Source organism: Anoplopoma fimbria, chromosome 19 (genome assembly GCF_027596085.1).
Source record: "Anoplopoma fimbria isolate UVic2021 breed Golden Eagle Sablefish chromosome 19, Afim_UVic_2022, whole genome shotgun sequence".
Lineage (NCBI taxonomy): Eukaryota > Metazoa > Chordata > Actinopteri > Perciformes > Anoplopomatidae > Anoplopoma > Anoplopoma fimbria.
In genome coordinates, this window is record NC_072467.1 from 5,579,818 (window position 1) to 5,868,175 (window position 288,358).

Genomic DNA, 288,358 nt, shown 5'->3' on the forward strand with positions numbered 1-288,358 from the left:
TTGGACAATATAAGAAAACAAAAAATATCAACAAATACATGATATAATCAGAATTTAAACAATAAATGTAATCCACACTGACATATAGTTTAGATTAGTATGCTTAGAATAATATAAATAAACCACAGACAAACATTCATAAACCAACTAGTGCTTTGTTAAAAGAACATCTGAAACACACATCAACTTTCAAACCTGACCTTTCCTGCAACCTGCGTTGACCATACTTTGTCTGTGTAGGCAAATGTTGACTAAACTTTATCTTGATTACTTTAAACCATGTGAAAAGTTTTTGAAATGTTTTGTGTCAGCTATGCAACTTGAAAAGAGACGTGCTTTTGGAATGTAATAATGGGTTTGACAGCAGTGTTAATGTTATGAGCCTTATTTTTTCTTGCTTGTATGTTTTTGCTGTTGCTGAATGATTGCACTCTGTCACCGCTTAGCCGGCTCTCCTTGTCTGAGCAGGTCTTAGTTCACCAACTGTTTGTGATGCACCTTTTCCACCATTATATCATTCATTATCACTTCATTATTTATACTGCTCTGAGCTCATAATGTAATGTAATGATGTAATGGATGGTGAGTTCAGTGACTCCATGATGCATTTAGTGGAACTCTATATATGCTCCTGATGTTTGTCTTTTTTGCAATTTGTCAATGTTTGAGACCAAATTTGTTACTAAAAATAATGTACTGTAATGTTAAATCATAAGAATATAGGAAATTTACACTCACTGTTTATCATTAAGCTAAAAAGAGAAAAACGATTTTGTACAGTAATTTATTATCTTATTGTTTGAGAGAGCATTGATTTGATTTGCACTTTACTTGAACACACTGGACATGTTATAAACAACATTTCTATTCTGTATTAAGATTGTTTAGAGACATAAAATCCTGGGAAGGTTCTGAAATATTGATTACCTTGTATGAGATTATTCATGTTACTTTTTGTATTCAAAGAATTTATAAAAATAACGTGTAACTATGTAACGTTATGCAAGCAATAGGCTTGAAGTCATGGTATAATACACTTAATGCAATCGTGCCAAAACTTAAAGGTAAACTAATCGAGCTGTCTGGCAATTTAGCAGCAGCTGGGTGTTACAGCAGTGTGATGATTGGTAGTTCTGTTAGCTGTTAGCGGTTAGCCAAACACACTGTCCGAAACAATAACAGTATGCTAACTGTTTTCCCCAAACTTTGTCTCTGGGCGCAGAGTAGCGGCTGGGGGTCGGCTAAGAGTAGTGAGTGAGGAGCAACAGGCAGTCAATGGCAGTATAAAATAAGTAATAAAAGGTGTTTTGAGAGAGTGTGAGTGAATGCAACCAAAAGGTATTTGAGCATGCAGCCATAACTGGCCACCAAATATATTGTGCAGTTTGTAGCAGCAGAATGCGAGATCAGCCGTGGACAGACACAGAGGGGCACACTCACTCAGTCCCGCACTCACAGACCCACACAGTCACGGACCCACACGCACACAAATGACCGAAAGCATAATCTCTCCCCAGGTTTTCGCCTGGCAGAGATAATTAATCACCCATTTGCACTAAGTGTATAATGGAACACAAGTATCGTCACACGAGTGTGACGAGTATAGTGTTTGCCAAGTTCATTGTCCTAATTTATAGTGTTAGCATGCTAGCATTTACTAATTAGCACCAAAAAGCTGAAGCTGATGGGAATTTTGTTACAATGCAGTTTTGCTGTTATTTGATAAATCAGATGAATATATATTTTGAAGTGATTTTGCTACTATGAAAAATGAGGATCACGAAAATTGTTGCAATTCATCCTGAGACGAACTTCATATCAGTCGGTCAAGTATTTATGAAGAGCTTTCACTCAAATACAGAAATGCCAACGTGCTTCTCACCAAAGTCAGAAGGCCTCATCCTCTGGGAACCATTAACGTCATGGCAGTCCATCCAATAGTTGTGGAGATATTCAGTCTGGATGAAAGAGGTGGCCTGACTGACCGACCAACACTGCCATCCAGCTTTGCAGCTAGCAAGACTTAAATAAAGAACAAAACTGTTTTAAAAGATGAGAGGAAAGAGCAGAACACTTTTTTGTCCTCTCCCTTTATATTCCTGCTTTGTTGCCACCTTTATTTTTAAATCGTAAACATAGAGTCTTCATAAAGACACAATGTGCCCTGTAGATTATTGTTACCTTCTGTAACTACTTGATGGAATAGACAATCCTTAATGGTATCTGTTTATGTTAGAGAGCTCAATTTAGACATTTTTAAATATTCCAAAGGCTGCTCTGTTTCCCATCACGCTGTGGTAAACATCCTCTGCCTTATCTGTCTTTATCCGCCTGCTTCATTTTCACCACGGAAGATAATTACTGGACAGGATATTCCTCTTCAGTGTCAAACTCGCCTCTGCAAAACTATTGCTGTTTTAAAGGATGACAGTAAGAGGGAGTCCTTATATTGTGTAATATACACATATATACACACCGTTTAACACTTACATTTATGATTTTTTGGCATTTGTTGATGAAAAATGTCAAGTTGCACATGACGACAATAATGTCACTTTCAAGGGTGTGGTATTTCTGTTATTTTATGTGAAGCCTACGTCACTCACAATGTATGAGTAACAAAACACCAAAGTAAAGAGTCCAATATTTGTTTACATCCTCATTAAACCACATGAAGAGAGGTATTTAGAATAGGTTTAAATTAACCAATCAATACTTGTGAGAGCTTTGACTGCTTTACACGTTACTTGTTATTATGTTCAGTGATGTTGTGTCAGTCCTTTTTTCTCGAGGCCATCGCTGACAGCTCATTCCCCACATGCTCTTAAACACAGACCAGATTGTCCACAAACAGCCGGCAGCCAATGGCAAAGGTTCTGTTTATTTCAGAGAGACTGTCTGTTGACTCAGAAGGGCCTCTTTGGATGAAGCAACAACCCATCAATGATTAAACAAATGGGTTTTTTGGGACAAATTAAGGATTATAAAGACAAGAAGAATTTGATTTCCAGTGTGCGTGTCCATCTTAGAGACGACAAAACAAGAGGGCAGGTACGCTGAGGTATGAAAGTGCCAATATAAACAAATTTGCTGTAGACTGACATGATAAAATTACTTTGATCGTTTCAAGGTCGGATGGCAATGATTGCTACATTCTGCTTTCAGTGATTTTCTATGAAAACCACGATTTCTTTCTGTGCTCCTAAAATATTATAATAACATTAAGAATCAGCTTTATTGGCCAAGTATGCGTGCACATACAATATTTTATTTGACTGAGTTGTTATGTATCTTTTCCAATATACTTAAATTAGATTAAATAACAGCTAGGAACAAGGACATCAAAGCTGGACGGATAAAGGTAATGAATATATAAAATATCACCAATGACCAACAATAAAATAAGAAATAAAATGTCTAAAAGTCAAGTGTTCTGTAAGATATAAACTATAAATTAGTGCAAATAAATAAATACTGAATGGATATACAGGGACTGAATGATTATGTAAAGCATGTAGAAGTAAAGAAGTCTATATACAGTATATACAGTGTGTATGATTTATATTGACTGTGACAGATGATTTACTATGTCTAACTGTTGCAGTGAAAAGAAGACCATGATGCTCTGTTTGTATTCAAAGATAAACAATACAAACTTTTGGACTGATAGCGGCGCTTGTAGTTGGTTCGCCTGCACAAACACCAGTTTTTTGTTAACGACTGGATGTATGTTCCATGTGTGATGTTTGTGTGTGTGGTGTGTGTGTGTGTGTTAGGGGGATTTCTGGTCTTCTGGAGAATTCATGAGACAGCCTCTTGTCTTGGTGAGATAAAGATGGACTTTTTTTGGTGTGTGTGTGTATCTGTTTGGCGGGGGGATGACATGGCCAGGAATGGACAGTTTAATTAATAACCACCATCCATTTCTCCCTGACCTCAACTGGTCACACATGCTCTCACTGACCAGACCCAAGCAGCTAAATGTTCATTAGCAAATATTGATTGAGCTGTAGCTCACAGTGTGGATTTCAGAAAAAAGGCTGGAAAAGAAGAAAGTTAGCGGGCAGAAATTCAATATCAACTGACCGGGATAAGGTAAGAGCTGTGAGATTGAGTGTGAACATATTTCATGTTCACTGGTGAGCAGGGGACTTCTTATGCGTGCATGGTATGCCACTATGTGTGAGATATGTTTGGCTGTTGTGTGGGTTGTAAAAGTGGACTGGGGGGTTCTGAATCTCTGTGGGTTGTTCTTGGATCCCAGGGGAAATTACACTGAGTTAATTAAAAAAAAAAATTGTGGCAGATGAAGTCTATGAAAGTAATGTTTCGCATGTGACCACCTGTGGTCTTGATACCAGAGTAAAAAATAAAAAAAAGATGTCCGTTATCCACGAGAAACCCTCGGGCTATTCTACCATTTTATTTAATGAGCCACTTACTAAGACTGAATGCTTGCATACATTATGTTTAGTGAAGTAACATTAAGAAAGACAACATGAGTCCTGTAACACATCCTGTCAAATGAGCCCTAACGAACGTTTACTTGAATATGTGATGTGAGAGGAAATATAATAACTGCTTTGACAATAGATAGAAAGAAAAGACTCTTTCCATGACATGATCTACAGGCGGCCTTGTTGTAGCCTGACCTTCATCCCCCACCTCCATGCGGGTAGAGTTCTACCAAACATCTCACCCCTGTGTGGGAGAGAACACCTGTCACGAGTGTTGATGTACAGACCCCCAGGCTGATGTTTAATTACATGGTGGTGCAGGTTTTCAGAGGATTCTGCCAATCTATATTTATGATCAGGAGATCTTCTCCCTGGATCACAAATGACACCATTGTTATGCTTGTTACAGGAATAAACAGAGGCTTACTACGACCACTATCCAGTCCACTCTGCGTTTTCTTAGTTGGTGCCCGACGACCCTCCTGAATGAATGAGTGGGTGGGCCCCGACATCAATGTGGTGGGACCGCTACATATCCCACCCAGCGATGAATTCTCCATCTCAGAAAGCTCCCACTTGTTTGGTAAGTCAACTTGGCAGGAGCCGGCTCACAGAAAGACTGGAGTCTACAGTGGTGTTTTGAGCTAAATGCTTCAGTATGCTAACATGCGCACAGTGACATCAACATGCTGATGTCCGGTCTCATAGAAACATGAGAATAATCAGTAATGTAATTTGAACACATTGCATGCCAACCAGAACAAAAACAATGCCAATGGAAAGTCAATTAGGATCCTTTTTCGTGGATCCTAACTGACTTTCCTTTTTTGTAAAATGCTTCCACGAATAAAATGTGACTGTGTGTGTGAGAAAGACTACTTGTGGTGGCCTGGTGGGGAAGTGAATGAGTCAAACAATATAACATGGGACTTTCCACCCAAAGTGAACCCAAAGAGTCCCAAAGTGTTGATATGAAGTTAGGCATTTGTGGTATTTTCCTCAACCTAACTTACCGGTTTTGTTGCCTAAGTCTAAATTGACATACTTTTTTAAGCCCAACCATGATGTTTTCCTCGTTTCCTAAACCTAATGTTCATTTTGTTGCTGTAATCTAAGTTTACACACTTATTTGAAGCCCAGCCATGAGGTTTATCCTAAACCTGACCATTTGGTTTTGTTGCCTAAACCTGACATTCATTGTATTGCTTAATGTTATCATGACTGAAAAAAAACAGTCCAGGCACAAAAGATACTTCCAATTGAAATGTGAACTCGCTAATTACAGTCATAATATACCCTAAAGGACAATTTACCCAAACAGTTAATTACTAGGAATGATCAAACAAGGCCTTTACTTATCACAAAAGGGAAAGAAAGTAGAAACTACCACAATAAAAAACATCTTAGAGTGTTTTAGATAGGATTACAAATAGTGTGTTGTAAGGCTGATCTGTAAATTTACTATCACATCAACCAATCAACTACCTGCTATGATAGGCCGACTGTACAAGACACACCTCAAACCTGTCAAAGTGAGTTGTACCATTATAACACCACGTGCTGCTCTTGAGAGTTAGTAAGCAAGCAAAGAAGTAAAATAGAAAGCAAAAGAATTGGAGTGTCCATCTTCTGTCATTCAAGTGATTGTAGTACAAATGAAAACTCAACTGAAAAAAGGAGATCAAAACTCATTGTATGTCCTGTATGAAAAAAACATTTTATATAATAAATTGTGTTAAATATGAATCCATTTATTTCAAAGTCATCGCATTCAAAAATCTGAATGAAAAATGTTAAATTCAATCACATTTCAAAACCAACAGAGCAAATCAACTGTAACCAACAATATCTTAGATTTTAGAGAAAAATACAAACATGCATGCAGAAAACAATTATCCAACACCTTCAAAATGTATGGATGCACATGTCTTATAGTTGTATCAACCAGCTCACATCCATCTCACCATACAGTAGTAATCAGTTGGTACAATTGTCCAGATCTGGAAATGACTCCACATTATCCAGCTACTTGTAGATGTAAAGAAATGTAACTGTGTGGTTAATGAGTAGCCGTGGCAACCTTTGCTCCCCTTTGGATTTCTCAAGCAAGCGCTAAGGAGTTCAGTACTTGAGCTGCTGTTCTCACATCTTTAAAGGAAGGATTCCCAACAAAATAAATAAATGGAAGATGATTCTTTAGTTAGAGGGAAAGAAAGGACCGATCTACAAAACACAGCTGGACTGTTGAGGTCAGAGAGTAAAGTCTCTGAATAGTTTGTGTGTTTGGTCTCACGGAGATGGCCATGGTCCAGACCAAGTCTTCAAGAGGTCAGCGTAACATATACTTTACAGCTGTTGCATTAATGTTGGTGTGTCAGTTTGCGTTAACGACAGATTTAGTTTGAGGGATTAACTTGTAGAGTATACAACGTCTTTGAAATCATAAACCATCTCCTGTTTTCAAAGGGAATATTATGCAACACTTGTTCTCGGAATCATTAGTCATGATACAGCACTGTAATTCTGCTTACTATCCTTGTACATGTTTAAAAAGTGACAACTGGTTTTGAGTGGAGGTGAGATGTCGTTCTAAAAAGACACCGTGTGCTCTGTGCAAGCGGGTTGTTAATCATTTATGGGTTTATAATATGTGTTGTGAGGGTTACAGACTACCGCTGAGCCAGTGCCTATTCTAACAAGCTTCTGCAGGTAGGCACCTGAAATAAAACTGTCTTGTGGAGTTTATGATATAGGGTTTTATTATAGAGGGAATCATATTGCATACTGTAAAGCCCCTGAGACAAATAAATGATTTCTGGGTGTAAAAATAAAAGTAACTCGATTTGACATTAATCAAAAAGGATTTCCTTTGTAGCTATTTGACTGCGTCTGATACATGAGCTTCAACATTGTTATTCAAGGAACCGGTCCAAATTATTAAAGCTCTAATCAATATTTCATACTAGCAATGGGTCGAGTCATTACCTGTAATGTGAAAGGGGTCTCCGGTAGTGATCCCTCAGACAATTATCACCAGGCTCTGCACCCCACAGTTCTACAAAGCAATTTAGCATCTTTCAGCTCATTGTTTTGATTGTCTGGTTCAAAAATGTTGCGTTTGTCCCAGATGCAGAAGGCAAACTGTTTTCAGCAAAAAAGTCACGATAACCCGCTATAAAATACCTGCCTTGCAATAAACTGTAAACAAAGCTAGCAATTAGCTGGTGCTAGTGGAGTATTTAGCAGTTAGCACCAGATATTTCCCTCAGGAGTCGGTGAACACCAAAAAACAGCTAAAAGAATATTTGGCTTACATTCTTCAGGTGGTCTGACATAACACTCTTAAGGTGAATATATGTCACTATGATGTTGTGTTTACAGGTTGTTACATTGAAACAAATTGTCTTTATTTTGGGATCTAAAAGTAAACTGACTTTACATTATTCCAAATCAACTTCCTTTGGTATTTGACTGCTTACCGACATTTTAGCTTTGTCCAAGGAATTTTATGTTAAGTCATACTAACTTCACTTAGTGTGTAAGTGCATTCTTGACTTTTAAGTGTGTAGTTTTATCCTAAGTCTAAGTTTTCAACCACATGTCATGATCTTTGTCAGAGTTTTCTCAGCTGGAATGGGAGATAACAACTGAGCTATCACCTTTCATTTGAAAGTCCACAAGCAGATAAAATCTAAGAAAAATACAAGTAAATGGACCTTGAGTTAAAGATTCTGTACATGCTGTTTTTAAGCAGTCTTATAATCCCTCTCCTACTTCTCTCTTAGATATCCTGGCAGATCAAGGCAGTCCTCTCCTGCAGGATCCCGATATCTTACCCTTCACTGGCTATCCCAGCATGCAGTATTCGTCCATGGAGCCAACCATGTCTTCCACACCATACTACTCCAGTCAGAACTACTACCCTCAGTACCATGGAGACGAATGGTACTCACACACGGGGATATATGAACTGAGGAAGGGACCCCTGGAGGTCGGCTATGATGCTGAGATGGAGGAGGTGTCCGCTGTGGTGCCTGCCGTGTGCAAGAGGACCCGGCACATGTCGCAGGCTGGAAGGGTCAAAGGGGAGGAACTGTGTGTGGTGTGTGGAGACAAGGCCTCTGGATACCACTATAACGCTCTCACCTGTGAGGGATGTAAAGGTGAGGGAAGCTGCGCTGTAGTGACACAAGTTCACTGCATTTAAACCAGTTAGTGACAAACAAACAGTGATTTTAGAAATCCTCTCTGTTTATGCAGATTTCCCTGCATTTGCTTGCAAAATGCAAAGTCAGAGTATCTGGGTTTGAACTGTTTAAAGTACATGTCCAGGCACATAGGAACGTTATGGTTGTGTAGAATGATATTTGTCACATATAGCAAAAATTATGTTATTGTATTTTGCTGTTGCCTTTAGGTGCCATGACCTCCCATTACAAGGATGTTCATATCTACAGACCAAACAGTAGCTGGTGAAGAGTCATTGATACATGAACATTTGTAACTAATAGAGCCTTGGTGATGTGGTTTGTGCTTATAAGGCGTAACAGACAGGTTGTCACTAATACGCTTTAGTGCTGCATCTCACTTACTGTTTGTGAGCTTTTGATAAAATTAGATAAAGGGCTGTTTAACCAAACTTTACAACTATTACTACTGCTGCTGTACACTGTGCATAAGGTTGTTTATTACATATTTGATTACATGCCAGGGAAGGGCTATAAATCCATGCAATCAGTCAGTACTTCAAGGTCAGGTCCTTTGCCTTAGCTGAAGAAAAGATCAAGGCCGATTTGATATGGGCAAAGAATATATGAGGAAATATTACAGTATGTATACAACCCTTCTTCATGTAAAAACAATCAACTTGGTGACATTGGAGTCGTGGCCTTCAGCTGCTCCTCCCCTTTTTTCCCCATGAATTTGCTGTGATTCGAGCCAAACTACCGGGTGAATGGATATGAGTGTAATTCCACACTTTGAGGTTGGACAATGCCAGGAGCGCAGCAGCTGGCCTGTCCTGCCATTTGTCTGAGAATAGGCTCAGGTCTACCCGGTACTGCTGCCAGATTGGGTTCCCTCTCAGCTTTCTGTTGTACAATGCAGGAGCAACCTGAGAGCTCAGTTACGCTAGTGCATGTCACTCTGCTAAATGTTCTGTCAGAATGTCTAATAACTGTTCCAAAGTTATTCTGTGTGTGTGTGTGTGTGTGTGTGTGTGTGTGTGTGTGTGTGTGTGTGTGTGTGTGTGTGTGTGTGTGTGTGTGTGTGTTAGTGTTTGCCTGTCTGGGACATTGCCAGTCGGGTTCACAGGATTCTCTCTGTGACATTATTAGAACAGCGTGTAACCTATGAATTTCATTTATATCACATTTCCAGTTGTCCTTCCTGGTTAAATAAGAAATCTACATAAAATACATACAGAGCAATGATGGAAGGAGATCAATGTCTTTACGTATTATGTAAAAATAGATATACCACAATGAAAAAAAATCCTGAAAGTCCTGAATTCAAAACAGTACAGTAAGTTATCTACTAAATGTTCTGAAAGCAGCTACAGTTTAGTCAGTAATTTCATATATATTTTCATATCCCCCAGCTTTACAGAGCATTTTAGAGATGATTAATCCAAACAAGTTCTAGAGCAATTGTATGTCCAGTTGAATGTCCGTTCTGGGCTACTGTAGAAACATGGAGATGCAACTTGGCTGACTCAATGGAGAGGACTTGCTCATTATGTAGATAAATGTGTAAATCCTACACAGTGCTCCTATAAGTATCAAAATCACAAGCAATCGATATGTAGAATGGGCTCTTTCAAAGAGTTGTATTACAATATATATTTAGCATTATTTTATTATTATTCCTGATAATTTTTTTGAGTAAGAAGCCATTTACTGTTGCTGTTGGTTGAGATGGAGATAATTTGGATGCATCATGTCTATAAGATAAATGCAAATAACTAGCATCTACAGCTGGCATTACATGTAGTTAGAAACTTGAATAAAAAGTATAACCTGAAATTCAGTGGGGCAGAGGTGTAATGTAGTATACTATGGAAAGAATTAAGTACATTGGGAATTAACTCAAAACTAATACTAAGGTGAATGTACTTTTGTATGGCCAAAGATAAAGTTCTGTAAGTAGTCTATAATGTACAAAATGTCTTGGCTTTGTATCAGCATCTTCTGTACCTGGCTCACGATAATTACTTGTTTTATCAAACAGGTTTCTTCAGAAGAAGCATAACCAAGAACGCTGTGTACAAATGCAAGAGTGGCGGTAACTGTGAAATGGACATGTACATGCGCAGGAAATGCCAGGAGTGTCGGCTAAGAAAGTGCAAGGAGATGGGCATGCTGGCTGAGTGTGAGTATCACTGGTTGTTAAGAGATTCTGGTTAGGGTTAATGCTGACAGGATGCAGAAACAATTAATAGGATGGGAAATTTAAGAATTGTAGACAAATTTCTACTTACCATCAACAATCAATTGTATGTGTACTCTCTTTTTAGTCGAGTCAAGACAGGCTGTCAAAGCTTTCCGTGGTGAGCCCTCATTCTCCATTCTGAAATGGCCTGTTGAATTTAACTGGAGGATTGGGTGTAACATATCACACAATAGAAAAGTCCAACCTTTGTTACTGTTACAGGAATAGAAACAGTTAAACAGACACCTTAAGATCAATTTAGAGAAATTGACACCTACAAAGTGGCTACTGTCATTAAAAGCAACTTGCTTTTGGAAAACACCTTTCTATTTGGGAATTTAGTCTTCTGTGTTTACACAAGCTGAGCATACCTTAATGTAAAGACATAGCTTATATATGTGAACATGTACTTTCAGAGTCTTGATGATTAGTTATTGGGTCTATTAAGAGCTGTCGGTCGAAAACAGCCAGTGGATGGCTGCTCATTAATAGTGCAGGCAAGTTGTGATGAATATTGCAGGGTGGTAGGCATTCTTGGCTCTACCTGTTGGAGCAATAAGCGCTTGACAAATTAGACTTGCTTTGGTCATAGCCAGAAAAGAGATATTAATTTACTGGAGAAACTGGATTTTGTACTCCTTAATTTGCCCTCAAGTCTTGTTTTAAGAGAGAAATTATTTTTTTAATGAAATTACAAAGTCAAATAGAAACCTAAGTTGAAACAGAAAAAGTAAAAAAAACCAGGCACTAGCATCAAATAAACACATTAGATCATAAAACAGAAGTTAGAACAGTGGAATTGAATGGAAAAAGATAATACATCAATAAAAGGAATAGAAACATGCAATGATTTCAATGTAGCTGTGACTTATAAATCACTGACATGTATGGATTTCGTTACACTTGATATAATAGATGATGTTAAAATGAAAGTTAAGATTCTCGCTTCATTATGCAGTATTGGCACTAATACCACTATGGCCTCATGATAGATGAAAATTCAAATTTACCAATGCTGTTGAATATCTGTGAGGTATTTAACACTCATAGTGAAGCCTTCATCACCGCTGGCAGGCCTGCTGACAGAGATCCAGTGTAAGTCTAAAAGGCTGCGGAAGAACACCAAGGCTTCCCCGGGGCAGTCGACCGGAGACGAGACAGAAGGGGCAGACAACACAGAAAACAAACAGGTCTCCTCTACCTCCAAACTGTCAAAGGTAATCACAATCACAACCTCTGTCGTGTCGTGGAAATGTGCAGTATTTCCCCCTTCATTTTTTTTTCAAGATTCTGCGAGCCTGTCACATAAACTGTGAAAAAATAAAATAACACTCACCAGTTAATTATGTATGTTTTCTCTTCAGGAAAAAGTCGAAATCACCAAAGAGCAGCGGGCTCTCATGAAAGCCATCGTAGATGCTTACAACAGACATCAAATTCCTCAAGACGTGGCAAAAAAACTGGTATATCCTCAAACTTTCCTTTCCTTTAATTACTTTAACCATTGACATTTAAAGATCCAATAGATGAGTTCCTGAAGTTAGCATCAGAGAGTGCAGCTCAAATACACAAAGCCAGTACAGAAAGACGCCACGATCGGACCATTTGATAGTGAAGTTCACATGCCATGCTACCTCTAATGCTGCTGTACCTTTCAAACATAGTAGTTTACTGCAGGTGGAGTTTAGCTAGCTTGGTGTGTCTTCTCTCTGTTGATCTGATATTTTTCATCGATGTTTACTCTTGTTTTGTCCCTCTAGCTGCAAGAACAGTACAGTGCAGAGGAAAACTTCCTCCTATTGACAGAAATGGCAACAAGTCAAGTTCAAGTTTTGGTGGAATTTACAAAAAATATTCCAGGTATTGTTACGTAGTTTGCAGGTCTTATAGGATATAGACTTGTATAGTATATACTTTGGATGATAACATACCACGCTGATAGCACGATTCTTTGCTGGATGTAATGAGTGTTTTGTTTCCTCTGGTAGGCTTTCTCTCTCTGGATCGTGAGGATCAGATCGCTCTGCTAAAGGGCTCGGCTGTAGAGGCCATGTTTCTACGCTCAGCTCAGGTTTTCAGCAGAAAGATGCCTAACGGACACTCAGACGTTTTGGAGGAGAGGATACGAAAGAGTGGTGAGTCAACTGACGTGGTCCCTGAAAATATAAGGCACTCTCTGATACAACATACTGTACTTTTGGATCCAACAGCTCCGTCAGAATTCAAATGGTGCAACCATGGAAGTCCTTGTGGTTTATAAAGAGAGGCCTTCTACACTTGCGTTTTCATTTGGTGCTATGCTCTACCAGCAGGCTGGACAAGTAGGCATCATGACATTTTTAGTTCCACCTGCAGCCAAGCAGCCAGGACTAGTCAGATCAACCTTCAATAATTGATCTGCCTGATGCAGCTTTGAGATGTGTGCTGACCTGTTGATCTCTGGCTGGGTGTAGGTTACAGATGCACACACACCCTCACTGGGTACAGTTTCACTGTGACAGGGAGGGAACACAGCTCTTCAGTATCACTGGGTTACATTTATTAAAACACACACATATAAGTCTGTTTTTGCAGCCTCTGTTTACACATAACTCCCATATCAAATACTTTACCAGCTTGGTGGGTTTAGGAAGTCATTTAAATGTATGCGAGGTGTCATTATGTCAACCAGGTTGGACAGTTAGACAGACAGTGATGGCAGCAGTGTGTGTGTGTGTGTGTGTGTGTGTGTGTGTGTGTGTGTGTGTGTGTGTGTGTGAGTCACTGGGTCCCTCAGTGCAGCTCTGGTGTGAATGGTGGGGATAAGAGACATTCACACTAAAGGCCAGTCTGGGAGAATAAGGGAGCAAAGCTGTCTGAAGAGACCATTGTTCCTTATCAAAACATCAAGAGAGCCATTGTCCCCTTCTCTCCCTCTGAGCCCCACTGGCATTTCTGAATGCTTGATGATGTGTCCGAACAGACAGACACACTCTGCTAGAAAAAAGAGCATCAGAAGTAGGAACTGTTGCCAATGTGCAAGAGCTAACTGGATGCAAACATTTTAAATGATCTACAAAGCAGTTTGTAATAAGCATTTGTATTCATTTTTGAATCACTACATGAAGAAAAAAGGCAAAGTAGTTTATATTTTATATATGATATAGGTCTATATTTTTTTGCCATTTAGCACTTATGATATTTACATGACATAGACTAGAAAAGGGAGAAAGAGAGGGGACGACATGCTGCAAATTGCCAGGGGCCGGGATTCGTACCCTGGCTGCTGCAGTACAGACTTGACTTGGGTACATGGGGGTCCCATTCTAACAGGAGATGCACCCAGTATCCCCAATATTTGTCCCCCTCCAAGATTAATGAGGCAGATCCCCCTTCTACAGCATTGCAACCACTGTATTTTAATTTGTGAAAATGTATGACCTGGAAATATATGATCAAAGCTGAGTTAATAGACAATGCAGTGAAGTATTTCAGTTGTAGTATTCTTTTGGAATAATCTAATTTTACAGTTTTATCCCTCTAAAATTCACTCCATTTTCTTTTTTTTACCTTAGCCGTATAAATTCGGACACCATTCAGCTTCATGAATAAATTGTACAGTACATTCATAAACACTCTGTTCTTCATCCTCTTCCTCTTACATCTTTCCTCCTCCTCTCTTCTTCTCCAGTTTTGTTTGAATGATTGGTGTATCAGAAATGTTTCCTGTCTGCAAGAATCATAACAGAATACTTACTTTACTTGGAGAACTAGACTTGCTGCTCCTCTTTTATTCAAGCTTGAGTTCATTTTCCTTGTGATCATGTTATAGGCGAAGAATACAGCAGATTAGAGAGGACTGTTGGTTGAATGTCCTGGCTCAATGTGCAGACTGTTATGTTAGACAAGCTCCTTCTACTCTTTCTTGTGCTCTTCCTTCTGTAATTTTTCGATACATATATTTTACCAGATAAAAATACAATGACTGATCTCTGCCCTACTTTACTCTTGACCAAACATTACAAATCATTCATCAGATTAGCTCATCACGTGAGCAATATACAGACTAACATCATCTGCCTACAGATACAGATCACAAGTTATAAAGAAAGTTCATGGTGAATAACAACAAAAGTTGCCCTTGAATTTAACAACTTTGCTCCTTCTTTTTTTCTGTTGTTTGTGTTGTAACCACTCATCTCTGATCCACACTAAGGAATTCTTAATGTGAAAAAAGCTAATTTTGTTATCACTGATCCAAAGTCTGTGTTTGACTCTGCCTTATCGTAGTATTTTGTGCCCATTCACCATACATGTTGTTGAAGATGATATACATTTCTTTCTGCAGGTATACCAGATGAATTCATGACACCCATGTTCAACTTTTACAAAAGCATTGGTGAACTCCACATGGTGCAGGAGGAACAGGCTATCCTCACTGCCATAACAATCCTGACGCCAGGTGAGCCAGCATCAAATGCTTTCAATGATCCAGAAGTATTTTGTTATCACACAATGTAGGTTTTCTTTCTACAATTTTATTTGTTCTAAATTGCTAATCTCTCATCCTATCTAGATCGGCCTTATGTGAAGGATCATCAGGCTGTCGAGGGGCTTCAGGAGACCATGTTGGATGTTCTGAGGAAGCTGTGTGTCCTGCAGCACCGACAGGAGCCGCAGTACTTTGCTCGTCTCCTGGGCCGTCTGACGGAGCTGAGAACACTCAGTCACTACCACGCAGAGATGCTCTCGTCCTGGAGAATGAATGACCATAAATTTACGCCGCTGCTCTGTGAGATCTGGGACGTGCAGTGACTCACCAGCAGAGGCGGATAAAGCAGTAACATAGGGATGAAAACATGAACATTTCAACTCTCAAGACAAAGGAATTAAATCCCTGCACCACCTGTTGATGGCATTTGTAATGATTCCCTGAATGGTTTCGAGTATGGCTTGTGTTTATTCTGCTCATGCATTTATTTTATGATTCACAGTCCCAACATCTTCGTGTCTATTGACTGTGTGATTCAACCACCTCATCATTGTCTCACTGTTTAGATGTTATGAGAGGGTATTCAGTGCAAAGAGGGAACTTCTTTTTGCTGTGTACATCATGTAAAACATCTTGTTCATAAGAAATGTAAAGTTTGTTTAGATTATATTGAGTTTATATTGGCTTGGTTTGTGTTTGAATTTTAAAACTCATAGTTCTAGTACATGTACTTGCTGTAAATACACACAAATAGACCTTCTGCCTCAATAAATAAGGTTTACGTTGGAAGATTCTTCAGATTCTTTTTATGTCTGTTATTATACCATTCAGGAGTAAACATACAGACATAACGTGTTACATATGAAAATTATATTTTCCTGAAACTTTATCACAATTAACTAATTCAAAAATGTTCAAATTACTCAGAAAACAAAGAAACTAAATATTAGAATAAGAACTTCTAATGGTTTCCCTGACGAAATTTTATCTTTCACTATGACCTGCAGAAAATGGTTTCTAATGCCTTATTTATACCCTTTTTGATAACAATTGTTTTTATTTGAGTGAGGTAGCAGAACAAATGGGCCTAAATAACAGGACCATAACCATGTGTTTGCATATTTTAGCCATTTCTTCTTTCTTTCCATCTGTAGTTTATGCTTAACTGCTATTATTGCTGTAGATGTTATTAATTGTGATAGTTGTAGTAGCAATGATGCTTTCGCAGAAGGTTTAGTGGTTGCTGCAGCAACACCACCACCTGGAGGGATATAGCACTATTGAGGATCCAGGTTTTGAGAACTGTATTAGACTCATGAAGATGTCATCAGTTACATTAACTAACTTTGCATGTCAGCGCAGACAACATAAATTTAAATGACAGTGAAGCTATAATCAACAGCATGTACTATTAGCATTGGACTATAAGAAACAAGACCTTTTGAATTCATTAAAGCATTTGGATTTATTAATTTTCCTGAAATGCACATAAAACATCATAAGAGATACAGATATATAGCGACAATATAAACGTTTCAGAACATGACTATGGCCACTAACATGACCAGGAGGTGTCTCTAAATCTCAAGTTTACAGTAAGTAGATTTTGATTAACTATACATCATTTACATAATATTCCTTGGCATGCAATATTTTTACATGTAAAGAAAATGCTTTTTAAAACATCTAAATACATATATTATATTTCAGTTATTGTGTTTTTCTACTGTTTTTATTGCTTATTTATAATACTTGTTTTTGTTTTTTTTCTCATTTATTTTTATTTTTTATCTTGTCTTTCTTACTATGTCTCTTGTGTGCACTTTACTCTATGCTGCTGTAAGCCTGCAAATTTCCCCGCTGCGGGACTAATAAAGGATTATCTTATCTTATCTTATTATTTTAAAGGTAAATATATTTGTGAAACAAACTCAAATTGTATTACTTAACTGAGAAGTTGTTATATAAGAACAGAATTTATTTTAGTGATGTCTTATAACTATTTGCACTCAAAGGACAAAAATAACCTTGCTGCAGGCTGGTTAGTGTCCATAATTGCATTATAGCACCATCTTGTGGAGTAATTTGGAAACAGATGTCATACCTGGAGTTAGAATATTTACTGGGGATAAAATAACCAAAAAGAAAACAAACAAAGCATTAAATGTAGTTTTGTCTGCACCATCCACATAGAAATAATCTACAGATTTTCTTCAAAAACATCTGATTGTGTTATAAGGGTTCAGACATTTAGAGGCGAGTTCTGTCCTGAGGTGTGAGGGTTTCTGCTTCAGGATAAACCAGGAAGCCAGAAAAGGTAGTGTACCTCCCCTGGTTGCTGTAGACAGCATAACGCTCATCCTGCTGACTGTATAGCCACACACTGTCGCCTCTCCGGAGAGACAGCAGCAAGCTCTGACTTTGCATCTCCCTTCTCTTTGACGTGTCCTCGTCAAACACCATGGCCTGCACCTCGCCCTTCCCGGTCATCAGCTTCACAGAAACAGCCTTACGAGGATGTTTCCCCACAGTGAAGGCAAAGAAGTAAGCGCCTGGGAAGTGGCAAGTGAACACGCCTGAGGTTTTGTTGAAATGGCCCCCGATGTTGACGTATTCCACATCAAAGGTCAGAGGTGGTTTCTCCTGCTGCCTGGTGCTCTGACCCATGAGTGTGGATGTCCGTGCCATAGAGAAGGCAGAACGCGGCTGCTCTGATGTCTGACCTCTGGCCGAGAGGTCAGACTGAGGGGGGCAGTTTGGGTAGGACAGCCCTGACTGGGACAGGTGGTTGCTGACGTAGCCGGTTGGGGAGACGTCCGGAAAGACAAGGTAACCAGAGAAGGAGATGTAAGGGCCGGCATTGCTGTACAAAGCATATTGAGCACTCTGCTGTAAAAGCAGCCCCACAGTGTCCATTTCCTTCAAACTGATCATTATGCTTTGGCTTTGAACTTTCCTCCCTTTCTTGCGGTAGTCATCATACGCTATAGCCTGCACCTCCTCTCCGTTCTTCACCAGTATCACAGAGAGCATTTTCTTTGGAAACTTTCCCACGGAGAAAGAGAAGTAGTAAGCCCCAGGGATGCGGCAGCGGAAGTGACCGGTGTCTGGATTGAAATCCCCTCCGATGTTGACCATGAGCCTGTTGAAGGTCACCTCCTTCTGCTTGCCTCCCACTACACTGTTGGTTCGTGTGGCAGAGAAGGCAGAGCGGAGACCTGTTGTCACTGGAGGGGCATGAAAAGGCGAAGCTGGTCCAAAGCAGGCCATCATGATGAATACACATGCCAGGTAGCTCCGTGAGCTCCACTGAGCTAAAAAAAAACAAAGAAAGGAAGAAAACAAAGTCAAAGAAATTACATTCGCAGGTGACAAACATAAGTCACTCAAAGCATTAGAGAGTTAAATATTTCAGATGTTGTTGATGTACACAATAAAAGTACAGTCTTGTAGTTCCCAACATGGTGATCAGGACCCATAAAGGGGTCACAGGATAAATCTGAGGGGTCCACCTCATTATCAAATGAATATTTTAACATTCAGTATATATATTAATTCTAAAAATATGACTGTACAAGTATTTTTTCAATATCACAGTAAAGTATACTTATTTTAGGTTGTGACTTATGTATCAAAATAAGCTTCACCAATATTGCCTCTATATAAAATACTCTATATAGTATACTTTTATACTATAAAATACTAGCCTGTCAAGATAGATCTTGCTACTCAAATCAGACACTGTGGGAGCAGCAGCTCCTGTAATATGGCTGATATTGTCTGTTCTCTCTGTGCAATGAGAGAAAGGACTAGATTAGCTGCTGGTTCATCTGTTCCTGTGTGTTGAACAATGGAAAAGTTTGGAGGATTTGTTAGGTCAGACAGGGCCAAATGCTAAAAGATACCACTTAGATCATTTGGTGAATATCAGTTTTTTTTATTACCGTTATGTGAAAATGTACATAAAAATTGTAGTTTTTGAATATTCTTTGGGGACTTCGTTTGTTTACTTTTCTGAAATTCAGCTATTTTACCTTTACATACATTGGTGAGAATGCCATATTTAGATTCAGATAGAAAGGTATCATCTATCTTAAACAAAATTATTACTATGACTAAAATATTTTTAACAACTGCATGCATGTATAGAATCTGTAATCCCATGAGCTCTGATAAGTCTGAGAAGCTTCCATGATCACAACAAAACGAGCGGAAACTTTGCACCTGTAAGGTGACAGACATGAGGAGTAATTAAAGGCTCAGATTTTAAACCTGGCTGTTTCCCATGTTGCCTGTAACATATTTTACAAAACACTAATGATAGATATTTAGCTCTAAACTGTGGTGGAAAAGCCTAGTTCAGTGTCAGGAAAAGAGTTAGTTGACAAAAGAATAGCTTTATAGGAGTCAGATACTGTCACCTTCATATTGCAACAAACTTTTAAAATTAAGATTTTAACATTTCAAAACAATATACAGTGTAACAAAATGCATTCTTATTCTACATTTATGTAGCAATAAATAAAGCTTGAATACAATGAGCAGAGAATCATCTGACAAAAGAAATTTATCCAGAGACTAATATAAATGACTATACCCTTTCTAAGACAAATTCAAAACAGATCATACAAACATTTTTCCAATTCTGTTTCTACAAACAGACTTCATGCTCAAAAAAGTAACCAACATAAATATTTAACCCACCTGTTGGGCTATGGTCGAACAGAAATTGCATGCTGGACTTCTTTTTCTTAGACAGCTTATAAAATAAAGTTCCTCTTAGTTTGCTCCACTGTTAATGCCCATGTAACAGGCCTGACTCCCAAAGGGACAAAGCTTCGGTCCTTACTGACATGTCAGGAGGAGGAGCTTCAATTCCCACCAATCTATAGCTCCTGTTCACCCTGCAGAGCAAAAAAATGTGAAAATGCAGCTGTACTGTTTAAGCTTATCAGCCCGTGGAAGTGTAAGGTCAAATTCGTGCTTTGTTTTGTCTATGACAGATGGAGCTGGACTCAGTGTTTCGCTTTTCAACTTTAGAGAAACCTTTGCTCTCAAATTAGGCAAACAATTAATGTTAACAGGTCATGAAAAATTGCATGTTGAAAATTATTTAAATTGACGAATGATGCACTACAATATTAAGTCAGTAGCGTAACTTTAGAGTTTTGCTTCTCAATTGCTGTGCATAAACTGCACACTGATTTAATGGTATAAACAAAATTCATCAGCTGTAGGAAAAGCATTATATTTTTTATGCAGTGTAAAAATACTTCCAAAAAGTCCAATTATACTTGTGTGAAAATAAATATTGGTTAAATTAATCTTACTCTGCTTTTTAAATTTATTTTTATTATGTGTGTGTTAAATGGCTGTAACCACTACTCTAATGTTTTAAAATTGATGCTATGATATTATTGTAATTTGTGTGACGCTGCAGTCTGCTTTTATGCTTTATTTAGTTCATACAAAGTCTCACAGAAGCATGAAGGCTAACATTTTTTTAATTAAGTTAAAAAAGGTTTTTGAGGCACTGTACATGACCATTGTCTTGATGGCTTTGTGATTTTTTGGTCTTTCATTGTGTCCATGTAGACCATGTATATACAGCTTTGTATTCAAAATGAGAAGATGTAAAATCAACACACAACTTCGGTGGATATCATAAAATCTTCTCAAAAAAATATTTGTTCCGCAAAGCAATTCAAATACATGCTCCACATCAGTTCAAAAACATTTCCCCCAAATTAATTCATAAAACAAATGTATTGTTTCTCTGCCAATATCATAAAATGATATTGGCAGAGAAATTCAGAAAATTTTATAATTTAAAAACAAATTTATTTCCAATTAATATTGCTTAGTTACCATGAGGAGTTTCCGGGCGAAGGAGCATAATCTGATGTATCTGTTGGTAAATGACTATAAATTAACCTCTATATTAATAAATGTAAAATGTTTGTACATCAGATAAATTGTTGCCTCGCTATATCAGCAATTTATTTTATCTAGTTATAAAATGTACAAACAATCTGCAATACCATTTAAAATAACAGAGGAAGAAAATAAGCTATATCGGAAGGTTATAATGGTACTAAAAATACTTACAATAATAACAATAATAATCATAAAAATTGAAGAATAATAAGAATCATTTTGATGACTGACTTCTTCAGACAAACATCTCTGAGTAAACTGTAGCTGCTGACATGCATCTCTTATCCTTTAAAATTGTAAGACTCAAAATAGCATTCAATTTCAATTAAAAACAACTGGTGTTGAATTACGAAATCAAGCTTAATGAATATGAAATTTCCCAGACTATATGTTTGTAAAAGTTGACAACAGTACATAAACTGTTATCATCACATTGAAAACAGGTGATGATATATAGATGCATTTTTTTTTTTTTGCCCAGTAACTAATTCCCAGTCTTTCCAAATGTAATTCAAACTGGGCAATCAAACAGATGAAGTACACATTATTGTTCAGTCCTGCAGAGAGTACAATAGTTATCAACAACTGAAACAATTAAATACACATGTTTGCTGAATATATTTTCAGGTGTATTTGTCTTATTTAGTATAATGCAGAATCTAAAAGGAACAAGCTTTTTTTTATTCTTTTTCATCTGTAAATGAAGCTTTTTCTCCATCAGCTGCAACCGCTGTGATGACGTAGAGAACCCGGAAGAAGTGAGTTTGCTGTCAGTGCTAGCGACAGAGAGGAGGCACTCACTGAGAGCTAAGAAACCCGCATTTAAAACAAGATGGCAGGACTTCCCCGCAGGATCTCTAAGGTAATACTGCACACTTTAAATAGCAGCATATGTCACTTTTCTGTCATGGCATGAACTCCCAGTGCTCTGAGTTAATGGTTCCCAGTGCTCTGAGTTAATGGTTCACCCGCTTAACAGTCTGCAGACGATCACACCCAGCTCGCCTACCGTTAGTTTGCCAGAGTTACTTCCGTTTCTTTTCTGTGCCAAGATACACCGAGAAAAAAAACACATCCACGCTTTGAGAAAATGGCGGATAAATGTGCTGCGTTGTTCTCAAGCTGCTGCTGATCAGGTTGTGATTATGCTGAGCACAAGGGCTGGCTAACCATGCTAGCCGACCATGCTAAACCCAGCTAGTGTGTTAGCTTTGTTTTTGTTGGAATGATACAAACACATGAACTGGTAGCTGGATACTCCTAGTGTTGTACCTTCCTCTTAAGCATACATGAATCAAGCTAAGATGGGATGTTTGCCCCCTTGTAGTCTTTTCTTTTGTCACAGTTTCGTCTGTCATTGAAGTTAGTGAAGTCTTGTATTCATAAATGTGGAAACCTAACTTAAGTTTTATGGATGAAACCACTGTGTTTGCCACTGTGATCAGAAATCACTTCCTTTGCTCACCATACCAGAGAGGCTGCTAGATTGGTCACATCCCCTGCCTTTGACATTATGATGCAGGTTTTGTCACTTTCCCCCAGGAGCCGTATCTTCCTTTTTAAAGACCAGTTGTAAGGTATTTCCTGCACATCCTAATTAATGTCTTCAATATTTAATATCAATTCAATTATTAATCATCATAAAAATACCCCTCCACTCAGCCCTCTTTTTCCCACAGTGTTGAAGATCTATGGTGGCCTTCAGGTGAGGTTAAAACGCAAAAGTTCCTCTCTAGAGCCAATGTTTGTTTTGTCCACTCTGGGCTACTGTAGCAACATGCAGGACTCTGTGAAGAGGACCAGCTTCCTATGTAGATATGAAGGACTCTTTCTAAGCTAACGGAAACACTATATTTTTTTTAATTTTAGTTGATTTATACACTAATGAAAACATAGGTATGAATAGTATATTGTCTGCCAGGGCAAAGTGTTATATAGATACTCTGAAGGTATTGAAATGCTCAATCCATGGAGAAATACACACAGCCCATTTTCAAAAACTTTGAATTTAAACAAGCCATCAGGATTTCCTTACAGTTGTGATATCACAGAATACAATTTATCATCACTACACAGTTTGAAACGTAGTCTAAATGTGTTCCAGTTTAATACTGGTTTCAGTGTATGTGGATGACATCAGCTGACAGGGCGTAAACATGGGCCCAAGATGTTGAAATGTGCTCAAATGAAGCATTTCAGACAGAGGGTGAATATATTCAAACAGACTGTATGAGAAATATGAAGAGTTGTTTTAAGCTTTTAAAGATGTTCTAGTAGAAACCCAAAATACAGGTATGAACCCTGAAATGAGCACATGTCTCTTTTAAGTTCCCAGAGACCAAGTTGATGTATTGGAACTGTTTCCACTGTCTGACCAGCAGCCACAGCTCCCCATATATGTAATTTATAATCTTCTTTTCTTAAACCCACTACTTACTGGATTCTTAGATATTTTTTTATATTGTTTAATAGGAAAGCCTTATAGAAGCATTGTACTGTTCTTTTCCTCTTTTTTCAGGGGAACAGTACAGTATAGAACCATCGCTGTTGGTATGCAAGTGACAGTCATGCATTCTGTGTGTTATTATGCTATGTATTAACCCTATTGTAAAGGATTCAATAAGAAAGCATTAGGAACACGAATGGTGTTTAAGAGAAGGTTGAACAGGTTGGTGAGTAAACAGACCAGACTAGTGTTGGTGGGAAAAGGTGGAGGGGCCGGGAACAGTACTTAGCACACGGAGCCTTTGAGCCCTCAGAGCGTGTGACTGGGACTGGGAGCCCCTCTCCCGTCTGTGTTTTCACTGCATGGTTTTGTCTATGGGTTATCTGAAACATTTCAGGAATCTCACTCTCAGTTGCATTCAGGAAAATAACACCAAAACAAGTGCTGGCTGTTGGAGAAGCTTTATTTGCTGCTATTTTTCATCCATAGTTGCAATTTATTTTGTCTGCATCTATAACTCAACCTTGAGTTCAAACAAGCACAAGAGGATACCACTGTGTTTTTAGATTGGGAATATAATCAAAGGGCCTCATAGCAGAATAATTGTAGTATCTGTAGTACAGTTTGGAGTATATACATTTGTGAGTTGAGATCCCTGGAGTTTATATAATGACGTGCATATTTGCAGCAGGCTTGAATGTAAGTTTCTTGTTAAAGGCATCTTTCAGGTGTGTCACTCATGCTGCCTCATGAATACCACAAGATATATCAAGATATACCTGCTCCTCTTTTAATTAGTAAATGTTTCTGTAAGTCACTTGGCTGCCACTATGAATTGGGAGAGGCTTTGCTGCAGTGGCTGATGGGAATGGAAGTAACGGTCTCGTGTGGTGCAGAGTCAGTGTCACCTCTAACAGTTGCAAAGTGCACAGAGAGTCTTCAGAATCACAGCATTGAGCCGATACTGCGGTCAAAGCCACCCTCCCTTCTGTGTTAGAGGGCAAAAAGCCAAGCAGCCCATCTCCTGCCACATCTCTGTTGGGAGAATTGTAGTGGCTCACAGCTCTTTTTGCAGCTCTCAGAAAGGGATTTTATAAATCTTTTGAATTAATAATTATAAAAAACAAGTTGTTTCTTTTACAAATATCAAAAATAGTTCCTAAGGATGTTTCCCTTAATAAAATGCGGATATTTTTAAATTCAGTGATGTGTAGTTCCCACCAGGGCAGTTAACTGCAATGCTTGATACATGTTATTTATAACTAAGCTTTACACAGTTTCCAACCGTTTGCATTCACTGAAAGGGATGAGCATGTAATACTTCAATCCATATTCAAAGTGTATACTTTTCATCTCCCTTGAAGTCAGTGTTTGATTTATGTGGTAGGACAGATGCTCTGTGCTACATCTCGTTTAAAGATCAAACAATTTTGTGCAATCTTGTCTTCGTGCACCTGCCTTATCTGAACACTAGGAACTGTATCCACTACTGAAATATAGAGTTCAAGCATTCTTCCTAGCACACGCATCTCTGGTAGTGACAGTGCATTTTGCAATGCAAATTGAAAGCACTTTGGCATTAACTTGTAAAATGGTAGCACCAACAACAATTTCTCTGTCTCTTTCTGTGCCAGGAAACTCTACGTTTGATTGCAGAGCCTGTCCCAGGCATCAAGGCAGAGCCAGATGAAGGCAACGCCCGATACTTTCATGTGGTCATTGCCGGACCTCAGGACTCACCTTTTGAGGGGGGCACATTTAAACTTGAGCTCTTTTTACCAGAGGAATATCCCATGGCAGCCCCTAAAGTACGCTTCATGACCAAAATATATCATCCTAATGTAGACAAGTTGGGGAGAATATGTCTAGACATTTTGAAAGGTAAGTCAATACTCTGTAATGTCACAGTTTATGCTTGGCCTGCTATGTGTGGTATATTTCTTTAACACAAAGGGCAAGTTTTCAACTGACAGATTCATCTTTTCCCTTTTCAGGCTTGTTACTGTAGAGAAGCCTGTATGTATTGTGTTCTCTGATGTTTGGCCTGTGAATGAAGTCAGGGCTTTGCCAATTTCATTTTGCTCAAAAGATCAAGGGCCTTGTTCATTACACATGTGACCCCTAACTGGAGCTTTGTGCCACCACTACTGCACATCAGCCCGGTCTCTTCATTGCCCCTGCAGCTTTAAACTCTCTATTGTCCCTCTTGCTTTTCTTGGTCTCAATTTTATTATTAATAATCCCTCTTGTTTTCATTTTCTCAGATAAATGGTCGCCAGCTCTGCAGATTCGCACAGTGCTGCTATCAATCCAGGCGTTACTAAGTGCACCCAACCCTGATGATCCCCTTGCAAACGACGTTGCAGAGAAATGGAAGTCCAGTGAAGTTGAAGCCATAGAAACAGGTGAGAGCTATGATCTGGTTTATTACACTTTCCATCCGGCTCTTGCCTAGTGCTCAGCTCTGTCATTTAGATAATAGAGTTAATGTAAGTAGTGTTAATACACTCATATGTACAGGGGTCAATACGATAAACATGTCTTGTGGAAGTTTTTTGTCAAAGTGCCATATAGTTATAATTCACGTGTGTTCATTATGTGTTTTTTGTTTTCTACTTCACAGCCAAGTCATGGACCAGGCTTTATGCTGGAAGCAAAAATGAAGTGTAGAGCAGCCCGGCAAGTGGAGATACAAGTGGAACTCAAGTGTGAACAAAACTCCTCATGTTCTGCCAAGACCTCTTCCTACATCATTTGCATTTAAAGGACACAGTCTTAAATATACATACTTATATATTATAAAATAAACACGAATATATTATAAAGGAAAAAAGCAACTGCTGATAATTGGTGATTTAAATGCTCACCAGTGATGAAAAAACTCGTCTTTGTCCTGACTCACTACTGTTTAAATGCATGGTCAGAGGTTCTTAGATCAACTCACCAGGCTTTCTTTGCCAATTCATTTCGGAGAGCTTTTTCCAACTGATGCTTTAACGAGCATGTTAAGGGGGGGAAAGGGGTCCTACATTTCTTATTTTTGGGGGGTTGGGGGGGGGGGGTATTGGCTAGCTAAGATTAATATTGTATACTTTTACATTTATTTTAATTTTGTTTTCTTGTGTTGCTGTTTTGTTCATTAAAAGCAGCTAACTACTACTAGCCCACTATATGTAGACACTCACCTGGAGGCTGATTAGAGTTTTGTGCTGTGTAGCTAGCCCAACGGGATGCATACAACTATCGTAGCCCTGCTTCTTCTTTGAGGCACATCTGGCTGTGTTAAAAATACAATATAATACAAACTAAATCTAAAAACGAAACTAAGCCTGGCTCGGTCACATTAACCTTTCAACTAAGTGTAAACTGTAGGCTTGTGGAGGCTAGGGTGGACATTGCAGACAATTCCATTGTTGTTTCAGCATGTGTTTTATTACCATATCCAGTCTTTTTATATGTGAATCTTTCTTGCTATTGCCGTACTAACTTTTTTGCTTCCCCCCCCCCTGTGTGTCATCGCAGTACTGCTACAAAACTCTGTGGTTTACTTCTTCCGATGGCATTTCAGCTGTCAAATGTTTGATGGCAAGAGTGGTGGTGGATAAGGTGGGTTTGGTGTTGAGGGAGCGATGTGAATGAGAGGAGATGCTGAGCTGTTACAGGATGAAACTCAAAAAGAGTCAATGAAGGCTTTGACTTTCAACAGCCGTGATTGTTTTCCGGCTGAAAAGTCTGTTCAATTCACTGTTTGTATATTAATTCTTTATATTCATCTGAGGAGGAAATGCTTTCCTGCTCTCACAATGCTATGAAACAGCCCACCTGCATACTGTTATGTTCTGTAAATAAAATCTGTTGATAATAAATAGTTGCCTCGGTGTAATTCTTTTTGTACTAAACAAATAATCTACTAAAAAAATCTAATTTATTTATTCAGTAGTGGTTTCCTTCCTTTTTTGTATTGCTTCATCAGTGTGTGAGCGTTGAGATGACAGTCTGAAGTCCTGCTTTGTACTAGAGGTGTCCATTGTGAGCCCTGGTCTATTCCATATACAACAAAACACATCTTTATACAAATGATATAATTATTATTGTTTGGATGTTAGTTATTTTATGCACAAGTAATATTGTTTCATTATTCTAGATTTTTTTGATATATTAAGATAGCTTTTCTATTGATAGTAATTATTTTAGTTTAATAATATTTTTGTTGTTGTTTAGTATACTTAGTTTTTTGGTTTGGTAATTTGTTTTTGAATTGGGTAACACTCTATATAGGAGAAGGCAGGTATAGGACCAGCATGCACCGGGGTGCACGCAGGAGAGTCAGCGTCAGGAATTACTTTGTTCTTTTGTTTGTTTGCTTGTTTTGTTTTACCAAATAAATCATGAGAAACACAGAATTCTGTATGGACAACTAATTATTTTTCCTGCGTAAACCACAAACCCATGGTGCGTCAGTGGCCCTTTGATTTAAGTTTGTTTTAGGATTTTTTGGACAATTGACCACTACAATTATTATTTACGTTCCTGATTCAAAGCATCATGAAATGACGACTCTCCATTCATGCACTGAAAGATACTGCTGCAGTACTTAATGCCAATTAAACCAAAGTCAAACTGTTCTCTTAACTTAATAATACATGAGCAGTAGCCTTCATGCTCCTGACATTAACGTAATTATCTCTGCAGAGCATAGTATGGCACCTTTTAATCCTCATTTGGGCCATAGTGCTGTTCTTTATTCAATAACAATCAACACTTTTGTCCTTTCTTGTTCTGGTTCCTGTCAGATAGCAGTGTCCCTGCGATACACCCAGCTAATCAGACATTGTTGCTTAATAACACCTCTAAACATTTTCACCCTTGAACACATCCTGTGGTTTAGAGACAGTTAACATCCACTAGGGGGAAGCCTTGAGCTTTGGTACATTCATACACAGCAGTAGCTACATTACAAGCTTCACTTCAGGAGGAATGCTGTTGTAAACAACCAGTGAGTGTTTCCACCAGGCTGCCTCACTGGACGTTGTTTGTCTTTTTTTTGACCTTAACTTTAAACTGCAGGGAAGGGCACTGCCTTGTTCAGTGGAGTTTAGTATTCATGCCAATCCAATTGCAACTGGTAAATATTTTTTTAAATGCCAAGAAAGGAGTTTGCAATCATGTCATTTCTGATGTGAATATAAATATGATGCAAATGTACTGCAAGGGGTTATGTTGGAGTTGTGTATGTATATATGTCCGTCTGTGTGTGTATGTATGTATGTATGTATGTATGTATGTGTATGTATGTGTGTGTGTGTGTGTATGTATGTGTGTGTGTGTGTGTGTGTGTGTGTGTGTATGTGTGTGTGTGTATGTGTGTGTGTATGTATGTATGTATGTATGTATGTATGTATGTGTGTATGTATGTATGTATGTATGTGTGTATGTATGTGTTGGGGTGTATGTAATCTATTTGCTTTGGTTTCTGTGAACATTAGTGACCACCTTACACCACCTCCTTTAAAAATAAAGATATTGATACATCCGTAACAGGATATAAAATTGGGGGAAAATAAAAAGTGGGAGGATTTGGAGCCTACAGTGTGTATGTTTTTTTTTTTTTTATTGTTAAACTCCCTCATCACAAACTCTAAGTATAATTAATAATTTGCCTTTCTTTCTGGTTTGCTAATACAAAAAAAGACCAATCAGATTATCTTCAAAGTATCTTAATTTAGGCTTGAGGTGCTCAAAAGTGGCACTTGAAAGCAGCACCATTACATATTTTGATGAATATTAGTGCATCCCGCTCTGTAGGACACTTTCTCCACGTTTTGCTGATCGCCTTGTGAATGATGAACATGAACCTCGGGGTAACGTGGGAGCTGACAGGCCGCTCGCTGCGCAGCTCTCAGGTCAGCTGGTAAGCAGCTCTCCGACCACAGATGGGAGCGAGTTTGTTGAATCATGCGTGTTGACAGCGACACTAAACCATCGTGGGGTAGGTAGCCGACAACATACGACCAGAGGCGCTCCCGACATCCCCCAGGAATGAATGAACCGAGAGCTGACTTTATAACCGAGGCTCCCTGAAGAAGCGTCAAGTTTGGAGTATATTTCTGGGAATCGCTTCTCTTGATCTACCAACTCTCTCGGACTGGACACTTTCTTCAGCGTGGTGTGGTTGAAGACAGATTTTCGCTCCCCCAACTCCCCCCCCCCCCCCCAAAAAACAACAACAACAACAACAACAAATCGGACAATCGACGATTGGGAACATAAATGATGAAGTTTAAGCCCAACCAGACCAGGACTTACGATGGCGAGGGCTTCAAGAGAAGAGCTGCGTGTTTGTGTTTTAAAAACGAGAAAGAGGACGAGGTAAGAGAGGTTGTCCGTCGACGGCTTAACTTGGTGGTTAAACAGTTGTGCAGTGGGAATAACACACGTTATATTGATACAAAAGTCTCCATTTTACTACCAAAGTCTGCCTGTTTTGTTATGCAGTGCCCAGCTGTATCGGTGTCACATAAAGCAGGATTGTATTGTTTGCAGAGGTGAACATGCCTTGGCTGAAATCCAAAATGTTTGACCTATGAAACAACAAGGGGTACTACGATCTGGCACTGATTGTAACTGGCTCTCAGCAGGAGAGCATCATTTTCATTTCCTGTCTGGGAGGAAATCCAGATAACTCATAATTCATAAAGACAAGGCATCCTCGTTGTGTCCTGTGCAGGCTGAGGTTTTGTCATTGACAGTGCTGCTGCACCCTCAAGAATTTGTTTGGTTATATATTTATTCAATGTGCACATCAGCCTTTAGATAGCATTTATTTACAAATAGTGCATCTACATCCATGCACTATATAGGTGTTGGTTGTTTTCTAACTTCCACTGGCATCAGCTGATGTGGTTATTGTACAGGATCGTTCCATATCAACACAACATTGTGATCACTAATCCTTTGCTGAGGCACCATGCAACTCCTGCACTCTGTTGATGCTGCATTTCTTACATTATCCAATGTGCAATCATGTTTTTTTTTTAGTTTAGTATTGTTGCAATGGAGAGCTACAACATTTGTCTCAGTGTTTCTTATTTAGCTGCTATTAAATTATGTGTCATACAGCAAAGTCAGCTTAGGCAGGACTTGTCAAACATCCGCTCAGTTTGCACAAACCCACAAATAAATGCCTACCTCTAAAGCAAAGAAGGGGATTCTACATTTGATCATCAAATGTGAGATGTTGCCTCAAATATTGATATGAAATGCATCCTGCCAAATAACGTGACTCTTGAGGAACTTCTGGATCATTTCAAGTATATGCACACTGACATTACCAATGGCCAGCTTTGAACATGTCTTCCATTACACTCATTCTTCAGCTTACATTAATTCTTAAAAAAAAGGCATGTGAGGAGCGGGGTCATTTTCTAGAACATACATTTTTTTTCATTTGATGCTGCTGAAATTAATTATTATATTTTTTTAGATTAAGACTCCATTAATATGGAGGAAGTTATACAATGGGGGCAGGGGTTGTCTGACCGCGTTTGCCTAGTGACGGCGGCCCATCTCAGGACCACATGTGATGGGGGGAGTGGGGTCGTAGGGGGCTTGTTGGGTGGTTGAGTGTTACACTACGTGCTAAACACCAAGTGACCTATCAGCTGCAATTTATAGAAACGAGGTGCAGGCCCTTGCTGTCCCCTGACAGATTTGCTTTCCTGCTCCTCGTTCTCCCACCCTCTCCTCTTCCCCATCACTCACTCTCACTCTCTCTCCTGCGTGTCTGGGACAGAGTGCTGACATATGCTAAAAGTCACTTTGATTACTGTTGATTGCACTGGTGGATGATAGAAATGGTCTCACATCGCATGCCGTGCTGATCTCGTCCTTCATTCTCGCCATCTACGCTTTGATTGCATATGTCACACTTTATGTGGTAAACTATCCATCTAGTCTGCATGCCTGGTGTACAAACACTTCCTCAACATGTCAGCTGGAGTCCAGGAGGACAGGAAGAGGTCTGCAGAAAGATACTAGACAGGATGACTCAATTTTGTTAGAACTCAGAAAAAAAATCATTTCCACCTTTTTAATTCAAGGGAAAATATAATTATTACATGCTATGGTTTTAATCTTTACATCATCATAGTTGCTGTAACTGATATATAAGGAATTGTTGGTAATAAGGCTGTAAATAAGAAACATGTCTCCAGTTAATCAGAGGGTCTTATAGTAGAATGCATTCTAGCACAAAAACAGTTTTCAAAAATATAATAAAATTTGGTATTTTGGATAGGAAATATGGTTGAAATCAGTATATTATTAATATTTACAAGATATGTAAAATAGGACCGAACTAGAACACTTTTCTGGAGGTTGAAAATGATCACAAACGTAAGTAAAATCACATACACATAATTACAGTTATATGCATTCCATCAGACAAAATCCTTCACAATCAATAAAATAAAATAGAAACCTAAATAGCTCAGTTTATTATCACAATTAGCTAAGAATAATTCAATTAGATAAGAATAAATGCAGCTATCGGTCAGTATGTTCATAGCATCACAGTATGTTTTCGTTTCGTTTTGTACAGAAGTTCATATTAGGCCAATCACTGTATATCTTGCTACACTTCCCCAGAAATAATAGTAATTTGAAAGAAATAGAACTACATTGGTTTTTAGAATGATGATTCTTCATTCATTAAGCCTAGTATGAGTATAACATCTGTCAACAGTGTCTTAGTTGGACTGTGATCAGCTGTTGTTCACCTTACAGCTGTCATGGATCCGTACAGTCAAAGCTCTTCCTCACTCTGAGCTCTCACTGAGGTGTTTGCTGCCTGTCGGGGTCATTAACCTCCTCTGCTAAGCTCTCTTGTTTTCATACAGAAAGGCGACTGCTGATCTAGTGGTTTTTGAAAGCCTTTTGGCTGTGTTTGTGTGTGTGTGTACGTGTAGCTGCTTAGGTGGAAGTGCCTACGTGTTTCACATGGTGTTTGTGTGAAATTGCGCATGCATGTGTGTGTTGTGTGCATTTGTGTCAGTGAGACAGCTACCAGTGTCTCTGAAGCCCCCCGGGCCCTGCACTATCTGTGGGGCTTTTACGCCGCAGAGATTCAAACCATTGCTCTCAGCCTCTGCAGCTATTTATTTAACACCTCATCACCAGCCATCAAACTCTTCACTACTCATCAATGGCACGTACAGTGCAACACTCTTATTTAAAAATAAAATAAGTTATTATAGTGCATATATTTTGACAGTCTGATTTTTTACTTTGACATTATTGTCAAAAAAGCTAACTCAAATCTACTTTGGCTAAATGTTGTGACACAACAAAACATGAAAACTTCCGGGGGGGGGGGAATGAATACTTTTATTGCCATTTTTTATAGATTAGTGGAAAGAAATTAATTACGTAATTACTTTTTAAGTTAAAAATCAAGGTAGGAAAGTGCAGGAATGCATCATTCTTTTTTGGCACCTACTTTTGCATATTTTATTAAATTGCCCATAGTCATTTTCTAATCATAATGTTAACCATGCACTCAAGTTAATGTCTTGCTTATGCAAATTGGCTTCATAAGGAGTAGGGTTGTGAACCAGTGAGGTAAAGATCTAATTGCAGGTTTAAGTCAGTAAGTTGCGACTGCAGATTCAGTTCACTGATTATTAATGACATCAGAATCACTTGTACCTCCTAACTTCGCCTCTTATCCATACATAAATATTGACAGAGTTGCCTGTGTTAAGAGTAAGATACAGGGCCTCCAGGGTCTTTGCAAATGCAAGATCAGATACACCCATATGCATTTAAGCAATTTTATCAATGTTCCAAAGCAGGCAAACAGGAGCTCTTTGTGTGTTTTGAAGTCGTAGTTTTATAGTGTGCTTATTCATTATGATGTTGGTGACGGAATAAGCTTAGTAAGCTGTCAAAATAACGTTTGAATCATTTTCTGAGAGTCCTGAGATTTCTTGTTTTTTTATCTTACTCCTGACATGAGTTGAGTTACAGCCAAGCCAAGTCACACAGCGTGAAGTTTCACTCATCTCAGTTATTTCTGTGCAATAGAGTCCACCTTTGACAGCTGTGAAGATGTTATCATTAGTGCTCTTCACAAATCTGCTATGCTTTCCCTATCAGGTCTCAGAAGGAATGCAGACACATGTTAACGCTGGGAAACCTCTGCTGGGACCGTCGCGTTCTCCTGTAGTATAACATGAAGTGTGTAAACTGCTTGTTTTTAATCAATCTTTGCTGTCAAGAGGGCTATTACTTACGTGTCACATGTCCGAAAGGATTCGGGAACTATTCACAGTTGAACTTGATCAGGTCAGTGTGATGCCAGAATAGGGTTTAAGGTCAAGTGACTGCATCTCTAGAGGGGCACCATGCTCAAAAAAGACCAAACTGCATTTGTTTGAGGTCAGTTAAACATAGTGTGTGGCTTTGGTTTGATTATTTCAGATCTGACTGCAGATTTGTCCGCTTTTTTTGTCGTGTCTTATAGCGTCTCAAATTTTTAATCCCTTATCATTGTCTGTTTTTCAAAACAAAATTTGTTTATTATTGATGGCTGAAATGGCTCACTGCAACGTTACATGTGGGACTGTTTGGGAGAGGTTATTATTCTTATTCCAACTGTATTCAAGGGCTGCCCACTATTAGTCGACTTATCGTTGTCATTGTGGTCTTAGTCAACTAAGATCTCTTTAGTCAATTAGTCTTTCTTGATGCTCTTTTCATTCTGAATGACTTATGTCCAAAAAACTAATGTCCATTAACTAACATCTCTGGTAAACACAATATTTAAAGTTGTGCTTTTGTCTCATTCTTTGTTGTGAAACAAATCTGTTGATTAAATCAACTAATCGATTAGTCGACAAAACGTATTAGTCTAAGACAGGCTTACTTTATTTTATATTTAGGTTGTTGTTCATCATAATATATAATTCATTAGTATTATATATATATATAATCCACCTAAAATGTTATGGTATTCCCTACAGATTTTTGGTAACGTGACTTTTAGTGTTGGGAAAGGGATATCAAATGTAATGTTGCTTCATACACACAGCAAAAGTAAATCTAAAGGTGTCTGTATGTGGGGTTTTTTGTGTATTCGTATGCGCTTTTAATTCGGAAACATCCACCATCGGTTACTCTCATTCACTTATTTTAATTATGTGGCAAAGAACGTGACATGCTCAGCAGCCCAATCCACACCACGCTCATATTGCAATAAGTAACGTGAGATGTTTAATACGCATCCGGCTGAATGACTAGCACCAGACACCTATAGTGATGACGGACTCTAAACATGGGCATGCCGTTGGCACCCTGAACCCAGCAGCAGGGGACCTGACGAAGGCCTTTCTCCTTGGCAGGTGCTACTGGTGAGCAGCAGTCGCCATCCAGACCAATGGATCGTGCCAGGAGGAGGAATGGAGCCTGAGGAGGAGCCCTGTGGGGCCGCCGTCAGGGAGGTCTACGAAGAGGTGAGCTCATCCACGGGAAAAAAGGATAAAAACAGGCACAAACATCATGTAACTGTTCTTCGGCACTACTTTAAAGCAACCAGCTAAACCATCCTATGGACATCCTTAACCATACTGGTGGTTTTGTATGTTTAACTAAAGTTTGCATACGCGTGACATTACTGTTTTCCAAAGCATACTGTGTATATTTAGGTGATTCTCTACCTCCCAGGGAGCCACAAACACCTTGACTCAGAACTTGCTAATATATCAAAGCTTTAATATTTTTTAAGGGGGTCAAGTAGTAATTCTGCTGCAGGATTATGCAGGTCAAAGAAGGACTTTCTGTTGGTGAGCTCAACCGGTTTTGGGAATTTCCAATGGTTGAGTAATGAGTCAGCTGAACAACAGCTCTGCTTTCACAAGCTATGTTGTCATAAAGTGAAAGTAGAAGTAAGCAGTAAGCAAACATGGTTATTGGGAAAAGGACACTGTGAACCAGGTAATTTCATGTTTTCAAAAAGTGTGTGGTGTGGAGGGAGACTCCCTAAAACACTTGTTGGAACTTCACACAGGCATGTGAATGCATCATTAAGAAAACTGCATTGTGTAAAGTTAACGTTGAAAAAACATGAAAAGCAGGTTAAGATATCAATGTGTTTGATGACACAATTAAGATCTGCAAAACCACAGGCATGACCCTGTAACCTTACATAACACTAACAGAAATGCCTTAAGGAAAAAATCACATTCTTTTATGTGGATATACAATCAGTGTTGAAGATAGATGTAGTTCAAAGGGAACAAGAAGTTTTTTTGTGTGACATGTAGAGAACGTCCCCCTGGCTCCTTTTATACATCCATGAGCTACCCAGAGAAATCACTGCTGAAATCGCCTGTAGTTCTTCCTACCACAACTACGTCACTGTCACAAATGATGGTGCTGGATGCAGAAAGAACAAACGATTTTGCAGCTTAGATAAAGAGAACAGCAGGAATTTTTGGTCGGTATTAAACACTCTGAAAATGATTTATGTTTATATTCAACTTATTTTAGTAGACTAGAAGCATAGATACACATTATCATTATCATAAACATTGAGTGGGTATAGCAATGATTTATGAGAGTTGGAGTCTAAATACTGGAGCCAATACTGAGGGATAGAAGTATTTGGCAATGTTACGTACATTGCCAGTCAATTGTTCTGTGGTTTATTAAATGGGTGCTGCTGGTAGTCGGAGAGCAGTGCGCTGTGAGCCTCTGCTTTGGATAGAAGTGTGCTGACAGTTTTGAAGTATGGCAGTGACATTTGGGAAGGGTTTCCAGTTACCCATATCCTCTGCCTCCCAGACCAGAACTGTACCTGAATATAGATGAGCTGCAAACCAACTACTGTGGCAGGCTAACAATTCAAGTGGTCATGTTCAACCCCCCTGCTGTCAAGTTCAATGTCATTGTGATAGTTTTAATTTGTGCCCATGTGAGATTTGTCCATACTTTCAGAAAGATTTTCAAATGAAATTGTTATATATTTTTCGTATAATCACTATAACAAAGCAAAGATACCATTTTGACAAAAGTGCTGGAAAATATACTACAAAGATAACCTTTTTTGTTTAGTTATTCCTTATTATAGACAGTATACTATCAATTCTAAGCAGGTTTTGAGTTTGTAATGTGTTGGAACGGAAAAAGGGCCAAAAGTCAAGAGCATGCATACTGAAAAACAAGCAAAGATTTTTGAGTGTGTTGTTGATGTAGACCACTTTACCACAAAGCTATGATCAATGGAAATTGAGGAGCTGCTTGCAGCTGCACAAAATTTAAATATATTGCAAATTGTGGTTACACTGCTCCAGAAAGATCTTGGAAAACATGCAAAAAAGTAGTTAAAATATACGAGTTCCATTTGTTAAGTTTAATGTGGGTGAATGTCTTGTACATTTACTGCAAAAACAATAAATGATAAAGACAAGGAGGGGATATACTAGATACAATCAGTATGAAGTATGGATTTGGCAGCAATGGTCTCTGTCTGTTGTGGGTTCTAAACGTCCTAATTGATCCCGGCAATTATAAAATCAAAGTCTGAAATATGCCTCACAGCAAGTCATAAGCTCTTGGAGTGCCTTACATATCTCTTAGCCAACAACAACAATTAATTTAATTAATTAATCTATTGTTTTATAAGTTGACTATACATGCGATCAGTATCTGCTGACTTTGAGCATGCTCCTCAAGCTTCCTAGCTCCATTGATGCACGCTAATGTGTCTCTTCCAAATCAAATTTTTGCTTGTGAAAAGTTCAGTTCAGTATCCAGTATGGAAGTTATACATCATTTTGGAAAGCTGATCTTATTTCTTTACCCAACTTATCACCTCCATTGATTTTGGAACTTCTTTTGTGTTTCCCGACCACCAGGTTGGAAACCTAGGATAAATGTAAGTCGATGACATTTCCACAGTTAAATTTAGTAGCCATGGGCTTTTAAAAGTAAAGTTGTCACACAAACAGAACTGGATCTTGACTTGTGCGCTGTTCTTGTGTTAAGTCCACCTGTCTCATCATCACACCATGTTCAGGTCTGGTCATCTCTGCTACGCTGCCTCACAAGCTTATGGCTATTCCATGGTACCACGACACAGGGTTTCCTTTCCTAAATGGGACAAATGTTCAATTGAGAATATGCATATATTAAGAATCAGAACAGAGACTAGCTGTTCCTAATACCAGGTCACATGTTCTGGCTGTGTTGCAGCTGCTTGTTAGTACGAATTTGTGAAAAAATTGACTGTAGTTTTCAGTGACTCTTGGTGATTTTTCTACATGTGTACAGGCGGGTGTGAAGGGAAAACTTGGCAGACTACTCGGGATTTTTGAGGTAAGCTTGTCAAACTCACGGAAAATTATAATATATTCTCATATTGCATACAACTCATGATATAACACTGATTCAAATCTTGTATCAGCTTAGCTGGTAACCCTACTATAATGCCTAGGATGCCTATGTAGGCATGCCTCCTGCTTTTGTGCCAGTCCTCAGAATCAGCCAGTGTGTTAAGGTATTTTTTGTACTGTGTTAACTTCATGTCTTTTGTTGTATATGCAAGCTTTGTTTGCATTGCATTTACACAGTTTATTGCAGTGATGTGAAGTGTCTTCATCTAAACCTTTGCAGCAAAATAAAGACAGTAAGCACAGGACGTACGTCTTCACCCTCATAGTGACGGAAACACTGGAAGACTGGGAGGACTCTGTCAAAATTGGTATGTCTCGACGTAGAAAAAAAACCATTTGCAACAAATTTGTTTTGTTCCAGGGGTATATTGAAACTAAATTAATCTGATTGAGGTTATCAAGTACAAACATTTTGGTTTTCAGGCAAATTAAAACATGTACATTATGCGTAATTCATATCATTAAGCACTTCATAATATTTCTGTGCACAATCTTAATCGCATACAGAAGTAATTCTGACTCTCAATCAGTTTAATTGATTTTGTTGTTTTTTTGACGTGTGTGACAGTTGAGAAAGACTGTTGGGGTCTTCAGTCATCACTTTGTAAACTGAGAAACTGGGACACATTCTTTCCCAGAAAGTCAAACCACCCGATCTACAGTGTTGCAGTCCTACAGCAGCAATTTGTCCTCCTAAGTTAACTACCACTCTGCGTGGGCTCTACAGCATTATTGATATATTATCCCATTTAATCGACAATGTTCTCTTAAAACATCAGGAGGCGTCATATTGGAGATAATTGATAAGGACCTAAGTGATTAGCTGATTGACAGAAAACTAATCTGCGACTATTTTCAAAAATCCATTAACTGTTAAGTAATTTACCAAGATAAAACATCCTCTGGTTCTAGTTTCTCAATGTTGAGGAGTTTGTGCTCTTCTGTTTTATTTGATAGTCAACTGAACTTCAAGATTTTGGACTGCTGGTTGGATAAAAAAAGGTATCTAAAAATGTAAACCTGGGCTTTAGCATTCTTCACTAGTTCAGACATTTTGCATTTCATCTATAAATGATTATGAAAATGATCATCAGCCCTTAAATTAATAACCTTTCCCTCATATCTTACTTTTGACCAATCATTGAAAAATAATGTTGCCTGTTGTGTGGATTATGTGTAGCCATGTGATCACTATTTGTTTTGAATATGGTTCGTATTTAAAATCTAATGCTTTTCTTTAGACTTAGTAGCTCAAAAGGTTAACTATTGCCAATCTATAGCCAGTCTGTAAAAAAGTGGTTGTGATCATTTACTCCCTTCATCAACACATATAGAGTTTAGTCTCTTTTCAAGGGGGAGGAATGTTTGTTGTGTCCAGTTGTTTTCCAGTTCTCATCACTCACCACAGCCCCCTCCATACTTGTCCTCTCTGGTCTAATTTACTCAAACCCTCTACTGAAAGGCCAGTGTATATTTGCATGATAATAATAATAATTATAATAGAACGAATTTACCAAAATGCTCTTTGGAATAGAATTTGAGGAAATTATGGGTTTGAATTATGAATAACTCCCAGCTGACGGTTTAAGGGACACATAGTTTTTATGGAAGGTGCTTTTCTTAGGAAGGTTTGTTGACATGAGGGCTTCATAAACACTAACCGAAGTAGGTCAGGAATGTCCATTTCCAGTCTGACTTGAGTGCTGAACATGTTCTGAACAGTTTATTCCTGAGTGTGTTGTATACTATTGTGGTATACAACAAAAATGAGAAAAAGAGAACCGTAGAAAATGATTTAATGCTGATTTCTTGCTTATCTCTTATCAAGCTTAAACACTAAAGCTAATTAAGAACACTGAAGTGAAAAATATGAATGATGGCAGTTCAGATTATTGTTATCCATATGTTATCATCCATTGTGTATTTATGTGTAGTTAAAAGGGTCATTATGCTTGAAACAGAGTGCTTGTTCAATCGGCGAACAGCCTCTCAAACCCCTCTTACCACACCTTTCCAACATCTGAATAGGGAAGGCTAAATCCAACAGTTTTTCCCAAGGCAGAAATTCTGACAGATTTAAAACCACACGGCCTCAGGTTCTATCCCAACAACGTTCAGTGTAGTCTATGGTTGTTGATTAAGTGCCATTGAGCGCAACACCAAACATCTGATGATCAGTCTGTGTCCTCTCTTGAATGTTTTCACAGGAAGGAAGAGAAAGTGGTTCAAAGTTGACGAGGCCATCAGGGTGCTGCAGAGCCACAAGCCTGTCCATGCAGAGTACCTACGAAGGCTCACAAGCACCTGTAACCCCCCCTGTGGTCCTGTGTGTAGCCCGACTAATGGCAACACCCCGAGCTCCCAAGTGAGGGACAACGACACGCCTCACTATGTTGTTTGCTCCACAGAGGGCTCAGAACTAGGCAACAGATAGGACGTTCAGCAGAAGCTAACAGTTTTTTTAAGAGGACAACGCGATGGACATCTGGAAAAGACTTCTGCATTGATTGCATTACTAACGCAGCCTCTTAATATGTACAGTATGGACTTCCTTTAAGTTGATTTAAAACCCATTTTTAGGGAGTGCCAACATGTTTTCCAAGTATATTTAAGATTTTATATGTATATATTTTTTAACACCATCAACTGCTAATGGAGCAAATGTTTCCATTAAAGGCATTCAGCTTTAGATGGATTTTCTAAACGAGCTGCTTCTGCCGTGTAGGTCCTGTTTAGTCTTTAATGCAGAATACTTGACTAGCAATGCACACAAGTATTTGGGTTGTGCTCTTAGAGGAAGTCATACAGTGACTCAGTGCCAAATAATTTCCAACTGCAAGATGTTTTGAAGAGGAGCGGTTACATATGAATGAGTCACTTATTACAATTAGGACACTTTTAGGCTGTGAAACTAATGTCACCTGACCACAACTGAAGTCTTGTGAGGTATTTCGCCCAAAGACAGCTGGGGGCAAAGTCTGCTTTGATACAACATGTGTAAACACTTTGCTCCTCCTATAATTACCACTTTACGAGTACACACAGGATCATCTCTAATCATTAGTAAAAGAGTAACGCTGTCATAAAGATTAAGCTTTATACCAGTCACCATATGGAAATGGAGACTTGGCTTTTTTCAATTTAACAGTTAGGCTGAATGTTAAATTGAACAAATAACAGTGTAATGGTAGTTAGATAAATATCAACTTTTGTATAATGGAACGGAACTGCTGTCAACATAATCAAAACTAGCAAATGTGCCAAAGAAAGACTATTCAACAGTACAGACTCTATCACACAAGAAATAATACATATCTGCAGAAGACACTATAATTATTAAGTGCATTTGACAAATTGTCCAGTTAATGTTGGGCTGAGAGGCCTTTTGTTTTACGGCAGAATTACAATGTGCTTTAGTCTGATTCTTCTAAGTGCCTTCACAAACAATACTAACTTGTGTTTAGTTTCTACTAGACACTGCACACCCAACAGCCCTTACTGGCAGCAGTACAATCAGCCCCTATATTTCTCAGCTGTGGTAAGATTTAAACAATTGGATTTTGGAGGAATTGTTACAATTTAATCTACAGTATTTAGTATGAATTGATTGAATTTATTTATTTATTTATGTTTCAAAGGGAAAAACTCCCTCCCATCATGAACAGGAAACTATGACCGGTAGTCATGGTCAGTGTGTCGGACTTCTTTTGTCAGCACAACAGAAAGAGAATGCAACCTACAGTACCAGTCAAAAGTTTGGACACACCTTCTCATTCAACTACTTTGAAGAATCTAAAATATAAAACATATTCTGGTTTGTTGAGCATTTATTTGTTTACCACATAATTCCATATGTGTTCCTTCATAGTTTGGATGTCTTCAATATTAATCTACAATGTAGAAAAGAAAAGAAAAAAAACCATTTAATGAGAAGGTGTGAACAAACTTTTGTCTGGTACTGTATGTTATAAATTCAGTTTATTGAATATCATTGACGCTTCTTGATACACTTCATAATAAATCCCTTTTTTTTTTTTATTTGTTTGTGTGACAGGACTTTTCAGCAATGTGCCATGGTGTTGTATATAAAACCTTTAAATAAAAAAACGTTTATTGACCATCTCCATTCCGACATTGTTTGTATCAGTGCAGTATAACTATGACAGCACTTTGTTATTAATAATCTTGAATACAGCCAGGCCCCATGTCCTGCTTATCATCCTCCCCATGCCCCGCCCATCCGCCGCTGCTGTCTGAGCTCGGTCAGGTGTTCGTCGTACAACCACGTAAACTTTGCATTTGGTAAACTGATTGGATTTTGTTTGGGGGGGAAAAAAAATACAGTCGAGGCCATGCTCAGACGGATACTTCAAATGGTAAGCTCCTGGTTCTAGAAAGTAAACCGTGTCGCCTTTGTTTGGTTAAAGTCGAGTCGTTTTCCTTGGGAGACACAGGCCTATCCTTGTCTGCTTTCATGGTGGGGACGCACGTTTTAAAACACAGTGTGTAGTAGGTGGGCGGGGTTTTTATTTGTATCGAACGGGAGTTCCTCGATTTGGAATAACCCCGCCACCCCGTGAGATCGGAGTGGACATATCAAGCGCTCCTTGTGTGGGGTCGCTACAGCTAGCTATCAAATGCTAACTTGGTTCGATTAGTTGATGCTAACGTTGCTCCTGACAGCGATGTCGCAAGCTAGCACCTGTATTAAAAGCAGGGCAAACTATTGACCAACGTGTCGTACTGTCAGGGTAAACCGAGGAGTAACGTAGCTAGCTAAACTACTTGGTCACTGAGTCATTTTATTTCCATGGTTCCCGTTAGCTAGCTATGCTCTAGCAGTAGGTTAATTCATCGTCCACTCATCACATGCTAACGCTGACGTTAGCATGGTTTTATTTGGGAAGTCCCTTGTCAGTTGGTTTATCGTAACATGAACAAAACATTTGTTTTAATTACCGTAAATTCAGCCTTTACTAATGTTAATGGTGGCATTGCTGTTTGGATAAAATACCAGCTTGTCATTATAGTTAGCCTTCATGTGGGAGTAAGAGGTTAGCTACTTAGCTAGCTTAGCTGCAGGACTACATTTACCACAATGCATTGCGAACGTTACCTGCATCATTGTGGACAGTTTGAAGTTCCGGCCGTGTATCAAGGGAAATCCATCTGACAGCATTAGTTATGCCTTTAGGTCAGGGACTGTCAGACCGGGACCTGTAGCCTCCAAGTGATTTTATGTGTTTACACAAAATAAAACATGTATCATGTTAAGAATCACTGTTTTGTTTACTTAAGGTAAACTCTTCATATAAATAATGTATTTATACAGTGTAGTTGACAACACATACATTATTACGGGTTTAGGGGCAAATAGGAAACAATCCAATAGTCTACTCTGAGCCACATCTGTCCTCTATATGATAACGTTAGTGAACCACCACGGAACTGGTTTACAACATTTGTTATGATGATATTTCATTATATCATGTCATACATTATATATAAAATTGCAGAGATAATGATAACATTCATTTTATAACTGTATTATGTTGGAGCTATCAGCCACGAACCAAATTTGTTTATTTATACAGTGCTGATGATGGAGATGGAAACATGTTTTAAACTCTACCCATATGGAAAAGATATACATACATTTTACTAAATGTTTATGTCTTCTTATATCTGAAACTTATAAGTAATATATATGACATGGGGCCTTTTGTACGATCTTTTCCATATGGGTGTGCTTAATTGTGTATTAGGTAGTTTACATTGCAAAAATTGTATCATGAGACACACAGATGGGAGACACTGGGCATACTTTTGCTGAGGTGCTTCACCAGTTGCAGCCTTGTGGTTGTTTTAAAAAACAAATTAAATTAATTACATCTGGGCTATTGTTTGCCAGAAGTCTTGGGTTAGACTTTGAAACAAAGAAGGTTCTATGCTCATGGGATCTTAGTGGAGCTTTTGGCCATCATGCTATACTAAATGTTTGGACCTAAGCGACGTACCATACATAACCAGATCCACACCATCCCTACCATAAAGCATGGTGGCAGCATCGTACTGTAGGGATGCTACTCTGCAGGAGGCAGGGTTGTGACAGTAGATAAATAGAAAAAATAAACTGCAAAATACAGAGAAATCAAGCAGTTACAAAACAATAATGTGGCTAAATCAGAGTCAGAATAAATCCAGTCGGGCATTTGTGGCTGGACTTGAAAATTGCCGATCACTGACAATCTCAAGAAAGCGTGACAACGCTTCAGCAGTATAGTACTTTTTATAGATATTATACAGCAACTGGAGGAACTGATGCCACCACATACTACAGTGTTGTTAGTCATGATACAACTGTCTGAAATATTTATGCTTTCAAATAGAGAATACAACAACATTCCAGGGTAGAGCTATTAGTTTGCATACCATTTATTTAAGGTTTATAGTACTAGAGTGCTGTTATACATCCAGATTTAATTGGTTTATGTTCTGTTCTTCAGACTCCTGGGAAGGGGGGCTCCCAGAATGCAGAGTCGGAGCAGCCCAGCACAGACCTCAACCACGATCAGACGTCTGAGGTAAATTGGACAGATGCCTGTTTTATCTAGCATTCTTTCTACCCTGGAAGCAGATCTGCAGAACTGAAGAAGATATTATTGAATGGTTGATTCCCATGTTGTGTGTCTGTGTTCAGGGCTTCATCTGTCCTCAATGTATGAAGTCTCACAACTCTGCAGAGGAGCTGTTTAAGCACTATGAGCTGTTCCATGATACTGGAGACCTGCCAGCTCATATGGCCCCCACTAGGTGAGATATAGAGATGTTGCTGTCACATCATTTATGTCAGTAAGTCTGACCTTATGGTGACAGAATTTTCATTTGTGTATTTTAGTGAATTAGCTATTTCCTCCTTTTTTAGGGAAGACCTTACTATGCTGCGGCAAGAAGTTCAGGACTTGCATGTTACTCTCAAGGTAAAGTGGAGTTTTTGAACCCAACGGTGGTCTATGAATGGTCGGTTCACACAAATACTTTATTTTGTGTCTCCTTTTTCACCCTATTAGGAGGAAAAGTGGTTCTCTGAAGAGCTCAAGAAGGAGTTAGACAAAGTCCAAGGACAACTGAAGCAAGTAATTCCTTCAAGATGTTTAATATATATTCTAATGATTTTTCTGAACATAAAACTAATTGATAAAACATGATGGCAATGCTTACTCTTACTGTACATGTTTCTCTCTTTCCCTCCTTTCCACAGAATGATGGACAGATGACCACAGAGGATGCAGGTAGGGAACATTATACTTAAGATAGCTGTATGAAAAAAAAGCCAAACATCATTCACTAATATATGGTGCTCTTTATTTTCAGTCCTTGAAAAGAAGTTGAATGAAGCAGAGACAGAAAAGTTCAACATCAAGCAAATGAAAGACCTGTTTGAGCAGAAGGCTGCCCAGCTGGCCACGGAGATAGTAGGTTAGTGTGATGCCAGGATACTGGAAGGCCTGTGTCTGTGCGTCTGCATCATTCAACAACACTAAAGTACTCTTGTACTATTAAGCTCAATCTAGCCATTGCGTTTTGTCTTGCATAAGTTGTTTCTTCAACGTTTGGTTTTATGGACTAAAAGCATGGGTTTTGCATTTTACACACGTTTTCCTTAAATCAGATGGTTGATGTGAACAAGTGAGATATATATATATATATATATATATATATATACATATACATATATATATATATATATACATACATACATATACATACATACATACATACATACATATATATATTTTGATATGATTAAATATTTTGAATCATTGAATATGACAGACTTAAAGTCCCGCTATGATGAGGAGAAGAGCCTAAGGGAGGCTGCTGACCAGAGGCTGGGCCAACTGACCGAACAGCTACAGAAAGAGAAGCAGGACAATGAGAGACTCCAAACAGAACTGGTACAGCGCACACTAAGTTTCCATTAAGTATTTATTCTCTTCTTACTAGGCTTGAGTCAAACTTTGGATTTGTGTAGACCTTTCATGAATGCTGTGCTTTTGTTTCAGAGAATAACGTTTAATCGTAAAAATAAAAGTTGTGGAAGAATCAAAGCAGATATTACTCAGACAATTCTAACTGTATTTGTTTTGTAACTATTCAGAGTGGTTGATAGGCGTCGTACAAATATAGGTTTGGTTCTGGAGCTTCAAAGAGACATCCATATACTCGTGATCATTTAAGCTTTTACTAATGATCTAGTTTTGATTGATTTTGATACAAAAAAGCCTGTTGTTCCCACTGTCTGCCGCTCAGTTCTCACAGCTTTAACACAGTGTCTCGGATCTGCCCCCTAGCTGCAGCGGCCGGGAGTGGAGGATGTGGAGGTACTGCAGAAGGAGCTGGTGCAGGTCCAGACACTGATGGACAGTATGACCCGAGAGAGGGAGGTAGAGACCGAACGCCTCCAATCCCACTATGAGCAGCTGCAGGCTAACTACACTACCTCAGAGGTGAGTGGACCACATTACCTTGTGTATTGAAATGTAGCTTTTCAGATTTTCACTTTAACTTTTTCCTGATGTGTTGCAACATAAGTTGCCACTCTTCCAACCTAAATTGTCCCTGCCACATGCACACTGATTCCTACAGTTTTCATATAATCTACAAGATTGTAGTGTTCATTTGAAATACAGTCGTAGTTGTTTAAATTTAACCGGCCATTTACTCTGGGCCACCCACTGTAGTTGTAAGATTCATATTCAGAAATAGCTCTGAAAATAGCTGCGGTATGCCATACCGGATGGCTTTGTGCCTATTTCTATCTAATTAATGCCTGATAACGAATTTAGATTTGTCTCCTGCATTTTCTTTCCCAGAAGGATGTTCTCCTTTTGAACATCTCTTCATATGATCTCAGTTTTCATGCTTTTATAATTGAGGAACAACATTCTGAATAAATTTGAAAGCTGTCTGGTTGTTGATCATGTTCTAGCTCTTAAGATGATAAATTACATGTTCCTTTGCTACAAGCTGAAACTGTAGTTAAAATTCATTGAGGGTTTAAACTCCATAGAATTAACATGTTGGAGTTTTAGTGGTCAGCAGTCAGTCTCCAGTTTGGCTAGCGACATGTCAACATCCAAAACATAACATAACAGTTAACGTTACATTCAGGTTTATGCATTGCCTGCCCTTGCAACAGAATACAAAAAAACAAAGCCCTTTCTGAATAAAACGATAAGTGTAATGCCGCCTCAGCATGATGTCACAATTAAATGTGGTAAATGTGAAATTTACCACAAATGTGAATTGATTATTAATTCTCTCATCCCAATAGTATCTGGCTCTGAATAGCAGATTGGACGTTTGCTGTTGTATTGTGACTCACCTTTGTATGTGTCTCTCTTTCCCTCCCTTTCCTCTTTTGCTCCTCACACACTGTATCCCTTCACAACACTTACTCTTTCTTCAAGATTCGTAAACTGGAGGTAAACTATGTTGTTTCAAGTTGGCCCCAAACTCTGATTTTATCTTTTTGAGTTACTCTTAAGTTTGAAAAGTTTGTCAGAAAAGTTTTTTATTTTATTTTAACCCTGTGTTACCTATTCATGTTGTTTTTGCATTTTTGTGCGTGTGAATCCGCGTTGTTACTCATCCATGTTTTTAGTTTTTTCTTCTTTTATGACATTCCTTCACAGTGGTGCGTCAGTTCTTTAAATGTTCACTTAATGGTTTGCAAAAAGAGCGTAACATGTGTGTCTATTGTATTGCAGACGACCATATCCCAACTAAAAGCAGAGCTGGAGAAGGGTCCACAGGAAGCAGCTGTCTACACGCAACAGATTCACCAGCTGCAGAGCAATCTGAATAATTTGCAGCAGCAAAGCCAGGTACCACACACACCAACAACTGCAGTTATTATAGTCATATGACACGGACACAAATCCGATAACTGCAGGCGCTGTATGCTGTACAATGTGTAGCAGATACTTCTGAAGTATCTGCTACACATTGTACAGCATATGATTGTATACAATTTACTTTTACAACAGTATTGTTAATAAGCCTTGCCAGCCACCCCTCAAGTACAGAGCACACCATCTCAGTGTCTGTAAACCTTCCTCTGTTGCCTGGCATCAGGCCTCATCACAATGCCCTGCTGTCGTCAGCCCTATTTGGCAACCCAGACATGTTGATACAAAAACCACATGCAGCTCTATAATTAAACCAGCAGGGGGGGGTCTCTGCCATGCCAGCTCTGTCTCTTGGGGTGAAATACAATCACAGGTAACTGCACTGTTGCAATGGGAAATGCACAATGGAGGCAAAGAATTCCGGCCAGTGATTGATCCTCCCACATCAGGCATGTCAATGCTGTCTCTGCCAAGTAGGTTTCCGGTTAAGAGGAGGATTACAGTGTGTTGCCCCCACCCCAATTTCTCCTCACAACAGGATACCCTGAGATCTGATACAGATCCTTATCTCATGAGAATAGAGACAAAAGTGATGGAGCAGACAGTGAGACACAGAGGATTAGGACTAAGAACAGACAGATGAACGACCAACAGGGGTTTCCATTGGTCTGTAACTCCAGGATTAGAGAGTAGAGACCCAGCAGGGTGCTATGACAATGACACAAGAGAAGCCCAGCGACGATGCCGTGAGAAGCAGAGGGATGCATAGAATAGGAGGGGATAAAGTGTCAGCAGAGGGTTGTTAATATTGTCCAGCTGCTGTGGTGGCCTGCAGGGGTTTATTGGGAAGTCCAGGTGCCCTGTCACACTCCCTAGTTAGCCAGCACGCTCCACCATTAACAACATTATGTTCTTTATCACCATGTTTCCAAGTTTACTGTCAGAGCTTACACCAGACTTAGGGCTGTTCACATACATGGTATTCCAAGTCCTGTGTCGTAAACCTTTCCCTAGAAATGCCACACCTCACATTCCTCTCGACAGCTGACTGTTCTTTTTCATGGCGTATATTGCGTGAGTTGTTTGTATCTTGTTGCAGCTCCTTTGACACCAACTGTTTTTAAATTAGAGGAGACAAATGATTACAGGATGATTTAATTACTGGCCTAACCTTTCAAACACTGTCAATATTTATCCTTTCAAAAAAGTCAGAGAACAATGACTTAACTTGCTATAGTTTATAGTTTCGCTTTCATTTATTTGCTCCCTGGGTCCTTCCTTCTCGGGGACATTTATCATCCCCATAATTCCCAAACTTCTGGGCAATCTGTCTAATGTTGTCCTCTCCTGTTCTCACAGAGCTTGTCTGAAAAGCTTGCACGTAAGGAGAAAGAGTACCAGGAACTGGAGGAGCGTCTGGGAGCTGAGAAAGCTGCCAAGAAGGGAGCTCAAGGCAGCCTGAGAGAGAGGGAGCTGGAGGTTCAAGAGCTCCAGACTCGGGCCACAGGGACCGAAACCTCCCTGAAAAAGGCCCAGACGGAGCTTGGAGAGAGGGTTGAGGAGGTGGCAAAATTGAAGAGTGAGATTACGGAGCTGGAAGTGAAACATGCAGAGCTGAAGGTTGAGAGGAAACAGTTGGAACAGCAAAGGGAAGATAAAGACAACCAAGGAGCTCAGCAGCAGACTGAGATCAGTCAAGTGAGTAATTTGGACAGTGATCACACACACTGTGCATGAACGATGACATCCAGTTGAGACACAAATGTCACACATAAATGTGTTGGAAAAACAAGACATCCACTTTCCTCATAATAGGATCTGCTGTAATTCTTGATCTTAGTTTTGTCATCTGGCACCTCCCTGACTAATCATCACCCCTCTCTATGTGCTCTTCCTAGCTGCATGCCAAACTGCTGGAGGCAGAGAGGCAACTGGGGGAAGTGCAAGGTCGTCTTAAAGAACAGAGGCAGCTTTCTGGGGAGAAACTAAAAGACCGCGAGCAGCAAGCCGCCGACCTACAGCTCAAACTGTCCCGTGCAGAAGAACAGGTAGGCATCAGATGAAAGAATATAAATTATAATGATGTTTAAGTATGCAATCGTAAGATACAATTTATTGTAAGATATGCAATTGTAGTTTAGAATAGATTTAACTAGGTTAAAACTGAGAAGCAGAGTGATTAAAACAAGTAAATCAATGATCCATGCAGATTAGATACAAATCAAGAGATTATATTAAATGATCTCCTCTAAACAAACATATCAAGATATAAACCTAACACATTTCTGAAACTGTCGTAGATTAATGATACAGAAACCTCACGATGCACAAAATGACTTTTTGTTTTTATTATGTAGTTGAAGGAGAGTGCCAGTAAGAATACAGACGTGCAGCAACAGCTGGAGAAAGCCAAGCAGCAGCACCAGGAGCTGCAGGCGCTGCAGCAAAACACAAATGGCAAACTCCGCGAGGCTCAGGTACTGTTCACAAGAAAACCCCTTACCAATAATGGGGAGCGTAAAGCCAAGAGAGGCTGTGCTGTTCAGTGAGTTTTAAAAGTCAGTTTCTTCTTAGAATATTATGCTCACTCATGAAGCTGTCCTCCATCCGTGATTGGTTAAAACTGTAGTTAATGCGATTATACAAAGCTTTTAGATCCATAATACTACAGGTCAGAATGCAGATTTTGAATGTCACCATATTGAACTATTTTGCTGTAACTAAACAAAAGTGGTCGCTACATTACAATGTCGCCTTATATATTGATAAGAGTATTCATTTCAGTAAATGGATTATTATTTATAAGCCTCTGTGTGTAGTGGCTTTATAAGATTATAGCTAATTTTACATTATTCTGATGGTTTAACATTTTGTCCGTTAACAAACAAAGAACTGGAGCAATATGCCTGTGTGGACATCTCAATATATGCCTCTCACACAACATAAAATATATATTTCTGCCAAAATATCTCGTGTAATCTTTCTGCTATGCCGGCTCGTGCCGTAGAATGACCTGGAGCAGGTGCTGCGTCAGATTGGAGATAAGGACCAGAAGATCCAAAATCTAGAGGCTCTGCTGCAGAAGAGTAAGGACATCGTGAGCCAGCTGGAAACTGAGAGAGAGGACCTGTGTGCCAAGATCCAGGCTGGTGAGGGAGAGACGGCTGTGCTCAACCAGCTAAAAGAGAAAAACCATGCACTACAAGAACAGGTGGGTGCCCCCACAGACAGACAGACAGACAGACAGACAGACAGACAGACAGACAGACAGACAGACAGACAGACACATGGTTCCAATTTCATGTTGCAATCACTTCTCTGTAGAACAAAAGAGTAATATGACTTTAGGAGACACATGCCACCCCTCACACAACTATTACATGTGTTGTCACAATCAAAACCTACTGGGTAAATTAAAATTATTACATTAATAAGCATCATAAAGGAATGCCAGTTTAATTTAACAATAACTACAGGGAACCATTGGTCATGTTTGATCTTATAAAGCTTCTCTATATGTATATGTGGTTCTTCAAGGTCACACAGTTGACAGACAAGCTGAAGAACCAATCAGAGAGCAACAAGCAAGCCCAGGATAACTTACATGACCAGGTCCAGGAGCAGAAGACCCTGCTGCGTTCAGCCCAGGACCGAGCCCACACCCTGGAGACCTCCGTCACTGAATTCACCACCCAGCTCGCAGGCAGCAAGGAGAAGGTGGCCCAGCTAGATGCTCAGGTAAGCCTCTTCACAATCAGATTGTAACAAGGGATCAAAAACAGTGTGTTGTCAATTCTTTTTTAAATTAAGAATTAACAGTTTCTGTCGGTCTGTTTTTCTTCAGCTGAAGGCAAAGACCGAGATGCTGCTGTCTGCAGAAGCAGCCAAGGCTGCACAGAAGGCTAACCTGGAAAACAACCTGGAGACGGCTCAGCATGCACTGCAGGACAAACAGCAGGTTAGCGACTTCTTTATGCCACCGATGTTGTGCCGCCGTATGTCTTTACTTTGAAAATATTTGTCAGTCCCTGATTTATTTGTTTTCTTCTTTCTCCTGCTTCACTAAACTCACTTTTTCTTTTGGTATCCTGCAACCTCTCCCACCGTCTTGTAAAGGAGATGAATAAGGCTCAGAAGAAGTTTGAGGAGCAGGCCCAAAAGCTCAAGGAGAGACAGGAGCAGTGCACACAGCTGGATGCCAGTCTGAAGGAATGCAAAGACAAACTAATGGCATCAGAACAGCGCATAGAGCAGCTGGAGGGGCTTAATAAGGTTTGTATTGAGTCTTTATTGTGAGTAACTGATGTTGGACTGTAAAAAGTGTAGTTTTAGGCCTAGAATGTTCCTGTCTTTAGTGACCTCAGTATACATAATTTTTTTCATTAATCTGGTGTTTTTAATCTGACAGAAATTAGAGTCACAGGTGGGGGAGCTGCAGGCCACACGGGACCAGGTGCAGCAAGAAGTGCAGAAGCTGCAGAAGGAGGGGTCAGAGGTCAAACGGAAAGCAAAGGAGCTGCAGCGCTCGCTGGAAACGGAGAAAGCAGGGTAAATGAACTGGTGCATTAGTTTTATTGAAATGGCATTAAGAGTTGCAAGTGGATGATAAATGCATGTAAACCCAACTGTAACTAACACTCTAGTATTCTAGTGATGGGTACAACCATATGCTAGTATTTTGTTCTGCTCCACTATATTGAATATGTATATGAATCTTACTTAACACAATATGAACAACTTTCCACTGTTAAGGGCTACAACACTACAAGAGGAGTTGAAGTTAAAAGGAGCTGCTTTGAGTGACATTCAGCAGCAGCTGGAGCGCAGCGAGCAGGACAAAGCAGCTCTGAAGGTGAACCTGGACAAGGTGACCCAGGATGGGAACACTAAGCATGCAGATCTGGACAAGAAAGCTCAGAGCCTGACAGTAGACCTACAGAAGGCCCAGCAGGAGAAAGAGGCTCAAAGGAAGGAGCTTGCCTCCACACAGGAGAGTCTAGGAAAGGCTAATAAGGCACTGAAAGAGAGTCGGAGTCAACTGGACACAGAGAGGAAGAACCATAAGTCAGTCCTGGAGGAGAAGGTAGGTTCAGTAAGCTGTTGTTTAGACCACTTCAACATAAATTTCGAGTAAAGGAAATGTGTCTTGTAACAAGGATTAAAAAAATAGCCACCTAATTACATCACCAGGACATTCACAAGCTCAATCGGTCTTAATCCTCAGGAAAAGTCCAATGAGAAGGCCAGACAGGAGCTTCTTAAGAACAATGAGGCCATCGCCAAGGCAATGAAAGAATCGCAAGAGCAGTTGCAGCAGATGGGAGAGGTGAGCCTCTGATAAAATGGTATTTAAGCATTATTGTTTTGAATGTTTGTCTGAACCTAAAGACCTGCTGTGTGTCTACAAATTTTAGGCAGAGAAAAAGTTGAAAGTACAGCTGACCACGTTGGAGCAGCAGCGCTCTAACACTCAGGGGGCGCTGAAGGAAAAAGAGAAGGAGTTGGAGAAGCTGCGGGCACAACTTAAGACGGCCCAGGGGTCCTTTGAGGAGGAGATAAAGACACTGAAGGGCCAAGTGACAGAGTTGCAAGAAGTTAATGTCAAGAAGGCAAGTAGTATTTTTAGATTCCACTACAGATATTCATACTGTTGACAACTGTCATCGAACTAAACAACCCGGCTACACATATTATTCTTTGAGTGGATTGAGAGTAGTTTGTGTGTTACCTAAAGGGTTTGTGTGTTTATCAATGTGTGTATATGACTTTTACCTCCAGATGGAAGAGGAGAGTAAGCTGACGGCTCAGGTGTCTGGTCTCGGCCAGGAGCTGGCCTCTGAGAAAAGCCGGACGACAGAGCTGCAGAAGGCGTTGGAGCAAAGCCAGGAAAGCCTCACTAAGCTTCAGTCTGACTTCTACGGCAAGGAGTCGGAGGTCTCTGCCCTGCGTCAAGACCTGAAGGTAGGTTTATGCTGCAAGAGTAGAGACTGATAATGGCTTCATTTAAGGATGTTATGTTAAGTGTTTAAATCAGAAGCTGTAATGCTGCTAAAAAAAATTTTATTCACATGGATGTATTAAGGATAGGGAGGGGATGTAGATGATTCTGAGCCTGGCAGACTGATTCCAGTTCCAATAGTCCCTGCTGCTTTTGTTGATTTCTCTCTTCCCTCCTCAGTGAGTGACGTTTGACCTTTTCTCTGACTGTAGGCATCAGAGGAGAAGCTCACCGTGGCTTTGGAGGAGCTGTCCGCTAACCGAAGCCACCAGACAGGTTTAGAGGCTCAGATCCAGGATCTGCAGAATGGCCGAGTCTCTTTGGAGCAAGAGCTGGAAAAACGGGGCCAGAAGCTCCAAAAGCAAGAGCAAACCCTGAAGGAACTACAGAAGCAACAGGTCGGACAAACGGATTAACCAACACGGACATAAACGCTTTTATGACTTGATGTGATTTAAGTTCATATGTTGTAAATTGTGCTTACACCCTCAGGGTCAAGTGAAGGAGGAACTGGAGAAGGAGAAGAGCAAAGTTGAGGAGCTGAACAAAGCCAAGACTGTACTGGAAAAGAATAACACCAGACTGATTTCTGAAGTAAAAGCACTAACGGAGAAGAGCGAGAAGGTAAAATAATGTCTTTTTTTTCTTTTTAAGGGGAAGGGAGGGGCTGGAATATTCCTCAGAAAAATATTATAATAGTGTCAGAGCTGATGACAGACAATTTCAGTCCCATTCTGGCTGACATGACTTGCTTCCCATGCTTTTGTCTTATGTAAACAGCTTAACTGGGGCATACTGCAGGTCATCAGGGTCACATTCTTCAAAGCTGTAACTGTGCTTGCTTGAGTCGACAATTTGACGCAAAGCATTGGATTTTTCAGTTCTTCAAAGCTCTCTTAAGATTGATTTGAAGCTATTGTCAAAGCAATAACTTCCTAAGCTCAAACCTTTTGAAGTTCAACCCCGTGGGTGAAACGAGTTAGTGCTTCTCTTGTTAAAGACACTATAAGTTCATTAAAAAAATCAAACATTGTTCATTGAGCTATACATTTGTTGCTTTTCAGGAGCTGGGTGAGTTGCGGGAAGTCAAACAGCTGTTGATCCAGCAGAAACTGGAGCTGCAGGGTCAGATGGAGGCCGCACAGAAGACCCTCGAGAAGGAACAGAAAGAGCATCAGGCCACCAGGGACAGCCGGGGCCAAAGGGAGGAGCAGCTCCTTGCACAAACCAAGAATGTCCAGAATCAGTTGGTGGGCTCACTTGTCAAATTCCACCAAACTATTTTAAAAAAAAAAAGTGGATTAAATGTCATTCACTCGGCCTTCAGATCCCTTTTTGTGACAATAATTAATGCTTTCTCTCAAAGTCGGCAGAGAAGCGGGCCAGAGAAGAGCAGGTGAAGCGTGGGGAGGAGGCAGAAGCTAAGATGGGTGTGCAGGTGACGGCTCTGAATGAAAACGTGGCCACGCTGAAGAGAGAGTGGCAGGGCAGCCAACGGAGAGTCGGCGAACTGGAGAAGCAGACGGATGAGCTGAGAGGAGAGATCGCTGTGCTGGAGGCCACCGTCCAGAACAACCAGGACGAGAGACGGGCTCTTTTGGAGAGGTGAGTTGATGTTGTTTCCCTAAAACATCGTGTCACCCTGCAAGAAATGACCCTTTGTTTCATAAAAATACTTAAATGCAAGTACTTGATTGGCCTTAAAGCTCACTGAAGACGGTAGAGGTAAAGAAGCAAAAGTGAGGAATGGCTTTAAAACATTTTTCGTAGCACTTGTGGCTTTATTCAGAGGTGGTGACTTGAGTCAGCTACGACAAGGTTAAGTGAAAATATAGTTGGTAATTCATAGTCAGTCTTTTGCTTATTGATTATTTAAATCTTTTAAATCCAGTGAAGGCCTCAGAAGTTACCATGATTGTCTTACGTTGAGCAATGAGTTTTGTATCTAACACATCTCTTTAAAACAGGCACTTGTCTTCGGTCCCAAGTTAGGCTGTGTGATGTTATTTTGGTTAATACATTGATTGAGATCCTGGGCAAGACGTTTCACATAAAAACAGATGATAGGGCTGAAACGTACAAATACGTAAAGCAACACAAAGGAAACACTCAAAGAAGAGAGGCACACACACCATACCAGCGATAACCATAACACATTCCACCTCCGTCAATAATAATTTAAAACGGCAACATGTTTCCTTCAGGGTAGTTTTGTAAAAGACCTTTTAAAGGTATTCAAAAAAGGGAGTACTCCTTCCATGCCCAGCCAGTTATACCAACTCTGAGTGCACCATAGGGACATTTCAAATACTCAGATGTAGTGCTCTAGTTGCTGTTATGAAAGGTTTAAAGGCTGGAAATATAAGTAGGTTGTTTGCCTAAAAATCTTTCAGAAATAAATAGCAACATGTGCATTTCTCTACTCTGGTTCAGAGAGGACCATCCTCAAGATTCAGATAAAATGCAGCCGTGAGTGTGTGAGCCTGTATTTGTCACAAAACTTAATGCAGCGTGATCTGAAGAATCCAGTTGCCGTAGGGATGAAGGTGCATGTTTGTAAATCACATCACCATGGTCTTATTCTGATTATAAATTAGCGTTGCTTAGTTTTCTTTTTGTTCTGAAATGGAAAGCTTTTTTTTTTTTTTTTTTTTATGAAGAAAAGCCTAGTTTGGCCCTCAGCTTATTCAATAGATTACCAATATGCACATTAAAAGTTAACTTTTCATGAAGCCATATGTCTAGATGTTTGTAGGAAGGGACTCTTTCTATACATGTACCTTCTAAAGTCAAGCTTTTATAAAATGAGACTGACCAAATGATCATTTTAGATGACCTCGTAATGTCTTAATCAGTAACTGTGAGCTGCTGAACATTGCCTCAGGGACGTTTTGCCTCATCTCTCCTACAACTTCTAATTCTCTAATATATATAGTCTCAATTTTTTAAAGAACCTCATTTCCTTGTGCATACCAAATGGTAATTAAATGATCCGGTAATATTCATTATATATTAGGCATATTATGGGCTGTTGCATTAGCCACTGCGGCACGCTCACAAAAGAAAGAAGTAAAACGTAGAATGACCAAACAAGAAGGCTTCTGTTGGGACAAAATAATCAGAACATGGAGGGCTGACTACACGAATGAACAGACTGAATGTCAGTCAGCATGTTTAAGTCGATAAATGTCTAATTTCTGTTTTCTTTAACAATACCCTGCTGTGTTCCTATTATGTCTACAATACAGAATAAAATGCTCTACATGCAGTATATGCAATACACAAAGCTGTATCTGCAGTGTATATAGTACATAAGTGAATGGGTGCAATGTGACTAGTCAAACTAGAATTAAAATACAACAATGGAATACGGTGTAGCTCAGATATTTGGTCAATAGAAATTACAATTGCAATTACAATTCCCCTAAACACATTGCATTAGAAGTATGCGGGACTAATAAAGGATTATCTTAAATGAACAAGCCTTCTATGCAGCCGGCCAAGTGGTGCTGGTGGGAAAAATACTCCTGAGCCTCTAATTTAAACACGTACACGCAAATCACCCTTGCTCTGTGGTTGTGTTTCAGGTGTGTGAAGGGTGAAGGCGAGATAGAGAAACTGCAGGCCAAGTTGGTGGAGCTGAGGAGGAAAGTGGACGACACGACGGCAGCCATGCAGGAGCTCGGCAGAGAGAACCAGTCGCTGCAGGTCGGTCATAAAACACCGGGCATCTTGTTTGAATCGTACATGGAAGAAATAGATTGTCAGCAGTTTTTTTTCTGAGGGTGCTTTATAGCAGCACCACACATTACATACATTGAAATGCTCTGGTTGTAACGCTGCTGCTGCTGCTGCTGTTGCTGCTTCTAGATCAAGCAGTCCCAGAGTTTGACCAGGAAGTGGGCCGAAGATCACGAGGTGCAGAACTGCATGGCCTGTGGGAAAGGCTTCAGCGTGACCATCAGGAAGGTAAGAATGAAGTTGTCTTAGGGATTGATGCTAACAGGCAACATGACACTCACTAAATAGTCTACTTTGTAATGTAACACTCTCCTTCTCCTGTGTGAATATCTAGCACCATTGCCGACACTGTGGCAACATTTTCTGCGCCGAGTGCTCACTGAGGAACGCCCTCACGCCGTCCTCTAAAAAGCCAGTACGGGTCTGTGAGACCTGCTTTGAGGAGCTCCAAGGCTGATTTCCCTCTCATCACTTTACCTCCCCCAAATATCCTCCCCCACCCCTTTTCCCTTATTCCTACTTCAGCCGGCAGAAGAAGGCGTGTCTTTGTCATATTTAATGTGCACTATTAAGGACAGACCCAGTGCAAAGACTCCCACCTGCATGTGACTTTATGGCTCTGTTGTGGAGGGAAATAACTGAAGGGTTTTGATGAGGAGACACCAGAGCCACATGATGGGATCGGATTGGGGTGGGATTGGTCGGGATTGTCTGTATCTGTTTTTGTGCCTTTGCTACTCCTGTGGGCTGCCAGAGAGCGGAGACAGTGAGAACTAAACACCATCCATCTCTTTAAGTCCATACTCGCATCTCCATCGATGTTTGGAATCATTAGCAAGTGCAAGGTGATTGGTGTGTACGTTGTAAGATGTGTGACGTCATCTGTCTGGAAGTGAAAGGTCAGAGTGACACTGCCGGAGTGACTGGGGGAAGTAAATATTGTCACGGTGATGTTGAAAATCACTGCTGCCCTACAAAGGTAAATGCAGGTAACTATTTTGTGAAGAAAATAAATTTCTGTAAATACTATATAAATGATAGTATGATGTGTTCTGTGTACGACCACATCGATCTGATATTGAAATTCAGCTTTGTATTGGAAAAAGGCACACTCAAGTAATCAATAAGTACAAACATATGTTTTGGATATTTTTCAGATTTTTTTTAATTTAATGTGTGTAATGCAGATTTGACATGTGAATAAGAAAGTGTGTTGAAATAGGTTGAAGCCTTGTTTTTTTTGAGGAACATACTTCAAATTTATTTTTAGCAAATCCTAATTTGTACTCTAACAGAATTAAATGCTGTCAACAGTTCATTTGGCCCCAAAACGAGTCGACCAAAGCTTTTTAGTTTATCAGCTTTACTTTAGTTATGGACAGGATTTCATAAAAATATTAAATAGTGATTTTAAATTGAAGAATATGCATTATGTATTGTATATTCACATAGGTTGTACAGTGAAACACAACAAAGGCAAATTTATTACAGCTCCAAATTTTAGGGTCAAACGTCATTTTTCTGTTTCATAAATGTTCAAACTGTCCTTTTAGAAAACAACACATCAGTCGATTTTTGCACCAGCGATTTTTCAGCACAGGACTTGAGTTCGACCTGATGTTGAATCAGTTACTGCATTTTTCCTTTGTGTGGCAGCGTGTTTGTGTGTTTGATGAAATTGATGTATTCAGCCTATTTCATGACCAAAGAATGTCTGCAGCAGGAACACAGACCAGATGAAAACCATGAGCTTGTTTCATATTTCAGTATTTTTCTAAGCGTGATGCTTCTGAGTTTTAAATCACAGGGTCCTACATTTTTGTTTTAATCATAGCATGAATGCCCATCTGATAGGCTTTGTGTCAGTTTCAGCTGTGCCACATTTCTCTTTGCGTGTTTATTTCTGCAAACTGTGGTGCTTTCTACAGACTGTTAATGCAGTCATTGAAGTTGCCTGTGTGTTTTTGTTTTTAAGTTTTATTTCCCTGCTGCTCCTCTCCACTCAGCGGCACTGATAACAATACTGCTGGAGCTGTGCGTTAGTGTATGTATGTATGTATGTGTGTGTGTGTGTGTGTGTGTGTGTGTGTGCGCGCTCTGCTTTGAAGCAATAACTGTGGCTGTGTCATGTTGCTGTAACAGAGTATGTGTTTTAGCGCTCAGGCCTGCTGTGTGTGTCTGCAGAGATGCTCTCTATGAACGTTGGCTGCTCAGAACCTCAGTATCTCTCTGGCGTGTTGTTCGGGGACGTCCGTGCTGCTTTCAGGCGCAGCGGTTGCCGTCGGTTGTCTGTCCAACCCGTGTGCAGCTGAGGACACTTTAAAAGTTAATTCCTGCTTTGTATAATTTATAATTGTTGACAGAATTTTGGTAAGATCTTTTGTGCAATTGTCTAAAGACTGGAGCAGACGAAAAACACTGTAAGCCGAGCGACAATGCAGGCTGTTAAGACATTTTGCAACAAGCAGCTTGTTTTAGACTTTGGCTTACCTAATTAGATATTTATGCTTGTATGCTCAAACAACATTGTCAATTTCAGTTGCAAACTCTCAAGAGAACCTGTGTTGCATTGGTTTTGTTATGTCTACCTCAGATTGGCACAGGAAAAGCACTATTTCTAAACCTTGGAGATCACAAATATTTCATCATTGCCTGCATTTGATCAAGGATTTGTGGTTTATCTATCAAGCTGTACAGTCCCTTAAAACCTAGAGAGATGATTTGCACCTTATTGTATTCTGGGCTTGTCCGTATGAGAACCCAGCCACGAACGTAGGACCACCGACTTTATACAGGCTTCAGCATTTCTAGCCTCGATGTACTTAACTGCTCATTAATAATAATAAGGCTGTCATAATTATCTTTGTAAATGTTTGTAATGAAAGAGAAAATGGAAATATATAACACTTGTGGATGTAGAAACATGACAAAAGTGAAAATGCGTGTGGACTCATCAGTGTCTTACTTATTTTTTTAATTTTAATTTTTCACAACAAAAAAAAAAAAAAAAGGCACCACACATCTGAACACACTGAATTGTGGCTTGCTTCATGTTGCTGCCAGTTATCATGCATGATGACTTAACTGGCCTGTGGTTCACATGTGTTCTCCATGTTTAGTCATCATATTTGATGGTTGTGAAGGTGTGCCTTAGGCCAACGTCTTGTACATCACTGCTCACTATTAGCGGTGACACGCACCATGTATTACCACAGTCGGGGGTGAGCTCAGTTTACCTGAAGGGACGAGAGAAACAATGTAATTTATGTTCACATGCACCATTTGGTTTTCTAATTCATCGTCATGAAAAACATAAATAAAACCTACAGTATGTTTCTATTTTCTTGTGTGCTCTGTTTTTTATTTATAGACAAAAACAATGACTCAATGTTTGTTAAAGAATGCAAAATACTTATAAAGGAAATTTGTATTGTTTATACCTTGATCAAAATCTCTGCAGTGAAACAGAAGTTTTTATTTCTAGTTTGTTCACCAAGAAAGACCTTTTTAAACTTCATTATTGACCTTAGTAGAAGAAGTTGACCAAACAATCCCACCTTAAGGTCCATTTAGTAGCTCTTCTGGAGCCTTTGTTTAAACATTATCAGGTGATCTTGATCAGAAGATGGAGTTTGACCACTTGTTATAGAATTGTAAATGTTTAAATTTAAAATTAAAGTGCTTCTGGTAGATGTTGGCTTAAAAAAAATGACACTGGTAGTCAAGCTCCAAAATAATGTGTGTTCTTAAAAAACAAAAAGGAAAAAGCACTAGAGAACAACTTTTACTAAATAATCAGATGTTTATTGTACACTACTGCAGCAGCTGCCTTTAAAGGCAAACATTAATTTTACAAAATGATCCTAGTGCTAGTAAAGTTATTTACAAGACGTCAGGAGACAGTGAAATGCGCGTTGACAGTAAAGACATTTCGGATGGCTTCTAGTGCTTTTTTCTCCTCTTCATATCTGTGAGGACTCCAGCCACCGGGAGGAGCTCTTGACTCGCTGCTGCTGAGAGTCCAGCTTCAGCAGCGCCGTCACAGCGGCCTCTATCTTTGACATCCACACTCTCTGCAGAAAGACACACGAGAAGGTGTTCAGAAAGAGAAATATCAAGTTTTGTCTTTATTTGTAAAGTGAATAGATATAAGCCATCGCTGAATAATTTTAAGACAAAATGCATTATAATCGGGGAAACCCCCTCCAATATTTTGTGTCCGTAAGTAACTGCAAGCATATGATATCAATCAAAATGACTAAGGCATCAGTGGGTTTACTTAAAAAAATCCTCCAAAACCAAGCAGAGCATACATTTAAAAACAATATTTTTGTGGTAACCAGCGTAATCTTGTGCTGATGCTACGCAAATACAGCAAATGGACAAAGATTTGAAGCACACCTGTGTGTAATTCATAGGTAAAGTTATGTACCTTGGCAGACTCTGACGCAGCTTGCAGGATGAATGCACCGATACACTGCTGGTAGCGGTTCTGGTGCATGATGATGAAAGAATGAGGCAGCCCCGATGCTACAAAGGAAACGCAACATTGCAATTCTTCCATTAACATGAACTTACACACTTATCTGTGAACATCAAAAGAGAGATGACGTTTGTCAAGACCCAGCAGGACGTTCGATTCATCTGTTGGCTCTCAACACATCCTTAGTGCTTGAAACCCAATGAAATAAACAAGAAGGAATGCTTTTATTACCAGAAGCATTGAGCTGATCGATGTTCTTGAGCTGGAGTCGGTCCAGAGAGACGGGCTGGTCCAGAACCGTGAAGGTGCATCCCTCCTTCAGGAGCTGGTCCAGCTCCTGGTTCTGTGGCATCCTGAGAGGATTTTGTTCTGGACCAATGGACCGCTACACAAGAAGACAGGACACTCTGTGAACAAGTTCTGATGCTCCTGTACAGCCTTACACTGAATGTCTGTCGTGGTCCGGGTCAGACTAAGAACATGACAACAGAGTGACGTACCTTCTTATTCCTCTTTATCTTTGTTATCAGCAGGAATTCGCCAAACAGGAACAGATAGACGTCGATCAGCTTTGTGTTCTCTGGTGACAAACCAAAGCAAGATTGTGTGAGATTTTACTCAAATCGGAGCACTGAGCATGTGAGAGGTGTTGGAGCTGTTCCAGCTGTGCACACCTGTGAGCACCACCTTCCCTTCGTGCAGCAGGCTTCTGTGAGAAATGAGATTCTCCAGAGTGACAGCCTTTAAGAGATGTTTCAGATTCTGGAAGAGAAGCAGTCAGTCAGGTCAGAGGAAAAAAATGTTCTGCCTCTCTGCACTTGAACTGATACAAGCGCTGAGTTGCAGATGCAGTTTTCTTTACTTTTCATGATATCTGATTTCACATCTAGAGGAATGATTAGATCATGTTTTCTACACACAAAAGCTATTTGACGTGTTTTTGGTCTGTCAACAAAGCTCTCACAGACGCAAACATGCACACATATAAATATACACACACATGAACACACATGACCAGACAGACCTCAGGGACGAAGGCGCGCTTGTCTCTCTCCCACACAGGCAGCCACACCACTGCATCTCTCAACTGTTTCACCTTCTGGTAGTTATCCAGCCATTTCACCTTCCCCTCTAAATCACCTGGAAACAGAGAGGCATCCTTTCAATTAAGACGGGCAGAAACATAAATACAAACTCTGAAAGAATAAAAGATTTTATTTCAAATAACAGATAAATTGTTATTGGGCACTACTTTATTGTCTTGTGTTATCCTGTGTAATGATGATTGTCTGCTGAATACGGGCGTAACCGTGTCGTGAGAGATTACAGCACTCCTATACCTTTACAGTAAATATCACACACACCCAGAGGACATTGCCCCACACACCTTAGTCATGGTTATAATACTCAGTGTCACCCGTGCTGCTCTGCCATGCTTTTTTTAAATGGTTATATGAAAGGTTGTAGTTAAGGATTTGTGAGCCAAGGCTGTTCCTTTATGTTTGGTTATTTGTTCAATCCATCAAGTTGCCAATGAGCTGCAGCGCTACAGCACATTTCCCACAGCCTGTCCATCTGGTTACAGAGTAAACAGCCACAACAGGTCTGCAGGCAGAGGCATGCTGTGAAGAACAAACAGTCAGGGCCGCTGCCCAAAACATTCAGCCTGTTTGCTTGAAACCAAGCTGGTCTGTTTGTTTGACACAGATAAACTACCTACATCTGCTTAGCATGCTTCCTTTATCTTACTTTGCTTGTCAAACACCAGACTGATGAAACACACAAGTCCTGAGCGTCTGAATGACATAACTAAGATGTTTGACACTCAAAGCTCAGCTTGTCATCAGCAGGTGAAAAGACCTTATAACTAACCCAACACCCTACACTGTGATTACAGTCAGTGAGATGCTGCTGATTAGGCAGTGCTGAAAAGCTCAGCTGATAAAAAAACATCAGTGTTTTATGTAAACAAGAGCGTATTTTGTAGTGATGCACTTCCAAATAACAAGTACTTCAGGGTGCTCACATATAGAGGTGTCCACTTGGTCCGTTATAACCCGCAGACCTCCGGCCTCGTCCTCTGTCTGGCATCTCTTGGCGATATTCCGCAACAACAGAGGGTATCGGGTGAGCCTCTGCAACGGCGCCACCAACAGGTCACGCAGTTGCAACCTCCGGCACTGTTGGTTCCTCTCACAACACTGGGGGAGGGGGAAAAAAGGGGAGAAAGAGAGGGGAAAGAGTGAGTGGGGGAAAAAAAGAAGGCCAGAGGCGCTAACGGGTAGTCAATGTGTTCGTTAATAAAGGGGTAAAAACATACATAAGGGTGATGACAGTGAAGGTTACACAGTGAACAAATGGTCTCATTCCTTTTTTCTTTCTTTTTTTTGCAGGCCTTGGTGACACTGAACTGTTTTTTATGTTGTTTAGGCTGTCATGTTGCCGTGTGTCCTCACTGATACTTTGTATAGCTCAGCCTGCCGCGTTGTTCATGGTGTCCTTGTCACCACTCTGACTCTCACACACACACACACACACACACACACACACACACACACACACACACACACACACACACACACACACACACACACACACACACACACACACACACACACACACACACACACACACACACACACACACACACACACACACACACACACAACTAAGCCGCCGTCGGTACCTTCACGTAAGATCCAAAGTCCTCTCTGGGCTTCAGGCTGTCCAGATAAAGAAGAGCTGCGGAGTAGTTGAGGCAGTACTTCTGCAGGCAGTGACATACGCTCTCCTGGAAAGACTGGCAACAGATAGGAGTGTTACACAAACATCAGGATACAGACTGCCTGGTCACAGCAGCCATTAAGCTGCAGATAAGCAGATCATAAAAAAAGGCGAGAAGAAGAATCCAGTCTGGGTGCAAGCACAAATATGACCCAGTGTGTGAAATATATTCTCTAGCTGCTCATTGTGGTGCATAATTTAACAGCAAGATGAAGAGGTTCTTGATTCTTTTCTCTGATCTTTGGAGCCAAATTAATCATCAACAAAGAATACAAAATATTAAACTTGGATTGGTGATCTTGACTGGGTTTTTTTTTCTGTCAGTGTGTCAGAAAAAGTGTGAACTCCTTAAAGCATCCTGAACCAGGCCAGCCCCAAATGTGATTTCCTATCGTTAACATTTTATTCTGAAATGAATGTATAATATATGCTTGTTCAGAAACACATCATATGGTGCATCACTCCAGATGAATGTGACTTGTTTGCCTTCAAGTGTGAATTGTTTCCTTGTTTTTCCAACAATACAATTGAGTGAAGAACTGAGCCTAGACTGCAGGCAGAGTCAGCGTGTTTTTGTCAATGTGCCCCCCCCCCCCACGCGAGTGACACTTGCTTTGCTCAGCAGCTCCAGCAGGGTGGGCCCGCCACCATCCGTAATCTCCAACGTGTCCTTGATGACGCGGAGGAGGTTGTTCAGGAAACCAAAGCTCACCTGCAGCAGAAAACACTCAGTGTCAAGTATCACCTCACAGCCGTGCGACACTCCTGTAACTCGGTCATGTTCAGTTTGTTAACAATAGAACATTTTTTTTCCCAAACCTTTTGTTTCTTATAGATAAAACAATGCACATTTGACACAAAGAAATACACAGGTTTTCAGAAGTAACTGTGGTATAACTGTGAGAAAGCTAAAGCACAAGGCACAATATTCTTCAGTATTTTCAATTAAAGGCTAAATCAAAAGTGAGTTGACTTCCATTAAAAAACTTCTCTATTAAGTGTCTGAGATATACTGTAACTGACAAGGTGAATAAGCGATGGGATCAATTAACTAATGAATAGATATCATCTGCCAGAGTTTCATCTTGGGTGTCAAAAGTATGAACACTATGCAAGCTCTCACATTAACACATTGTTTTAGATTTATCTCAATATGTATGGTTTAACAGCTGTTGGGTTGTCTCGTTGACTAATTTCATTTTTTTATTTTATGTTATTTCAAATGTCATTCATGATTTTTCTGTTTGATTCTGATTGTATCACATTGTATCTTGTGTTTTCAGCCTTATGTTGTTTGTCTCTCACTCGTTGCTATTGATGCCTCTTGAAAAAGAGGCTTTCCTGTCTGGATGAAGCTTTCATAAATAAATAATGAATCTCTTTATTTAGAGAACTTTTTGTGAGAGCTTAGAGTTGCTGTCCTCTACCTTTTGGTGCTGCACAACAAACAGCTGGTATTATAACGCTATGAAGGCTGTTGTTGGTTGTAATTATTTACATAACACACCTAAAAATAACAGGCCACATGCTACTTATTTGCATCATGTCTCACCAGGCAAAGCTCATTGAGGTTCGCAAACAGCCTCCAGGAGTCGACGTCAGCCAGGCAGTGTCTCATCTGAAGGTTTGAGAGTGTAGCCAAAAACACCTGAAAGCAACAAAGAAGTCAGACAGACAATATGCTCAGGCTATCTGTTTTTCCGCTAGCATTGAATTTCTAATCCATGCTTTACAGAATGAAAAAACTGAAAAGACTTTTACATGAACCTCAATGACAGGAACACAAAGCAGCAGGCATTGGGTTTCATTTGGGTTTGGTATATTTATGTTGTGTGTTTGTGTTGTTGAGGTATTTTAGGGACAGTCACCTCTTTGAGCACCATTAGCTGATCCAGGAAGTAAACACACTCGCTAGTGAAGAGTTCCCAGATGGCCTCTTGTCTCTTGAAGCCCTGAGGGTCAGAGGCGGCGCTCACCTCTGAAGACTGGTCCCGCAGGAACTCTGCCAGAGAGTATTCCTGCACACAGACAGAAAGACGAATCGATACTTTGGCTTGAGAAAAATAACTACTAAGAAAGACTTCAACTGCAAAATGAGACATTTTTATTAATCCCTTTCGAAAATGTAATTGTATAAAAACTGTAAACTCTTTCACTGTAAAGTTCCTTCCACCACCCTAAAGTTCCTTCCAGTGTTTGTTTATATACGCGTGCAGGGTCACGCTGGCTGGTAACGGCCTAGAAATTCTGGTTCTTGCACAACTTGTGGCATCGGAATGGTGCAGGAGCTTCCCTCAAACTGTCATTCTGTTACTTCGGAGTCACTTGTTAAACACTGAGATCTATTTGGATTGGAAATCTGGATCTCTTCGTTCAAAGTCTGACTTTGCTTGCATAAGACGTCACTGCACAGAATCAACATGGTGATTTACATAACAAACAGTCTGGATGCTTAAGGGCTTTACTGCCGACAGTGCTCATTTCTCACCTTATACCTCTGAAGATCAGGGTTTCTCCAGTCTTGAATCTGTGATGACGAGAGATATTTTTCAATATCTAATGCTGTGCCTGTCTGTGCCTTCCCTTTAGTCTGAAAGGTGAGGGAAAAGAAACAAAGATAAAAAAGATGTTCAATTATCTCTCCATATGAAAAACTGCTTATGAAAACTGACAAGTTTGGTTCTGCATTTGAAATGTTAACCAATTACCAAAGTGGTGCAGGGTGAAAGGGATAAGAGGAACCACATTAATCTGCTTTGGGAAGTGGGTCAGAGAACATTGTCCAAACCAACTGCCCGAGGCTGGAACAAAGTGCATCAAAACAAAACTAGTAGCCCATCATTGGCACCAGCCCCACACAACAACCACTGACAGACAAACACCTACCGTACTACGTCTTGAAAAGGGCCACTTTGACTTCTTAGTATCTGTACAAAGACATACACATAACAAAAACGATTATGAACAAAAGATCAAGCAAGAATGTGTGCTGAGCAAAAAATGGGATTAGACTCAAACAAACAGAACAGTGTGTTCGGGTTACAACTGTGGGGGACTTTTTTTCTTTGCAAAAACGAGAGGTTGCATTGCATACAAAGTGGCAGAAGATATAGTTTATGTGTTGTGCATGATTTGTGGTTTTGCATCACAAACAGACACACTGGTTTTAACCCTTTCAATCTGAGGCCAAAGGCTGTATTTTAGTACTATTCCCATTTATCTGCCACAGACTCGCTAATTACTGTAGCTTCAAATATGGAGGCTTTGTACATTGTGTTTTCAGAATGTTGACCATTTTGATGGGCATAATTGCATTTTCATTCAAAGTTTATGATGGATTATATATTTAGAATGTAGGTTTGTTTAAAAGAAATTCAAGTTATAAAAAGTTTACCATCAAATTTCATTATAGGACATTAGTTCAACTCGTGAGTGAAAATGACAGCAACTACAGGCTTTCAACAGTCTCTTGACTAGAAATAATACACGTTAAGTGCAAAGACAAACGTTTACTCAAAGCAACTAGTATACATGCTTTTCTCAAGTCAAACCAGTTTATTATTCTTCTTTACTTCAAAGGGGTCAAGGGGTCAACCGCTAGACTGTGAGTGGTTTACAAAAGCAGCATAACCAATAAATTAAAAAAAGGGAACTTTTTAGTAAACTTCCCCTTCCTTTATTGATGTGGAATGAGAACCGAACAAACTTTGATGCTCACATGTTGCTTGGATTGCCATAAGAACATGAAAGGACGGGTTACTGCCAAGCTAATGATGGGTCCATTTATATGTTGACCGACATGGTTCACAAAGCCAGAAACGATGCCATTGAAATATATATATATATATATATATCTAATACAATAAATAATCCTACCAGAGAAGTTTGAACCGTTTAATATGTCAGCTGCTCCGTTGGATACAAAAAGGTCTCCTGGTGAAACGTCCAATCCGGGCAAGCTGACCACCACGGAGCTCCGTCTCCTTTCGTGAAGCCTGAGGGAACAGTAGACAGGTGTTACATCTTCAGATGGCATTCCACTTTCTTTTGGCTGAAGAACACGCCAAGATTCAACATGGTAGTCATGCTCCACATTCTAAAACAGCCTCATTGGTCATTTGTCATTCACCGTTACAATAACCACTATTATTTCTATTGTAAATGTTATACAGTAAAAAGAGAATAGACTTAGGGCCAATCCACAGGAAATTACTAAATTCCTTTTGTCATTTTACATGGATGAAATACCACTGAAATACCATCTGCATTGTGTCGCAAATAGCCGATTAACACAAGAGGAAAAAAATTATAAAGGATAAGTGTTATGTGTCTGGCTTATGCGTGGATAGCTGCTGATTAATGGATCACCATATTTGTGTGGAAGGAGGCGAGCTGTCAGTGTGTGCCAGTTATAATCCTCTTGGTCTCCTTTTCATAGGTAGTAACCGAGGCATGGCTGCGGTTGGAAAAACACTGGCCTGCCTTTTGGCCTCAGGCAAAGCTCAAACAGCCACTGTTCTCAAGTGTTTGACTTATCCTCTGATGTTGTACTTCAGGGATTACTGCTGAAATTAAAAATTCAAGTGTTGAAATCAATAACCAAAAACGTAAATGAATTATTTTAAAAAGGTGAGCCAGGTATTAAATGTCCCGACTAAATATCTGTGAAGGGCGTGGCTACATTTGTTAAAGGAATAAAACAATTCTAAATGTAGCAAAACTGAATTGTTGACTGTCTGACTACAACAATCACAATCCAAACTGTGCCGGTGTTCACAAGGAGTCTCTAGTCACTCCACATGGCTGCAGTCAGCAGAAATAAGCTGCACAATAACCAGACGAGCTGGTTTTGCCAAAGTTAAGGTTCACTTTCAGCCCGCTGACACTGATCAACAGCTGGTCAGTGCTGCGGTTTCACTTCAAACATGTTCAGGGTATTGGCTTTGAAAAACAAAAAAAAAGCACCCTAAAGTTCAGAAGTAGGTTCAAAATGATCTGATAAAGGAGAAATAAGGAAACAAAATCTGAGTTATAGAATCCATTGGTAGATTGTGAACACATCCTTATTGCACCGGGTTAGATCAACACATTATGAGGACATGATCAGACCAGGAGGAAGCCTGGCATACTGATGAGGGCTAATGACCCTGTTTACATAATGAAGTGTAAACAGGAGGCAGAAGTACAAGCAAGGGCAACAATGCAGGCACTGGTTTGTCTTTGTCTACCATTATATTTAAAATCTGCTTTGTTAGACTGAATGTTCCTCCTTCGACTATCTCCCTCTTATAGCTCATAATATCCCCTCAAACAGCATCTGCATGTGTGCTGCTGCTGTCTGCACTAGAAGCAAACAAGACTAACTTGAATGCACAAATAGGCCACATGACTCCAGGGCCACCCTGTACACGCTGAGGATAAGTTAGTCTGCAACTGAACAGGAGTACACTGGCAAGTTTTGTTTTTTTCCCCCTCCAGGACACTTTTGTTGAACTGTGAAAGCACGAACTGTTCCTTGCTTTTTCTGGCAGTGGCCGTTCTCTCCCTGGTAAACTGATACAACCCCCCCCTCTCCAGATCGATGTATAGACAGGCAGGGCGGAATCAGCTAGACAGACAATAGTCAGCAGCAGCACCTGTGCACTGTACAGGATGCTTGTGGATTATGGCACAGTAAGAAAGGCACCATTACTCCCCTAAACTGGGTCAGTTCCCTCCTTGCAGTTCATTCCACAGCATCCTCACAATGACATCTTGCTGCTTTGTGTCCGCTCAGAAAGCTTCCTCTGTGTCAGCCTCTCTGCCGCTGAGAGAACTTGTGAAAATGGATGTTTTGTTCCTCGCACAACAAGAGAAATAATGATGCTCGTAAACAAAACTGTCCCGGCCAATGGCTCGCAGGGCCCGGTCACTGTAAGAGGCACAGTGCCAGGGTGCAATTACAGGGACAATAGCTGCCTAATTATCCAGTGAGGGGAAGAGCCCCGCAGCCCATTAGGAGGGGTGTGGGTGGCAGTAAGAGAAAACAGCCTTAATGAGGGTTTGTCTAGCCCGTACATAACCATGGGACTCCCAAAACTTAACCCACCAAGCTTATGCTCCATTAACAAAAGACATGAATGACAATGAATGAACAATGGGGCTCCTTAAACCAAAAGCTCCAATCATCCTCCCTCACGAGTGTCCTGAGAGCACAGAAAGCATGTCACTCATGATGCTGAATGTAAAAGCTCAAATTTCCACGTTAAGAAGATGATCTGACACGTATATTTGGCTGACAGAAGCGGCTGTGGTTAAAGATGCAAATTAGAGATGTATAAATAAAAATATATAATAAATGCGTACTGTTGTCCAGCTTATGAGTTACAGGAAATGTTTTTTTTTTTTACCACATTCCTGATATGCAAACATGTTCTCACAAACTTGAGAGTGAGGTCCTGGTGTTGCTAAATTAAGCCGGGGAACACAGACAACATGTAAAACAGTCCAACGTTCACCTACCTATTATGAAAATGCTCTTTCTCCTGCAAAAAGAAGGAAATACTGCATCAGTGAATAGAAAACTTGAATTTGTAACAATTATATCGGAATTTGCGGGAAACATACATTACAGTAAATGTGCTGAGATGATTAACGACTTCTTGAGAATTAACAGGCTTCTGAGTTCCAGCGTGTTATCAAAACCACTTAAATCAGATACTTTTACACACTCATTTAATTACATTTCTTAACGCTATCAAGTTTCCAAAGCTGTAATTATTATAATATTCACATGTCACATTAGCACTGTTCGCTCAACATCAAATAGAGGGTGCGATGACCTCCCACTGCTAACCACACCGCTATATCGCTTTCAAAGACATTCAAATCTGAATCAGTGTTTTAAGTGGTGGCTTGGATTCCAAAGCCTCTGATATCTGAGGAGAATGTCGGGACTCTATTGAGAATGTGCTCGGTTGAATACCGCGAGCTGATGAATAGATCTCCCCATTATCTTTTTCCATCGCTCACTGACCCCTCCATTATTGGGTGACTGCTGACTGCGGTGAATAGGGGCCCAAGGAGAGCACTTCCCAGGGTTCTCGAGGCAGTGGGCTTGGTCAGAGCTGTCAGTGCATGTAACTGCTGATTCATTTGCTGTCAAAAGCTCGCATTGTGAGGGAACACCGCAGGAGGCGAGGAAGAATGAGGGAGAGAAGATTTCCACAAGGAAGGAATGTGTAACCATTTCGTTTATGGGCTTTGTATTACAATCCTCACCAGACTTAAGCACGTGACTCGAGGTGAAGGTGCAGGAGAGCTCTGTTTGATGATTTGGGAATGAAATGATTACAAATGCAGACATGCTTCAATTAAAATGACACAGACAACCGTTATAAGCTCACCTGTACTCCAATTTCAGGAAATTCAAAATCTTTAACAAGCGAAGGATGGGCGCTGCGACATTCTTTTCCTGTGGAAGTGATACCGTTGTCAAAAGTCTTTGATCTTTGTGATTTGGTTCTCTGTCGGCCGGAGGATGAAATGGGCTGATGATCGTGACAGATCTCTCCATCAGCTGCAAGAGGAGACTTGACTCTGTGTACTGGGGACGGGGGCCCATGGTGGATGGCTTGCTCCCAGAGGAAGGCTCCTCCTGGGTGCTCCCCATCATGACAGGATCCCGGGTGTCCATCAGAGGAAGTCTGGTGCTCCTCATTCTCCTCAAGGTGGGAGACGTGGAGATGCGGGCTGGGGCCTGACGGTCAAACTGGCTGAAAGGCGCCAGCAGGCCGTCGGTGTCCCCCCGGGACGAATGCCTCAGCTTGGAGTGTGTCCGTGTGAGATCGATGTGCATTATGATGGGGCTGCTGGTCTGACACTCCTTGTGCTGAGAAGGCCCCCAGTCCGTTTGTGTCTGTGCATTTGCCACACCTGTGGTGACAACTTCATTTTCAGCCCACTCAATGTAACTCCAGTCCAGCTTCTTCTCGACGCCCTGGTCCTTCTCCTGCAGAATAACGTGCTTCAGCGAAGACATTATAACCTCAAAGGCATCGTAGTGCAGCAGAAAACGTGTGATCTAATGGTCTGAGTTAAGGTCAGATGATAATCCTGTCGCATTCCAGCGCCGTTCACCTCTCAAGCTTCTGGGGGGGAAGTAGAAAAATGTGTCAATACTCATGAGCGAGAAAAAAAACAGAGGCAGACTGGGCCCAGCTTGACCGCTAATCTTATAAAAAGGGGGATTTTAAATGGGTTGAGAATGGCAGTAAAGTAGCCTTAAAGTAGATAGTTTAGTATGAATTAACACATCTATATGCCAGTGTGTCTGTGTGTGTGTGTGTGTCTAAGAGTGTGTGGAGGGTTGGATCCAGGTAGCGTGGACGTTGTCAATAGGGGACAAGCTTCCTACAGCACACATGTTACAAACTAGAGGAACTGCATAGAGTTTGTCAATAGAAGTCTTTGACAATGTGGTGTGAGACACAAAGAACACCCAAAGCAGCCATGCAAGCTCATTTCATCTCTCCTGTCTCAGCCTGTTTAACTGTTTCAACACTGATATTGATTGTCTCTTTTGGTAGCAGAAGATACCACCCTGTTGTTGATATTAATAAAAAAAAAAATCCCCCATACTTAATGACATTGTTTATTCAGAGACCTTAAGCTCAGCACATCCACGAGGCAACACAGATCAAAGCATCACACAACGTTTTGATGGAAGTTAACATCAGTAATCAACAGCGCTGCGGTTCACCTGTGTAGAAGAAGCTCGTTAACAATGGAAGAAGAGCGGGTTTTACTCACAAACGTCCACCGGCGCCTCACGAAGACTTAGACACCACTGGCGGTGAAGCGAAGTGTGACCGCGAGAAAGAAAGAGAGGGAGGGAGAGGGAGAGAGAGAGAGAGTCCCGCTGGAGTCGGAGGAAACCGAGCAGACATACAAGCTCGAAGGTTTAAGTCGGAGAAAGTCTCAGACGGTGTTGAGTTTTCGGAGGAAACACAGGAGCAGACATACAAGGAGGGAGGGAGGGAGGGAGGGAGGGAGGAAGGTTTAAGTCGGAGAAAGTCTCAGACGGTGTTCAGTTTTCTGACAAAGAACACACAGGAGTGAAGAAACAGGTCATGCGGTGCGGCATCTTATTACTGAATTTTGATTATTTTTGATTTATTTATGTACTTTGGAGGGAGGGTGGGGATGGCGGTGTCACTGTTATTTGTTTGTGATTATTGAAGGGAAGGTGGAACCGTACAGCTACTGCATGGGAACATCACCACATTGTAATGTGTGCTAAATAAACACACTAAACAAACACACACACACACACACACACACACACACACACACACACACACACACACACACACACTACACATTTGTATTGTAGCTTTACATGCATAGTTTCAATTCTCTTTTCATCTCTGGTTCTTGAATTGATATTAAAATGATTAAATGTATTTAAGCTCATTTACTGTACATCTTTTCTTTTATTCTTTTTCTTTTTTTTACTTTTTTGTAATTTTGTAATAGTTTGTTTGCAACGATTTTTTTTTTTTAATTATAGTTGTATAGTTTAGTAGGCCATAGCGGAAGAAGTAATCCCTTTCCTTAAGTAATTATTACAATGATGGAAACATACTCTGCTACAAGTAAAAATAATAGCAAAAAATAAATAAACTTAAAGTGTAAAGGGTAATTTTGCATAATTTTCCCTCTGAATGGTAGTGGAGTAGATGTGTAAAAAGTAGCGTGGAATAAAAAACTCAAGTCCAGTAGCTCAAATTGGTACAGAACTTAGAGTAAATGTACTTAGTTACATTTCACAATCTGTATGATGTGCATGGTGAATATAGTATAGTTATGTACTTACAGTACATTATATTAATAATTTTCAGTCATGCTAATTAAGCTCATTTTAATTTCGCAGTTTTTTCTCTGCCCATATGAAATAATAATAATAATTTTTAGAAGGAGGGATTGTGAAAAATCACTCCGCTCATCGATGCTGTAACACTACTTCCAGGCAGACTTGTACCAGTTTGTGTGCAAACATCAAATCATTTTACAGAATAAAAGGTCAGCAGTAATCTGTTAGAGGAGCAGGCTATAACATTTAACAACTCTTTCAGGGCCCTCGGGGAATTTTCCTTTTACCATTATATAACTCTGTTTATTACAATAGTGTTTCAAGTAATTTTAAGGGATTTTGAATCATTTTCTGATTCATTTTTACGTTGTATAATCTCTCTGAAATCTTGATTTTTTTTTTTTTTTGTGCTGTGGATTTGCCCTTTTATATTTTAATGTGTGTGACTGTGACTGAGGGACCTGTGGTTGGCATATTAATTAATATTTTCTGATAATTTTGTTTGTATTTAACACTAACACAAAGTTAGGAGAGCTGTTGATCAGTACAATGAACACTAGAGGGCGATGTAGGTCAGTAAATGGAACTGACTGTATGACGTAGTGTCCGATGAGGCTTGATCTCTAGCGGCCTCTGGTGTGGGAACAGAGGTAGTACATGAAAACGTCCAGAACCACTACTCTGTCACGGTTTCACGGCTAGTCATTTAGACATCAGCAAAATTAGAGAGTAATGTTACCACTTTCTTTCAGATGTTTTCACAGTTATGTGCCATGATCATCACAGATTTGGCCATTGATATATTTTGTGGCTAAAAAAAAAATTGAAAATAAAAATATCTATTCTGATATCTTTCCACAAAAACATCACATCTACCTTCATAGTTATACATAACAAAATATTCAGTACCTTTACTTAAGTACCAATACAACAATATACATGTAGTTTATATTGCCCTGCTTTCAAACCCCTACTTAAGTAATAGTACACAGGTATCATCAGCTAAATTTACATAAAATATCATATAATATAACTGCTCATTCTGCTAGAAAATGTCCCCTGTGACCCTGTGATCATTGTGTATGATATTATAGTACTGATATATTGATGTGTTAGCAGCATTTTACAGTTTTTTAGTTGTTTAAAATGGAGCTTCTTTTAACTCATTTTTCATAGAGTTTGGTAGTTTATTCCAGGGGTTTTAAACTAAGGGGTTGGGCCCCTCCAGAGAGTCACAAGACAAATCTGATGGGTCGTGAGATAATTAACTGGAGAAGAAGGAATAAATAGGTTGATAAAAACATTTTTGTGACTTTGGACAATTTCCCCTTTTTGTGCGTTGAGCATCAGTTGAAATTATCAGTTTGGAGAGTAAATGTCTCTTTGTTGCACCACAGAAGCATCTGACATGTGACAAGGAGCCTCAACAATGCTCTGTTCTTTGTAAGGGGCTGCAGGCTGGATTCATTGTTGACCATGCATTGCCTTTTATAAGCCCATCTCTAAAGTCTTATATAAAACCCTGAAATGTAGCTATATACTACAATATTCTGAAACATTTAGTGGAGTAGTAGTACAAAATAACATAAGATACATAAGTAAGGTGCAAGTGCCTCACAATTGTACTTATCTACAGTACTTGAGTAAGTGTAGTGTGTAAGTTTGTATTTTAGGAAAGAAACTACTGTGTCTATGAAAAAAGAGAACAAAAGACTAAACACACATCACACCTGCTCCGTGGGACATTTGTTTCCCATCAGCAACATTTTAAAACTCATTATTTATTTATTTTAGAAAAAGTAAGATTCCATGACAACAATAAGGGCCATTTTTATTGCATGGATTGTGGTTCATTAAAGTATATTTCACGGTAATGAATCAGAAATGCTGCCACTTTGTTTGCCACTTTTGCAGAGAGAAGGCTATTTTAAGTGCACAGAATGAAACTAAAGTAAATGGAATAACACAAAACAAAACTATTCATGTATATAAAAAACAACAGTGCAAGGCAACCCTGTCTTCTGCATTTGGCAAAAAGTCCTCATCGACCAAACACCTTACCGTCCTCTTTTGCAATACACCTGGACAATAATCTTTTTGCATGGCTAATCCATCCCTGGCAATCTTCTGCAGATGTGTCCAGACATCCAGCATGCATTGCTCCCATAAGGGAAACAGATATATAGAGGCCATCAAGGAATATAGATAGCTTCTCAGTGTTATATGTCCCAGTTAGCAATTTTAATGCAATTTTTATTTATTTATCTGAAATGTAACACAATGTAGCGAATAGCAGTCCACTTTACAGTTGCGTTAAGTACACTTAACACTTTTTTAAATGTATACCTGCTAAATTAAGTGTCAACATACATTTCCTGGTGGTTGAGTTTTAGGGAGAACACGTTTCAGGAATTGTGAAAGAGGTGGACATGTTGTGTCAAAGCAATGAAAAGTGATCCACAGTTTAGTCCACACTGACTTCTGGTGTGCTGACTGTGTAAAGAGTTTATTGAGAAGCCTTTTAATTCACACACCTTATCATGTACTATTCAAATAGAAACAAGTAGACCTAGGTAGTCTGTTGTGAAACAGACTTTATGCTCTCCCAAGACATCACCCGTACAGCTGTAGGTAAATGTGTATTTTCTTAATGAATATTTAGAATAGAAACAAAAACATGTCATTGAAGCGGAACTTGCTGAAATGCCTGACAGCAGCAGTCTCCTCCCCCTGAAGTGGATGAGAAGAAGAGCAGCCTCCGGTCTGGCTGACATACAGGAAGAAGTTGAATAAGTCTAAAAAACACAGCGCTGTCTTCAAAAATCGACACCAGTTTCTTTCTTTTCTTTCTTTTTTTTTTCTTTCGCTTTAATTTTCTGCCCTCAATCGACTTGCTGAAATGCAGAGCTGGAAGAATAAAGGTGAATGTGAAGACTGCCGCTGATCCGGAGACGGTGTAACGTGAGGATTACTCCCCCTCCCTCCCCGAAGAAGAAGAAGAAGAAGAAGAAGTAGAAGTAGAAGTAGAAGTATTTTTGAAATGGAGAAACCGGGACACATCTAAAACGTGTATTTAGTGAAAATGTCCGAGCACCGGTCCAGTTTCCTTCACATCGGAGACATTGTGTCTCTGTGCGCGGAGGGCTCTGTGAATGGCTTCATCAGTACTTTGGGGTAAGTTCCTCCTGTGGGCGCCTCGTACTTTCTGCTCACCGGGGAGCACATGGAAGAGGAGTAACCCTCTTTTAATGCTCTCACTTTGACACCACTCATGCCTCTCGTCATCGTAACACGTTGACTTTAAACCAAGTCAAAAGTTAAAGTGTGACTTGAGGGCCGAGGGCCAAGGGCCTGTCAGCGCACACACCGCTGCCGCTCAGGAAGCTCCGTGTGACCGCAAATGTAACCGGAATGCAAAGCACCAGGTAGACGAGTGGTAGTGTCCCCTGTGGCCCCCAAAGCAGGGTCAGGGGCCCCATGGGACGACGCTAGGAGGGTCCTCAGCAGCTCACCCTAAACCCTAAACCCTAACCATAATGCATCGCTATGTCTCCAATACTTTGTTACCAGTCATTTGAGGTTATGATGAATTGAAATGCTGCTCACTCCTCCTCACATTCAACCTTTTACACATATTTCCTCTGTATGTGAGTTCAGTCACTCAACAGCACTGCATTCTCACATTTAATATTAATATCTGATATTTATTTAGTAAAGGAGTAAACCATTTCTACGCTTTAGAGGTGTACTTGTGGCCGTCCGTTTTGCATAGTATTGCATAGTATAGCAGCCAGGTTTAGACGGTATCTGAGCCACACTTTGATTTTTGGGAGAGACTGACTGAGTTTCCTGCCAGATTCAGTCACCAGGCCATCATTTACAGCATCGGGGACCAACCTGGGGGTCAGGACTCCCTCAGTGGGTCATAAGTTACATTTCAGGGCCCACAAGATAAGTAAAGGGGCAGGAAAGAAGAAATAGCGCACCATTTATATTCAATTTGTCAGACTTTTTACTACTCTTCACTTTTTTTTTTTTGTAATTGCTGACTGCTCGTATACATATCAAATTTATGACGAGGGTAGTATTCTTCTTCATTTCAACCATACAGTTTTTTTTTTTAGTGTGACATGAGTTTTATTTTTATTTTAGTTGATCTTTTTTTCTCATACTGTCATTTGTGAGTTTGACTCCATATTTGAGGCTGTGTGTAGGTGTGATGGAAACTTCTTTTCGTGGTGTCGTTCTCCACACAGCGGTGCAAAAATAGCCACCAACAGTTTTTATGGGCTGTAGTTCCTCCTGAGTTGAAAGCCTCAGCACAAGGTGGAATACCACGGTGGTTCTAGGTACTCTCTGGTCTCTGAGCCTGCAGAACAAACGTGGAAGGATCGACTGGCCCTGAGTGTGCCCCACCCACCTCCACTCCCTTTTACTCACCCTCTCATTCTCACTCTCTCTCTTTCCTTTTTCTTCCTTAAATTTCTCTTGCAAACAATAACTTCACACAACAGCTGGCATACTCCGATGTCTTCAATGTTTGGTGGTGCGGAGGATGAAAACAATCAAAGGTCTTGGAGCAAATGGCAGCTAATTCATGTTAGCACCTTGACTTGCAACCAGTTTGTATGCAACAGTGTTCCCTGCCTCACTATCTGCAGCAGGGCACACATCCAACCTACTTTCCCTTTCTAAAAAGGCTCCCTTAACTGTAAAGGCAAATGTAAGCAGCAGCAGCACACAAGGGGGGCTGTACATTTCCAAAAACAAAAGTTCACAGCGGTGATTGTTCACAGCTCTTGTTGTTGTTGTGAAACACAGCAGTGAAACTCTTATCAGGGCTTCGATAACTCATGTATTTTGACAGGAGTGCTGGGTATTTCATGAAGGGCTGTGCTGTGCCAGAGTTTACCAAGGCCCAAAGAGAGAGAGGGAGGGAGAGAGAGAGGAAGAGAGAGAGGGAGAGAGAGCGACAGACCCTGCAGGAACCTCCCTGAGCCACAGCCCCTGTGAGCACAATGTAACCTCGGCTACACAAGGCCGCTCATGCCCATGTTTGCTTTGGATAACATTAAATCTACAAGTACCTCACACACCTTACATTGCAAACACTCACACGGCAAATGACCGACAAATGACCTTAGAGTGCGTTTAAGGTCATTAGCGGCCTTGACCTCTTGGATTTTGTGCCGTCTCACATTTTTGTCAATGATATTTGTTTGTTTGATATTAATCAATCAATTCACTTCATTTTTTGTACCTGTAGAGTATATATGAGAGATACATTATAAGATCAATATAAAATGATTCTGTGTCCATTATTTATTGTGAATGTTTTTCTATATCGTTATTTTTTCCCACTGATTTGTATATTCCATAAGAAGTGAAATTATCTCAGGATACATTTCATGAGGGAGTGTTGAATTAGATTACCGCGCTGCTTTACCAGCACATTGAAACATGCCAACATCGGTTGATCATTTCTTCATAGTTTTCTTATGAAGATGAGTCATTCTCTGTTGACTTGTGTTTTTCCGTAGAAAACAGTTGACAGAACAAGCAAACCGGATCTGCTGTTCTGCATGACACGCTGTATTCTCTCTGTTTTGCATTACCTGATGTGTTTTTCTGGGTTGTTGTCTCAGTCCACTCAACACAAGCAATGGATCTAAAATTAGCTTGTCAGTGTCCAGCGTGGTATCATTGGTTCATGTTTAACTCGGTTACAGAGCAAACCCTTGCACTGGCTGTGAGTGTCAGCCTGTCTGTTTGACCTGAAGGCCGACTCTCTGCAGACTTAAGGTTACTTATTTATGAGCTTGAGGGACGTTTCTAGAGAGCCTTCCTGTTTAGCCATTTAGCACTTGATTCTGCTTCCTGTTAGGCTCTATTGTGTCTCATTTAGATGTAATTCTGATACAGAGTTGGAGGAAATAGTACACAGCCAGTGGATTGACACTGAACAAGTGCAGTGGCATAAATTGGAAATGGCTCCGCTCACTTCAGCAGGGCTGCCAGCTTTGTATGAATTGGAGGAATTGTGCGTTGCATTATGTTTCTCCTCAGTGGACAGGATGAATGGATTTGCTTGTGCACCTCGGCCTTTGGTTCAAATGGGATAAAGGGAATGGGATGATATGGAGTCTTTGAAATATAAATCCATGGCTGGTGTCATAGAATATATTCCAGCAGATTTCAGTTACAGCATTTCTCTGGTATATAACCACCTGTGACTGTGGAACCGCAAACAACCTACAAACACTTAATGTCCGTTACAACACACACGGACTCTTCCTCAAACACTGTGACCACTGTGAAGCTTGACTGCAGAGAACAGGTTTTCCATGCATGAATTAAACCTAGTTAGAGGATAAGACTAAATTAAGCCAGGTTTAACTATAGATCAATGGATTATTTGTTCTGTTTCACAACATCAAATTTACTGACAGGAACGACCTGTCTAGGTCAATAATTTTGATACATTTAATTTTCTCTCTTGTACAAAGCAAATGCAGAATGGAGGATTTCACTGCTGCAGCCCAGACCTACATTTGAGTGCCAGAAAGTAAAGCACTGATTACTTTAATGTTTTAGGTATTCTGTTCATAAACCCACTCGTTTTCTAACTTTCTAGCTTTCGTTCCTCCGATTTCACAAAACAATGGACTCTCTGCCATTCCAGCTTTTATGAGCAACTTCACCCTCAGTCTTCTCAGTGTTGACTGCTAACAAACATAGGTGGCTGGAATTGAACCGTTTTTCATTAAGCAATTATAGACATAAGACATAAGACATAATAGACAAAGACCTTGGAAACAGTTCAATGACAAGACCATCCATGTCATGAGGTGTATAAAGACAGACAGATGTGACAGATTAATACATGCTTTTTTTTTTTTTACACAGTCTTCGATGAATGTGATTAATTTGGATATGTGAAAGGATAACAGCTGTGCGCACACTTGGCACAGTTTTTTCCTAAATGCTCTTTTGCAACATTCATTAAGGCATGTCAGCTCTTGCATTAACTCTACATGTCTATTACCTGAAAGTGTGAGTATACTGACCTGCTGTGCATCACTAAACCTGTCATTGAAACATCTCTGTTGTGTAACTAACCCATAAAAGGTGAAGTGTGGGAAATATGGCAGTTATTAAGTGGATGACACCCCACGAAGGCCCTCTAATCAACCCTGCTCCTCTGGAGGCAGCAGCCTATACATGCTCTAATAAACCTACGGTAGACTTAAAAGAAAAGCTCAGATGTTGATATCTGTTGATATCTGTCTTTTGTTATGTAGAATTTGATAATTCTCTACCCATCCATTTTCACTCTGCACTATGTAAACGCCACAGAAACCTGGACATCATTTGAGCCTGGTTCTTATTTCTAGATACAACCTCTAGACTGAGCAGATCCCCCTGTGCTGGGCTTGGAAAGCATAGATCAAGGTGACGTTAAATTACATGAGCTCTGTCCAGAAACGTTCAGGACATCAGTTCTGAAACCGGGAAAGCTCTCCGGAGATGCATATGATGGTAAACAGATCCGTCACTCTTTCCTGTGCTGCCAGCTGAGCCTTTCAACGTGCAGCTGGCAAGGGAACTCTAGAGCAAGCATGGTTCTGAGCCACAGATTCATATGATTGGTTCTAATTTTAATCTGAGACTCAGCTTTGTGTATTTGCATTTGACTGTGATCCCACAATTAGACCACATTGTGTCATGTTAATATTTGTTTTTACGGCAAGTGATTTATTGAATAAAGGTTCGCATATGAAGGCATAATTCTAATTGAATTATCATTTTCTCCTCTTCCCTGCAGGCTTGTCGATGACAGGTGTGTGGTCCAGCCTGATGCTGGAAACCTGGCCAACCCACCCAAAAAGTTCAGAGGTGTGTAGGAATATACTAGTCACACTGGTTCGAGGTTACAACCACAAACACATACACACACGCACACACACTGTCAAGGGTGATTGGGCGCTTTTAGCTTAATGTTGTTTCACACAACATTGTGGTTTTAGAGAAGCTTGTATGTGTTCAAGTGACTCTACAGGCCTCTGCTGGGTAAATAACCATTCACCTCAAAAATGCTGTTTCACCACATTAAGACTCTTGAGGAGCACTTAACTTGACTCCTGTGTTCCTTAATGCCTCTCCTTCTGTCCAGATTGCCTCTTCAAGGTGTGTCCCATGAACAGATACTCGGCCCAGAAGCAATTCTGGAAGGCAAAACAAGGGAAACAAGGAAACAACAACACACAGGGAGACTTGTTTAAGAAGTTACAGGTAGAGCTTTTTAAAAAAAATCACAATCTGCATCTAGATCTCTGTATTCATTTGAGCCCCAAAGCTTTAATAAATCTCTGTCTCATTACTCAGCATGCAGCAGAACTGGAGCAGAAGCAGAACGAGTCAGAGAACAAGAAGCTCCTTGGAGAAGTTGTGAAATACAGTAATGTCATCCAGGTACAGCCCATCACTTAAATCCAGAGGCTTGTTTTGGTTTACTTGGTGTTTACCAAGGTTGTGTTACTGCCAGCGCCGATAGCTCAGGCCATTTTGAAAAAGTCTACAATGGGAGTATTCGGTTTCAATGATGGCTAAATTCTTGTTTTAGGGGGTGAATTGAGGGGAGTAAAAGCATATTAAACTGCTGTTGCAAAAGGCGTTCAAGCAGTCTCTATTGTTCCTTCAGTAAGCAGGCCTTTTTCAATATGCAGTTTGTTAGTGATTCGTGGTCATACACACACTTCTTCAAATGAGGACACATTGAATAAAAAAAGTGAACCAACTCTTAAATCAAAGAAGAAGTTACCACCAGGCTAAAACCTACCTCTACATTTACCTAAAAGGTTCATCTTCTCTTACTCTTGTACTTAGTACTGTGCTTATATACTAATGTGACACTCTTAACTTGAGTATTTACTTTGAATGCCACTTCATAATAATACTCCACTCCAATCAATTTAATTTATTTTAATGCTTTTTGGGATTGAACAAACATGCATTATGAAGGTGTCACTTTTGGCTTTGGGTAATTGTGATGGGACTTTTTTAGTTTTTTACAAACCAAAGAAGAAATTAATCAAAAATGAAAGTAATAGTAATGTAATAAATAATAGTAATATATAATAGTGTTACAGTCCCAAGAGCCATTTTACTGCATTGAGTACTTTTTATTCTTTAAGTATGTTTACCTGATCATACTAAAAGTTGCATTTTCAATGCAGGACTTAAGTCTTTTTAGTGGATTTTTACGGTTTATTAATATTATTTTTACTTAAGTATCTGAATACTTCCTCCACCACTGCTCGTGCAGTATTTAAACACTCTGAATTTTCTGTCTTAGCTCCTGCACATTAAGAGCAATAAGTACCTGACCGTCAACAAGCGTCTTCCTGCTTTGCTTGAGAAGAACGCCATGCGGGTTATTTTGGACCCGGCCGGGAACGAGGGCTCCTGGTTCTACATTCAGCCGTTCTGGAAGCTCCGCAGCGAAGGAGATAATGTATGTCTCCTTCCTCTTGGCGCTAAACATATTTCTTTAGACATAAAGTTCAGCTTGACATTTCTCTCTGTTACAGATGTCCGACTTTCTTCATCCTATACACTGTCAGTTCATTGTTCGTCCTGCCCCAGTAACATTTCTGATTTTGTCCTTCCCCCTTTGGCTTTAGCATCCTATGGTTAAAGGTATTGCTCTTGATTGTGCATGGTGTTTGTGCATTATTAGGTCAGACACCGAATTTCTTGTAAAAAGCATGGATCCACCGGCCTTCCCATTGCATGTTAGGCTTTTAGGTTGAGCTTTAAATGCATCCAGCCGGTCATTACTCTCTATCTACTTTGTGTCAATGATGCTGTTTCATGTTTTTAAAATGCTTTTAAATTCAAGTGTGATGAGCGACACATTTGTGAAGCCACAGTGTGCTTGGGTGTGGCTGGTTAATATGAGATACTGTGTAGAATCTATTGTAACTAAGATTGGGTTAGAGAGCATGTATTATGCAAGTGATGATACAATGACAGGCAGTGTAGTTAAGTCACCATGTCTTTGTATGCTGCATTCATGTTTGCTCACCATGGTATGAATAAACTTGTTTTTCATGAACAACTCAATCACTCTCTCATGTGAAGCTCAGCCTGTTGCTGTTGCACATAGCACCTCTTCTTTTTTTTTTTTTAGATAAGGGGATGTTTGCATGGACACAGTCTTACTTCCTGTTTCATCCATTTGAACACTTGTTGAAGATTTCCAACTTGCGTTTTCACCTGTGCTGGCATAAGACTGTCGGTTATTGGGTTCAAGGTGGTGGTTGGAGACAAGGTGGTGCTGATGCCAGTAAACGCAGGGCAGCCTCTTCATGCCAGTAACATCGAGCTGCTAGACAACCCCGGCTGCAAAGAGGTAAGACTAGTCCATCTACATTGTTTCTATCTGTGCTGAAAAACAAAGCTGTAGTCTAATAAATAAAGAAAAACAGTAGAAATGCCTGTTGTTTGCCTTTCAAACGTTTTTAATGTAGTGCTTTATTGTCTTGGTCCTTTAACTGTGGTTGAAACATAAAGAAGGATGGTGTTGCAAGGTTTTCAACAGACCTTATGTGACTTTTGAATGATAAAAATCTAAAATTTAATGAAATGTTTGCCCCTTACTCTCTGCTTCATGGTGCAGGTTAATGCTGTTAACTGTAACACCAGCTGGAAGGTCACCTTGTTCATGAAGTTTAGCGACTACAGGGAAGATGTGCTGAAGGGGGTATGTTGTTTTATCACTTCTAGGTTTCCTCAGTGCATCTTTTAGCATACTGCATGTAGTTTGCGCGTCTTCAGAGCAAACAGCATGCAGTTATCTTGCAGCGGTGTCATGTCTTGCTTGTGTGCTCTGTCAGGGGGATGTGGTGAGGCTGTTTCACGCCGAGCAGGAGAAGTTTCTGACCTGTGACGAGTACAAGGAGCAGCAGCATGTGTTTCTCAGGACCACACTGCGGCAGTCTGCCACCTCCGCCACCAGCTCCAAGGCTCTCTGGGAGATCGAGGTAAAGCTCACACAGGAATTAACGACATCGCGCTTTAATCCTGAGAACATCATTGATGCTAATTAGAAGAGAATCATTGTTTAAAAAATAAATAAAAATCAAGTTAATTTATCAAGCTCTGGTGAAGTTTGTCTGATTGCAGTTTATGGAAAAAATGTAATTGAGTTTTTGTCCCTTGAGTAAGAACCAGCCATACATAAACAAAACGAAGACGCTTCTAAGTCATGCATTTTTCCCAGGTCAGTCCCTGAATTTACACTTTTGTCATCATTAAGGAGCATTTCTCCCACATATAGGCCAGAATTTCCCGTTTAATAATAATACATACTGTCTGCCACTTCAACCTTTAGTTCCTTGTAACCCACTTTCTGTATGTTCCTCTTTATCAGCTCGCATTGAGTGGGAGTTCCTGTTGGCCCTCTGCTGTTTTTACCATATGTTACCATATCAGTAGTTGACATGTTGCTGCACCAAATTCCTGTTGTACTTGGCACATAGACTCTCATTCTGACACCGCAGTGTTAGGGAAAACTAGAACTTATTTGATTTGTGAATTAATGTCACTTTGACTAAGAACTCTTAAAAAAAAAAAAAGACATCATCCTATGACTGCTGTTAATCGAATCCTATCCCAAAAGGAGCCGTTCTGCCTGCGAAACAAAACCAGAAACTAAATGAGCAGTGCTACTAAGAAACTGTGAACAATGTTGTAAAAGTCCCTCTGCACTCTATCAGACCAGTTTGAGGCGAGGACAGACTGACACTTAACCACATACTTGGACAACAACTGATGCTTCTAGGTGTCCTTATATTGTTTTTCCATGCCAGGTTGTGCACTATGACCCCTGTAGAGGTGGAGCAGGACAGTGGAACAGTCTCTTCCGCTTCAAACACCTGGCGACTGGGAATTACCTCGCAGCAGAGGTGAGTTTAACTCCTTTTAATCCATTACATTTTGTAGCTACCAATCATAATTAATAAATCTTGATTCCTGTTTAGGTTTTGAAGATTTTTTACCAAGTTGCTGGTGTACAATGTTTTATTCTAATGATAAATAGCTATTCAATAAATGTATGTCTATGTATTTTTATGTTTACACTTTGTTTGACAAAGAAAGCAGTGTTTAAGTCAAGCCTTACACATAAATGAATGATCTCATTCACTTTCACACAGTGAGGAATAGAGCTTATTGATTAAACAATGAGATTGGTACTCTGTATTAGCTGATACCCAAAGCCCAGGTATTGCTATTTCTATTGGGACTGTAAAAGTCAAATGGGTGCATCCATACTTTATTATACAGTACTTTTAGAGTAGCTCGCACAAAGATACATTTAGTCTGTGCCACTTTTTTTTTTTTCAAACTGAGAGACTCTACTCTACAGTTTCTGAATAAGCACAGTTAAAGGGGATTTTAGATGATGTGCTGTAGGTGGCAGTATTCCCATTGATATGGCGTCTATTACCCATCTGCTGTTGAGTAGTTTGGATTTGGAGTGATGAGGATGATAATGACAGGATGATCATCAGAGCTTCCTATGTTTGAGGTCACAGAGTGACCCCTCAGTTTCTCTGCAGGTGAACCCTGAATTCAAAGACAACACAGTGGAGCCAAAAGGAGAGGTGAGTCAGTCAAACAAGCACATTTAGCTGCAAAGTCACACACTACTAACAGGTTTTTAACATTATTTTATCTGCTAAGTTGATAATTATTATTCAAGACAGCAGCAATGCAAATATCATTTCACACCATGGATGAGTCAGATTGACTGAAAGAGAGAAGGAGCTGGTGAACAAGAAAGAAGATTAGAAAAGTGTTTTACTGAAAACAACGATTTTCTCAGCAGTTAAACATTGTCTGCCCAACTTCAGACCCGTCTCTGTCTCCTCATCCTTTGGTTATGCAATACTGCCAGTTCGCTAACACTCGCATACAAACTCGGAATCTATATCTAGGCATTTCTTTCAGCTCTTAGCTACCTTGCACATTTGTATTCTGGTAGTGCAAGGAACACGCACACCAACTCTCTCAGCCTCACACACACTTTCTCATGCACATGCTGAGTTTCAGACACACAGGGGGCTCCTTACATAACGTCTGGGTGTGGGGGTGCCCTGCGAGAGGGGATGGAGGGGAGGCAGACGTGCTGTCTGCTTTGCTCCACTCGCCTGTGCTAAGCTGGTGGGGTGAGTCACCAGCAGAGGGAGGGAGGGGGGGGAGAAAGAGGTGGAGAGAAGAGTGGGAGGATGGTGAAGCTGAGGCGTGGAGGCAGCTCTGGGGAGCTTCCCATTGACATGCAGAGAACAGTGGGAGAAATTAACCCTCGCCTTATATGTGCCGCATCTGCACAGCGCTGACTCTACCAGCCTACTTACTGCAGTGTCTAACACATCACACGGAGAAGTCATGGCTCTGTGGCTACATCTCTGTGTAATTCAATACCTCATTAGTGGAAGAAGCTGTGGCAGTATAGTATCGCTCACTTCCTTCCGACCTCAGTTATAGATTTTATCAACTGTTGGCCTCATTTATTGGTATATATAGTATGTGTAAAGATATGGCAAATTGATGCAAAACATGTATATGCCCAGCTTCTCATAGCCACAGTAATACTCAACAAACAAGTTCACTGAAATGAGGCTTTTTTTTTTTAGAATATAACAAGATATACATCGTGTGTGCAGTTTGGACATGAAGGTTAGAGGAGGTCCTGCTGTGCATGCTGCATTTAGCAAAAAACAATGAATCAATAAATGGACAGGAAAATTATTGATATTGAAGTAATCATGTGTGATGTCATCATTTAAAGTTATATTCAAAATATATTTCTAGTTGCATCTATTACAATGTGAAAATTTGCCTTTTTTGTATTTAATTAAAAAAAACTGATTTATTCTGAATTGCTATTATTATCTATTAGTCAGCAGATTGTTTCCCTTATCTATCATTTCATCTAGTGAACATTTTCCCTGCCCCATGTGACATCATTGCTTCTTTCATCCAACCAACAGTTTAAAATCCAAATATGAGAATTGATAATATCAATAATAATTATCAATAAGCAAAAAAGTTGCAGATGCATCTTCTGTTGATCACTTTAAGCTCTGAAAACTTGTCATTTTAGAGACCCAACAATCATTACAAGCAATTAATAGAAAACAGATCACAAAATAAACAATAACCAATTAATGACGGAGACAGTACAGAAAGGGCGTGACATATCTTTAGAACATTCTGACTATAAAATGGCTTTTTTTTTTCAGTCTGACAAATTGTGAGAAAATTTACTTTGTTCAAGACCTCTCTTTGTCTCAGCAACACACTCTTGCAAGATCTGGCAACTTGCATTCGCAAACGCCCTAGCTACCAAATTATTCTAAATATGTCTGTTAGCTAGGTAAAGCCCGAACCTGCTTCAAGTAACATCCATCTACTCGCATTAGTGTTAACACACTCTTGACAACAAGCTCTGCATGCATCTTTGTTTTATAGACTTGAATATAGACTGTGTTGTTGTGTACTGTATATTTAAAGATTGTGAGACTAGAAAATCCATGTGTTTAAAATATATTAAATGATAATAATAATAAATATCGATAAACAACTTAACTTTGTGCCATATGAGCTTTTAGATTGCAGACGCTAACATCTACTTTCTCTGTGTGTGTGCGTTTGTATATTTGTGTGTGTGCTGCAGAATGAGACTGAGACTTTGTTCTCCAAGAGGAAGCATCAAGCAGCAGAGAAGATTGCTTTCACCCTGGTTTCTGTCCGACATGGGAATGACATAGCCTCTCTGTTTGAGCTGGACGCCACCACTCTGCAGCGTGCCGACTGTCTCGTGCCCAGGTCAGTCCCTCACATGGGGGCAACAGTAACAACGACAAGTTACATGTGCTGTAGTTGTATCCACAGGGGGAATTTTTTACTAGAGCTCACAGCGCAGAGCAGAGCAGTTTTTTTGTCAGTAAATCTGCCATTAGTGTGAGATAATATCACATATTCTGACTCCAAACCATGTGCTTTTTATTAATTTTCTTCAAAAATTGGTCATGGGTAATACTTGCTACTTGATCATTTCACAACGGGACAAAATTCCATCCCTTTAGCCTTGCTAGCAGCTAACTGAATTATCGAGATGGATGCTTTTCAGTTAAACGGCAACATAAGTACATAAACTAGAAATCATATGATGTCTTGTCTCATTCTTCCTTAGAAACTCCTATGTGAGACTTAGACACCTGTGCACCAACACCTGGGTGACAAGCACAAACGTCCCCATCGATGCAGAGGAGGAGCGTCCAGTGATGCTCAAGGTCTACACACACACACACACACACACACACACACACACACACACACACACACACACACACACACACACACACACACACACACACACACACACACATACAAGTAAAACAAACATGGATGCATTATTTAGACATTTATGTTGGCTGTCATAATAGATTGGCACCTGTCCCACTAAAGAAGACAAAGAAGCTTTCGCCATCGTATCTGTTCCCCTGTCGGAGGTCAGAGACTTGGACTTTGCAAACGATGCCAGCAAGGTCCTGGAGTCCACTGTGAGGAAGCTTCAGTACGGCAACATCGCTCAGAACGAGAGGAGGTACAGATGCTTGAGCATGACGATATAGGTGACACAAGGTCGTGTGCATGTTTTATGATTTGATGTTATTTTTTGCCTTTTTTTCAGGTTTGTGACTAAGCTCCTGGAGGACCTTGTTTTCTTTGTATGTGTGGTACCAAACAATGGCCAGGATGTTTTGTCTGTGGTCACCTCCACACCAAACCGAGAGAGGCAGAAACTTATGAGGGAACAGAACATCCTTGCTCAGGTCAGCATTAGGACACACAAACACACACACACACACACACACACTTCTGTCCTTGCTGATGCAGATTGATCAGAACTTTAACTCAAGGGTCGAGTTCCGACAGTGATGCCCAGTGCAAATCTTAAATTGTGACGTATTTCCATTAGTGGGATATTTTACAATAACCAAACATTGGCCTCAAGAAGTGTATTGATCAAAGTATCTCCCTGCTATAGTAAATGCTCGATTGGTTCTTCATCGTTGTATGTGGGTTTCTGTTCCACCAGATCTTTGACATCCTGAAGGCTCCATTCACAGATCAGGGTGATGGACCGATGCTAAAGTTGGAGGATTTGGGAGACCAGCGCTATGCTCACTTCAAGTACATGTTGAGACTCTGCTACAGGGTGCTACGCCACTCCCAACAGGACTATCGCAAGAACCAGGCATGTTTTCGGTCTCCTACAGTCTAATATTGAGTACTCATTGAGTTTGTCATCAGGCTCATTAACATGCTAATTATCCCAGGGATGTGGGGTAGTTAAAGCATAGAGAGATGGCTTATAGTTGGGAGCATATCGGTATAGTAATGTAATGATGCCCATAATCAAGAAAGTAGTAGTGCTCTTTGGATCGACAGAAAAAAAAATCATAACAAATTGTGTGATGTCATTTATTATAAAAAAAATAATAATAATAAAACGATGAAAAACAAATATTTATAAGGAATAAAATACACACACACTCTCAGCTCATTACATGGCTTTTACTGCTACAGCTTTCCTGGGTCAGGTATTAACAGTGGCTGATGCTATCTATTAAGCAACGTTAGTTAGCTAGGCAACTGCATAACAGATTTTATTGAATACTTAACTTCTTGTCCGCTTTCCTGCGTTTTAGCATGTCACAGTAACACAATTCTGTGGTTTTATTAAGAGTAAAACAAGAAATAAACACACAGTACCTACCTGGAGGAAACTTTGTTGTTTATAATTTACTTATTTTATTCCCCTCTCAGTCAGGCCACCTAACAATAACTTAATTAGCTACAGTCTGGGCAATTAATATGCTGTTATGCCATGATTAACACTTTAAATAAATGTTATCTAGTAAATTACCAAATATGTTGTAGTTACACCTTTTGAAAATATGAAGATTCTCTCACTTTTTTTCAATTTAATTTCCTACAAATTAAATTAAGCTAAACTACTGCCCCACTGACTTGGGCCTTGGTACATTTAACTCAATCATTTGCAGCCCTCGATTAATCATAAATGGCTCATTTTGAGCTGCTCAGTGTCTAACGGGTTGTGGTAATGACAGGCAGCTCTCCAGTTTCTATGGGTATGGGTATCCCCGTGTTAATCAAAAAAATCCATCAAAGTGTTTTTAATTCAATTCAATTCAGTTTATTGTGTATAGCCCAGAATCACAAATTTGCCTCAGAGGGCTTTAACCATATGTCTCTTTTGCTACGTAGGAATATATAGCCAAAAAGTTCACAATCATGCAGTCTCAGATCGGCTATGAGATCCTGGCTGAGGACACAATCACTGCCCTGCTGCACAACAACCGCAAGCTGCTGGAAAAACACATCACAGCCAGAGAGATTGAGACCTTCGTCAGCCTGCTGAGGCGCAACAGAGAACCCAGGTCAGACATGTACACCTCCAGAAGAGTAGATGACCCAGGGGAACAATTTCATATCAGAAAATATTGAACAAATCTGACATGTGCATCTAGTAGTCATACTCAAGACTTTTCTTGGAAAAGGTTAATATTGTAACACAGGGACTAAACTTATAATACGGTATGATAGAGAATAATGCAATCCAATTAAATATGTGAATATTACCTACTTAACCCTACTTAACCCTACTGAAATTCTCAATTCAGTTTTTATCAGAAATACATTTCTAACCTTCCCCATATGATCACTGTGACGCCATATTTTGCGGTGAGTGCGTAATCGGTATATTAAAAGTTGTTTCAGTTATTGTGTCCCTCTGCTTTATATGTTAAAATACAATAGAGTATGTACTGTAAGAGTCATATCTGTCATATAAAGCAACAGAATCATTTTTACAAGAAAAATATTTTATGTACAACCAGGAACACACAAAAACTTTTTGTGTTCCTTTGCTGAAACCTTGTGTGTAAAATATTTGTTAAACATGGTGATTCATGTCTGCTCTACTCTTTTAGATTCCTGGATTATCTGTCTGATCTCTGCGTGTCCAACAAGACAGCAATCCCCGTCACACAGGAGCTTATCTGTAAATTTATGCTGAACCCCACCAACGCAGATATCCTCATCCAGACCAAGTGAGTCACACCCTGTGGTATCTATATTTAAAACATCCAAGTAGATCCTGTCATATTTCAGTCCTTCATTTTTAAACATGTACAAACACGCACATTCAGTAAGCCTAAAGAATGTGCTGCTGCCTCCTTGTGAAATAGATATTTTATGAGTATAATGCTTGCAATTTTTCCAGCAACTGCTTTTTGTCACACTCCTTCCCTTGTCCTCCTTTTCCCCCCGCCAAGGCTCATCCCTAACACAGAGACCACCCTGGAGTCCTCTCTGCTACAGGAGGAGGTGGAGGAGGAGGAGGTTTGGCTCTACTGGATCGACAGCCACAAGGAGCCTCACGGCAAATCCATTCGCCACCTGGCCCAGGATGCCAAGGGCAACCACAAGATGGATGTAGACATTATCACCTATTACAGGTGACGGTGGCATCCTTGGTTTTATTTCCCCTGTAGTGCTACACCTTATTTCAGTAACACAATAATAGCTGAAGCAAGCAAGAGTGAATGTATTCTCCCTCGTCTTCCCATGTCCAAATGCAAAAACAAAAACATGTCCCTTGCCTCCTCTCTAGGTACCAGTTGAATCTCTTTGCTAAAATGTGTCTGGACCGTCAGTACCTAGCCATCAACCAGATCACCTGTCAGCTACCGGTGGATCTGATCCTGCGCTGCATGTTTGACGACTGCCTGCCCTACAACCTCAGAGCCTCCTTCTGCCGTCTCATGCTGCATATGCATGTGGACCGCGACCCACAGGAGGCCGTGGTGCCTGTACGCTATGCCCGCCTGTGGACCGAGATCCCCTCAAAGATCACCATTCATGAGTGAGCATCCATCTGAGGGATTATGTGTGCTATGTACAGGCGTATTTTGAGAGTCACCACATGCAGATTGTGATTGTGCTTTCCTGCAGGTTTGAGTACGAGTCCACTGATACGTCAAGAGAGGAGATGAAGAGGAAGTTTGCTCACACCATGGAGTTTGTTGAAGAATATCTTAAAGATGTGGTCAGCCAGCCTTTTCCATTTGGAGAAAAAGACAAGAATGAACTCACGCTAGAGGTAAAATAAACACATAAAGTAGGTTATATCAGTCTGACATTGTGCTTTATTCATGTGTTTTTGTGTTCCACTGTAAAAAAAAATCTAATCCTTATGATGATTGTCTTCTGTCTTCCAGGTGGTGAATCTGGCTCGTAACCTGGTGTACTTTGGTTTCTATAGCTTTAGTGAGCTGCTGCGTCTCACACGCACTCTGCTGGCCATCCTGGATATTGTCCAGCACCCACTGACCTTCATGAACAAGCTCGACAAGAGTCCAGAGACTGGTCAGTGCAGTTACACAGAATAAGGGCATCATCATTGAGTTGGTCAACTAAGGTTCTTTTTTTTACGAAGTGCTTTAAACAATAGATAGAAAGTTTCACGTTTTTAGTCACGTTTTTAGGTAGAAAATATGGGTGCAGCAGTTAATCAATGTCTGCAGGAGCAAGGCTATGCATGACTTTTTGCAGTTTTTTAGACCTGATAAAAAGTAACTTTTAAGGAACTTTAATATGAAGTTACAGAAATAAACAGTTGTAGATATGAGGTCAAAGACTTCTGCAGATCAGAAAAAGTAAGAACAAATCCGCTGATGGAAGTGAAAACCTTTTAATATAAGTGGACAAAGTGGTAAATAAAACGAGTGGTGAGGTTTAATGGACTGAAAACAATAACTGCAGTTTTTTTTGTTAAACTGGAGAAAGTTCTTGGCCAATCCATTTAACGTCTTTAGGGCACTTGTTTTAGCTTCATGATACATTGTCAAAGTTTAACAGGCTTAAGCTGAAATAGGTCAACTATGTAAATAGTTGAAAGACACACAATGCAAAATGCTGTGATTGTTTCCTTTAGGCAACAATGTCCTCCGTACGATCCATGGAGTTGGGGAAATGATGACTCAGATTATGCTGAGTCGAGGCGTGCCGCATAGCCTCCCTGACACCTCTCCGTCACTGCGCTATGGGAGAGGACACTTCCTGCCTGACAATGAGGATGTCATGGTGATGGACACCAAGCTGAAAATCATCGAAATCCTGCAAGTAAGGGCCGTCCACTGCATGTGCTTTAAGTCATTTCTGGTAAAATTTGCCATTATAAAAAAATAAATGTCATTGTTAATTCTATTTTTTTTGTTTCCCCGTTAGTTCATCCTGAGTGTGAGGTTGGATTATAGGATCACATACTTGTTGTCCATCTACAAGAAAGAGTTTGGGGACAGGACCATAACTGACAGCTCTGTCTCTGTGAATGAGTTGATCCCAGTGACACGTGCGACTTTATTTTATCTTAATCTAAGTACTAAAATATTTTTTTTTTTACATTCTAAATGAGGTGTTTACTGTCCATGTTTTCACTTCCTTTTGTCTCCAGCTGCTGAACCAGACATAGATGAGATTGCAACCAAAGCAGAGAGCATGTTTGCGGGGAGGTAGGTAAAGCTGTGCTTAAATAGAATATTAAACATATAAGTTGATTATTTTCGAACGACCCGGTTCCTTTTACTCTTTGGCAATGATGCATCTGCTTAAGATTCCTATCTAAGATATGTTGTGATTTCAGCTCAGAGTTAAGTGCAGTGGAGCTGGACGATGAGGGGGGGCGGACGTTTTTGAGGGTTTTGATCCATCTCATCATGCAAGATTACCCCCCACTGGTGTCTGGCTCACTGCAGCTCATCTTCAAACACTTCAGCCAGAGAGCCGAGGTCCTGCAGGCCTTCAAACAGGTAGCGACACACCAGTTAAACTCCAGCATTTAATACTCGGTTAGCTGACAGAGTGTGGCATTAGGCATTTCCTGAGTTAATCAGTTTGGATTAAGAGGGTCCTCCAAAGGCCCAAACAGCAGCAGTTGTAAACTGTCTCACTAAGAGCTTCCTCAGCTGGAATCTAGCTCGCATATTAACAATACGCAGACTTTCCAAAGTGGCGAACTGAGACTTCTTGGCAGAGATATGCTTTTCACATTTGTTCTTTTAATATCTTCATGTCTGGTTTATTTCTCATCAAGTGTATGTGTCGGTGTGTTTTCCAGGTCCAGCTATTAGTGTCAGAGCAGGATGTAGATAACTACAAGCAGATCAAGACAGACCTGGACCAGCTGCGTCTGACTGTTGAGAAGTCAGAGCTGTGGGTGGAGAAAAGCGGAGTCTACAGCAGTGAAGACCTGGGGGTACGGCAGGTCAAAGAACAAAACATCGAGGTGCTGTACCATCATTTAATGGTATCTAGCATCGAAAAGCAAAAAATCACAATTCAGATTTTAGGGTGAAATTTCTTTCTTTACAGGAAGTTCCTATATTTGTCTTAAACATCCTATTAGTCATTCAGCTGCAATTTAAATGGCTTTTTTGTTTGTTGTTATTGTTCATCAAAGCTGATGGAAAGCTGTTTTGTTGGCTAATAATGAATAGTAATGTCTGGCAGAACACTGATCTGCTGTAAATCAGTTTTTATTAGTCATGCCCGTAACATGTTTGTGTGTTTTTATGTCATTATTGTTACATTAATGCTGCTACGGCAATGATAAGGATCAGTGCAGGGACATTTCCCACCACTGGTAATAAGAGACAGGATGTGACGGTTGTTGCATGCCAAAGATAAACCTTTTGGAGTGAACACAGCTTTAGTTAACTGTGGCATGAACCTAAAACAATTAAACTATTTAACATACTAGTGAATTGAAATGAACAACATCAAAATCATACTTGAATGTATTTACTGAAGGCTTCTCTTCCTGTATGTGTATTGTCAGGAGGTTGTCCTGAGCCCAGTACAGGATGGAGATAATAAACCTCAAATTGACAGCAACAAAGCAAACAACTACAACATCGTAAAAGAGGTGAGTTCAATGTCTTTATTTCCAGGTAATTCATTTCTTTTTGTCCTGCAGTGCATCTGTAATACGTGTTTGTGTCTGATATTTAGATCTTACTGAGGCTCAGTAAGCTGTGCTATCCCAGTAAGAAGAGTCGTGTGCAGCAGCAGAGGTTGCTGAAGAACATGGGGGCCCATACAGTGGTGCTGGACCTGCTGCAGATCCCCTATGAGCAGGTGAGTCACAACCAAAACAGCCGCGTGAATGACTCGTTGTACTTGATGTTGACTGTAAAATCTTTGCACATCATGGTTTCTTGCTGTCATGATTTCTTACATTAGGTTTTATAATCTCTCCTTTTATTTGCTTGGTTTTGCCTTTGCACAGAGTGATGAGAAGATGACTGAAATCATGACCCTGGCACATACGTTTCTGCAAAATTTCTGCAGAGGAAACCATCAGAACCAAGTTCTTCTACATAAACACCTGAACCTCTTCCTAACTCCAGGGGTATTTTGACCTTTCTGTACATTACCCCTTGTTGTCATGCCTTACTTTTTAGGGAGGTCTTCTTTTGTGGTAGAGCATGAAGTAGCATCATCAGCATGAATCTGTCATGAAAAGGAGCAGGTGCAAAACAACAACAGCCTGACAACAGGAAAGTGATATGTTCTAATTTAGTATCAGCAAGAACAGTTGTCTTTGTTTCTTTTCCTGTTATACAAATGAATCAATAGAGTGTTATGAAGATGATCTGAATCACATCTCAAATATCCAACCAGTTGCTGGAAGCTGAGACCATGCGTCACATCTTTATGAACAACTACCAGCTGTGCAATGAGATCAGCGACCGAGTCGTCCATCATTTTGTTCACTGCATTGAAACACACGGACGACACGTTCTGTACCTCAAGTTCCTGCAAACCATTGTGAAAGCAGATGGGAAGTATGTGAAGAAATGTCAGGACAAAGTCATGACAGAGGTGAGATAAAAATGTTTCAAATGTATGTACATTTATTGATTAGTTACTGTTATTAACTGTTCTTTTCTTTGGGTCTCTGTTTGTGTGTCCAGCTGGTGAACGAAGGCGAAGACGTCCTGGTGTTCTACAATGACCGCTCCTCGTTCTCAGTGTTGGTGCAGATGATGGGCTCTGAGCGAGAGCGGACCGATGAAGATGGAGCTCTGGCCTACCACAACATGCTTGTGGAGCTACTGGCTGCCTGCACTGAGGGCAAGAACGTCTACACTGAGCTGAAATGCAACTCTCTGCTGCCGCTGGACGACATTGTCAAAGTTGTCTCTGATGTCCACTGTATACCAGAGGTAAGGCTAGACGACTTTATGGTATAGATTAAAAAAATACACATTTTGTCAAGTTTTGTTGCATCTTTGGGTACTTTGTTTATTCTCTTTTTTCTGTCTTTAATCTAAAAGTAACCAGGCATCTTATTTTTTTTATCCCACAGGTCAAAACTGCTTATGTGAACTTTGTGAATCACTGCTACGTGGACACAGAGGTAGAAATGAAAGAGATCTACACCTCCAACCATATCTGGAAGCTCTTTGACAACTTCCTGGTGGACATGTCAAGTGTAAGGCTCTGTCAGACTGATACTTTTCTAATGAGGCAGTGTATGTGTCAAGATACATTAAGGGTTAACCCATTTTCTAAAACCATTCGCATACTGCAAGTGCAGAGAAAAAGATAGCGGTGTGATGTTAGGACGAGCTTGTTCAGTTTTCCTCTGTTTTGTTTTTGTATTTAAGGTGTGCAACACTACCACAGACCGTAACCATGCCGATTTGGCCCTGGAGAAGTATGTGACAGAGACAGTGATGGCCATTGTCAAGGGTTTCTTCAGCTCACCTTTCTCTGTCAACCACTCCAACCTGCAGGTACTGTTTTTCAGCTCTGACAAGCAGGTGGAATTTACCCGCAGAGGGAGGCCCTCTCGTGGCATGTCCAAATTCTTTGCCAACTTTTAGCTATTTTACAGTAAAAAAAATATTTAACAGCAGACTGGCTCTTTTACTACACCCTCACCTGGGACCTTCTTGTTTTATTGCCGAAATTTGCATACGTCAAGCAGATGCTTGAAGTGTTTTACGCAGAAGTCTGTACTATTGTCTCCCGTCAGACACAATATCGAAGTATTCAAATCAGGATTATCTCTGTCTTTCTGTACAGTATTCAGTATTCCCTGCTTTCTCTCTCTCTCTCTCTCTCTCTCTCTCTCTCTCTCTCTCTCCATTAAACAGACAAACCAGTCCGTCTTCATCAAGCTGCTTCAGTCTTCTTTCAGGATCTACAACTGCACCTGGATCAACTCAGCTCAGAAGGCTAATATTGAGAGCTGTATCAAAACACTGGCTGACGTTGGTGAGTTTTGCTACTCTGCTGTCCAGTCTTTGACCAATGTTAAAGATAGAGGCATTGGATTATTGATTAAAATGCAAATCACTAATCAATGTAATAGTTAATTTATTGTGTTGATTTTGTACACAAAATCCCACCTACATCCAACCCTTTTTCGTTCTTTCCCAGCTAAGGCACGGGCCATAGCCATCCCAGTGGACCTGGACAGTCAGGTCAACACTTTGTCTCTGAAGGTCCATAGCATCATGGTGCAGCGAGCAGCCAAGGACTGGAGGATCTCTGCCCGCACACGACCCCGCAAAGAGACCTTTGGTGGCCCTGACTACAAGAACATCATTGAGAAGCTCCAGGTGATTTTTCTTTTAAACAAGACTAGGAGTCTGCAGGAACACTAGCGTTTCTGAGACAAGGCACAGCCGAGCTTTAAGCTTAATACTAAGGTGTTGGACAAATTCAATTTTGACCTAATGGTGGTGCTATATATAAAGACCAGGAACATTAGGTTTATACAATCATCTTGAGGAGGACATGGATGTATGGACCAAATTGTATGGCAATCTATCCAATAATTACATTTCAATTAACAACCAAAATTGTCAACCTCATACTGGCAATAGAGAAAAAGTCAAGTTACAAGGCTACATCCTCTGGGTACCGAGGCTATCTGTACAAACATTTGATGGCAATCCAGCAAACATTTTTTTGATATTTCGGTGTGGGCCAAAGTGGGGGACTACCATCCCTAGAGTCGTGCTGCTAGTGTGGCTAAAAGAAATACATGAACAGGAGTGTCTGAATTTAGAAGTTTATGAGCGCTTTTCTAAATGTTTTATTTTAGCAGAATAAGTCTCTACAGGAGAGCATTTGATTGAGCCTTTATGTTTGTCTGTCTGTGATGTACAGGGAGTCGTGTCCCTTCTGGAGGAGCAGTTCAGTCCAAAGGTTCAGGCAGAGTTTTCTGTGCTGGTGGATGTTCTTCACAGCCCAGAGCTGCTGTTTCCAGAGGCTGCTCGATTACGCTGTGAGAGTGGAGCTTTCATGTCCAAGTAAGTCACACAACCTGTGTAAGGAACAAAGAACACATTTCTCTTTTTTGAAAGCCTGGAGGACTCATTTAAAGTGTTAGTGTAGCTGTAGAGAAGAGCGACGGCATGGGTGACATTTAGGGTTAGATTAGGATTTCTGACCGAAGTTGCTGATATGTTATTTTTAGTCTAAGATTGGCAGGTTGGAAAAAGTAGCATTAACTAAAACCTGCACTAATTGGGTACTAGTATATGTATTCAGTAGTTTTTGAGGCTTTGGAAAAGAGTTAAAAGTCAAGAATAAATACAAAAGGAATATTTGAAATTATAAATGGAATATTACAAAGACAAGAGGAAGCTTTAAAATAAACAATAGTAAATATGTAAAGAAAAAATAAAGTTAATTTAATCTGTCTGTGGTCAGTTGATTACTCAAACTAAAATGTGAGATATTTAAAAAATATATATAGTTTGATACATCAAACCTCTAGGGGTGCTGTTACTCTGCTGCTGCTGTCTGACCTCCCTGGAGAGCAGAAAGGGTGATTTCCACTGTGGTGATCGATAAAATATCTCTTTGTTTTTACTTGTGAGCCGGTGACTGCATAGGACACAACTTTAAGTGATACAGGACCTCTCTTTACACTCTGTCAGACTAATCAAACACACCAAGAAGCTTATGGACAAAGAGGAGAAGCTGTGTATCAAGATCCTGCAAACACTCAGAGAGATGATGGACAAGAAGGGATGCTTTCAGGAGGCTGTGAGTACTTGACCCTGCATGGGAAGAATGTCACATGAAACAGGGTTTTAATTATGTTATTTGTCACTTTAAGATTTGAAGCCGGGGCGGCTGTGGCACATGAGGTAGAGCGCTTGTCCCGTAACCACAAGGTTGGTGGTTCAAACCCCTCTACCGGCAACATGCCGAGGTGTCCTTGAGCAAGACACCTAACCCCAAGTTGCTCCCCGGGCGCTTCATTGCAGCCCACTGCTCCTCCGGGATGGGTCAAATGCAGAGAAATAATTTCCCCATTGTGGGACTAATAAAGGCTTAATTATAAAGGCTTAATTATTAACTTCCGAATTCCCAAGAAAATTGGATCAGTTTCTCACAATCTCACGTTTACATAAAAAAATCCACAAATAAGGTACAGTTATCTCAAAGTTTTCTGTGGCTTAAGCCCTATCTTAAAGTGCCAGCAATGCTTTGTTTCCATCAGCAGTGCGGTGTAGTGTTGTTTTCTCCCAGGTCTGTCGGCCAGGAGCCCAGACTCCCCTTCATCAGTATGCTGTGGGCCTTTCTATGTTACATAAGACAGGGAGGCACTTGAGGACACACTCACACGGGGAGGGAGAATAGGTGGGAGGAAGTAAGGGAATGAGGAGGAGGAGGAGGAGGAGGAGGAGGAAGAGGAGGGGGGCAAGCACCCGACAAACAAATCAATACTGCAGCCAGTATTGGGGGGGGGGGCATATGTTTATTGAACTAAACGTTGTCCTGAAGTAAACTGGGAGAAAACTTGTGTTGCTGGCCTCTGACCATGTGGGTATGATGCGACATGATTATTATTTTGTTGACAATGCTGTCCTGCTAAATACTGTTATTGTTGCCCCACAGCATCACTTGTTAAAACATAATGTATGCATGTTCCTTAACCCTCTCTTTCAGTGTATTTGCATTCGTAATACTGCCAAGACTACCTTCCTCTAAATAGTACATGCCAGCCAGTGTCACTTACAGCTACTGGAGGAGTCAGAGTTTTTTTGTTTTCCCTTTGCGTGTTTGTGTCTTTCGTCAGTCAGCCAAGCCGTTTTTGTTTTCGTAAGGCAAACGATTCAACAGTTGTGTAGAATAAGACAGAGGAATTTAAAGTGGAAAAACAGTCACTTTTTTCAAAAGCAGCTCAGCGCATTCGAGCAGCCAGACAGTGCGGTAACGATATGTGAAATGTCAGTTTGTGTAGGTGTGCGCGAGTGTGCTCAAGCATGTATTTGTGGCCTCTCTTTGTCATTTCCCTGTAGCCCTGAGCGTGGAGCTGCAGCCTCACTGCACAGGAGAGAGATTGAGAGAGAGCGAGAGAGAGAGCGAGAGAGAGGGGGATAAAACGATTGATGGAAATAATGAGAGAGGGAGAGGCAGACAGACAAAAACAGAAGGAGAGAGAGACAGAGTGACAGCATAGGCAGCAGAGGTTGGTGGCTCCCCTGGGGTGCAGTGAGTGGGTGGAGGAGAGTGAGAGAAAGAGATGGAGGGAGAGTGATCGAGGGAGGGAGGGGGAGGGAGGCAGGCAGCCATGTGAGGAGCCATGTGAGTGGAAGGGAAAAAAAAGTGGGCAGCGGCTGCAGGGTGAGGGATTGGAGAGAAGCGGAGTCTGCTCAGTCCATGAGGAGACAGGGCAGGGGGTGCGCTTACGTAACAGCCTGCAGTGCCTGAGCCAGCGTCACGTGGATCATCACGTTCTCCCTCCCTCCCTCCCTCCTTACTCTCACTCTTCTGTCCGCTCGCTGCCTCTCTCTTCCTCCTTTTCCCCCCTCCATGCTTTGTCTCAGTCCATCGCATTATGTCTGCCCGCCCGAGTTATTTTCTATCTCTCTTCCCCCCCAGTCCCACCCAGGCTCTACTCTCTGTTTGCCTGGGTCATGCCAGGAGCGCTGGTCGGGAAGCAGGGGGAAGATCCACAGCGGTCATAGTATAGAGATGTGATGGCTCTTACTGCTGCACTGCACTTTATTGGCTGTCAGATGAGGGCAGATCCATAAATGTTTTTTACCCACATGCCCTCAAAATGTCTTTGGTAATAAAAGACTTGAAAGAATGATACTGTACTATAAATATTTGCATGGTAGAAAAGACGCGTAAAATACCGTTGTAGACTTACATTTTAAATTCTATCCCATTTTATGCAATTTGTCACTTAAAGAATAACGCTAGTGCTATACTATACTTTCTATACTATGAAAAACCAATGATGCAACTATTCGTCTGTCAATACTTTCTGACTTCCCCATCCTGTCTGTGCTACTCGGCTGCAAGCCCATTTGTTGCAACTAAAGACGAATATCTTTTAAAAGTGGCTTACGAATATATACTGCATTAGTACTATGTACATTATAGTGCAATAGTACATTTTCTTTAAAAGGCTAAGTCATTTCTTAAATCATATAGGCACTCTAGTATTTTTTTGCTTTTTAAGCTTGTGCATATTTTAGATGTTGTTTTCTGTGAACACATGCATGCCCTGCTGTGATGTTTATCTGCATGTAAGGGTCTTTTTGTTTACAGATGATTAAAAAAGCTAGTTATGTAATATAAATCACTCTCACACTCTCTTCCCTCTCCTTTCACACTCATCCCTGTCATTTACACGCTCTCTGTCTGTCCTTCTTTCTCTTCCTGTCCATCTCTTTTTGTTCTTGCTTGCCAAGTTTCACACCACCTGCCCAAGGCAAAGCAGATTTACAGATTACCACCTTCTTGATACTAAGCGCATCGCACAGATGCATGTAGACGGAAAGCCTCGTCAGAGATACACACACACACACACACACACACACACACACACACACACACACACACACACACACACACACACACACACACACACTCCCAGGCATGCAGTGCCACGCAGGCTGTCTCTGTGTGAGCTCATCCCGCAGGGTTTTCCCGTGTTGTCTGTGTACTGATGGAAGTAGTGGAACATGGCCGGTCAGGCAGGCAAGCAGAGGGCTGGATAAGCTCATGGAGACTCTTATGGTTTGACCTTTGGCTGGATTCAGGCTGACACAGCATGCTGAGTCAAGTCAGAAAGTTTGTGTTAGGAAATATAGATCTGGACTCTGAATGCCTTAAGTTTCCACAAATATGTATTTAATGCTTAAAAAAAGTGTCTATTTTGACAATTTGAAATCTATTTGTCATGTATGGTTTACCACCTGTTCCTTTCTACCTTCCCTCCTTCCCTCCTTCCTTCCTCTGGCCCTCACTTCCCTCGGCCGATCGGTCAGGTGTCTGTTAGTTCAGTATTATGTTTTGGTTTCCGTGACAACCAGGGATTAGCACATGTTGTTTGTCTGTCTGGTCTGGCCGTGACTGTGCACGGGAAGTCTATGTACCCTGTGTAGAAATGCCCTCAGAGCAGGATCACGGTGCCTGCCAAAGTCTCTTAAAGCCACGGAGAAAAGAGACGCCACGTGAAAAACCACTTGTAAAATTGTGATAGTCCTTGACTTCAGGGCCTCATGCATCTGTGGGTCACTATGAATGAGGTTAGTTGTCCCTGTTTTGACACAGTTCATAGTGTGTTATTTGAATCTGATTGCATGAAGGTTAGGTAATTTGTGCTCAGGGAGGCACATGACAGGCGACAGGAATAGAATTAATGATATGATGTGCAACTTGTTTGGATGGATTGCTTCTAGCTTTTGCTAATGCACATAGCTGGTGGACAAAATAATAGAAACTAGCCCTGCAGTAAATACCAATTTAGTGAATGTCATTTTATATTAGTATGCCTTGCAGTCAATGTTCATCAGTGTCTACTTGTTCCTCTTTGCCAACACAATTTTTCCTGCTTTTGACATTTGCTGTACATCATCATCAGTTTGCCACATTACATGATGTAGAAATGTCACTAGCATGTTAGCTAGCAGTTATCTGGCAGAATGACAATGCTAACATGCTAATGTTTACCAAGGTCACTATTTGCTAATTAGCACTAAACACAAGCACAACAGGCGTTGCAAGTATTTGGTCATTAACCAAAGTAAATATAGATTTTGATAAGTGCACTATAGGTAAGGTAAGGGATCATATTATTACAATTCATCCTTTGGGTGACATGAATGTCTGTACCAAATGGCGAAACATCAAACAAAGTTTTTGCGACACTCTACTAAAACACCACAAATGTAAATCTTGTGGTGGCATCATTAGGAAACATCATATAGGACCGACAAATATCTGTACAAACTTTTGTAGATGTTGAGATATTTCGCAGGATAAGTGAAAACTTTGAAAAGTCAAGGGATTGCAAAAGTCAGACGCCTTCATACTTTAGGGAACATTAATCCGTGCAAAATTTTGTGGCAATCCATTTAATAGTTCTTGAGATATTTCATGCTATCCATAAAGCATTGCCAGCAGTGTGGCTATTTTATTGTAAGGTGCTTCCCTTATTCTGTCTACATTGTATACATGTTGGAGTACCAGTGAGGCATAGAAAACAAACAACCTTCGCTTGAACCTTATCAGCTTGACTATCTCTAGCATCACAGTCTTTTCAACAAACACCACAATCAGCACTTAACAATGTTAGTGAATCACATGTGACACTTCCATAGTGAACCCGCCAGATAACAGTCCAATGAATGCTTGTTTACGCTGCTGGTCTTGTTTTTTTCTCTGAACCAGTCTCACCAATTGCTTTCACATGTGGGCTTAATTTGTTTTTCCTGATGTGCTTGTTTGTTTGGTGAAAACATTTAATGTGCTGTAGAACTGCAGCTTAAAATGATGGCGGCACATGATGCATGTCTCCGTGCATGTACTCCAGCGTCTCTGACAGAGTTTTATCTGATGCGTGTAGCATGGAAGAGCCTTTTGCTGCAGAGCTACCTGTAGTGACCGTGGGCCAGGAAACGTTTCATATCCTGCAGAAAGGGAGACAATTGGATCGAGGAAGAGAAGAGACGTGAACTTATTCTGTTTGCCTAATTTTAACTTAATTGAGCGGCATTGCATAACATAGCTTAGCTTAAACCATCATTAAAGTGCATGAAGAATAATTCACTTATTGATTACGAACAGTAACAGTAGCAGTATTTAACTAACCCTGGCCATAGCCATCATTTTTGAAATCATGAATCAAAACAACCCACACACATTCAATTATATTTCCTGTAAAATATATTTAAATGGAGCAGTTCTTTCAGGGAAAGATATGGAAATGAAAACAATAATGGCTTATCAAATATAAATTCTTAACTACAATACTGTCTCAGAACCTTTTCTCCATTTTCCGTATAATTAGAACCCGATTGCATACTTTGGGACTCCCCTAGTAAATGATGGAAGTAAAGCATTATGGGTTTATTTCCAACTATGAATGTCTAAATACTGTTTAAAACTCCTCTTTATGCTGTCGGGTGTGAAATTCTGCTGGAAAATTATCAAATGAGTAAAAAAAGAAGGGTCTCAAAACACTGAAAATCTGGAGGTTTTCAGCAGAAAAATCCCTTGCAACACTGCTAAAAAAGAATTTTTAAAGAAAAATACAGATGACATGACCTAACTATTATCAATAGCAGCTACAGCTCTGCCTGTGTCCTCACTCTCTCTGTTTATGTTCCCAAAGTGCCTGTGCTAAAACAGCAGGATGTGTATGTGTCTTGATTTCCTGATTTTGTCCTATTCATGAAATAACTCCCTTGGTGAGAAAGCCTTGCAAAGCCACATTGATATGGATGTATTATAACACAGACAACTCCCACTTCAAGCTTTTCATTTTCCCTGCACTTCCAAGCTGTGGAGGAGCTCCCAGACTCCTTAGAGACATATGAAGTCTTTGTTAGATAACATGCAGCACATGCTTTTATACTGTGATTGATCAGATATAGTTTCAGTTTGAGTTTAAGTATCATCTAACTACAACAACAATAGACGATAGCGTTTCAGTTTGAAACTCCATACTGAACAAAGCGCGTTGACTGCAGATTCTGCAGGGACCTAAATGTTGCTTCCTGATGGTAAAGTTGTTGGATGTTGCTTGGCCCTCACATGGCCTTTGGGGGAAACTGTTCTTGTACTTTGTCACAGTGTACTTGATCAGTGTTTCCCACTATTTACAAAAGACACACACCCAGAGTCCTCTCAGGTTTCTGTTGTGAGAAAAAGTAACACAGAAAAGAAAACTATTTGCCCCCAGTATTGTTTGGGTAACATTTTCCTCCTCTGAGTCCTGAGTCTCTGCTATAATCAACCTTGTCTGACATGAGCAGCTCCAACCTCCCTCCGCCCGTCCCTGGCAGTGCCTGTCTTGGTTCACAGCTGGTGCTGCCCTCCGCTGCCTGTGAGAATTATCAGACCGCCTAAAGAAGCATAGGGCAGGCTTTGTCTTTGTCTTTTTCTCAATGCATCTCTCCGGAGTCAGAGAAATCTGCAGACAGCAGAGCTGCGAGGTGGCTGGGGGAGGGAGGGGAGGGGAGGGGAGAAGAGGGGGTTTGAGGATGCCCGAGGTGGGGATCGGCAGCTCATCCCCAGCTTGGACACCAGAGCCGCAGTGTGGCGTGCCGGTGCACATTTTAAAACACCACGACTGTCTGCTCCTCGCTGGGTTTTGTTTGTTCCTCTCCCTCAGCCCCACTCTCCCTCCCTCCCTCCTCCTCCTCTTCTTCTTCTGTCAGTTCTTCTACCTCTATTTCTATCTCTCTTTCTTTCGTTCTCATGGCTCTTACATCACCTGACTGGAGTTTTTTCTCGTCAATGCAGCAGCAAGCAGATGAGTCAGGCTGGGCTGACTCTCCTCTTCCTCTCCTCTCCTCTCCTCTCTGCTCTCTCTGCAGCCCTAGCCAGCAGACTGCATTCCCAAGAAGGGAGGCGAACAAGAGCAAAAACCTGTCACCCCAACTCTCGTTTCAACTTCCCCCACGGAGTGATTCTTTCACTGGTGTGTGAGTGTGGTGCAAAATCTGTCAGAAAAGGGGAAATGTTAAGTCAAACATGATTCAATCTGCAATCAGTCAAAGAGCGTGCATTACAATGAGTTTGTAGTTGCACTGAGATTGTGTCTGTGCATTACTGTGAGGAAATGAGAGAGGCTAGCTCAATGAATCCTCACCTTCAGCTCGAGAAGTGTGCGAGTGTCTGTGTGTGTGTTTATGAGACGGCTCAGCCAGACAGTGCAGGCAGACAAGTGTCTCTGCTGACTGCAGATGAGATGGAGTGTTTACTGACACAGGGAGCATCAGCCGCACGTGCTCCTCCACAATCCTTCACTCCTCAGTGCACTTAGTTTGAGGCTCTTCAGCTGGACTGTAACCGAGCAGCCTTTGTGGTGAAGCATGGATGTGCCTCATTTGTCTCATCATGCAGTTTTAAAGTGTTGTTGAAATTATAACATCAGTAGTGACCAATATTTCTATGTGATAATTCAGTTTCAGTGTAAAGCAGAAACTTATAGCCACATTATAGTTTTGCACTGTTTGTAAATCACAAGCAACTACTGTAAACAACTCTAACAAAGGTAGGTACACAATTGAGTCATATTAATCTGAATACCAATTAGCAGAATGTGTCAGCTTTAATAGAGGTGTGAAAATCACAATAAGGGAACATGCAGAGGGGGAAAGAGGCTGCATTGAATGTTTGGTTGGTCATTCGCGACACAAAAAAATCATCTAAGATAATTAAGGAATACTGTTTAAAACGTAATGTCCATGTATGTCAAACTCAGGAAAACAACATTTTCTGGTTAATCAATAAATCATTTGGTATATTAAAAGTCAGATAACAGTAACCTAAGATGACAGATATTTGATTTTACATGAATAAAAAAACAGAGAAAAGCACCCTTTTTTTTGTTTTTTTAAAGGTAATTTCTTGGAGGCTTTTTTTGCCTTTTATTCTAGTACAGACAGAGAGAGAGAGAGAGAGATGCAGGAGGGGCTGTGTTGCATTTTTACTTGATAAACAACTAACTGATAAAACGATTAATCGCTTGGATCAACACATCAGTACCACCAGAGTATGACCTTCATCAAAACTGCATTTACTGCAAAGCTCTAATATTTTCAGGTGTTTCTGTTATTTTGTCCACCACCTGTATCTCAGGGGAAGGCTGATTGTCCTACTAACATGTTTCCATGGAAACCACAGGTGGCTCCATCTATCCTTTTGCTCCACCCATCAATTGATCTGTTTGTCCAACTATTCATCCATCCTTCCTGTCTGTTGATCAATAATGATGGTGTTGAGGTGTCATCGCAACAAGACCATTTGAGTTGTTAGGTTGCCATAGAAACTGTTGCTGACCTCCCTTAGTGTCCATACATTCATTGTATGCCATCCATCCATCCATCGCTTCCACCACAATAAAAATAGGTGGTGACAAGCACAAAGCATGTCATTCACCTGTCAATCACTCTCGCACTTCGATTACACAACACCACCGTGGGGAGATTATCTTCATGAATCCTTTAATCTCGTTTCTGCTTATCTGCGTCAAATGTCACAAGAGATGCACAAAGATGTTTGTGAGTGAAAAAAAAAAAACCTTAAATAAACTGGTTATGGCTTTATGTACATAATACACATACAAATCATCACACACACACGCTTGCGGCTTGTGTGTTCAGGAAAGACGATCACAAATTGTAACAAACCTAAGGCTTAAAAAACGTTACCATACATTTGTCTGTCTTGACGGACAGAATATTTCATGAATGCTTAGTTAGAATCGAGTTATTGGACAACACTATTCTTGTCATGATCCTCAATGAGAGGCTTCAATTTCTTCATTCTGAAAGCCATTGCTCCCATCAAGACAGAAATGCATCATTTGCTGACGGTGATCGTTCCAATTAGGTGAAAGATTAAATCTGCTTAGCCCTCTTTTATGGATGATTGAGTGGATTTCATGCCAGTGAATACACCACACCATAAATGTTCTCTTGGATGGCACATTCGCTAACATGTCCTTCATTTCGCTAACGAAAATGCTACTTTTTCAAAATGTGAATTTCCTAGTTTGAGGCTGGTACCTTCTCAGACTGTGATATGGATTTAACATCATGATTTCTCCCTCAACAGGGAAACGATTTAAGAAAGATCCTCCTCACACGCTACTTTGGAAATCAAAAGCTTCTCTCCAAGTCAGAGCTTGGGAGTGGAAACTGCTCATCTGGCGGCTTTGTCAAGCCATCTTCCGCAGGTACTGAAACCCCAAATAAACCCAGTAGACACTGCATAACTGCTCACTGCCGAGGAAACAACAGCAGCTAACATGACAGCTTCTTAGGTGAAGTGATGCTTGACAATTGCTGGCAGACTTTGAATCTGGCAAAAGCGATTCTTAAAGAACCATGTAAAGATACAAAAGATGTATCTATATATCTATATATTTATAGATATAGATAGATATAGAGAGGTTGATATAGGTTAGATTAGAATAAAAAAATGATCAATGTGTGTAATAATATCTGTTCAGAGCACAGTTTTGTTAAATGTTTATATTCAATCTCTGCAGGAGGTTCTCCTTTGCTGGACTCTGACAAGCCAGGCAGTAGTGTGGTGGAGATCCAGTGTCTCCTAGACAGCGTTGGGGCATCAGAGTTAGTGATTGATCTCATCGTCAACACCAAGAATGACCGGGTGTTTGAGGAGAGCATCCTGTTGGGCATCGCCCTTCTCCAGGGCGGAAACACACAGATACAGGTGAGTAATGTGGACACTCAAATCACTTTATTTCCTGTCCACATTGAACAGCTCAAACCCAGAACACACTCTCACAGATTCAGATTTAGATTTATGTTTATCACTACTCTGCCTTCCACACAGAACTCCTTCTATAACCAACTGTACAAGCAGAAGAAGTCAGAGAGGTTCTTCAAAGTTTTCTACGACCGCATGCGTTTGGCCCAGCAAGAGATCCGAGCCACCGTGTCCGTCAACATGTTTGAGCTCAGCTGCAGAAAAAGGGATGATGACAGTGACGTCAGTAGCATCAGGCTGAAGAAAGGTAGAGTCAAGTATTGATGCATTTTGACCTTTGAATTATAACCAACACACCATGGCTTCTTGGCGTCACTCTCGACTGTGGCCAAAACATATTTGTCACATCTGCTTTCTGGAACATGCAGCAAACCACTGTGTCAAAACCAAGCTGAAAGTACAGTTTATATAAAGTGAACCAACTGGATAATATTGCTAGATGTACCTAGAGATGAGCCTTTAAAAGTGACTGGATCACTGGGGTCACGTCTCGAGCACAGCCTAAATGCTTTTACAGTATGTGGGGTCCTCAAGTTTAGCTCCTTGCATTTCAACAATAGTGGTGGGTAAATACAGAATGATCTTTGTTGCTCTGCTGACTGACTGTTGTTGCCAGTTCCTGCAGTCACATGTCAGAGGCCATGTGACGGCCCACATCACAAGCCTATCAAAAGGCCATTGTATCAACATCGGGTTTTTTCATGCTACAGAACCCCAGTCAATAGTTGCCCACTTCTTTTTGAGTATGTCTAGAATGTCATAGAGAAGGCTGCCATTGACCTTTTTCTGAAATGGTAACCTTTTTCATGTTGCTTGTTTTCGTCCGTCCTGTTTGCAAAGACATATCTTTTTTTCAAATGTTACTGTCCTGTCCAGTGATGAAACAATTAGTCAAGTTTTTTTATATCTCTTTATGCATACATGCTGTACTCTAGGGAAAGACTCAGGGCTTCATATGAGGGACGACATGCGAGGGCAGCTGAAGGAGGCTTCTTCAGTCACCTCAAAGGCCTTCTGTGCCTTCAGAAAGGAGCTGGATCCAGACCTCGAAGGCCTCGGCCAGACCAGTGAGATAGTTGGGGCTGAAGAGGTTTTAGAAGAAACTCAGATGAGCCAAGCCATCACCATCATGAAACCCATCCTACGTTACCTTCAGCTGCTCTGTGAGAACCACAATACAGACCTGCAGGTACTTTTTTTTTAGAAAGATCCTTGAGGTCCAAGTGCTGTTAAATTGACTGCTGATCAACAGTTTTTCTGCTCTGAATCCAGAACTTTCTGCGCAACCAAACCAACAAGACCAACTACAATCTGGTGTGTGAGACTCTTCAGTTCTTGGACTGTATTTGTGGAAGCACTACTGGAGGCCTCGGGCTACTGGGCCTTTACATAAATCAGAGTAATGTGGACTTGGTTCGCCAAACCCTGGAAACCATCACAGAGTACTGCCAGGGACCCTGCCATGAAAACCAGGTAGGTGGATAATTGGTTAGTTTATAGTTGACGATAGGTTTAATTTATTAGTTTAGTTTAATTTTTGAACACCAATATGTTGGCTGGTATTCCAACATACAATATCGTACCAGTTGCGGTTTACTATTGATCGAACGCTTTTCTTTTCTCTGTGTGTGTTTGTCAAACACAGGCACATCTTCTTCTGATTTATTTTGTTTTCATCTAACGTGCACTCACTCTAACTATACCCCTCTTATTTTTCCAGAGCTGTATAGCCAAGCATGAGTCAAATGGCATTGACATAATTATAGCACTGATTGTCAACTCTATCAACCCCCTGGGGAAGGATCGGCTGGACCTCGTGCTGGTGCTCAAGGTGAGCAGCAGGTGCCTCCAAGAGCCCTGTGAGGCTGCTTGCTATGACGCACAGGCATTGAAAGCCATTACTGTAGCCATGTTTATGGTTTGCTTTTTTAGCAGTAATTACCTTATATTGCAAGAGACTGGGAACAAAATAACCAGCGGTAGTTTAGCCAAATCCCTGGTGTTTGAAAGACCCATATGGCAAAAACTGCATGTTTTAGTGAATAAATGGAGCCATGTTATTCTTTAGAGAAAGTTCCATGTGATGGCTTATGTTTGTTGGCTACACAATATATCTAGCTGTTAAACTGCTGAACATTGCAATCCTACAACTCAACAATAAAATGACAACATTCAAATGGTTTAATTCTGCGAAAAAGTGCATCCATCAAGTCATTCATTCCTGAATTACTTGCTTCTGTAGGTTGTAGTTGATCAAAATGTAAAAGCTCATTGGTGAGGCTTTGTGTTGTAGAACAATGCCTCCAAACTCCTACTGGCTATCATGGAGAGCCGCCATGACAGCGAGAATGCAGAGAAGATTCTCTACAAGATGAGACCCACCGAACTAGTGAGTGTGTGGCAGCATGTAAACACACACGTGTGTATATACTGTTTATATATATATATATGTAAGTTGCAGTAACTTTTCATAACTTTTGTGCATCAGGTGGATGTAATGAAGGAAGCCTACGCCCAGGGTCTGGAGAGTGAGTTCAATGAGGACAGTGTTGGAGACCAGATCAAGCCCAGAGACGTCGGACACAACATTTACATCCTGGCCCACCAGGTGAGGAAAAATGCCAGTGGCTTTACTGCATTTCCTCTCTCTTTGTCTGTCTTCCTAAGGACCATGCACACATTTGAGTGTGTCCTCTCCACTAAATGATGGAAGACTGCCCTTCTATGAATGAAGCGCTCTGCCAGTTTTTAAAATTAGCTTAAAGAATGTGACACTGTTGTGCAGACAGGTAGACTGTAGGTGTTCACTGAAGCAGGCGATAGTCACTGTATTACTAAACAATTGTGCTTCTGCTCGTCCAGGTACCAGCAGTAAAGAAATGAGACAAGTGTGTTGTGCTACTGAGAAAGTAGTTCAATCTTGTGTCTGACTTTCTCTACAGTTTATATCAGTTCGCGAGGGCAGACCAATTCTAGCTGGTTCACTTCTGCCTCTTTAGAGCCAAGTTTTAAAGAGGATGTCTTTGTACAACCAGCAGACTAGTTTCATCAATACGAGGAAGGTTTATTTGACTCTTCAACTGTTGATATTTTTTATTTTTTGAAAACACACACACACACACACACACACACACACACACACACACACACACACACACACACACACACACACACACACACACACAAATACTCTCTCACACACACACACACACACACACACACACATACTCACACACAGATCCACTGATGACACAGACTCAGACATGAGCTTGTCAAGCATCTTTTTGAAGATATTATCTGGTATTTGCTCCTCAGGGCAGCTGCCATTCATTGTAATTGGTGTGTAAGATAAGAAATGAATAGAGTAAGTAAATGAAACAAGAGTGAATTATAAAAACGGTCAGTTTCAGGAAAAGTGGGCAGTAAACTACTGTACATATATTTTTCTGAATAAAAATGCCCAAAACTCTGTTTTTTCCATCCTCTTTTGGCAATTATCCATTATCCATTTATATATGAGAACACTGGTGGTATGCCAGTGTTCTCACACTTTTTTTCTGCTGCTCCCAAGTGGCCAAAAAAATAAGTTATTGCAGGCTTAATCAACATATATATAGCAGCAGTATATAAATAGAACTGGGAGGGATGGCAAAACGTGTTGTATAATTTTCTTCATGTAAAGTCTCAACCTGGATCCAATATCTTTTAATGTACACTTTTAGTTTATCCTGTTAGGGAGTATATTCATTTCTCCATTATTTTTGCTTTAGCTCTTCTGTCTTCTTATGGCCATGCCAAGTTGCAACCTCTTGTTTTAACTCCATTAGGTTGTCTGTATACATATTGAAAGCATTGTGTTAAAATCTTGTTTTTTGTTACTGACACAGATCTTGTCTTCAGAGTGCCATGTATGTAAAAAAAAAAATGAATTAATGAGTAATTGTCTTTTTGGATCCTAGCTGGCCCGACACAATAAGATCCTGCAGCAGAGCCTGAGGCCGGGGTTGGGGTTGGGCCTGGGGTCCGGGGTGGACCCCGACAATGAGAAGGATGACGCACTCCATTACTATGCCAATCACACAGCTCAGATAGAGGTGAACCTCATCATCCCTTCATCCATTTATCACCGGAACCTCTAAAACTTTATTTATCAAGCACATCACTTTTTTCCTGTCTCTCCATAAAAAATGTATATCTATAAGCCCGTAATGAGGATTTACTGGATATCTATTTGCCAGATTGTGCGTCACGACCGCACCATGGAGCAGATAGTGTTTCCGGTCCCTAACATCTGCGAGTACCTCACAGAAGAGTCCATGGTGCGTGTGTTCACCACCACCGAGAGAGACGACCAGGGCAGCAAGGTTAACGACTTCTTCCAGCAGTTTGACAACCTCTACAACGAGATGAGGTGGCAGAAGAAGATCCGCAGTAAGTCTTTACATTCTGAATGCAGCGCTTGCAAAATAATGATGGTGGCAGCAGAAGCGGACTGCAGGATGGTAAATCATGATGATCATCCAGAGTGTCTGGTTATTGTTATTTCCTGAAAAATTGAAAGGCCTGCAGCAACTTCATGTGTTTTGTTTGCTGAGTTTGTGTCCCTGTACTAATGCTTCCTGTTCTAATTGTGCAGGAAATAAGGCTGTGTTCTGGTTCTCACGACACATTTCTGTTTGGGGGAGCATCTCCTTCTACCTAGCCTGTCTGCTCAACATCGCTGTGGCTGTATTCTACCCCTTTGGTGATGATGGAGATGAAGGTGAGAATTTATTTTTTGTTTTCAAAAAGCTGCTTCAGATTTAGGGTGCTGGTAGCTCACTATCTTACTGGGACAGATATTGTGAATGATTTTAGTAACTCTGCTTCTCAAACGATGACCAGTCAAATATCCACAGCCAGATTGAGAAACCCTGGGGTTGATTTACCGAGTGCATAACTAGCTTCGTGGAACTGTTTAGCAGGATCGCGGTTGTTAGGGTTAGTTAAGCCAGGTAACCAAAAGATACCCTGGGTATGTTGACCTCGCTTCATGGTATTTGCCTCTGTTGAGGTGAGACATATTAGACTTTAAACAATCTATCTTGACCTCATGTGATTCCCTGCGTAGCTCCGCCCAACTTCAGCCTGAGGTCTAATCAGTCTGGTTAACTGAAAACACCTGTGTGGGAGTGGAGAGCCTTTAAAAAAAAACACATAACTTTTTCCTACTATCCCACTTTATATCTTTACATGAGATTTATTTGCAATACTGTGAGATTACATTCAGTTTTTTTTTTAATTAATTACATTGCCAGCCATATCGTCACATATTAGGGGGTTTTGAAGATCTTTACAGATTGGAGCAAAATCAGTTCAGATCCAATGTTGTTATTTCGCTTTACTTGTGAAACAGAGTAAAGCAATGCAAGTGTTTTCTGAAAGCCTCTTTAACCAGTAAATCATAAGAAACAGCAATTTCATAAAGAATGGTGAGTTTCAGTTCTGCGGTTTACAGTGCAAGCTGAAGAAGCTGGTTTGAGTGATGCAAGTTAGGGTCCCATTGGACTAATGTTTGTTATTATTAAGAGTTGCTTCTGGTTGTGCTAAGTGATGCTCCTAGCTCATCTTCGCTCAGGTGATGAATTCATTAGAGAACTGCCACAACGTTTTAGAGCACTGAGGTGCGGTACCTTGATTTAAACTTTATTCTTCTGTCCAGGCACCTTGTCCCCCTTCTGGAATATCTCGCTGTGGGTGGCGTTGGGGGTGTTTACCGCACTACTTCCTGTCCTACCCAAGCCGTTGGGCATCCTGTTCTTCCTGGTCTCCCTCATCCTACGTGCCATTTACACTATGGGCCTCGCTCCTGCCCTGTTGTTGCTGGGTGCTGTCAATGTAAGTAATGGAAGAATTGAGCCAGTGTTATTGGGGGACAATAACCCCTTGCCTCTCTCACACATCAGAGCTGTTGACTTCTTTTATTTTTTATCCCTGACCTTGCTTTTTTCTCTTTCAGCTGTTTAACAAGTTAGTCTTTCTTGTAAGTTTTGTGGGCAACCAGGGGACATTCACGCGAGGCTACAAAGCGGTTGTTATGGACATGCTCTTTATCTACCATTTGGGCTATGCCATCATCTGCGTCCTAGGCCTCTTTGTGCACGAGTTCTTCTACAGCTTTTTGGTAAGACATCTCTCACACACACACTTCAGTTCCATTACAGTAAGACTGGTTGATCAGCGTAACACTTTAGAGATAAACATTCTGATTGCGTGAACAGTTGTTCAGTTTGCTGATGTTGGTCTCCCTCTACAGTTGTTTGACCTGGTGATCCGAGAGGAGACGTTGCTCAACGTGATAAAGAGCGTGACGAGAAATGGCCGCTCTATTATTCTGACTGCTGTTCTGGCCATTTTCCTCGTTTACTTCTTCTCTATCATTGGCTTCCTCTTCCTCAAGGATGACTTCCGCATGGAGGTGGACCGCCTTCCTGCACCAGGTCAGAACTTCTTAACCTGTTTAACCTTGTTTTACTGCCCCATGCAAAGTGAAGGGATGAGATTCTGCAGCTTGAACAGTTTCTTCAATGTAAAGTAGACACAAGTAGACTACCGTCTTAGCAAAATAAAAGTTGATTATTCACAAGTTGTCCTAGTGCTTTAAGCATATACATATAATTGCAATGTCCCTGGTTTGAGTCCGGGTATAGACCGCTGTTGCATGTCATCTCCCATGTTTCCTGCCTTGTTTCCTGTCACGTCTATGCTGCATTTATTGTCCCTAAGATACTTTAGGGGGGAAAAAAGAGAATTTAACCTTAGTTAACCTAAAACATGTCCTAAACCTGCAATTGTTTACAGCCCTCTCATAAACATCTATTACTTCTTCTTTTCCTGCTTTGAACTTTCAATAACTCAGAGATTGTACATCTTAGAAGTTAATGAGTCAGTATAAGATAAGATAAGTCAGTTGGCAGCTCTTCATACAGTATATCCGACACTTCAACATTGTTGACAATAACTTTTGAACTATCAGGACAATAATCAACATGACTCTATTTAAATATTTGGATTACTTTTTCTCAATAAAAACTGTAGAATTGATTTGTGTGTTTGTATATACAGAATCTCCTCATAAAAATGTTACAGGATATATACAGTATGCTGTCTATACATGCAGGGACATGTTTTGAAACACTGGAGAGAGTGGGAGTGTTAATGAGCTCAGGCACAGTGCTCCTACAGTCAGGAAGACAACCTGCTAGCACATGTGCACCTGTTGCATAACCTGGTGGCCGCGCCATCCTGTGTTTTGCTGAATAGAGCACAGCAGAGCAGTGGTGGGTTATGTAACCAGCTGGGTTCACGCCTGTCTGTCTATCTGTTTGCTGCGGGGTGAGCTCAGGCACAACCGGAGCTCCATCAAAGCTGAGGAGCACTCTGTCCACACTTGTGCTGCCTCGGGGCTGTGTCCCCTTTGCCCCGCCTCAGCCCCCCTGTCCCATCCACTCTTCTTTCCTTCTTCTTCCTCTGCCTCTTGTCTCCGAGACCTGCTCTCTGTCCTCCAGCCTGTCAGGGACGAAGGCCCTTTTGGAGACACTCTGGCCCAGGTGAACGGTTCTCCTTTACCTGGCTGCCTCAGCCTATCACGCTCAGGCGCAGCTCCTCTGCCACTCGGGGCTTTACCGATGTGCAAATGATTTGTTCAGGTTTTTTCAGCAGCACTTCACCGCCCACCCAGCAGCTGCTTACTCAGTTTACATAACGTCTGACTAAATCTTTCATGCTGATTTTACCGGTGCTGATGAGAATTAACGGGAAGGAGTTTTAATGTCAGAACAGAATTTAACCATCTTCTTTCATTTGTAAGTTATCGTGCCGTTATCATTTATCAATCTCACATGATTTCTCACTTTTTTTGTTTTTTCTTTGAAAAGGAAAAGGGGATTTATTGAGTAGCAATGAAGTTGTGGACTCGTGTATGAAAGATAGCTGTCCTGTTTCAACACCTAAAAATGTTCCTGGTAAGTTTTGATTAAAATAAATACGTTTCATTTACTCTTATAAACTGCAGAGTAGACACGTTTTAAGATTTTATGGTTAGACCGAGGTGTGTTTTTTACCTTTCTGTCAATAGTCAGTTCCTGAAAGGTTACGCACACACAGACACACACTGAGACACACCGACACAGGCATACGCACAAAGAAACTCTATGAGGCAGAGGGGGTGACTCACACTCCTATTTGTGCCCGTGCATCTCCCTCGATCACCTGCACCATAGGTTCACACACGTGATCTCATCCACATCATTCACCTCCTCTTTCTCCTCCAGATACTTACAGTACATGTACATTACAGATGAGATTTGATAAAATGTTTTCTGTTTTATTCTCAAGTTTGATGAGGCAAATTTAAGGTATCTGTTTGATCTTTAGTCACAGCTTAATCAGCTGTTCCCATGACAAGGTGTTTTTATTATCAATTAGTTGTGAAAGTCAGCTCATTGATCATTTTCTGGATAAGGTCAGTTTGCTGTTTTTATTCTGTACTTGAGTGTACCTGAAATCGTTCACACACTCTCAGATCAATTTAATTTAAGTCAGTGTAGTTAAATTCAGATGTATGATTTGACTTGATTAAGTCAGATGTCGGGGTTGTGAGAGTTTTATATAAATTGAGTTAATCCTTTAGTCTTCAAATGAGGAGAAAAAAGTGATGCCGTAAAGACAAAAATGCTGTAAAAGAATAGGTGTTGCATATTTTGTAGATATATATGTAGATACTAGATAGAAGCCAATACTGCACATTTACCCTTGTTGTGTACTGTTTTATGCATTTCCCAATTGATTTCTGTGTGTCTGGTTATAGACGATGGGACAGAGCGGGTGTGCGACACTCTGCTCATGTGTATAATCACGGTTCTGAACCAGGGACTACGTAATGGAGGAGGTGTGGGAGATATTCTCAGGAGACCCTCCAAAGAGGTTAGACGGGGTGGTGTTCACTAAGTTTGTCTGTTTGTAAACACTTGAACTATAAATAAATAAAATGTCGGCTGCATTAGCTTCTGTTTAACAATTGTAGTGATGGTAAAATGTTAAATGATGCATTTTCTCTATATTTTACCTGTAACGGAACCATCCAGGAGCCTTTGTTTGCGGCACGAGTGGTTTACGACCTTCTGTTCTTCTTCATCGTTATCATCATCGTTCTTAACCTCATCTTTGGTGTTATCATCGACACCTTCGCTGACTTGAGGAGTGAAAAACAAAGAAAGGAGGAGATCCTGAAAACCACCTGTTTCATCTGTGGTGTGTACGGCTATATGGTTCACCCAATATTGCATGCAAATGATAGCGAAGTGAAATACTACTATATTTGGAAGAACTAGTGTTAACTGGATCTAATTTCTTGCAGGGTTGGAGAGGGACAAATTTGACAACAAGACAGTGTCCTTCGAGGAGCACATCAAATCCGAGCACAACATGTGGCATTACCTCTTCTTCCTGGTTCTGGTGAGGGTGAAGGATCCGACCGAATATACTGGCCCTGAGAGCTACGTGGCCCAGATGATTGGGGTAAGTAGACCAAACATACATGCAGCACACACACAGGAAAGTCCCTCAGCACCTTTTGCAATGCAGCTCTATGCACCTTAAAAGTGCATCTCACAAGCTGCTCGATCATCAAAATACTGGAGCATAAGTAACAGTGAAGCTCTTTAATTTTGTGATTGCAAGGTAAACAAAGGAAGGCACTGCACTTTTTTTTAAGCCACAGACATTTTGTTTATTATTCCAGGAACATGTGGACAAACAAACACATTAATTTCACCCCCTAATTCATATTTTGCTGGCAAGCAGTACCAGACAGCATACAGATGTCTCAGTGTTGGAGTCTTAAAGTTTTGCAGCCTTCCTCCCTTTGCAGACTTGCACAGTGTGGAGAGGTGTGAGCCTCTACAGCAGACGAGCGATCGAAAAATGAGACTGAGCCTCTAGGCCTGTGCCAGGCATTTCAATTTATTCTCCTTCCCCCTCGCTGCTGGAGCGAGATGGGTCTCTGTGCTCAGGTAGTCTTCACTATTCTGAGCTCCTAACCTGCTGGGACAGAGTGTGGTTAAATAGTAATTAAACCCAGTCCAGCTCTATTATCATCAATGCACCAACTTGCTGCACTGACACACAGACAAGAAGTTGAAGGATGTAAGGGCAACTAAAGGTGTTGCCGTTAGGTTAATGGATTCAAATGAAGCCTCCGAGCGAAATGGCACATTTTGTGATTAACATTTGGCCATGATGGGCATAAGAATGGTGGCATTATAATGAACAATTTGCATTATAAACAGGTGACAGACATTGAATTAATATGCATCAGCAGGTCTTCCAACAGGTCGACTCTCTGATGTGAGGCCATGGTATTGCTCTTTGATGAGGTAATGATGAGTCAGGAATTCATATTAACACCTCCTAACATGCTGCAGAGCAGAAATACACACAGGAGAAAACACACTGTAGCACTTGTGTGTTTTATAAAAAATATATTCTTTAATGATTCTCAACAAATGGTGGAATAATTTTTAGAGCCCCTGAATTTTTTTTGTTTTTCTCAATAGTATTCAATATTCATGTCTAAATTAGGAAAACATAATATTTAGTTTAGGGAAAAAAAGCATCCTTAGTCATTATTTATTAAGAACAACTCAAACTCAACTAGCAAAAGCTAACTGTGGCAGACTTACTTTTTGTTTATCTTGGACCCCGTAATTTATAAGAAGAAGCTGTTTGAGAACATTAATTATTTGTGTTTTTAAAATGAAAATAAAGAGCCTATCCTGCTGCAGGACAGATGTTAGAGTGAGGGTTTCTGGCACAACTTCTACTTCTTGCATGTTTCATTAAGAAACCTAAACCAATCTTGATGGTTTAGGTCACATCTCCCACAATGCTATTAACTTTACTGTCAGACTAACCTGTATTTGCTTGTGGCCTCCATCAGATTCAACACGTGATTCCTTACAAATAACTTTAAAATATGATGACTATGGCCGAAAAACATTTTTTAAATTAAAATTATGAACAACCAATCATATCTAATAATATCATAACTAAAAGTTTGGGGCCCTACCAGCTGGCAGAATATCTCTGTCTTTGCTACTTCAATTTTTTACGTTTTTTAAAACATTTGTCTCTGATTAGTCAGACAACTTTATGTGTGTCCAAAAAAATGCCTGCAAACCCTAAAAAAAATCTATTTATTCCATGTGCAAAAGCTGACATAACATGAAGGAAATGTGACAAAAGTGAACATTTTGGCAACTTTATTGAAGTGTATTACTAAATTCATAAAATCAAGAAGAATATGCTCACTCACAGTAGGTATCTCTGGATGAAATGGAAAGCAGTGGTGCAATGACAGCAGCTGTAATGGAAAAACAAATGAATTAGAAAGTATAGAAGTCTGTGAGCTCGCTGTAGCCCAGAGTTTGACTTTATGTTTAGGTAGGAATAAGTGTGTGCGTTTGAGGAGGTTGTTTGGAAAATAGATGAAACCCAATGACCTCAAACACACACACAGACACACACACACACTTTCACAAACACTGACCATCACAATGAGTGCATCTGGTTGGGGAGGATAGAGTAATGTGGTGCCAAAAGAGTAGGATCGTGTTACACCGAGTGTCTGTTCTGTTGGTGTGTTGTGCGTGTAGAAGGGAATTAGTGTGCGGGTGTTTGTGTGTAAAATCATGACAGCGACTGCGGGCCTAGCAGGTACTGCAGCAGCCACAACGCTGTTACATAACCTATCTCAAGTGGCCTGCTAATAGCTCAGCCCTGGCTGGCACGTGCTCTCCTGTCCCTTTCTCTCTCTAACAAAGACACAGAGTCGCCGGCATCAATCCTCCATTTAATTTACATCACACATATAACGCTTTGTCTGTAACAAATGCAGCAACAGAAGTATCGAAGTGAAAAAGATTAGTATTAGCAGCTGCTCTTTAGAAACTGATCAGCTGAAGAACTTTTGTTTGTTTGTTCTGTGTGTGTGTGTGTGTGTGTGTGTGTGTGTGTGTGTGTGTGTGTGTGTGTGTGTGTGTGTGTGTGTGTGTGTGTGTGTGTGTGTGTGTGTGTGTGTGTGTCTGATGACTGTGGTAAGTGATACGATCTGCAAACTCGTCTGGTACACTCTCGGTGTGCTGTGTCCTTGTATCTCTCGACACGCTACTTTTAGCTTAAATTCAGCTTAAAGTGCGCATTACTTCATGAAAGGTAATAATGTATAATAGTCTGGACACAGCCCAAAATGAAAAGAGCTACCGGGATATTTAATTAAAACTCCCAATAAACATAGTACATTTTTTTAGGATTGGGAGAATATCATAAGCATAACATTGATGCCACTATAGCTAAAGGTAATTTCGGAATATTTTTTATTTATTTATTATTTGTTTATTTACAAATAAATGAGTCTCCAAAATGTTTAAAGTTAGAAGTTTTTGCAGACCGTTGTAATCTTTTTAAATGTCTTGAAAAACCCAAAGGTATTGAATTTGAAAATGTATATGAAAATGAGAATGTCAACTGAATCCTAACATTTCAGAAATTGCGACCATCAAATGGGGTTATAGGCTCAAATCAATTCATTCAACCCTTCATTTCACTAAATTCACCTTTTCAGAGGTAGATAAGCCTTTTACCACATCTACAGTAATCAAGTATTGTCTCAGGGTTGCTCTTATCTCACTAATGTGAGAAATGTGGGGATATTTTCAAAAAGGAGTTGTATTGTAGCACTAGTAGTAGCAGTATCTGCAGTAGCAGTAGCAGTACTAATACTAGCAGTAGTATTAGTAGTAGTAAAGACAATAGCACCTACAACAGGATCACTCATTTTTCAGGATAGCTGGAGTTTGACACAAGTGTTTGACATTGTTGACAATCTTAGATTTTTCCCACAGTATGTTTACAACACAAACCGAACTTCTCTGGGTGACATTGTAGCTCTCTGCACAGCCGAAGTACGGTATGTTCATGTACGTGGTGAAACAAACCAGCAGTATGGAGACGGCGGCAGAGTGAGAAGCACATGAATGTCTGTAAATTCATGCTCACTGAGGTGTTTAAATGGATCAGTGAAGCAACACAAAAGCCTTGAGTCATTCAACACAGCACATAGTGGACTACTGTACAGCTTATTGACAAAACGTGTGTGGTAGTTCAGATTCTGTACAGTGCCTGCTTTACTTTATATCATTGATCTATTGATGAGGCTTCAACCGACATGAGACTGTACGTTTAAACAGGATAGTTTGTGTTCACCCCTAATAACGTCTCTTAGTTCTCTTTATTTAATTTTTGTGGTTACTTAATCCATTAGTTATGGATCACTTGATAAAACAAGGGCCAGATAGTCCTCAGTTTCAGTGACGCTGAAGCTTTGTCTTTGAGCTCACAGGGCCTTCGCTGTGTTTTTGAAGCCGTGAGAAAGGAAACTATTCTTTTTTTAATTTATTGGCCCCTTGTAGCCAGAGGACCAAATTAGACCAAGATTCTGAGACAAGCTCTTATAGAATGACTCGATTCATACTGTGTAGCTCGGCGGTCATACTTAATCAGTCTAACTGCTTCCCCTGTAGTCAGGGATGGAAAGGAAGTTTTCTTATCAAAAGTAAAAAGCAGTCAAAGTGTTGTAAACAACCAAAATAAAAGTGCAGTTAAGACATTAAGGACATCATTTTGCAATCAGATAGACATGTATACATTTACTTTTTCATTTAATGCAATTTACTATATTTGTTAACTGCAAAAGGGGCAATATGGCTTCCTGACTGTAAGCTCTCGACATAAATAGACCCCACTGACAATTTGTCTTCAATTCAGTAATGTTTTTAGAAGTGCCAGCCACTTATTTCTCAGAAAAAGCTCCCATAGTGCAAGTTGCTTCATCAATGTAAAGAGGGCTTTAATATGTCAAATGACAGATGCAAAAGTAGTAGAGAACACAATGTGTATTTGTAATCCGTTATTTTTCCCCCCAATTTCCGGTCCTCAACTTTGAGCTAAACCGCGACCTGCTAAATCTTAGCATAGCATTCTCCTTTTTTCTTTAATCTCAACTTACTGGTAAAAGTTGCCGTTCTTGTGCATTGTATTTATTATACAATATAGACAACAGCAATTTTCCAGATTTTGACTGACTTAAATATTAGAAGTAAGCAATGGTATGTCAAATCTTTTGGCGTAATGATGATTAGCGTTTGGATTTTTTTTTTTTTTTTTTTACTTCCTGGCTCTGTTCATAAATTTCCCAGAAAGAGTGAGTTCAGGTTAGTAGCATCAATCCCATGATATGTCAGGGCCATTAGTGTTGCAAAACTGTGATAAACTCATTCATTAAGGGAACAAAAGCAAATAAGCCACACCCCCCTCTGTCCTCTCCACCCTGAGACTCTCCTCTCCCCATGTCCTCAGCGTTTCTATCCCTATAGTCTATTCTTATATAAGAGTAGGTGGGAGAATACCTCACTCCTCCCACTGGACTTAATGTGGTGCCAGTCAAAACCCACTCTTGGCACCTTTTTAAGTAATTTCTATCAGAAGAACTAGCAAAGGAATATTACATAAGATCAGCTGATGGCAGTCTGTCTCTGTGAAACCCATCTCCCTTTCAAGAGCATGCGTGTTGTAAAACACACACTCTTGCTCTGTCTGCTATGTACATATCCATGCAGATGCACGCCAACAGTACACACGCCCACACATATACAAACACAGACGCACTTAAGTCCATTACATAATGCCATAGGTTTGTTTTGCTCACTGTTTTCTAGTGGCTTTACTGCAGATGGTTCGCTCTGTCCACGTCGCTGTTGGAAAAACACATGATAAACTAAATGTCTCAGTTTGCATGAGCGCATGCACACAAACACACACACACATTAATAACACCATACTCCCAGTTGTGTTCTTGATAGACGACAGTGACTCATTCCCACATCAACAGTGTGCTTATGGAGTGGGTGAGAATTGAAATGCCAGTTAGTGTTCATTTAGTGTATAATTGCTATCCACAGTATCCAAGAGACAGCAGTGCTGCTTAAAAACATTTTACACTGTCAAGCACAAAACGGAGAGCAGCTTCCATTCTGATTGAATGTTTAATATTAAACCTCTGCGCCTGTCTCCAATTACCAATACCTCTCTGTTTACTCTCCTCCTACAGTCTGGCTTTAGCTCTGTAATGCTCCATGCACGTCTATGCAAATCCGCCTTGCTGTTGTCTGTGCGCCAACATAGTGTTGCTGCTGTCTCCTCTGACCTACTGAGTCAGCTTTATTTCAGCCTTTCACCTTTCTCACTGCTCCTCTCACATCCCATCTCTCCTTCCAGGAGAAGAACTTGGAGTGGTTCCCCCGTATGAGAGCCATGTCTCTGGTGAGCAGCGAGGGAGACAACGAGCAGAACGAGATGCGCTCTCTGCAGGAGAAACTGGACAGCACTGTCACTCTGGTGTCTCAGCTGTCTGGCCAGCTGGCTGAGCTCAAAGATCAGGTACAGTGCCACTTCAGGCTGTTTTTTAATGCTGTGGTGGGAAAAGCTCTGGACTGAGCACTGTGGTAGTCTGAACTGAATGCCTGATGACTAAGCTAAAGCAACAAAAAAAAAAAAGGTGTCCAACTAGCATCGTGTTTAAATGCGTGCTGTTCTTCCAACTATATCACATGGACTGTGAACTTCACTTGCTACCTGACCTTGAGACTCCTTTCACCTAAAAACACCTACAGGGCAAGAGGTCACATGGAGTAGTTTGAATATCCATCTCTTTACTGAGTTCATAACCTAGATGAATACTATAAGTTCATTGATGCTCCTGAAATCAGCACGATAGGTGACTATCACATCAGCGATCAACACGCCAGTGAGCCTCTGGCTGTTCTGATGACTATCTATGCTGCTGCAGTGTGACTGATCACTCTCATCACCTGCCTCCCCTGCATGTGATTCCAGTCACAGGCCTGTCCTTGTTCCTCTTCTACCAGATGTGTGAAAACAGCTCCTACTGGGGAAGGATCACACTCCAATAAACAAAAAAACAACCTCTCTCAACCTCACTAAGCAATTCAATCTGTAACATCTCCCTGCTGTTTTTCGGTGCTGTTGATGGGCCCTCGAGCAAGAAACCGACGCCTTATCTCTGAATTTGGAATAATACATGTTGACCAAAACTACAATATAGCTTTAGTAGTCTACACTGACTAATATGGAGTCATGGGGTTAGCAAGGATGTCACACCACCTTACGATAAACAGAAACTTTGAGACGCGGGTGAGTTTATGCAGGCCAAACCACAGCTCTGCAGTCACAAGGGGAGGCCTGCAGGTCTCACACCAGCGCAACTCAACTGTTTCTGACTGTGTGGAAAGTGCTCCTGCAGCTCCTTCCTCATTACCACCTCTGCTGACATCGGCGCTTTACACTATCACAACCTAGATTGTGTGTGCGTGTGCTGCTATTTGGGTGTGTGGGTTTAAGGGCTTTGCACAGCATACTTAATTTCCTTTAATCTGCATTTACACTTTATGGGTTTTCAAAACCAGTGGTCTTCATTTGTGACGTCTTTATGACACTAAAGACGCTGCACATGTAATGGTCGGGAGAAACCATCTCACCATCTATTCTGATTCATAAAACTTCCCCACCACACTTTACAACATTCAACATTCAGGTAACAGTTTTGCACAACACATGACAGGGTCCTCTAATAAAGTTTCCAAGGGACGTTTTATTTTCCAATCATAACAGCGGATGAAAAAAACAAATTGCATAAAACTGTGGAGGAAAAATATCTCTTTTGTAATTACATGTTGAAAATGAAATTTGTGTGAAGCCTTGTACCATTCAATAGTATTTTGAAACAAAGCTAATAGAGATTCATTTCTTTAAGTAGTGAACCAAAGATTAATTTTGTTTTATCAAAATGAATTTATTTTACCTGTACTCATAATAATAATAATAATAATAATAGATAGATAAATAGATTTGTGGACCTAAAGGCAACATTGTGTTTTGCATAATAAAGTGCCTACTTGAACAATAATGGCACAAATGCAGGTTTGTATATCATGTGTATGTAACATGCACTCAAAGCCAGTTTGATGTTGTTTTTTTTCCTCCACAGATGACAGAACAGAGGAAGAACAAGCAGAGGCTTGGATTCCTGGGTCCTCCTCAGCCCAACCATCTCACCTCGGCCCACTGAGGGGCTCAAGGCTCAAACACTTCACGGTGAAAGGCACCTCGACTGCAGGCTCGCAGTAGAAACAAGCTGGAAATGTGGACACACACAAACGACAGCCTTAAGAACAATACATGGGCATACGTTCAAATACTGATGTCAAAACAAAGAGGCCAGCAATTTTTTGACATAGTGCCTTTTCTATGACACAAGCAATGCGTTATGGGATTCAGACGGTGCCTTACGTGCTCTCTCGGCCACTAGGAGTAGGCTTTACTTGGTGCCTGAATACACCTTTGTACAAAGGGACTCAGCTCTGTGAATGATTGGCCAGGCACGGCACACATCTGCCATTGTAGTGTTAGTGTGCCAACCAGAGGTCGAGGGAAATGTTAAGGTAAGGTTAATGTTTAAGTGCTGTCAAGTCTGCTGACGGTCACGTCTCGTTCCTTGACTGTCGTCCGTGCTGTTGTGTCAGAGAGCGGACAGAGAGGTCGTGATTGGCAGTGTTTTTAGAAGTTGGGTGGGGTTTTGGCCTCCAGAGGGAAGATCCTCCCCTTTACATTTTAGATTTCTGATGGTATTTATGACAAAATGTGCGGTTCATAGCTGGAGTATTATTTTGGTGTCATGCTGCCTTACTCATTAACCTTTCTAAACAGTACATTGCAACTGCTGAAAGTGCACTTTTTTTAAAAATGCAAAAATGTAAGCCTGTAACGAGAAACATTGGTTAGTTGGGGTATTATTTTTGCATGCTTTGTGTTGTGTTTTAAAATGCATTTGCCATTTAATTTTTTTTTTTTTTTTTTTTATAAATTTCTACAGAGTATATAAATAACAGAAATGTGAATTAAAAATAATGATAACCTGTGCAGAACTTACTTGAAATTTGTTTTCAGTCTAAATCGTATATTGGTACATAATGTAGTGGACTGAAGATGGTAAGATTACAGTTCTTTGTTACAATATGAACATCGTCATGTCTATCGAGATGCCAATACTGTAACATTTACTTATCTTCATCTTCCACAGTTTCTCATCATGTTTTAAGTGTAAATCATAGTCTCTCTTGGACTGGAATTGATTGTTAAGTCTGACCTTGTGTTTTAAACTTGCACAAACTTATGACAAATTATAAGCGCATGCACTCGATGTTAACTGTCCTGTGACACTTTCTGTTTAAACAAAGTGTATTGAAAATGTTTTTATGTGTCGGATGTTGTAATAAATTTGTAACAAGATTTATTACTTTATGTCCTTTGAGTCACCTGTTCTTAACAGAGTTGAGCCTCAGTTGTTGTTGGGGATAAATGAGCACTCAACCTAACCCCCCTCTGCACCCACACACACTCAGTTGACTCACTCTTGAACTTGTCCATGATCATATTTCAACTCATGCAGCAGGGGTAGTCATCTACTATTAAATTCAAAGTTGCCTTCACTGTGCTGTTTTTGCTCATTTTTTTTAATGCTTATCTTTACATTTAATTGCAGCTTATTAACAGCTGACAGACGGCTGATAGCCAAGATACTAGACAAGACTCTGGAATTTAAATTTTGTTCTTACATCAGTCCAGCGCTTCGTGAGCTTTGTTGTTATAATATACTATTTTTAATAATAATAATATTATACAAAATACAGAATAAATAGATTCAGCTTGTTTTCAGGAACAGCCAGGGTTACTTGTACAATGACTGAATGTAAATAAATAAATGGCTTAAATAGATAGCTAAATGTAATTGGTAGTTAAATGAAAAATCCAGCCTTTGCCCTGCAAGTAGTAGTTGTACAAATGCAAATTTAACTAAACGGACGTTGGTTAATTGTATGTAAAATTAAGCGGTTACTGTCATTGAGTGCTTCTGTCTATTTTTAAAAGGCTGTGTTTTCCTTTGCAAAGCAGTGTGTAAACTCATAAAGAAATGAAATTCCCTTATTTAGCATTCAGTACTTGTGTGGAAATGGATAATTCAAAGCTGTGGCTGGTTGATTGTCTGTATGTTTGTGCTTGTGTAACATATTTGAGATGATAAACGAATCACAGAAAGGCCTGAACTGGTCTTTTATCCCATCCCGTCATTTACCCTCCACAGAGAAGCCCATCCTTCTTGGCTGCAGTTCTCTGTTTACGCTGGCAGGCCTGTATTTGCTCCTGCTGCCTGTGACAGCCATTAAAATTAGCTCACGCAGTGCCATAATGGTGAGCAGCTGTCACTGCGTAGACAAGAAGGGTAAAGTGCAGTATTACTGGAATGCATTGGACTCAGAGAAGGAAGAGAGGGGAGTACCAGGACCATCATTGCTGTCTGGCAAAAGTCTTATTGCCATAGTGTGATTCTAAACAAACATGCGCTGCTTCGGTCTGCATCGCTTCCTAAACAGACCGTTTTATCAGCTGAGATTTATTTCGGTGCTCTTGATCATGGAGACAAAACGTGAAACTTGTACTCTGGGGTGGGGGCTCAACCTTTGACACATTTGGATAATTTTTTAATCACTTTGCAAACCACAGTCAAGAGTCACGTGCATCAATGTGTGTATTCAGAAGAGTGAGAAAACACCCAGAGAAGGTCAATAAATACAAGGCAATGTCCCAAACACCTCTGTGCCTGGAGGCGGTGCTTCACCCTGAGTGAGTCAGGAGATCTGACTTTAAAGCACTGAGAGGAAACTGGACCAAAAGGACACTTAGCAGGAAAATTCATGTACATTTAAACTTTGAAGTTAAACTAAACTATATATGTAGATATCCAAAAAATATATACAATTAGAATGTTCGCTGCATAATTAAAATACTGTTTCTCACATACAGTATTTTTATTTTATTTAGTTTAGTTTGTTTTTTTCAAGTTGCTGTGAAAGTTGTTGTGATTTCTGTCTATACACATATTGATCTTCTGTCTTCTGCAGTCTCTTCTAACGACTCACAGCAGCATCAGTGGCCACCAGAATCAGATGTCATTATGGGTTTTTTTTGCCTTGAAAGATCAATTGACCACACACAAAGTAGTTACTCAGGAGGAGGTGGAAGGTCCCTTCTCACTGTCATTTTGTTTATAAATAAACATGCCCCCGTGATGACTGGCATGTGACTTCCTGTGTCTGGCTGCAAGATTGAGCCTTTTGTAGTCACATGTTATATGAACATCAAAACACATGGAAAAACCCTGCCCTCCATCACATGTGGATGCAGTATACATACACAGTGTTTATCACACTCTGGAAGCTCACGCTGCACATGTGCAGTGTGAGCTTCTAAAGTGTGATCAATGCATTATTAAATAGAATGAATAAATCATTCACACAATATTACATTACTCCTTTTAATATCCTGGTGTTTCTCTGCTGATTGTTATACAACTGAGCTCCATTCTCAATGGATTCTTTTTTTTATGTTTCTCAAGTAAAAAAAAAAGCTTTCATGACAGTCAGTTAATCACTTTGAGCAGTCACAGTTAACTTGTATGATGTGATCACATTAAGTTACAGCCAGGCTCAGACAGAGAAGCTGTTGTCTCTTGGTGATGCCCCAGATTGGTCATACGTTTTTACCATTTTGTCAGAAGTGGTTTATATATATTAACTGCATACGTGTGGTGACACAACAATAAAAAGAACTGCGTAAAACTGAAACAAAGATTTGTATTTTTAACCACAAACAGTATGACTTGCAAGACAGGCACATTTTTATCATCCAAATGAAATGTTCCTTTCCAAAACACCACATTCTGTAAAAAAAGAAACAATGTTTTTTACATCATCCCTGGTCAATCAACCTTTTTTCATCATTCAAAAATAAGATGTAAGGTTGCACACTAATTACAGTCTCCCTTCTGGGCACATGGTTCATCTAATTTGCTGCGGATACGGATACTGCATCACGTTTACCATTCCCTGCTCAGCATGTAGGCTTATAGACTGCTGTCGGTGCCTGAGATGAGAGTAAGAATAGAATAAAGCTGAACCTGTGCATAGGGCAAAATACTAATTTCACCTTTTTTGCCCTGTCCTATCTGAATGAAAACAACTGAAACATTGTAAACACAGTGAGATGATTTAGTTACCTCCATCCAGCTGCCTGTCTGAGTCCCCCTTTCCTCACCCCGACCCCTTTCCCCCTCCCTTTGTGACTCCTAACAGGCTGCTTGAGTCATGCTGGCTACTGGCCTGACATCCACCTTCACAAGCCACAGCCCAGTTCAGATTGGATCCAGTCTCATGAAGTGTAACCCGCCCAGCTTGTGTTACTGCTGTGAGGAGCTGTTTTTAGTGCATATCATTGGACTGTTTGGAGTATTGCAGGGGTTTACTTTTATCAACTGAAAAATACTTAACTGATGTTTTTCATCAAGGATTTTATGCAATATTTACAGAGCTGCATAACTTTATATAACAGCAAAAGGGAAAACAAATGAATCTACTGAGTAGCTTTTTGTGTGTCAAACACTGAAAATAAGATTACGGAGTCATAAACTTCAATGTAATGTTTAAATTGTCAAGTGATATTTGCTACTGCATTTGTATTGTGGGAAAATGAAAACAGAGCTTGAGGCAGTGTCAAACAATAATTTAACAACATGGTGATTCAGTATGCCACCTGAAGTATCACTGATGTAACTAATCATGATCATAAATCCCAGTAACCCAAACCAAAGGAGAGACTGTGTATATTTTGGTAGTTAACTCCATAACAAGTCAGCTATTTTGGTTTCAGCGTTGTTCTTGTGATTGTATATGAGCTGTATGTCATGAGAGCAAATGTCAAGATACTAGAAACATTGTAAAAAATGAATTCTTGTGCGATACAATATTATTTTTCAAAAAACATTTGTTTTGCTCTTATTCATCTGTTTAAATGATCTTTTACAACATCTAAAAATGGAAGATATATATGGTATACAAAATGTGTGCAAAAAGCCATTATAGATCAACTACTACAAAGGTTAATATAAACTGACATCAAAGAAAAGACACTTTGGCACACACCACAAAGGCAACTGTCCTCGTCCCACAGAGGGCAATCGCACTGTTGGCATTACCCTCCAACCTGATCTTAGTAATCAGAGTCATCCCATCGATACTTTTATCATAGTGTTAAACCTTCTGCCACTGCTGGGAAGAGGGAGAGCCAACCTGAAGGCCGGCGAAAAAGACCTGGTAGCGGTGCTTCCACATGATAAAGGCACCGATGGCACACACGATTGCTTGGGCCAGGTTCAGCACGATCTGGAGCAGGAAGTAGAGCGGGAGCGTCCCGGTGATCCCCTCACAGTCGCTGACCCCCTCGTAGGTGAAGGTGCGGGCTATTGGGTCGTTTGGATCCAGTTTGCACACACAGTCCTCTCCCACAGGCTCACAGCTGAAGCCACTGGTCTGTGAGTAGTGGTGTCCAGCAAAGGACAGGGCCAGCACTGATATAACCAGGCCGATTGTACACAGGACAAAGTACAGGATCTGTGGAGGGCAGAGAACAAGTCAGAAGTCAAGCACTTTTACCTTGAAAACCCTTTCTTGTCTTCAACTCGTGTTTTTTATACTACAAGTCTGGCTCCTGCTTTAATCTGTGGTCTCATGATTAACCAGAGTGCCAACACTGTAGCTTAGAGACAGACATGCTGGCTCAGTGCCTATGGCAAGTTGAATTCAAAAAGATTACCCACAATGCTACAAGGCAAGGCCTGACCCTTAGAGTAGCAGTCCAGCTCTTAGCACAGAGGAGACACGGCAGATGCAAGACTGCCCTACAGCTACAGCTGCTTCCCACCTTTAGTGCACGACCTGTGTGAGCGTGCTGAACAACAGAGAGTGTCTAAAAATACAGTTGTAAAATGTGACAGAGGCTTTGTGTTGTTTATGCCATTGCACAATCTCAATAACACTAAACCTTTATCTTAATCCTTTGCTTATATAACAGGAGCTCTCATTCGCTGGTGTATTTTGCTCTTAGTTACATGCTGCTTATGGCATTATGCAAGTGATGAGCGGTGCTTGATATGAAATGGCATTAATGTTCATTAAATCGGGAGGGTGGTTGGTTACAGGGAAATGTGTGTACAGCAAGTGCATCGATAAAAGCACTGTGTTGACCATTATATACTTCACTAAATGGAGAGGATCTGAAACATCAGAGCAGGTAGAAACCAAGAGGATGTCGCATGTGTACAGATTGTAAAGCCCTCTGATGCAAATTTGTAATTTGTGATTCTGGGCTATACAAAATAAACTGAATTGAATTGAATTGAAACAATCATATTGTTGTTGTTTACAGTCCACATGCTGTCCTGGAACAATTTTCAGTGAGGGCTTTCAAACTCAACTGAGCATCTTAAAACACTAAATATTAATTTGAAAGGGATATCAGAGAGCCAGGACCTTCATCTGATAACATAGTAACACTTAACTTCAGAAGTTACATCACATACTCACTCGACTTGTTGCCTGCTTTGCGCCAATGGTAATTGAAAATGAATAAACAAACTGACTGTAAAGTCATACATTTTTAAACTAAAGAATAACATAGTAAACCCATTTGATCATTGAGCTATTTGAATTAATGGCGTTAATAAATGAAAGCACATTTGTTTTTAGGACCAGATAAAGAGACATTGTGGGCCAGTTGCATCTGTTATAGCTTATAACAGATGTATTTTATTTGGCTTTATTATTTTTTTAACAGTACTCATGGTTGAGAAAGTGAGTAAAGAGGATTAATACTGCAAACACAACACTGAGGAGTTGAAAGATTAACATACATTACTCAAGACTCAAGAAATGTATCTATTGCAATGATACAGATTGACTGTTATATTTAACAATAAAGAAATATGCAAAATTTTAAAAACGACTTCTATTAAGACTGTTAAACATTTCCGAAGTCTGCTTTGTATATTAAGATGTAGATGAAGAATTTTGGTAAGTCTGACAATCTGGTGGTATTTAAAACTGCAGAAGTCGGAATCTATCAATCTATCATGCATTCCTGCAAAGACCATTTTCACAAATTAGCTGAACCTCAAGGCAAAATACAATTGAAGTGTTTAGAAACCCTCTCGTCACAGCGTATGCATGTAACCTGGTATGCACACACGAGGCAGACAGAAAAAAATAAAAACAATGTAGAACTGATTTTAATTGCCTTGAAATTCCAACTGCATACGCTCTGTTGTACTACTAATTAAGCTGTACAATCAAGTGGGATTAATGAATGCACTCGTTCACTCATAGGAATCCCCACAGCGCTCTTAACAAGAATTCAGTTAAATGCCTTTCTCTCTATGCCATTTACAGATGCAATTCCTTACGAACAGACATCTAACAATTACAGCATCTTGGTGAGTAAAGCATTGCACCTCTGCAAAGGTCTTTTCTGTCTGGAAAATACACTGACCCATCTCATCATACCATCACTGCACCTAAGATTTTATATACATACCTTCGGTCAAATTCAAAGAGACATATTGTGCACTAATAAAGGAATCTGATTTTACTCAATACATGATATGACTAATTGTCATTAACAAACTGATTTGTTCACTTTCACCTCTGCACATAATGTCTAATAGGGTGTGTAGACCCACCTTGCCAATGAATTGAGTAGACGTTCTCTCATCAGGGATGTAGGTGATACAGTACAGGATAAAGCCCAAGATGGAAACTAAGCAGAGCTGCAAAAACACATCAGAAAACAGTTTGATTAGATTCACTCACTCATATCAGGACAATAAAAATATAAACATAATACTTATTTTGTAGCCTTTATACATCAGCAAAAATGCAATCACTCCATGCACTTGCATGTGTCCCTTGTTGCTATTATATATATATACCTACTTTATGTTGCACAGTATGTGTGGTAGACACAGTATCGACACAAGAATCTAGTTCTAGGAAGTGTTTTGTGGCCAGGTTTTCAGGGGTGTCTCTTAATATTGCATGACTCAGCACTAAGCAGTCGTCCGATTACATTACTATCGCTCTCTCTGTCTCCCTCTCTCTCTCTCCCTCTCCCTCACATGGACCCACTCACACTCTATCTCTTCAGTGCAATTGGAGTCTTGTGACTGGCGTGCAGCATCTTATTTAAATGTTTTTCTCAGGTTCTTACGCACTCAGGATTCTCTGGAAAGTTCTTGATGACCTCAGTGTTTTTCACTTGGCTGAATCTCGTGAGGATCTACCTCGGGATGTTGGTGTCCAGGGATGTTTTTCGAGAGCAGATGGCGTCTGTGATAAGCTAGGATAGGATCCAAACAGGAGCAACATGTTTTTTCTATCTCCACAATGTGACCTTAAAATGTCTTCCAAATTATGATGATAAGTAAAATGTACGTTTTTTTCAATTTATTTTTTATGTTTTTTATGACAAACTTCACAGAGATAGTTAATCATTGTTCACCTTAAACATGTAAATAAAATAATTAAAACAGCAAAGAACCATTTAACCCTATCATTAACTAGATATATCTTACTCTTCAAATTAAACTTCAACTGCACTCATTTCTTATTTTTTAACTGATGCTTCAACTGCTTTTAGTGCATACATGTCTACTGACATTTCATTTACTTTTATGTCTTAGACATTTCAGCTTACTTCTTCTCTAACACTTCAGCTGACAGTTCAGCTGATTTCAATCTTACTCCTTAGTAATAAGTTTAAAGGGACATCACCCCAATAGCAAAAATTCACATTTTTCCTCTTACCTGTAGTGCTATTTATCGATCAAAGTAATACTCAAAATGCAAGGGCCATCATTGGGCCATAGGCTTAATCACCATTGTGTTACCTCATTTGATGATAGATAGTGACTTGACAGACAGCAATTTAACATCTTAAGCCCTAGTCCCCAGAAAAATTAATAAAAAATAACACAAATCAGGAATACCTGATGTCTCTCTCTCTGAGACATCAGGTATATATATATATATATATATATATATATATATATATATATGTAATCTATTGCAAGTAAACTTATTTATATTATCATTCCAGAGCAAAAAGAGATGAAATAAAGGAAAAAGTTAAATTTTTACCCTCGCCTAGTATAGGATATAATAAAAATTCCAAGGATAATGATGCAACCAAATGGCTTCTCCTACTTTGTACTACAACTGTGACTGTACATTTTATGATATAATTTATGATATACTGAGTCGGTCTCCATGTTTTCGCCATGTTTACTGGTTACAGGTGTCCACAAACATAACTATTACCAGTGAAAGTCAGTCAAACTTGACTAAAATGGCTGCTGACTCCACCCTACTGAGGCTCACTGCGACTTCCTGTCAGCCCAGGCTGTACTGCAGAACTGTAACTGAAATTTGCTGTTTTTGGTGAAAATAACATATGCCTTGGTGAAATATTTTAGCAAGAACTTAATTATGTCAGTGTGACTGTAAACTGTGAACTTTGACATCTCATAGTAACCGGGCCAAATGCACAAGCATAACCAACCCTTCTGCCTGGATCATTTGTTCATCCACACCAAACCTCAAAGGGTTAACAATGAGGCAATTTCACCCACGCAACCTAAATGGAAAAGGACAACATTATGCACCTACTCAACCACCACCTCACCCTACTGTGATCCAGGGTCAGGTACAGAGCACTGAGGGGCAGATGGGCTAGCTTTGAGAAGCCTGGCCTCGTCGCATAGACCTGTACTGTTGTCTGTCATTGTATGTTGGTACTGCTGTACTATTGTATATATGGTCTGATGTGCACAGTTATGTGGATAGAAATGTACCCATGGGGACAACAAAGTCTTAATCCTTCATTTTTACCTGCGTTAAGGCGCTTTGAAAAGCTTGGAATTTCTCATTTCAAGCGATAGCAAACATTTTATTGTAGATTGACGATTTTTCCCGTCCTTATGTCTGTGAAGATGTAAAATCTAAATCCTCGAAATTAACACTTAATATGTGTCAGCTCAAACTACAACTTCCATACAATATTTCACATGCAACACAGTGTTGCACAACATGTACAGAATGAATATCACACTTCACAACATGGCATGCTGTGATTTGCTGGTTTGTCTCATCAGGCCAGATGTTGGACATAAAACAAAAACAACAGAAGGTGAAAGCAGGCTATTATGACGGAGACTGGAGTGTAGATTGAGGTGTATCCATCCAGGTGAATATGACAGATGGAGACTTATCAGAACATGACAATCCCAGTGATTTCCCATGCCTACAGCGGCCAGTGTTGACATGCAGTTTTGTGAAGTTTGGACAGCACTTTTAGAGCTATGGAGGGTCATGCAGAAGTATCCAAAATGGCAGATGCAGGGTCCATGCAAACATGTGAATGTAGTGGCTGATGTTAAGAGTGTAAGGATGGAGCTTACAATGATTCCAGCCCAGTGTGGCGTCTCCCTGGCCAGGAGTGAGGGGCTCATGGCCAACATAAGGAAGGCCACGACTGCGACGGCCACCCCCAACAGCAGCTGGAGCAGGGCGACGAGCAGAGGGAAGCGACAGGCTCTGCATTTCTGTCCGTCCTCTGGCGCTGAGCTTTCATCCCTCTTCTTCTTCTTCTTGCCCTCCTTCTTGTCTGAGGAACCTTTCTGCCCCTGCCCCATTTCTCCACTTTTCTTCACACTCTTTTTTTCTTCTCTGTACTCCCGACTTTTACTGTTGCAGTGTTTGGGTAGGATGAGCCTGCCCTGCTGTCTGTCTGTCTGTCTGTCTCTCCTTCCCTTACCCTCCCTGCCAAGGCCTCCTCTCGCCATAGCCCTGCGCGGGCTGCTATTTGGAAACTCTGAACTAATATGGAAAACATTTGGACAGGATTCCAGCGCCACATATAGAGTAGGCAGCATACTGTGGTGGAGAGGAAGAGGAGGGAAGGGGGGGCAGGAAGTCACAAAGGGGGATTCCAACATACGACTGTGAGACGATTTCACTTGCACTTACATTTAAAGCAAGAAGGGGAAAATACAGAGGCAAATCAGCAGGTACGAGTTAATGAAAAGCCAGCACAGAGGAGGTCACACTTCATTTGAGAGCCGAAGTGATTGGATCATTCTTTGTCAGCAGTGTTACACAAGAGAGCCATATGCTGCCAGCCAGAAAGAGTCACATGACTTACAGGAAGAAGTAATGTAATCATAAGGCATGTGAGGGCATTCGGGGGGGTTCAGATTTTAGTGTTTTTGAGCTCTTAAATGTTCTCAAGAGAGGAACAGGTGTCGCTGACAACCAGATTCATTTACTCCAGTCATTTATTTAACTTTTATAATTTTGATGGAAGATTCTGAACCTTTCTTACTTTTATCACTAGTAAATATATTCAATAACAACACAAATTGAGTGACTTTAAATAATATTTGAGAAATTTGACGATTCATTGTATATTAATTGTTTTAGGTTATCAGACAAATCAAAAAAAGTCAATGTAACAAAACCACATTTAGATCTTTTTTCCAAATGATGGTTAATATTGTATCATTAGTCAAAGACACCAGGACCCATGCTGAGGTTAATAAAGAACCTGGACGCACGTGTTTGAGCACACAGTTGGGTCGGTGCCATGGTTACTGACAACGCAGCTCTGGACGGCTGGAGATGCATGAATAGGTTCCCCTGGTCCGGGCAGCAACATGCAGCGACGGACGCGCACGACGTGCACACGCTTCGAGTATTTGTTTACGCTCTGACTGTATTTACCTCACATTAACCTCTATGTGTTCAGTGAATACTAGCACGAATTGTATTCTGTTATGGTTTTTTATTATATATATATATATAATTAAATACAGGAGAAAAATGCAATGTTTTTTTTTAATGATGGAGAAGCATTAGGGACCTCTAAACTGTGAATGTGTGCTAAATAGTTGTGTGTCTAATTATCGCTCACATTAGAGTTTCCAGCCTATCCGGTCACTGTGCTCACTGTGCGGCTGTGTAGCAAGGTAGTTCTCCAATCAGAGGGTCGGTGGTTCGATACCTGGCAGTCGATGTGTCCTTGGGCAAGACACTTAACCCCAAGTTGCTCCATGCTTGCCATCGGTGTGGACTGGATGATGAATGTTAGTTAGAGTCTGATGGTGGCACCTTGCATGGTAGCCTGTCATCAGTGTGTGAATGGGTGAATGATATGTAATATACTACTGACTGTAAGTCGCTTTGGATAAAAGCGTCTGCTAAATGACTGTAATGTAATGTAATGTAATGCTCTCAGTAATACCGGATGCATCAACGCTGCCGTCAGTGGACCGATGATCATGTGGCTTTGTTTGTCTCTCCTCTATTCCTCCGACTACATTTAGCACATGGATCACGTTTTAGCAACCTGGTCAAAAGGGTGAGGAGCAGATCGCTGCTCTAACACAGAGAGGCTCTAACACAGAGAGGCTCTAATCACCGGACTGTGTGCTGGCGCAGGCTGCACGTGAGTCGGAAGCTGTTCCCTACCGACGGCGCGCGTGCGCTCTAAACACAGCACCGACGGCTTTTTTGGAAAGTGTCAGCTCAGGGAACTATAGGCATCAGTCTACCGCGCAGCTCCACTGGAGGACACGCACTGTGCAGCATCTCTCTCTCAGCCGTCCGTGTGTGTGTGTGTGTGTGTGTGTGTGTGTGTGGGTCGTGGAAATAACAACCATCCCCCCCCAAAAAAGAAGCTTAGGAGCGGACAAACCATGGATGAAAGAATACCGCATCTACAGGACAGGCAGTTTATGGAGCACGCAGATTTCTTGGGGTGAGTGTCGCTTTTGGGCAAACTCTGTCAAACTCTGTGTGATAAAGTGTTGTGACAACCTGGTGAATAACCGGACACTTCACTTTTTTCTTTTACTTTAGGGTGGATTACCCCTCTCTCTACATGTGCAAATCCAAAAGAGGGATAAAAAGAGAGGATGGTGGGAAGGTGCGTGTGGTTTATTATACAAAGGCAATCTAAATATTCAGTTTGTTGTTTTCATTAACCCTTTGTGTATGCATGCAACTCGACCGGATTTTCAAATAAAACACGGTCAACTTTTACATATATATTTGTGTTTTAATACAGTGTACTGTTGTATTGTTTTGCCAGCAGGACGCATACAAGTTACCACACCGGTTGATCGAGAAGAAGAGGAGAGACAGAATAAACGAATGTATTGGTCAGCTGAAGGATTTGTTACCCGAACACCTGAAGCTGTCGGTGAGTTCAGGACCCTACGGACCTGGTTTTTTTACACGACAAGAAGCCGTAAACCAACCGAACCTTTTGCTTTTCTCCACAGACGCTCGGGCATTTGGAGAAAGCGGTCGTCCTGGAGTTAACGCTGAAACATCTGAACGCACTGACTGCTGTCACTGAGCAGCAGCACCAGAAGATCATTGCTCTGCAGAACGGTGAGCTGAACAAAACCCAAGTTAATAGAAACGTTTAGTATGAACTTTTTTTTAGTCCCTAATAGAGAAAGTCTGTGTTTTTTTCTCCCAGTAGCAGCACATGAACGTAAATGCAACATGGGACAATGCGCATTTTGAGAGTACAACGGAATTAAAAAAAAAAAAAAACGTGCCATTGACACGCACCCATTTTTATTGGTAATTGGATTATGATGTGCTATCATTCACAGAACATTGATCTTTGAACTGCACGTTTCACAGGTGACCGGTCGATGAAATCCTCTATTCATGCCGATCTGGACGCGTTCCATTCCGGGTTCCAGGCCTGTGCCAAAGAGGTCCTGCAGTACCTGAGTCAGTTTGAGAACTGGACGGCTCGGGAGCAGAGGTGCGCTCAGCTCATCGGCCACCTCCACAAGGTGCTGGCGCAGTTCCAGCCCGGCGCACCGACACTCCAGCACCAGCTGCCCGCCGCCGGGGACGCACAGGACGGGCAGAAAGCCGAGAGCCAAGCCAACTGCGTCCCGGTCATCCAGAGGACCCAGGGCGGGGAGCTCAACGAGAACGACACCGACACGGACAGTGGATACGGGGGCGAAGCCGAGAAGAGCGACGGCAAAGAGAAAGAATGCGAGCGCGTGAAAGCAGTGAAGATCAAGCAAGAGTTTGGAGATGATCGCCTCGCCAAAAAACCAAAGATGAACTGGGCTGGGAACGGGTCAGTGGGCACAGACCCCACTAGGCCCGATCTGGCGTTTATGAACTCTCTGATGGGAATAAGCGGTGTGGGACAGCAGACACCCATTTGCATGCCTTTCTACTTCATCAACCCCTCGGCCGCGGCGACTTATATGCCTTTTTTCGACAAAAGCAACATTGAGAAGTACGTGTACCCGGCTCTCGCGTCCCCGTTCCCCTGGCTCTACCCGGCACACGCCGCAGCAGCAGCCGCCGCGGCCGCCGCTTTCCCCGGCTTGTCTGTGCACGTCGGAGGCTCTGCTCAGTCCGGTGACGTCCACAGTCCGGACAGCGACGAGTCACGCGAGGCTGAGTTGGGTTCCCCAGACGAGCGCGAGGACAGTCCCGCGAGTGACTACGAGGAGGATGACGTAGCTGAGACGTCCCCAGAGAGCAAGAAGAGTCCTCACGACCCCTTCTCTGCTTGTCAAACCAGCTAATTCCCTTAGTCCGTGTTACCTCCCCCCTGCACTCTGCCGGGGAGGTTTTATGGATTTGCTTTTTTTTAAAAAGTTAGTTATAAAACGAGGTTTCACTGTTAAGAGTTTCTCGTGTACAATATCTCGGCGAAACAGGGGACAGTTGTGACTTGAGTGTGCCTTTTGCACTTATGCTAGATTAGTCAAAACTAAATGATTATCGACAATGATTGAAATTAATACGCGGCTGGGTTGTGCTGGAGTTAAGTTTTTTATCCTCTTTGATAAAAAAAAATAATATTTTAAAGTGGCAGCATTGGTGCCAAAACTTTGAGTACTACAACAGTGCGCAGTATCCCAATCAGCGTGTCTCTTTGGATGTATGACGTTTCAACTGACCTCTGCCAAGGTCAATAAGAGCTTGGCTGACTCTGACTGTAAATATTATTACCAGGAAGACGGTCTGATTCATTACCATGTACATGGGGCTGTAAAAGAAGTGCCCCCGGAAGTGGAACGCCCACTGTACCTCATCCCCAACTTTGCAGTGGGTTGGCTGATTAGGAGGCACATGACTGTCCCTCCTGAGAGTAAATGAATGGTATCTCCATCATTAACAATGCATACAAAGAACAGCTACTTTACACATAATAAAGATAATAAATGGTGAAATTATGGGAAAGGTATTATGCCTGGTTGCCCTCAACTCATTTTACAAATCTACAGAGTTCATTTACTTGTTTGTTCTTGTAAGGAAAGAAAAAAAAACAACAACACTGAAATCATTCAGAATAAATGAAAGACGAAAGCCTTCATTTACAAGGAGCTGCTTGACCTGATATTGTACGTCCCCTGAATGAGGCATTTCAGCACCGAGATGCGGTGACCTCCTGTACCTCCAAGAAACATTGTAGGATAGCACCTTATAGATCTTTGATATTGAATGTACCTGTATTTTCCCAGCTGTTAAAGTTTGTATGTAGGATGATCTTTACTCTTTGAGACGTAAAGTGCACTTTTTCTGCTCTTACTCTCCCAAACAGTCACCTCATAATCTTGAGAGTCAATCACTGTAGTTCTCTTAGAACCTTTTTATTGTGTTGAGCTGTCTTGAAATAATAAAAAAAGTGATTTCATTTTAAAAAAGAGGTCAGAGATACCACGTGCTTTGTGATGCTTTCATGCAGTAAAGTGGTCATTAAGTCATTTGCCTGATTTGACAAACCACTGCTTATTTCTGGCTCTTTCAAAGCAAAATTATTCAAATCATAATCAGATTTGAAAACCCATGACACACCAGACTATCCAGGATTCTGTGTTTGTGTGCTATCATTATGTAAAACCTTGATTTTCAAAAATTTTACAAGGGTGGAAAAGCAGCTGTGGTCATGTGACCATCACTTATGACCATTGTCATTTTAGGAACTTTTAACTTTATCTTGGCCTGTTTTCTAAGAGATTAATTCCTGAAAGTATAGTGATATTCAGATTTTTTAAGTATGACACGTGAAACAGATGATTTTCATTGCATTTTGCATTCATGACATTGCTTTTGTAGTTTACTTCAGCTGGTTTTGCCTCACGTCTGTTATCAACTGTTATATAAAGTGGCATGTGTGTCTGTAAATATTTTTTTGTGAATATACCATAAAGTATACATGTCTATGTCACTGTTGTAGATTTTTTTTAAAGATTTAACTGAGCAACTGTTGCACATTTCGTTAATGCTTTACACATATGCTGTTATAAATTAAGGCTGATGAGTTGTAAAATAAATATCAAAACTTAACTTTGCAGGCTTCTTCTTGTTTACCACTAATTCTGTTTCACAGGTTAGCAAATGCAGTTTCAGTGAGTGTAATATTTGGGTCGTGGGAGACAAATCACACCGTAAGACACCAAGCAATGCATGCACAAGAAAAACTGTTCACAGTATTGGGAATAAACAATACTGAAAGTTCAGTCGAAGAAATGTATTGTTACTAAGACTCTAATCAGCTGACAGGTCACGGCAGAGGAATGTACCGTGTACAGTAAGCCAAGGCTTTCAACAAATGTCATGTGATGATGAAGAGAGATTACACTCAAATCTGTACAGGCGGATGAAAAACAACGGGGCCTTCCCCCAATTTGTCAGAGGCCCTAAGCAGGATCAGGTTAAGTCTTTTTTGTTCACACTCACCGACTTACAGCAATATTATTTAAATCTTTATGCATAATTTAAACAGCCTTAAAACGTAAGTGTCTGACTTTATGCCTTCTAGTGATCCTGGCAACAATGAAGTCCAATAACTGCCAACTGATGCATTTCAATGTCTAGAAAGAACAGGCATGTGGCCTTAAGTTGCTGCTACTTTTTCATGAAAATTCAGTGTTGTGATGCCACAAGTCCCCCCCCCCCCCCCCCTCCCCATTTCCTTTTAAGGGGTTACTTTTTCTTAAAGCTGAAAGTTTAAGCAAAAGCATCTATGCCTTATTTCAACCAGACACCCTCCTCTCATAAACCTCCTATAAAGCCAAGTAGCATTGTTTAATTGTATTATTATACATTTGATATGCTAACGTTTCTTATCATTTCACAATCCTTTCTTAATTCTATCCCAGCCATGTTGTGTCCATGTCTCTACCATTACTGAGTAAATGTCTCCATCTACTGGCGAACAGCTTGAAAATCATTGGAACACATACTGTACAACACAGTGAGAGTTCCTCCTTATTTGCATCCACTGGAAAAAAAACAGTTACCACGAGCATACGTTGTGACACATTTACTTTTGTCAGATGGTTTATTAAATCATGCAATTCAGGTCATATCAGCAGCCAGTTACAGCCATACATCTGTCAACGCTTTGCAGGATATTAAGGCAAGGAGAAATAAAAACAGGTTATGTACAGTCGACATCTTAGAGTTTTCTAGGACATACATGGTTGTAAACACTGACAACAGCTACGTCTCATCCCCGGGTGGAAAAAGCACACAACCGATTCCTTAAAGGGAAAATCCGCTCCAATATATAGACTATCATAGATTAAGAATTTTACCGCCTTTAACTGAAAAGCAGAGAGACAAACTGTAGTGATGATGTACTTTGTTGTATTTTTGTAGATCCTGAATGTTGCAGGATGGATTTCTCTTCTGTATCTCATACACTTTTATATTCCTGGGTGACGGTGCTGATATAAACTGGTGAATAAAGTATACAGTATGTGTTGCATGATTAAATCAATCTGATTAAATGTAAATGCATTTTATAGCATAGAGTATTATGGTGACAATAATACAGTAGCAGAGTGGAAAGGGGTATCAATATTGTTCTTTCCATTGACATTTCTACAAAATACTGACGGATAAAACACAACATAGTTTCCTCTTTGATGCTGTGCCACTGCCATTTCTCTCTGTGCAGCAATGTGGCACTAATACGTCGAGCAACAGCTGATCTAAACTGACTACGATCATTGCTTCAATGTCTCTACTAAAGCTTTACTGTACATTATTTGATACTGCAATTGTGGAATGAATATAAGGCACTTTGATGTGATTAGCAGCTGAACTACGACCTAAAAGGGGCTTCATACCTTGACTATTCTAACTCTGCACACACACACACACACGTCTCTTTAATCTCAGACCCTCTCACTCACACACACACACACACACACTCAAACACACTGTAGCTGTAGCTATCCATTGTATTATTACATGCCACCAGATTCAACTATCTGATTTACGGTACTGTGGGTGCTCTGCACATCCAGATATGGCTATATTAACAACACAATCATGCAACAAGACCTTCTTATCTTTGTCCTTCAATCCTGACAGAAAAAAAAACAAGCATAATACATTTGGCAAAAATATACTGTGTAGTCATCTTAACAACAAAAATCAGCTTAGGAGGGTAATATACACTGTTTCATTATGCAGGTATCACTGCAGGAATGAGGGCACTGCATTGTTGCAACTGTGAATGCACCGCTTTGTAATAAAATATAATAATTCACTAAATAAAGCTGAAAAGTAAGAAAACATTTACAGTAAACAATCATTTTGGTACATACACACAGTAACATTCTTCAGTAACAAAACTATTAACCATTTGTGCATAGTTGTAACATGAACAGACGGTCAGAGCAACAGGAATACATTCTGATATGCAATACGATAGATTCTAGACAGGTTAGCAGACACAAGTGGATCCTTCATTACTTATATAAGAACCAGACGTTATGCTGGGTTAAACATATTCGCTACAGAAATAATATATGATTTTAGAGATATATTTAATAAATTCACATACCAAGATTCTCAAGGATATTATTCAAAAGGCAATAGTTTTGAATCATGATGCTAGTGAGAAAACAATACAAATCATTCAGCAGTTACTAAAGTACATTAACTGGATATGTTTATAAAGGAAGTTCAAAACAGCCTGATGTTGAGAAAGTCCTAATATCTCCAGAGACTGTGCACCATGACATTTGGTGCTGCTGCTGTGTGTTTTTCCGTCGTTCCTTCCAACCATCTTTCATTCCCAACAAGTGCTCCACGACTTCCAATTCAAAAATCAACATTGTTCCTTCACTTTTCGAGTCTTTACACTCGAGGTTGCTTATAGGTAATTGAGACAACAGTGCATAGTAGTGTGCTACTGAGGTATCCTGTACAAAGATATCCACTTACAAAAGTGTTGTGAGGAGAAATGGCCTCTGGCAGGGAGACCTGACGTGTTCCCTTGGAGCAGAGCTGTCTCACACATAGATCCCCTCTGGATTCAGGCCGGAAGTGAGAGGGCTGTGGAGGATCCGGAGGTGACTGGACATTGTGTGCGACGACACCGGACGCTTCAGGGAGCCAGTAAGGGGAACTAAATCTGAGAAATAAGAAATCATATGAAAGAGAGAGAATTAAAAACAGATTTTCACAAAAAACACACAAGCCCTGTGGATGCTGCATGGTAGCTCTGCTGAGGTGCCACCAGGGGGCAGTACAGAGCCATGCAGAGAATCAGCGGATGCAGTGAATTTTATGGCCAGGCACCAAAGCGCTGGCTGATTTTACACACATGATTTGGAAGGTTACTAGAAGGACATGTTCACTTCATTCATTAGGTTTCATAATTGAAATCCATCACTGTTAAATTTAATAACGAGACGTACTGCTCCAAATGATGCAATAATGAAGTCTATGTCATGCAATCAGAAAAATAAAATAAAAATGGGCTCTTTGGTGAGGTGACATATTCGAAGATTAGCAGATTTTAACCAAAATCATATCACTCACTCATACTACTACCACTTGTTTCTCCATACGATTCTCCATGTTTCACACAACCATGCAATTCATGTAAGAGTAGACTGGATTTAATTTTTATTGTTTTCACAAAAGTGCATCATGAAATCCCATATGCAGCATTTACACACAAAAATGAATCTTTTTTTCAATAACATGAGTTTGTCAGGCATTGGGAATGTTGAATACAAAATTATTTATAGGTATAATGGAAGGTTAAACATAACATTTATGCGTGTACATTCACATTTATACATTAATTTCTGCAGTTTTAGGCTTTTTTTTGAAGGTTGTACATTTTAGTATATGTCGATGAACTTTGTTTTGCAAGTTGGATATGCAGCTCTTTTCGTTTTAAGCTTCATATTACAAGCTGATGGATGCGTCCCTGCTAACAACACATGATGCATTGTTCTAGTCTGACCTCAAACTTGCTCCTGAAAGTCAATCTTAATTATTATAACTCACTAATTATGTTGCTGGCACTATATTACTGTTAAGTTTTTTATAACCAGCTGGCCAACAGTTGATGTGGATCGTCTCTCTTTCATTGTGACAGTTCTCCTATTATTCAGTGCTCTTAGTTTATGTGGCTGCTCTCTGATAGTCTCCTTTAGGCTGACAGAACTTGGGTCCAAAAAGCCCATCACGGAAACTACTGAGCAACTGATAGAGTGACAATGCGATAGAAGGATTGAGGGTTAGACAGAGAAAGTAGGGTGAATGAATGACGCCAGGTCTGCCTGTATCCAGGCAGCTGTTGGCATGGAGACTATAATTGTCACTGGAATGGGTAAAAACTAAAACTGTTCTCCCCGCTACCCCCTCACCATTTTCTCTATCACAATCTCACATGCAAACACTAACACTTGAACATTAAGCTGAGTCATTTTCTTGACACGGGGTAGGAAAGAATAAGTGCCTTGATGGCACAGAATGACTTTCCTATTGCACAGGCCAACTCACTTCATGCACTTTAATAAAAATAAGTCATGTCTCGCCTGTGTGAATGGCAACCATCAAGCAGCATTTACCCTCAGACAGCATGCACTTTACCATACAATTAAGTAGTAATACTTATCTTGTGTCAAACTAGTTCAGTTTAGTTAAGCCTCTGGTTATGGGCGGCTGTGGCACATGAGGTAGAGCGCTTGTCCCATAACCACAAGGTTGGTGGTTCAAACCCCTCTACCAGCAACATGCCGAGGTGTCCTTGAGCAAGACACCTAACCCCAAGTTGCTCCCCGGGCGCTTCATTGCAGCCCACTGCTCCTCCGGGATGGGTTAAATGCAGAGAAATAATTTCCCCATTGTGGGACTAATAAAGGCTTAATTATTATTATTATTATTATACACCCTAAAAGGCGTTTACACAGACTGCTGCAGACATCACAGTCTGAACAGGTCCCTGCGGCGACAGCACATTACCGGTAGGCGGACATCCGTACAGAGCCTCCGCTACACCCTCTGATGTGAAAAATGAACCTCACAAGGCCCTGAGCGGACCCTTGCATGAACACGGACGAACAAAGTATAACTTTGGCCTTAGACTTATCTGACCCCAATGATACCGACAACACACTGTACTTACTAGGTCATCTTCCATCTTTCCATTTAAGTCAACAGCAAGTGATGCCCAGGCATGCATTTAACTATATGTGACTGTCCTCTTATATTTTAATAATGTCTTGTAGCATGAGTTAAATCTTTAACGCCAATATTCCTCCATAGAACAAAAATCCACCCATTCAATGTTTATAAGAAAAATGATATTACCTATTCCATGACTGCTGTGAGTACTTTCATCCTCACTGGGTTCAGCCGGCAGCACTGTGACCTTGGTGCCGGTCTGCTTGATGAACTGCTGCAGGTTAACCTGCCTCAGCTCCTTGGTCAGCTGTTCCAGCTCGTGCTGCATATCCTGCAAATAGACAGCATGAGATGAGTGAACCGTGAGAGCGTTACCAATTGCTTCAAACTGACATCTGCAGGTACAGCTTAAACGGTTTAAAAAGTGCTTCGACAGACAAAGCAAGTCAAAAGCAAGGCAGTAAAACAACATAGGCTCAATAGTGTAGCCCAACGAATCAAGACAAACTAAGGTACAATTTAAACCCTGATAAAACAGTAGAATACATGGAACAATAAAACGATACGATTGAGATCGAAGTGACATTGCTTGAGGCAATTTAGAAGATTTCAGACAGCTCTCTCTGTAGCCACAGATAGCTTTGTATAACTTTTTTTACTAAGACCTGTAAACAGACTTTGAAGATCGCCCTTCCCAGTGATCCAGGTGGACAGATGCTTAAATGCATTCTTACTGATGGGTGGTCTCCATGACCCTGCAGCACTATTTTGTTTATTTGAAAATGAGGTACTTGAATGAGTGCATACGTCTTACCTGCAGTTTCTTGCTGTTTTGTCCAAGTGACCTGTCCACTGCTCTGCAGCTGCTCTCCAGCTGGACAGCCTGTCTCTCCTGGGCTTTCAGTTCTACTTTGGCCCTGAGCACCTGAGACCGAGCCTCTGCCTCACTGACCCACTGGGTCTCCTGCCGCTGCCTCTGCAGCCGCTCCTCTTCCAGGCCGGCCTCTACACTCTGATGGGGTAGAGGTAAACAAATATGATAAAAAAAAAGAGGCAAGGCATCACCTGTAATATATAAACATCAATAGAATGACTGGTAAAAGATAAACAACTATGTCAATAGAACAGAAATCGTAATCTTTGATCCGTAGCTGGTTTATTTTATCTTTCCCCACAAGTTGCTCCTAAAATACAGAATGTTTTATTCAATATCTCCGACACATAGCACACCTGTACCATTGACAGCTTTTCTTCAATCTCCACTTCACAGCCCTGCATGCGTCCTCTTAGCTCCTGCAGTCTTTCCTCCAGCTGTCTCTCACTTTCTAGCTCAATCTGTAGCTCAGTGGCCCAAAACTCCTCCTCCTCCATCTCCACGTCATTCTTCCTCAGATGCTTTTCCAACCTCAGGATCTCCTCTACCAGTCCTCCTCCTCCACCTGGGTCACCACTGCACCCTCCACCTCGCATCCCTCGCCCTTCAGCCCAGGCCTGGAGCTCAGCCTCATAGGCCTCCAGCTTTTTCTCCAGCACATTGAGAGTCTCTCTCTGTAGACCGACCAGTCGGACCAGATCTTCCATGCGACAGGCCCACAGGCCAGGCGATACATTCCCGATGGCTGATCCTGCATGGTGGTGATTCCCACCATTCTCCAGGAGGAGTCTTCGTTTTGCCTCAGCTTCGCTCATTCGGCCTCCGCTCAATATCTCCCTGAGGCCTCTGGGCGCACCGGTGAACGTCAGAGACTTACGGCGCGGTTCACGGCGGCGGAGGGAACGATCATTGGGATGTCGTAGCTTTGCAAGGGGAGGTAGGCTCTGCCGGTGCAGCCCACGCTCAGGCCCCCTGAGAGGGGGTCCTTCTGAGGGAGGCCGTTCAGTCAGGGACGGACCTGTCCGATGCAGGATCAGCTGGACATCACCAGCATACTGGCCCCAGGTGTTCAGAGAAGCCACAGGGCTCTCATGAGGGGCTAGGTGACGCTCTGTGTCCCGCCATTTTTCTACCAGAGTGTATCTCCCGGTGCGACCTGTTAAAAAACATAACACTCTTTAAAGAAAACACAAACTGTCACATATTCTTATGCTGGTAGATGGTTATGCCAAATTGCAAGGATTATGACGTTTATCTAAAGCTGCTTAAAGCAAATTTGACCACTAAAGTGGTAAAAGATTGCAAAACGAACTTACTGAAATGAAACGATGATATACTGGTATGTTACCTAGCTGTTAAGATTTTTAGCAAAAAATTCTTACACATTGAACAGACACAGAGCAACATCCTCATCCGTTTGGAGCAATGGTTCTGGCCACCTAACATTTGAAACATTCAAATTTCAACCAGCTTTATAACTGAGATGAGAGCCTTAATACTGAACCATGATGTAAAAAAGTGCAAACTGGAAAACAATTAGCTAATAGAGGCTAAAGGTTGCAGTGTTGGGTGTTTCTCAGTGGCTTCAGTACTACAGCAACCTTTTCACACTACATAAGATTAAATGTTGATAAGGAATAAACTGCTGTTTGGAGGAAACCTAGACACGTCACGTACAACAGTTGTAACATGCCAAAGTTCTGAATCAATATTGAAGTCTGATAACTCAACATGGTTTATATACTTTTAATATACAAATACAGTGGAGGGGGCTCAGAAGTGCGGCCTTCTCAGTTTGGCAGGAGACTGAGGGATGAGTCAGACTTTCCCTCCTCCTACCCTGCTCATTGTGGGAAGTGATGTCAATACAGTCTGCTGAAGTGCCCCCTTTCCTGGAGGAGCCATATGGGGAGGGGGGGGGCTTGGATCCTTGAAAGTACCAGTAAAGCCTCTGACTATGACCCACTGTATCCCAGCAGGAGCTTTACATGTAGGCAAGAGATTCAAATAACAACTTTTTTTTTTAACAGCAATTTGACATTTATGATGAGATTTATACTCAGATTACAGTTGTAGGTAATAACAATACACTTGATGAAAATGCTTCAACGACTATTTTTTAGTTTTGCGCCTTCAAATTTTTTAAGTGTGAAGAAACTGTACAAGTTTACCAGAATACCATGCAAGTGAATTCTATGTTAACTCACAAAGAAAATGAAGCATTACACGGGTGAGAGACATTTTTAGATTAGCATTGAGTGATCTTTTACGAACATAGCTAACATGGAAGTATTCAGTCGGATTAGTTAATTAATATCATCAGTGTAATTGAATAAAGCAGTGTGTGTGTGGCTTTATAGTAGTAAAGTATCTACCTATGGCTTGTGCCAGAGCAATCACCACTTCTTGGCAAGTGGTTGCCTCAGTGACCCCACAGACGACCCTCTGGACTCCATCCACCCAGACCTTGAGCTCCATGTTGGGTCAGAAGCGATCGGGCCGGTTGTGATGTGTTTGCCCCGACATTATTGAAGGCTCCAGTGGTGCAGGTCAGCTGAAGGCCCTCTGGCTACTTCACTGGGGAGGAAACAGAGGGGAAAACAGGAAGCGGTTAGTCAGGATATCCTCGAGGCCACAGTGATAATCTTCAGTCGCCTTAAAGGATAAAGTCTTAACAGACACACAGAAATGCAGACAGTTCCACTCTTGGTACTACTTCTACACAACTAGTCGAATAAGCTGAAAATACAAGGTATAAACAGGCTATTTTAGCATTGGTTTATGTTAAAAAGGATAGTCCAGTTCAGAATGGACCTGTACAGCCAGGCATGCCAGGACCAGCTGGCCATAACGCGGGTGTTTTGTTCTTCTCTATGAATAGGTACATGTCTGTTGGGGGTGCAGGAAGAGTCTGCCAGCACATTCCCGAGCCCAGTTCCTGCTTTTGTACAAAGAATTACATGTAAAGCGCAAAGACAGAGAAGAAAGATTGACTCAGTGACTCAAAGAGGACAGGAACAGGGAGTGAAACAGAGAAGGCATGAAAATGTAATTAAAAAGGAAAAAGGGAGAGCTAGATGAATCATAACACGAGGGAGTAGAGTAGGGTTTTTTATTTGATGTCATGGTGTTCATTGTTCTGTAACATCTGTAATATAGTTATGTTCTTTATTCCTTACTGAGTTATTAGAAGAACAGTCAGTACTATGCTACCAGTACAAAATGAACAACATATTAGAGATGCACTGTCTTCATTAAGCTTGTGTTGATATGAGAGCTACTGACTGATTGCTGGTGCATTTTAAAGAGATCACAGAATCAACTATTACCAAAGCACATATTAAAAAGGTGTTAAACAACTACTGACATAGCACAGTAAATGAAATACCCATCAAAGGGTTGGAGAGCCTTCATAAACGTTCTTCAAGGACAGTTAACTGAGAGAGAATGAATGGCATCTCCCGAGATCTGTATCACTCTCCATGGATCTAACCTTCACTGCACCTACACTACTGAGTCAAAAGGTCCTTTTGTTCGCCACCCCCCCCACCCACCAATTACACCTCCCCCAGCCCACAAAGTCTCCATCCACATCCACAAAGTCATCCACACCAGCCTGTCCTAGCCAACACAAATTGCCTTTCTGAATATGGTAAAGACATAGGAAGTGCTTCACGGTAACATTTGTAGAGTTAGACAAAGAGATGAAGCTGCAACTAATGATTATTTTCACTATTGATTACTAAAAAAAAAAAAAAAAAAATCCCAGTTGATTGATTCACTGTTTACTTTATAAAAAAGTCCCAAAATTTTCCATCACAAGTTCTCAAGCCCAGGATGACATCGCCATATTGCTTTTTGGCCGGACTATCAACAGTCTAAAACCCAAAAGTGTTACATAAAGCAGATACTCCTCACATTTGAGAAAGTGAAAACAACATGTAAAATGATCATAAAGAGGATTAATGGAGTTCTTTTAGGTTTTAAATTTGCAGTCAATAACAAAACCAATAAATACCCAATCATTTTAGCTCTACAAACAAATAAACTAAATAAAACCTCAGGTAGTTATAAGGAATTTAGAGACGCCGATTCAAGTGTGTGTTAAGTACACAAATACACTGTGTGTCTCATTTTGTATTAATCCAATAAATTCAATATACATCTTTGCATTTGTATGTACACGAGTGTCACCTTTGTCTGTGGCCTGGACTCTTGATCGCTCTATTCTTGGCGTATTCACGGCTAGTTGGAAAAGGCCCTTTTGTCCTTCATTCAGACTACCTTAAATGGCATTAAGGGCAGAAGGATGGAGAGGAACAGGATAATAGTCACACACACAGAAACACACTGCAAAATCATTCCGCAGTGACCCAAAACCCTGGCACCATTTTGTTTAACCCTTTTTCCAGGGGGATGTGGAAACAGTAATAGGGACGGAGTGGGTCTTGATGCAAAGCAGGCATAGTAGATCAGCCAGGGAGAAGGTTTGGATATACTGGAGGGGGAAGGGGAAAGGGCTTAAAAAAATACTACCTAAAGTATTAAAACAGAGTCAGAGGAATTTACAAGGTCCACTGCGTAATCTATATTGAATTGGCATTAACAAAAAGTTTAAAAAAAAAGATTTTCCCTAAGACACAGACAAAAAAAAACACGCACACAGAAGAGACAACTATTCAAACAAAACACCACCTTTCATGTGTAGTAAAGACAAATAAACTGGCTGATTCAATACCTCTTCCATGCACAAGCTCAACAAGACTCAGCGGGGCATTTATAAATGTCACTTGCTCTGGTCCAGACTTGTGACATTTATATTTTTGTTACATTAACACAGAAAACCCAACTGGCCATACAGACACAGCGGTGCGGGGCAGAGTGCCATCCTGAGCTTTGCAAGCTCCACTTCTCTGGCCCGTCAAAGCCACAGCCTGGGGAGATGCCCACTCCCTGATCTGTGCAGCTCATCTTATGCCAGAGAGGCATTTCAGGAGACAGAGGAGGGCTTAAATTCCTGTGAATTCTATTCAAGCTCCGTTGAGAGTTGATCAGCTGCAGCAGAAACATCAAACTCCTCACGACTCCAGAGCATGTTTGTTTGAGTCTTGTAATGGTTCAGTAGTGTTGACTCAAGATTCTTCTCAGATCAGTGAGGTGTGTGTGAGCAGCATTGAGCAGCCTGCCCACTCGGCTGCTGATGACAATTCTCCAGGCCTACAGGAGCACACTGAGCTGGCAGGAAGAGTGCTTCAACGGGCTGCTGGTGTAAACAACCTACCATATGCTCCTGTGGGTGTTCCATCACGACCAATACACTGCTGTTACATGCACCATGAAGAAACACTGTAGGAGTTGTAGGGGCTTCTTTGGGGTTTTTACAGTATGTTAAGCATCACAAAGTGCCTCGTGCAGTTTAGCAAATTGGTGAACAAGGGTTGGTTGTGGAAAACAAAATGGGCATTCAAAACCAAGACTGAGCTCGACTCAGGAGAAAGCCTGCAGGGCAGAAACTGAAACCTAGTTGAGGAATATCACAGGGGAAAAAAATGACGTTCCAGGAACGAATCGACACTATTGCATCATTGTTCCTATTTAAATTTCCGGGCCATTGTTCACTGAGGCATTGTGAGACTGAAAGAATAAATATTCAAGTGGCTAATTTAAACTAGTAACTAATTAATTATAGAAGATTTCTGACATGTAAAACTCTCCCACGCTGATGTTAATTAAAGACAATGGGATACTTCTTGCAGACTGAAGCGACAGCAGTCTGTTTTAATACTTAAACCCCCCTTGCCTATTGCTAACCAAACTTTAATTTGAATTGCACTCCCTGCAGAGCAATGTGCAATTACTAGCAATTTATACTTTGTTGTAATTGGTAACAGATCGGTTGTGAAATACGTCTCTGTGAGCCGCCAAAGACAGATGTTGGTTTATTGTGGAGGAACTAGTGGTAAATTGGTTGGAACCAACTGGAGAAATCTATTTCCTTTCTTTCAATTCCTCCAGATTGTCATCAAGTGAGCCTAAAACAAATTGGAGAGGCAACAGTATAACATAAATGTAAGAAGAGGTGACAAGATGGGACCCCTGTGGTTAAAAGTTAAGGGTCTTGCAGTGTGATCCAGATAAAGAAGCTCTTTATCATCATCATTATGCCAATGTGGAGTGTAGACAATACCCTCTGCAAATGTAAACAATACACAGCAGGGCAATGACTGTTGCAAGAGACAGGCCTTGGTCCTGTAGAGTGGAAACTGATAACATCCAGGGTATGCATTCCTGGTCGGTGAGAATGCAACGGGCCATGACTAAGAGACAAGAAACCTATGGGTCTGTCTGCTCTGTGATCTTGATGGCTATGCAACAGGGCCGCAGCTATGCAGTGTCACTTCAACACACTGCGTTTAAACTAAAGTGTGTTTAAACTGGATACATATTAAAAGTTTGTGTTTGTAACATTTTGAACAATTAAAATCATTTCGTTGAAATATCTGAAAAACCAAAAAAAAGGTGAAGATGAGTTTCTAGAGGTTCTTTTTTCTTGTCTGAAATATACACAAAGACGGAGGAATTGCTCAGCACTTCCTCATAATTTTAGTTCTAACTCCAAATTTTCCCTCTAGTTCCAATCTGAAGGTGTTTGGGACTAAACCCACATCCAGTCACGCTGCAAGCAACACCCACAGCTCCAGAGAGCTCTCCAGTGGCCCCTGCCCCCGGAGCGAGCCTCCCTCTTTCTCTCTCTCTCTGCCTGGCTGATATTAAACTATTAGGCGCTGGAGCAGCCTCCCCCATTTGGGAGGTCAGTGCTGGCAGAATCATGAACATCTGGAAGGCACGTTCGGCCAGCAATAATGCCGCCTTTGTTCCCATGCCATTTTCAGTGCTCACTAGCCAGCTTTGAAGATCCAGCAGGGCAGGCAGCAGGCTAGTGCACGGGGGGCAACAAGGGGCCTCCAGCCAAGGTTTACATGTTACAGTGGTTTGCAAAACATCATCTGGTGCTGAATCACACTCTTGCATATAAGCATTTATAGAACTGAAATGGTTTTACAGCAGCAGCTGAAACTTTTTTCCAGTCTGTAGGTAGTTCTTTGCAGCCTGGTCTTCATGGTGCGGTGACATTTCCAAAAGCAACAAGGATCACTGAGTTACACGATTCCATTTTTAGACTAAAGCTGTCCTCTAAGATCAAAAGTGGAAGATATAAAACCTTGACTGAGTGCAACAGCTCCACAGGTTGGTTCTGCTACACCCACTGCATGTTTGTAAGTAGTGGACAGTACTGGAACCTTACGTAGAATAAGTGATTATAAACTGGACTCTGTTGTGATTACTGATGTGTACATATTTTTGAAACCATGAAAGCTCGTAATATTTACAGAAGATGTTATACCTGATGAGAGACAGTGCTTTGTAAAGGGCAAAGCAACATTAAACAACAATTTACAAGTTAATGTTTTATATCTAAACATGCTAAGATAAAAGGCCTACTACAAGATGATAAAGTCCTAGATGTTAGGACTTTATCATCTTGTAGTAGGCCTTTTATCTTTGATCATTTAACTGATCTTAAAGCTCACACTGGCAGTTAAAGACACCATTAACAGCACTGTTCGCTTGATAAATGGGCATTTATCATCCTGAAAGACATAATACATTAGCATCTTGGAGCATTAAGTGGCAATGCCCCTCTGTCTCACGTTGTTGGTGTCGACTGGGATGAGGCTGGAGAAATGGCGATAATGGGCTGTAGTGGGCTCCGAGAGTAGCAGAACTATTCTACTCCAGAAATGTTTCCGTTATCTCAGCCTCTCCACTACACCACCTTTCGCTATTATTAGGTCTGTGTAATGGTCTTACCTTTAAACCTCAGTGTTCCCTATCCGGAGTTGAAGTTTAGCTAAGAAAACACAGGTAAAGGCGTCAAAATCCGCAAAAATGTGTCCTTCTTCACCATTTGCCCAGTAAATCACTTCCACCGAACTGCGACAAAGTATCGTTTGGCCGCTAGACAAAAAAAATGTTAATGAATAAAAAAAGGCTACAGATGTATTTTAAAAACGGATCATTGACGCCATGGTGCTATGTCGGAAAGTTTGTGTCTGTCCTCTCTGTGCGTTAGTCTTTTGCGGTCTCGCTAATAAGCTGCGGAAAATAACCCTCTACTCGTTTCATTACTCCTGCTGGTAAATACATCGCATTGGAACTGGGACACCGCAAGGCATTGTGGACTGTTTAAAGCTGCAACACACTCTGAAGGGGAGAGGGATCTGGGGGGGTGGGGTGTGGGGGGTGGGGGTGGTGTGTGGTGTGTGTGTGTGTGTGTGTGTGTGTGGGGGGGGGGGTCCTGTTATCAAAAGAAAAAGTCCCATGTTAAGTCTCATATATGATGACATTTAGATTTGAATATACATTTGTAGTTTAGCTGCCTTGAGTGCTTTCTGGATGTCCTCTGACACTTTGTTCATGAACAAGAGGTGTTGGGAGTCCTGGAGGATATAACGAAGATTAAATGCAGATTTAGAAGTGGTTCATAATCTGCTTTCGGAGTAAATAAAGTTGTGCATTGCATTATTTTAAAGGTACTGCAGGTTGACAGCCTTTTAAACGATAGATAGATAGATAGATAGATAGATAGATAGATAGATAGATAGATAGATAGATAGATAGATATGGATGGATAGATAGATAGGATAGATAGGTTGGAGATGGATGGATAGATATAGATAGATATGGATAGATAGATAGATAGATAGATAGATAGATAGATAGATAGATAGATAGATAGATAGATAGATAGATAGATAGATAGATAGATAGATAGATAGATGGATGGATGGATGGATGGATGGATGGATGGATGGATGGATGGATGGATGGATGGATGGATGGATGGTAGATAGGATGGATAGATAGATAGATAGATAGATGGAGATAGATAGATAGATAGATAGATAGATAGATAGATAGATAGATAGATAGATAGATAGATAGATAGATAGATAGATAGATAGATAGATAGATAGATAGATAGATAGATAGGTATAGGTATAGTAGATAGATGGGATGGATGGATGGATAGATGGATAGATAGATAGATAGATAGATAGATAGATAGATAGATAGATAGATAGATGGATGGATGGATGGATGGATGGATGGATGGATGGATGGATGGATGGATGGATGGATGGATGGATGGATGGATGGATGGATGGATGGATGGATAGATAGATAGATAGATAGATAGATAGATAGATAGATAGATAGATAGATAGATAGATAGATAGGATAGGATAGATAGATAGGTGGGTGGATGGATGGATGGATGGATGGATGGATAGATAGATAGATAGATAGATAGATAGATAGATAGATAGATAGATAGATAGATAGATAGATAGATAGATAGATAGATAGATAGATAGATAGATAGATAGATAGATAGATAGATAGATAGATATTTTTTTATTTTCGTGTCATGCACAAAACGTGCCCAACCCTCATGGGTTTACAAGACACCAACAATACAGCTGCAGTGGATCCACATCTCATCAGGTCACATTTGATTACAAAACAACCGGTTGCTTCACCGCTCAATCTTAAACAAAACATTCTGCTCTCTCCCAGGCCTGGCAAATAAAATCTGCTACAAAGAAGGTATACTATACCAATGCCATATCATACAATTGCAACACATACATTTTAAATTCAAATGATGAAAAATGCCATGCATTTAAAACACAGTAGCATATATTGGCATACCATAAAGGCAAAGTAGGATACATTCCATTTGAAATGAGGAACAAACAAACTGTCATGACGCATGTATTGAATAGGGATATGAAAAAGCCAAATTTCGTAGAATGCTTTTTTGTTACGCATCATAAATGTAAGTAATGTAAAACACACAATAGTGCTCACTCTATACTTCCAACACTAGATCTTACTGGGCTAAACAGCAGACTTACACTGGTAATCATTTTACCACTTCACCTGACATAAAAATACATGCATAAACTTTTTGCAAAAGATATAGATGTATTAAAACATAGAGTACATTCATCTAGCGCAGCTGATGGACCTTTGACTATGGGACCATACATCAGTGGAGACATACTGCCCTCTTGTGACCGCACATACTCTCCTGTATTAAAAACATACTAGCTTGATGTGTCGAGTCTCTAAATATGGTCTTTTATCATCCATGCGGTCGGTTGATGAGTGGTGTAATCAGCAGGTCTTACTGCTCTTTGGTCATTAAGTCTGGCTATAGGACTATAGTCCTTGATCAAGATTAAGATTGTATTCACTGTACATCAAGTCACTTCTTACTGTTGCAATATATTCTTCAATATACTAAAGGGCATTTTATGTAAGTGAAAAAAATCATTCTAAAAAATATGCCATTATAGATCCTTTCCACGGTAGACATTTTAGCAGCAGGAAATCACAGGCCTTTCTAATGATGTTAACGATGCCTATTCCTGTGAGTCACCATGTCTGACATGAAATGCAGCCATCATTATCGTTATTAGGTACATCTTTGATTTCACTGCCATGAGATTTCAAAATGCCTGCTGCAAAAATAAGTTATACCTTTGTAAGATAAATGGTTTTCTCGTGTATATTATATTATATGTTAACGGAAATGGTGTCAATTATTTACGCTGGCTTTTATAGGGATTTTACACAAATCCAATTCTTGCATTGAAGTTGTGTATCTATTGGACCAACAGGTAAAACTAGAGAAGGAACATGCCCCATCATCGGGGAAACAAGTCCCAGATTATATTCACACTAAATTCACATTTGGAAACTGTAACTGACAGTAAATTATATTTGTGAGCGTAATATGTATGTCCATAGTGATATGCATAAAGAAATAGAATGATTAATTACCATGTAATATGGTGTAGATGGGAATCTATTCTTATTCATGTGTAACCCTTATTTAATTGATGTACATTGTATTTTCACATACTTTTGCATTCTGTTGGGCAGATTTATCTCTTTCTCAGTACTATTTTTTTTTTTTAAATGTATTAATTGTTTTTGTTTTGCATCTAACTACAACTAAATGCTGTCGGATAAATGCACAGTGCATCTTTTTGAGATGTAGATACAATAAACTGGTATGCTCTCACAAAATAAGAATATCAATAATAAATTCTATCTTTTTTTTGTTGTATAGTATGTGTATTTATTGTCTGTGTAGTTGTATAGTATGTGTATTTATTGTCTGTGTCTGTAGCTGTATAGTATGTGTATTTATTGTCTGTGTAGTTGTATAGTATGTGTATTTATTGTCTGTGTAGTTGTATAGTATGTGTATTTATTGTCTGTGTAGTTGTATAGTATGTGTATTTATTGTCTGTGTAGTTGTATAGTATGTGTATTTATTGTCTGTGTCTGTGTAGTTGTATAGTATGTGTATTTATTGTCTGTGTCTGTAGTTGTATAGTATGTGTATTTATTGTCTGTGTCTGTGTAGTTGAGCTGCTGCAACACTTGAATTTCCCCCATGGGGATCAATAAAGGAATATAATAATTAATAAAGGAATATAATAATAATTCCAGTCTGAAAAGAAATTATACAATACCATCTAATCTCTGCTTACAATACGTGGTCGTTATAGCCCAAATTGTCAGCCTCTCACAATTTCAAATTATGATCTTTTTAATGAAAACAACTCTGAATATAATTTTCTATTGAAATTAGCCTTCACTTCTTTTTAAAATCCCAAACATAGTTGTGGTCCCTATGGAGGCTGTACAGCTTGAGAACTACCAGACGAGTCAACAGTGACCTCTAGTGTCTCTGAGTGACGTAAAAACATGCGTAAAAACGGTGCATCGTCTTTTTTGTTTGTATTTTATGCTCTTTTAAACCGCTTCTATTTTCTGTATTGCTGCTACAGGCCATTATATTTGCCGGATAGTATTTAATATAAACCATACCATTTTTTTGCGACTTTTAAAATAGATATTCCCTCGTAAGTACCCCCGTAGTGAAATAACTACGTATCTACCAACTGGATAAAATGTAGATCAATGTATATTCTGCCTTCAGTGGCCTTATTCAGGATGGTTTTTTGTTTTGAGCCTGTGTTTTGTTACTAAACGTATGTATTTATTATGCGCATTAAGTGCGCAGGAAGCAGCCTTGTGAACACTTTGGAAAACTGACAAGGGATTGCCAAATCATTTCCTTGCCTGGGAATGACGTCCCTCCAGCACAATTCGGTTATATTTAGAGCCTATATATAGAGGAGTCGCCCCCTAGGCTTTATTGACTCTGCAGCAGGCAGCAGCAAGGGATCATGGTACTGAGAGGAGACTGACACCATGTGACCCACATAGTTAGGATATTGTTTGTGATATTTAAATAATAAATATGAATCACTCTGTCTGGCTTCCATACAGATGTCTTTTATTTAAACCTAGTGACATTTGCATACAGCCTACACAATTTGTTACAACAGCAACAGAGGCAACCAGGGTTTATATAAATACTGTTTTTAATTAAACATGTACATAAAAAATCAGTAGTGTATTTACAAAGAACACAAAAAAGAGTATTGTTTCCCACATTGCGACACAAAGTCGAGTGATATGACCCAAACCGGTTGAAATCTCCAGCTATGCTTTCTGGGTAAAGTGCGCCCCGGTATCCGCCCATATTCGCTGAAGCAGGCCAACCTGAGCAGCAAGGCCGGACGCTGGATCAAATGGAAAGTTCAATCGATTAATTTGCCCACTTTTCTCGCATGTTCCCACTTGCTTCTGATACGAGGTAGACCGACTTAAATGCGGGCGTTTCGGTGTGAAATAGGAAATGCAGAGATCGTGTGAAACGAGAGGATTATCAGCGTGACTTGTTTGGTCGCTACTTCGGACGCGGAACTCCACTCGCTAAAAGGTAAAACAAATGGATACAATTAATACACGCGTGTCACTTTCAGCTTTGTTGCCACATTGTGTCCACCAATTTAGTACGTAGGTCTGTTTGTCTGCCATGTAGCCACTGAATAATAGCATTATAGTGGGAGTATTCATTTTCGCTGGTAGTGCAAACTACGCCCAATTGTTAACCTAACGCCTGGCCCTGCAATGCAGACCTTTGGGTTAGCCTGTCAATGGCGGCTTCAGATCCACCACCCTTCCCCTTTGAATGAATGGTACTACGTCTGTCTGGGCACACTGTCCAAGCAATGCTGTATTAATGAACTACTCTTTTGTAAATCACATGAGGTTAGCTTTCAGAGGCGGGTAGCTTATATTTGAGGCCATGGGCGAGCTCCTATGCTAAGCTAGCAGCCTGGTTATTTAAACACAGCGCTCACAGGTTTTCTCACACAACCAATCTGGCAACCCTGCGGGCACAAGCCAGTGGATTTAAATCAAATTCCTCTCGACTTTAAAGCCTGCTGTGGGTGTTGTTGCCTGCTTGGACACAACGCAGGGGCTTTCATTGAAAGGCCTTCATTATCCTCGGTTAAATCACACAAGTGATGAACTGTTACAAAGTAGCCTTCTATAAATTCATAGCTGCTAATTAGTGGCACATTTCTCTGTTAAGGTCTGTGTGGGTCATTCTCCTGGAGTGGTATTGTTTGACACATGTTGTCATCTATTAGGAATAAACCTGTCGCCAATAATGCAGTGACATTAAATAGATGGTGTTTTCACAAGGCAAACGACGACAATGACAGTGACAGTCACATTTTTAAGGAAATTATTATTTCCCCTCCATTTAAATCCAACAGCATCATAACTTCACCACAGTTTTAGGCATCAAACCGCAAGCTACACTCTGTATATAGCAACGTGTTTGAACTATACACAACACAAATGAGGGTGAGAAAACTGAGTTAACCTGTTATTGGACCTTAAATAATATAATAATGTATCCCCCATAACATCCCAGTCGCTGAAAACACACTACACATGTGCTACGTTCAGCCATTCAAAGACACTTGCACTGCCTATTTAGATGATAAGTTATTATATTTCGACAGGTATGGCAAGCATTTGTTGGAAGTGTTGCTGAAATGGTGTGTGACATTGTCAGTTGTCTTATCTGTTTGTGTAAATATATATATATATATATATATATATATATATATATATATATATATATATATGTATATGTGTGAAAGTCACAGACGGTGTTGGGCAGAATATTTGACATACAGCTGAGCATTTTAGGTGTAGTAAAAGTAAACCTATGTCAGCCAAATACCTATCGAACCACATTCTCGGTTTTGTTTGTTTAGAAAAGGCAATGATATTCAGTGGAACTCCTCCCTGTCTGCAGGCTGTGCAGAGCCATGAGCAGTGTGTACTGTAACTTCTGAAAAGGCCAGCTGCCACTATTGATGGGTGCTGCTCCACAAAGCCATCAGACAGTAGAGAGCCTCTCAGTTGCTTGTCAATTTTGGAGCCTTAATGTAATGCCATGGATTTCTGCCTGGGGTTAGTTTCTGTGGTGTGGCTGCTACTCAGAAAAAAATACCACTGAATGTGTTGCTAGATCCAGACATTTGAAAAGGTGTACTGTGTATTTATTACTATATGTATTTATTTTCTTTACCACCTGATAATTTGTGAAATGAAGCTTTTTTTTTTTGTGTGTGTCTTAGAAACAGTTATATGGGATATGTCAGCATTTGATTTTCATTTTGAGGGCTTATGATTTTTATATGAAAACTTTTTCTGATTCAGTAACAGTTTGTCAGTGTTTATATTCCCTTATTTGCACAACATCTCTTGCATATGAACTTTAATATCCTCTGTGTTGTGGTTGTTTCTTCTGCTAGCTTCTTGTTGAATCTTAAGATGGGCATTTTCTAAATGAAAAGCAAAATAAACGTGATGGCATGGCATCTATTTTCCAGTGAATCAGCAGTGTTATTAAAATAATAAAAAATTTCCGAGCAAGGTGGAATGCATATTTCCAAGTAAGCCGGTAGCTTGTCAGACAGATATGAAGGGCAGCAAATGTAGTTAATTGACAAAATAGTTTTAACCTAATTGATGAGTTTTAATGCAGAGAGGTTTATGCATCTGAGAAATTCACTTATATTCTTTTCCTTTTAAGGCTTTGTATTCTTGTACAAGAATAATTGATGGTGTGCCAGATGACTGTCTGTGGAAATATCTGAGTATAATGTGATATCTTTTATTTTTTTCCCCCACAGGTGAATCATGACAGAATATAAGCTGGTAGTGGTGGGAGCTGGTGGTGTTGGCAAGAGCGCACTTACTATTCAGCTCATCCAGAATCACTTTGTGGATGAATATGACCCCACCATCGAGGTAAAGAAACTTTGTGTGTGCATGCATATGTTTGCTCTCAAGTTCATTACTGTGTCTCTGGTTTTGTATCTTTATCGGTAAAGGGGCACAACAATGAGAAATTACTTGCAGCATGTTCTTCTGGTTTGTCTTTAAAGACTTCAAACAGGTTTTTAATAACTTTCCATGCACGTCTGCTTGCCTGCTTTCTCAGGGGGGGCAACCTATGCTGAGTAAACACAGTCTCATTGTGATATCAATCCATTATTTATAGGCCATTGCAGGTTAGAGCTCCAGTATAGATTATTTGAATACAAGTTAGGTCTGAAACAAAGTCTACTCACTGGATCAGATGGTAATTGTTTGTGTTGGATCCGATTGAGTGTGGCCATCAGTGTGATGAAAAGCTGGAGTGCTTTGTCACAGTGGAAATTAAGTCTTGAGGTCTGCTGGAAAATGGAGTGACCTACTACAGCTAGAGGAGGGCAGAGTTTAAATGCAGTTCTGTGGCGTCTTTCAACAAAGTCATATCAACACAATCCTCTCATGATGAAGCAATGTAGACAAGCCAGTTGCTTATACGTTAAGTAAAATTCTACATTACTTGGGATTATTGTGATATCAATTGATATTCTAATCACCAAGCCATTATAAGAACTAAGGTTAATAAAAAAGTATGTTGAATTTTGGAAAGCCATGCACTGTATCCAGCTAGATGTTTGAACCCACTCATCATACACTTAAGTAAAAAGAGAATAAATAATTATTTAATTCTGTCATCCACAACCCATCTGTTGATCTTTTTATTAAGCTGATATATGGACACTCGGCCCACTGAATCCCATAATTTTAATCGCTGTCTGACCTCCTCTTCCAGGACTCCTACAGAAAGCAGGTTGTGATCGATGGAGAGACGTGTCTGCTGGACATCCTGGACACTGCAGGTCAGGAGGAGTACAGCGCCATGAGGGATCAGTACATGAGGACAGGGGAGGGCTTCCTCTGTGTCTTTGCCATCAACAATACCAAGTCCTTCGAAGACATTCACCACTATAGGTGAGCTAAGTGACTAAAGGTTTGCAGGCTTTTGACTCTGTGTGAAGGCAGGGTTTTAATCACAGTTAAAATGGAGAATATTTCAGGGCATCCTTGTGGCCTAAGGGTGTAAGGTGCTGATTATGTAATCGCAATGTCCCTGAGGTTTCCAGACTGATTTTAAGTCAGTTTGGGAACCTCTGTTGTATGTAATTCCCCTTTGTCTCGAACCCTTTTTTTCTTGACACATTGTCTAGAAACAGTCAAACTGCTTGGACATTTTTATACATTAAGTGACAAGATTGGATGTCTTAATAGGTTTCAGCATTTGGGCAAAAGCCAAATAAAGGACATATTTTGACTCTGATTATGAACTATTTCTATATAGGCTTTATTTTTATTTATTTTTTACATCACTTTAAATAGCCATTGGAGTATTGCCTCAATTGGAATTATAATCCAATGAAATTTCTATTGTGTCTGTCAATGTCCAGAGAACAGATTAAGCGGGTGAAGGACTCTGAGGACGTCCCCATGGTGTTGGTGGGGAACAAGTGTGACCTCCCGTCCCGGACAGTGGACACCAAGCAGGCTCAGGACTTAGCACGCAGCTACGGCATTCCCTTTATCGAGACATCAGCCAAAACCAGACAGGTGAGAGTCCAGTTCAAGGCAGCCACGCCCTCAAGACTCAAACAGTTTAGTGTTTCTGTCTGTCACGTTACTGCTGGAATATTCAACTACAGGTTTGTAGTGGGTATGAATGCATATGGTCTCAGGGGTATTGGCTTGATGGGCATAGCAGTCCTATAAATTTATGAAATCTAATTTTATTCTTCCAGACAGTTTAAGCTGATAGTCATTTTGACAAGTGTTCTTGAAAAGGCACTTGGATCACAAGAAAAGTTAAAGTTTTGAGTCATGTGGTGCTGTTGATTTGTGTCAAATCTAATGGTCTTTTTTTATAATGTTGCTTGGAAATGTCTCGTGCAATACACTGCTCATCCTTAATCCTCTTTGGTTAATTTCATTTTTTTAATTTATGGGTGATGACTTAATCATTGCATGCTACTTTGTCACGGTTATATGAAATGACTTCACCATAAGGGCCGTCTGCAGAGGATCCTGCATTATAAATAATCAGTAAATGTGTGTTAAGCATGAAAGGACAAACTGTCGGTAATTTCTCAGGGGTTAATGATTCTGCTTACTGTGACTGGGTTTCCTTCGAAGATTTGCCATGTCTCATCAAGTGGTGTGTGCTGTGAGCATGGGCTTAGGTGGCTGACTGACTGACACAGGGCTCTGTAAACACATCCTTTCCTGGTCTCTCAGACCTGGGGTGAATCACGGCTCCTTCTGGTGTGGGGGAAATTAATGACACAATGATTAATTTCTTACAGCTCTGTTCACCTATTCCTACATGACTATACCAATAATTCACTATCCACACTGTGCTGCTGCTGTTGGACCAGCAACATTCTCTTGCACAGCGACCAGGTGTTTGCCAAGTCTCAGTGATTTCATCTTACTTCTCTGGGAAATCTCCCACTTACAGTATATTGCATAATCAAAATATTCTCTTAATGCATGCACTTCACCTTTTATATCAGGCTAGACAGTTAAAGTGATACTCCACCGTCACCCTTTCAGTGTCACTCACCCACTGGAGGCTTAAAATATGTCTGTTTTAAAGTTTACAGTTTTATTTTTTTTAGTTAAGTTTGAATTGATTCCTGCGATGAAACCTAAAATCCTCAAACAACACCTGCACCATGTTAAGCCTCCACCTCCACGTTCTAAACAATTAGCAATGTGCCAAAATACAACTAAGTGCACTTCTTCTGTAAGAGCTTCAAAGAGGGCTATTACACAACTCAGGAATTTTTTATTTTATTTCGCTGCCTTCTGGCAAAATGATGATTTTTAAGGAACACTTTGATACTTTTTTCCTGCCACGTAAGCCATTGGAATTCTATAAAGCCACTCTTCATTGAGAAGAAAGGAAACGGAGAACCTTTCCATGCTTAAAAAGGAGTTGGTCACAGGAGGTGAGTGTTTGGAGTTCACAAGATGAAGTTTCGGTGGAGTATCACTTTATAAGGCAGGCCAGACATTGCAGGTAGACCCACCTCAAAACATCAGTCTGCTTCCCTCCTTTTGTATCTGTAAGCTGTAACACATGCACCCATACAGTATGTCCTCCTGTATTCCTCAACATTGAGGGAAGTTGTGTCTCATGCTGCAGAGAGTGGAAGATGCCTTTTACACTCTGGTACGGGAGATCAGGCTGTACCGGCTCAATAAGCTCAGCAAGGAAGAAAAGACTCCGCGCTGTGTCAAGCTTAAAAAGTGTGTTGTGATGTGAAAGGGGTAAGTGTATGCAGCCGCGCGCCCATCAGCTCTCTGTGTGTGTGTGTGTATGTGTGTATGTTTGTGCGTTGGTGGGGATTGTGGAGAAGGCAATGGGAGAGGACACGCAGTGAGAGCTGTTGCTTTATGGTTCTCAAAGCCAACCTGCTGGTTTCTACTGGGGCTGTGGTGGAGCTCTAACGAGGCTGAAACAGCTGATTATTTCTCCCCTTTTCAGTGTCTCTGTGTATCACCGCTGATTATTATTTAAGGCCGTTTTCATACTGGGTTTGGTTGACTCGAGTCTCAACGTGAGTTTGACTGCCCCACCCCCCTTTTCCTAACCATATACCTTATGAAGGTGCAGGCCTTTTGACTTTGTTTCCTTAAGGAAGTGATGACAGTAAGCATTTAGATGTGTGCAAAATGTGAGCATGATTGAAGTAATAGAGCTGTCTGAAAACAAAAAAAATAACCAAACACTACTACTTTTACTCTACTGGTGGAAACACTTGAACATGGCATCACTTTGGGTTCATAATCCTCTGCTCATACACCAGTGAGGTATTTTATATTTCCTCTTTTGTTGGAAAAATACCAGTGAAACATACAGGTATTACTGTGAGAAAATAATTTCTTGCACACAGGCCATGCTACAGTTGGCGTAGAGACAATAAGATAACCCCCTTGAGGTTGACTTGGTCTGCACTCATGTTCAGAAAAGGTGAATTACCAGGCGACTTGTTCCCAGATTCTGCCTTAACGTCTAGTTCAGAATTGTCCCAAGCTCTTGAAATCAACATGACGAAAGGGGTGTGGGCAGGGGAGCCAACGTGTGTTATTAAAGGAGATTATGCAAATCTGGGACCAAATCATGTGCTGATGTTTCCAAGGAGGATGTGGTCCAAGAAACTGGCAGATATAATGTGAACAAAAATTGTGTGTTTGTGGGTGAGGTGTTTTTTTTTTTTTTTATTTTGCAGCCACAAATCCCCTGATCTTTCTTTCCTTCCCTGCTGTCTCTTTTTTCACAACCTGAAGTGACCTCAGGCTCTTTACTCTGCTGCTCCTTGCAGAGTCATCATCACTGTAATTGCACTAAACAAACTGTTCGCGTATTCACGCATTTGCCTCTTTGTGGCATCAACAGACACCAGCTGTATTTACATGGAGCATATTATTCACTGATAATCAGAATAAGAGCTCAGCAAGAATATAAAAGCCTCATTTTAAGACTTCATTCAGAATAAATTGGCTTGACTTAAATCAAAGCTGTTCACCTGCGAAAGTCGTGCCACTCTCTTTATTTGTTGCTTATGAGTTATCTCCCATTTTTCTGGATGTTGCATCTTTTCCACAGAAACAATCTTTTTATAAAATAGTTTTAGGTAAATAACAGAAGGCTCGCCTGTCCACATAGATTATTGCAAACTTAATCAGGACAACTGTAGCGGCCATTTAAACATGCTGTAGGAGTTGTACATTTGGATTGATCACATTCAACAGTAAAGAAATTGGCTCATGTAACTGCAGCTGCTGTCAGTGTTGTTGTCAGTGGGAACAGTGACATTCACCCGGGAAATACATTAATTATGTTTGATCTGTACTTTATTCACCGGTGTCTCACACAGCCTAAAATGGATGAGAAATGCACCTGCACTCTGATCTTTGTCATGCTGATGTACACTTTGTCATTAACCAAGATGATTTGGGGGGGGATTTAAGTTTAAGCTTTTGGTTTTGAATTAGAAAAAATACAAACAAATTATGCAATTAAACTGTCATAGATATGAACATTTTCAGACAAATACTTATGTTTCTTTGGCACTGGATCAAGTCAAGGCTACACATCAGTTTGATATTAAAGATTGGAGTGTTGATTGGAGTTTAAGCTGTCCAAATAATGTTTTAATAATAATGGAATTTCTCTTTTAAATTCAGCAGATTTTAAAATATCACCTCTAAATCAAAGAACATTGTCAATCTTCTGAATGGTTTCAGACTGTGTAATTTTTGTTTATTTCATATATTTTTTTATGTTGGCAATCACTGGTATTCTGATATGAAAATAATAACGTGACACTCAATAATACATTCTTTTTATTGTTTTGTTTTTCTAGGGCGTTGATGATGCCTTTTACACATTAGTGAGAGAAATCCGCAAGCATAAGGAGAAGATGAGCAAGGAGGGCAAAAAGAAGAAAAAGAAGTCCAAGACAAAGTGTACGCTTATGTGAATAATCACCCCCTTTTCAAGACAGACTAAAAAGGAACTATGTTGAACAGTTAAAGTAATACATTTTGTACATTACACTAAATTATTAGCCTCTTTCTCAATACCCACCATACTGAATACTAAACCTGACCCTTTTCTGCCTTTCTATTATTTGCTACTTGGACACCAATAAGCTTTTTTTTTTCAGTTTAGTGCCAGTTGCCCGCATGTGTTGGTCCAACAGTTCGATTTTATAGGATGATTTGGATACCTTTTTATATACCTATACAGCTAATAGCATCACAACTCATGTTTGAAAATTATTAATTACCAAGTCGTCGTCGTCCCCCCCTTGCTTTAAAGGTCATGACCTATAAAAGTTCTGTAATGCCCTTTTTAAAGTTTGGGATGCCAAAGAATGAATTTTCATCCAGATTCTTGAGACAAAAACATATGAGGAAAGGACCAACATTCAGCCTGATGAGATCCAAATGTCCCAGCCACTGTGTAATTGCCTCCTTTTAGGTATGACTTAGTAATGTCACTGATATAAGTATGCATGCAAACTCCTACTCCTGTCCTAATGTTTTAACACCCTAATTAGCTATTCATTATTTTGCAATTTGTCAATGCTTTGTACTGTGGGGAGTGATTTCTTGCCTACATGAGATGTATTTTTTTTTTTTTTTTTTTTTTTTTTTTTTTTTGCATGAAATGTGTCCTAGATGACATGGGTATTACAAACATCCTCTATTTGATACATTTAACACAGTCAGCAATGAGGAACTCTGATCCAAGTGGAAACCATACGGTCTTGTTTTTCTGGCTTATTAGAGTAATCATTCTTTGCTTTTGTGAGTAAGAAATGGGCCATTTTAGCTTGATTAATTAAAAATTCATAGTTACAGATTTCCCCCCCTCCTGTTTTTGGATGATAAAACAAGACTAGCAGCCAGTTTTGGAGTTGGCCAGAGTCATTTTATGTTGCAGGAATTCGTGCCTCATGATAGATAATATCGAGCTGATTGTTGGACCTCACTGGCCAAATATTGCCTGTTTCTCTTTACTCTGAGGCTTGCCTGCAGGATTGTTTAATTTATCCTGACAATAATCATTTCTTTGCTATTTGTTACAAAACAGTTAAAGAGTTCTCCTGTCAACATCCTCGCAATTGAGGTGTCATATTTGAACAGAATGAGGATCGTTTATCAGCTCTTAATTCAATGTTGGTTAGGTTTTCAATTTGACGATTCATGATTCTCCAGTAGCTGGCCATAGAAGTGTCCTGCCTTGCACATTTTCCTAAGCTGTTGACTTGTTTGTTTGTGACTGCCTAGAAAGCAGAATGCATCTTTTGAGCAGATTTCAGGAACATTTCTCTTGGTGTGGTGTCACAGAGGTTGTATAAAATGTTGTCCAAATGGAGTTTCAGATTCTTCCTTTTTGCCGAGCTTTTGAAAGAGTTTTTGAATTCATTTTTTTTCAAGTGTTGAAATTGTTTGGTGGGCTGCCTTTCAACAGAAATGATTGTCCAGCAAAGTAATTTATCAATTTTTCTCACAAAGCTTGTGTGTCGTGGTGGTGTAACTGGAACTGATGTTTGTAAATGAGGCAATAATTGCCATAAAATTGGTTTCTAGAGAAATTTGTTTAAAAAGCCCAAGTTTCTTTCCCAGGTCAAGCTGTATTTCCATCATATTTACAAGCTGTTCCACTGGGGATTTTTATTCGCCTTTTATGTTTGCATTAGGTGCTACATTTAGACAGTAGAAAGAGACCAGACAACATTTACTCGTGTTGTGTGCTCAAGAAATAGACAAAATGCTGTTCCAGGAGAGCAAAGTTATTGATACAGAAAATCCAGACATTATACATTTTGCTTTTGGGATTAATGAATTTTGACCCAGTTTATTATTACCTCTTTTTCCATTAAGTAGATAATAACTGTTGATACAATTTTAATTATGGAACCCTCTTGTTAACAAAACGGTTTCAAAAGTAGTTTTACTGAAATGTTTGAAATGTTCCTCTTCCTTTTATTGCGTGCCAACAGCTGATTTCTGAAATGTATCATTTATACCTGGATCATATTTTAACAACCTTTGTATAGTTGTGATACTGAAAGGTGCATATTTTGTAAATTGTGCTTCATTTTGTCCGTGTGTCTAAATGAATGTTGCTTTAATGGAGTTTCACTCCACTCTGTGTATGTGATTAGAGAGTGTGACTGGGTCCAGGTCTCGGTAAGTGAATGAATGAACACTTTACAACACACCTGTTGTGGGCAGTGTAGAGTGGTGATCTGATCTCATATGAGTCTATTTTTGCCATGAATCTCACCACTCCTATTTAATGTGTATTAAAGAACAAAGTAAAGAGGAACCTAACTTGTGTCTTTCTTTCTTAAATTGTCTTTTGCGTTTAATTCTTTTTAAAGTATGTTTGCTCCATCAACTGCTGGAGGACATGTTGACAATTATCATATAGAGACTTATATGCAGTATTATAAGCCTGTGAATTAACATTTTGATGGAGTTATATGGTTCATTATTTCTAACTCTATTTTGTCTTAAGATGATATTAATGTTGCCCAGCAGGTGGCACTGTTTACCTATTTTGACAGGTTTGACTCAGAAAGACCTCACAATCTATGAAGGGGCTATTCTACCAGCTGCCCACAGAGTGAGCCAAGATTAAGCGTTTACAAGTCATGTATATTTTCCAACTTGGACCAGGATTGAATACGCTCAGTCAATGAGCGAGAAAAAAAAATGCACAGGATTTCTCTGCTTCCATTTTTTTGGTGAGAAGAAATAATTTCATGCATTGTAAAGTTGAATATTATTGAGGTTTTAAAGGAAATGAGTTGTGTATTTTCCAAAATGAGCAACTATTTTATTTATCTCTATAACAGTGGCAGGAGGAGATATCAAAGTGGCTGTTTTTGTGGTGTATTGTAATTAAATAACTTTTGTCTATCAAAATAAGACCTATCATTGCTTTATTATCAAGCAATATATAACCTTGTGTCCTCCTTTGGAATGTGTGTTTGCAGTACAGCTTCAGCATGATGAACTTCCAATGTTCTTATGACTGCATGACACATGTTCACTGTAGCCAGACAATACCTATAAGCTGAATATCAATTAGATATTAATGGTGGTGGACTGGTAAGTTCTGCCCTTCACAGCAAGAAGCGGCCTGGGATCGACCCTGGCCAGGCTGGCCCTTCTGTGTGCAGTTAGCATGCTATCCACATGTCAGCGTGGGTTTCCTCAGGATTTGCTGGCTTATGCTCACTGTTTAAAGATCGTGACATTAGGTTAGGTTAATTGCTGACTCTAGGTTACCTGTGAATCTGAATGGTTGTCTGTGTTTATGTGTCAGCCCTTACCTGTCGCCCAATGTCAGCTGGGACTGGCTCCAGCCCGAGATTTGGTAACTTTGGTTTAATGTGATGTGTGGTGTTACTACAGTTGCAAAACAAAACAAAATATGCTTTATTTAAAATGTATAACTTTTTATTTTATTTGTACATTGTACATTGCGATTGTAAAGTCTAACTGAAATTGCCTACATTTAAACATTACAATCCTTGAATAATTTCAGATACAAAATCATACCAATACAGAGACAGTACAGAAGAGCACTATTGTCAACATATTTGTAGAGGTTTTTGGCATATTATGTTCATGCTTGGTATTTTAGAGGTCCACATAACTGCAATGTCACAGTTTAATAAGAAAGTCCCTCCCAACAAGCTCTTACTGCAACATTGACAGGAGATGTCCTCTGGCTTCAACAAGCAGGATTGTGTGGTAGAGGATTTGCTTGTTTAGCTATATTCTGTGAAAAGGAATGTCATGTAGCATCAACAACGTGATATTTATTCTTGCAGATTTTCAAGAAATAAATGCCAGCTAGATCATGACCAGAGACAGTATACACGCTTCAAAAGGACAGGTCTGTCTATGTGTCATATGCAGGCAATCCTGGGATAATTGGCTGCAAAACAATTCTTTGTGTAGAAGCAGCATGAATAGCTGTTTCCTGTTTTGGTTCACTGGCCAAAGTTGTTTATTGGTATCGTAGTTATGATGATCATTAATGAATACGTTTTATGCTGTTGGCCAAATATAAATTAAAAGTGGCAAGTGTTAATAGGTGTTTTGTCTAGCCATCTGAAAATTCTGTAATTATTCTACACTGGAGAGGCAGAATAGCCTTTTTCAAAGGAAGTTAAATTGTTTCCAAACTGTTGCTGTGAACAATATACTATGTTAACATATTGTGACAAGCTCTATTACTCTTTCTTCTTAAACAATGGGGCTATGGTGCCTGCCACATGGCAGCCAAGAGTGAAAAAAAAGAAAGGATATCTAATGAATTATGCAGAGGGAGCTTTCTCTCAGCCTGACAGTCTGAAACCAGCCTGGAGAAAATTGTAAGAGAAGTACGAGTCAGTGCAGCCATCACAAATCCCCCTCCCTCCCCCCTCCCCCAGGGACGGCCGAGGCCAAGGCCTGTCAGTCAAACTCCCCATCCCTGAACTGTAATCTGGGGACAGTGCTGAGAAGCCTGCAGGTCTGATAAAGCGCTGAAGAGATGCCCCAGAAACCAATCGGTGGCACTCTGGGCTCCTGTCAAGGAGAAGGGTGAGGAGCAAAAGACACAGCAAATGTTCCTAAATTGCTAACAACAAGCCGCGGACAGGCTCTACGCAGAAACAACACAACCCAGACTGGACTATCCATCTTCCTGCTTGGCCTGTGCACACTTTTTTGGAACGTGCTCAATCACAACCATCAGTTCTGACCCCAACGAATGCGCGCAGAGGGGTGAATTCACAATCATCTGACTGTCTGACCTCTGCCTTGTTAGTGCACAGAGCGAGAGAATTTCCTCTTTATTTTAATGAAGCATGGCTTTTCTCCCTGGCAGGCAGCTGAGTGTGGGGCAGCAAGAGCGTAGTGTGGTAATGAGAGGCCAGAAGGTTCAGGTGTCTTCAAACTGCTGCACATAGAGGAGACTTAATACAGACGTGTTTTCACCAGCCCTGGAGAAAACAGAGAGCTGGCTGAATATTCATGGGGCTGTGATGAATTGTGTTGCCTACAGCATCGTGCCACTTTAAAAGCCCTCATGCTGCTTCTTTTATCACAGGAGGTCCCTGCCACTGAACCTCACGGGCCACAACGCAGCGCCCCAGCATCCAACTACCAATTATCATCTGGGATCATTAACTTGTTATGTTGACACAAACACTGCAATTTCAGATGCCCTTCTTTAGTCAAATGACCCTATTCATGAGGAGTGGCTGGCTTAGTTGATTGGATTTTTTTCCTCACATGCCTTGCAATCACTCAACGAGTGATGTTTGGGCACAAAATTAATGAACACCGTGCAACACTTTGAACTGTGTGCGTGCTGTTTTTCGAGATGGGTAAACAAGCTTCATAATATCTTTCAAAGTATGCATCAGCATAGATTGATACAGTAATGGAATGCTGTTGAACGTTAATGCTTTGTTCCATTCAGGCAGCAATCTCCTTATAATGATGGTAAGTCAACAGGCAGAGAGATAAAGGAATGGAGGGACGGAGTGGGGTGAAAGGGTGGAAGGCCTGGGGATTGAGCAGCGTCATGTTCAGCAGCCCCAGACGGGTGATTCATACTAGCCTCATCACTGGCAACAGACAGGACATCCAGGCCTTTATTACCTTCATCCATCACGATCACTTCATCAATCTGAGCCCCAGTGAGCCAGCTTTCCAACCAGTCCCCAAACACCCATCCCAACGTGCTGCTGGACAGAGATTTACACCCACGCACTAACACCCTCTCCTTCTCTTACCACACACACAAAACAAGAGCGATGAGCTCACACAAATGCACGCAGGCACGCAGGCCTGCACGCACGCACGCACACACACACACACACACACACACACACACACACACACACACACACACACACACACACACACACACACACACACACACACACACACACACACACACAGGGAACGAGACAGAAAGAGAGGGAGTGTGTAAAGGCCATTCTGCAACCAGACGTGGTGTGAAGTTGTTCCCCTAAGGGCCTCTGTCTGACAGGCTATCCTGCATTCTGAGAGCCACTTACACTTTAGCCACATCATACCTCCTGCTGCTGCTCAATAATGTGTCAGGGGGGCATATCATGATGGATACACTAAACTGTAGGTGAAAATATTAAATGATTCCTACCGCTCTATTCATTAAAAATAACCTATAAACAATCCTGCAATAAATGCTACCTTGTTGTTGTTGCATAATCAGAGTGCTGGTGTTGAGTGAATTCTGGTAATTTTGAAGATTTGGGATTGCAGTATTGGTGTATGCAAATAAAATGTCAAACAAGGAATAGTATGACATAAAAAAGTTATTTTATAGTATTTCATTAAGGTGACAGTATAGTATGTAGTAAAAAAGTATTTATAAATATACATATATATATATATTTTTTCTATTTAATTATCCCAAAGCCATGTATGACCCATTGGGACTGAGGGCTCAGTTTCCAATGGTGCCCTGGTTATCATCCTTAATTCTATAATCACAAAACTATAAGATACAAATAAAAAAATGAAAAAAACAACAACCAGCAATAATCAGTTGTAACAATAACACATTCGGCTAAAAGACGTTATGGTATCTCCATTTATTGGACTCACAGACCACAATAATCAAAAGCAGTTTTTCCAAGTTTGGTTTGATTTGAGGGACCCCAAGAGCTGACCAATTTTTTTATATAGTCTGGTAGGGATTCGAACACCGTGAGGGATGTCAGGTAATTAGGTAGCTTTTGTGTGATTATTTTATAAACATACAGGTGCAAATGCTGTGTTCTCACAGACTTTTCATCAATCAATACCCCAAGGTACTTGTAGGAGGAATGTAGAAGTAGAAGAATAAAGCAGAGATTCATCAGCATAAAAATACAACTTACAGTGGTTAAAAGAGAAAAAAATATTAATTTACAAGGTGAAAATGAATGGACCTAAAAGGGAACCCTGCAATACACGTTTAGAATCCTTCATAGAAATGAGTTGAGTAGAGTCAGCAACAATAAATTAGGATATATATTGGTAATAGTATAGTATGTAAAAAGAAAGTAATAAAAAATTCAAAGTATAGTATTTCATAAAAAGTCATTGTATAGTATGTCAAAAATGTATTATACTATGAGATTTTCATGACTTTTTTTGTGACAAACTATAAAACATCCTTTTTGTAATGACTTTTAAGACACACTATACTGAGCCAACTTTGATGACATACTAAACTATGACGATACTGTGACTTTTTAATGACTTTTAGTGATATACTATACTAGGACTTATGACATTTTAATGACATACTGCTAACCTATGACTTTTTTGACATTTAAATGGACATACAATATACAATACCATTTTATGAGATTTCTTAAGACATAGAAGTTATTATCTGAAGCAGTTACAACTGTTTTTTTTTTTATGTCTAAAAGTTTATTGTATTTTGCTTCATTGTATGTCATTAAAATGTCACAAAGAGTTATAGTACATATTGTACTATAAGAGTCATAGTATAGTATTTTGTAAAAAACGAAAAGAAGAAATATCATAGTGTAGCAAGTCTTGAGATGTCATAAAAGTCATAATACAGTATGTTATTAAAATTATAATTCATGAAAATGTTATAAAAAGTCATAGTATAGTATGTCATTAAAGGTAGAAAAAGAAGTATTGTGAACAGCAAAAAATGTATAAAAAGTCATAGTATATCATTAGCTAGAAAAAAAACAAAAAAGACAGAGCAAAGTATGTCATACAAATAAAAATGTCATGATATGTCATGAAATGAAAAGAAATCTTTTTGAAGGAAATACTTCAAATGTAATACAATGTTAAAATATAGCATGTCAATGAGTAGCAAAACTTGTCATAATATGGCATAACAAAGAAATTGTTGAAAAAAAAGTCATAGTATAGTATGTTGAAAACGTCATAAAAAATAAACAATAGAGTATTATAAAATAAACCTAAAATATTCATAGTATAGAAGGGCCAAAAAAGATCAAGATGTTGAAAAAAGTCATACAAAAGTCATAGAAATGTTGTAAAAATATTTCAAAATTATTTGTATAATATTTAGACAAAATTCAAAAAAATAATAGTATCATAGGTTGAAATAAAGTCATAGTATAGTATGTAAAAAAAAGTCGTAAGAAGTTAAAGTGTAGTATGCCCCAAAAAATTATAGAATTCTAAATGTCGAAAAAGGTCAAAAAGAAGTCATAGTAAAGTATGACAAAAAGTCATAAAAAGTCATAGTTTAGAAGTTTGAAAAAAGACTTAGTATAGTATGTGTAAAACATTTAACAAAAAAGTCATAGTAAAGCATGTAGAAAAAATTCATAAAAAAGTTGAATCATAGTATGTCCTAAAAAGTCAAAAAAGTCATAAAAACATCATAGTATAGTTTGTTAAAATAATCATTGCATATTATGTCAAAAAAGTATTTGAAACTTCACAGCATAGTTAGTCAAAAAAGTATTTATATAGCAAGTCAAAAAAGCCATAAAAAAGTCATAGTATAGTATGTCTAAAAAAGTCAGAAAGAAGTCATAATATATTATGATGAAATTTGTAAAAAAAAAAACTCATAAAAACTTATAGTATAGAAGGTTGAAAAAAGACTTAGTATGTGAAAAAAATGTAACAAAAAAGTCATAGTATAGATAAAAAAAACCCAAAGCAATGATAAGTAAAATTAAAATAGAGTATAAAAAAGAAATCATCAAAAAATTCTTATGAAAGTAAGTCTAAAAGTGTCATATATATATAGTATGTCAAAAAAGGTAAAAAAAAAAAGTAATTGTAGATGAGATTGTAAATGTAGATTTTTTTTTATAAAAAAGTCATAGTATAGCATTGTGAAAAAAATCTTTAAAAAGTCATTGTATAGTGTAGTATTTCATGAAGGGGTATGTCGAAAAAAGTTATAAAAGAAAAGTTTAGTAGGGCTTAAAAAATGTCATTGTTTAGTCTGTCTGTCATAGAAAGTCATAGTATATGGAAAAATAAATATTAAAATGTCATTGCATATATTGGCTAAAAAAAAGTCATAAAATAGGATGTTGAAAGAAGTCTCAGTCTAGAATTTCGAAAAAAAAGTCATTTAAAAGTCATTATATAGTATGTCGAATAAAGTCTCAATATCATTTTTCAAAAAAGTCATAAAAAGTAATAATATTGTGTTTTTAAAAAACAGCATAAAATGTTAGAATATAAAATGTCGAAAAAGTGTCAGTATAATATGTTAAAAAAGTAATAGTATAATATTTCACTAGAAGGTCAAATAAGGACATAGTATATGACATTTTACAACATACTATACTTTGACTTTTTTGAAATTGTAATGCCAGACTTCACTCTTACTATTATAATGACCCTTTAAGAACACACTATACTACAACTTTCTAATGGTTTTGTAAGTTCTGGAGAAAACAATCCAAATCTTGTTACTTCACCTACGGTACCCTGGCTTTGTGTCTTGTGCTTCGAATGCTACACAGTTACTGTTTTCCTTGCGCTCACATTATTGTACATAAACTGAAGCATTCCACACACAAACGTAATACATTTTACAGACTGAATAAAGAGCAATACATATTGTTGTTGTTGTTAGTCTAAACAAGCCATTTATCAAAATGGGGAAAATGTGAAAATGGCTTTAAAACACACACAGTTAAGCGATTGCTGAATATAGATAAGCAGATTATAGAAGAGATTAATAGCTGGTTCGATTCCAACATAACATCAGCTAAGAGATAGGACAGGAAAACTGCCCCCATAAGCAATCAGAACTGAGTACAAAGCAAGCGGGTAATGAATGTAAATCATACAAATAAAAGCATTTTTCATTATCAATATCATACAGTATATTGCTAACTGTAATCAACAACAAAGTGAGTGATCAAATGGGAGTTTATGCTTTTTGTCTTGTCATAAACACTAATTATTTGGCAGGCAATGCAAAGGCAGAGTATCTTAACTTCTGAATAAGTTCCAAAGGTCCTGTTTGAGCTCAAGATTTTTACGAGGACAAGTTTCTACCAAAGAAACAAATAATTGCCATGTTTGAAAATGATACCTGTAATTCATTTAGCTGGAAACGAAAACAACTTTAAAGTAATTTTTCTCAGTGATACACTCTGATGAGTTAAGCTTTTTGCCTTTGAACGGCAGTGTTATTCTGTATTTGTTTTACTGTTAGCATATTTCATGAAAAGACCGCAACCAACAATCTGTTGGTCTCTCAGTAATTTCTGGCTGCCCTACCCTGTCTCTGGCACTCAGCCCCAGCCTATTGGTTCCTGCTCAAATCTTGAAAGCTGTATTCTTGATTATTTGCCAACTTGGGGGCAGCAGATCAACCGGAAAACTTGTGACACATTATCAACTTAGACAGCTAAATGTGTAGGCAAACATTTGCCAACTAGACATTCAGCAGCTACAGAGTAATACTATATCAGCTTAAGCTGGAATATATAAACCATTACTTGCAGAGTCAAGTAATAATTCTTTACGCGGTCATTTGGTCCATTGTTAATATAAGTATTCTGATTGACGGGTTACAAATATAGATACATTTTCAAAAAAGCTGAGTCATTTCATAAAACAGCTGGGCACTGTAGTTTTTAGCAAACATTACTGAAACATGAATAGATGGTGCATTTGTTGGGGACTATTTCGAGTGGTTGACTAATACACACCAGATGCTAGTGAGTATTTATCCAAGCAGTGCAGTTAATGTGGGACTGACTAAAAATAAAATTCAGGCATCGAAATTAAGCTGTTATTAACAATAACATTGTAGAATATGGTGTTCATATCTTACCTGGTATGTATATAGTAGGTGCAAAAATGGGAGGGAAGAAAGAATCATTTTTACAAACCTTGCATGGATCCATTGTAATGCAGCAACCTCAAAACTTCGTAAAGAATTGAAACATTACCTCTCTTGCAGCCTTAAAATAAACATCACTTTAAAAGCTTCAGTATTTATTGCAGGTGTTTTGTGTTCCATTAAATCGTAATTGTCCATGATAATGTGTCCACCTTCTGCATAAACAGAGAGCACAGATTATTCTCAAATTATTCTTGAGAAAAATACTTTGCTCGCTGTTTTTTGGATTAAGTTGGTGCATGATTTAGGTTGCTCTCATTTATTTATATACATCTTCCAAGTCTGCAGTTTTTTTTGCTCACAGGCTGCAGAGCTTTCTCACTTAAATAAATCATTGTTTCAAATTAGTGTTGTGTTACACTTTGGGTTGAGGAATACATACTCTTTGAGGCCATGGTCAAGTTGTGAAGGGGATTCAAAGGACAAAAGGAAAATCAATTTTAGACAGTCTGTCATGTTGATCTATGGCTGCTATTTTATACTCCTTTATCTATTCTGTACATCCATGTACACAGACCTTTGTCATAGTATATGATGTGACACAGAGGATGTCATTAGAGAGTATGAATATAGCCAACTTGGGGGAGATAAATCAATGTTCTGTTCAGAAAAACATTTCACTCTGGGCCTCGCAATGTTATTGATTTTAGGCACCACATAGTGTTCCATCTTTGGCTTTAATTCATCGGAAAAAAAGTCTTGAATACTCTCAGATTTCTTTTTTTAAACTTTTTTGGCCTGAGCTTTTGTTTGTTTTATAAGAGCCCCCCAAAAAAGGGTACTGTGGGAAAACAACAGTTTCTCAGAGATGTTTACTTGCTTGACCTGATGATGTAAGTGATGACAGGGGAGAGAGCTGGAAGTGAGGGTCTTAACAGAAAGAGAGAAAGAGGGGAAGACACTTTTAATGTAAGTGTCCAACAGCATGGGGATGTTTGGGTAATGGTGGTTTTACGTGGCGACAAAGCGAACAGCAAATACACTAAGAGAGGGAGACAAGTCGTGCTTTTGGGGGCACAAGTTGGAAATCAGGCTTAACAAATACCTCCTTGAGTGCATTACTGAGATGTATTCACTGTGTTTTGTTCACAGCCTGTTCACATGTTTTTGTGTGCGTGCCTGTGTGTGGGCTTTTATGCATCAGGATGTAGGATATTACATTCACACCCTCACACGCAGATATAAATAGTCAAGGCAGAATACAGGGGAAACTGAATAATAATTTGTTTCACTGGCAGCTATTCAAACTAACAGTCTGTCACATTGGTGTTATGCACAGTGAGCAGAATGCAGAATTTGATAGCAAATATTTGGCATGCACTGCAATAAAATTCAATCTGCAACTTACTTCTGACGATAAAAATTTACTGTAGGGCAGATATCACATCATTGTACAAATCATTTCATCACTTCTGCTTCTCCTTTGTGAGCACTGGCTGCCTGATTTGTGAGACAAATGAGCGAGTACGCAAATGTGTGTGTTTGTACTGTAGGTTTTGTGCCTTTTTTGCTTATCTATGTCTGAGGCACCTACAGTATATGTGTGTGTATGTGTGGCAGCGTTATCTCTTCCTCATTCAAGTCATGTCACAGGCCAGACACCATTGTCAGGAGAGGCTTTCATCCGCTGACTTCAGATGTGCCTGTCATCCAGTCCAATTATACAGTGAGAAATAGGTATTGTTACACTCCAGGGATTGATTCAGGACAAAATAGAAAAAGTGAAGATAAGACTACACAGTCATCTTTGGCCATGCACCACTTGCTTGGAGTCACACACACTCTTGCTCAGACACACAGATGTGAAATCACATGAACAAGCAACTTCAATGTCTCGGTGATAACAAATCCTTACAAGGTAACACGGTCTCACTAAAGTGTGTGGCAGGTAGGTTACAGTAATTTGAAATGGTGAGGGATCGAGCGCTACATCTCCGCCTCGGCCTCACTGTCAGGGTGATAGACTGTTTTTTTATGGAGATAACACCGGGCTGATGGAGCAGCTGAGCATTACTGGGTGTAAGACTACTTCAACCTGCTGCTGAGAGCGGTTCAGAGCCACTCAAGCATAAGTCAGCACTGCTGACACGAACAGTCTCATTTTACCACTCTCTGTGTTTTCCTTATTACTCCTTTGGCTCTTCTCTCTTTCTTACAATACCAGAAAAGAATGTCAAGAACCACTCAAACAGCTCCAATTTATTTAATACCACCCTGCCATTGCACTCAATTCATGTTTTGCTGCCATGTGAGTTATTGTTGGGCATTCAGAAACAGTAGAGAGCAGGTACTGTACCTAAAACTGTTGAAATACTTTGTGAAAACAAAAAAAGTTTGCAGGTACTCTGTCAGGACTTTTTAAATGTGCTGCATTATCAGTCTGGTGAATGATTAAGAAGGCAAACAAAAGTTCAGCCTTTCTTGGAGGCTCCATTTACCTCATCCGTCATTTCATTAAGTTTGTCAGGTGTATCCTTATATACACACAAGAGTTGTGACAGCTCAAGATGGCAGACGTCTCAGTTTAGACAATCCCCTTATGTGTAGTCAACCCTGCGTCTCAGCCGAGCCTCTAGTGTCCTTGCCTCTGATACTGATTCACTGATGTGGAACGCTGTTGGCTGAGATGCTGGAGGGCGTGGGGAGAAGGGATATGCTCTGTGCCGATTCTAACTGGGCCACAAGAAGAGATTTAAACTCTTATAGATATACACTTTCAAAGGGCTACACACACACACACACACACACACACACACACACACACACACACACACACACACACACACACACACACACACACACACACACACACACACACACACACACACACACACACACACACACACACACACACAACACATCTGTTTTCCTGCAATCAATTTCCTAAATCCACCCAGGTTGTTGTGAAAGTAATAAATTCAGCCATTTTATATCCATAATTAATAATGTATTACACACAGCACACCACGGATGCAGACCAGGTAGTATTTTATCTGCAGAGGTAATAGTTGTACCCTTGAAGGTCATTCTGAATGTTTTTCATTATTGCTTCCGGAGTTTACATCCAATACAACTGTGCAATACCTTTCAGAAAATGTGACTGAATGACACTATTGGGTAGAAGATTAGGGATACATTAGGGTATTTTACAGTCTTTCTGATAGTTGTGTTTCATTCTTTTTCCTGATTAAATAATCTGTTAACTGGACTGGACATTGCCAAATGGTTTCAGATGACTACAATACAGCACCCCCACAATATATTCATAACCCATATGTCAGTAGCATAAATATCTTTTTTAAAGGGTCAAAATAACCACACACAGAAGAGAAAGAATGTGGACTATTTCACCAGGTAAATTAATAAAGAAATGGGTTTCAATTCAATATTTATGTAATTAGGATTGTGGCTTTCTTTCCAAGAGAGTCATTCTAAAAATACCGGGGTACATTTTCAGATGTAATAGCAGCCCCCACAATTTGCACTCAGCATAGTGTTTAATCAATTAAAAACTCTCACAAACATTCCTAGCCATCAAAATAAGAATGAACTATTGTTGGTATCTAGTTAAAGAAACAACAGCTTTATTTTTGGCGAACTGCTGCAGAGCCATTAGTCAAGTAGTCAAACAGCATACTGCTGACGGCCAATGAAAAGTGAACAGACTAGGCTTTCCCTGATGCAGAAAACTGTGATTTTTTTTTTTTACTTTTCTCCTTTTGTAGTGAATAAATGTAAGTGAAGCAAGTTATTTCGCTGTCATCCCCCTCCTCTCTCCCTCCATACGCCTGTCTTTCTCCTCTCTGTGTTCCTCTGAAATACACACATACTCGCTTGCACAAAGGAGGGAAAGTGTCACTATGGAAACAAGGAGGCAAGATTCTAAAAGCTACCTCTTGAGACGAGAGTTAAGACAACAAAAAGGAGTCCACAGTGTGAGTGGCAGAGAAGCAGCAATATACACAGCATCTATACTTCTCCCGCCTGTTCTTCCGCCGTGGATGTCATCATCAAGCTGCTTTGTTGGCCCTTTACATCACTGTTTTGTGCTGTGTGCAGACACTGATATACTGCTGTCTTAGTGTTTTAGGACGGAAGATGCAGTGCCTACATTTTAATGCATGTGGCTCTTTGGATAACTGTGCTTGTGTGTGTGGGATCTGGGTGTAATATGCACCCCACATTTCCTTAATAGGGCTAATCCATTTTAATTCCACCTGCCACTGGTACCTTACAATGATGAATGTAAGCCTAAATGAGTTGAGACACAGAGAAATGCCCGAGGGACATAGAGGAGGAGGCTGGGAGGTAGATCTAAGTCTCTATATGTGTGGTTTGTGTTTGCCTGTGTGTGCACTTGTGTGCTTGTGTGTGTGTGCAAGCTCGTGCATGTGCATTTATTAAGGTTTCTGCAGCATGCTGAAACAGGTTTTTCCTCCCTGCTCTGTTCAAGGCTATTTTCTGCGGGTCTGGGGGTCACTGCTGTCCTTAGTGATGTCGCCTTCAGCCGTAATCAGCACCATGGACAGCAACACCGATCTCCACCACTGCAGGCACCACAGCAGGCATCCATCTCAATAGACTCAAAGAGGCTTCCTCTGCTTCGCTCCATTCCTTTTTCATTCCTGCAGATCTAAAAGAATTGGGTAGGTGAAAGCAGGCTCCCCATTAGGCTTCAGTTTTGATGTACGCCTCTTATCCTTGATCTTTAACAGGGATGGAAAGGAGATGCAAGGAGAAAAAGGAAGAGAGGGAGCTAATTGTGGAAGACCTGCAGGCAACCACATCTATTAATAAAACCTTTTAATGAAAAATTCCTAGTGGATAAGTTTCCTCTGGGATGACAGATTCATATGCTGGATTATGAGGGGTAAAATACAGTACAAGTCCCGGCTGCTGTGAATAGTAAAGTCCTTCTTTAGCACTTGTTACTGTATATAGAGCCACAGTTTTAGTGCCAACATATTTCACATGTGTTGGCTTTGAAAAATAGTAGCAAAATGTGGAAGCAAATGAAAGAGAGAATAGGAGGAGAGATTAAAGGAGGAGGAGTATACTACTGTACAGTGTGAGTGAGTGGTTAAGTTTGGGTGAGAGAGGGAAAGATAGGGAGACCGAGACAGAGAGGGAGAGAGAGAGAGACAGAGAGAGAGAGAGAGAGAGAGAGAGAGAGAGAGAGAGAGAGAGAAAGGGTGCAGATAGCGGGAGGGGAAAACCTCTTTTCTGAAAGGGATGATGTCAGTCTCTGCAGCTGAGCCCCGGTCCCCGACTCGATATGGTGACGACTCTCCCCTATGGAAACACACCGGCAGGCACAACCACATCCACAAAGAGGGAGAGACAGGGAGGAGAGACAAACAGAGGGGAGAAGCAGGGAGATTCTGGTGAATGAAATTATGCAGGTACGTATGCCATGTTATCATCCATCTCTGAGTTCATTCATCAGTGCCTTTTGTCTTGTGCTGCCTGCCATTACGCTTTAAATTAGTGCCAATGTCTCATTTGTTCAAAGTAATTTTTCTGTTTTTAGAATGTGTCACAGCAAACCTCAGGAGAGTATGTGTGTGTGTGTGTGTGTGTGTGTGTGTGTGTGTGTGTGTGTGTGTGTGTGTGTGTGTGTGTGTGTGTGTGTGTGTGTGTGTGTGTGTGTGTGTGTGTGTGTGTGTGTGTGTGTCTGTGTACACCTCTACATCCCAGCCTGTCTGTGTGAATTTGTGTGGGTGTGTATATTTTAGCGGGGGTGTGGAAGAAGAGTGCTCACTGCAAATGAGGGGGCACACACAGGAGCTTAGTGGAAAGTTTATAATGAAGAAGAAACTGCTGTATCGAGTCCTCCGGGGAGGAAAACAGCTTCAATTATTCAAATACAAATCAGATTTGGGGTCCCCGGAGCAGAGGGCATGACCGAGATTTGAGATTAGAGTAAAGGGCTTTGTGCGAAGATATCGACATGAGAAAAAAAAAAGAGGCTTTTCTCAGTTTGTGGCGTCATTGTTATAAAGCCTTTCCTCTGTCTGCATAGGGGATTTGCCAGGATAAAGCAATGCCTTCTGGGATAGCGGTGGTCGGACAGGTGACATAGCTGTGATGAGTCATCCTGTAAAATGTGTACCTGATACCCCTTTTCTCAGTTAAGATTGAAGGTTTGCTTATTTACAAGGGCTAATGTCATTGTCAAGCGTAGTAATTCATATTGCCCATCATACAAGTTTAGCCAGTCCATAGGATATCTTCTGTTATACCAGAACAAATAGATTTTCCATTGGTCAGATTAATCATTAACTTCGAAGGCTGTTGGGCAATAGCACATGTAGGGTCACGTCCAAAAGGCAACAACAAGAGATGACATTGACAAAGGATAAAATGTCTCTTTGTATTGGAGAAACCTGCACAGCGAGACTTGTGTATGTGTGTTTGTGTGTGTGTTTCCTTTCCTTTCTCTGAACTAACAGGCCATCAAACAAAAAAAAGAACAGGTCACAGACACATTTCACTAGCAGCCATCCATTTACACACTCAGGCATGCCACTCAATTAGTCACAGCGTGGATTACGCTCCACGAGGGGCTTGGGGAGAGAATCACACTGGAAATCCAATTTTGTGCCACAGCAAATGTCAGGGTAGATCCTTCAGATTCTCTGTGATAACCACAAGGACAGCGGGAGGAGAAGCTGAGGGAGGTGGAGGTGGAGGGGGGACATTTGTGCTCCATGTTGGTCTATGAGCAATATTGGAAAGTGGTTTGGTCGATTTCAAAATGTCATGCCACGAAGAGCAAATTGACATCAAAAGATAAGACTTTTTACCTGCTGATTTTCTCCGTAGTCTGTCATTGAAAGAAAGGATTTCACTCCAACAGCATATGGAAGTGGAATGGATCTGTATGGAAGAGGTATAAATAGAATTTATTTTGGGTACATCATGTATAATTAGAAAAATACACTTGCAACAAATCCAGCTAGCAAAATGTGTGTAACAAACTCTCCTTAAAATTAGCTGTGTGTCATGTGTGAGGACAGCCTCTCTGAGACACCTGCTGTTGGGTGCAGTGCTCCAGCCACTGCATACACACACTAGCAGGCTTTCATTTGTTTGCATAGACCCTGCAGAGCAACCCCATTTATTCCTGCAAACCTGGAACATCAAACAGGTACTTTTAGCTATTGTGTACAGCCTGTTCCCTCTATGGTGCCGTCTGGAATGACAAATGGTTGAGTAGATAAAGGCTACGTTGGCAGTAAGGCACTGCGACTTCCTGCTGAGAGGCCATTAAATAGGAAATCCAAAGGTTGCTTGACTTTACTTTAATGTTTCGTCTTCCATATTATATTCTCCTCACTACTATTTATTTTTACCTGCTAATTTACTCAGTAACTCATTTTGATGTTACTACTGCCCCACTTCCTTTGACTGCTATTTGAGGTGCCAGTCTTGTGAGAGTGTGGTTTACTTGTGTAGTTTTCTCACTGCCAGCACTCTCATTTGAGGATTTTAAGGGGGTCTGATTTCAAAGATTTCTTTGTCCTCTTTGTTCACACCAGGGGGATATGTTTATATTGAATTATTCATACACATTTTTAGTGTTGAACACAAATGATTTCAGATATCATCCCAGCGGAAATTCATCACGATCCACCCCCCCCCCCCCCCGTGTGTGCAGAGACATATGCTCAGTCAATCCTTCCCCCTCATGCGACAAATCCCGCCTCATCCATCTATCTATCCATCTCTCCCTGTGATGGCTGAAACCTCACATTCCCAAAAGAGGCAACCTCAGTGGCCCCCAGCCTGTGTGTCATTAACGCTGACCAGTAGCCCATTTCTATCTGCCCCTGATCTCCCGACCTCCCTGAGAGGCAGCCAACAGCACGCTCCACAGCGAGGAGCAGGGGGAGGGGGGCTAAAGGTGAGGGGAGAGAGGAGATAGATAGGGAGGGAAAACAAGGGTGGAGGGTTGGTTTTGAGAGGTGGGAAGGCAAAAGGGGAGAGTGGAAGAAAAAAAATGGAGAGTGGGGAGAAATGGGGTGACGGAAACAAATAGGGAAGGAGAAGAAAAAACAGGTGAATGACTCATACAGAAGGCAATAGAAGAAAATGGGGAGAGGCAGAAGCAAAAATGGGAAGTGGTGGTGAGTCGCAAAGAAGGAAATTGATGGAGAAGAGAGATCAAAGGCAGGAGAAAAGGAAGAGTAGGAGAAATAGTGTGGCGGCAGAGGGAAATAGTTGGGAGAGAAAAGAGATGCTATGTTAAGACCTTACTCACTGATAATGTCACTCTACTTCAAAGTGCAAAGCGTTCCTGTCATGCTCCTGTATGACTGTGCCTCAGGAGAATTTCCTCATAGATCAGATGATAAAAGGGTGGCTGACAGGAGGGTGCGTGGGGCTCATTCTCACTCTGTGTCACACTTTCTGGGCTAAACTGTGACAAAACATACTCAGATCTCTGCTTTAATTTTGTCTTAATCAACACACAGCTGCTGACCGGAAGACATGGGGGATATTCAAAGGTGCAGCAAGTCCAAGCACACCAAAGAGGATCAGGTAAAATCCAGGTACATTTAAAGATAAAGCATCAGCCATCATTTTTGTAATAAATTACCAAAGCAGTGTGTCACAAATCAGCTCAGTCGAGGAGGACAATAGAAACTGGCAAGATTTAAAATACTTAAAAGACATTTTTTGGCTTCTCTTATGATTGTTCTGTTTGGCATTTTAAGGGCAGGCATTTTATTTACAAGTCTTGAAATGTCCCTGAAGTCATTAATCATTAAATGTTCAAGCATCACACTCATCAATGAATTCCTGACTGAGTAAGACTCTTTCAGTGTAACAAAATTAATCTGAGTTTGGCAATTGAACCATTCATCCTCTGTCTAATTGAATATTTAATTAGATTACATTTTGAAATATAAACATAAAAACTCTCATAACATTGTAGTCTTGTTTATTGTTGGACTCCTGATTAACTACACAAAGTACAACAACAACAACAACAGATGGTGATCCATATTCCCACGCTGACTCTTTCCATTTTATTTATGCAGTGTGAATCTACAAATGTGAGAGAATTCTCTTCATTCAATGGTTTAGATGAAAGGAAGGCATTCTCAAAATACTTTTAATCAGTTGGTGAACCACATTGATATTTCCATGTTGACTCTTGAAGATAACTAACAGAATGTCAGCTGACAGAAACAAAAAATGTTTCAGAGGGTATCAGTGAGGTATTTTCAAGCAACCCGCCAATGTTCAGCAACATATTAGTAATTCATACACTGCTGATCAAAGTTTTCAGCACTTGATTTGGCACTCCCTGTCTCTCTCGCTGTGATTGGCAGTGTATGCCAATTACCTATAAAATGATTATTGACTATATCACCTTAAATTGTTATAAATATACTTGTGGTAAACGCTCAGCCCTTTAAGTAATATTTTGTTAAAACATAGCTGTTCAAAATGGTTCTTTGTGCTGTATTCATATACAAGAATATGAAATTGTCTGAACACCTAGGTGATTTCTGTTCACAAATTATAATGAATGGAGAGCTATTAGCTTGCCAACATGCCTTCATGACAGCTTTGTATCTCCTTTAAGGAATCTGAGAGTGAATTTACTTCTTTAACACGTTGTTCAGGGATTGTAATGCACTATAACAAAGGTCAGCATGTAACACATAAGCCAACAAACCTTCATGAATTTAAATTCTATCCTGCTGGAGAAATGTCGACTCACTGAGTGAAGAGGAATAGAGACAGGGTAACTGTCACTGAATCCTAATTCATCATAATTCAGTGACAGTTATGCTTTTTTTATGTTTTCATCAATAAGTATATTTTATATATATGGTCTCTGTGGGTGCTGTCAAACCAGTTTTCACACAAAATTAATTAGATAAGTTATTTCAACAACAACAATTTGGCTCTGTTTTCTCCACACTTTCTTTGAATGTCTGCCATGGTCTCTCATGATAGTGTCAGAATCAACACGTTTTTCCCCCATATATATATATATATATATATATATATATATATATATATATATATATTTCTGTTTTACAGAAAGCACCAATATGTTTATAGCACTTTATAAACCCTTATGAAATATGGTCAACTTGATTATGAGCTTGTGCTATAATATGGACATACCGTACAAGCCATCCTACTGCATTATGATACCTAATGGCGACTTAAGATGCATAATGCATGTTATAAGGTATGCATGTGTATATATTGCATAACAGACATATGATTTGAAGAAAAAATGACCCATATCCATAAGTAAGAATGTTCATAATCATAACATAGACCGACTAACCCTTAAGCCTGTTGATTAAGAGTCTGCTGGTGTTTGCAATTTCAGTCAGTCCACAGTTAACTACCAAGATAAAGTGTTACCTACTATTTCATTCACAATAGCTGAATGCTGGAGATTCAGTTGTTGACAAACAAAATAAACTCTTCTTTCTTCCCCCTCTGTCCACTTTTACTCTCTTCTCCAATCTATCATCCTCCCCTCTTGTCTTACATTGCTTTTTCTTAGGTTCCATCGTAAATCAGTGAATGGTGTGAAGACATTGCTCCTCCCAATGTGTTGCTACATGAATGCCACTGCGTACTATGGCTTTTTATTCCTATGTGATGATGAAAAATATTCGTGTAGGAATAGAAGCCATTTTACACGTGGTAAGAGAGCAACGTGACAAAAGCATGACAGAAGAGAGAGCTCCTCGCCTCCTGCTCAACAGTTCACGTGGAGACTACCATACGGATGGATTAATGTGACTGTTAAATGTTTCCCTGTAGTAAATATACATCTACGCTCCACTTTCAGATGATGAGTTAAGTGCTGATCTGAAGACAGAAAAAAAAATCAAACTTTGTTGTGTGTGCACCTGTTTTTGCCTCCAGACACAAGCAGCTTCCAGTGCTTGCAGTGTTTGATGCATGTGGTGACAGCTGCAGTCCGCAGGGATGGAAGTTTGAACATTTGCAAAACATGTCATGAACAACAGAAGAAAAGAGCAAGTAGAGACAAATACAGATCTTTATTAACCAACTATAAAAGAGGCACTTAGTGAACCACTTAACAACTTTACAAATGCAGTTCCCTTTCTTGTCTCTCTGTTTCTTTTGCACATTATTAAAATAAAACTTTGACATGAAGCATTACACCAAAAAACCACATTCTACCTATATTATTGTACAATATAAGATACATACAGTATAAACAAGATAAAGCACCTTTGTTGTAATAGTAAATACTATTCATAATTAAACAGTTGGAGTAACAGACACAGATGATTGAGTTTGTGATTTGTGTGTGGTATTATCAGTGCATGGGAAGAACTCCGAATACAGGTCTTGGGACTGTGATGTCCTTCTATGGACCTGACTAGAAACAATGGAGGTTTTCCAAATTTTTTCTGTTTTCCTGTCAGCCTACATATGAAGTACGTGGATGCTTTACACAGTATCTTGAATGAACTACAGAGAACCAGTAAAAACAGTAAAATGAATGTACTGTAACTGCTACAGATCTCATGTTCCCTTATGAGGACATTGGCATTCACATTACAATAAAACACAACGTAGCACCATGTTTATACAAAGGCTTATATGATGAATGTCAATGCAGTACAGTAAAGTAAAAAAATAATACAAAATGAATATGTTGGAAGCATGTACGAAAGGTGCACAGACAATAGTCCAATTCAGTTATGATGTCATTTGGTCCTTTTCCAGAAAGACTTGATAAGACCGATAAGATCAAATGCAAAATGAACATGCATTTCTTCGAAGAAAATATTTTACTGCATTTTCAAGTATTATTTTTTTTTCCTTTAGGTAAATGAAATAGAATCTCTGAAATAGATAATATCCAACAAAGGAAAAGCAGAAAAAGTTAAATGATTTTCCCAACTAGCATATTCATTTTTGACCCAAAATTCATATCTGCCGTTCGTCCTCAATTTTGTGTAATAAAACACATGTACAAAGATTTTGTGTAATAAAACACATGTACAAAGAAGACATAAAGTGACTACGTAAGTATTTAAAGATAGCATTTCACAGAAAAGAGCTGTGCAATCTCATTCACAATAAAGAATTGTCTTAAACATTTATAACTGTGAAATGTACAGTCTCCTATTCACAGATCCCTCACGCCATACTCAGTTAATAGTTTCTGATGTGTCCTTCCTTAAAGGAATCTTAAAGCTAGTGAGTTTTTGGCCAAACAGCTGGCTTAGGAGGTGGTTCTGGGACTCTGCTGTCCTGTAGGAATGGCTCTCCATTGACCTAACCCCCATCTTTGGCCTAGATTTATTCAAAGAATTGTTCATGGGAACTGAAGACACTTTAGAAATAGGGGGATGCAAAGGCCGCCCCAGAGGTCCCTTTTTGGCTTTGTAATCCCCATTCAGAGGAGTCACAATCTCAGCTTTCTTTTGTGTGCAGCTATCAAGCAAGCTTCTTTTTGACGGCAAAGCTAAGTTTGAAGTCTTGCACTTGGAAACAATTTTGTTGCTAACGACGTCGTCCCGTACTGAAGACAGCACAGGGTAGTCATTGGGTCCATCTGTTTTCCTTTGCAGAGAGGGATTTGCACACTTGCTGGAGCGGAATTTCTTTTTTGCACGAGAATCAACACCAAAGTTCTCTTGTGTGGCCGGAGAGGAAAACCTTTGCAGGCTGTGGGGGGATTTCGAGTCTTTCCTCTTCTTCTGTGGTCTCACGGAGTCTTTGTCCTCATTTGAGGCTGAAGCGTTTAGGGAAACCTTGGAGTGGAGGACTGGTGTGCACTCTGTAGCCTTCGTGCTGCTGGTTGTAGTGCCGTTTTTAGTGTTGTCAGTTGTTTTGGCTGGAGAGACTTTGTCTTTCATCTGACTGCTACCTTCCTGCTCACCACCTTGAGATAAAGTCAGCTGTTTGCTGTCATTATCGGAAGCTTTTAATGAGTGATGCCACTGCTCATCATCCCTCTGTTGGTGCATCACATCAGCAGCTAATTCATGCTTTGACTCCAGTGTCTTTGAAATGATTAGATTTTCTCTCAGGCTGACAAAAGAGTCCTCACAAGATGGAATTGAATCCGTTTTTTCAGTCTCAGCTGTTGCACCTTCAGCAGAGCTTTCCTCAGCCTTAAGAGTCTCCTCCCCCACACTACTGTTGTCTTTAGGGGCTGACCAAGAGGATTTCTCTGCCCTAATGCAGACTGACTCATTCTCCTCTTTCACGTCCAATGGTTCAGTAATTGATTTTCTATTACCCTCTTTATCGAGAAGAAGTGAGGTGACTGGGTCAATTTCCTCTTTCTTGGGTGTAGCAGACTCTGAAGAGCCCATATGAATAGAGTTATCCAGATCCACAAGGAGTTCCGAGTAGTCCTCAGCAATGTCCTCAGTCTTCACATTTGTATTGTTTGTGTCACTTTGGTAATCATTTGCGATGGTCTGTGTGGAGTCTTCTGCTGTGGACACAGAGGGTTTTGAAGTCTCAGAGTTTTGATTTAAGTGCACTGAGCTTACACTGACAATGCCGCTGTCTGAGCTGTTTTCCTCCAGACTGTCAGAGAGGATTCTCCTCTTTTTACTTGCAGGCGAATCACATTCATCTTCTTTGGAGGCAGATGCTTTGACAGGTCTGAATACACCTCGGAATTTGAAAATTTTGTTCCCCCCTGACAGGTGCTTTTCCATGTGGCGATCAAACTGCTCCTTCTTAGAGAAGGTGTAGTTACAGGTGCTGCAGATAAAAGATTTTTTAATCACATGCATGACATCGGCACAGAGCTCACAGGTGTAGAGAGTTGTGTGTTTTGAATCCAGCTCATCAACCTCCTCATGTGCACTCTTCAGATGGCCTTTTAGCTCATGGGCCTCCTGATAAGAGACGGGGCATTTGTGGCACAGGAAAATCTTTTCCAAATTGTGAACCACTAAATGTCTCTGGAGTTTGAATGGTTTGGGGAATTGTTTCCCACAGTGGTGGCAGTCTCTTGAGGGGTCTTTGCAGTTGGGATGCATCTCCACACTTTTAGGTGTCTCTGTTTTGTGGAGGACCTCAAGTGGGGTAAATTTGCTCTGCTTCCCACCTGCTCCACTGCTGCTTTTAGTTTTGTGAACTTTCGGCTCAGGCCCCTCTGACTTTTTCCCCTCTCCCACAGCGCTGTCTGCAACAAGAGCTTTTTCCTGTTCTTTAGTGGCTTTGCTGGGTTCTCTGTTGGCTTTGCTGGGGCGGTGCTGCATGATTGAGGTGATAAAGTTCTTCACCGCTGTCTCCTGCATGAAGCAGCCTGGAATGCCTAACATGGAGCCTTGAGTCTGACCCCTCCGGGCAAACTGAGTGGCATGCTCTCGTAAATGTTCATTGTACATCCACACATCTGATATCTCCTTCAAGCACATTCCACAGGTCCAGATACCTGTCTTGTTCTTGGCATGTTTCTCCCTCAGATGGTCTCTCAGTTGCTCCCTAGAGCTGAACTTACGTTGGACACACATGTAGCAGGTTGGAGGTGGAGAGGGGTTGTGGGAGAGTTTGTGAAAGTTCAGCTCGCCCAGGGTGAGGAACCAAGTGAAGCACACTTTGCACTTGTACTGCTTATCTTTTACCTTTATTCCACAATCTTGACGTTTTCTGCCTCGACGCTCCGTCACTTTCTTTGACTTTTCATCATCTCTGTTCTCCAAGTCAACAGTTGCCGTGGGAAGAGCCACTGCCATATCTTTTTTAGAGTCAAAGAATTGAATCTCAGGAAGTTGAAATGTGGTCTTGATGTTTTGGATGTCAATGCTGTGGAAGGTTTGGACACATGGCTCCACAGTGAAGGGGGCAGAGTTCAGGGGCAGAGGGCAGGGTGCAGTTGGCTCTTCTGCTTTACAGGTGCTGGGGTCAGATGTCACCGTTGAGCTTGAATCAAAGCTACTGAAGTCACTGGAGCCACTCCATTCAATTAAAGATTTATCGACCGTGCTCTCGAGTGGATTCGAGGGGCTGTTGCCAACCTCTTTAACAGTCTCCTCAATATCCTGCTGGTCACTTCGAGTGCTGTTGTGGCACATATTCAACATGATTGCAGCATCAGTTGATATTGTTTCATAGCCGTTAGTTTGATGGTCAGTGAACGTCTGCTCTGCTTGGTTTTTAATATACTGATCTTTGGTTTGCATGAACGTCTCTGAGGGAGGGTAGTCCTCAGTCACATTTGATTTTGGCGATAGCTTCTGTCTTTTGTTTCTTTTGTACACCCTTGGGCACTTTTTCCTTTTTGCTTCCTCATCTCTAGGGAAAAGCTGTGAGAATGTGGTGTCGTCGTCAAGTAAGGCCTTCAGTTCTGGACTTATGCCGGAAGGACTGAGAGGGGAACAATTCAAATAGGACAGAGGATCTGCCTCATCTGAGGGGCCACTGTTTTCCTCACAATTTGTCCCGAGGGCTGCAACTTTGCGAAGAATCTCTTGGGCAAGGCTCTCTTCTGATCCTTTCTGTTCACACATCTCTTCCACGGCACACAGACTCTTTCTGGGCTCATCATGTTCCCTTATCATATTCTTATCTACAGATATAGCACATTCAACATTCTTATCTGTACAAACTTCCCCATTTGCCATCTCTGTCAAGCTTGTGCATTTCAATTCTTCCGGATCAGTGATTTGATTTAGCTCCACAGTTTCATTAAGAACATTTGTCTGTATTGGTGGAGATGGCGGTGTATTGTCAGAGCCAGAGTTTTGAAGCAATAAGGTTGGGGAATTGCTCTGTGCCTGTGTAACAGTTTTGTCATTGATTTTCACCTGGTCTGCTGGAGATTTTTGGAGATCTTGTAGTCTACTGCTTTTGAATTCAGGAGCTATAGCTTGAAGTATGTCTGTTTTTAATATATTTAGAAGCTCATCAGAGAAAGAGTCTGGTTTTATGTTTACAACACTGTTCTTGTTCTTCCTAGCTTTGTTGTTCTTTTTTGCTTTTGTTGGCAGCAGAGGGTTTTGGTGGCCTGTTTCACCCACTGTCTCAGTTGCCAGTTCTTCGAAGACTGACTCAGTCTCTGCTGCTTTAAATATGACAGTGCTACTTGTCTCAGGCAGCCCATCTATTTTACTTGGTTCACAGGTCTCTGAATCATGTTCTTTCTCTGTGGTTTGCGATGCATCATAAATAACCATAGTCCCCCGATGGCTTGATGTTGTGCTTTGAGAGCCAATGTGTTTCTCACTTCTGACCAAATGTTTCATGGCCTTATGTCTCTTTAACCCAGGAACTGTCCTAAAACACATGAGGCAGATTTCACAAAGCTCTTTCCCCTGTTGGGCGTTGTTCTGTGTCTTTTTGGGGGATATTTCTTTGTGTTTTTGGAGCATTGTTGAACACTGGCCAATCTCTATTGTTGGTTGCTTCTCTGATGGGTCTGGTGGAAGAGGCATTTGTTCATTTTCACAGATGACGAGTGGTTTAGGAGTGGGCGGACCATCTGAAATGTCTTTTCTGATAAGTGTACTGTCCTCAGCAGAAGCCATGTGAGAATTTAAATTCTCTGATTCATTCTTTCTCAGTAGGTCAGCGTGAATAGGCAAATGCTCAACAGGTCCAACAGAATCATGGCAAACCTCCAAGTCTGTCTTTACATTACCACCATTGCTTTTGACTTCAGGTGGGAGACCCAATTGAAAACATGTGAATTTCCTACTCTGCTGGAGGACCAGTGGTTCATCTGATAAATCCAGTTTAGCTGCAGGGTCTGGGTTCAGTGATAGTGCCGTGTCTGTTTCACTTTCGTTTAAAATCAGTGCAGGGTTCAGGTCACACGGTTCACAGTCATCTCTGGGACTCTGCTTGATGTCTGGATGCTCTTCAGGTTTACTGGCAGGTGAAATTGCTATGTAGTTGTATTGATTCAGTTGTGGAGGTTCTTCTGAAATGCTGTTGTAGTTGAGAGGGCTGAGCTTCAAATCATACATTGTATCTCTCTTTTCAAGACCATCTGACATTACTGGTGGTTCTGCTGAGCTGGTCACTGAAAGTGGAGAGGGAATGGTGGTTTCAGAGCTGGGGATTTTACACTCTATGATCCCTGAGTCCAGGGGAGGTGGGCTAATCAAAGAATACTCCATATCAGCTGTTGTGTTCTGTTGTTCTTCAGTGTTCAAAGCCTCTTTGTTGTTGCTGTTTTCTTCCTTGATTGTGGGGGATTGCACATTTTTAATTGAGCCATGGTTAACAGACACATCATCACATTTGCTTTGCAACTGACATGAATCCTCTTCCATGTTCCATTTCTGCACGGGTGTTTGATGAGAGGTTGGTAAAAGAGGACTGGTTGGTGTTGCAGTGTGTAGAAAGAGACATTGACTTTCTTCAATCTCTTCTGTGCATGGTGAGTTTTGGTGACTGGCCATAAAGTCATTAGGAAGGTCTTCTTTGATGTCCTGTACAATTAAAATCTCTTCTTGTTTCTGAAAAGCAAGACCTGAGTCACTAAACAAGTCATTAAATGGAGTAACTTTGCAGGAGTCACTGTCAATGATGCCATCAGACTGTGAAAGAACCAACAGATTACTTTGTCCCTCTGCGGACTGCGTGTCTCGGAAGGGTGAGCAATGACTAGTGCTATCTGTATTGGTTTCCATCAGTATTGGACTGCAGGGCTTGTCCGTAGTGACTATCTCCACCGACAGATCAGTTGTTGGACCTGCACTGTAACACGGGCTGCAGCTTTTAGAGGGAGATAGTCCAATAAAATGATCCTGTTTTGCTGTTTCAACAGTTATTTCTTCATCTACACTGTCTAAGCACTTCAATTTTTTTTCCTCAGCATGTGATGAACCAATGTTTCCAGTACTTACATGGTTATCAGTGGACTGTTTTTCGACTGCTGTTTTAATTGCACTCAGACTTTTCTCGCCAATGTCTAGACTGGCGTCAGGTAGAATTGGTGATAAAGGATGGCTGACAGACTGACCAGTGATTCCCTTCACTGCCTTTGCTTCCTCATAGCAGTCTGTGGTCGAATGATCTTGACCATCACTACTGTTTTCAAATAACTTATTCACATCTTCTGCTGCTTTACTGTTCCCGCCAGACTCCTTAACCACATGGGGGTCATGTGTCACTACACTTGAGCAGCGAGCAGACTCAATCAAATTACTATTCTTGGTGATATCCTCCTCTGATGTGACTTTAGTCTCAGCGTTGCTATCATTGTTTTCTGTGGGTTCACTTGGCTGTAATGAAATTGGCTGGTTTCCATCAACTGTGGGGTCAGTGCTGTTAGAGAGAGATGACTGTGACTCATTCAGTATGAATTCAATATCGTCTTTCCGCTCATTGATATTTCGAGGTGATAATATATTCTCCTTCCCGGTAATTGCTTCCTTTTGGCTGTGATCTTCTCTCTCAACTGCATCAGTTGCCTGACATTCAATTTGGTGATGTTGTTGACTTTTGAGAGTGGTGACATTCGGCTCCTTGTTTTCTGATATAACAGGTTCTTTTTTGAATATAGAGTCTGAAATCACCTCCAGGCTTTTCATGAGGTTTTCTGTATATCTTTTCTGTTCTAAAATCTCTTCCTTTGTTTCTACTGGAGTCTCTTTTTCAGCGTTTCTCTCCACTGATTTCTGGTTATGGTGGAGCTGTGGGTTTTCAATATGTGAAGCCGTGGTGATAAAACTTTGGGCATCATCTTCTTTTTCATTGAAATGTTCAAGCGCCCCTGGTTCATCGTGAATTGGAGTGTGGGGAGTGTGGTGTCCACCCATTAGCTCGAACTGGAATGGACTGGACCATGGTTCAGTGAAAGGCTCTGAGGCCAAACCGGTCGATGGTACTTCTATGGTTTGCACAGGGCACCTCATATCCAGAACAGTGCCTCCACTCTCAGACTCATCACCCAGACGTAAAGGTGAAAATTTGCTCATTTTCAGCTGCTTAGGGACATCCTGAACTTGTAATGGTGGGCTTTCCAACTTAGTTGACTGCAGATGGTTTTCAAGCTCATTCACAATTCTTTTTATCTCTAGCTCATCCTCCGATGCACAGATGTTGAGATTTGCACTGTAGTCGATTATTTTTTCTGGCAGAGACAATGGAACGTGAGTGTAATCTGGTTTCTTTTCATTTGATTTCTCAGAGCTGCCTTTGTACTGAGATATCTCATCTGGTAGTACAGGGCTAACCACAAGGTTCCAGTCTCTTTGTTCCAGAAAGGGAGAGAATGAGGACACAAACTCTTTCTTTTTATCAGCTGTGTTCTCTATCGAATGAAAACTGTCTTTCTGAATTGGCATATCTGAGTAGAGGCAACTGTCAAATCCTGTGAGATCCCCAAACATTGTTGAGGTGTCAAATGAAAGTGGGGATTTCAAGAGCCCCTGTTCCTGATCCAGTGGGTAGTGCATGAGGTGGAGCGTATCCTTTTGTATCAATGGGCCTTGGCTCTCAGTTGGAGATAGGCACACCTCATCCATCAAAGAGGTGCAAAGGGATGTTTGCTTGTGTGCGTTTAGGTCATTGACTAAAGTCATAGCCTCTTTCACCATGCAGACATTGTCATTCTGCTTTTCAAATGTGCTGCAGTCTGATAGCGCTGACTGTGTAGCTTGGGGCCCCTCGCTTCTCTTGCACCTTATGTTTCTGTCAATATTGAAATCAGCTTCTTTGTTGATGGTGGGAGAGTGTGACTCAAACTGTAGTGGCTTGCTGTCTGCTCTGCTGCACTGTGTTGGTTCTTCTTTGGGGCACTGATTGTCTGTTCTCTGTAGGGTTTTTCTGTCTGAACTGACTGTGGTGTCAGTTTCTTTTCTGGGAGACACCAGCTTCTCTCTTGATTTTTGATTGTGAGAGCTTTTGTTTTTTTCAAAGTTTTTGATTGTGTCTTTTGCTTTTTGGGACGATGACACTGGATCAGCAACTTCTAGATTTGAATTATTCTTGTTTGGGTCCTCTGTACTGTCTTTATTATCAGACAGAATAGCTTTGTCAGTATTATTCTTCTTGACAGATTTAGTGAATGTAAGTGCAAGTGTGCTGGACTCTTTACATAACTTCTGCGGGGAGGACCTTTCATAGGTTTTCTGCTCTGGAGGCTCTTTCTTTTTGATGTCTGTCTTCTTCTCACAGTCGGATTCAGTGCGATCAGTGCTTTTGGGACTGTTGATACTATCGCTTGAAACACTCACAGATGTGCTGAGTTCACTGCTTGTGGATGACCTGCTACCCCTCCTCCGGAGTCTCTGGTGAGAACCAGGTTTCTCAGGTGCGAGAGAAACCTCCTCGCTTTTTTTCACCTCAAAACACTCCTTCGACTCATGTCGCCATGCCGCCTGATCCCTCTCACTCCTTGCTCGCCATTTGCACTCTTTGGTGTATGTGTATTTACATCGGCTGCTTTGATTCAGCCGGCCTTGGCTTGCTATCTTAACAGGCTCACATTCATCATCTGAATCCGAGACATAGTCGTATTCTCCATATGCAGGGTTCTGTACAGTGGGAGTTAGTCTTTCCATCACTAGGGAAAACTGGAGGTTTTTAGTACCTTTAACATGGAGCTTATGGAGCTTATTTTTCTGTTGAACTATTTTGTGAATAAGTTCTTTACTCCAGGTGCCCCCTCCAGTGCTTTTCCTCTTGCTCTCTTTCACTGCAGTCCTTGAAGTTGGAGACGTTGAGGCCTGTGAGGGAGTTGACCCTCGTAGTGTAGAGCTGTCCTGAAAGCTTTTAACACCACAACGCTCAGAAAACTTGCTGGATAAGAGAAACCTTTGTGTACCTTGGTTTTCATCCTCACTCTTGCACAGTTTCCTTGCCTCTTTTACTTTGTTGTCTTGTTCCCTCGTCTTCTCCCTTGAGACAATTCTTGAATTTTTATGAGAGACTTCTTTTTTTATGACAATTTTCTCATCTTGTTCCAAATTCAGAGATCTTTTCTCAAGTTTGCTTTCAGTGTACTGTTTATCTGTCTCAGAGCTCTCGACATCAGAGTCAGATAAATACTTTCCCTGTTTAAAAGACCTGTCATTCTCTGTTGCTTGTTTATTTTTGCTCTCAAAGACCAGAGATTCTTTGGTTTTCAGGCATTGTTTATTTGATGTTGCTTTGATAGTTGTGAGGTCATCATCAGCAAATGCATCGATAAAGCTACTGTCTATCTCTGCATTGTCTGATTGATATCCCAATCCATTTAAGGCTTCTGTGATTAGGCTGTCTAATTTGGCATCCTCCATTTCCAGATCAGGAAGAGGGACAGGAAGGTTACCCGTACCAGAGAACAAGTTGAGTTTAATTGAATCATCTTTGTTGTCTGCTTTAGTGTCACTGTCAGATATCAGTTCTCCATTTTTATTGAGGCCCAACAGAGAAAGGTGAAGGTCAGATGGGCACCTTGTCATCGAAACATTTGACACGGAGGACACTGCTTTTGCTGGTTCTGCATGAAACTTTCTGCTGTCCTCCATCTTTGATATGTCTTTGAGGTCATTTTGAGCAAACGTATGCTGAGCGCAGTATTGCTTATGGCCTAGAAAGGAGGCCAAGTTGTTGAAATTCTGATCACACTGCTTGCATGTCAGAAGCACATCTAACTGGTCAAGATTTGCTGTGGCTAATGAGGTGGCTAACAGCTGATGTGCAGAGTATGGCGGTGGTGGCTGATGATGCTCTAGACCAAAACTGTCCATGTAACCTTTGTTTCCATCCATAGCAGTCTTTGGATGTGTGCTGTTTTGCAGGTAGCTCATCATGTCGTCTTTGGCTCTGTCTGGCGTGTAAGGAAGGTTTATTGGTGCATCTGAATGAAACTGGTGAGGGTGAGAGCTCAGGTGATCGGACAGTAACTGTGTTTTGGCTTGGGCCTGGTGATAAAATGTGTGAGAGGACGCTGACTTTGACAATTGACTGTCCTCTGAACTGATGTTTACAGGACTGGTGGATGCTGGGGAGAGGGAAGAGCAGGTACTACTGGATGCAGCATTATGGACTGGCGAGGGCAAAGGAGATTCATAAGGTGACACCATCATAAGTCCCATAGGGGGGACCTGTAATGGAGAATAGTTGTAGTTTCTTGATGCTACTGGAAGAGACTGGTTGTGTCCAAAATACACCGCCTTGTTTTTGGAATCACATACCTGTGTGTGGCTCATCTCTACTTTAAAATTTGAGACTGTATTACTGCTTTGTTTTACAGTCTCGTGTCTTTGGTTTGAAAATCCATCACTAGTTCTGCTGTTCTGAAATGAAGTGGGGGGTTTCTGGGAGCTGTGTTTTTGTGAATTGCTCTCATCCTGCCAATCAGAAGGGGAAACCATGTAAGACAGTTTTTGATTGCTTATTTGCCGAGATAAGTCAATTCTGCTTTGATTCGACAAGGCAGGGGTTGGCCGTATCTGCTGCCACGTCATTCTGCTATTTTTAGATGAATTTGGCCTTTGGTCAAGTGCTGGCTGGTTCTGAAACTGATACTTTTCATTCATATCAGTATACTGAATTGTGTTTTGATCAACTGGTGAATATGTCTTATTAGGCCCCTCCCATGAGTGTGGTAACCTATTTAGAACCTTGTTATTGATGTTTTTATCAAAAGACATTATACCTGTGTGAATGTTACTGACTGGGGGGTTGATAAATGTTTTGCTAGGAAAGTGCATTTGGGAGCCTGGACCTTGTGAAATATTTCCTGCATGGTGCACACTTCCTTGAATGTGTGTTCTTTGGTTGGCAGCTGTGTCTTTAGGATGACAGTTCCTCTTGCTACCCGAGGTGATGGCTGCATCCCTGCTGTCTGCCTGTGCCATAGTGTCTGTGCTGTCAGACAGGGCAGTCTTCCCCTGCTCTGACTGCTGTGAGCTGGAGCCAGAGCTGTCACTACTGGCTGAGTCCTCACATAGATTCCTAGGACACTGAATGGAGGATGTTACCCCTTGTACAAACTGTGACTGTGGGGGTTGAGGATAAGAACTTCTATCCTTGGGCTGCTGTTCATTACTGAACTGATTACTGTTCTGATTATTGTTTTGCCCTTCCCCAGGCGTAAAGGAAAAAGAGTTTTGGGTCACATGAACAGAACCTTGTGAGGAGTCTGTAAAGTCTTGGGATTGGGGGTTCTGTTCACAGGTAAAAGAGTCAGAGGTTGATTCTTCCAGAAAATTATATCCATATTGATATGGACCAGGCACAAAGGCCTTATTAGTTTCTGTAAGGGCGGTGGATTTTTGTGATGACACCCCATAGTTAGCACCATTAAAAGTCCTTTCAGGAGACTGCCATACATTAGAGCTGCTCAGCTGAAAGTCAGTCAAGATCAGCTGGCTGCCGGGCTGTGCACTGTTGTTCTCCATTGAGGCAGGCTGCTGCTGCTGTGAAAGGGATGGATGTGGGTGAGATGACGTTCCACTTGAGGAAACCAGTGCCTGTGAGGTATAGCTTGGGGAGGTAAGGTTAGAGGAGGCCTCCTGGAAGCAGCGGCTATAGTTGAGCTCTTGTTGCTGTAGTTCGGCCTCTCTCTCTGGTATACTGGGAACGTTGAATCTGTAGCTGCCCGAAACTGGGCCGCGACTGGTGTCCGACTTCTTGGGTGGTGCAACCTTCTGCTGTGGGTAGGCAATACCAATGGTGGGGTTGGAGCGTGGATTTGTAATGCTAAGTCTGTACAACTGCTGCGGGTTGGCACGCTCCGTCTTTCCTGACCGCTTCCCCTTCTCTCGGCTGCGGCCCTTTCCACTCGGGGACTGGGGGCTGCCTTTACCACTCGACCAAGTCCTGTCAGTGGCAAATTTTGATCGGTTCTGCAGTGACCTGAAGTCGATCTTCCCCGTCTGCTGTGGCCTTATGATAGCCTCACGCTGCTGAGGACAGTCCCTTCCCTTATCTAGTTTTTCAACTTTGGCCCCTCTAGTGCTGCCTCTGGCCTCAGTGCCTGTGCTTGGAAAGTGCTCTGAAGACTCCTTTGTGGTTTTGTCACTCTGCTGTTCCAGCGCTGTCCCTTCATCCTGCAGTTTGGACTCAGCGGTCAGCTCTTTGACAGCATGCATTCGCTGAGTCTCTCCTGCCATGGTTCACAATGCGTGCTGTGAAGGCCTGGTCCTCAGAAATGCTATCTGGGAGACAGGCGCATCGTCTTCTGGGTGGTATGAATCAGTAAATGTCCAGTGGCAGGAACTGCAGGGACAGGGCTGCACGCTGCAGGCTCATCTCTTCACTTCCATTGTAAACCGCTGATCTGGCACCTGAGCAAAGCAGACCTGTGGGGAGAGGAGAACAGAGAGGATCAGATGTGAATCTTCTACTGCTTAATAAAAAAAAAGCAATGAAAGTGATTATATCATGTGCTATTTAAAAATCACATCGGGCAATACTATTCAAACATGCAAGCAAAATATTGAACACCAATCATAAAATAATTATGTATCTTCAAAATAAGCCCATGTATGAAATTAGGTGCAATAACAATATTCCTAATTTCTACCAGCAGAGAGCACCATTGCAGCATTTCACCGTGTTGCTGTCACTGCACAAAGAACCAGTGTAATCACTGGGGAATTTCTAAATACTGCCAAACTTATACTCCAAGTCTTGGAGATACTACTGACACTTAAATTATTTATTCCTGACAACAAATAAGACATTTCAAACAAGTATATGCAGTTTCATCTGAGTGCCGCATTCTCGTTTTATAGCAGTGAATTGATGGCTGTCCAAGTCTCACAGTCAAAATCCTCTCTGTAAACAATAACACAAAGACACCAGTTTGGTCTTGAAATGATGAAGCGCACTACAGTACTGATGATGAGAAAAATATAGTACATGGATCCAAAAAGCACTGCCAGTAAATGAATCACAGACTCCTTCAGAGCAGGGACACAACAATGCCACAGTGTTCTATTGCTACAGAGGGCTGCAGGTTTAGATCATGGAGGAATATCAGGGATTAGTCAGTCAGCCATTGGAGAGTGAGAACTGTGGGCACACTGATGGCTGTCGCCTTTCCTCAGGCATCCCAGAAACAGCTTCTCAGGTCCCGGTTTACTTTGGCCATCCACTGCTTCTGCTTAGTTTGAGGTTAGACCAGCTGAAACTTGGAGTTAGCACCAAAATGCAATTTATAGGCCTGGTTACCATACTGCCATCCCACCTCTTTGTCTGTTAACCCTGGATCTAACTAAAGCCCAAATGGTGGAGGTGGCGTGGAGGTTGGAGAGACCATCATTTAGCAAATATTTTGTGTCTCTCTTCAGGCTACCATCCATAATGCTGAAGTGCCCTTGAGCAAGACACATTCCTTACATATTTTAGGGAGCTCCCATTGTTTACTTAAGAGGAGTGAGTGATAATTGTACAGCTACATTCCAGTATTGATGTATGAATGAGGCACATGTGAGCTTTGTTTTGGGCCTCTCCCTCAGTTGGTGACTAACAATCCAGTGTATTGTCAAACAAACCTACAGCAGGATGCATTGCTTCTCTGCACTATTCATTTTTAGATCAGCTAGGGAAAGCAGAAAAATATTATAAATAGATGTCCACATTTACCCTCAATGGATTGATAATTCTGACATCCTGAATTAGTGTAGACAATAAATGATATATAATTTCAATGTTCTTTTATCAAGCTAAAGAAGAAATTGATGTTTGTTTGAGTATATATTTCCTCTGCAAAGAAGCAGTAAATATGCCCACTAAAATTCGATCTCTACAGTCATTTTGTTGTCCCGCCCTCTCAGGGTCATTTTAAGATCAGCAACAGATTTCTCCTGACTGCCGTTACCAGTTAGCAAGGCTAACACTTCATCAGCTAGCTTACGGCAATGCAATCGATTTTATAAAGGAAAGTATTCTACAACCTAGCTGCAGAGAATATTGTAATTGTTTGCAAAAATACAGTCAGATAATAACCACACCTCTAGTGTGAGTTGAGGCCCGGGCCCAAACAATGCATGCAATGTTTTTACAAAACATCAACTTTTAGGTAAGTGGAAATGAAAACTGACAAAGTTTAAAATATTCAGCAATATCTCTTTTCTGGAGTTAGCTGTACAGTGAAGGCTCTATGGAGATGTTTTTTTTCTGCAACACACCCAGATTCCTTTTGTGCAGATCGGATCTGATCATCTCATTGTTGAGGTTATGATACGCTTGTTTGACATAACATTAGTGCTGCTAATCAGGGAGATGCTGACAGACTGCACACAAATCAGTTATTTATGAACCCTGGTAAAAAAGTTTAAAACACCTACAATCATGATAAAATGTAGTCCTGTTCACAATTAAAAGGGGGAATGTTTGGTTGCCTTATTAATGGCATACTTCTAAAACCAGCATGCCTTGTTGACTGCTTGTATTTCTGCAGACATATGGTCCCGAAGAGTATTCATTTCATACAGTCAAACCCCCTGTCAGAGGCAGGGAGAGGAGAACAGGGATGCAGAAATCAGATAAGATGGCTTGGCCGATAGATTCTATCTTGAGGGCTATGTTTAAGACCAGTAGCCAATGTGTCAAGATACCTCCTGAAAAATGGAATAGTGAGATATGACCCTCCACTTTTTCCTAGAGGGATAACTCTCTGCCATGTGTTTCCTTGTCCCATCCTCTAGTAAACCTCCCAGAGGTATTTAGCAGGTTGGGAAGGAGGCTCGAGCCTGAGACATGGCTGAGTTTAGGCCTGGTTGTGAAAAATCACATCCTCTCTACACCTCCACAGCATCTGAAAGCTGGAGTGTCTGCAGCTCTCTCTCTGCCACCAGTGGGGAAACTGGTGTGAATGACCCTGCCAGCAACTCCACTTGGAAGTGCTTGGTCCAGCTCCACAGAGTCAACAGTCACATCATACATCATAGTCCCAATTGTATTTGCCCAGACTGGCCGATGAGGTTTGGGGCTGAAGATGAATGCCTCCAGCAACAAAAAGGGCAGTATGAGGATCACAGGGGCCTTACAGATGTAGCACCAAAGCCTCAGCTGTCAGTTTACAAAGAGTAAGGGGTTATTAATATCCTAACATATGCCTTGTCCACTTCCCCTACAGCCCTGAGCAGCTCAATAACTATTCCCCTGCACCAATGTCCTCACACACAGACTTTACGTATATCAATGTGCCAATTTGGTGGCGTCTTTCGTACGTCATATTCAGATTTATCTTTAAAAGTATAAATTGCTTTTGGACTGGGTATAAAGACAGTGTGGTGGTGACAGAATTGCAAGCTGGGCACAAGTTGATATCGAATCCTGTGTGACTGGTCTAAAATTTGTTCCATAAAAGTGTGTTGGGTTTTACAAGTCAATTAAGGCTGTGTGTGTGTTTGCGTGTGTATGTGTTTCTGTGTGTTCTTTAGGCCTCCTGTCAAATCACCAAGTTTCTCAAGCAGTGGCGCCCCATATGGCTTCACCACAACACCACCCTGATGGAAATTTGGTGTGTTTGTGGTATAGGTGCATGTGTGTTTGTGTGTGTGTGCGAGCGCATAACTAGAACAAAAGTGGAGAATGTTTTCTTCATTACTTACACAAGGGCATGTCTTGGTTTCTCTCAGAGATGAAGGACTGGGTAAAAGTTGCCTGAATGAAAAGTCAATTTCCTGAAAGTCTATTTCCTGTAATTTTGGTGCAGGATATATGTAGTGTTGGCTTGAGTGAAAATATGCTGGTAGCACCGTGAAAATCTCTGTCGACTCATCACATCAGTGACTTGAGCTCACAATTGTTTTTTCAATTTCTGTTTTCCAAGAGATAAAAGCCCACAATAAGCTCCATATCCTTCAAAGTCAGTTAACTTAAAAGACTAAAGGCTCAGGGTCTCTTTCTACCGAGCTATTCAACATTTCTGTTGATGTGTGTTCTGTAACAGGAGAGCACCCAATGGTGGCTAAACCAAATGAAAAAAACAGACCATAGCAACTAAGATAGGCGATCTTAACAGTTCAGCAACACAGCAGTTCTCCGTCCTGTAGACAATGACTCTCAAGAGACACAAAGCATTATTAGAGCTGAGAGAGGGGCAGCAGCAGGCCAAGCAATCCTCTTCTACAAACAATGGCTCCCTTTATAATAATGTAAATCAATAACTGTTATTAGCAGGAAATTCCCAACTTGTTCAGCTTTTCCAGATGCTTGCACACTGAAAAATAACCACAACATAGTCTCAAAGACCACTGAGGGAGTGAAGACAGATGATGATGAAGGGTGATGAGATCAGAGGTGGTGGAGAGAAGAGGAGAGAAGAGGAGGAAGAATAATCTTGACAAGTTTAGCAGGGAAGGCCATTGCATAGTTGGGTAGCCATACTGAGGGATGAGTGTCAGGAAGTGAAGGGGGGTTATTCTGTATGCTGCCTAACCCATTGGGCTGTATAATGAGAGCGATTCAGGGGGGAAGGATCAGGTGGCAGAATATAAGCTGTCTGACTGCTCGCCTCACACCTCTCCCAGCATGGCTGGTCCAGCGAAGGGAAAGCTCAGCGAGAACGTCTGGCCCAGGCCCATGCTGGGGCGCGCTGCCAAGACCTCGATCGGCGTGCCTGCCTACTCTTCTGTAATCATACAAGCAATTTGCCTTTAAGATCTCTGCGCCTATGTCCAATTCAAAGGCAGAGTAGGAGGAGAGATAGGTCAGTGATGTGAGAAGAGCTCAGCATGCTTTCACCGCCATACCACCACAAAATTATTTATACACAAGCTTTGGATGTAGACGTGTGAACAGCAGTGGTCTGTCAGCAGTTTACAAACTTAATTACTCAATTCATGATTTACAGATAGTGACTGAGTAATTTTTCTTCCTCCATACTGGTGACGTTTTGTCAGAAGCCTTCTGAGTATTTGAAAGATGCCGGAGAAACCAACGTTGGAGCACTTCAAATGAAACACAGTACTGAAGGAGGCTTGTTATACTCGTGCCTCCCTACCTCCACAACCCTTAAACCCACCATTAACCCAATGTGGTTAGCTGCGCAGTGGAGATGATGGAAGGAGTGTGTGGTGAGAGTGTGTCTCTGAGTGTCTCAGTATGAGTCTGTGTGCATGCATGCATGTGTGTGTGTGTGTGTGTGTGTGTGTGTGTGTGTGTGTGTGTGTGTGTGTGTGTGTGTGTGTGTGTGTGTGTGTGTGTGTGTGTGTGTGTGTGTGTCTAAGAGGGTTTTGGTGTGTAATTACAGAGGCTCCCCTTGCCCCCTCCCAAGTTTTTCCTCTTTCTCAGACAACTTTTGTCTTTTTTTTTTTTTTTTTTTTTCTAACCACTGGATTCTGGACTCAGTCTGTTTCCATATTGCAAACCGCTGAATTCCACAAACATGATGGAATCTTTTTTTAGAGTGTTTTAAGGTTATTTCTTCCTCTATTTGACACAATTTCCCTTATTTCTGCACGTCAATGGAATATTACGTGTGTGGCTGTGCAAAAACAGTTAACTTGTTTGACAGACTTACAAACATGACTGAGTAGAAAAGGATATTAATGAAATGGCAAGCTAGACAAGATTGCCTGACTCCCAGTTATAAACATGATAACCATATCCTTAATGGCCGAAATCCGTCTTTCCCATTTTAATCCTCCTGCATTCCTTTTTTCAGTGTATCAATATTTTCTTGTCCTTTCTTCTGCCTGGGCCAAAGTATTTGATTGCATCTCAAAATCAACAAGGTTTTATTAAATGTAAAAGACACTTTAAGATGGAATGGGACAGTGATTAATTAATGGCAGCCCTCTGTAACCTCAAACTTAATTATCGTGGTTATGTCTGAGGCTACACTCTTGCATTTTAATGAGACAGTTTATATTAGCACACGCTGAGATCACCACTTAATTAGCTAACCCGTACTGGCAACAAATATTTAGATATTTAGAAGGTAAAGGTTTCTCAAGTAATATTTTCTTACCAAGCAACACACCATAAGAGACGTCTTGAATTCAGTGATTAAACACTGGTTTAAAGGTAACCAAAGAGGGTGCCATTTTAAGGTGGTCACTGAGTGAAAATATATTGAATCTGGATGTGGTGGATGGACCCCCCCCTCAAAACACATAAAGAAAGTGGGCCTAGATTGGGCCTCCAACATCGACATCATCCCATAAAAGGCCCTCCAGAGGATGTAATTCCTGCGCCACCTTTGTTCTACTTTTTGTCCTTGTTTTTTTGTTTATTTGTAAATTTCTGTGTATGTACGTTGAGAGCAACGGATACTGCAGAGTCAAATTCCTTGTAGGTGTACGCATAAATGGCCAATAAAGTTGATTCTCATTCTGATTCTGATAAGCAAGAGGTGAAGGTTGAAATACAGCAGTTTCTACCACACACTACAGGGTAATCCTAAATCTTTAGTTATAATTCTGTTTCAAAATAGTAAAGTGCACAGACACAGCAAAAACAACAATCAAAAAAGTAGAAAAATCTATTCACACTTCCACCATTCAAAAATGACTATTCAGCTGTGCCAAGTAAACCTCTTTTTGTCTTTTATATGAAGGCTGAAAATAATGCAAATCCAAAACACATCCTTATAAAAACACAGTCTGGACAAAATTAAATTTTATCTGTACATGACGAACGTTATTGTAACATTTTCTCTCCCTCTCTCACCTTCATACTTACAACACTGCAGCTCATGCACACGCCCACATAGGGGCTACAATAGCATGTTTGCTTTATATACAGTATGAACTTTATATTTATCTAATAAATCAATGTTTTTGTTGTAGTACCACAGTTGCCAGCCATTCAGTAGTTTTTACAAGCATTACTTCAAAGATCCCGTTAATGAATTTAGGATTGTATTAGAGAGGAAGCCTTTTATTTAGGTAGAAACTGCAAGTTTTTCTCCATCAACATTCATATATACTTTACCACAAGGAAGCCAGAGGCAGTGAGAGGAGTTTGGGCCCATTACCACATAGGTGAAAGCCTAGAGAGGGGCCTGGGCCTGCAGAGTTACAACCTGAGTGCCAGTGGCCTTGGGGGACTGAACCCTTTCTTACTGACCTGTCACCCTCCCTCCCATGAATCAATGAGCAAACACACCTAAGACAAACATGCATGGGCAGGCTGGGCGGTAGATAACTGTGTCTTTGTGTCACAAACCCCAGATATTTTGACAGAAGCTTCTTTATCATCTGCTTGATGGATCCATGGCAAAACACTTATTCATACACATGCTCCTATTTCTACAGCATAACTAAGGACGTAGTGTCACAAAAGCTTGATGATGATTTTTAAAGGCTGCTGCTTCACAGTAATGTTTTAAACAGTCAGGAAATTCTATATTCTCCTGTAAAATAATGTAATGCAAACCCACCAGCATCTGGAATTCAAAGTATTTCATATGTTTATGAATAAGTTATAATTTCAGAACAGACCATATAAAGAAAAATATTGTTAAAATAAACATGACAGCCTGGCTTGATTTGTTTATCATGTACTCAGCTGTGACTCTAGGTGCTTTAGGACAAGTATGGAAGAAAAAGAGGGATAGACCAGTGAAATCTATGCCCCTGAAGTGTGACTCGGACAGGTTCGGAGTTTCAAAAATTCATCACAGACTATCGGGATAAGTTTGTTCGGTCTACAACGTACCTGCAGGCCACTTGTAACCTTTCACCTTGAGGTAAGACCTTTGCTTGTAAGATTTAGAGGGAGGTTTGTACTTAAACCTCTAGACAAGGCGACAGACAATCAAGTACCAACACGTGACTGTGAAAGGGGTTTTCCTTAAACCTTGGCAAAGTAGGCTACACAAATGCACCACATATCAGTGCCAAATGTAAAAGGCTAATTCTCATGAAACAAAGTTTCCCTGTGAGACTACAGAGCCGACGGATATACAAAAGCACTATATTTGGATGAACCTTTAGTCTAAGTAATGTTTGCAATTAGGAGAGTAGAGAGTCTCAGGCTTTACACGAATGCACTGAGTGCATGTGGGTACATTTGCACACCCAATTGGGTATAATTGTATATACGTGCAAGCGTTTGAATGTGGTTGTGCAGTATTTAAGAATGATTTAATGTATAATTTCAGCATACATTGTTTTACTGACATGCAGTTTGGTAGTGGGTCTGTATAGAGTAGTGGGTATAACGTAACCAGAGTAGATAATTCAAAGTGCTTCAGTCAAATTAAATGCTGTCTTGCTGGGGTCACAGGCTGGCACATATAGATTTAAATCAAACAGAGAACATACTAGGAAGTGAGAAATTGTCTACAGTCTTGGCACCAGGTAATATGTGATGCAAGCCAAGAAATACAGGTCAAAAACAAAACCAGGATGGAGGGGCAGAGAAAAGAAACCATCATCAGTAACACCTTCTTAAGTTCCTCTGCTTTAAACCACAGTGCCAGATGCATCATGCTGCCTCTTTAACTTCTTCCTTCATCCTTTGGTTCTTGCTGTCGTTTTTTCTCTCTCCAACCCACATGCATGAAAGCAAATCTCTTCAGTTTGGCATTAGGCCACAGGAACTGAGGGGAAGGCTGAGGTTGGTGCTGGGAATAAGTAGAATCAGTTGTAGAAGGTTTAGGATGAACCTTAGTGGAATAAACAAATGATTGACAATCATGGAGTAATGCTAGAAGCAACAACGCTAACTCAAAGAATAAGATCGTGAGCTGAGGTTATTTGGAGTTAAGTGGTTTTAGGGCAAGTAGTTTCTTTCTCCAGCACTATTCTAGTACGTATGGTTGGAGAAGGGTGGAAAGGTTAGCAAGAAAAAAAATAAAGAAAAACATTGAGTAATATTTTTCTCTCCTTTTTTTAATTCTTCATTCCAATTTGCACCAATGCCAAAATCAGTAGTCCCCTGGCCAATGGTAAAGAGGGAATTCCAGGCACAGTGTGCGTGAGTCAGTACCAGCATTTTCCAAATTCACCCGCCTGCCTCCCTTTTAATAGTCCAAGGAAATGTCCAAATGACCTAATTACGACTCAGGCTTTCCTAAGTAGCATGTGTCAATGCGTGACATGGTATTCAAAAATATACATAGCGACAAAACAGCAGGACCTTGGTGGTAGGGAATCATACTTTCTTTCATCTGTTTAGTTTTATTAGCGTTATGGTAAGGGAGCTGGATTCTGTCTGTGTCTGTGTTCCTCTCTGTTGTGTCTCGGTTCTCAAAGCTTTCCCTGGCCTGGGCAGACCTTCAAAGGCTCACTGGAGCTAAGCGATTTGCCAGAGACGTATATATGACCAGATCATTTTATCACTCTTTAATCTATGTCACAACAATACAAACGGCAACTGCGGATTCAGTAATACATTCTACATAACTAGAGTAGAGTCAAACTACATACTAAAGTTCCAACTCTGTGCATTGATGGGCACAAAGACACAAAAGCAGCCCTGCCCGAACAAACACCATTAAATAATGGTTTCTATTTTGGGGCACCCACACTTTGGTCCACTTCTGCAGCTTAGTTGCGCCTAAAGTCCTGCATAGAAACAATAACAATGAACCTTGTTCAAACAAAAGCCTCATTCATACCAAGTGAAGCCCAGTTGAGCTGTCATTTCAGCAGGATTCTAACTTTATCCTTTTACTGTGTATGTTTATTTAGCACTGCTGGGGAGACGAGGTGTTATGCATCCTGCTTAAATTCACTTTATGGTAATGATTTGTAAATAACCAAGACATTTAAGCATAATGAAGGGGAAAGTGATGGACTAGTTGGGGTGCCTCATAATCCTGCTCAGTGTTTAAATAAAGTATTTTGTCAATGGTCCAAATTTCTGAGTGAGGCCCTTTTTTATTTTACAGCTGCAAAAACTATCCATAAATAGCGGGCGGTGGGTGGGAGGGGGGGATCTGAAATCCGACACATCAGCAATTCACCTACAATAATTAGGTCGCCCAGGAAATCCAAAAGGGGGAGGGAGGGGAGATATGAGGAAGAGGAAAGGAAGTCAAGCAGAGAGGAGACAGATTCCAGCTCCTGGGGCTTTGAGTGCTGACTGCCAATCTACTCAAGATCCAGAATGCGTTCATATAGCAGTTTTTCTCTTACAGACAGATGACGTTCATACAGCAGTTTTTCTCTTACAGACAGATGACGTTCATACAGCAGTTTTTCTGTGACAGACAGATGCAGTTCATCCTTCTGTACACCTGTAGCTTTATCTTCTACTCTGATTCCACAATAGTAACCACATAATCGTTTTCATCATTCATTGTTTTGCAGTAATAGAAGATTTCATGGATAAAAATCATTAAGCCATGTCAAATTCTGGCAGAGACCTCCGCCAGCATTGCTCTGGTAAACATATTTTCCCGTCTGTTAAGTGACTAGAGAAGCATAAGGAAACACTGTCATTTTCCTTGCACTCAATCCCCCTTCTGCACCATTCTCAATTTTTGTTCCCCCTCTTCTGTCCCTTTCCATATCTTTTCCTCTCATCTTTCCCCTTTCTCTGCCTACTGGTCCCATGTGGGTGTGGCCTGTGTCTTGCTGTGGCTGCAGCAGGAGGACTACCTGATGTGTCGCTGTGCAGAGCAGGACCAATGGGTCTGCCGTTGAAAAGGGGCTCTGTGCTGCATCTGCAGATCGCCTTACACAACCACTTCCTGCTTCCGACCCACTCCTCACAGGCAGCCCTGTGTGCCAAGGACGAAAAAAGCGCAAACAGAGGGGTTCAGTCCACCAAGGGGCTGAGCACAGGACCCTATTCATCGTCTCCCCAATGGTCCTCTTTGCCTCTCCCCAACGAGCTTCAGGATGTCTTTATTTTAAAATTCACAAATATTCCCCTTTCTGAGGCATTGAGATCAACTGGATGCTCATTCCATCTCTTTAGTGGTGCTTGACGGACGAGCTGTGTCAGTGCTGCCCCCAGACTGGGAGGTGAAATGTGCCGGTGTTAACTCGTTGTACTATGTCCGTCTGTCTGGCAAAGTCCCGCCTCTGACATCTGTCTTGTTACATAAGAAGGGAAAGAGATGAGCAAGGGTCACAGTACAAAGGACATTTTTGAGCAAAGCAAACGAGTTATAAAGATGTTTCATGGGTAAATGAGTCCTGTAGTTTCCAGTTGAAAAACTTTTACTGCACGAGAACCCTCACAGTCACAGTTAGAGGTGCAGAGGAAAATAGGTACAGAGTAAAACAAGAAAAACAAAAAACCTGTCTGAGGGGGAGGGGAGCAGGTGGGTTTGGGGGAGTCGTGCTGCTATTCCTGGAATGCTCACTTTGTCCCATCTAGACCTGGCAATAGTGGGGAGGACAGGAGCTTGAGGATAGTGGACTGCCACTGAGTTTGACTTTTTAAACATGGACCCAATGAGGGCCAAGGGGGCAGGGGTATTTAAGATTCTTGGGGAAATGGCAAAGTGGGCAAATAACTCTTAAGACAAACAAACCCTGAGCATTAATGATGAGTCTGTCACTGGACTGGATGTTTTCGCTTTCCCCCCTGTATACTGCAAGGGGAGGGCAAACGGCGGGAGCCACAGTCTGTTTTCACTACTGTCCTTGTCGTTTCTACCTTCAGTCATAGGACACTGCCTTGTTTTTATACTTGAAACACATTAAAACAGCACCCGATACGTCCATTCCTACCAGGGGGATAGAAAAACATTTGGCCTGCCGGCTCCCTGGGCTTCCCCCTCGGATGTCAGCCTCAGAAGAGGGTGAGAAGAATGACGCTCTGTACGGCCACTGCAAGAAGCCATTCATACAGCCACAGAGAGTGGGTAGCACGGACCCACGGTAGCTGGAACAGAACCAGTACTGATCCGGTCCCTGCTGTCCCAACACCACACAACTCCAGTATTGATCTAATCTATGCTGGACAGGACAGCACCACTGAGACAACATATCCACTGATTCAGCAAGATCACCGCTGGGTCCGTCCAACGTAGACAACACGTCCACTGATTCAACCAGAAAGACAGGCTTCTGCAGGATCCTGCTCAATTGATTCAGTCAACACCTGATGACTGAATCAGGTGTTGACTGAATCAATTGAGTCAACACCTGATGAGAAGGAACATCAAGATGCTCAACTCTCTCCAAGACTGAATCAATACAGTCTGTCAGAATCAACCTTGCTTTTACTGATTGAGCTCTCTTAAGACTTGCAGAGTATCTAATGGAACCAAACCTGTGTTTACAGGACTAATCTCTGGTTGATCAACAAACTCAGTCAATCCGTGCTACTGTAAATCATTTTCCACTCTCCCCATTGCCTTTGCCGTGTTGAACAGGAGGCCTTATTATAGGTGAGTGGCTGACTTGAGGCTGAGGAACAAACCAAAGAACCTGGCAGAGCTCAAGTTGTTCCCCTCAGACCTGCTCAGGCTCACTGGAGACCATTGCTGGAGGCCGGGATAGAGAAAGTGGCTTCTGTGCTTCATCCATGCCTAACCTCTCTGGCTTCACATGCCTGTGTGTGAGGCGAACGGCTGGCCAAGCCAAAGAGCGACCTAAAGAGAATGCTGTGTACTTTGGAATTTCTTTTTCAGCCCATGTCTTATGGAAAATAAACTAGTTCAGATGCACTTAATAGAGCATTATTAACGTAAAATAAAACAACATATTCTTTCTTGTGATATGATAACTTTTTTTAGAGTATAAAGGATCAATAAGTGTGATTCATTCCAAGTCTGTCAGGCAATGTTACACCTGAGGCCCAAAACAAACTTAAACTGCAAAAGTATTTTGACAAGGATGGATCAGTGCAGCAGCCTCTGGATACCACTGAGAGTTTACACACTTTTTTTTACTAACTTTAAACTCATTACTAGCAAAAAAATCTATGAGTGCATTACTCATCCTAAAACAAAAAAACGACTGGGACTGTCAGCATTTCTTAAGTCACAGCTGTGCCGTTATCAAACTGGACTTTCCTACACTTCATCTCTCGGGGTCACCGTGGGAGCTGGCTGATAAGGCCTGACCTGGGCACATCATTTGGATCCTCTTCACGGTGCAGCAAAAGTGTATGCAAGTTGGAGTAATCCTCCCCTCCGTCACATGAATCATACTTTCCCTCTCCTTCCTATTTTTACAGCTGCTGCGAAATCTAGATCTGCTCAAACGCTTTGCTCCTCTGTGACTGAGAAAGACAAGAAAACCTGAGTGTTCAAGACCCAGGTTCTCACAGTCACTCTGCTTCCTCACACTCTCTGCATAAACAACTACCAACGATCCCCTCTTGACCTTCAAACGCATGCAAGCATTCATGCCCACAAATGTGTGTGTGTGTGGCAAGCAGAATGGTCTATACTGCACATGCACTTTAGAAAAATCTAATCTGAGAATGACTAATGAGTTACAGGCTCAGTTTTTCCACTGTGATTTAGCCAGTTGACTTTAAACCACTGGGGGTACAACTACAAGAATGTGAAGCTACATCAGACTGTCAAAAAATCAACAAAAAGCATTAAACAAATGCTGAGCTATCGTGTAGACCATGAGGGCTTGACTCATAGACAGGATGCAATATGAGTCACTAAAGACAAACAGACTGTTAGGGATGACCAAGAGTAACCGTTTCTGAAATCAGAAATTAGGATAAATCAGGGACTAAGCTATACAAAAGTGAAAGAAGTAGTTCATGTTTTGAACTGGAGACTGCTGTTTATCATTTTCACTGTTTATATTTTTCTCTGCATACTGTAACAATGATGGTTCACATTTCTCACAACTTGTAAACTCACAATCAATAACACAAATGAAATAAATTCAGTGATAGGAGTGTACAGTTTTCTTTGCTTTCAGAGCTACGCACATCAATCAGATGAAAACATTTTCATTTGCAGAGGCCGATCTAAGGATAGCACATTGCAATTTATGTGTGAACCCTCTATGCTCAAAATGTACTAGTATAGCACCCATGAGCAGCTCTGATGAAAAAAACATTTGGCCAGGCTGTTGGGATCGGAAGCCTTGTCACAGTCCATTAAAGGGCTGAAGCAGAGGGACAAGCTAGGGTCTGTAACTCTGCCCCTTTGACCTCTCAGCTCAGCATTGTGGTCATAATGCTGCCTTCAAGCAGCTCCACTAGAAAAAACTGCCAGTCTGTCTTTTGCCCTTTTGCCCTCACTTCAATTTGTCATGCCAGCATCGCGTGCCCAACCATTTGTGTTGGCAGAGCTTGCATCTCTGGGGCAGCAGGAAAGCCATTAATCTAGGGCTAGTTAGTCTTTAGGGGCTTTGTGAGGACCACTGGTCAACAAACCCCCTGATCTTGTTCAAAGATGCAATCAGAAACATCAGCCATAATCAATATTTAAATCAGTAGAAATGCTAAATGAATAAGATCTGTTCACATGCAAAATGTGCTTACTTTACGTGTCTTTTATCCTATTTTCCGGTTCCTTTTCCATTCACTGAGAACTGACTATGTCTTATGTATTTTAAATAGGTTCAGATTGCTTTTGCATGCAAGCATTGCACATCACAGACATGACATGAATGAAGGGCTGTCATAACATGTCCTTTTCATCTGCTACAAAATAAATTTCAAGACTAAGAATTACGTCAACTTCTTTTTGAAGACGCATTTAGAGTTCATGCACTGAAAACTATGTGGAGGAGTGCATGCAACAGTTCCAGGAGAAGAATAACAAATGAACATATTCCAATCTGAAGTTTTTTCCCCAAAGAGAGATCCACTGTATCCCTTATCCACCTTGTTATCATGCATGCATACAGAGGAGTCAAGGGAAATTAAAATGAAAAATGAGGTCGTAAACTGTTGTAGAGAGTATTTTAAAAGTATTGACTAACTTTAGAAAGTGAAAACACATATCTCTGCGGTGGTGTTTTTAAGGGTAAGGGAAAAATGTGTGGAGTTACAAATGGAAAATCTACCCCAGAACATGCTATTTTCTTACACTGGAAATAGCTTCCTGTCTAAGGCAAGATTGGCGACCACCATTCCCTCAAAGCAGCAGCGAGAGCTACCAGAGAACGCAAGAGGACAGCAATGTAGGTGTGGGAGGGTGAGTGTTTGTGTGTGTGTGTGTGTGGGTAATCATGACTACAGAGTAAAACAGTCCGCACATCACCAGGTCTTGTGCATTTGGCTACAATCTAGGAGGAATTTATGAATGGCCTTTGGTTGTTCAAGGGTTTAGCTATTTCGGTGATGTTTTTTTTCTCCCAGACTTCTGCTACTCGAATAACCTCAGTGATGCAATCTCTCCACAGACGCCCAGCTGATGTTCCATTGTTAAAAAAAAGAAAAAAGTTAATGGTGGTACGGGGTTAGCGGCCCTCCTTTAAGTGGAAAAATGACATCACAGTAGTAAAAAGGCACCCCTGATAAGGTATGAGACTTGTGTGATTTTGCCCATATGTCGTTTATCAGCTATGTTGGGTAATTACACCACTGTGATTGTGTACTTGGCAGCCAATGCTTTGCTCTTCATGTCGTCTGGGTGATTATCCGAACAATATGTAACTACTGGCCATCGCAGTGTGAGTGTGTGTATAAAAATAAAGGGAACTAAGGCAGGCCTAAGGACGATTCACTAGCCCTTGCTTAGGATGGACTTAGAAATCAAACAAGCTGAGAGCTGGGTCTTTACAGTAGGTCAGAGGAAGGTTGCCGCAAGGTTCAAAAGAATAACCATGTGATGAGCATAGTGAAGCCACCTGGTCGTGATTGTGCCAGATTTGTTCCGAACCGTTCAGAAAGACAAAACCATGGGTGTGTGCAGTCTAGAGGAGTCTCCCCTTGGGCAGATGGATGTTAGTGAATACGGCCAGAGATTGTTTTAGTTACGGAGGGAGGCTCTCAACGTCCCATAGACAGTGTCTAATATTTTAAGAACCCGTTCCTTTCTTTGTAAAACGCTTCTCTTGAGTCTTTGGCGCAAATCACCAAATCCCAGTCCCCACTAAAAACAAACAAAAACTAACCTGTTCCATTCATTTTCCTGGACATGAGAGGAAAAAGAACAAGGTAACAGTAACATAAATGAGGATGACACATTAGGCTGGGCGGCTGTCTGAACTGGTACAGTAGCAAATTGTGAGTCAGACGCTGAGACAGAGAAGCATTTGAAGAATGGCCGACTATGTAATGTGTGTGTGATTCACTGCTTGTGAGGTGAGAAGTGCCATGCCACCAGGGCCTGTGAAAGGTCACCTGTTATTCCATATTTCCAAGCGCTAGGTGCTATTAATGCGGCACCAAGACTCACAAAAGCATTTGGGCCAAATAGGTGTGTAATGGCATTGCATTAAGCTTAACTGACCTACTGGCGTGGTGAGAGGGAACAGTTGACAACATAGGAGTCTGATCAACAGTCAACAGTCTGTAAGGCTTCGTGAACTCATTCTCACTCTCTCAAAGATTCATCTGTCCCACATAGTTCCCAGCACTCCTCCTTCCATGCCCTTTTTTGCTCCAACTCCGTGTCTTGCCTCCCACTTGTGCTCCATTTTCCATCTAAATCCCTCATTCTCTTATTTTTGTTTGGTACTCTGCAGTACTTTGACTCTCTCTCTCTCTCTCTTTGGAGACAGACTCTTTAACAAGCCTGCCCCAGTGGGCAGTCGAAAGAGAGGGGAGGTTATTTTTAGATTGCACACAGATTAAAAGTGGAACGTTTTCCTCTCACTTGTAAAGAGTCTTCTCCCCTCTCTTCAGTCTATAATGGAGTTTAGCATCTCTGTGGGGGATCTCGTGTTACCTCCCCCACACATACGCCCCTCTTTCCCTCCGCCAGACTCATCTCACCCCCCACCACCAACACACTCATCCTCTCCAAACACTGACATCATTCGACAGACCAAACTCCTTCCTTTGCCTGTGGGGGCTTTTCTGTTCAGTCTATAGTGCATGAAATGGGTGAGTCTCAGCTCATGTCACAAATCAAGGAACGGGTGAAAAAAACAAGCTGTCAGGAAACACACATCTGCTGCAGGAAAACAAGCCTGATATATCATTACATCCTGAGTGCAGCTCTCCTCACATGACCTTTTCCTCAGCATCACTACCACATTCGACTGGTGGTGGCTACACACACACACACACACACACACACACACACACACACACATACACCCTCACACGCACAACTACACGCACACGCACACACACACACACACTGTTAAAATGGTGTTAAAAGAACAAATCACAGTACTGCATTAGGTATAATCAGGCCGGTGCTTCATCCAGGAGTCTGGGAGGTGACGGGGGAGTTTACTTCAGCGTTTTCCTGTCTTGGACCAAGACCAGAGTCTGACTTTTTCTCCTGTCTCTGGAAACACACTCACACACTCACACACACTTCCTCCACCATGTGGATCACCTCATCTCTGGCCTAAACTGGTGAGGTGAGAGGGGGAGACACGGCCCTATGGGTTTTACTAGTCTTACTCTCACTGACCCATGCCAGGGTCTAAAGCAGGATATAGCTCCTGTTACTTCCCTTGAATATGGTCCATGTCCTTTGAAAGTTTTTAGCATTGCAGCTTTTCTCTCACCCTTAATTTGAAGGAGTGAGCTCTCAAGGAGCGGCGATATTGCGTGGTAGACGACCTGGCATGGACCAAGCAGGAAATCTTTCATTAAAACTCACTCAAGGGCCATCATGAGTTGAAGCTCTGTGTTAGATATTGAATAATAAGTGACATAGAGCAGCTCTGTTGAAGGGTTTTTAATGCCCTCTATCACAGCTTGGCCAATGAACCCTGGGAACTCAGTTGAAAACCAGCAGTCTACTTAAATCATAGATAGAGAAATACACTTTTAAACTTCTGATTGTCAGCTGTGCTTAAAGTTGTCTACAAGCCTGTGTGCTTGATCAACGACTTTTCCCCCCATGCACTTCCATGATATTGTCACAATGGAGCCAGAAAAAAGAACAAAGAGTGTGATCTTGCTGTTGTAAAAGAAGAAAATTGGGGACGGAAAGTGATAAAGACAACCCAAAGTAGAAAATGAATTCTAATCACAGAGCACTCTGGTGAGTTACAGCACATCAAACCACTTTAAATTGCTCCTTCTCAAGCATACTTTATTGATGCTTTGGGAGCCGCAGTTAGAAAATAAGGAACACATTTGGGCTAATTGTTGATCACACGTAAAAAATATCTATGTGGGATATGTTACTTTATTCAAAACATATGGGGAAACTGAAAAAAGCTGCTCTCCAACAGAAATAGATGTGTGCAACTGCTTTACCAAAACACTGCCACCCCTGCTCATTCCTATCCTTGCCTTCATCTCACTCACTAGGAAAATCATGGAAAACAAAATGTCAGCAATAATGGGCAACTTCTGTGAAATAGAATAGCTGAGGCCAATCATGTTATCCCATAAGCAGAATGCACATGAGAGCCTCTGGGAATATGAAGAGTCCTATGACAGTTCTGGCTATGGCCCAGTTTTCGCTGTAGTTAGAGGGTAACCTGATAGTAATACCTCTGCTCTGCCCACCCTCTTTCCCCCTCGCTGAGTCTGTCATTCTAGCCAAAGGAGGGTGCCTGGACCACATTGGCAGTCTAGCATCTCACAGAGCCATGAGGATTTAAAAGGGACGGGCTGAGGTGGCTTTCCCTGCTGCATCAGTAGCGAGACTGGGGGTGTTCGGTTTATACCTGGAAACAAGAGAGAGTTGTTCAGAAGCAGGGTGAAGAAGATAACATCAGTGCTCTCTGCTGATAGTGAGACAGTCCAGGGGATTCCCTAGCCCCTCTCCCAGGTGTACGCCTGTGTTTACAAGACAACTAAGCTCCTTCTATGTGTTTAAGCTTCTCAAATAAAAGTACCTCAGAGAAAGAGGCATTTGTGGTCCAGGCGATGATCTGCCTATTAGGCTTTCTATTGTTGGAAAAATCTGAAAGCCTAAGGTTTCCTTTTTCAGACCTGCAGCAGTTAAAGCCTTTCTGCTCCAGAGCTCCAGAGCTCCAGAGCGTTTATGTTGTTAGCATACCTGGAGCTGTGCCTCCTGCAGGAAACGCTCTCATTTAGCCTAGATTCTGGGAATTATAGGCAGAAGTATTCCTTCAGTGGGCCTGGCTGCCAAATACAATGAAGGGTAAAGTTGAAAAGTTAAGGACTTGATCTGTGCAAATGTCCTGTTAAAAAGTTTTTCTACATATAACAAAACACTAACTATAAATCTTTAAAACTGGCTTACAAAACTAAATCTTACTCAAGTTTATCCCAAAAATTGCTCTTGAATCCTGCAACTTCTAAACTGCTGAACCACATGTATGCATCATAAGTAATGCAGTAATACGCTGTAAATATACAGGATTCCTGTCTGTTTTATGCCTTAATTAATAAATAAATAAAGTATTTTTATATATTTACCCTTGACAGCTATTGCAAGATGACACTTTTGGAGGCATCTGAGCCATACATAGCTTTCCAGAGTCAACATCCTTATGATAATGTTGTCGGCACAAGGTGATTTAATACTGTGTTAACATGTAGCAGGACAGCCTCCCCAGGGCTACATAAACACCTCACAACCCAAAGCTGCACAAACCCACTGCACCTCACACTGATGAGGCCATTGTTAGCCCACTGCGAGTGGATCACTCCCATAATCTGTGAAAACATCCGCCTCCACGGTACACTCTCTGTATCTGTTGTATTTACTTGTAACATCAATGTGGCTCACAGGGAGAAGCTCTGTTAGTTTAGCCCAGCTGCACAAGCCCACTCACCAGATCAGGCTAAAGATGAAAGCTTTTGAAAGTCATCCCTCTAAAAAAAGTTTTACTGAGCGAATACTGTTCATTCTAATACTGTTCATTCTAATGTACTGTAGTAAAACACTTATCTCCAGTATCAGTGGTCATTTTCGGCCTCAGTGGTTGTTTGGATAACATCTCGCAGACTGTCAATCTCATGTCGGACATCAGATGGAGAGTTCAACAGATTGGCAGATGATGCCACAGTCTTTGAGTTCCCCGCTGCTTTAACCTCTCCCATCTGCATCAGCAGTCACACATGGTTCACATAACAAATCCTTTTCTTCTCATTGGTAGTTTAGGGCTACATGCAAACACGGAAATTAGACATACACTACTGTGCTGAAGCTGAAACTTGATGGGTGGGCACCAACTTTCTACTGTATAGATATAACCAACAGATATGGGGGCAATTCAAACAAAAACAGATGTAGGTGTGTGTATACATGTCTGCACACACACCCACTCCCACACTCCCACACACACACACACACACACACACACACACACACACACACACACACACACACACACACACACACACACACACACACACACACACACACACACCCATAAACAAACCTGCACACAAACAAATATAAACATAAAGTCAGCTGTGTTGACTGAGATCATTCTGTAAAGTCCATAAATTCAAGATGGTTCAGGCAGACTAAACGATACTACATGAAACAGGATTACTACCACTGTGACAGGAACCAAAATCGTGCCTCCAGGGCTGTTTTAATGTTTAAATTAGATTTTTCATTTCTTCCTGGATAGATAAATCTCCTGTTTTTCCAATCTGTGAAATATTTATTTACGGCTTGGCAAAAGTGACTGTTCAGTGCACTGACGGAGAGCGGTAAATTTGATATGAATAACCTGATTTAGTATTTCCCTTTTTCATCCCTTTAGATTTACAACTTTCCTAAATGTAAAAGCAAAAGGAGAATATGTGATACAAACAGCACAATTGTATGAAAAGAAAGAATCAAACAAAGTAAAGGCCTATTTCAACCAGTCTGACACTACCCTCAAATGACAATGTTTAACTTTAATTTATCCTGAAGTTTGTCATTACTCCACCCCGTCACTTCACCCATTTCTACAACCCAGCCACCTGTTTGAGCCCTATAAAAAGTGAGTGTGTTAACTTTGAAAAGTGAATGTTTATTAGCACTTGAAGAGTTTGTGTGAACAAACCGTATCTTTTTCCCACTGTGTGACTGTATTTATTATGACCTGCAGCTCTTTTTTATGTTTTTTCCAACCTTTCAGCACAAACGCATCTCGGTCCACTCTGATGTGAAGGGAAATAAATGAACGCAGACAGTCTGGAGCTTTTTAAAGAGATGCAGGCTGATGTACTGTAGATCAAGAAAGGGAGACTGCAAAATTTATATGGAGCTTCTGGCAGTGACTGAAGAAATATGGAATCAGTCTATTATTTTGCCAAAAATGTATAAATCAAATCCACTCTGGCTAAATTTGTTTCGAGATTCTGGAAATATCTGTATGAGCTTACATTCACACAGAGTGTTAGCCTACATGTCAATCTTTGCATACATTTTGAGTGTGTATGCTTGTATGCATTAGTTTAGTGTGTGGGTGGCGGTTGAAGATCCTTAAGGATGAGGACGTTCACACACATGTAGGCATGTCCCAACAACCCCCCCCACACACACACTCCTAATTCCTTAAAACAGACTCTGTGAATGTTTGGCTGTGCCAGCTGTGTGAGCTTGAGGCTGGGTGTGGGGTGTATACAATTGTGTGACCGACTGCATGGTGTGTATACACATAGTCATAAACAGAATCTGGAGCGGGAGCACTGATCACCTAGATGTGCTTGACCTTATGACCCTGAAGCTGAACTGTTATGCTTTAACAATGTGTTTTCTTGGTCCATATGGCTGCATGGAACACTGGGTGCTGGATATCTGTGAGTGTGTATATGAGACAGGGCACACATGCTAGAGTTCATCGTTTATGTTCTTTTATGGAAGTAAATATAAATGATCCAAAGTTTGTTTGTGTGTCTGCGCATGCAAGTGTGCAAACATATCTGTGTCCAAGTGTTTGATGTTGACCACAGTGGCTTTGCAATGTAGTGAACTTTAAGCTGAGAGAGAGAGAGAGACCCACAGAGACCCACAGTTTTGTGTCAAAAACATCTGCATTTATATATAACGACTCTCATAACACAAGAACAGAATTATATGTGTGCCAAATGTGGGAAAACTCAATCTGCCAACTTGTTTGGAGAGGAGCTCCTTAAATATCCTTGGAATAAAACGGCGAAGGCTATAGCCAAACGCCTGAAAGAAGAAAACAGCTCACCTGGATTTTCAAGGCCGTCATACCTAACAGGTGAGGCAAGGAGTACTTTTAAAAACATTCAAGACCCTGTTTTCATAGGTTGACAGTTTAACCTTTAGACCTGCAGGATTTATCACTAGAAGGCCATAGAGAGTCACAGAGAGAGAGAGACAGTCTGATGACTATATTATCCAAATGCTGCTTTCCCTTTCTCTGTCTGCATGTGTATGCGTTTGTGTACATGACTGAATGGAAATGCGCTCATTGTCTGTTAGCACTTCATGTCATTCCTGCTTTCAACTCCTGAAGGGCCGAGAAGCCACTGTGAACTCCTTGAGCAAACACTCTGGAGCAAGGAGAGGAAGCATTGAGGGATGAAGATCTAGCAAACATGCCCATTTGAACCGGAAATATTCAGCGGGGTTAGGGCTTATAGCTGTTTGAACCAGGGACACTAGAGAGGACCTGGCAAATATATTTGTTTGAAGGCCAAACAGTGTTGAAGGCAGAGCTCCCATGGGGAATCTAACAGTAGAGCCTGATAGTCTGCTGCTGACTCTCCACTATGCTGATAGTTTAAATAAGAAGGCACAATCACAAGCTCAGTTATTGAGGAAAATATCCCCTCATCCCTTCTATGTAGAGAAGGTGTAATTCTTAAGTCCACTATAGCTGGAAAACAACTGATTTCTTTTCCATATCCAGTGGTGCAGAATACACTATACAGATACTGTACATACACATACCGCACACACTGTGAATCACAGTAAGAAAGAGATTCATTATCCCATTCTTCAATGGCATGAGGTGCCAGGTTCATTGACTGACAGCTAATTAGAGAGGCATGAAAGTTTAGGCAGCATGTGACTCCTCTGACCCATAAAAAACCTGTCATGTTTGTTGGTTCATTTGAGGGCATCTTCTTTTCATTTCATCTAACTATGGTATCGAGTTTCACTCAGTTAAACCATAAACATTCACAGTGCAAGCTTCACATAAAACCCAGTATTGTTCCCTCGTATGCAGATTATTCTAAATAATAGTGAAACTGAGATTTCTTCAGTAAACCCGGTGGGCGATGCGAGATAAAACAAAATAAATGCCATCTTTCTGGCTTTTGTTAAAAGTGGTGCCTCCTCTCTGAACCTTTTCAAAATGACATGTCTGTCAACACTTCAAATGAATGTGGTCATCTGTCCATGACACAGATTGCTGTGCCATAGATGACAGTCATCAGTAGTCCCAGACAGAGGCTTTGAAGTGAGACCACAGCGCACTCCTTTCCACCCAGTTCTTATGGTTTTCCCTTTAAATAGAGCATGACATCAGTCTCTGCGCAGGTCTACCGGCCCCAGCCCAAAACAAATGTGTCCAAACAATGCCACATCTGGAGCGAAACGCAGGAGTGAGAGGGGAAGAGCAGGAATGTAGCGGAAAAGGGTTTGAAAAGGGAAAGCGGTGCTCGAGCTGTTTAGCTCTAGGACCCTGGCCAAGGCGTCTGGGGATGTGCCTGAGCTATAATTTACTGGTGATTTCCCTTGCTTCCATCCCCCCAAAAACTTGATGTCACTACTGCACACCCAAGCGTCAGGCAGAATGAATACAACTGTGTCTGTCTTTGTCTACTTTAACCTCACGACATTGTAAATTCCACTAAGTTCCTCCAAGTACAGGCTAATATCAAACAACTCCTACGGATAACCGTAAACAACAGCGCTACTTGTGGTCGTAACCCAACTTTAACAATATAGCATCTAAGTCCAAGAAAGTTTGCTAAGAAACTGGGGGAGAAAAGCAATTTCTGTGTTACATTATGTGGCTCATTCTTCTGACTTTTCTGTGCAGATGCAGGATGAGGTTTTCACAAAGTCTTCTCAGCCAGCCTGTTCTTGTTGTCACTGTCAGAAGCAATCAGAGCTGCTGGGTCTGCATTCCCACAGCAGAAGAGCAGGCAAATATTCAGGCCAATGTTCTGCCTGTTGGATAAAGTGTCTAATAAACATGTGGTGGCCGATCCAACAGTTATTTGTCAGTAGACACATAGTATATCGCCTACAATCTGACAGAGATACTTGGACTCTTAATCAATAAGGCATAACATGAATGCAACAATACACGAACACAAAAACATAAATCCACATAGTAATACACATATACACCACTCTGCAAGTCTGTGAGTGGATTTGTGTGGGAGCTCAGGGTGCTCTTTAGATTAAGTGTGACCTGACAAACAGAGACGTACAGTAGGATGGAAAATATGCTTAATGGTTCCTGTTTGAAGAGGGAGACACAGATAGGGAGATAAAGGTGAATTGGAGGTAGGAAAAGAGCTGAAATGATGGAACCAGAGTGACTCTCCTCTCTCGCAAGTCATGTGTTTTTCATCTGGATGCAGTCAATCTGCTCATCTTAAGAAAATTCTGCCACCAAATCTTATCTACAGGCCCAATTCTAGGAGTGGGCTAACTAGGTGGTCAGAAAGAGTGTTGCCAGCTGGAGAGGGCACGATAAATGATGGAGGACAAAGCATCTTGTAACTCCGATGCACCTCTATATTTTAAAGGTACTTTGTAGACGTGTCAGATGAGACCATTTATGCTGTAGGTAACCTGTGCTCAGAAAGCTGCCTGAACAATTTAAAGGGTTACAGTAGAGCTGAGACAGAGATGGACACAGGTATGCATAGCCAGCTCTAGCAGTTCAAAAGTTCAGCTTCCTGATATAAAACGTAGGTATTATAATGAATGCACATTTATATATATCTGTCTGGACCGCTATGGGAGTCAGAATTCAATCAATCACGCTTCCGTGCCCTCAATATCTGTTGCCCAAATAATGAACATGTTATCCGTCTATTCAAACTATATAGACATTTGCCAACCATCAAAGCATTGGTCATGAAAATATCTGTTTATAAGAAGCATAATTAGAAAGAAAGCTGTGGATGTTTTCATCATCAGCTCTACCAAACTCCACCACAATTTATTTTACTAAACTAGACTGCAGCTCGTTAATTTTTGAGGCATGATCCGTGATGCAAAAATAAGTGCCAAAATACGAAACATGTGACTGCAACATCACTCTTAAACTGACAGGACTCATACACAGAAAGAGTTTAAGACACTGTTAAACGTTTTTTTTAGATCAGTGAAGATTGTAAATCAAGAATTAGCATTTGTAGCTTTGGTCAGTTGACGCACAAAATGTTGATTTTTAATCATGAAAGCAACTCTTCAATTATGTATTTAAATTTAGCTGAAAATGATATGGGCAAAGAAATTAAGGTTTGGCTTGTAATGTGTTTATATGAAAAAAGGTTTCACCACCAATTCTGATGTTTTCAAAATTTTAGTGACTAGGAGCAAATCTGGGAATTCTGTCAAAATAAATCTAACTCAGATTATTCATTATACATTCAACACTAATGCCATTTGGTTATGACCAGGTAAGGGCAATACTCTTTCCTTTTCTTTTTCACCTTGTTGATGCTGTGTTTTTTGCTCACATTAAAGTAGGCGCAATTTCAAATAGTTCCTTTTTTAATACAAAAGATGGAGAGAGGGGGAAGTGACGTTCCCAGGGGCCAGATCAAATACCGTTTTGCAATTCAGATTGATAGTGTTGTGTGTTTCCTAGGGGAATATCTACAGTTTTCTGATGCCAACTGTCAGTGCAATTTTAAAGTAAACAATATGGTATGGCAGTTTTTTCACAGTTAACTAGAATCGCAAAATGGTCTTTAATTCATACAATGAGCATAACTAACCACATTTAGGTTTATATCTACAAATCACTGCTGTAAATGTTGACTAGATTTTTTTTGTCATTGACTTCATGCATGTGCAATGCACAATTTATGATTATGGGACAAACCCTATATGTTCAGGTATTTTGTCTGTCTCTGTATGTCTGTTTGTTTGGTGACTGCACCTAAGTTTTGTGTCTTAAATATGACTTTTCTACATTTTTTTCACACGTCTAGATGACCAAAGAAATTAGTTTTGCAGAGAGACGATACTTTCTGTCAAAGAAAAGCTGGTTCAAGTGGTCGCCGTGGAACTCCCAAATACCATGAAATTTAACCAATAACATGCATTTTCATATACTCATCGTCTCCATAAAATACATCTCAACCAGTCATTTAACCCCATAACTATTGTGATGAAGGGCAGAGCAAACCACTGACAGGAGTATCTCTCTTCTAAAGTTTAAGGTCCCAGTTCAGCTTTCCCTATCAAAGGCAAATTAAAGTCAGGAGAGAGACAGGGAAGTCAGAAGTTGTGATCCTTTACTCAACAAGGGAAATGAGGGATGAATAACCTCCCTGGTCTTATGCAACCTCAGTGAATGTTCTGGACAAAACCTGCTAACTTATAATAAACCACCCTTATAGCCATCACCATGCCCCTTAGACAGTGAACTAGATTTAATACTAAGTGGCTAGTCGCAGTATATGGTTTGGGGGTTATGATTAATAGTCTTTGGAAAGGTAAGATGAAAATGCAAATGTGTATTAAGCATAAAAAGAAAAGAAACAATGTCTCCTTGAAGTGTTACTTTTTGTTCACACTCAAATCTTACTCGCTGGTTATAGTGAGGTCATCCTGCCTGCATACATTGTCATCACAGTATCCCTGTGGATGTTTCCTTAGAAGACTTACTTTAACTAAGACTACTGTTGCAAAGTGTCTCTCAGCCAATAATCATGCTTGCATTAGTTTGGTTGAAGAGTGGGGGTGAGAGGGCTGTCAGGGAGTCTACAGTCTCATTAACGGGCAGCAGTGTGAGAGGCAGGAGGTGGTAGCAGGGTCAGGGGTCACCGTACCCTGACAAACAAATGAGCCACCCAGTGAGGAAGTCAACAAGAGATGCTTTCCCCAGCAGCCCTAGCAACAGCAGCTGCTGGCAAACATGTGTCTGACAAATGTGTCATCTGAACCAATGACAGGGTCTCAATCATCACCATATGGGGTTGCCACACAAACATGTCACACAAACACAGCAGGGTGAAGAGAGACAGAGGAGGGGGAGGCAGCAGACACAATAAAAGATAACAAGGCCGATATTGGTTGGATTTTTCAAGTATTGTTCAAAGGAGAATTGCAGCAACATTTAACGAAACGTCTCTAAAGGCACACTGGGGGTCTGATTGCAGTACAGACACTCAGTAGGGTTGAAAGTTAGGACGAATACTTGTTGGGAAAATCATGAGAGGGATGCTGCTGTCAGCTGGACTGCAATACAGCAGATTTTACTGTGGGTTCTATTGTTGCCCTTTGGGACTTAATGACCAGCAAACAGTCTAATGATGGCCTCCTTCTGCCATTCTATCCCACTAAAATCCCCTTTTATACACACTGTCCTGGCTGACAGACCAGATGAGGCCGAACTGGAAAATGAACACAAACAGCACTGCTTTCTTTTTCTTCTGGGCTCCTTCAGAAAAATTCATTGTAAAGTACCCACAATGTTTTCAATCAGTCCCTTTGATTTTCCACACTTTAATAATATATTTCTATTTGCTTCAGTCTCCTGTCTGTCCTCTATCTCATGCTCTTTTTGTATTTTCCTCTCTGTCTCTCCCTCTTGCCAGCTCTGGAAAGTACATTCGCACAGTTCAACAGTGACACAAGGACCGTCTCCTTCATGGCAAACCATGCTTGTGTTTTTTCAATTAAGCCGAGCTCCTGTACACTATTCATTTGGGAAACCATAATTCTCATGGCACAGCAGAAACTAATGGAAAAAAAACGCTTAAGGTTTTTTTTTTCCGGGAGAGGTATCGGAAAGACCCGTTCCCTAGAACCATGTCTGACTAGTGGGGAAGGAGAATAAAATCATAGGAGTACTGTCTATGAGAGTACGGGAGATGTTGATAAGAGGTGAAGGCCTAACCAAGGGGTATCAGGGTGCAATAACTCATGGGGTGAATGGGAGCAGGAAGGAGGTGAGTGAAAGAATACAGATGGATGGATTTCCAAGGGAATGTGGATGAAAGTGACTGAGTTGCAGGCCGGATCTGAATTGCCCAGCGGGGAGGAGGACAGATCCACTGAAATGACTTCAAAGCCTGGTGTCACTGGGCTGCAGATGAGTACAGACTGTCTCCTGTCCTTTTTTATTTGCAGAGATGAGCCCCAATAGCCTGCTGTATACATCTGCCTTAAACAGCAATCATCAGTGCATATAAATATTTCCACATGTACCCACACACACTCGCACTCACACTGTCCAACATTTAACAGCTCATTTAAATTAGAGGGTAGCATCACTGTATAGCTGAATATTACACAAGCCCTAGCCAAGACAAACAATAAAAGTCATGGAGTGAAATTAAATCTACCTGACAACAAAAGCATTTCTGAGAAACGGAATAATCAGAATATCCATTTCCAGTCAACTTATAGTAAAGTTCCCATCCAATAACTGACTTCCCATCCTTTTTATTTACAGAAAGTCTACAGAAAGTCTCCCATTCTGACCCTCTTCCTTGCCTGACTAGTAGGAGCCATTTGTCAACATTAACATAAACCTTTCACTGAATGCTGACTCAGTGTGTGTTCATACATAAACAGTGTAGGAAATGTGCAAAGACATAGACACACAAATACAGTATATTCATGTGTGCATGGTCACACATGCATAAAACACACACACACACACACACACACACACACACACACACACACACACACACACACACACACACACACACACACACACACACACACACACACACCACCTAACAGTGCACACACATGCACATTGAAAGTGGGTGGGATCTAAAGCGGACAGCCCCCATCACAACCCCCACCACAACAATCAACAGTGACAGACAGACAGTAAAGGAGAGCAGTGAGAGAGAGACAGGCAGGAGCAGCACACGAGAATGACACAGTCTGAAGTCTTACCTCAAGAGTAATGCTGTGGAGCCCATACAAAGGAAAGCCTCATGACTGTAGGTGTGTCTCTCTGACACGGTCTCTTTGTATCACTCAGCTGTGGGAGACTGGGCCTGACACACAGGCAACGCAGCGCTGAGCGGAGGCGCGCTCGGCACACTTTAAAGGCAGAGAAAGCAGTGGAGCCACGCAGACCCCGGGCCCGTCCGCTCACACTCTGCCTTCTGAGGATGAAAAGAGAAGACTTCATTACAAGCTGCAAACCACGCCTCCAACCCTCGAGTCTCCCTCCTCCCGAGCCCTCTTTCCCTCCCTCCCCTCCACCTTCACTACCTCCCCGCCTCCCTTCCACACTCCCAGCCAGTAGCTCCAGGGCCTGTCCCTGCCAAGAGAGGGGGAGCAGGCTGCCAAAGACAACCTCCCATGAAACCGCTTGCCAGCGCTGTGCAGTGCACAGACAGAGAGGGACAGAGTGAGAGAGATGAGGAAGGAGGTGATGAGACAGAGAGATGGTATATAGGATAAGGTTCCAATCCACAAACTGTTATCGTTTGTTTTTTCATTTTACATTGCCTAAGAATTGTTTCAGCTTAACGGTTTTGCCAGTCAAGCACTGAAAATGCAGTAAAGGAGGATATAGAGTGTGTGTGACGTAACAGCGGTAAAACGAAGAAGGACAGCAGAGGGAGGAGGATTTAACTTGGACCAAGAGAAGCGAGTGAGGCAGAAAAGATTTACTTGAGAGAGAGGGGAAGAGAAACAGAGGGAAGGACGCAGACAGACAGGCAGACGGAAAGAAAAACACAGACACTCAGAGAGTAAAAGAGAGAGAGAGAGGGAGAGCAAGACGGGTGATCAATTCGACAGTTTTAGGGAGAAAAGTAAAAAGAGCCTATTTAAACAGGGGTTGTTGTAAGCTCTAATTAAGACTTACTCTAAGAAAGATCACATCAAAAGACTGACGCTCAAAAAGAAGTATATGTGTTGAGTTCTAGGGGGTGGGGACGTCTGTCTCCGTGTGTTTGTGTGTCTATAAACCTGTCTCTAAGTCTCACCAACACTTTGCAAAAGGCTAACATCATCAACACCAAAAATATGCATTACAGTTTTTGTCCATCTTCAGACTCTCTTTTCCTTCTCATCCTCTCTGCCTTTTCTTTTAATGCCAAATGAACTCTCTCCCCATCAGACGGGGAAAATAGGCATAAAAGCACTGGCTGTTTACTGTCTGTAATTATGAGGGGCTGGGTTACGCTCAACCCAGGCAAGCTCTGCACCCTGCCCACAGTGCTACCACACACAAACCTAACTCAACTAAGTCTGATGGTTTACACAGACCAAGAGGTGCAAAGTAAAAGAAAAGAGTAACTAACCCTTACCCTTAAGAGTAAAAACAGTGACAATTAAGTTTCATATCAACTTGTAATTAGGAAAAATGTGTCTGCAAAAGGTAATTTACAGAAACAGAACAGTATATTCTTAACAACTTACTGTTTTGGGTTCACTGGCAGTCAACTGTGTTGTAGATCCTTGACATGAATTGCAAAAATTAAAGTTCAAAGTAGTGACTGCCCGAGAATCTGAGATCTCATTTGCTGGTAAATGCTGTAAAACAGGCTTTAGTTCGTAGAAGGACAGTTGGGCCTTGATCCTGCTGAAAATTAGAAAGAGACACCACCGCAGCACACACTACCTCCACCAGGACCACAACTACTGCATATGACGTCCTGTTTGAAGTGCTTTCCCAGTAAAAGACAGCCCTGACTTTAAATAAAGTTAAACAAGTCTAAGATACAGTAGTAGTTTCTTAATTGCTCAACAGGTATAAATTACTGTAAAACAACAGCGTGGAGTAGAGGATTGCTGGTAAAAACTCGGAGCAATTCAAAAGATCTTAGAGAGGATCAAAAAGTCTATGTGATGTAATAAAAAAGGGAGCAACTTTTTTGGCAGCACATGATGAGGTCAGCAGGGATTATGCAGATCTCTTGCCAGCTTCCTCACTAGCATTAACAGCTACACAGACCCTCTCTGTGGCATAATAGTGTAAAATGTACACAGGTCCACAAAACAGTACTTAGGGTTATGGTCTGCCTTTATTGTAGACTGTGAGAGGGCCTGGGGTCGAGGTTTTCAGACCGTTAGAGTGGGTTGGTTCGAGGGACGGCAGAGAAAGGGGAGACAGACTAGTTTTAGCGCTCTTTATTGCTAAGAAACACTAATCCTCCAAAACCAAAGTCACGGACTGCTCCTCTGCGGTCTTTTATGTCTTTAAATCTGGGGCTTAAATCACTGAAAAAAACTAATCCAACATCTGAAAGCTGTTGTTTGTTTACTGTCTACTATGTAATCAAGTGTTGGCATTACCATAGCGATAGTAAATAGATAAAAATATCACTAAATGTCCATATAATGAGGAAAATTAGAACAATAATGACAGGCTGCCTGACACACTTAGCTGCAAAAAATGGGATTGTGTCACAGGATCTAAAACTGGGATTTAGGATTGAAGTGGAATGTATTGAAAGGACACAATATTTCATCCAGCCACTAGGGGTTGAGTTGAGCCGTAATTTACATACAGTTCACTGATAGACTCGGATGAGGCAACGTTAGGCAATAACATTTTTTACACAAAGGGTCTCTCCTTATGCACCTAGTACATTTATTTAAATCATTCATTAAATCCGGTGCAACACACGTACCTCTGTTGAATCCTGTTAATGTAAACTGAATTCATTCCAAAGACAGAAACAAATACAGTCTGCATGTGTAATAAGCATGCAATGTGTTGGTTGGTGCAAAAATCTGCTTGTTTCAAACAACATATTTCAATGAAAAGCCTTCAGGCTTGAAAAAGAGAGCTGTATCACGCCAGAAATCTTCAAATGTTTTCCTGGCTGCCAATATCCTAAAAGGACAACACTCAATATTAAAGCAACGGGAAAAATTGATGAATTTCTAAACACCATTGGGTTAAAACAGCTTTTATACAAAACATGCTGGAGGTAGAGCAACACCATCATCTCACTGAAACCAAAACACGCCGCCTCTGTGATTGGATTTCAAAAGCCACAGGAAAAGGTCTGACTGTCAGGCCTCATTTGGCAAAACAACCGGGCTGGGTTGGGCACAAAGCAAGTACAATATTATAGCAGACGAAAGAAACTTCTTAACGCCAATAACTCCAAGAGTAGTTTGTGGTTAAACTCACAAGTGAACTAAATTGAATAAATGGAACAATAACAACATACAATAGGGCTTTAAGTTTATGTAGTGAGAACAATTTGCCTTTGAACGGCAGCTGGAATCATATAAGACTTTAGGATTCAGTCAGAGATTATGAAATTGAAGTTTGACTCTTAATGACCTGAATTGTAAACAGAGTCAAGGCAGATGGGGAAAAGAGGGAACTTTCTGTGTTCTTAACACAGAAAACCTTTGTGAGATGTATCAAAGTGAGGGAGCCTAAGATCAGCTCCTCAACATTTCCATGATGAATATGGAGTGTTTAAGCCCAACCCTGGGGCCAGTGCATATCAGGATACCAATGAGTTTTTATACTAGTCTAAACAAGTATTTTTAGTTCATGCAGGGCATTAAAAACATTGCTTTATCCTATGTCAGAAAAGTCATATAAAACACCAATTCTAAACATATATTGTGTTTTAATGACCTTAGAGTATTCTGACCTCCCCTCAGAGAGCAACACCTGGGAAGAAAAACTAATTAAACTGTGACCTTTTGGAGGCAACATAGAGGTAGACATTCGTATACCTACTGTATAGTTATTAATAAATATAATTAGCTAGACTTAAATATAATAACAAGAAAAGCTTCCTGACGTTTGCTTTCTATAAATCTACACAGCAGCTTGTCTTTTCCTTTTGAAAAAAACAGGGAGACAACATTTTGGAAGCAATTCAGGACTTCTAAGAAAAAAGCTAAGCCATGCTAAGATGACAGCTGAGTGAGGTGTTGATGCCTGACTGTGTGCCACATTGTGCAGTGTTGGTGCACTCTGTCTCACAGTCATTACTGTGTGGTAACCAGGATTGCTTCTGGAACAAGACTTGACAACCAAGTATCTAAGATGCTAAAGAAATGACCAAGCCTCAGGTCTGTGATTTTTATCAATAACTACTACAGTTTCACATGCACGTGGCTTCATGGCATTATAGCCTGTAAAGTACAGTAATAGCACAGTTTTCCCGCAAGACCTAAAATGATAGTTGCACCCCGAAATTGCCGCGGTTGCGGTGAGCACTACAAAGGTCGTCTCAGGTCATGTTGCTGGCACACGTAGAGCTCAAATGAAATGCCTCCCCATCACCAACCACACCAACACTCCTTTAACTCTTAATTAGGGAAACTGAGGATGACTACATGCGTACTATATTCCATGACTCACTGACTGCTACACACCTGAAATGTCCAATAAAAACAATAATATTAAGACTTTGCAGCAGGAATATACTTACAATGCAGCATTTTACAAACTAGTTCTATGAGTGTATTGTCTGTTTGTCCACTGAGACAAGAAAGAGCCCAGGTAAAATGAGACTGTGGGTGTCAGCTCAGACACAGGTGATGGCTCACCAAAAGGTCTAACACATCCATTCCCTCCCTCTGTCTGTGCAGCTTTTGGGCTCTGGAGCAGCCGGGCGGAGTGGCCAGCCTCAGTTATGGGAATTTCACACCTAGAATGGCCATTACCAGCAGAGCAAAGCCCATCACACCCTGGTGTGCCATTTCTGACCCAGAAAGTCCAGCGGCCACGAACGCATGCTCTCCCCCAGGGCAAACACGGGGCACCCCAGCCAGTGTAGACTTAGCAGCTTGGCGATGTGTACTCGCCTAGCCATGTGGACCAGGAGTGATGATGTTCCCAGGGAAACAAGGTGTGGGGGTTTGGACTGGAAGGAGTTATGAGGGTATTTGGGGGTTGGAGGTGAAAGAGTAAGAGTTGAAGAAAGGGGACAAGACAGAAGAAAAACTGTTTATTCCAAATCAGAAAAATATATTTAAGGCAAACTCATTGCCAGAGAAGAACATCTTCATTGGACTATTATTGGATGATTCATTGACATTTTTAAAATTCTCGCTTTCTACAATATTTGTACATGGCTATGGAATGGTGAGGGTACATAAAGATTGAGGTTATGACAAATAAATTATAGTTGATGTATAGTTAGGGTTAGACAACTAAAAACTTGGTTACGGTTATGGTTATGTTTAGGATGCATACATACATACATTTGATACTAATGCCATAACTGATCTCCTTTTATCCCAAATTTAAAATCTGTGTACCATACTGCTTTGAACTCATTGGGATCATTTATATTTAAGGTAACACGATGCAAGAAATTCTGGTGACTTTTCCATGCGCAAAGGATTCAGGATTCTGGATTCTACCTGGTCCTTTTTTTTCGTCATACGTCGGTCAAGGTTCTAAGGGAGCTGAGCCAATACGAGAAGGAATAATTATAAACAGACATGGGACATCTTGCTAAAAAACTGCCATTTTTAAATAGCCAAGTTACAATCAATGGCGACGGCAATTCCTTTTTTCACTTGACCCAAATTTTAAAGAATGGCAGCTCGACAAACTATGCTGTACACTTTGTCATATACCATGCTCTACACTATGTGGTACATGCTATACAATCACAGAAAAGATTGCATTTTTTAATGACACTTATCAATTGCAGGTCTGTGATGGGAGGCAAACTCCGGTCTCATGTGTAAAAGTTACGCCCATCAACCACATCCTCCACCTTACTTTGCTACATACTGTATGAGGCACAGGCTACACGGTGGAGTGGTGGGTAGCACTGTTGCCCCACATCAAGAGGGGCCAGGATTTGTTTCCCTTTTATTTTGAGTTTGCGTGTCTGCGTGGGTTTCCCCGAGGTTCTTCAGCTTCCTCCCACAGTCCAAAGACATGCAACTCAGGCTTTTTGCCGTAGGTGTTAATGTGAGCGTGAATGGTCGTGTGTCATTTGTCTGTCATATGTGTCCACCCTGTGATAGCAACCTGTCCAGGGTGTACCCTGCCTTTACCCATTGTTAGCTGGGATCGGCTCCAGCCGAATGCAAATCATCCAAACTGGGTGTAAATCCTAAGGATGCTGCTTGGAGTATATTTTTGGAGTACCTTTCCCTGTGCTGATGTAGGTAAGAATTACATAAAAAAAACAATAAAAAGTGGATCATCACACACAGGAATCTTAAGGTCTCCTTACAATTATCTTTCACACAGAACAATAAATAACTTGGTTGAACCTGATGAAACGAAGAATAGGAATTTTATGCTTGTTTGTTTCATTTCTATTGTTTTTGACTGGTGTCTCGGGCTAAGCCGTAGCTAATTGAAGGTTTACTGACTCAAAATGTAATTTATGTCTGGAGCACAGTGATAAGGTGATGAAGTTAAATACTAAGACACATATCGATGCTTTCTTTTGGCTTTCATCTTCCTGTGCCTTTATTTTGTCTTAATTAAAGTTTCTGGGTAGAAATAGAGAAGGGTGGATAGAGCTGCCATTGAACTGTAGCAGAGCCACAGCAAACCAAACACAGAGATTCCCGGCCCTCATCTGCACAAATAGGCCTTTCAATCCTTCCCCTCACTTTTGTCCCATCAATACTTCACTCTTCATGGAGACCGAAGCCACCAACTGCAACCTTCCCTCTGCCCCTCCAAACACACAGAGAGTTGAATGGTGTCTACTGTACCTTCCACCACTCCCCTCTCTGTGGGGTAGAACCCAATTTGACAGGCCTGTATTTATGGCCGGCTGGAGTCATGTCGGAATGAACCATGAAAAGGACCAAAATCATCTTGCTGGATGCTCATTTATATTAAGCGCTGGTCAGCTGTGTGTGTGTGGCCTCTGCAGAGAGAACAAGGCTTATGTGAGTGTGTGAGCGAATGTGTGTGAGTGGAGGATTAAGATAAGCCCACTGTGTGGTTGACATTCTGTGGTTATTATATATCTGTGTCTGCATGGTTTAAAACCCTAAGCGTTTTTCTGTCATCATGAAGCATGACTGCTCGCCGAAAAGTGATTCGTAATTACCGCCATAAAAATGACCATAATCAATACAATGGTAATAAAAATTCAGAACCTATCTTTTAACAAAACTCACATGCCCACGTACATGGAAAAAGTTACTGGTCGCTGTAATCATTCATCCTTTTCATTGAAAAGATCCCTTTAGTGCCACTCCAATGTAGAAGATGGAGGACAGAAAATGCACTACACTACAATTTAAAGTTCAATCAAAGCTAATATGATACTTAAGAAGTCTGAGTAAATCAAATCAAGTGGGTGTTTACAATATATTTGTTGCAAAATGTTGAGTTTTTGCTCTCTTATACAATTTAATTAATTTGCTTCATAGGATCTAAACATTACTATAAATTTGGAAAAAAATATACTGAACTAAATCAGACTTATATTAGCTTTAGATGAATGTCACAAGGAGTTTTTGCACAGAAGGAGAGCTCACTCTTTTCCATTGGAATCCTGATGTCATATATAGCCTGTATGGACATGATGATGAATTACAGTGACCAATGACTCTTTCATATGTTTAATGAACATACATGCCTGTGAATGCTGTTTTAAGACAAACTTGAAAAAATGTTAACCCTTCCTTTAAGTACTGTAAGCTTTATGCAATTATAAGCTTGCAGGAAGACATATCTAGCCTATAAAGTAAAAAGAAAAGGTCACAGACTTTGAGAAAATGTTTGTGACTCATCTAATTTGAGACCAGTAGTGTATGTGTCTCTGAAGAATGTCATTTTTAACTTGTTGCAGCTTGACAAGTACTGTATGTCAATCTATCTTTTAGTACACACATAAACACACACACGCTGCACACATCACCCCATGAATCCTTCAGATTTCACTGTCCTACTGGGTGTGTGGTAACAATGGGAGCTGGGGTGAGCCAAGGCAAACTTCTCTGGTCCTTCTCCACATAAACCTTTAATATGAGGCCTCCTCAGCACCAGTCGGCCATCTAAAGGCACTGTACCCTGTAATTGACCTTAAAAATACTTTCCGTGGAGGTCGGCAGCCATGTCATTGGCCTTCGGCCCAAGCAGCGGCCGCATCTCCCCAGCTCAGAGGAGCCTGGGAAGGCCTCACAGGGTATATTTAGTGGCGCTGTCCTTTGAGTGGAGCAGGAGATGCAGATAATGCCAGTCTGTGTATAAAACCACTCCACCGCCCACGAGTGGGCCTCTCACAGGCACATTTCCCTCTCCCACAGGGATGTGTTTCCTGAGGTCAGAGGTCAGCTATATGCAAGGCAGGTAAATGTACAAACACTGGAGACACTGACCAGAATCAATCTCTCCTGTGAATGAGGGTATGCCAACTTTTTGTTGTTCGATACAAACAATTTGATCTCAGTTTGAAATTCACATTGCATAAAATGATGCAGCAGCATTCACCTGACGATTCAGACGTTTGCCAATCTGGGAGCATATGTGATAAAATTGCTGGCTTTCTAAGGAGTTGATGTGCAACGATGCTGGGAAATATGCTCGTGATGTATCATGATGAGCGGAAGGATGTCAATTTGTGATGACATGCGTCAAGACACAGGTGTGTGTTTTCATTTCACACGCATGACACCTGGAAGAAAAAAATTGAAAAATCTATATATATGATATCTCATCAACTGTCATTGGGGTGTCCAATGCCCCCATTTTATTTGATAGAAAAATGCTCATCACACCACTCCCCTCACACAGATTATCCAAAGCAGCTCTGGCCAGCTGATCTAAGACGCTCACAGTTTTTGAGGGTTGTGGAGGTTGAGCCTGCGCAGGTACATGTACTCCAACTTAAAAAAACTATGTTACTTGATGATAATGTGGCAAGGTGAAGCTACATGAAAATAGAATGTTGTTAAAAATATTTGATTTTAAAAAATGATCATCGCTTGGGCGGAGGCACTCTATTTTAGTTTCTCACGTTCTTAGAGTATCTGTGCTGCTGTTGGCAAAAACTGCCTTGAACTTCAATATTTTGATCATGCTGTCACTCCATAGATATTATACAACATATGGACATTATACAAAACATTATAGGTATGGGAAGCCATCAAAGGAAGGCAGTAATGCAGATTATCGTGTCATAATGCAGAGCTGTTCCCTTGTCTAGTATATCTAAATTGCTGGTTAACATGTATGCACTATGCAGTTTTATACATACAGATCAGACTTTGTATGAGCAGATATTTAATGTAATGAGACTCGGACTGTAATGAGGGTTTGTTCAATCTCTAACATCTATTCTTGTATTCCTTTGCCAAGCCTTTGTCCTGTCTTTTAAATTTTGAGATCATTTTTATTTGTTTAACACAAATACTAAAACCAACAATTAAGATTATAAGCTTTGTGAACAAACACTACTAATAATTATAGTCTTTTATATTACTGACTTTCATGATTAATTCATTGATTGATTGGCTTTAGTATCAGTTCAGATTGTTTTATTATGTCATATGCTTATCCATATTTTGTGTACTGCATGTGTTTTGCAGTTGTTATGAGGACTGAAACATGACCCTGTTCAACCCGTCACTCATAACCCTCCTGCTGGTTTCTGTCAGAGACTGTTGTCAAGACCATCTTCAGGGTAATTTATGATTGCTTTCAAGAAAGATCGCAGTTGGAAATAAATCAGAGCTTTCTTTTGTCTTTTTTTTAAATGAAGGAACTGCAGTTGATGTAAGAACAAAAACACACCTCCATTGACCGCTTCCTTCTGATGTATGTCCCAACAGCAGAAAGCTCTGTATCTCTGGAGTCAAGCACTATAAAACATCAGAGGACAGTTAGAGTTTTGCAACGAAGCCTTTCATCTGATGCAACCGTGTAGTTTTTGCACTTTTCACCCTCATCTCTAACAGGTGGAGTCATGAGCAACCATAGCAACAAGTAATGCTTGACTTAGTGCCACAAGCCATTTATAATATATAATAGTATCTGTCCCTTTTTTCTCTGAGGCTCCTGTCCATCTTACTGTTAATCATGGTGACATTTTTGTGTGTCACTTTTGCTCAGTTATGTGTGAGAGAAAGAGCAGATGGGCCACTGTTCACTGTAGCGCGTGCAATCACACCTTTAAGTTCCTGGAAGTAGCAGTGTGAGAAGTTGCAGTCACTTGTGCTTGCCTCTGCTCCTTACCAGTGGAAACCACAAGCCTTGGCTTTAGCCACACCATAAGCCTGCTCCACTCGTCTAACTATAGATTTCATGGCCTCCAGCAATGTGCACTTGGATCTTACAAAACAGCAAGGCATTGCTTCGACTGTGTCTATAAATCATCCATAGAATTATCCAAATGCTGTCATAAACTAACAGGAAATTTACCACAACAGATTAACTCTCATAATCTTCACATCTTTGCTTAGAGTTCTTTCTGGGACTTTTGACAGTACACATGCACAAAGCAACAAAGATAGCAGGAAACAGGACAAAGAAAGAGAGAAAAGAGTCTCGAAACTTCTGGATTTTCCTCCAGAGACACTGCCCCTGAATATAAAATCCGAGCCCAAAAACAACAAAGAAACACTTTTGATCCACTGTATGAAAAGGACAGTTACAGAGCTCGGCAGACCAGGGGTTCATGTGTTGCCGTGGTCTCGGTGACAGATCTGCCGACCACTCCTTGCCCATCTGGGCTGCCGGTGGCGCTCTGCCTGCTCTCTGAGGACAGCGAGTTCAGACCAGTAATTTCGTTCAGATGAGGTAAAGCAATATTTCCAGATTAATACAAGCCATATTCCTGTCCTTTCTTTCTTCTTCTCCTTCCTGCATTTTTTCTATATCTTACATGTCCAAAAACATCTGGCTGAGGATGAAAGGAAGAAGTATAAGACAAAAAAATAGACATTAAGTGAGGGAAGATGAACAAGTTTCACGCTTTGCGAGGCAGACACACAGGATAGCCCGTAGAAGTGTATGGCACTATTGTTTCTTTCATTTAGTTTGTTTTGACCATCTGCCAAAACACCTACAGTAATGATGTAATTTCTCTGAATATCTTATTTGATATGGCCGAGTGAGGTGTGGGCAATGCTCTTCCCTTTGCTCCTTTCCTGGTTAATTTCATGTTTGCACAGAGTGGATATATTTACACACTCTGCTCATCCATTCATCATTTTTATGTCACCAAGTGATGTTGAATGAGTTAATTAAACCCCTGAGTAGCACTTTTTGCTACTGGGCAAACACTCTTCTAACATACCTTGAACAGATTCAACCAGCTGTACCTGCAGTACATGTTTAAATATGCTCAATGCAACCCTGAACACTTTTCTTTCTCAATCAATTCCAAGATAGCACCTTTGATCATGAAATGTATCTTGGTTTCTCTAGGACTTAACGTAAGCTGCTTGATATCATATCTGAATGAGATCTCTCCAGCTGTGAATAGTCTGGCTTGGCAGTAGTTTCAGTTGTTGGGATTCAGGAAGTCACAGCTGTCATTGTCCTGCAGCTGCTGGCTGAGCATGTGACTGGCTGCATGATCAGCCCATCCTGATGATACACAGCGCTATAAATCACTAAGGCAGTCGGAGAGAAGGATCTCACTACACTATTTGTGATATGTGCTGTGATAACATTAAACCATATTTAAATCAGCAGGAAGAAGCTAAAACCACATAATAATTTGCAAACTAGGCAGCTGGCTGGCTTTGTTGTTGGAGCAAGGCCAGTTGGACCAATATTAACTTTGCAGGCCCAGGCTTTCATCAGCTGTCCATTTTGTTAATGTATTTGGAAAATTGGAAATTAATCGGCTGTCTCCCAATAGTTTCTGGAACAATACCTCTGATCCATAGCCCCTGTGAGTGTTCCCCACAGTCTTCGGTTATATTCCAAAGGACGTTCCTTCATTTATTTCGTATACAGAGGACAAGGCAAGCAGCCACTTTGGCAGAAGTTTTCGTGGCCTCATAGCAGAAGTATGCTGATGAAGGACTGATGAAGGTCTGATGATGGACGTACAGCAATGGCACAACCCAAGGCTATGATTATTTCATTCTTTCCTTATCCTAAAGTAACCATGGAGTGTCACTGTGTTCTTGCGTTGTAAGCAAGACCTCTGGCTGGATGCCACCCTCTAACCAATTCTGCTGATCATTGCTGGGCGACTAATGAGACAAGAGTTGAACTACTGCTCCCGCTGCAATGTTTCTGATGTTGTTCTGGAGCGTTCTTCCCCATCCATCTGCCACACTGCATGACTGTGATGTCATGACTGGGCTTTCTCATTGGCTGGGCTCTCAACTGCACAGTTCACCCACAGTGCTCGAACGGTACAATTGAACAGCGGGTTTGAAAGGGAACGTGAAATTAGTGGTGACTTAACTCTGGCCGCTATATTATTATATTATTTCTTCACCAGCAATGATTTCAATCGATCTAAAGTTCCATGAAATCAGACCAAAAAGCCCATAGTGTGCGTCTGTATTCAAAAGATGGAAAAGATGATTTTCTTTTCATGGCCAAGTTTCTTTCACATTCTACACATCTTAAGCAATTTTGATTTTAAGTGTATACAGAAGGTCCGACACGTTAGATATTTCAGAAAATAAAATGCTTCTATACATTACAACCAAAAGTTGAAAACCTTCTGCCAGAGGCATGATTTCCACAACACTGTAATATGTAATATGAGGTGTCCTCAGAGACCTAACAAGGACATTACATGTCCAGAATAACGTGGAACACTACTGGATTGACTACACCATTTGGTTAGTTTTATGGAAGAGGGGATGACAATTTCTTCTTTGAAGCTGAAGTTCAAAGGTCACACTCAAAACTACAAGTCACATCAGAGATTTTACAAACACTATAGCAAAGCTGCTTCGCTAGTATTCTACTGTAAACTAGACCAATAAACTGCTAAGATGAATAGTAGAGAAGAGAGGCGAATCAGAGTGCAGCCAGAGGACTACATTAATTGTATCTTGCACTACTACTGGCGATTTTTGCACTACTGATTTTAAGTGCAATTATCTACAATAGAATAGCCTACTACTAAGTAATGAACTTTAATGTTATGTCACCTTCTCAGAAAACATTTTCACTGAAATATCAGCAGTCAGGTGACATTACGTTAGACAGCAGAGGAGTAAAGGCAGGGGTTGTGACGTTGACATTGAAGCTGCACAGCAACTCGTCCAAAAACAGGGCTGGTTGGAAGAATCGACATTGCAAGTCTCCATCCTGTACAGCACATGAACACCAACCTCATCCACACATCCCCTTGCTTGGGCTTGACTTTACATTTGGTGACCTGTAACTGTGTCTGTGTGTGTGCCCTGTATTTGCACATCCACTGTTCTTAGTGTAATACAGGGCCAAGGGACCACACCAGAAGAACAGAGGAGCGTTGTCTTTATAAATAACTTTTAAATCAACCATCGCCTAGCTGCGGTATTTTTCCTACAGATTTCTAGCCAATAGTTAGGAGCTTAAATTCATGAATCTACTGTGACAGTAGCACTTTGTCAGCACATGATTACGTAACTGTTCTACCAAGTCTGTCTTAATTCTCCACAAGGTGGCACGTCGATGATTACATTGACAGCAGCCCATCAATATCACAATTCCCCAGTGAATAAATTGTTTCCAATGCACTTTCTCACACTTCTCCCAGATCAATCCAGCATCCTGGTCTATTCATTGTCTTTCATCGTAATCCATTTGGCTACAGTATGCTGAATGTATGGCTTGGATCTGTATGTCACATGAGCAACACATTTCTGTTGAGGTAGCTAGCCAGTGCACGTTTAGCCTGGCGGAATGCAGCCTTGCATTGCTGAGCTCGGCTGAGATTTATGTGACTGCTGTGGGGTGTGCATGTGGCTAACAGATGGTGGCATCCTGCTCCTCTTCCCTCCCTCAGCACATCACTGCTTACTCAATCCCCCATCCCGTCCCTATTTGCTGTTCCTTTCCTCCGTAGCATCTGCCAGCCTTCGCTCTCCAACACTTGAATTATTCTAAATTGAATGCAATGTTCTCATGGACGGTTGTAGTTCCAGCAGTTATTGTTGACTTGCAATTGCTCTTTGGGCTATCAACACCAGACTCACTATCTAAGCTAAGACAACGCACACACACACACACACACACACACACACACACACACACACACACACACACACACACACACACACACACACACACACACACACACACACACACACACACACACACACACACACACACAGAAGCATCCTTGTAAAAAATGTTCTAGAACAAAATGTTGCAGCCATTCTTTCTTCATGATGTGCTTAAATCTATCTTTTGCGTACACTGCTGCAGGCTTGAAAAGTGTCTGTGGTAGAAGTTAAGCATAAAAATAATCAAAGAAACTTAACACTGTCCATCCGTATGCTCAATATGTTCCAAACAGTCAGTTTGGTTTCACAAAACATATGGCTGAATATACTGCTTTCTGCTGCACTATGGCTGTCCTTAACACTTAGAAGCTCTGCCTGAAGCTGACATTGACTCTCATTAGATTGCCTGTAAGCCACAATCACATTATCACAACGCCACTGGAAACAACTGCTGTGTAATTTCTTCATCTACAGCCTCTACGCAGCTACTGCTGACCACGTTTGACATCCACTTTATGGGACAGATTTATACCAAGTAGTGGCGCAAAAGCTCAGCCTGTGATGACACTCTCCAACTCTCATCTAAACCCTCACATCGGGCAGCATACTCCTGAAGAATAAAAGAACCTGCTGACTCTGATTTAGCTTTCACATCAGATGCCAAAGTCCAGAAATCTGGCACACATGCATATCATACAGTAGTGGAGACATGAAACAGCTCCAACACGGTACAGGTTTGAGTTTAGAGCTGAAAACTGCCTTTAAAAAGTGTGTTTTTGCAAAACGGCAAGTAAGCAAAACAATCTATAGTGTCAATTGTTAAAAGTGTCCTTTAGTTAAGTATTCAAACTGTCCAAAAAATAATATTCTGCGGCCAATACGCTAGCACGGACCCATACATCATTTTAATGCCAATCAAAGACGCCATTCAGTGTAAAATTATATACTGCTGTAGCTAAAATGGGCATGTGGCATACAGAGCCATTTACGCAGCTATAAAATGCTGACCTATGGGAGCTCACTGGAGAACATTCACATAATGTAATAAAAATGCAGCCAGTGCAGAGTGTTACTTCCCACACACCTTAAACTGGCATAACTCTCACAGACCCTGTTTATGTGCACCCGCAGATAAACAATCAGATGCAATCAGATAAAAACACAGCCATTGCCTACACATGCAAGTGTTCCACTTTGCTAATCTAATCCCACTCTCAGAGTCTGGGAATGTACGGCTGTGTGGTTTTCTGACACACTGGGCCCACTGCCATGGGGAGTCACCTCAAGGTGTTCAGAGTCGCGTGTGTGTGTGTGTGTCTGTGATGTTTGAGTTAATCTAGTCCATGTGACCACAGAGCCACAGCCACAAGGAGTTAAGTACTTTTACTATTGTGACAAACACATGCGTACAGGCACAACAGACAGATAAACGCAGCCATGCAACCACAGGTCTGCATATGTACACACCCACACATTTACACAAGTACTCATACACACACTGAAGGAAACCTGAGTCACATCAGTAATTAAAGATGGAAACCTTGTGCACACCTGCTTTACTTAGGTTTCTTTCTTTCACTCTCCCTTATAAATTCTTTCTCTAGAGGAAAACAAAATGACAATGCATTATCCTTTTTGAAAAGGCTAACATGATGGCCTGAAGGTAAAAGTTGAAGTTTTTCCTCTCATCCTTCATGCTCAATCTCTTCTTAGTAAACTCATTCCCAGTGTGACTTCACTGCTGGGAAAACTTCTCCCCCCAACTTCACAAAAAAAAAAAGCATTTGCCCATCTTCTGTCTGATTGAATTGACACCCTGCTCTACCCCCCCCCGCTTACTATATACCCATTCCTGTGAGTGCCTGTGCATGTGTAGAGTATGTGACTATGTGTCTGCAGAATATGTGGCTGTGCTTTACTCCCAGTGTGTTAACTCTGGCCTCATCCCTCTTGGCAACCTTGCCGACCCTCCTGCTAGGAGGCTTTATGATCTCAAAGGGATTGCATCTAAATCAGGTGAGGTGGTGGATTAAATCTGGAGTCCAGCTTGTACCTAACTGTTCTTCACACTGAACTGGGTGGAGATTGTTTATTTTGTCCATCAAACATAATAGATACAAAACTGTAGTAGGTTATGAGCTAAAAGCCATGGCAGTTGACAGGGTATTATTATCTCCACGCCTCCAGCCCTGTTTCTCTGCTAAGAAACACAGACAAAGTGCAGTGATGGGGTAAAGGTTACAGCTGATCATTTGGTGCTTTAGGCTTAAAGGCGGAGGTGCTTGCATAATCTGACATTTTTTCATAACATACAGCATATATTGTATTTACAATTACAGTATTCAGTATATCAGTATATCAGTCACAAATAAGGATAAAGTATCCATTTGCTAGAAACCATCAATGGCTCTGAACTGATATTCAGAATATGAGCATGTAAGAGGACAAACACTGAATTATAATTTATGCTTTGAACTCACATAGATATGGGTAAAACACATAAAATCAACACTGACATTAGAGAGGCATTTTCCTTTTCAGAGGATGAACATTTTTCACTTGTCACTAGACTGTTACTGAACAGTTTTAAATCATTACTCGCTATGTGAATTAGCCAGAACATAAAAGGACAGAATGAAACTGGGTATCCCCTCTACAGTGATCTATACTCTAAACCAAAGCAATGAGACATTTAACAAATCCAAACAGAGATTACTGGGGGAGGTTTAAGACAAGCTGAGGAAGACCTCATAAGAGGAAATAGAAATAAACATAAGCCAGGCAGAAAAATCATTCCTCATTCACATTACTAAAGTATAGCACATCCACAATGAAATGCCGACTGGTAAAAGCCGAGGTTGGCATTAACACCCAATAAAATATGAGGGCAGTGACTGTTGATATAAACTTCTGAATTCTTGAATGGATTTAGGCAGCCAGGACCTGAGCAAAGGAAATCGGTTCAGATCTTTTGCTTCAGCTACGCAGAGGAAACACTTATCTGAGAGGAAATGCTTTGTCAGGGTCTTTGACAGACTTGTTACTCGTGCTATGTTGGTGAGATCTAAAGCCATTTGTTTCTGATTTCCTGCATCTAACTAGATTAGGTACTTTTTGGTCAACCAGAACCTGATGTTCTGTAATGTAATGTCCGTCAGTGAGGAAAACAGGAACAAACTTCCAACATTTTAGCCAGAGAGTGAACACACAACTTGCAGTGCCCTGTGCCCACTGCCTTACAGTACACCTAACAAGCTGAATAACCTGCAGCTGTTGGCTTCAAAGACACTCTGGCTGTTAGGTTTTCTTGTTTCAAAGACACACTCTGTCTGTTATTATAGGCCATTGTTTTATCATACAGTGTGTTAAGACTGACCTAATGGCAGTAAAAAATTAATTCATGTGGTATTTCAATGCTTTTGGCTGCTGGTATTTCAAAGTTATTTAAAACTGTGTATTAAATAATTTACATTGTAAAGATCCAGTGCCTACCTGCATAATGGCATTTGACAGGCTTCATATATAACAGTAATTGGTGGAGAGAAACTAATCAGCAAGCACTTACAAGTCTAAAATATTAATATAATTTCCATGCCATAGGGAAGATATTTTCAGTTTGTCTTATTTGAGTGAACCCATGGACAAGGTCTGATTCCTTTACTTTGACAACACAGGAAATCCAAGGAATCTTTGGAAACACCCTAACATTTGTCAATGTTTGACAAATGTAATCCCTGAAGGCATATTGAGGTATCCTATTGTACTATTGTTGCGTGCATTGATAAATGCAGAGCAGCAAGTGAGGACTTGCATGTGTTGGCTTTTCCTACATGTGAGAATGCACTGCGTATGTTGCTCTGTGCAGTGTGCTAACATCTCTATATGCACATACAAAAACAATAGGCCTTATGTGCTATACCTGGAAAATATTTTATAGAATTGACTTGCTTTTTAAATAAAAAATCCCATCATATTTAAATTGGCAGTTTGACAAAAAAAAATGTCATAGTGACAGGTTCAGTAGTAGGGTTAGGGTTATATAACATGCAGTGATGTGTTGAGCTTTGCTATTCAGTGAAATTTATAAATAGAAAAAATGTAAGGAAGGTGAAAGGAGACCATAGAAATAAAAAAGGAGCAAAAATAGGAAAAAATTAAGTTACAGAAAAGTGACAAGCATCAGGGTTTATAACTGACTAATGAAAAACACACCATTATCCGGACCAGACCCACAGAGGCCATAAGGCAGGGAAAGGGGAGTATGGGATACAGAGGCAGGAGCAAGAAGGGGAGAAGTAATATGAGGTAACAAGTCTGCAGCGTTGATATGGTTTTCATTCCAGCAGCATTTACTGGGCCATTGGAAGAGCTCTATGTACCAGGCCAACACTGCTCACATACAGCTGGACAGGGACTCTCTTTCACTTCTTTCTTGTCTTCCTCTTCTGTCACACTTCACTTTCCAGCAAGCCCACTCCCTTCGCTTATGGCCTGGGGATTTGCTCCTTTGGCCTTTAATGACACCTTTAGCTTTCTGTTGCTCATAGCTACCAGTGCGCCCTAACTTCATGTCAAACATCCTGCGCCCATTCTATTATGATGTGAATGATGAATATGCGTCTGGCACCTTTGGCTCACAACACTGTACACCTGGATTGCTGACCTCACTACCTCCTCCGATCTCATAAATCAATCAGTTCACATATAAAGGTTGCAAGGGAATACCTGGCTAGTCCCTTGATACTGGGCACATTATTCTGATCGCTGACTGATGGACAAATCGAGCAATTTGTTATAATTTTGTTCCGTGATGTCGTAATTGTGCTGCCACCATCATTCTCATTTTGTCAGTCTCATTGGTGCTTTTATTGCACCGGGTATACCAGCTTATGATAGGCTTTTTATATGGATGCTTGAGGGTATCTTTGCACTCCAAAAAGAAGACAAATAAAAAACGTCAGGATCTCTGAAGTTTTAAAGACATAAAGTTGCATGCATGTGAAATAGGCCAAGCCCAATCACAAACTGTAATATTGTTGTCTCCTTAACTCAGACATGCTGATGGCACACCTGGCAAAATACAGCATTACACTCACAAGGGGAATGCCACACCTGGCAGCTCTGAGGACAATTTTCCACCTTTTAATGTGTGTGGTAGTTAGGCTGGCACAAGGAGGCAGACTGGCATGACTGAGCAGGTTCCAGTCGCTGGGCACAGAGGATAAAGTGGGTGTGGGTGTGTGTGGGGTGGGGGCAGAGGTTGGGGGGGGGGGGGGGGTCACAGGGGTTTGTGTGGTGGGTGTATTCACTGCAGAAGCAGCGCTGTGGTGGAATCTCAAACATTCCAGGGTGATCTCCCTATCTGTTCTACCTGAGCCCCACCCTGAGGTCCCTCAGCCACACCCTGGAAGCTCTTAACTCTGAGCTGTCATCAGTGGGCTAGAAGCAAAGCAAGATAACCACAATGCACAGGTAAATCAATCTTCAATCAAAAAGGATGAATGAGTAACGAAAAGGAGAGAGAAAACAAACTTTCTGAGGTCTGAACATAATATAAAGGCATTTATAAGCAAAGTGTAAACTGTATTATAGCATGCAGGAAAGGGCAGGACAATACCATCGCTGTGGCTACTTCTTGGCATTTTAAGAGTATATTGAAAGTAATGCATGCATGCTTTCCTATTCTGCAGTCTTACATCAATTTACTACATCTGTTTTCTGCTTCTCATAACTGTCACAACATCTGATGTCGGTTGCAAATTCAAATCTTTTACAAAAGGAATTCAGCTATTTTAAATGTGACAGCAAAAAGTGCAGGCAGCACATATTGTGGCCAGATGAGTTCTTGGCTCTCAATCTTTCTGTCCTTCACTAGGTGTCCACTGCTGACACAGCTGAACAATTCATTGTTGTGCACAGATCACCAAGGGACCGAACTCTAAGCTAAATCAAAGAGAAACAAACACATGTGCGGATACATACATGTGCACCAGCATGCAGTGACTTTCACAATGTGTCTTTTGCTATACTTCACAGGGTGATTCATATAGACACCACACTGTGATCCTGGAAAGCAAACCTTTCACACACGCTCTAAAGTCTGATCACTGGCTTGAAGATTGTTTAACGCCAAATAACATATTAATAACAGCCTTCATTGATGTGTATTTCAAAGAAAACTCTTAGCTCAAACAGATCCACTGCATGCAGCCGCTTGCTCAAAGCTCTAATTCAACCATAAACATGGTCACACTCCCACCTAAAGACATGTTTACTTATAGACAAACAGAGGCATGCACACAGAAAATGCACATTCATGCAGAAGGAACACTGGTCATATATTCTCCCTTCACCTCACCTTTGTGGGCTGCACAGTGAATCCAAACTCCAATGTGTGAGGTGTGTGTCAGTTTCTCCTTTCCTTGATCTCAGTCTCCCTTTCTCTCACTCACTTCTCAACCTGTAGTCATCGCGTGGCTCTAGTTACGCTCTGCTGCAGTGAAATATGACAGAGGGAAAACGGAGGAAGGAGGGAGGCATAGAGGGAAAGCTGAGTCCTGCCCAGACTGATGAGAGAGGCTTCCAAAAACGCCCTCAGGAGAGAAAAGATTAGAACACTTTGCTCCACTAAAATTTTGAACTTTCTCACCACTACGCTGTTTCCACGGATTTCTCTTTACCAGGCTTTTTTTTGTCTTGTGTTGCTTTTCCCCCAGCAGCTTTTACAGTTTTCCAAAACCACTTTTGCTTTCTTGAGATTCTGCCAATCAGAACAACCAACTGCTCTCTCTCTCTCTTTTAATTATTTTCTCTCACTTTTGCTGCAGTCTGTCTACTGTTTATCTAATTTTCTCTCTCTGTCTCTCTGTCTCCCTCTCCATCTCCCTCTCTGTCTGTGTCTTTCTCTGTGCCTTTCTATCCTTATAGCTCTACCTCACTCTCATGCTCTGGTGTGCAGCTGTATGATGAGGGAGACACACCTGCTATCAGTGTGTGTGTGTGGTATGGAGCTCAATGTAAGGCAAAAGAAGGAATCCTTTGGAGTCCATACTCCTCAACTGTAGCCTGGCTTCAGGAGCTGTTAAAGTGAGACTATAAATCTATGGTCCACTGAAGGTATATAGTAGAAGATTCTGAGAAATGCACAGGTCAGCTCATGGATGCGTGACCGCTGCATGTGATGTTGTGTGATATGGCGCACACACAGACACACATTTTTTCTCTTTAAGGTTTTAATAGAATAGCCTTGACACTTTTTTTCCAGAATGGGAGGAATGCACTTTGCTTATTGGGTGGCTAATATGTCCGTTAAAAAGATAACCTATTGGGAGTCTCTTCAGGGTCATGTTCACACAGAAGAAAATTCACAAGAATATCCTCATCATCTTCATTACTGTATGTTCTCTTAACTTATACTTGTAAAGGAAAAAAAAGTAACAGGGTCAAGAGGAGAAGAGTATATCCAGTCCAGCTCTTTGGTCATCTTGTAAGTTGATCAAGACATAAAGCAGAGCAGTGCTTACACACTAACCATGGCCTTGACATACAACAGCTTTCACAACACATCCCAGCCCTGCGAGAGTTTGTTGTAGAAGCCCAGATTACATTTAAGAGTCATCATGATTACAATCATCTTTTTCGCACCCAGCTTTATCACCACCCATGGGATATCACTACAATGGCCATCCGTTTCCTCAACATGCCTAACTCGGTTCACACGCACTCCCCCTCTCCTTACTCCACTGGTTTACCAATTGAGGGACCATACCTTGCTTCATTTCTGACCGTTTACAGTTCTCTCCCGCACTCCCTGGGAGATTAGTAGTACTTGAATCAAAGTGATGGAGATTATACCAAAAAAAAGCAGAGCAGATTGTTTGAGTGCAGCGTGTGATTCAGTGCTCAAATTATGAGAAGAATCCTGTTTACAGGCACGGGGGCCTTGACCCATGAGTCATAGAGTAGTCTTTGAGAATCTGGCACAGCTTCCTCTCTGCTACATGGCCACCCCTCACTCCCTCAGAGTCTTCCCAATTCCCGTTTGTCAAGTTAAAACATCCCCATTTCTCTCCCCCTCTTTCAGCAGAATTTCAAAAGAGGGGTTCAGCTCTGTCATGGATCCTAATGTGATAAGAACTAACAACTGTTCACATATTTAGGCCAGTATCCCAATTGTCTGGATTCACAGTTAGTCCGTGTCTGTCAGTCTACATGGTTTTGTGTGATTGTCTGTGTTTGCTTGCATGCCTGCATATGCACATGGAAACACACTATACATTAAAATGTGTTTGCTGTAAGTTATCATATGGTTTTCACATGCTCACACAGTGTAATCTATCTAATGGTTTTGTATTATGTTTGGTACCAATCCATCGAGTAGATAATGAGATAATAGAGTGATAACTTTGACCTGCTTAAAGCACCCAAAGGAAAGTCATGGAGATATTCATTATGATTATCATTATTTATTAGGAAACATTGTCAATTTTCATGGCTTTCCTTGCAGTATTTGTTAAATCATTTCAGTCACTGTTCTGTGGGAGAAAGAGTCAGGGAATCACCAAAATCATCAAGCTCCATCCTGTAGGACCCATGAATGTCTGTACAAAATATGATTGCAATCATCTGGTTAGTTTGTGATATATTTCAGTCTAGACTTAAGTGGTAGACCAACCAACAGGATGATATCACGCCACGCCTCTAGAGTGGATAAAGCTGCTAGCAGACCTACAGTGTGTTGGTGTCTTGGCCAAGTGAAATCTGGAAATTGAGGGACCATGATCATGACCTAATCTGTCATGGCGACTATTGCGACAGATATACATTGATGTTGTCACAATTAATAAAATGAAAAATATAAAAAATAAACATTGCCTTTAAACAAGGGTTGGACATTGTAAAAAGTGCCAACCAAAAACACAGCCCAGTGCTGTCAACTTTTTTTAGATGAAAGCTAGAAGCACTAGAGCCGAAAGTTGTTAAATATAGTGAGAAAGTTGCCAAGACTGCAACACTGTAGTTTCAGGCCTCCCTCCAAAGCCACTTCCAGAAAATTATCATTATGAAGCAGACATATCATAATGAAAGTAAATGACAAACAAGGCTGTTTGTTTGCACTCACATCTATCAAGCTAACAGCTTGTGGAATACTGACAAGCAATGAGTGCACGGGGAGAATGCACAAAGGCAGGTAGTCCGTCCAGTAATTCCATATGGGCTGACTGACATGATTGGACGGGCTTTTTACAGTCCTGTGTGCTAGAGATACCAGATTGTTTTCTTATTATTTTTTTTTCATTTATTGATTTCTTTCAGGATGTAAAGAGAATTTGAGTTTTTGAAGGAGATTACCAACCCCGTAACAAAGTGTGGGCTTTGTTACAACCCCTAAGCTTGGACATCATTATTTGTTCTGCTGTGTGATCCCAGAGGACCTGAAGTGAGGGGAAATTGTGTTGTAATAATGGATAGTGTACACATACACACATACATACACACATTCACTGGAAACTCTGTATCCCAATTCCAGTTAGGAGAAGGACTTACGAGCATCTGCAGGGGTCATGATGAGGTATGTAAAGGATGACGGTGGGGATTGGAAACTGAGGAAAATGGTGGGTTTTTGTTTTACGAAGTTGAGGTTTGGAAACATTCACAACAAGTAGAATCATTTAGTCATCACCAGTAAGGTTTGCTGTACAATGGCAGAGGGCAGAAATACATTCCTGTAAAAGAGCTGGAGTGAAATCACTGGAAAATGAATCAGCCGGGCTATAACCTTTAAATTTGTCAGTGATTTAAAAATTTTAATGACAAAACAAGCACTTTTGGGCTTCGTTACCGAAGGGCAGAGCTCCCAGTTTGAGTCACACACTCCTTAGATTCACCTAGTCCCCAAAACTCTACATTATAGATCTTCTATGTCTAATGGGGTCTTGTGCACCTACTTGTCTGGCAGCATCTCTCCCAGTCTAATACTTTTGAACACCTGCTCTGTCATTCTTTACTGTCTAAATATCACAAAGTCCAGTCAGGTGCTTCTATAGATAAAAGCCTGAAGTTAACATAATGATTCTGACCTCATAATGTGCCCCATACTCAAAAGTCACTAATGTCAAATTAGGATATGATTTAATATGGGTCATGGAATGATGCATTACTGAAAGTCTACAGGTCAAGAAAAACAGAGATGAAGCCCACTAGCTCTAAAACGTGCATGTGAGTTACATGGGTGATTTCAGCAGATAATGACTGGAATCCAAGCCCAGTGGCAATAAATTCCTCTCTGGGTGACTAAACTAAAAGGCAAAAAACGATAAGGGAGTGTTAGTGTGAAAGTGCAGATGTGAGAGAGAAGTGGGGGGGGGGAGTGAGAGAAAAGAAAAATAGAGATTGAGCCAGAGAAATCAAGAGCTCTCCCATGAGCCTTTGCTTGCAGTAACACCTGCTCCTACTATCATTTGCCGCAGGAGACAAGGATTCGAGTTGATGCAGGCAGTGGCTTGAGGGTCACGCATACCACATCGGAGCCCCACAACAATCTACCGCTTATAGAGTTTGATTTTAATAGTGGTGCCTATAGATGAGCTATGACTTCACCTGATTGACAATTAATTTACTGTGACTTCAATATTCATTTTAATGACTCATACACATTTGCTCAGATGGATGAGTGATGAGCGATAGAAAGTGTAGGTGAACTGAAGGAGCAGAGGGGTTGAGTGCAGGAGTCATCAAGGGAACTTAGCCTGGTAGCTTAGCTAGATTTGAGCACCAAATAAAAGGGCACATTTTACTTATTCTTATGCCCATGGCAAGAAATAAGAGTAACACAAAAAGGAGACAAAATTCAGATCGCTTGTGGAAGAGAATGTTTCTACTTTTACGTTTTACCTAACCCAAATCCATTTCATTGTCTCACTGATAGCTGAAGCAACGTGTCGCCACAAATGCAGCCCTTTGCAGTGTATTTTACCCCTCATTGTTGTTTTGGGTTCAAACAGAACTCTATGATACTACTTTAATCTTAAATATTCCATATGATACAACCCCAGTTCATTATTTTCATGAAATGGAAATTATAAACAAGTACATAACACAGAACATAAGTTGCACTCAAGTTGCACCATCTATAGTACAACCACAGAAAAGTAGAGCACAACCTGCAAAAATAAAGTAACACCAGTACAGCTACAGCATGGTTTGGAGTATTTTCGGTTAAATTAATTCCCCCCAAAAACATATATGTAACCAAATTATGCAACTTTAGGTCTACAAAACAACGATTCTGAACACTGCTGAGAAGTCTAAGACAAGTATTGAAGTAGCTTAGAACCGTTTCTCAAAGCACCTACAGTCTGGCCTCCGGACCACTTTATCTGCCCCCTACTGCGTTGTGGGGGTGTGTTGCACAGGGATAAGACGGTATAGGATGAGGACGTACGACCTAAATATGGCTCTTGCAGCCTAGGCCACAGGGAGACAGAGAAGGGGACCACAGACCTCGGCAGCGTACAATTATCCAAAACAAGAGAGTCAAGCCAATCTCCTCTCACTGAGACTCACGACAAGAGCATAACATAGTAAAGTCAACACAATATTTTACTGTCCTTTAGGCCCTGGGTCACATACAATGATCTGTGCAAATATGTGAACATATATAGATGAAACACACACACACACACACACACACACACACACACACACACACACACACACACACATATATATATATATATATATATATATATATATATATAGAGAGAGAGAGAGAGAGAGAGAGAGAGAGAGAGAGATGTGTGTTTGATATTAACAGACCCAGATACAAAGAAGCACAATAATCCACTGAATTGACCTTTCTTCACACAATTCGGCAGGTATTCTACGTAAACATCTATCAACACAGCTAAATGCATCTCATAAAAGTCTTATAATTAACACCCACCTTAGGCAAATAGCCAAACCCCCAAAACACCTTGCCTTAACATCTGAGCATGCAAAGTGTAGCATATGGCAGATGTTCAAGGGCTCCTCTGCCCTTAGTCAAAATGTGAAAGGCTGTGAAAGGAGCTGGCAGCTAATGGCATTCCTTAGGACTGGGGGCCTACAGAGGTAGACAACATTCGGGACCTGCAGTGCACAAGATCTTGAGGTTGCTTGCGGTTCCACCTGAGAAGCCCACACGAGTGCCACAGCTAACCCCTGGGGTGACATGTTGTTTGCATAGATGCAATGAATTAGATCAGTAGAGTTCTATTCCCCATCAGACCTGGAGGAGATCCAGCTAGATGCATTCGGCTGGACAAGCTTGAGGAGGCTCAAACATTTGAGTAGGCCCAGGAGGGAAGAGAGATCAAAGGCACGTCGGCATGCTCTGGTGTGTATGCCGACTGAACTCATGAACATGTTACAGATGAGCAGAGGCGCCAGAGAACCATCTGGGGTTATATAATGGCACCGAGTTCAAGGCTCAATACTGTGGACATAGAGTAGAAAATACAACGGTGAATAGAAAAATTACCTTTCATGGTCTTTCATGGAACAACTAACTGTTTATGGTACAAATCATTGTTGTAAATTGTTTAATACAATTACCTCTAAGTAGCAGTAAGGGTGTAGTTGTAACAATTGAATTGGTCAAAAATGACAACTCTTTGGGTAAATAACTCAAATAACAAATAAAACATTTGCATAAATTTCCTGATGCGCAACTGTAAAAAAATATTGTCATCCCTCTATCGAGACAATTTCTCCATATTAAGTATATTATCTTGTAACTCCAGCTTCATGAAACAAACAAAAAGAAAGCTTCAGCTTCATGCTTGTGCTGCTTGTGTCGTGTCTATTTGCATGCACTTTTCTTACAGGGTGTTTAGCTTTCAGGGCCACCGTACAGTTTCCTCTGACACAGTGGTCAGTCAGCATTAACAGGAGTAGTAGTAAGATTTTTATGCTCCTCATATTTTATCTGGCATATTGTTTACACCCGATGTTCTTCCTGACGCACTACCAGAGTTTGGTACCAATATAGAACAATGGGATTCCCACAGGCTGTCCTCTTCACTTCTGAATGCAAGTGAAGAGGACAGTGTGTGGAGTGTTGTTGTTCTATATTGTGGACCACAGGTTTTCCCCTATGCACCTGTCGACCTACAGGTGGGCAAAAGATTGCTCTTTTAATGTTTTGTAACAATAAGGTATAAGGTGACAAAGGTGTCCCTTAGTCTTAAGCGTTTCTTTTACCTCATTTTGTTCACAGAGCTTGAGGGGAAATTGTGAAGAGGGTAAGAGAGAGACATTACATGGGAATTCTTTGTTTGACAGGCCATGGGCCTTTGCAATAACACAGATTCCTTTCAGTTATAAAGTATTGGAGATGTGGACAGCACAATGGGCCAGTGTAAATAATTGTGGTTGTCAGTGTGTGCGTGTACTGTATCTGTGGCTGTGTGTCTAAATGTATGTCCCTGAATATGTGCAGAAGTTGATGATGATCTCACTTCACCCTGGAAGCAATATAGAGTGACTCTGGGTAAAAACTATTTAGAGCAATTTCTCAACAAGCCCTAGCTTGGGGTTGATGGTATCATTGATGTCATGTCATCTGATTAGATGGGTGACGGCAAAAAAAGGGGAGCCTGCAAAAAAGGGTTTAAAGGTCAATGTAACTGATAGTTTAAGTGGTAATAGGGAGTGGAAACAATGTTTTTCAATTAAATATCACAAATTAAAATTTACAGGACTACAACACAATCATTTACTTGTGATAAAAAGCTTTAAGGGGAGGATTAAGTAATACCAATCAGCAACTAAAGAAACAAAAGCAACACATTTCGATTTGATAATGTGTAGAATGTGGCAGCACATTAGCTATGAGCTTGAAAGTATATATTTCAAAGCAAGTAATCTCAGCGGTATGAAGACATTTTACCTTTTAATACGTTTTAAAAACAAATGCTGTACCTAGACCTGCAAATTTAGTTTGGGCCGCATGATTGCTTCCTGTATCAAGAAAGTGAAATTATCATCTACAGTAATAACTTAAATAAATAATGGAGACAAAAGGGTGTCATTGTTCAATGTGACATAACATGCAAAATGTCACTTTTGAAGCATAAAGATGTAAAGTTCTGCTCTTCTAACTTTTTCTTTGCAGTAAAACTAAAGATTTATATAAATAATATGGCCTGTAATACATAATTTATAAGGCCTGTGGTATCTCTGTCTGTATTGTAAACAAATGGAAAGCCAGAGAACCATGATAATCTGCCTCAGTTGTGATAAAACACTGGAAGTTCTATATTGGCCTGGAATACGAAACTGACATTCAAGACGTTTGTATTAACCTTCTCTACATCCAAGAGATCATGTGCTGTAAATTTGCTACAATGACATTATCAGTAATTAAACATTTGCAATGAAGGTTTAGGGTAAAAGTGCTGCTGTAAGTTTTGTACTGTCTTGAAGCGGCTTTTACTGACTTTTGAGTCTCTTTATTCAAGTGATTAAGCTTGAGGGCTTTATACAATATATCCTGAATGTCATTCACTTAAAAATATCTAAAGCAAATGGTACCATGTCAATAATATATATATATAGATATAGATATGTCTAGGTAGTCATCATAATCCTCCTCTACATTGCTACATTCAGCTCACTAGATCGCAGCTCTCATTGTTGTATTACTCACTGTGGTCATCTTGCAGTTCATAAAATCAAAGCTGCATAAAGACTGTAATTTTGGAGACGTATAATTTACCTGTTTAAGTTTATAGCTAAGGGTTAACCCTTGGTGTAAAACTATGCAGGAGTTAACCGTCTGCTCTGAGTAACGCAGTGGAAGCATTTTGAACCCTGTTGGGGTTGGGTGACGGGAGAGGTGGAGGGGTCATCCATGGGATGCAAATGCCTAAATTAGCCTGCAACAGTGTTTAAATCATGGGATGGGCACTTCCCTTTAAACAAATGGAGCCTGTGAGGCTACAAACAACCAAAAAGCTGGACTTTTGTTCACACATGACTCAATAATAACCTTGTAAAGCTCTATTTCAAATATGTAAAGAAAACCGCTAGCTTGGTTGAGATGATTCAAACTTCAGCATTTAGTGAGCTTGTGGAAAAGGTTACTCATGTATACAACCTTGATCATGCTGTTGTATTTCCGCAGGATCTCAGAAGAGCAAAAAAAATCTGAAGATCTGAAGATCCTGGCGGGGTGAATAAGATGCCTGCGCTTTGTTGAAACCTGCTCGTGTCAGCAGAATGTCAGATCTTAAAGATGCATGGTGAAAACCTTTCAGCGAAGGGAACTTGTCAAAGTTGGAATATTTAGATAACAGTTGCTTTTAAAGAGGCCTGCTTTTTTTATCTAATAATTTCCATTGTTAGATGTAAAATAACTAAACAGAGTTTACAGAGTGATGGAAATATATTATGAAATATGCAAAAGAAAAAGTTTAAACAATAAATTCACTCTTTAACAAATGTAAAAAAACAAAATCCATGAGATGTTTTATGATGACATAGATCCATGTGCCACAGTTCAGAAGAGGGAAAGTGTAACTGATTGATTAGTCACAAAGTCTTATGTGATCTGGGTCAGAGATACACACACCCCTTACACTAATAAAGCACTTGTCAGTCACCAGCAAACTATAGAGCCGGCAAGTCCGGTCATGACACTGGGTTTAACCCTTCAGGTGTGCACGCCTCGTGACCCCCAGGATCCCTCTCTCCTGTCAATCACCCAGCATGCTCTCAAGGAGGGGACGGTTTCAAAAGTGGCTCACACCATTCCTTCTGCGAGGTGTTCCCCAACCATTCACACCGACAGGTTAAACAGACTACACTGAAAAGAGCCCCCTCTGGATGGTAAACATTAAAAACTACAGTTGAAATGTTGGAATGACAGACGCTTACAATGCAGTTATAGATGTCAAAAGTGGGACAGGTAAGGATTACAATACAAAAGTAGCAAATGCCTAATAACAGGTTTAGGTAGAGAGAAGCAGAGTATCGTTTTCACCATGACTGATCTTAAATATCTAAACTTGTCTCAAACAAATTACGTACATATACATCATCTTGCCCTCTCAACTGATGATCAAGGTTTAAGGTTTTTTTTAAGACAGTTAGATGTCTGTCCCCTGAAATTTGGTATGGACATCTGTGCTCCCCACAGGCAGGAGGAAGAGATGCCTTTGGTGATCCCTTTTCATTCCCATAAGCCTTAGCTTTACTTTGTGTTCAGTGTTTATCAGCAAAAGTTAGCATGGAAACATGTTAAACATACCTGCAAAACAACAGCATGTTAGCATTAGCATTGTGACCGTGTTATGATGCTACTGTTTACCGCTAGCAAAGGTAGAGACTCCTAGTCTGGTTATGGTTATGTTAAGGCGAGGCAAGGAACCTGGTTAATGTTGGGGAAGTGAAATACGGATAAGGTACGGTTAGGGATTAGAATACCTGATTTCATTTCGGGAAAGATCCGGGTCTTAAATACTAAAAACGGCAACACTGATTTGAGGCATGTGACACATTGAAATCTCTATTGTTAATATCTAGGTAAAGTAAAATTTGAGATTCCTTTGTAAACACAGTGTACGTGTTAAAAAATAATTAATGAAAAAAATGTGATTTTGAAATACAAATTATTTTATAAATCAGTCATATTTGGCGGTGGTATGATATTATCATATGTATCAATGAACAAATATTGTATGTATTGGTTCTTTTTTAATATATTAACCTATCAATCCATTAAAGTCATAATAATAATAATAATAATAATAATAATAATAATAATAATAATAATAAAATAAATAAATAAATAAATAAATAAATAAATAATTATAATAATAATAATGAATATGCTTAAAGGGGTGCCCCCTCAGTCGAATAGTCAACTAATCAGTTGTTTTCATCTTAATCAATTAAAATCTCTTGAGTCATTTAGTCGTTCTTATGCTTTTCTTTACTTTGAATGACAAAAAGCGCATCTCTAGTCAACAGATTTAAAGTGGTGCTTGAAAATTTAGCGATTCTTTGTGGAGAACTCAGTTTTACAGATTTGTCAATTAAATCAATGAATCAATAAGTTGACCAAAGAAAAGTGTTACTCAACTTAGAATAGCTTTAGCTGTGGAAAGCCCTAGAGTTTGAGCAGTTGAAGACTACTAGGGATAACAGCTATAATGACTCATTCACATGTTTACTTGTACAATACTTTATTCCCACCACTCAATGATTTATGCTTGAATCATTAAAGGAAATCTACTAATCCAGTCATGTACTTTTAAACCCCATACATTATCAACTGACCTGAAAATGCCACCAGTGAAATTTATCATTTCTATGACGATTCATTCTTTCCATTCTTCCTCCTCTTCCTGGCCCCAGTCAGGCCCAAATCACACAATGTCTTATACTCATCCTTTGGGACTATTCAAAAGCTAACATGCTCATCCTATTGCAAGGCCCATGCTCTCATTTGTTGAATCTGACTCATTCTTCCCAGTGAGCCTCAGATACCCGTCTACCAGCCCCTATTCTCCAGTGATGTACGCCCCATGTCGAGGTCTTGTTTTCTTGAGTTTGATCTACCTCCTCTTTGAAGTGAGGTCTGAGGCAGTGATGGCCTCTAGCTAATGTGGACATGCTGCAGTTTGGATGATATACTTTCCAGCAGAGCATGCTATTAATGACCGTTTTTCTCATCATTTGTCTCCAGAATATGGCTTTTATCTCTGCTGCACAAGGCATTCCTTTCGATGTGTGTGTGCATTTGCATACATGCGAGTGTACATATGTATTCTAATGTGTGTTTGTATCTATAAAGGTTTGCATTGATACAAGGGTCAAAATGTTTTTGAGTGCACTGTCAGATTTATCTTGATGTAATCTCTATCATCCCAGCAACCTTGACCATCACACACAGAGACCAAGCAGCAAGAAGCAGCGGAAACAAGGACATTCTTAATCTGTTGGAGTTGTTCACAGTTTATGTCTTGTCCCCTGGAACCCCACCTGAAACACATCCATTACATCTCCTCCCTCCCCCTGTTTGCAAAATCTCAGCAACAATTCCATGATATCATTTTCAGAAACTATAAATCACACCACACTGTTACATCATTTAACATAGCCTGAAATGTAAATCACAATTTCTTCATTCTCACAGAAGTGAACAACATAAAAACTACCTTTATCAGGTCAGGTAGTCAGTTTGTAAAATGGAAAGGATTATGAAGAGTTTTTTTAAAAGAGCTGACAGGGAGCAATTACACATCATGGTAATGAGGTAATGGGAAATATCTGGACCCAAAAAGTGTGTTTAGATAAGCTGTCAAAGTCTGAAGACCAAATCATTTGCATTTAAGAGATCTTGCTGAATCAAAATGGGGATAATTCAGAGCAGAAACCTCTCGAACATACTACAACAAAAATTAGCAGCTGAAAAAAACTTGGCTGTGCATAAAGCAGTAAAAAACGAACTAACTAGTCTAGTTTTACTGCGGAGACCTAAAAGCCTGGGGGGAATAATAAATGTGATGAATTTGTTGAGTAGGTAGAAGGATTCTACATTAGGGGCAGAGCATGGCTAAGCTTTAGGGAGAGCAAAGGAGCCAGGCTCAAAAAGTGTCCTCACTGCCTCTGACGTTCTTTAACCTCTTTTGTGGCTTAGAAACCTCATGTCTCTGGCCTCCAGTCACTCTCTATTTATGCAAGAAAATAAAGAAGAGAACGCTGCCCCTCCTAAATCTGTAAACTGCAATTAAGCTAAATTCCAAGTTTATTTCCAAATGCCGTCCTTGCTCCAGACCATGTGAGAGACTTGAGTCTAAAATTATCACACTTTTGGTCGGGAGGCAAGGAGAAAAGCCAACGCTAGAACTGTCTTCTCACAGGCCACAGGATCACAAAGATGCTATGGATGGCTGAAACTATTGTAATAATAATTTGAAATTCAATAATAGAAATAAGTTTTATTTAAAACTCCTTTTATCCATCTTTTGAAGGAGCCACTGCAGTATGTGACTAAGAACGTATGATACAATGTGAAACAGGATTGTTTCCTGATTACAGCTATAGATGCTGCTGCTGCTTTCAACAAGACAAAACCATAAAAAAAGTAAACGTTAGAGACAATGTAATGACATCTCGATAATGAAATGTCTTATGTTTTATGTTCACTCAGCCCCTCACAAGCCCAATGGCTCGTGCAGTGAGACAACTTAACTAAAGGCATCACGTCTAACTTTTTTTTGTTAGCCCTTCTAACCAATGGTCTGACGTCTGGAGGCAAACAAAATGCAGCCCACGCACCCCAGCACATCCCTCTCTCTCCCTCTCTTTCTGTCTGTCTCACTCTGTCTGTCTTTCCATCATGTGTTTACACGTCGGTAGAGTAAGTGACAGGGCTGTAATCGGAAGTCTACAACCGTGTCATTTGGAAGACTGTTGTCTTTTCCTGGGAGCATGGTGGTCAGCAGAGAAAAACAAGATTTATATCTCACAGGGAGGGGCAAAGCGTCAACCATGCATTATCCCCTATTGGCTTTGGTCAGGGATGGGCGTTATCGTGTAGACAGAAAGATGCAGGCAAATTTTCACCCATGGGAGAAATTTTTATATCAAACACTGAGAAATCTCATAACTTGAAAATATATGAAAAACAAAACAAAAAAAATTAAGTTAGAAACTTAAAAGGATTAGACCAGGTATGTGTGTGGTTCTTACCATTGATTGCGTCATTTGTCAGTCAGCCTTTGTTTAAAAGAGATGCCGCCTAGAAACAAAAGAGAGAGTAGATTAGGGTAAATACAGTTCATAATATGTCAATCTGTGGTCTCCGAGAAAGAATTAGGGTATAGCTGAGGCTATTTTGTGAACTCTATATTTTTGTTTTCCTCTGTGATTGCCTTTGATATTGGACAGTTTTCCACTTTCAATTGGAAATAAAAAACAACCACCAGCGCATAATTTAAACTTCCTCTATAGTGCTTTTATTACAGTTTTATTTATTTATTCACAATGTTTACTGTTTATTCTTTCTCAAGCTATGAGACATTTACCACAACAGGCCTTCTTTCAGAGCCTGGAAAGAATTAAACAGAGGAGCCTGGATTAAACTATGTTTCTCGCAGTGTTCGCCTAACTTAGTCAAAGGACAGGGAAATTGCTTTAAAAAGTGAATATAAATGGTGCACCTCTGCATCTATTTTCAGCCTATGAAGAATGCAAAAGAGACTCACATTGAGATCTACAGTAAGTTGTACAGTAAAACCAAGTTCATGCAAACATTTTTAGCTGTTGTAAGAAATATGCCACAAGCTAAGTGTGTTTCCATTACATTTGTTGAAAGGAATAAACTGGCAATACATCAGATATCCGAAAACACAACCAAAATTAAAATAGAAAGCCTCCCAGAATTAATAAGTCATGGACGATTTGTGATTCTGCTTATGTGGCAGATGGTATTAGTCACATTTCATGCTGTCTGAAGACAACAATAAAGCAAGACATTTAGAAATATTGTCCTGTTCAAATGAATGCACAACAGTGCCTTATAAATGGCAAATTCATCATCAAGATCAAAACTGCATTTCCACTACCAATTATTACCAGACATACTGAAACATTGCTTGAATATTTAATTGTGTGGACATGTTATCAAAACTCCATTCAGGTTTTTTACTTAACATATTTTTATTTGCATGTACATTTTGGATGAAAAACAACTTTTCAGAGGCCCAAGCAGTGCAATGCCCTGTTTTCACCTGAATCCAGCAAGACAGACAATCTTAATCCTACACAGTTTCAAAGCTCTGCAATACACATGTGGCCTCAACCTGAACAAAGTTAAGGAGAATAAAAGAAAAACACCCAAAGAACAAAAGAAGTCAGAGGAGAGACTGTGAGTAATATGTGTTGTGTCTCTTGGAACATCCAAGACTGTTTATTTTTACCAGACATGTGTCTACGTAAGTCAGTATTTGTAATGTAATTCATATTTCTTTGGGGGGGTGTAGGTGGGCGCAGCAACCCTGCAGAGAATAACTGGCTTTCAATTGCAGCTGACTAAGATTGGGAAGCACACCATGTTAATCCCTATGACTCACAAAGCTACACAAGAGTCATCAAAGAACTGATCATCCGCCAACGCAGGACGCTTACTAAGACCAAATGGTCAACGAAGAGGCATTCTCACAGACTTAACAATCATCAAAGCCAGACATGCAAATGTGGATAGACAGACACTAAAGAAAAAGAAAAAAAAAATCTCAGCCATAAACCAAATAAACCCACTGCCAAGGACTCCTCACAAAGTAGCCACAAGTTATTTATATCCTAAACAAAAGTATAAATCTAACCCCATCTTTACATTAAATGCACCATGTGAGCCTAAAGTAGACACAAAAATGCAACTAAACCCTTTAATGATCATACTGGCTTTAAAGGAATCCAGAAATTGTTATCGCAAATGTTTTAAAAGCACATGCAAGTACTAAGTGAGACCGCAGAAGGAAAAATGTTCAGGTTCAAGTTGACAAAAGCTACATTTTGTGCCCCAGTTAATGTCCTTTAGAAAGATCCTGAACCTCCGACAGGTCATGTACAGTTTTTTCTTTAGATAGGAGTTTACACAACTTATATCACAGCACAAAGAAACCAATAATAATAACGATCAATGAGACATTTGTGGTTTGTATAATTACAAGCTGACATGATGAATAGACTGATCATGTATAAAGATGATAATCCTGCATGAAGAGTAAATCACATACAACAAAAGAGTAAATAATCAAAATTGTGTTCTTCTATGAAGTATACCTAAATACATGCACATGACTAAAAGCTGAACACTCACACGGAAAGACATAAGAAATGTTTTTAGTTCATGTTCGAAAGTTCTTTAACATCTGCGCCACATATTGCGTTACATACCAAAGGTTTCTTATAAATTATAACCATCTTCACAGTGGAAGGTAAAACAATGAATTCCTTTTTTGTATTTAAAGCTTGGTTTTCTGCTATTCTCTATAAAAAAGTACAGTGTTCAGCTTATGAATTTGATATCACATCTCTACACTTCTGTGTTTTTGATTTTGCATCTGTACACACAGCAGAGCACCAGCATCTTATGCCCATTAACCTCATGCTCTGGGACCACCCTTGCATGTTAGATTGTGAAGGTAAACATTTCTCAATGAATTCGGCAGGGGAAAGCCCTGCTGGAGTGGGGCTGCATTGTGAAGGCCAAATAGTGCTATACTCAATCTAAACAGTCAATGTGAGAGCTGGGGCATTCTCAGAGTTCACGGTTCTGCATAGTGACGTGGAACCCTGGCAAAAAAAAAAAAGAAGGAAAAATAAATAGATTAACAGGATGTGTAACAGCTGCACACGTTTTCCTCTCAGCAGATTTCATGCAAAGAAGATTTGGATGACTACTCTTTTCATAAGAGTAATTTGTTTTACTTAATTTATGATTCTGCAAGGAAACAGAGAGAAGTAATGCCAACATCATGTTTTTCCTCCACAACAGGTTTATGTAACTTAATGCCTTTTTCTCAGCAGACATTCTGACATGCCATAGAAGGGAAAGCAGGGGTGTAACAAATAGCATCAATAACGGCTGATCTCCTTTTAAGTGTGTCAAGGCCTTGGATCTGTGAGTGCCGGCTCACTGACATGGCTAACTTGGTCACAACAATTCAACATGGCCATCACTAATGTGCTTAGTACCACCTGTGCTTTTCCAACTGTGAAATCTCAAAAAAAGGCCTATAGCATAGATTTAATATGCAATTAGGAGCTAGTTAGCTTCATAAGAATATGACGTCCCCATTCATATCCTACCTATTAAGCTCTGACTGGTTGACTGTTTCTCCAGCACAGGAATCTGTCAGTGAGCTTTGCCAATAAAGCATGTTTTCTTTTTGTATACTTTTGTGTGAATTAAATACTTGACAAATGAAAGTAATGAGTATTTGTTAATTTAATGAAGAACTTAATGGCAAAGTGATAAGATTTTCTGAGAAATTTTAGTAACTATGTGCTTGTTATATCAATTTGGAAGAAGTAATTGTGTATTACAATATCTCTGTAAATATTTTCATCACGATACGAGGAATCATCATATTGAATTATTGGCATTCCTTAATAACACCTGTGTTTTCCCTGTTATGACATGCCAAAATGTCTGCTGTGAAAAAAGTCTATAACAGACCTATTTGGATCAAAGAATAAATCTGAGATGTGTGCGACAAACCAGGCTTAGATTTCTGTAGGACAGGCAACTAAAGTAAACATTTTCTAGGTAAGGGTAAAGCTAAAATTATATGGCCTAAATTATTATTTATTATGTCATCTCTTCATGTCTGCCCAGGTCTGCACAGCTGTATATGGTCAGTCCTAAATGTATTACTGCATTTATGCACATGTGTGGACACACAATGTTGTATAAAGAGAACCACATGTGCCGTTTTGGAGTAAATGAGGGGCCTTAAGGTTTAGGTCAGTGGTTATCAACCTTTCTAACGTATGGTGTTTTAAGGCTTACCACAGTATACTTGTGACCCCTCAAACCAAGTTGGTCTATGAGTTGTAAACATTTAAATTTAAGATTGATTTTTCAAGTCTTTATGCTAAGCTAAACTAACCGCCACTCTTGCTCTGAACTTTGTACAGACACGAGAGTGGTACCAATCTTCTTATCTGACTATTGTAAGTGTAATTCCCAAAAAGTTTAACTATTTCTTTAAAGTTAGACAACCTAAAATGTGATGTATGCTCGAGAATGATTATATTTCAAAATTATTAAATGAGGAAAAGCTTGACTCACTTTTTTTCACAGTTCAATATGAATTGAGGGAATCAGGATCATTAAAAAGGTACACAGTATTAACATGGCACCTTCACAACAATAGGTTGGTGCAGGAATGAGTCCTAAAAACTGTTTATGAGTTAGCATAGTTTTAGTTCAGTTTTTTTTATTCAAAATCAGTAGGTTTTTTGAATGGCATTTTGGTTGGATGCATGAAATAAGGTCTGTTGTTAACACAGAGATGCGAGTTGGCCTCCAAACAATATGTCTTCTCTAAAGCACTTCATATGTCACCGTCAACCTGTGGCTGATACAGTAGTTATATCTGTTTCACATAATTAATCTGGAAGATGTTTCAGTTCCATGTCTCTTCTCTAATGTGAAGTGATTAAAATAAAAGGTATAAATCCTGTGTTACACTGTCCCATAAGACTGTCTGACATTATATATTGTTTTCTTATGTATGTGCAGTGCTTTATTCAGGTTCCAACAGTCATTACAAAAATAAACTGGAATGTAAGAAGGAAAACAGTGTTACAAAGACAGAGGAATGGGATTAAAGCATTGATTGGACGCATAAACCAGTTGAGCCAACAGATGAAAGAAAACGCTTTTGTCACTTCCTCACTGGGTAAATAAAGAACCACACCAGATGTCCCCACTTTTAATTCACCCTGCCAGTTTTTCAGTCGCGCCCTCCCTCTCTTCTCTCATTCAGAGCAGAAAGCAAAAAGCAGAACCTGTATAATCTGTGCTTTTCCAAGTCAAATACACCATCAAAAACAAATGTCCCAGAAATGATGAATCACACAAAGGCATATCAAAAGGTACGATCCCGTTTTACAGACGTTCCCAACAACTCTCACCCAAGCAATGCCAGATACGTTTGACTCATGAGGAATGGTAACTGTTAATCTTCAAATCAACCACCAGTGACTCACCACTGTCTGGAGAATTGATTTTCATGGCCAACAGGTTTTTAATCTGCATGGTCCTGCCATGACCTTTCTGCTGCATAGCACCCCATGTGGACCTATAGAATCAGTTCTATGGGCCATTAATGCCATTCTCGACTTCAAATATTCTTTCTGGAAAACTTCACACACACATCTCCTTATACTTTTAATTCAGACAGTCTGATGCCCTTGCCTTACACATATTCATGTCACTGCACATTTTTTTCAGTGTTTCTGCTTATTGCAAAAAGCAAAAACAGACGGAAGCCTAAACAGTTCCAGGACGGTGTTGGCTTATGTGTTCTGAGTTTTTATGTTCGTCTTGAGCTCCCAACAACTTTTAAGTGTCCATGACACTTCACCTTGCTGTATACATAAACAAACAGGCCTCACAGCAGACACATCTCTTAGCCCACCAAGGGTCCTGGCTGCATCTCGTGAGCTTTTGGGCTCTCCGTCCAGATAATACAAACCATCAAAACATTCTACTCCACAAACCCAGACTCCAGCCCTCTGGCTATGCTTTGGTTAACCTCTCTATCACGCTCAAGCCTCTGGGCCCTGCTGTTGTCCAGACACAAACACACAACCCACACAGCCAAAATCATAAACACAGAGTAAAAAACAGACGGCAGTTCTTCTCCAGCCAGGCGCACACCAGAAGAAAAAAATGATGTTCATCGTCGTTGATCATCTATCTCCTTAGTTACGATTCCCCAAGGCATAAGTAGACACCCATGCACCTTAACAGATGTGTGAACAGCTGAGTCCTCTATATGACCCAGAGAATCAGGTGGAGATCTGTGTCTATCAGACAAATAGCAAAACAGATTGACCTCTGAGGGTGCATGAGAATGAAACGTTATTTCCTGAACAAAAAAAAGCACACACACACTAAAAACATTATAGTTATTCAGTGCCAAAGAAAATGCCTGTGCCTATAAATATGTAGGTCAGAAAGTAACTTTTCTATGAATGACTAACAGTTTGGCTGGACTGCATAATTACTAAACACACAGGACATAATCTATCATCCTATTCAAGTCTCTGAGTCACAACAAGCTGTAAAGCCTCTACAGTGAGGGAAAAACATGTTGAGCGAAATGTTATGTCCAAGATAGCTCTTATATAATTGCACACAAGGACCCATAGAGAGACATAAAGTATCCATATAGTATCCATACACACAAAAACACATGCACATTAGTTATTCATGCTACTAAACAGATGTGCATTCACTTATCAGATGTGGTTTTGAAATCATTTTCCTCTCATTCAGTCTGTCAGGTATGCGGTCCTCGGTTTGAAAGCCCTCCAAAACCTGCATGAAGTTGGTGTGACAGCTCCAAAAAACAAAGGACTTTTCGGAACAAGAGGGAGGAGAGTCAATACTGATTGGCAGTCAGCCTATTCATCATACTATCTGCTGAGAGAGCCGAAGCCCCCGATCATAAAATGTTTTTTGTGAAAGACACGTCCTGTTGGACAGCTATCTCGTCGGTTTCACCAATCACATCATAACCAAACCGCACTGATTCCCTTTTTGAATATCTACAGGGATGTCAATAATCATTTCAAGACAGATAATCTTTAGCGCATACGTAATGTAGTCAGTCATTTCATGCGTCATTGGCCGCTCCACAGTTTTCTGTTTCAGGAGTTTTGATCCTGTCTCTCATTCTTAAATCTGTTGTGTGACCTTCTTTGCTCCGTGCTCTCTTTTAATTCTACCGCTTCATCAGCTGTGTTGATTAGCCATTCAACAACAGGGCTGTCAGAGAGTCTAGACTACTCTAGACTGAGGTGGGAGTGCCTACACACCCCACAACCACACTCACACTAATTTGTAATCTCTGAGTGTCTTGCGCCCCGAGCAGCTTCACTTGGTGAGTTTTGTCTGGGTGGCTGTGGTATTCCACCAATGTATGTCATTACGGCAAAATTAATACCACACTGCACACCCTCAGTGTCCCACTATAAGTATTTGTATACATGCACACATGCATGAAAATACACTTCAAACCACAAGCATGCATTTACATGTGAGCTCATCCATCTTTTTAGGGTGAGGACAGCTTTAAGCTCTCTGGCATCATGCTACCATACAGGAACACCAACACACACATATTGCTATACTTGTGAGGATTCTTTTTAACGTATAGCCATCAATCCTAACCTTAATCTCGCAACCACAGTAGATACCTTACCCAAAGCTTTGTCCTCACCTTGAGGGGAATGTAGACCACCTCTCTTTTAACTTAACTAAAACCAATTCTTGACCCTCAAACAGCCCTTTGAGGAAGTGAAGACCAGCCAAAAGCCTCACTTTCCAAAAATACCCTCACATTCAAAATCACTTCACAGACATAGAAATATGATAAAATTCACATCTAGCGCCATCTCAAGTGATTTAAACTAATTTGACCTTGGAGACCCTGAAGCACTATTACTAAGACACAGCGATGTTATCTGAAATCCATAAAGTGCTTCTTGTTAGCACCCAATCAACTCCTCATTTATAGACCCAGGGAAAAGAAAAACACCCCTCTGGGCTTTGAGCAGAGGACCAGTGAATGCAGACCCTTAGAAAGTCTAATTTATTACCTTTAGGGCTAAGCGGAGGGCTAACCAGAGAGCACAAATGTGATGTGATGGTGAAGGGAAACATGAGAAGTGAAAATGACTCTCGATTCACTAGATCACTTGGCTGGTTACTGCTCGACATCAGGACCTGGACTGAGTTTTTAAGCTCTGGGCTGGTCGCTGTGTGGACAATCCCACACACACATAGAGAACACATGTAATCATGTGCACTAACAGACCATGAGGAACAGTCCCATCTTTATCCCTGTCTTTGGCAACAGTCACTTCCTCAGGATACGGACCAGTTTTGTTTAACTTCAAACACTGCCTCTCCCTGGTTCCTGCCCTGTCCTGTTCCCTCCTCTCTACCCCTCTGTCTCACTCTCTGTCTGTCTCCTAGGATCCCCTACTATTTGTTCTTTGTCCTTTTCATTTTCCCTTTTTCCCCCAAAGAACCCATGAACACAAACTAGAACAGGAAGAATGAAGAAAGGAAAGAGTGACAAGAGGAGGAAACCACAGAGCTTTCTCATCTGCAGTAGACAGTCAGAGAGAGGGCTGAGCTACCGTCCCTTCTTCTGACTTCCTCCTAGTCAAACCAACGCCAGCCATAACTTATATTCTTACCCCAATACTAACCACAGACTCAACCCCAAATTACCATCTGCCAAGCATGACAATCTTGCAAGCCCACCCACAACTCCAGCGATGCAGCTACCTCAAAGCAGGACAAAGACCGACAACTACCACCTCTGCCACATTCAGCACACTGTAATCAACTAGGACTCAGGCAATTATTGTGTGTGTGCGCATGTGTGTGTGTGTGTGTGTGTGTGTGTGTGTGTGTGTGTGTGTGTGTGTGTGTGTGTGTGTGTGTGTGTGTGTGTGTGTGTGTGTGTGTGTGTGTGTGTGTGTGTGTGTGCCTGCATGGTAGTACATTTGCTGGCGTCTGTGTTCATTTAGGAAACTAAAGGAATTAAAATAGCTGATGAGCAGGTCTGTGTGCACAGGAGAGAGACAGGGGATGCTGCTTGTCAGCACACAAATCCTCTCAACATTTGCCAAGCATGGAGTCTTTTCCACCGCAGCACCCGATAGCATCGCTGCCTCTGGTTACACTATTGAACACATTCAGGTGGTGTGGGAGAAGTTATATGATCTTATCTTCCTTATTGGGATCTGCCAAATTTGGGATGGAGCGGTGACAGGTATGTGCTATAAGAAAAAAGAGGAAGTGAGCTGGAAACTGCAGCTGGAAAACACTCAAATCCCATTTAATCGGCTCATCATCACGCTGCAGTGTATCTAAAGAGAATGAGAGCAGAGTTAGGGCTGTTAGTAGTGCCTCGTCACTGTGAGTCATGCCAGGCCCCTAACTGAAATGATTCAGGGGCTTTTAAATGCAATCAGTCTGTCTGAACACACTGCCAGCATGTGATAGGTTACAGCAGGACAAGCTAGTCATCTTGATAGTGCCACTGAGTGGATTAATCTATTGTGGTTTCATAATTGTTATCATTAGGGATGTTGTCATTGTCATAAGTCAAAAGGAGGGAGGGTTTGTCTTTTTTTTCTTTGCTTCCAGCTGAACATGTCCTTTTGATTAAAGCAGGTGATTCATTCAATTCAATGTTAATCTTTTGAGTCATTTTAATAAACAAAGTTACAATTGTATTGCAGCACTGCAATTTACTGTAACATAGACATGAGTTCTGGTTGCTAGGCAGCACATTTTGAAACATTTATAAAATGTTCCAAAGTAAATGGCCTACTGAACAGCGTCATCTTCCTCATATTATTTCTACTGAGGAAATACTATTTTAAGTGGAAGATGTAGTTTGAGAAAGTAGAATGCTGCCAAAAAAAACCATTTCATTATATAGACAGGAAGCAGGTTATGAAGAAATTATTTATTTCTTATGTCACAGATTGCAATAGGCTTTACTCACAGAAGCCATTTTGATGTGGCACAGGGGAAATAATAAAATGAATAAATTAATTTAGCTCTTTGGTTTCAGGGTACTGGTATTGTGCATGCAGTAATCTGTCACAGATTACACCTGCATAGAGCAGAGCCATCATTAATGGCTTATTAGTAACATCTGTGCTTTTCCTACTATGATGAGTCAAAATATCTGCTAACAAAAGCTACTATGTAGGAACAAATTATTGAAATACCTGTAAGATATTTGATTTACTCATTTTTATTATATTTCTGAGTCCAGTGGTTTCCAAAAATGTATCAAGTAATTGCATTGCACAAATGTGTTAAATTTTCTTTGCCACAGCAATTTTTAAAATGTTGGAGATAATTAGGCTTTCAGAGAATATTGACAGAGTCAGAGTTTGGGGAAACCTACCTTCTCCAACACAGAGGTTAAATGCTTTGAACAACATGGCTCTGGACATATACAAACAGGAAGTGGACTGGTTGTTTGATGACATTTAATCCAGTCACTGTCCATTACACCATCAAACTCAGTGCAGAGACATACATAATTAAAATCATATATACAACAAATGTATCCGTCCTTCACTATAACTTTCAATGACCTGCGAGGCCTTCGCAGGCACGTCTCAGAGGCCCACAGCTCTGGAGGGGTTGAGCTGACAAGTGCAGTCTCGGCGCTTAAGGCTCTTGTAAAACCAGGGGGACCTGTCTGCACTATATAAAAGACATAAGTAAGGCCTCAGTAACACAGGGTCTGATCCTCTCAAAAATAACAAGCATGACCTCCTGCCTCCAAATATGGGATTTCACCACCTACTCCCGGCACTCTGGTAGGATTGCGTTAGTAAGAAGGTGTGTGTGTGTGTGTGTGTGTGTGTGTGTGTGTGTGTGTGTGTGTGTGTGTGTGTGTGTGTGTGTGTGTGTGTGTGTGTGTGTGTGTGTGTGTGTGTGTGTGTTTGTTAAATATTATTTTACCTCCTGAAAAATAAATTGTGCAACCAACAGGTCTGGTTTATTTCAAAATAAGCCAAAATTCAACAGCATTCAAAAAGAGAATGGAATTAAAATGTATGGCTTTTCTACAAAATCTTTCTACATTTTTCATTACCTTTCAATGCCTGGAAAATACCATTTTAAAATGATATGAAGTTTCTTCAGTGGTATGGGAACCCTGGTAGTTCATTCAGGTCAGGATGTATTTCTTCTTCTCCAGTCAGGCTGATGTGTGTGTCTTGGCTCTACACCCAGTGAAATTGAGATGTATAATGAGCAGAGACAGCAGGCTACCTGTTATCACTTTAAATATTTTCTTTCCACATACCCAGTGTTGAACATCAACAAATGACTTCAAATTAGATTAAACACAGCTAATGTCATTTAACCCCGTCAGTCTTCAGAAATGATCTCTCTGTAGTGCACCAGTCGCTGAGCGGTCAAAGCTCTATAGTTCATTGATTATGACTAATATGACCCACTGTAAATAACTGACAATAATTAAAATATAAAATATCATGTGATTGATTTATGCATAATGAATTCCATACTTCGTGAAAAAGTCATATCTATGTTCCAGACAAGTGCTCAACAGATGTGATAATACTTATCAGAGACTCTGGCCTTCAGTAAGACGGCACAAATTTCAAGAGATCATTGTGCCAATGTGCTTTTGTGTCTTCCTTGGCAACTGTCCTGCTGGACACAGCTGGAAGATTTGGCAACGTCAATAACTTGTGCGCATTAGTACAAATAATCCGTGCAAGATATGGTCAACACTTATAAAAGGAATCATTTTTGCACTGAACAGTCATTACATGCTGCCGTCTGAAGGTTGAGCAGAGAATAATTTAAATTTTGGCTTTACAGACGTAACTATTATCCTTTCAATACCCCCTTTTACGTCTAAGTTGTTGTGACCACTAGAAAATTAAGGGATAGCAGAAACATACTGGCGACGCCAGTTCATCCTGCTGCTTAATATCCCATCATTGTGTTTGAACATCTCGGTAATGTTCCTATTACCTCATAATCAGTGCCAAGCTGTGCTGTGGACCGGCGTCCACACAGAGTACTGTCCCTCCCAGCTGTGGTGTGGGATAGCTGCCCATGTTGGCTTTGTTTAGCTTAACCTGTCAGGAAATTGAATGGGTTCTAATGTCAAACAATCCCAAACAGGCAGCATCCTGCAGAAAGGAATCAACTGGAAAACCTTTGCCAACACAAACAGCAGCAGACATACCATGAAGTAAAACCCCAATTAAAATGCAAAGACTGTCAAAATAGTTACCAGTACACAGTGGAGGAACACACATGACCTCAGACTCCTCAGGATCTCTCTCACCATGTGATATGAACAGTAGCATAGGGCCCCATTCATATTAGGAGTTAAACCACAGAACATTTGATTGGTGATGACAAGACACCAACCAATCAGAGCAAAGGATCGTGCAAGTTTATACACTGTGTTTTATAAGAGGAGAGTCTCTGGCACTGTTAGTAATTCCTGCTAATAAAAAAACATCATGGGCCTTCGTGTTTTGTCTATACACTGCTGTTAGAGCTGACAATCATTCAGGCCTGAAACATTCTTCAGTGTGTTTTCTTTACCTAGGCAATAAAGGCTGAAACCTGACCTCTGCACGGAACCATGAATATGTCTCTCCAAGGCCTTCAATAGGGATGTAAAACATGAGCCATAAATTGAAAATGTTGGTTATATGGACTCTGTGTGTGTCGAAGACCAGCAGTGTTATCGGACCATCAGCTTCCAAAGCATTGAGCAATAGAATGTGTCAAGTATAAAACTAAATGTTGATTGATTGAGGTTGGCCACATCTTAAGGCACTTTGGCATTTAAGAAAATAAACCTTGCAAAGCCAAAATTAACCAAATTATAATGGTCCAATGTTTAGCTGTTTGCTTTCATCTAACAGTTTATTAAGTAAAATAGTTGAGAAAGTGGCCTTTAAAAGTTTCTCAAAGGGCTCCTTTTCCGCTGAATTGTTCCATCAGTGTAAATGGCATCATATTTTGATCAGAGATTCTCAACCACTCACTTTTTATTTACTCAGCGACTTAGTTTACATAGTTAATCAGCATTTTTCATCAGGACTTTTAGAAAGATGCAAATTTGGCTTTGGTATTAAAAATCTATTTGCAATCTGGAAAAACTGTTCATCCATGTGTATTTTGTGGGTATTTTACTGTATTTGCTTTTATAAGTATTAAGTAGGCCTGGTTGTTTACACCATTTACAACTGGCCAAATCACTTGGCTTAAATAATTGGACTATAATCAGACTATAATCAGACTATAATATTTGATGTGCTTAAATCAAATTCCAGGTGAACCTGCACCCAAGCATTGCTCAAACCATTTCAAGAGTTGGTCATAGATGTAATGTGACACAAAAAACAAAAGCTTGATTATAATTTTGTTGTCATTTACCTTGTGTAATAACTTTGTTAGACAGACATGCAACAGATGGCAGAAGCCACGTTTCAAATGCTTTTTCATGCACAGAGGAAGTTATGAGATTGTGAAACAGCAGATAGATCTTAATGTGTTCTTAAAGGAATAGTTTTTTTTACATTTATAGTTATATTTTGGGAAATAGGCTCAATCTTTTGGAGTTGGATGTGAAGATTGAAACCTCTCTCATTTCTGTGCGTTCAATATTAGGTTGGCGCTAGCGGCCGGTTAGCTTAGTTAAGCATAAAGACAAAAAACAGCTAGCCTGGCTCTGTTTAAAGATAACAAAACTACCTGCACCTCTAAAGTTCAATAATTAACATGTTATATCTGTACAAAAATGTGAGTGAGAAACATGTGTTCTGGCTTTACAGATATATGTTTTATGTAACGATTTTGCTGTTTCACATAGAGCCAGGTTAGCTGTTTCCTTATTTCCAGTGTTTGTGGTACGTTAAAGTAAGAAAAGCTAGGCTAGGCTAAGCCAAGCTAAGTGTCTGCAAGCTTCTGTTTCATATGTAACACACAAAGTGGAATCAATCTTTCCAGAAAGGTGTATTTCAAAAATGTTGAACTACTGCACATATCGATGACTTATGGATTGAAGTTTTAACCTGACCATGCATGAACCAAACTGAGCCTTAAAGCTAGGCATTAAGTCATACAACACCAGCATGCTTCAGAAATTCTATATGTTCGTCTAAGGTAACAACAAATGAGATGTAAGTAGGGAAAAGGGTACTTTTGTTAGATTGGCCCTTAAAGGCACATTTCAAACCCTATTGGAATTTATTATTACTTGGAAAATGATTCACATGTCCTTTAGTGCACATGATAACATATAATAAATCAATCTTAAGTTTTAATGTTTTCAAATGCTGTTTTTACCAGTAATGTTAATAATATAACACAAGAGTTTTCCGTAGGACAAACTGTTCAATTATAATCAATAATAACTGTATATTAAAATTACATAGGATTAAGGTAAAATCGTTTACTGTACAGCAGTGCAGCATACATTATATTCTGTATCATCTCTGAAGCTAAAATATCTCAGATAACATCAGATGCAGTAGAGATGTTTCTGTGTTGTTTGATGTTCTTTTCTATAGAATACATGAAATAGTTAAAAGTGTTAAAATATAGTTCTGTGGGTTTGAACAATGCTTGGGATATGCAAGAGGTTGAGGGGTTTTAAAAGCTTCAATCAGTATACATTATGACAATGTAAATTGGGTAATTTCATTGTGACTTTAAAGCTCTATAAGGATGAAGTCCAATGCAGCATGATAACAAGTTGACAACCACAAAGTGTCCAAACATTTACAAAGAGTAGTCACCAAGCTACTCACAAAAACACCACAAAAAAACCCTCCAAGAATAATAGTTCGAACTAACAATAACAATGAATGTCTAGAAATATCAACAGACACATATTACTTTCTGCCAGGTCTTAATTTTAAAACACACTACAAATAACACCCGACATCAATAAATACTTCAAACTCAAACCACAGGGAAGACAGATGAAGAACAACAACAAAGCTCACGCACATTTACACAAAACGCAGGGTGAGAGGAGTGCCAAAATAAGTACTGGTACAGCTAAGTTAAGAATCTAAATGGTAACTCAACTGTAACTCATTTAATTACATCCAAAGTCAACTTTACTCATTTGCTTAAAAACAAGCACAAACATAATTTATATATTAGGAGGGCAGCTTTTTAACTTCTTCGGCATTCTTTGCACATGAAAAAGAAATCATGATTGTAAATCATAGTGACACAGAAGTGGTTTTACGGCAAACTATCTGTCTCTCCTCACCAACATACTTACTGTTTTCGGAACTGCAAATCCATCTGTGCTGAGGTCATGTGTGAGGGCCCGGCATCTGATTTGGATGTGCTGACATTTGAGGACTCCCTGACCCGCTTCTTTGTTTCACTCACTCACCGACTCTATCTTTTCCTTACCCATTTTCCCCCACCCGTTCAATTACTGCCTCCCATCAGTCTTCCCCTCAGTCATATACTTTGCTGTGAGGAAAGTTAATTGCTCGTGAAATAGTAGTTCATGTTAAATACAGGTTAACGGCAGAATAAGACAAGGAGGTGTTGTTAAATGTTGTGCATAAATCAGTGGAGCTTGTACATGCACGCATACACACTGTAAACATGCACACACACTGTTAACACGCACTCACGCACACTGTTATCATGTGTACATTGTATATGTTCATGTACACCAAGGTATAAATTCTGATTATGTATAATGTACAGTGCTTTTCCTAAACTTGAAATGCACCAATTTTACACGTCACGTTCAGGTTGTCCATCACGAAAAGTACACAGCCTGTAAAAACAGTTGAATCATGTCTTCTGTGGCTCTGGAGGATGCTTTTCAAACGTAAAAAATAACACCCTGATGACGTCACATGGGAGACACAGCAAGGAAGCCAAGCATCTACTGTAGAAAGCTAATGTGCGGTTTGCTCTGTTGCTTCTGGATAATTGTTAGTGACAAATGTTTGCTAAAATATAAAAGCCATAAGAACTTTACAAACCAGATCATTGATACTTGATTAATTTGCCCAAGACCTACTGCTACTTAATCTGCAGAACCAAATTTGTCTTTATTCAACCTGCAAATAGATCACTACACTTTTGACAATCATTCAGCATAGCTGTATTTTCATGTCTCCCGCAAGAAATATATATTTTCCACTGCAGCTTCCCTTTGATTATTTAGCCATATTCATTTTTAGAAAGGACTTGTTATGGCTCAGTGAACAGTTGTTAGATTTCATGATACTGTCATACATTCAGTCCTGTCAATACTCAGAATTGTATAAGGAAACAGAGCAGAGATCCCCTCTCTTGGCTTTTCTGATTCGATAGTTTCTACTGACAAATTCTCAGCAAGCGAGAGCAGAGCAGCACAAAACATGCAGAGAAGCTCATTCTTAATGACGGGGCTCCTGTTAAACAATGGCTTTTCCAGACATCACGATACAGTTTGTGTACACACCATAGAAAACCTGAGAACACTTCTCATAGCAGTGGATCCAAACAGAGCTAAAAATACACCGAGCAGAGATACATACTGCTACCTGATAGCAACAGTTATCTTCTGTTGTCTAACAAGAAGGAGTGATAAAGTTAATTTCTGTCTTCTGCACAACCAAGAGAAGGTGCAATCAATTGTTTATATTCATGAAACTCAGCCATTTGCACACAAACATTTTTTATGTTACCCTAGTAGTGTTTATTACATCGGAAAAGGGAAACCATTGTGTTATTGTCCGCTCTGTAAGAAAATAAAAACTATTTCATTTCGTGCACATCAGCCGTGTGACAAAGAACAGTTATATACTGACAAAAAGTAAATTACATATTTTTTTACATAACTTTCCAATGATGTTGAATTCAAGGGTATATGTTATGGAGCAGAGTAATGATACATCAGTTGCTACAGACACTTTAACCAATTTATTTAATTGCATTTAACGTTAAGTAATGTTAGGACCAACTCTATTACGCGTTTCAGAAGCAGACAGGTCTTGACTGGCCTCCCTCTCTAAACCCTTTCAGTCACAGTATATGTGACTGATACGGACTAACATTAATACAAATTCAATTACTTTTTTAACAGCTGATAAACAAAGGCATCTTGGTGGAGGAAAAATGGCGAGGATTTGGAGTAAGATGAATGTGTTGAGAGTTGCCTTCCTCCTGCCAGTTTCATGCCCTGTCACTGAGCTGTCTTTTCTCTCTTATAATACTCTAAACAAGAGGCATCTATTCACTGCAAATGAACTATAGGCCTGTAACATCTGCTTATACACAGCTCTGACCTTATGGGCTCTGATAGGAGAATTGCATGTCCATTGCATCACTGTTGGATAAGTTCGGGGACAGAAAAAAAATGAAATGCAAATCACCACAGAGCATTAGCTGTTCAGAAACACAGCCTGCAAATTGAAAGCATGCACGTAGCCGCGGCCAGACAAACAACAGCACTGATGTCAAATCCCCTATGCGAGGACCAAGGTCTTCAAACCACCAGAACACAATGAGCTGGACCACTGAATGGCCTCGTGGCCACATGGACAGTAATAGGTCCAGAACCTCATCACAGGTTAAATAAGAGTGTGACCAGACTCTAACCGACACATCGCAAAATTTACAACCAGAGTCCCCAAGATCCTGCTATGGCTCTAAAAGGGGTGTCAAGGTCATGCAACAGGCCACAGTCTGTTTTAAGTTTGTAGTACACCTCAGACAATCTACCAGAGGGAAGACTAGTTGGCTCATATAAGATCTTACAATACTGCGTTCTTTATTTTGGCCTGTAACACTACAGGGTTCCCTTGGTTGATCTTGTCAATAAATCATATTTGAGCTGGCTTAGAGTTTTTAAAGATTTATAGAAACTTGCAAGCAGACCAAGAAGAAATTCTTACAATTCCCTGAAAAGGTGTTGGAAGGGAACTATTCGTATTACTAGGAAATCCTTTAACCATTTCCATTAACATCAACAAATGCTGAAGGCAGGAGGGCTTGCAGGCAAAAGCTGAGCAGTCCACAGAATGAGACAATAGCTGCTTGGCACAGTGCCAAGAGGACGTCCGGCTGGTAGTGGGAGGGATGTGGGCTGAGGCTGGGTAAGGACAGACCTGGGGCTTGGAACCAGTCCAGGATATAGTATGAGGCTCTGGATGAGGTCCAAGCCAGCTGGGGAGCAGCAAAGTCAAGTCCTACAGTAACCTGGATCTGTGTAGCCTGGCCGCACCACTGACAGATTTATCAACCTAGACCTGGCTTGGCAGAATCGCCTGCTTAAACTGTAATATATCTACAACTATATCTCACTCATTCACTGCAACCCCTTTCTCTTTCTCCCCTGTTATTGGCTTTAATTACGTTGGGAATTTTAATCATTATATCTCCCTAACCTTATGTCTTATCAAGTAAATGCTCGTCACTCATTCACTTTCATGACTACATTATTTCACCAACAGAAAATTCCACCTCACAGTCATGTGTGCATAATAAAGTAATTATGCACTCAACACTGGTCCATTATTTTCCATGACTGTATTAGTCCACGGCAAGTCTCATGTTCAAGTGATACCTCACGCCGTAGCAAGCTTTCCAACAACATCACGTATTATTTTCTAATCCATCAATATTAAAGCAAACTTAATATTAGTAGCCATGACTGCAGGCACATTTAGCCCCAGTAATAAGACTGCATGAGGAGAGAGATAGCCGAGAGGAGGCAAGGAGTCAAGGAGTGCCCTGTGCTGCTGGGGTGAGTCGCACACCTGCCTGCCTGATTAAGCTGTGGACAATGGGGCCTCTGTTGCTACCTGTCCACCTGTCCACCTGTCTACAAAGTGGAGCCCCTCTGCTCTATCTATCTCTGCAGCCCCGAATTCCTCTCTCCCTCCCTTGTTTCTGTCCACCCCAAGGTCTGTTCGATATTCAGTCCACACGCACTTACGCACACACACAAATACACATTTGTGGAGAAAGATGATTTACATACAAATAACATTGTCTGCATGTATGTTATAATCATTCAGACACATTGCATGTTAACTTTGCTGTCCAAAACTGACTGGACATTCCTGTTCTCGGAAGCACCAGTCTAAGATCCCAGGCTGCTATAAAATGTTCACTGTGAACTTGGATAATAGTCACGTTACTTCTGAAGCTTCTGCTAAATGTCTCTGGGAAATTTCTCATGATGTGGATATTGATTTAAGTCTGTAATGGCTCCTCTCACCTCCCCTAACTACTAACCAAAGTCTGGGTCCTTGTATTTTCAATCCAAAACAAAAGGATGCACCACCGCTGTGTGAAAAATCCTTTTATTTATGTATGAAGCATCTGTGTGGCCACCTCAAGCTGTTTTATTTGTTTTACAGCATTTTAGGAAATGTGTATGTATGAAAGACTGAGTAAATAAAATAATTAGTAGTGAGTGTTTTAGTGAGAAAATAGGAAAAGAATTTGCTTTGCTTTTTCACAGTTAACCCAGCCACATTATTTTAAATGATTGCTTAAAGATACACTTCTTTAAATAATTATCAGAATGATTAAACAAACCTCACGGAAGAGTGAGGGAATTTGCGCATGAGGGATTCTCTTTAACTGACCCATCCATCTGCCAAAACTAACAAAGTACGTGTTTGCTACTGCTTTGTGAACCCTTATCTTATGACTGTTTATACCCCATCCTT

The 288,358-nt window shown here is 40.6% G+C and overlaps 11 protein-coding genes across 18 annotated transcripts; 7 read left to right on the plus strand and 4 right to left on the minus strand.

Moving 5' to 3' along the window:
* The first annotated feature begins 2,882 nt into the window (after window positions 1–2,882).
* Window positions 2,883–16,140, plus strand: nr1h4 (nuclear receptor subfamily 1, group H, member 4). Of its 4 annotated transcripts, none has more exons than XM_054619912.1 (10): window positions 2,883–3,061; window positions 4,867–5,040; window positions 8,243–8,620; window positions 10,686–10,826; window positions 11,937–12,103; window positions 12,251–12,349; window positions 12,647–12,746; window positions 12,875–13,021; window positions 15,214–15,327; window positions 15,442–16,140. In XM_054619912.1, the coding sequence occupies exons 2-10, from the start codon at window positions 4,944–4,946 to the stop codon at window positions 15,678–15,680; spliced, it is 1,482 nt and encodes a 493-aa protein (XP_054475887.1). In that variant the 5' UTR covers window positions 2,883–3,061; window positions 4,867–4,943; the 3' UTR covers window positions 15,681–16,140. The 4 variants fall into 4 exon arrangements, with proteins under 4 accessions (XP_054475887.1, XP_054475888.1, XP_054475886.1 ...); XM_054619913.1 differs by having other exon boundaries at window positions 2,883–3,051; XM_054619911.1 differs by lacking the exon at window positions 2,883–3,061 and adding an exon at window positions 3,626–4,095.
* A 1,462-nt stretch (window positions 16,141–17,602) lies between these two features.
* Window positions 17,603–20,145, minus strand: c1qtnf13 (C1q and TNF related 13). The gene is made up of 2 exons (XM_054619915.1): window positions 20,062–20,145; window positions 17,603–18,671 (listed from the first exon to the last, which is right to left on the minus strand). Exons 1-2 carry the CDS (start codon window positions 20,090–20,092, stop codon window positions 17,608–17,610), a joined length of 1,095 nt encoding a protein of 364 aa, XP_054475890.1. The 5' UTR covers window positions 20,093–20,145; the 3' UTR covers window positions 17,603–17,607.
* Window positions 20,146–22,036: 1,891 nt separating this feature from the next.
* ube2na (ubiquitin-conjugating enzyme E2Na) lies at window positions 22,037–26,811 on the plus strand. The gene is made up of 4 exons (XM_054619429.1): window positions 22,037–22,156; window positions 25,375–25,621; window positions 26,005–26,145; window positions 26,364–26,811. Exons 1-4 carry the CDS (start codon window positions 22,127–22,129, stop codon window positions 26,408–26,410), a joined length of 465 nt encoding a protein of 154 aa, XP_054475404.1. The 5' UTR covers window positions 22,037–22,126; the 3' UTR covers window positions 26,411–26,811.
* Window positions 26,812–29,573: 2,762 nt separating this feature from the next.
* On the plus strand, window positions 29,574–42,260 carry nudt4a (nudix (nucleoside diphosphate linked moiety X)-type motif 4a). Its single transcript, XM_054620159.1, has 5 exons — window positions 29,574–30,109; window positions 35,140–35,250; window positions 38,069–38,113; window positions 38,411–38,498; window positions 40,398–42,260. The coding sequence occupies exons 1-5, from the start codon at window positions 30,011–30,013 to the stop codon at window positions 40,622–40,624; spliced, it is 570 nt and encodes a 189-aa protein (XP_054476134.1). The 5' UTR covers window positions 29,574–30,010; the 3' UTR covers window positions 40,625–42,260.
* Window positions 42,261–42,427: 167 nt separating this feature from the next.
* eea1 (early endosome antigen 1) lies at window positions 42,428–61,538 on the plus strand. The gene is made up of 29 exons (XM_054619334.1): window positions 42,428–42,566; window positions 44,697–44,774; window positions 44,891–45,003; window positions 45,116–45,170; window positions 45,261–45,326; window positions 45,452–45,482; window positions 45,565–45,669; window positions 46,027–46,148; window positions 46,545–46,700; window positions 47,964–48,080; window positions 49,464–49,802; window positions 50,003–50,152; window positions 50,462–50,581; window positions 51,112–51,315; window positions 51,642–51,842; window positions 51,949–52,062; window positions 52,221–52,376; window positions 52,513–52,652; window positions 52,857–53,187; window positions 53,329–53,430; window positions 53,519–53,713; window positions 53,883–54,065; window positions 54,315–54,500; window positions 54,595–54,726; window positions 55,167–55,352; window positions 55,469–55,707; window positions 57,690–57,810; window positions 57,973–58,071; window positions 58,178–61,538. Exons 1-29 carry the CDS (start codon window positions 42,543–42,545, stop codon window positions 58,298–58,300), a joined length of 4,188 nt encoding a protein of 1,395 aa, XP_054475309.1. The 5' UTR covers window positions 42,428–42,542; the 3' UTR covers window positions 58,301–61,538.
* Window positions 61,539–61,622: 84 nt separating this feature from the next.
* On the minus strand, window positions 61,623–73,130 carry plekhg7 (pleckstrin homology domain containing, family G (with RhoGef domain) member 7). Its single transcript, XM_054619524.1, has 17 exons — window positions 72,971–73,130; window positions 72,496–72,854; window positions 71,612–71,634; window positions 68,987–69,105; window positions 67,997–68,037; window positions 67,599–67,700; window positions 66,979–67,128; window positions 66,663–66,758; window positions 65,724–65,822; window positions 65,013–65,126; window positions 64,353–64,527; window positions 63,351–63,466; window positions 63,001–63,088; window positions 62,827–62,906; window positions 62,558–62,711; window positions 62,276–62,373; window positions 61,623–61,916 (listed from the first exon to the last, which is right to left on the minus strand). The coding sequence occupies exons 1-17, from the start codon at window positions 73,128–73,130 to the stop codon at window positions 61,806–61,808; spliced, it is 2,085 nt and encodes a 694-aa protein (XP_054475499.1). The 3' UTR covers window positions 61,623–61,805.
* A 4,699-nt stretch (window positions 73,131–77,829) lies between these two features.
* itpr2 (inositol 1,4,5-trisphosphate receptor, type 2) lies at window positions 77,830–129,573 on the plus strand. 2 transcript variants are annotated; one of them, XM_054620719.1, is made up of 57 exons: window positions 77,830–78,137; window positions 82,789–82,859; window positions 83,137–83,255; window positions 83,349–83,435; window positions 84,319–84,477; window positions 85,279–85,377; window positions 85,645–85,728; window positions 85,862–86,008; window positions 86,837–86,932; window positions 87,587–87,631; window positions 89,707–89,858; window positions 90,226–90,325; window positions 90,479–90,639; window positions 90,727–90,868; window positions 91,135–91,293; window positions 92,328–92,500; window positions 93,053–93,172; window positions 93,398–93,580; window positions 93,736–93,987; window positions 94,077–94,224; window positions 94,343–94,490; window positions 95,059–95,246; window positions 95,352–95,475; window positions 95,578–95,635; window positions 95,767–95,932; window positions 96,241–96,429; window positions 96,961–97,047; window positions 97,134–97,259; window positions 97,411–97,533; window positions 97,806–98,006; window positions 98,099–98,350; window positions 98,494–98,619; window positions 98,795–98,923; window positions 99,287–99,407; window positions 99,573–99,754; window positions 100,308–100,450; window positions 101,084–101,192; window positions 110,238–110,358; window positions 110,674–110,861; window positions 110,985–111,165; window positions 111,854–112,107; window positions 112,191–112,391; window positions 112,639–112,749; window positions 113,212–113,307; window positions 113,407–113,526; window positions 114,878–115,012; window positions 115,157–115,349; window positions 115,555–115,680; window positions 116,620–116,795; window positions 116,917–117,081; window positions 117,214–117,397; window positions 118,835–118,921; window positions 119,767–119,882; window positions 120,044–120,209; window positions 120,316–120,476; window positions 126,291–126,452; window positions 128,080–129,573. In XM_054620719.1, exons 1-57 carry the CDS (start codon window positions 78,046–78,048, stop codon window positions 128,158–128,160), a joined length of 8,085 nt encoding a protein of 2,694 aa, XP_054476694.1. In that variant the 5' UTR covers window positions 77,830–78,045; the 3' UTR covers window positions 128,161–129,573. The 2 variants fall into 2 exon arrangements, with proteins under 2 accessions (XP_054476694.1, XP_054476695.1); XM_054620720.1 differs by having other exon boundaries at window positions 96,241–96,408.
* A 1,892-nt stretch (window positions 129,574–131,465) lies between these two features.
* On the minus strand, window positions 131,466–138,964 carry sspn (sarcospan (Kras oncogene-associated gene)). Its single transcript, XM_054620723.1, has 3 exons — window positions 138,493–138,964; window positions 135,718–135,804; window positions 131,466–133,594 (listed from the first exon to the last, which is right to left on the minus strand). Exons 1-3 carry the CDS (start codon window positions 138,874–138,876, stop codon window positions 133,235–133,237), a joined length of 831 nt encoding a protein of 276 aa, XP_054476698.1. The 5' UTR covers window positions 138,877–138,964; the 3' UTR covers window positions 131,466–133,234.
* Window positions 138,965–140,651: 1,687 nt separating this feature from the next.
* bhlhe41 (basic helix-loop-helix family, member e41) lies at window positions 140,652–144,429 on the plus strand. 2 transcript variants are annotated; one of them, XM_054620721.1, is made up of 5 exons: window positions 140,652–140,849; window positions 140,951–141,017; window positions 141,183–141,293; window positions 141,376–141,487; window positions 141,749–144,429. In XM_054620721.1, exons 1-5 carry the CDS (start codon window positions 140,788–140,790, stop codon window positions 142,663–142,665), a joined length of 1,269 nt encoding a protein of 422 aa, XP_054476696.1. In that variant the 5' UTR covers window positions 140,652–140,787; the 3' UTR covers window positions 142,666–144,429. The 2 variants fall into 2 exon arrangements, with proteins under 2 accessions (XP_054476696.1, XP_054476697.1); XM_054620722.1 differs by having other exon boundaries at window positions 141,186–141,293.
* A 979-nt stretch (window positions 144,430–145,408) lies between these two features.
* LOC129108094 (ras association domain-containing protein 8) lies at window positions 145,409–158,608 on the minus strand. Of its 2 annotated transcripts, none has more exons than XM_054619750.1 (6): window positions 158,274–158,608; window positions 152,777–152,978; window positions 150,764–151,557; window positions 150,342–150,539; window positions 149,714–149,858; window positions 145,409–147,518 (listed from the first exon to the last, which is right to left on the minus strand). In XM_054619750.1, exons 2-6 carry the CDS (start codon window positions 152,877–152,879, stop codon window positions 147,397–147,399), a joined length of 1,362 nt encoding a protein of 453 aa, XP_054475725.1. In that variant the 5' UTR covers window positions 152,880–152,978; window positions 158,274–158,608; the 3' UTR covers window positions 145,409–147,396. The 2 variants fall into 2 exon arrangements, with proteins under 2 accessions (XP_054475725.1, XP_054475724.1); XM_054619749.1 differs by having other exon boundaries at window positions 150,758–151,557.
* A 4,443-nt stretch (window positions 158,609–163,051) lies between these two features.
* Window positions 163,052–173,692, plus strand: kras (v-Ki-ras2 Kirsten rat sarcoma viral oncogene homolog). 2 transcript variants are annotated; one of them, XM_054619260.1, is made up of 6 exons: window positions 163,052–163,335; window positions 165,617–165,734; window positions 166,591–166,769; window positions 167,243–167,402; window positions 168,997–169,121; window positions 171,221–171,293. In XM_054619260.1, the coding sequence occupies exons 2-5, from the start codon at window positions 165,624–165,626 to the stop codon at window positions 169,114–169,116; spliced, it is 570 nt and encodes a 189-aa protein (XP_054475235.1). In that variant the 5' UTR covers window positions 163,052–163,335; window positions 165,617–165,623; the 3' UTR covers window positions 169,117–169,121; window positions 171,221–171,293. The 2 variants fall into 2 exon arrangements, with proteins under 2 accessions (XP_054475235.1, XP_054475236.1); XM_054619261.1 differs by lacking the exon at window positions 168,997–169,121 and having other exon boundaries at window positions 163,058–163,335; window positions 171,221–173,692.
* The last annotated feature ends 114,666 nt before the right edge of the window (window positions 173,693–288,358 follow it).

Coding starts and splice junctions, on each gene's coding strand:
- nr1h4 (XM_054619912.1), top strand. CDS start 4,944: ATGAATGAGTGGGTGGGCCCCGACATCAATGTGGTGGGACCGCTACAT. Junction 10,827..11,936: donor GATGGGCATGCTGGCTGAGT/GTGAGTATCACT, acceptor TAACACTCATAG/TGAAGCCTTCATCACCGCTG. Junction 12,747..12,874: donor ATTTACAAAAAATATTCCAG/GTATTGTTACGT, acceptor TTCCTCTGGTAG/GCTTTCTCTCTCTGGATCGT.
- kras (XM_054619260.1), top strand. CDS start 165,624: ATGACAGAATATAAGCTGGTAGTGGTGGGAGCTGGTGGTGTTGGCAAG. Junction 166,770..167,242: donor GAAGACATTCACCACTATAG/GTGAGCTAAGTG, acceptor GTCAATGTCCAG/AGAACAGATTAAGCGGGTGA. Junction 167,403..168,996: donor CATCAGCCAAAACCAGACAG/GTGAGAGTCCAG, acceptor CTCATGCTGCAG/AGAGTGGAAGATGCCTTTTA.
- bhlhe41 (XM_054620721.1), top strand. CDS start 140,788: ATGGATGAAAGAATACCGCATCTACAGGACAGGCAGTTTATGGAGCAC. Junction 141,018..141,182: donor AAAGAGAGGATGGTGGGAAG/GTGCGTGTGGTT, acceptor TTGTTTTGCCAG/CAGGACGCATACAAGTTACC. Junction 141,294..141,375: donor CCGAACACCTGAAGCTGTCG/GTGAGTTCAGGA, acceptor TTTTCTCCACAG/ACGCTCGGGCATTTGGAGAA.
- nudt4a (XM_054620159.1), top strand. CDS start 30,011: ATGATGAAGTTTAAGCCCAACCAGACCAGGACTTACGATGGCGAGGGC. Junction 30,110..35,139: donor AAAACGAGAAAGAGGACGAG/GTAAGAGAGGTT, acceptor TCTCCTTGGCAG/GTGCTACTGGTGAGCAGCAG. Junction 38,114..38,410: donor GACTACTCGGGATTTTTGAG/GTAAGCTTGTCA, acceptor AAACCTTTGCAG/CAAAATAAAGACAGTAAGCA.
- LOC129108094 (XM_054619749.1), bottom strand. CDS start 152,879: ATGGAGCTCAAGGTCTGGGTGGATGGAGTCCAGAGGGTCGTCTGTGGG. Junction 150,540..150,757: donor AAAAGCTGTCAATGGTACAG/GTGTGCTATGTG, acceptor CTACCCCATCAG/AGTGTAGAGGCCGGCCTGGA. Junction 149,859..150,341: donor AAAACAGCAAGAAACTGCAG/GTAAGACGTATG, acceptor GTCTATTTGCAG/GATATGCAGCACGAGCTGGA.
- ube2na (XM_054619429.1), top strand. CDS start 22,127: ATGGCAGGACTTCCCCGCAGGATCTCTAAG. Junction 22,157..25,374: donor TTCCCCGCAGGATCTCTAAG/GTAATACTGCAC, acceptor TTTCTGTGCCAG/GAAACTCTACGTTTGATTGC. Junction 25,622..26,004: donor ATGTCTAGACATTTTGAAAG/GTAAGTCAATAC, acceptor TCATTTTCTCAG/ATAAATGGTCGCCAGCTCTG.
- eea1 (XM_054619334.1), top strand. CDS start 42,543: ATGCTCAGACGGATACTTCAAATG. Junction 45,670..46,026: donor GCTGGCCACGGAGATAGTAG/GTTAGTGTGATG, acceptor TGAATATGACAG/ACTTAAAGTCCCGCTATGAT. Junction 54,066..54,314: donor CCCTGCGTCAAGACCTGAAG/GTAGGTTTATGC, acceptor CTCTGACTGTAG/GCATCAGAGGAGAAGCTCAC.
- itpr2 (XM_054620719.1), top strand. CDS start 78,046: ATGTCCGAGCACCGGTCCAGTTTCCTTCACATCGGAGACATTGTGTCT. Junction 95,247..95,351: donor AAATCATCGAAATCCTGCAA/GTAAGGGCCGTC, acceptor TTTCCCCGTTAG/TTCATCCTGAGTGTGAGGTT. Junction 100,451..101,083: donor AGTGGAGCTTTCATGTCCAA/GTAAGTCACACA, acceptor ACACTCTGTCAG/ACTAATCAAACACACCAAGA.
- plekhg7 (XM_054619524.1), bottom strand. CDS start 73,130: ATGTCTTCGCTGAAGCACGTTATTCTGCAGGAGAAGGACCAGGGCGTC. Junction 63,467..64,352: donor CCAAGTGGACACCTCTATAT/GTGAGCACCCTG, acceptor CTCTGTTTCCAG/GTGATTTAGAGGGGAAGGTG. Junction 63,089..63,350: donor AGCGCGCCTTCGTCCCTGAG/GTCTGTCTGGTC, acceptor CTTCTCTTCCAG/AATCTGAAACATCTCTTAAA.
- c1qtnf13 (XM_054619915.1), bottom strand. CDS start 20,092: ATGCAATTTCTGTTCGACCATAGCCCAACAG. Junction 18,672..20,061: donor GTTCGACCATAGCCCAACAG/GTGGGTTAAATA, acceptor GTTTTTTTTTAG/CTCAGTGGAGCTCACGGAGC.
- sspn (XM_054620723.1), bottom strand. CDS start 138,876: ATGGCGAGAGGAGGCCTTGGCAGGGAGGGTAAGGGAAGGAGAGACAGA. Junction 135,805..138,492: donor CACACTGGGCTGGAATCATT/GTAAGCTCCATC, acceptor GTGTTTTTGCAG/CTCTGCTTAGTTTCCATCTT. Junction 133,595..135,717: donor CTACTCAATTCATTGGCAAG/GTGGGTCTACAC, acceptor TGCCCTCCACAG/ATCCTGTACTTTGTCCTGTG.